The following is a 212,788-nucleotide window of genomic DNA, read 5'->3' as shown; positions in this document are numbered from 1 at the left end:
GGCACCACATTAAAACCTTTAGCGATTTGGTTCTGACTGACCTTAAAAAACTCATGAACACAAAAAAAGTGTTACAGCACAATCTGAATAAAAGAGAGAGACTAGCTCTAAAAAATCTGAAGGAAAATAAAGACATTGTAATTAGATCTGCCGACAAAGGGGGGGGCATAGTCATCCAGGACAGGGGTGACTATGTCAAGGAAGCGCTAAGGATATTATCCGATCCCACCTATTATCATATTGTTGAATGGGATGATTATGAGCATGCGGTATTAGCATATAAAAACCTGATACAGAGGGCTATTGATAAAAATATACTGGATTCATCTGAGAAAAAATTCTTGCAGAATAATAATCATAATGTAGCATTTTTTTATCATCTACCCAAACTGCATAAAAACCCCTGTAATCCCCCAGGTCGCCCCATAATTTCGGGCATCAACTCTTTGACAGCAAATTTAGCGGCATACGTCGATCAGCTAATGCAACCGCAAGTTCTGAAGCTTAGTAGCCACCTTAGGGATTCCTCACATCTCATAGACATCATTAGGGACATACCCTGGAAGTGCTCTTACTTATTTGTCACTGTAGATGTGGCCTCTTTATATTCTAATATAGCCCATGATTTGGGGCTTTTTAGCTTTGCATATTTTCTCAAAGATGATGATAGGTTCCCTGCCTTACAGAAAGATTTCCTTATAGAGGCTATGGATTTTATATTGAAAAATAATTATTTCACCTTCTCTGAGCAGCTATACCATCAGCGGCTTGGTACGGCGATGGGGTCCAAAGCAGCTTGCTCTTATGCAAACCTCTTCATGGGACTGTTTGAAATTCTACATATACAGGATGGTGACTTCGTTAAAGGCATAGTCGTCTATAAAAGATTTATAGACGACTTGTTCCTTATATGGGATAAGGAGCTCGGTGATATTGACCTATTTCTGAGCTCCTTGAAAAATAACGTATGGGGTTTAGAGTTTGCACCTACTATTGATGAGAACATGATTAATTTCTTGGATCTGACTATCTACCATCAGGACAAGAAAATATGTACAAAAACTTTTTTCAAGCAGGTTGATGCCAACAGTTATATTGATTACAGCAGTGAACATTATAATAAATGGCTGCAGAATATACCCGTAAACCAGTATAAGAGGATAAGGAGAAATTGCACCTCTGGGTTAGAGTTTAAAGCCCAAGTAGATATCTTGAGAAACCGCTTTCTTGAAAAGAAATATCCCAACCATTTACTGAATAAAGCTTATAATACCACCAAATTGCTTGAACAGAATGATCTACTCGCTTCCAAAAAATCCCTGCAATTGGATAAAATGCCAGATTCCAGAGATCAGCCAGCGAGTTTTTTCGCTTTTAACTTTATCACCACCTTTAGCAGCGACAACCTCAATATCAAAAAGATTCTCTGTAATCACTGGGCGGTACTTCTGAATGACCCCATCCTCAAAAAAGTTCTGCCAATCCATCCTGGTATTACTTTTAGGAGAGCCCCGACTATAAAAAACATCATTGCTCCAAGTAGACTGAAAAAAGTACAGAACGGGGAAATTGTTATTTCCCCTTCGGGATCCTTCAGATGTAATACAAAGAACTGCCTATGCTGCAGAAGCATCTGTCACAACAGGTCATCCTTCAGTTCGTTTAAAGGAACTGAGAATTTTCCCATTAAGGACCATTTATCCTGCCAGTCCAATTATGTTATCTATGTGATAGATTGTATTTGCGGCAAACAATATGTGGGGAGGACTTGCCAGCCCTTACACTGTAGGTTGAATTCTCACAGGCATAATGTCAAGATAGGGTTCATGTTGCATGGCCTGTCAAGGCATTGTGCCGTGTTTCATAATAAAGCAATGTGCTTTAAGATCACCCCCATTGAACAAATTCCACCGGATACACCCAACAGAATGGAACTACTTAGTAAAAAAGAAACATTCTGGATTCATAAACTTGATACTTTGAAACCCCATGGCCTCAATGAACTTACGGACCTCTTTTATTAATTTTCGTTATTAATTTAACCTAACATCAATTTTTATATTTTTATATTTTTATACATTTATGCGTTTTTGTATGTTTATATATGTATATATATGTATTCATGTTTTACATGTTTCATTATCCATATATATATATATTTCTCATCGCCCGAATTTTATAATAATAATAATATTTTTATCATTTTTCACTACTATATGCCGAAATTAGCATATAGGAGCACATGCGGATACACGATATTTATGTACACATGGATATATATATAGTTTTTATGTAAGTTGTTTCCATATTTTTGCCCCCCCCTTTTATTCCACATTTTAGTGTGTTTTCTTTAAGGATGAAATCATTTTATATGATATATTTATATATATTTATATTTTTATATGACATATTTTTATGTAGACATATATGTCATTACTCTAAATTTGAGGTTTGCATTGCCACCTTCATAGCTCCCCGTGCTCATTTTACTATTGTCGGCCACATTTCTGCAGGACATGTCCTACCATTTTATGAACACATCTCAACTGGTTTCCTACAGTTGATGCAATGTAGGACCTTCTCTTCCTCCCCCCCCCCCCCCCTTTTTCCCTACCTTTAGCCTTCGCAGGCATATTTCTTAATCCTTCCCTTTGCTGCGTTTATTTTTTATTTTTTCCTTTTACACATGTGTTTTTTCCTTTTTCCCACACTCTGTCCGCACATTACCCTTGCGAGCGGGTCCCTGTGATAATGAGCTGGGTCAGCTCACGCATGCTCAGTATCTCTTTTTCCCACGGTCTTGTTTGAACTTTCTTCACCTCGATCTAGATAAGGGTTCTCCACACTTGTTCAACCACAATAGTCCTGCACCAAATATACTTTATCGGTCGCTTTAATGAATCTAATAAATTAAACCCCTTAAACAATATTTTTATCTAACAGTTATCACTCCTTTTTGAAGAAGAATATGGATATATCAGATACCTTCATGTGTTCACTGTACACTTTTCATATATTTCTTATTAATTCATTTTTATTTATATAAATTCATATTTTTGCAGCTTTTTATGCATGTGTATATTTTTTTGCAGATATACATACATGTGCATATATATATTTTTCACAATTTATTTTCATTAATTTAATGTTATCAATGTATTTTTCCAGCACCTTTGAGACCAATACTGGTTACACCCTCCCTTTTTTTTTCCTTTTTTTTTTTTTTTTCCTTTTTTTCCTTTTTTCTCATCTCACAGTTACACCCGCCTTTTTTTTTTTTTTTTCTCTACTCTGAGAACTCCACGTGGCGATTAGTCACTGGTCTTCTGACGTCATTCCTGTTGCTTGTTCATTACTATATATCTCACTGTGTGCAGCAACATGTGTTATGCTGTTCTTTTTTGCTTTGTATTGTCCTGATGAAGAAGGCGGCTGTGCCTTCGAAACGCGTTGACCCGTGCAAATAAAGAAAAGGATTTCATCAAATCCCCTGGAGTTGTGGTTTTTAGCGCAGCATCAAACCCGTTTTTCGCACTGGGAAATGGAATTTTCTTGTGAAAATTCCGCATGCTCTCAAAGATTACCGCACCCGCAGTAAAAAAAACCGCGGGAAACCGCACCCGAAAACCGCATGCGGTTTACCGCGGTTTGCCGCGGTTTTACCGCGGTATTATTCGCGGTATTGCCGCGGTTTTGTCGCGTGCGGGTTGGGATGTGCTTTATTGCATTCAATGCAATAAAGCACATTGAAAAAAAAACAAAAAAAAAGTCATTTAATTCTGAGATAGTAGATAGATAGACAGAAGAATAGATAGAGGGATAGATAGATAGACAGACAGATAGAGGGATAGATAGATAGAGGACAGATCGCTGCATTTCCCACGGTCGGCAGTGAGTTCCCATTACCGGCCATGGGAAATGACCGGTAATTACCTCTGCTGTCTGCTGCTTTCATTCAGCGCTGTGTCTGTGACAGTCGCGGCTAGATGTAAGCAGCGCAGGACCTATGGATTACGCCGGAGCGGTGGATTACGCCGGAGCTTTGGTGCGGGAGGGGTTAATAAAATGGTGAACGAGGCTTGTTTGTTTTATTTAAAATAAAGGATTTTTCGGTGTCTGTGTTTTATTCACTTTACTTACGGGTTGATCATGTCAGCTGTCACATAGACGCTGCCATGATCAAGCCTGGAGTTAATGGCGGTGGTCCCCCACCATCATTAACCCCTTGTATTACCTTGCTGCCACTGCTACACGGTGGCAAGAAGAGCCGAGGACACGCCGGTATTGCCGCATAATGCATGCGACAGTCCCGGGGCAGCTGCGGCTGATATTCTCGGCTGCGGGAGGGGGAGTGAGGCGGGGGACATTAACCCTGCCCCTCTCCCTCCCCAGCCTGAGAATACCGGGCCGCCGCTGTGTGCTTACCTCGGCTGGACGGTAAATATGCAGCGGAGCCCACGTTCTTTGTTTTCTATATTTCCGTTTTCTTTCTATGTGTGTTCTATGTGTCTGTGTCTATGTGTTCTATGTCTGTGATGTGTTCTGTGTGTGTGATGTGTGTGTGTTTACTCTCTGCACGGCTTCCTCTTCCTGTAATGATATCACTTCCCTGCAAAACCGCAGACAGGCAATGCACATTACCGGAGGTAAACCGTGAAATGCCGCAGGGAATAACGCAGGAAAACGCAGTGAACCGCACAGAATTTGCTGCCTGCGTTATTCCCTGCGGGATTTCACGATTAACATTGGAGTCAATGTAGTGAAATCCCGCAGCGGTGTGCGGAAAAGAAGTGACATGCACTTGTGGCTATGTGCGCACTTACCGGATTTTGCCGCGGATTTTCCGCGGATTTGCTGCATGTTTCGCTGCAGAAAATGTTCATAACATCTCTGCAGTGAATCACCAGCAAATCCTATGGAGAAAAAAAATCCTGTGCGCACTAGGCGGAATTTGACAGCTGCATGTTTTGCTGCGGGAATCCCGCAGCAAAAACAAGTGCATGTCACTTCTTTTCCGCACATCGCTGCGGGATTTCACTACATTGACTCCAATGTTAATCGTGAAATCCCGCAGGGAATAACGCAGGCAGCAAATTCTGTGCGGTTCACTGCGTTTTGCTGCGTTATTCCCTGCGGTATTTCGCGGTTTACCTCCGGTAATGTGCATCGCCTGTCTGCGGTTTTGCAGGGAAGTGATGTCATTACAGGAAGAGGAAGCGGAGCAGAGAGTAAACACACACAGATCACAGACACACAGACATCACAGACATAGAACACATAGAAAGAAAACGGAAATATAGAAAACAAAGAACATGGGCTCCGCTGCATATTTACCGTCCAGCCGAGGTAAGCACACAGCGGCGGCCCGGTATTCTCAGGCTGGGGAGGGAGAGGGGCAGGGTTAATGTCCCCCGCCTCACTCCCCCTCCCGCAGCCGAGAATATCAGCCGCAGCTGCCCCGGGACTGTCGCATGCATTATGCGGCAATACCGGCGTGTCCTCGGCTCTTCTTGCCACCGTGTAGCAGTGGCAGCAAGGTAATACAAGGGGTTAATGATGGTGGGGGACCACCGCCATTAACTCCAGGCTTGATCATGGCAGCGTCTATGTGACAGCTGACATGATCAACCCGTAAGTAAAGTGAAAAAAACACAGACACCGAAAAATCCTTTATTTTAAATAAAACAAACAAGCCTCGTTCACCATTTTATTAACCCCTCCCGCACCAAAGCTCCGGCGTAATCCACCGCTCCGGCGTAATCCACAGGTCCTGCGCTGCTGACATCCAGCCGCGATGTGTCACAGACACAGCGCTGAATGAAAGCAGCAGACAGCAGAGGTAATTACCGGTCATTTCCCACGGCCGGTAATGTGAACTCACTGCTGACCGTGGGAAATGCAGCAATCTGTCCTCTATCTATCTATCTATCCCTCTATCTGTCTGTCTGTCTATCTATCCCTCTGTCTGTCTATCTATCTATCCCTCTATCTATTCTTCTGTCTATCTGTCTACTATCTCAGAATTAAATGACTTTTTTTTTTTTTTTTTTTCAATGTGCTTTATTGCATTGAATGCAATAAAGCACATCCCAACCCGCATGCGGCAAAACCGCGGCAATACCGCGAATAATACCGCGGTAAAACCGCGGCAAACCGCGGCAAACCGCATGCGGTTTTCGGGTGCGGTTTCCCGCGGTTTTTTTTACCGCGGGTGCGGTAATCTTTGAGAGCATGCGGAATTTTCACAAGAAAATTCCATTTCCCAGTGCGCACATAGCCTTAGTGTGGACTCCAGTGTGTGATGTCTGCGCTTCACCAGATCCCAGGCGCTCGGCAGCTGGTGATCTCGCTGTTGGTTTTTGCTGCCATCAAACAATGCTTTAAAAAATGTTTTGCTTTGACAAGTCACACGTTACGTTTTTTAACCCTTTCACTAATGTTTTCAACTCTGACCAGTCACTTTATGAGGTTATAACTCTGGAACGCTTCAGCGGATCCCGGAGACTGTTTTTTGTGACATATTATTGTACTTCATGTTAGTGGAAAATTTAGGACAATGTTTTTTGTTTTTTTTAAGTTTATTTGTGAAACAATCTGAAATGTGGCGAAAAGTTTGAAAATTTTCCAATTTCAACCTTTTATTTTTTATGCTCTTAATCCAGAGAGATATGTCACACTAATAATTACTAAATACAGTGCCTTGCAAAAGTATTCAGCCCCCTTTGGATTTTTCAACCTTTTCCCACATTTCAGGCTTCAAACATAAAGAGGAAAATGTTAATGTTATGGGGAAGAATCAACAATAAGTGAGACACAATTGTGAAGTTCAAAGATATTTATTACTTATTTTAAACTTTTATTTTTTTTTTAAATTCTTTATTTTCCAAATTTTCAAAATTTTTCAAAGGGAACCAGCATCATAAGGCTATGTGCGCACTTACCGGATTTTGCCGCGGATTTGCTGCATGTTTCGCTGCAGAAAATGTTTATAACATCTCTGCAGTGAATCACCAGCAAATCCTATGGAGAAAAAAAATCCTGTGCGCACTGGGCGGAATTTGACAGCTGCATGTTTTGCAGTGTCTGTACTGGGCTGGGAGTCCACACTACGGCGGTGAGCATCAGTGTCTGTACTGGGCTGGGAGTCCACACTACGGCGGTGAGCATCAGTGTCTGTACTGGGAGTCCACACTACGGCGGTGAGCATCAGTGTCTGTACTGGGCTGGGAGTCCACACTACGGCGGTGAGCATCAGTGTCTGTACTGGGCTGGGAGTCCACACTACGGCGGTGAGCATCAGTGTCTGTACTGGGAGTCCACACTACGGCGGTGAGCATCAGTGTCTGTACTGGGCTGGGAGTCCACACTACGGCGGTGAGCATCAGTGTCTGTACTGGGAGTCCACACTACGGCGGTGAGCATCAGTGTCTGTACTGGGCTGGGAGTCCACACTACGGCGGTGAGCATCAGTGTCTGTACTGGGCTGGGAGTCCACACTACGGCGGTGAGCATCAGTGTCTGTACTGGGCTGGGAGTCCACACTACGGCGGTGACCATCAGTGTCTGTACTGGGCTGGGAGTCCACACTACGGCGGTGAGCATCAGTGTCTGTACTGGGCTGGGAGTCCACACTACGGCGGTGAGCATCAGTGTCTGTACTGGGCTGGGAGTCCACACTACGGCGGTGAGCATCAGTGTCTGTACTGGGCTGGGAGTCCACACTACGGCGGTGAGCATCAGTGTCTGTACTGGGCTGGGAGTCCACACTACGGCGGTGAGCATCAGTGTCTGCACTGGGCTGGGAGTCCACACTACGGCGGTGAGCATCAGTGTCTGTACTGGGAGTCCACACTACGGCGGTGAGCATCAGTGTCTGTACTGGGCTGGGAGTCCACACTACGGCGGTGAGCATCAGTGTCTGTACTGGGCTGGGAGTCCACACTACGGCGGTGAGCATCAGTGTCTGTACTGGGCTGGGAGTCCACACTACGGCGGTGACCATCAGTGTCTGTACTGGGCTGGGAGTCCACACTACGGCGGTGAGCATCAGTGTCTGTACTGGGCTGGGAGTCCACACTACGGCGGTGACCATCAGTGTCTGCACTGGGCTGGGAGTCCACACTACGGCGGTGAGCATCAGTGTCTGTACTGGGCTGGGAGTCCACACTACGGCGGTGAGCATCAGTGTCTGTACTGGGCTGGGAGTCCACACTACGGCGGTGACCATCAGTGTCTGTACTGGGCTGGGAGTCCACACTACGGCGGTGAGCATCAGTGTCTGTACTGGGCTGGGAGTCCACACTACGGCGGTGAGCATCAGTGTCTGTACTGGGCTGGGAGTCCACACTACGGCGGTGAGCATCAGTGTCTGTACTGGGCTGGGAGTCCACACTACGGCGGTGAGCATCAGTGTCTGTACTGGGCTGGGAGTCCACACTACGGCGGTGAGTATCAGTGTCTGTACTGGGCTGGGAGTCCACACTACGGCGGTGAGCATCAGTGTCTGTACTGGGCTGGGAGTCCACACTACGGCGGTGAGCATCAGTGTCTGTACTGGGCTGGGAGTCCACACTACGGCGGTGAGCATCAGTGTCTGTACTGGGCTGGGAGTCCACACTACGGCGGTGAGCATCAGTGTCTGTACTGGGCTGGGAGTCCACACTACGGCGGTGAGTATCAGTGTCTGTACTGGGCTGGGAGTCTACACTACGGCGGTGACCATCAGTGTCTGTACTGGGCTGGGAGTCCACACTACGGCGGTGAGCATCAGTGTCTGTACTGGGCTGGGAGTCCACACTACGGCGGTGAGCATCAGTGTCTGTACTGGGCTGGGAGTCCACACTACGGCGGTGAGTATCAGTGTCTGTACTGGGCTGGGAGTCTACACTACGGCGGTGACCATCAGTGTCTGTACTAGGCTGGGAGTCCACACTACGGCGGTGAGCATCAGTGTCTGTACTGGGCTGGGAGTCCACACTACGGCGGTGAGTATCAGTGTCTGTACTGGGCTGGGAGTCTACACTACGGCGGTGACCATCAGTGTCTGTACTGGGCTGGGAGTCTACACTACGGCGGTGAGTATCAGTGTCTGTACTGGGCTGGGAGTCTACACTACGGCGGTGACCATCAGTGTCTGTACTGGGCTGGGAGTCCACACTACGGCGGTGAGTATCAGTGTCTGTACTGGGCTGGGAGTCCACACTACGGCGGTGAGTATCAGTGTCTGTACTGGGCTGGGAGTCCACACTACGGCGGTGAGTATCAGTGTCTGTACTGGGCTGGGAGTCTACACTACGGCGGTGAGCATCAGTGTCTGTACTGGGCTGGGAGTCTACACTACGGCGGTGAGCATCAGTGTCTGTACTGGGCTGGGAGTCCACACTACGGCGGTGACCATCAGTGTCTGTACTGGGCTGGGAGTCCACACTACGGCGGTGAGTATCAGTGTCTGTACTGGGCTGGGAGTCCACACTACGGCGGTGAGCATCAGTGTCTGTACTGGGCTGGGAGTCCACACTACGGCGGTGAGCATCAGTGTCTGTACTGGGCTGGGAGTCCACACTACGGCGGTGAGTATCAGTGTCTGTACTGGGCTGGAAGTCCACACTACGGCGGTGAGCATCAATGTCTGTACTGGGCTGGGAGTCCACACTACGGCGGTGAGCATCAGTGTCTGTACTGGGCTGGGAGTCCACACTACGGCGGTGAGTATCAGTGTCTGTACTGGGCTGGGAGTCTACACTACGGCGGTGACCATCAGTGTCTGTACTGGGCTGGGAGTCCACACTACGGCGGTGAGCATCAGTGTCTGTACTGGGCTGGGAGTCCACACTACGGCGGTGAACATCAGTGTCTGTACTGGGCTGGGAGTCCACACTACGGCGGTGAGTATCAGTGTCTGTACTGGGCTGGGAGTCTACACTACGGCGGTGACCATCAGTGTCTGTACTGGGCTGGGAGTCTACACTACGGCGGTGAGTATCAGTGTCTGTACTGGGCTGGGAGTCTACACTACGGCGGTGACCATCAGTGTCTGTACTGGGCTGGGAGTCCACACTACGGCGGTGAGTATCAGTGTCTGTACTGGGCTGGGAGTCCACACTACGGCGGTGAGTATCAGTGTCTGTACTGGGCTGGGAGTCCACACTACGGCGGTGAGTATCAGTGTCTGTACTGGGCTGGGAGTCCACACTACGGCGGTGAGTATCAGTGTCTGTACTGGGCTGGGAGTCTACACTACGGCGGTGAGCATCAGTGTCTGTACTGGGCTGGGAGTCTACACTACGGCGGTGAGCATCAGTGTCTGTACTGGGCTGGGAGTCCACACTACGGCGGTGACCATCAGTGTCTGTACTGGGCTGGGAGTCCACACTACGGCGGTGAGTATCAGTGTCTGTACTGGGCTGGGAGTCCACACTACGGCGGTGAGCATCAGTGTCTGCACTGGGCTGGGAGTCCACACTACGGCGGTGACCATCAGTGTCTGTACTGGGCTGGGAGTCCACACTACGGCGGTGAGCATCAGTGTCTGTACTGGGCTGGGAGTCTACACTACGGCGGTGACCATCAGTGTCTGTACTGGGCTGGGAGTCCACACTACGGCGGTGAGTATCAGTGTCTGTACTGGGCTGGGAGTCCACACTACGGCGGTGAGCATCAGTGTCTGTACTGGGCTGGGAGTCTACACTACGGCGGTGACCATCAGTGTCTGTACTGGGCTGGGAGTCCACACTACGGCGGTGAGCATCAGTGTCTGTACTGGGCTGGGAGTCTACACTACGGCGGTGACCATCAGTGTCTGTACTGGGCTGGGAGTGCACACTACGGCGGTGAGTATCAGTGTCTGTACTGGGCTGGGAGTCTACACTACGGCGGTGAGCATCAGTGTCTGTACTGGGCTGGGAGTCCACACTACGGCGGTGAGCATCAGTGTCTGTACTGGGCTGGGAGTCTACACTACGGCGGTGAGCATCAGTGTCTGTACTGGGCTGGGAGTCCACACTACGGCGGTGAGCATCAGTGTCTGCACTGGGCTGGGAGTCCACACTACGGCGGTGACCATCAGTGTCTGTACTGGGCTGGGAGTCCACACTACGGCGGTGAGCATCAGTGTCTGTACTGGGCTGGGAGTCTACACTACGGCGGTGACCATCAGTGTCTGTACTGGGCTGGGAGTCCACACTACGGCGGTGAGTATCAGTGTCTGTACTGGGCTGGGAGTCCACACTACGGCGGTGAGCATCAGTGTCTGTACTGGGCTGGGAGTCTACACTACGGCGGTGACCATCAGTGTCTGTACTGGGCTGGGAGTCCACACTACGGCGGTGAGCATCAGTGTCTGTACTGGGCTGGGAGTCTACACTACGGCGGTGACCATCAGTGTCTGTACTGGGCTGGGAGTGCACACTACGGCGGTGAGTATCAGTGTCTGTACTGGGCTGGGAGTCTACACTACGGCGGTGAGCATCAGTGTCTGTACTGGGCTGGGAGTCTACACTACGGCGGTGAGTATCAGTGTCTGTACTGGGCTGGGAGTCTACACTACGGCGGTGAGCATCAGTGTCTGTACTGGGCTGGGAGTCTACACTACGGCGGTGAGTATCAGTGTCTGTACTGGGCTGGGAGTCCACACTACGGCGGTGAGCATCAGTGTCTGTACTGGGCTGGGAGTCCACACTACGGCGGTGAGCATCAGTGTCTGTACTGGGCTGGGAGTCTACACTACGGCGGTGAGTATCAGTGTCTGTACTGGGCTGGGAGTCTACACTACGGCGGTGAGCATCAGTGTCTGTACTGGGCTGGGAGTCCACACTACGGCGGTGAGCATCAGTGTCTGTACTGGGCTGGGAGTCCACACTACGGCGGTGAGCATCAGTGTCTGTACTGGGCTGGGAGTCCACACTACGGCGGTGAGCATCAGTGTCTGTACTGGGCTGGGAGTCCACACTACGGCGGTGACCATCAGTGTCTGTACTGGGCTGGGAGTCCACACTACGGCGGTGAGTATCAGTGTCTGTACTGGGCTGGGAGTGCCCTCAGTACATGACTAATAGTGACTTGCCCCGGTGAGGCACGTACGTGAGCGCCGTGATGGCCGGGCACAGCTGACACCTCCTCTGTCACCTCGCAGAAGGAACAACATGCTGCCTGCTAACGTCATACAGTGAGCCGGCTGGGGGCGGGGCTCCCGTGTACAGTTTGTTGGTGGTGGCCGTGTTTCCTGTCACTCGGGCGCATCCCGGTGGGTGTGTCACTACATGACATTGCGATTCCCGGAATACTGTGCTGTATTCTGTACATTACAGCTCGGCTGCTCAGCTCCGGGCAAGGAGAACACAAGGTCAGAGGAGAAGAGCCGTGAGGAGAGGTGAGCTGGCTCCAGAGCAACACTCACATCAATGACACGCTCCAGAGCAACACTCACATCAGTGACACGCTCTAGAGCTGCACTCACATCAATGACACAATCCAGAGCTGCACTCACGTCAATGACACGCTCCAGAGCTGCACTCACATCAATGACACGCTCCAGAGCTGCACTCACATCAATGACAAGCTCCAGCACTGCACTCACATGAATGACACGCTCCAGAGCAACACTCACATCAGTGACACGCTCTAGAGCTGCATTCACACAATCACATCAGTGACATTCTCCAGAGCTGCACTCACATCAGTGACACGCTCCAGAGCTGCACTCACACACTCACATCAGTGACACGCTCCAGAGCTGCACTCACATCAGTGACACACTCCAGAGCTGCACTCACATCAGTGACACATTAAAGAGCTGCACTCACATCAGTGACACATTCCAGAGCTGCACTCACATCAGTGACACGCACCAGTGCTGCACTCACATCAGTGACACACTCCAGAGCTGCACTCACATCAATCACCCATTCCAGAGCTGCACTCACATCAGTGACACGCTCCAGTGCTGCACTCACATCAATCACACATTCCAGAGCTGCACTCACTTCAGTGACACGCTCCAGTGCTGCACTCACATCAGTGACACACTCCAGAGCTGCATTCACATCAGTGACACGCTCCAGAGCTGCATTCACATCAGTGACATGCTCCAGAGCTGCACTCACATCAGTGACACACTCCATAGCTGCACTCACATCAGTGACACGCTCCATAGCTGCACTCACATACTCACATAAGTGACATATTCCAGAGCTGCACTCACATCAGTGACAGGCTCCAGAGCTGCATTCACATCAGTGACACATTCCAGAGCTGCACTCACATCAGTGACACATTCCAGAGCTGCACCTACATCAGTGACACACTCCAGAGCTGCACTCACATCAGTGACACACTCCAGAGCTGCACTCACATCAGTGACGTGCTCCAGAGCTGCACTCACATCAGTGACACGCTCCAGAGCTGCACTCACATCAGTGACATGCTCCAGAGCTGCACTCACATCAGTGACATGCTCCAGAGCTGCACTAATATCAGTGACACGCTCCAGAGCTGCACTAATATCAGTGACATGCTCCAGAGCTGCACTCACATCAGTGACATGCTCCAGAGCTGCACTAATATCAGTGACACGCTCCAGAGCTGCACTAATATCAGTGACATGCTCCAGAGCTGCACGAATATCAGTGACATGCTCCAGAGCTGCACTCACATCAGTGACATGCTCCAGAGCTGCACTCACATCAGTGACATGCTCCAGAGCTGCACTAATATCAGTGACACGCTCCAGAGCTGCACTAATATCAGTGACATGCTCCAGAGCTGCACTAATATCAGTGACACGCTCCAGAGCTGCACTCACATCAGTGGCTCACATGTCTGTGGTATGGCGATTCCAGTTGCCTGGAGGCTCTACATTTATCATCAGGTTTCCATCTATTCTTTCCTATCCAGGATACAGAGCTAGTGTTCCTCTATGGGGTTTTTCACACTGGCAAATCTGAAAAGTGCAGCACGTTCTACTTGTATCTATTTTGTAGACAGAAAATCTCCATTAAGTTTATGGAGTTGGTTTGATCTGTGTTGCATCAGTATTTCTTCTGTGTTGCATCCATTTCTCTAAATGACCATCTAAGGCAGACCTGGGCAAGGGGCGGCCCGCGGGCCACATCCGGCCCGCCTGCTCTCTGTGACTGGCCCGCCCGTCTTCAGCCGGTGCAGTTGAGCCGGGCTGCAGCGTGCCGAGCAGGGAGAGATCCTGTGCAGGTCCGCACAGTCAGTGCAGGCAGCGGAACGCAGGAGTCTTTCCTCTCTTCCCTGCCGGCACTAATTGTCAGTGACACACGCGCGCGCTCTGACGTTGTCAGTACTGCACTGCGTGTGTCATTTCAAAAGTTCCCGCCTGGCAGGAGAACAAGCAGCACAGCAGACGGAATAATTCATCTTGCATGACCTGCGATGATGTCACGCCCATGTGACTGTGTGGGAGGAGACACGGGATGCGGGGCAGAAAGCAAAGATACTGAATCCTGAAGGAGATGTGGACACATGATAACTGGTAATGAGAAAAGAGGGGACATGAGAGGGAGGGGAGCTGCAGGGTGAGTGCATATGAGGGAAGATGGAGTTGCAGGGTGAGTGGCATATGAGGGAAGATGGAGTTGCAGGGTGAGTGGCATATGAGGGAAGATGGAGTTGCAGGGTGAGTGGCATATGTGGGAAGATGGAGTTGCAGGGTGAGTGGCATATGTGGGAAGATGGAGTTGCAGGGTGAGTGGCATATGTGGGAAGATGGAGCTGCAGGGTGAGTGGCATATGTGGGAAGATGGAGCTGCAGGGTGAGTGGCATATGAGGGAAGATGGAGTTGCAGGGTGAGTGCATATGAGGGAAGATGGAGCTGCAGGGTGAGTGGCATATGTGGGAAGATGGAGCTGCAGGGTGAGTGGCATATGTGGGAAGATGGAGTTGCAGGGTGAGTGGCATATGAGGGAAGATGGAGCTGCAGGGTGAGTGGCATATGAGGGAAGATGGAGCTGCAGGGTGAGTGGCATATGTGGGAAGATGGAGCTGCAGGGTGAGTGGCATATGTGGGAAGATGGAGTTGCAGGGTGAGTGGCATATGAGGGAAGATGGAGTTGCAGGGTGAGTGGCATATGAGGGAAGATGGAGCTGCAGGGTGAGTGGCATATGAGGGAAGATGGAGTTGCAGGGTGAGTGCATATGTGGGAAGATGGAGTTGCAGGGTGAGTGGCATATGTGGGAAGATGGAGTTGCAGGGTGAGTGGCATATGTGGGAAGATGGAGCTGCAGGATGAGTGGCATATGTGGGAAGATGGAGCTGCAGGATGAGTGGCATATGAGGGAAGATGGAGTTGCAGGGTGAGTGCATATGAGGGAAGATGGAGCTGCAGGGTGAGTGGCATATGTGGGAAGATGGAGCTGCAGGGTGAGTGGCATATGTGGGAAGATGGAGTTGCAGGGTGAGTGGCATATGTGGGAAGATGGAGCTGCAGGGTGAGTGGCATATGTGGGAAGATGGAGTTGCAGGGTGAGTGGCATATGTGGGAAGATGGAGTTGCAGGGTGAGTGGCATATGTGGGAAGATGGAGTTGCAGGGTGAGTGGCATATGTGGGAAGATGGAGTTGCAGGGTGAGTGGCATATGAGGGAAGATGGAGTTGCAGGGTGAGTGGCATATGAGGGAAGATGGAGTTGCAGGGTGAGTGGCATATGAGGAAAGATGGAGTTGCAGGGTGAGTGGCATATGTGGCAAGATGGAGTTGCAGGGTGAGTGGCATATGAGGGAAGATGGAGTTGCAGGGTGAGTGCATATGTGGCAAGATGGAGTTGCAGAGTGAGTGGCATATGAGGGAAGATGGAGTTGCAGGGTGAGTGCATATGAGGGAAGATGGAGTTGCAGGGTGAGTGCATATGAGGGAAGATGGAGTTGCAGGGTGAGTGGCATATGAGGGAAGATGGAGTTGCAGGGTGAGTGGCATATGAGGGAAGATGGAGTTGCAGGGTGAGTGGCATATGAGGGAAGATGGAGTTGCAGGGTGAGTGCATATGAGGGAAGATGGAGTTGCAGGGTGAGTGGCATATGAGGAAAGATGGAGTTGCAGGGTGAGTGGCATATGAGGGAAGATGGAGTTGCAGGGTGAGTGCATATGAGGGCTGCAGACTGACAGAAGGATGTGAAGGGATGCAGAGTGTTTGAGAGGGGTAAGTTGGGGTACAAGCAGGGTGAGATATGTGGGCAGGGTGTGTGACATATGGGGGTGTAGTGTGTGTGATATGGGGGTGCAGGCTGTATGGGGAGCAGGGTGTGTGACATATGGGGGTGTAGTATATTACAGGTGTGCTATATGGAGATGTATATAGTGGTGTAGTATATGTGGGTATAGTGATGTAGTATATTACAGGTGTGCTATATGGAGGTGTACAGTGGCGTAACTAGAGTTTGATGGGCCCTGGTGCAAACTTTGGACCGGGGCCCCCCTCCATGTACACAACACTTAGGGTACGGGATAATGATGCTGACACTTGGCTTTTACCCACAGCACCCAGGTTTCCCATGATCTAAAATCCCTCTATCAGCACCCTGCTTTCCCATGCTCTGTCATAAATCTTTCCCTCAGCACCCAGCTTTCCCATATCAGAGCATGGGAAAGCTGGGTGCTGAGAGATGTATAGCAGAGCATGGGAAAGCTGGGTGCTGAGAGATGTATAGCAGATCATGGGAAAGCTGGGTGCTGAGAGATGTATAGCAGATCATGGGAAAGCTGGGTGCTGAGAGATGTACAGCAGAGCATGGGAAAGCTGGGTGCTGAGAGATGTATAGCAGAGCATGGGAAAGCTGGGTGCTGAGAGATGTATAGCAGAGCATGGGAAAGCTGGGTGCTGAGAGATGTATAGCAGATCATGGGAAAGCTGGGTGCTGAGAGATGTATAGCAGGGCATGGGAAAGCTGGGTGCTGAGAGATGTATAGCAGAGCATGGGAAAGCTGGGTGCTGAGAGATGTATAGCAGAGCATGGGAAAGCTGGGTGCTGAGAGGTGTATAGCAGAGCATGGGAAAGCTGGATGCTGAGAGATGTATAGCAGAGCATGGGAAAGCTGGGTGCTGAGAGATGTATAGCAGAGCATGGGAAAGAGCCCTTTTCCCTCAGCACAAAACATTCCCATCCCATACTTGTATCTTTTTCCTCCCTCATATATAGTTCTCCAAATACTATAATGGCCCCCACATAGCCTTCCATATAGTATAAAGGGTCCCACAAAACCCTTTATATATTAGAATGCACCCCCATAGTCCTCCATGTATTATAATGCATTTCCCATAGTTCTCCATATTTTATACTGCACCACAGTCCCCCATGCTTTATAATGCACCCCCACAGACCATGTATAAGGTAGCCTCCATAGTCCTCCATATATTATAATGTAGCCCCCATAGTCCTATATGTATTATAATGCAGCCCCATAGACCTCCATGTATAATGCGCTGCTATAGTCTATGTATAAGGTGTCCTTCATGTTTATTATGCAGTCCCATAGACCTCCATGTATCATGCAGCCAGCACCCCCAGGCCTCCATGTATTATGCAGCCAGTCCCACCAGGGCCTCCATGTGTCATGCAGCCAGCCCCACCAGGTGTCATGCAGCCAGCCCCACCAGGGCCTCCATGTGTCATGCAGCCAGCCCCACCAGGTGTCATGCAGCCAGCCCCACCAGGGCCTCCATGTGTAATGCAGCCAGCTTCCCCCGGGCCTATATGTGTCATGCAGCCAGCCCCCCCAGGGCCTCTATGCGTCATGCAGACAGCCCCCCCAGGGCCTCTATGCGTCATGCAGCCAGCCCCCCCCCAGGGCCTCTATGCGTCATGCAGCCAGCCCCCCCCCAGGGCCTCTATGTGTCATGCAGCCAGCCCCCCCAGGGCCTCCATGTGTCATGCAGCCATCCCCCCCAGGGCCTCCATGTGTCATGCAGCCAGCCCCCCCAGGGCCTCCATGTGTCATGCAGCCAGCCCCCCCCAGGGCCTCCATGTGTCATGCAGCCAGCCCCCCCAGGGCCTCCATGTGTCATGCAGCCAGCCCCCCCCAGGGCCTCCATGTGTCATGCAGCCAGCCCCCCCAGGGCCTCCATGTGTCATGCAGCCAGCCCCCCCAGGGCCTCCATGTGTCATGCAGCCAGCCCCCCCAGGGCCTCCATGTGTCATGCAGCCAGCCCCCCCAGGGCCTCCATGTGTCATGCAGCCAGCCCCCCCAGGGCCTCCATGTGTCATGCAGCCAGCCCCCAGGGCTTCTATGTGTAATGCAGCCTGCCAGCCAGCCCCACCAGGGCCTCCATGTATCATGCAGGCAGCTTCCCCGGGCCTATATGTGTCATGCAGCCAGCAAAATAAAAAAACAAGTACCTCTCAGCTCCTTCTGACCCCTGCGACTGCGGTAGTTATGCCCCTGCCCCCATATGTCACACACCCTGCTCCCTATACAGCCTGCACCCCCATATCACACACACACCCTGACCCACATATCTCACCCTGCCCGTACCCCAACTTACCCCGCTCAAACACTCTGCACCCTTCACATGCTTCTGTCACAGTCTGCAGCCCTCATACCCCACTCCCCCTGCAGCCCCTCCCCTCATGTCCCCTCTTTTCTCATCACCACTCATGTGTTCGAAGTATCTTCTGCTGCTTTCTCCCCGGCATCCTGTGTCTCCTCCCACACAGTCACATGGGCGTGACGTCATCGCAGGTCCTGGTAGGGATGGCTTCCGTCTGCCGTGCAGGAGCACAGCTCCAGGTCAGGGGCCCCTCTGCCCCCTGCAGACACTGGGCCCCCCTGACTCACAGGCCGGCCCCCTAACGGTCGCGCAGTCGGCCACTACACAGCGGCACTACACATAGGGGCCCGGCAGCCGTCTCTGCAGAGCGGCTGCCGGGCCCCTATAACCCTGCGGGCCCGGTCGCAGTGGCGACCTCTGCGACCGCGATCGTTACGCCCCTGGAGGTGTAGTATATTACAGGTGTGCTATATGGAGGTGTAGTATATTACAGGTGTACTATATGGAGGTGTAGTATATTACAGGTGTGCTATATGGAGGTGTATATTACAGGTGTGCTCTATGGAGGTGTAGTATATTACAGGTGTACTATATGGAGGTGTAGTATATTACAGGTGTGCTATATGGAGGTGTATATTACAGGTGTGCTATATGGAGGTGTAGTATATTACAGGTGTACTATATGGAGGTGTAGTACATTACAGGTGTGCTATATAGGGGTGTAGTGATGTAGTATATTACAGGTGTAGTATATTACAGGTGTGCTATATAGGAGTGTAGTGATGTAGTATATTACAGGTGTGCTATATGGAGGTGTAGTATATTAGAGGTGTGCTATATGGAGGTGTAGTATATTACAGGTGTGCTATATGGGGGTGTACTATATTACAGGTGTAGTATATGGGGTGTAGTGATGTAGTATATTACAGGTGTACTATATGGAGGTGTAGTATATTACAGGTGTGCTATATGGAGGTGTAGTATATTACAGGTGTGCTATATGGGGGTGTACTATATTACAGGTGTAGTATATGGGGTGTAGTGATGTAGTATATTACAGGTGTACTATATGGAGGTGTAGTATATTACAGGTGTGCTATATGGAGGTGTAGTATATTACAGGTGTGCTATATAGGGGTGTAGTGATGTAGTATATTACAGGTGTGCTATATGGAGGTGTAGTATATTACAGGTGTGCTATATAGGGGTGTAGTGATGTAGTATATTACAGGTGTGCTATATGGAGGTGTAGTATATTACAGGTGTGCTATATAGGGGTGTAGTGATGTAGTATATTACAGGTGTGCTATATGGAGGTGTAGTATATTACAGGTGTGCTATATGGAGGTGTAGTATATTACAGGTGTGCTATATGGGGTGTAGTATATTACAGGTGTATATAGGGGTGTAGTGATGTAGTATATTACAGGTGTATATAGGGGTGTAGTGATGTAGTATATTACAGGTGTAGTATATTACAGGTGTGCTATATAGGGGTGTAGTGATGTAGTATATTACAGGTGTGCTATATGGAGGTGTAGTATATTACAGGTGTGCTATATGGAGGTGTAGTATATTACAGGTGTGCTATATGGGGGTGTACTATATTACAGGTGTAGTATATGGGGTGTAGTGATGTAGTATATTACAGGTGTACTATATGGAGTTGTAGTATATTACAGGTGTGCTATATGGAGGTGTAGTATATTACAGGTGTACTATATTGGGGTGTACTATATTACAGGTGTAGTATATGGGGTGTAGTGATGTAGTATATTACAGGTGTACTATATGGAGTTGTAGTAAATTACAGGTGTGCTATATGGAGGTGTAGTATATTGGAGGTGTAGTATATTGGAGGTGTAGTATATTACAGGTGTAGTATATGGGGTGTAGTGATGTAGTATATTACAGGTGTAGTATATAGGGATGTAATGATGTAGTATATCGGAGGTGTATTATATAGTGGTGTAGTATAATACAGGTGTATATGGGGGTGTAGTATATTACAGGTATATGGAGGGAGTGTAGTATAATACAGGTGTAGTATATAGGGATGTAATGATGTAGTATATCGGAGGTGTATTATATAGTGGTGTAGTATAATACAGGTGTATATGGGGGTGTAGTATATTACAGGTATATGGAGGGAGTGTAGTATAATACAGGTGTAGTATATAGGGGTGTAGTGGTGTAGTTTATTACAGGTGTAGTATATGGAGGGGGTGTAGTGATGTAGTATATTGGGTAGAACTGAGGTAATTATATTAGTCCGGCCCTCTAAACCAATCCCAATTTCTCATACGGCCCCATGGGAAAATTAATTGCCCACCCCTGATCTAAGGCCTTGTGCGCATTTGTTTTTTGCTGCGTTTTTCTGGTGCCGTTTTGGTTCCAAAGCTGCATGCATTTCCTTTCTCAGCAAAGTATGAGATTTCATTTTTGCTGTGCAGACGTTGCATTTTATTTTGGCTGCATCTTTGTGGTGACCACAAAGATGCAGCATGTCAATTATTTTTGCGCTTTGTCCCTGCGATTTGGAGGACTGGCAGATTAATCCCTCGTTTACTCGGGGTCGGTGGGGGATCGATCGCTGGTATTTGTGGGGACTAGAATTTGGCGCAAAGGGGTAAGAGCAAGCGCTTCATACTCACCGATCACTAGTGCGGCTGTCACACTGCTCCCGCAGCCTCTCATTCTTCTTCCCGGGCCGCTTTTAGGCTCATACATATTCACTGCTTCCCCAGCCCACCATCGTCTGTGATTGCTTGCTGTCAAATGAGCCCCCACTCTTAGTGACAGCATGTGTGAAGCTTCCAATCACAGACACTGGTGGGCGGCTCTATATCGTACAGTAAAATAAATAAATACATTTAAAAAATTGGCGTAGGATCCCCCATATTATGATACCAGTACAAATAAAGCCCGATAGCTGGGGGCTGGTATTGTCAGACTGGGGATTCCCATGCCTAATAATATCAGCCTGCAGCTCCCGGATTTACCTCATCCATTAGTTGCGACAATCCCGGAACTTTACGCATCTCTTCCCAATTGCCCTAGTGCTGTGGCAATTGGAGTAATAAGGAGTTAATGGCAGTCTACAGCAGCCACTAAGTCCTAGATTAGTGATGGAAGGCATCTGTAAGACACCCCTATCACTAATCTGTAAGTGAAAGTTTCATTATTTGAAATATAAGACAAAAAAGCACCCTCTTTCAACCGTTTATTAACCCCCAATAGACACCTGGAGGTCCGACGTAATCAACACGAGTTCCCACGGCGATTCAGCTCTGCTACATCTCAGTCACAGCGAGCGGCCATAGAACATGACTGTGACCTCCACGCAGTGATTGAAGTGACCCACGCGATCAGTGGTGACGACACTAAGGGGTACTTTGCACACTACAACATCGCAGGTGTGATGTCGGTGGGGTCAAATTGAAAGTGACGCACATCCGGCATCGCAGGCGACATCGTAGTGTGTAAAGCCTAGATGATACGATTAACGAGCGCAAAAGCGTCGTAATCGTATTATCGGTGCAGCGTCGGCGTAATCCATAATTATGCTGACGCGATAGTCCGATGTTGTTCCTCGCTCCAGCAGCAGCACACATCGCTGTGTGTGAAGCCGCAGGAGCGAGGAACAACATCTCCTACCGGCGTCACCGCGGCTCCCGTAGGATATGCGGAAGGGAGAAGGTGTGCGGGATGTCCTATTGGCCGCCTGCCGTGTGACGTCGCAGTGAAGCCGTACGACCCGCCCCCTTAATAAGGAGGCGGGTCGCCGGCCAGAGCGACGTCCCAGGACAGGTGAGTCCATGTGAAGCTGCCGTAGCGATAATGTTCGCTACGGCAGCTATCACAAGGATATCGCAGCTGCGACGGGGGCTTGGACTATCGCGCTCGGCATCGCAGCATCGGCTTGCGATGTCGCAGCGTGCAAAGTACCCCTTAGGTAAGGTGCAGCCACAGCTGGAATCCTCCACCTGTGATCGCACATCATCTGAGTGACGTCATTCTGATTGCGCTGCTCACTTCAGTCACTCGAGTGATTTGCTGCACAGGTGGAGGACTCCAGCTGTGGCAGCGGCTAACCTGAGTGACGTCACCACTGATCGCGCAGCTCACTTCAGTCACTGCAGGGAGCTCACAGTGGGCAGTCATGTTCTATGGTGCTCGCTGTTGTAAGCTTCAGATGTAGTAGTGCTGGAAGCGTCGTGGGACCTCGTATGGATTACGTCAGACCTGCAAGGGTATTTTCGGGTTAATATAGTGGTGAAAGAGGGTAACTCTTTTGTCTTTTATTTCAAATAAAGAATTTTTTTGGTATTTGTGTTTATTTACTTAACATAGATGCTTGCCATCACTAATCTAGGACTTAGTGGCAGCTGTGGGCTGCCATTAACTCCCGCATTACCCCGAATTTCTACCGCACCAGGCCGGGTCCAGTGCCTGAATTGGCGCATCTAATTAATGCATCCCTTATGGGGTGACTGCGGACTACTATTGTTAGGCTGGAAAGGGCCAAATTACCATGGCCTTTTCAACTCTAATATATCAGCCCCCCAGTTGTCTGCTGTACCTTGGCTGGTTTTAGAAAACTGAGGGGGGACCCCACGTCATTTTAAAAAAAAAAAAAAAAAAAAATCAAACAATTTAAAAAACAAAAAGCGAGGGGTCCCCTCTATTTTTCTTAACCAGCCAAGGTACAGCAGACAGCTGAGGGTTGCAGTACGCAGCTGCTGCTGTTCCTGTACTGAATAAGAAAACTGGGGGGGGACTTCACATCATTTTTTTACCAAAAAATAATTAACATTGTGAAGTTCGAATCATTGATTTATCTGTACACTCCACCTGTCGGGAAAGCCCATCCACGTTTCCATGTTTCTTGCCCTGTTTATGGGAGATGGAAAAATTGTAGGATTGTAACGCCAGACTCCATCTGAGCAAGCGTCCGTTGTCCCTGGCAGTGTGATTTAGCCAACTCAATGGATTGTGGTCAGTAATAAACTGTGAACTCATTGCCATTGAGGTAGGGCTGCAATTTTTTCAGAGCCCAGACTATGGCCCGGCATTCTTTTTCTATGGTGGCGTAAGCCCTCTCTCGGTCCAACAGTTGCTGGGAGAGGTAAGCTATCAGATGTTCCTCACCGTTATCCCCCACTTGGCTAAGTACAGCTCCTAGTCCTTTGTCCGATGCATCTGTTTGGATGATGAACCTGCGACGGTAGTCAGGAGCAGTCAGGACTGGGCTCTGGGCCAGCTGGTCTTTCAACTGGTGGAACGCAGTTTCACATTCTGGGGTCCAGATAAGGTTACGGGCATATCTTTTGGTTGTGAGGTCAGTGAGCAGTTTTGCTACGGTACTGTAATTGGGGATAAACTTTCGATAATAGTTTGCAGTTCGTAGGAAGGCGCGGATGTATTTTTGGTTGACTGGGCGCGGCCACTGGGTAATGGCTTCTACTTTTGCAGGTTTGGGACGAATGCACGCACTTCCCACCCGATGTCCCAGGTATAGCACTTTGGCCATCCCGATTTGGCATTTGTCAAGTTGGATGGTAAGCTGGGCTTTGGCTACCCTCTGCAGCACCTGGCACACGTGCTGAAGATTCTCTTCCCAAGTGTCGCTGAAGATATCGATGTCATCCAAATAGGCCTGGGCATACCCCTGGCATCGCTGCAGTAAATGGTCTACCATCCTCTGGAAGGTAGCCGGGGCATCCTTCATCCCAAAAGGCATGCTGGTAAACTCAAATAGGCCAAAAGGGGTTATGAAGGCAGATTTCTCTTGAGTCTCTTTTGTGAGTGGGATCTGCCAGTATCCCTTGCTCAAATCAAGGGTAGATATAAACCGAGATCCCCCAAACCTATCTAGTAGTTCATCCCCCCGGGGCATGGGGTAAGTATCTGTAATCGTGACCTCATTGAGTCATCTATAGTCCACACAGAAACGAGTACTCTTGTCCTTCTTTGGCACCAACACAACACTGGCAGCCCATGGGCTATGGGAGGGAACTATGACTCCCATATTTAACATGTCATCCACCTCGGCCTTCATCATTGCTGTTAGGGCCAGATGGACGGGTAGACCCTGGAGGTGGATCCACTGGGCCGAACTCCCGGATGAGGGAAAGGAGTCCGGTAGCCGGAGCACTGTAGGTAGCAGGACAGTCCGTGCACTGGGAGAAAATGGAGAAGTCCCTGGGACCACGAGGTCACTGATGGTGGTCCGGGTGACGGAGCTCAGGTTCGGAAGCCGTGATGGTGTCAGGCGGGGTCCGGAACCGTTGGAGCGAGATGACGGGTCACCGCAGGGATCTGAGATGGTACGGACTGTCAGGATGGCAGATGGGCAGCGTTCGGGGTTCGAGGTACCGCAGGACCGGATGGCGATGCAGGATCGGCTCTAGAAGATAGAGAGGTAAGTATCTCACAAAACACAAGGAGACCTGACTCCTAGCTTGGGAAAACACGAAGAACAGGCCCCGCTCCCTTGGACATTAACCCCCTATATACCCTGTACCTATGTGCATCATTTCCTGTAATTTGACACTGGCCCTTTAAGAAAGGGTCAGTGACCGCGCGCGCGCCCTAATGCGCATGCGCGCGGCCCGGGTGCCAGAAGCCAGGGAAGGAAGCTGAGAGGAGGACGCAGGGGAGCCGGCCAGGACCTGGGAAGCCGTCGGGCGCCGGGAGCGGAGACCAGGGGGCCTGGGAAGGACGGGCACCGGAGGTTGGAGAGCGGGGAGCATGGCAGGTGAGCCGGGGAGCGGAGCTGAGGACCCGGGGAGCGGAGCAGAGGACCCGGGGAGGGGAGCCGAGGACCCGGGGAGCGTGACAGTACCCTCCCCCCCACGCCCCCCTCCCCGCAACCGGTACATGAAGGCACGGATCAGAGGAGTGCCCACGTTCTCCCTGGGCTCCCAGGACCTATCCTCAGGACCATACCCCTCCCAGTCCACCAGGAAGAACTGCCGACCACGTACGGTCTTCATGGCCATGATATCTCTTACCGCATAGATGTCGTCCTCAGCAATAGGAGGAGGAGCCGGGCTGGCGGCAGCAGAGAAGGGACCAAGGACAACCGGCTTGAGCAGAGAGACGTGGAAGGAGTTGGGTATTCTCATTGTGGCCGGGAGCTGTAGTTTGTAGGAAACCTCATTGATCTTGCCGAGGACTTTAAACGGCCCGATGTAGCGAGGTCCCAGCTTGTAGGATGGTATCTTCAGTCGGATGTACTTGGAAGCAAGCCAGACGAGATCTCCCGGAGAGAAACACGGAGGATCTAGGTGTCTCTTGTCCACGTGTCTCTTCATCCGCAGGGTTGCCCGTGCAAGGGACGCCTTAACTGAGTCCCAAATGGTAGTAAAGTCACGGAGTACTGCATCTGCAGCAGGGATGTCCGAGGACGAGGATACAGGCAATGGGACAGACGGCTGAAGTCCGTAGACGACATGGAAGGGAGAACTGGAGGAGGACTCACTGACGTGGTGATTATGGGAGAATTCTGCCCAAGGAAGAAGCGTGGACCAATCGTCATGATGGGCGTTCACGTAGTGACGTAAGAAAGAGGTCAATATCTGATTGACCTTCTCCACTTGGCCATTAGACTGAGGATGGTAGGCAGATGAAAAGTCTAGAGTCACTCCCAGATGTTTGCAGAGAGCCCTCCACAAGCGGGAGGTGAACTGAGTTCCTCTGTCGGACACGATGTGTGATGGAAAGCCATGCAAGCGGAAGATGTGATGTATATAGGCGTCCGCGAGTTCCTGAGCAGAGGGCAATCCAGCCATAGGAACGAAATGGGCCATTTTAGAGAATCGATCCACCACGACCCATATGACTGTGTGTCCGGAGGACAATGGCAAGTCCGTAATAAAGTCCATCGCTATGTGTTGCCAGGGAACTGAGGGTATGGGCAGAGGCAGAAGACGGCCGTATGGCAGGTGTTTGGGTGTCTTGTTCCTGGCACAGGAGGAGCAGGCAGAGACAAAAGAGGCGACGTCCGTGCGCAGGGATGGCCACCAGTAATGACGTACAATAGCGCTCCATGTTTTCTTCTGACCTGCATGACCGGCTGTTTTCGAGGCATGGCCCCAGTGTAACACTTTTTGCCTGTCAGTCTCAGAGACATAGGTCTTCCCGGGCGGTATCTGGGCCAGGGTGACAGGAGTCACCGGAATAATCTTGCTTGGACAGATGATGGGTTGAGATGTCTCTTCCTCCTGTTCCATGGGCACGAAAGACCTAGACAAGGCATCAGCGCGTACATTCTTGTTTGCGGGTCGGAAATGAAGCTGGAAGTCGAACCGGGCAAAGAACAAGGACCACCTGGCTTGCCGTGGGTTCAGTCGCTGAGCAGTCCGCAGGTATTCCAGGTTTTTGTGGTCCGTGTAAACAATGACAGGGTACACTGCTCCTTCCAGAAGATAGCGCCATTCCTCCAGAGCCAGTTTGACCGCCAATAGCTCTCGGTCACCGATGGTGTAATTGCGTTCAGGCGCGGAGAAGCTCTTGGAGAAGAAACCGCACGTCACCATCTTCCCGGAGGAGGACTTCTGCATGTGCACTGCTCCGGCTCCCGAAGAGGAGGCATCCACCTCCAAGGTGAACTGGCGGTTTAACTCTGGACGGTGGAGTACAGGAGAGGAGGCAAAGGCTCGCTTTAGAGCGCCAAACGCGGCGTCGGCCGCAGGTGACCAGTCCTTTGGATTAGCCCCCTTCTTGGTCAAGGCGGAGAGAGGAGCAGTCAGAGCCGAGAAGTGAGGAATGAACTGGCGGTAATAGTTAGCGAATCCCAGAAAGCGTTGGATTGCCTTCAGTCCAGAAGGAGGAGGCCAGTTGAGAATGGAGGAGACCTTCTTGGGATCCATCTGCAGTCCGGTATCGGTGATGAGGTACCCCAGGAAGGGGAGAGAAGACTGTTCGAAGACGCACTTCTCGTACTTGGCGTACAGACGATTCTCTCTCAGTCGTTGTAGAACCAGTTGCACGTTCTCTCGGTGGGTCTGGAGGTCCGGAGAGAAGACAAGGATGTCGTCCAGATATACCACCACACAGACGTAGAGAAGGTCCCGAAACACATCGTTCACTAATTCTTGGAAGACAGCTGGTGCGTTACACAGGCCGAAGGGCATCACGCAGTATTCATAGTGCCCATCGCGAGTGTTGAACGCGGTCTTCCATTCATCCCCTGAGCGGATACGGACCAGGTTGTAGGCACCCCGAAGATCCAACTTGGTGAACACACGAGCTCCTCTGAGCCGATCAAACAATTCGGGGATGAGCGGCAGGGGGTACTTGTTTTTCACGGTGATCAGGTTCAATCCCCGGTAGTCTATACATGGGCGTAGGTCACCCTCTTTCTTCTTTACGAAGAAGAAGCCTGCTCCAGCAGGAGAGGAGGATCTCCGGATGAATCCCTTAGCCAGGCTCTCTGTGATGTACGTAGACATGGCCCTTGTTTCGGCTGGAGACAGTGGATATATCCGTCCTCGAGGTGGTGTAGTTCCCGGGAGCAGGTCAATGGCACAATCGTAAGGACGATGTGGTGGAAGTACTTCGGACTCCTTCTTGTCAAAGACGTCCACGAAGGACCAATAGGCTGAGGGCAGTCCCGGTAGGGACTCGGGAACCGGAGGTCGCCGGATGGGTTGTATGGTCTTCAGACACCTCTCATGGCAAGAAGGCCCCCATCGAGTAATATCGCCAGTGCCCCAGCTGACTGAAGGCTCGTGTGTCCGCAACCAGGGAAGACCCAGCAGAATTTGATGTGACATATGTGGGAGGACGTAGAGAGCGATGTTCTCGGTGTGCAGAGCACCGATACGCAGTTCAAGCGGCTTGGTGATCCAGGAGATGGTGTCAGAGAGAGGTCTCCCATCCACAGAGGCAATCACGAGGGGCTTGTCGAGTGGAGTAACAGGCACCTGGTACTTGTCCACCGTGGCCTGCTGGATGAAATTGCCTGCTGCCCCAGAATCGAGGTACGCCTCAGCCGTAAACCGCGTCTCTCCCGTTGTTACTTGCACAGTCCATGTAACTGGGTCTGAGAGAGTCCCAGCACCTAGGGTGGCCTCTCCTACCAACCCTAGGCTTTGGAGTTTCCCGGCCTCTCTGGACAGGCGCGTAGCAGGTGTGTGCCCTCTCCGCAGTAAAAGCAGAGACCCTTGGCGAGCCGCTCTGCTCGACGTTGTTCAGACTGTCGCACACGGTCGATCTGCATGGGCTCATGGACGGAGACACCAGAGGCCGTTGACTGGAGTACGGCGGGCTTCCGTGGAGGAGAGGAATGCCGTACCGGACGTCTCTCACGGGATACCTCTTTGGACCGCTCCTGAAAGCGTATGTCCACTCGAGTCGCTAGGGTAATCAGGGCGTCCAGGGTGGACGGTACATCACGTCCAGCCAGCTCATCTTTGATTCGACCCGATAGTCCTTCCCAGAAGGCGGCGGTTAGGGCCTCGTTATTCCACCCGAGTTCTGAAGCCAAGGTGCGGAAACGGATGGCGTATTGACCCACCGTCAGTGTTCCCTGACGTAACCGGAGAAGTGATGACGCAGACGCGGAGGCGCGTCCGGGTTCGTCAAAGGTGCTGCGAAAGGCCTGCAGGAACTCCTGGAGGTTCTTGGTCATAGGTTCCTCCTTCTCCCACAAGGGGTTCATCCACGCCAGTGCCTCGCCCTCTAGGTGAGACATGATGAAGGCGACCTTGGCTTGGTCGGAGGCAAACAGATGTGGCAGCTGCGTGAAATGGAGGGAGCATTGGTTTATAAACCCCCTGCAGGTCTTGGGATCTCCGGCGTACCGGGGTGGTGAGGCCAAACGCAGTCTGGAAGCATCCGAAGAGGCAGCCACGGGAGCGGGGGTCGTGGCTTGACTAGTGGAGGCTCGGGATGTTGAAGACGTGACTGCCGCTTGTAGCGTGGTCAGGCGGGTGTCCACGGAAGTCATAAAGTTCAGCATGCGGGTCTGAACTTCACGCTGGCGTTGGAGTTCCTCATGCAAGGCCGCTAGTGCTTCGGCGGGATCCATGGCCTGTTCTTACTGTTAGGGCCAGATGGACGGGTAGACCCTGGAGGTGGATCCACTGGGCCGAACTCCCGGATGAGGGAAAGGAGTCCGGTAGCCGGAGCACTGTAGGTAGCAGGACAGTCCGTGCACTGGGAGAAAATGGAGAAGTCCCTGGGACCACGAGGTCACTGATGGTGGTCCGGGTGACGGAGCTCAGGTTCGGAAGCCGTGATGGTGTCAGGCGGGGTCCGGAACCGTTGGAGCGAGATGACGGGTCACCGCAGGGATCCGAGATGGTACGGACTGTCAGGATGGCAGATGGGCAGCGTTCGGGGTTCGAGGTACCGCAGGACCGGATGGCGATGCAGGATCGGCTCTAGAAGATAGAGAGGTAAGTATCTCACAAAACACAAGGAGACCTGACTCCTAGCTTGGGAAAACACGAAGAACAGGCCCCGCTCCCTTGGACATTAACCCCCTATATACCCTGTACCTATGTGCATCATTTCCTGTAATTTGACACTGGCCCTTTAAGAAAGGGTCAGTGACCGCGCGCGCGCCCTAATGCGCATGCGCGCGGCCCGGGTGCCAGAAGCCAGGGAAGGAAGCTGAGAGGAGGACGCAGGGGAGCCGGCCAGGACCTGGGAAGCCGTCGGGCGCCGGGAGCGGAGACCAGGGGGCCTGGGAAGGACGGGCACCGGAGGTTGGAGAGCGGGGAGCATGGCAGGTGAGCCGGGGAGCGGAGCTGAGGACCCGGGGAGCGGAGCAGAGGACCCGGGGAGGGGAGCCGAGGACCCGGGGAGCGTGACAATTGCCAACACAGAAGGGGTCACCCGGTAGGCTGGTTGACTTAGTGGGGTGGCTACCGCTGTGTTGACATGATGCTGGACCAGGGGGGTTCTACTAGGCTGACTCGTGAACAGGGATTCATATTTCGAGTATGTCTGATATCTGTCGCTTCTGTGATGGACAAAGCTGTTTCCCCAGTGATACATCTTTTACCCCCATATCCCTTTTGGATTCCACTAATAGGTCTGGGATCTGGTCCAACTCTGGGTCATCTAACTCTGGACAACAAACTGCTAAATTGGTGACCTCTCGTTCCTCAAGCATTTAGCCTGTTGATGTGGTAGGTACGCTCACGAACACCTGCTCGACCCAGGGCCACGGTGTAGTCAGTATTGCCACATTTCTTGGTAATGGTGAATGGACCCGCCCACATAGCTTGCAGCTTGTTTTTCCGTACCGGTACTATTACTAGGACCTTCTGTCCACAAGCAAATTCTCGGGGTCGGGCAGTGCGGTTTTTGCCTTTCCTGAGCCACTTCTAAATTCCCGTGGGATAACGCAATGAGGTGCCTCATCCTTTCCCTAAACTTTTGAACATAGTCCAGTATGGGAACCTCTTCTGTGGGGAAGGTGCCCTCCCAACTCTCCCATACCAGCTCTAGGGGCCATCTTACCTTTCGGCCATACAGCAGATCGAAGGGGGAGTGTTACGTCACCGCCGGAATCTGCTCCAGCGACTTCTGCTCTGATCGCCAGGCGACGCCGTGTTCCTGCCGTGGATGGTGCTGGTGATGGGAGAGAAGTCGATGCCAGCGGCACCACTGGGCGCAGGCTCCGATCATCCACTGGGCTGGGTTAGCTTGGGATCTGCAGTACCGCTGGCTGACTGTGGGTGGCATGTGTCTTCCAGCTGAAGTTGCCAGCGTTCAGCTACAGCCAATGGGAAGACACCACACCCTTCTTATTTCCCCTCCTGTCACATGATTACTGCCAGATATAGTTCTGATTTTCCTGGCTCCTGTTACGTCCTATTCTGTTGGTGATTCCTGTGTTGACTTCTGCGTGTTTTTGACTAATCTTCTGCCTACTGTTTTTCTACCTTGCTGCCCGACCTGGATCTGACCTCTGCTACGTTTGCTGACTACGTCACTGCCTGCCGATTCTGTCCCTGTTCCGCAATTCCTGGTTTGACCCTGCCTGACTACTACTCTCATCGGACTGCAGCCTTCCACAAGTAGTAATCTCCATGGTCCTGTGTAATTCCAAATCCCTGTATAGGGGTTAAAGGGTTTCAGGGTTCTGGGGGTCCTACTTGGTGAGTGGCTTCACTCTAGCCTCCCCTTTACAGCCCATCTGAGTCTGTGGATCCAGGCAGGCGTTACAGGGAGAACCCAGTGGAGTCCTGCGGCACTTCCCAGTAAGCAAAAAGGAGCTGCTGCAGGATTTTCTCCCAGTCACCCCCCCTTGGACTCTACATAATGGTTAATGAGCTGCTTAAGCATTCCGTTGAAGCATTCACACAATCCATTTGTTTCAGGATGGTAGGGAGTGGTGCGCATGGGGCGGACTCCATGTTTCTCCCACAGGGTCTGAATCAGTTCACTCTGGAACTGTGCCCAATGGTCAGTCAATACTTCCTGTGGAAATCCTACCCAGCTAAAGATGTCCAGTAGAGCTTGAGCCACGTGCTCTGCATCTATGGAGGATAAGGCAACGGCTTCTGGGTAGCGGGTGTCAAAGTATTCATAGGGCGAGGATGAATCTTTTTCCACTGCGGCTGGGGATCGCTAAGGGGCCTACTATATCAATGGCAACTCTCTGGGACGGTTCTCCTATCAAGGGCATGGGTTGGAGTGTGGCACAACATAGGCGTTGACACACTGGGCTCAAGAGGCTCTGTATTTTTGCACTTCTTGAGTGACCTTTGGCCAGAAAAAACTACGCAACAGGTGGGCCCAGGTCTTTTTGACCCCCATGTGCCCAGCTGCAGGAGCATCGTGAGCTAAACTGAATATTTGGAGTCGGTATTGCTGGGGTACCACAAGCTGATGTACACGGGTCCAGGCAGGATGCAGGCTTTTCCCAATATAAGAGGCCTTTTTGCCATCTATATACCTCCCCCTGATTTCCTCCCCCAGGATGGGTGGCCCACTACGGATAAGCTGTTGGGTGGGGTCTGTCAGTTGGGCTTCTCTGAATTCCTTACGATCTATCTCCCACCAGTCAATGGCCACAGTTGGATCTGAGGTACTCACATTCGTTGGCTCTGAGGAGGAGGCTGAAGATTGAGGAGGAGGGTTCTCCTTGGATGAGTTGGTAGAAAGACCTGCACCAGGATAGTGATTGGCTTGGATGCGGGTGATGGCGGTGACAAACTGGCTGGATAGTCCTTATTCTAGGTAATTTCCCAAAATAACAGGGGTGGGGTGGCCATCTATGAGCCCCACTTCAACCTCTCCTTGGTCAGTTCCCCAGTCCTATTGCACTCGTGCCAGAGGGATGTTCGAGCGCTGGCCCCCAGTAAGGGAGATGGTCACTTGGCGGCCAGGTAAATGATGTTCTGTGGGAACAATATCTGGGCTGACCAGGGTGATGGAAGATCCAGTGTCTCGAACTCCCTGAGCCTGTGTATCACTGACCTTGACTGTCTGGATGTGGCGATTGAGGTTGGCTGGTGTACGGTGTCCGACCTGCCGTAGGGTGTGGACTGGGTAAACCACTTCCTCAGCTATTAATGTTTTTCAGGAGTAGCATTCCTCAGGTCTCGTTGATTCATCTCGGCATATGTTGACTGGTTGGACTGGCAGACGGGCTCCAGGCATGGGGCCCCGACTTTGAAGACACTCTTTGGCCATGTGACCAAGGCGCCCACACGTATAACAGTGCCGTGAGTTAGACAAGTCATTGGTGTGACGACAGACTTTTTCAATGTGTGTTTTGGGTTAAATTTCTTACATGTGTTAACTCATGCTTGCTAGTCTAATGTAAATTGCCTAAGTGGCCATTGTCAGTTTGTGGACTGCAGACTACATGTAAATATTCTCAGTCTTTCTGTCCACATCATTTAAATGAACATTATCCATGCAGCTTGAAATTCATCCAATAAGAGAAGCAACCTTGTACAACCAATCCGATAAGGGCACAGTATGTCCTAAGGGAAGACTCTGGCTATAAAAAGGGACTTCTTGGAGTCACCAGGGTTGATGGATGTTGCATGATCCAGTCTAAGCTCTTAGGAGCTGGCTAGGGGTTCAGAACCGGGATGCCTTGTGGACTCGGTCTAGGGACTTTGGCTCTGACTAGAGGATCACTTGGCTACATGGCTTCATTCTAGGGACTTCGATTCCGATTGGAGACCGTAACCGCAGTCTAGGGATTTCGACTCTGGCTTTAAGGTTTATATCATATCATCATACCAGAGACTACTTAAGGAAGAAACCCAGGTTGGGACAATCCAGTCACCTGACTACAGACTTTGTTTGCAGACCTCAGCCAGCTTCCTAAATCTAGCGTTATTCCATTCTCAGTGGGTGCCTGCCGAAAGCGGGGTGCTGCTGGATTGGAGTAAGTAGCCCTGGAAGCTCTGAGGCATGGACATTCTAAATCCCTGGTGAGCCAGTGGAAGGGTGAGACTCTGTTGCCTGAAACATTTGTGTGTTTTGCTGGTTATGTTCTATGTGCCGTTGATTGTTATGGGATCCAATAAAGTCTTAATTAACCCTAGAACGCATACCTGGGGCCTCGCAGGCCTGCTAGGTCATTTGTTTTCTATGGTAGATTGAATTGCTTGTGCGTTCTAGGGTTAATATTGTGATTCCCTCACCCTGTGTTGTCTGAGTAGTGTTCCGCCCATGGTTAAGGAGGTCGGGCGTTCAGTTGAGATGAGCCCTGGGCCATGCTGTCTTTCTAAAGGCGGCCGGGCCAGCAGACGAGAGCACCCACTGACCCCCGTGTCTCCACAATTGGCCCTGTTGGTAAACCTTTGTCTTGTTGGGGCTTCTGTGGTGTAATGAGTTAGTCCAGCACAGGAGTCTGGAGGTTGTTTGGATCCATGGTTGAGGAATATCCTGGGATCGGTGGGCCTAGCGTGCCTCCAGCTGGGTTGGTTGGCTGTAAATTTGTCAGCCAATCGCGCTGCTTGCTCTGGGGTATCGGGCTTCCTGTCAGTTACCCATTCTCAGATTTCCGGGTTTATCTTCTCCAGCAGCTGTTCGAGCACCATCACATCCTGGAGGGCAGCAACGGAGTGGGCAGCCTGACCATCAAGCCAGCGGTTACAGTGTCGTCGGAGTTGACTGCCAAATTCGACGTACGAGACACCCTGGCGAAACATAGTCCGGAACTTAGTGCGATGTCTCTTGGGGGTTATGGTGAAAAGGGCCAATAAAGTGTCCTTAATAATTCCGTTGTCCAGGCAGTCCTGAGGCCCAAGTGATCGACCGCCTCCTGGGCCCGGACAGGCAAGCTTGTTCACAGGTATTTGGACCACTCAGCTGTGGGCACCTGGTGCATATGTATTAGCACCTCAAAGTTTTGCAAGTGTTCATCTATCTCAGTGCTGGAATCATTAAACATTGGCACGTTCCTGTACCGAAGATGACTTCCTTGGTGGTAGTCTATCCTGGAGGTAGGTGCTGGTGGTAAGGAAATTGGAAAGCCCAACACAAACTGCAGAACAGTAGCCCACTCTTCCATTGAAGCTTCAGGCCCCAATGCAGTCAACAATTCCTTGACTTGGTCTGCTTGGGTTTGGTTTGTTTCCAGACTGTCACTGGATCTAGGATGAGACACACGGTTTACATCCTCTGATACCACATCGGCGGTGTCCTCATCATCCTCTGCATCATTCTGGGTCTCCCAATGGACCAATTTCCAGATCAAGTTCGACCGAGTGTCAGTGTTCTTTTACATCTGGCACAGATCCTGTAGCATCCATTTACTGCTGCAGTCGTAACTCCTCTCCGGTCCTTGTCCCATGGCTGAGCTGGTGGGGTTGGACTTGGCAGCGTCTGAAACCTGAATGCCTCCCCTATGGCCTGCTGGGTATGCTCCTGTGCCTCCCTGGTTGTTGAGCCCTGGACGGTGTCCGCGAACACCAGTCCTCTGCAGCTCCCCTGGATAAACCAGGCTGAGTAGTATCCCACTGCTGCCACCAATTGTGGAGACACGGGGGTTAGCTGGTACTCTCATCCGCTGGCCCAGCCGCCTTTAGAAAGACAGCATGGCCCAGGGTTCATCCCAACTGAACGCCCGACCTGCTTAACCGTGGGTGGAACACTACTCAGAAAACACAGGGTGAGTGAATCACAATATTAAGACTTTATTGGATCCTCAAAGAATTAACGTCATATGGCACATAACCAGCAAAACCACAGAATGTAACTGGCAACAGATTCTCACTCTTCCGCTGGCTCACCAGGGATTAGAATGTCCGTGCCTCAGAGCTTCCAGTGCAACTTACTCCAAACCAGCAGCACCCTGCTTTCAACGGGCACCCACCGAGAATGGAATAACGCCAGATTCAGCATTTTCTTAAGCGTTCTCTGCTTCAAAAATGATACAGGTACGTCAGCTTTAAAAGAGGCGGTGTGCGCAGTTCAGCCTCCTCTGATCACCATTACCGGGGCATCGTCTTCTTAGCACTTTCACATTGCTGACAGTTATCACTAATTAAGGTGAAACACTAGGCTGACATCAGAAATACTGTAGCTGTCATACAAGCATCCCTCGTCATGGCATAAAAAGATATAAATACTCTAGCTGTTGCCCAGTTCAATCACAGTTTTAGCCTAAATTTGCAGTGCAAAATGGCCGTGATAAAAATGTGTCCACGTCTATATGGCTGTCAACTGCAGGATCTACTGGACATATGTAAGGCTACTTTCACACTATGTTTTTTTAACATGCGTCCTGAAAGCATTTTTGCTGCAAAAGCAAATCCAGTGCAAATACGATTTAATTTCAATGCATTTGCAATGGACGTGCGTCAACATGCGTTGACATGCATTTGCGTGCAGTATAGTGAGGATCCAGCGAGTTGCAGCATTTTAACATTTTTCAAAAACGCTACTTGTAGCGTTTTTGAGGTGCGTCCAAATACTGATTGTCACTGGATCCTGACTATACCGCACGCAAACGCATGTGAACGTTGGCATGCTGATAGACAGGATCCTGTTGGGCAGAAACCAGCCTTTCTCTGTCGGTCTCTCTGTATCTCTCTCTGTCTCTCTCTGTCTGTCGGTCTCTCTTTCTCGGTCTATCTCTCACTGTCGGTGGGTCTCTCTCTCTCTGTCTCTCTCTTTGTCTGTCTGTCTCTCCCTGTCTCCCCCCCTGTCTCATACTCACCGATCACTGACCGTTCACGGGGGCGGTGTTGCACAGCTGTCACACTGCTCTGGCGGCTTCTCTGTTGAACATGCCGGCTGCTCATTATTCCGTCTCGTATTCCCTGCTTTCCCCGCCCACCGGTGCCTATGATTGGTTGCAGTCATACACGCCCCCACACTGAATGACAGCTGTCTCACTGCAACCAATCACAGCCACCGGTGGGCGGGTCTATATTGTGCAGTAAAATAAATAAATAAATAATTAAAAAAAAAACGACGTGCGGTCCCCCACAATTTTGATACCAGCCAAAGTAAAGCCACACGGCTGAAGGCTTGTATTCTCAGGATGGGGAGCCTCACGTTATGGGGAGCCCCCCAGCCTAAAAATATCAGCCAGCAGCCGCCCGGAATTGCCACATCCATTAGATGCGACAGTCCCGGGACTCTACCCGGCTCATCCCGAATTGCCCTGGTGTGGTGGCACAGTATTGTTAGGAGCCTTCACACGGACTTACCTGCCTAGCGACGTCGCTGTGGCCAGCGGACCGCCTCCTTTCTAAGGGGGCAGTTCGCGCGGCGTCATAGCGGCATCACTAAGCGGCCGCCCAATAAAAGCGGAGGGGCGGAGATGAGTGGCCGTAACATCCCGGCAACCTCATTCCTTCCTCGCTGGCGGCGGCCGCAGGCAAGCTGTAGTTCGTTGTTCCCGAGGTGTCACACATAGCGATGTGTGCTGCCTCGGGAACGACAAACAACCTGCGTCCTCAACAATCAACGATTTTTTGAAAATGAATGACGTGTCAACAATGGACGATTTGGTGAGTATTTTCCATAGTTAATGGCTGCTCGTTGGTGTCACAACGTCGCTAACGATGCCGGATGTGCGTCACGGAATCCGTGACTCCGGCGATATATCGTTAGATACGTCGTTGCGTGTAACGGGGCCTTTACTCGCGTGAGTGGTTTGCATGCTTTATAGCACCCAAACTCCAAACCCGAACTTTGTTGTTTTTGTTTTGTAAAATCTGAGTTCGTACCTAACACCAAATGTCAGGTTCACTCATCTCTGATCTGGATCACTCTAAGCTTTATGTGAGCCATAAGTCTCTTTTAGAATTTACTGTAAGTCTATGGATCCTCATTCCAAGTCTCATTCTGATGGTTTATAGACTTAGGGTATGACCGCACTTTTCGTTTCCACCTGCGTTTCAGCTGCTTTTTAGGTCCGTTTTGAACTGCAGCGTTTTCATGCCAAAAGGCATGCGTTTTGATTTTCCAGCAAAGTCTATGGAAAATGGGGATTTCCTGACTGCACTTTGCGTTTTAAAACGCTGCGTTTAATTTGCATAATTTGTGGCAAAAACCATGCGTTCAAAGAAGCAGCATGTCAATTGTTTTTGCCATTTCTGCAGCGTTTTGCTAACATTGAAGTCAATGAGAAGTGTCAAAAAGAAACAAACATCAAAATCCCAGCGTTTCACATGCTTTATAGGTGCAGAAACACTGCGTTTTTTACTTCAAAAATGCATGCTTTTCACACATTAAAATAATGAAATAATATGTCCCTTTACACACACACACATAGTCCGACAATTAAATTAGTGAAAATTATGATTTTATTGCTATTTTAGCAATAAATATTATAACCGCTATATTTTCATGAAATATAATTATTTTCTTTATTAATTCAAAAATTGTTTTGTTTTTTTTCCTCTTTTTGCATTCTGATTGACTATTTAATCTTTATTTACCAGTGTCTTGATGTTCAAAACGCATTTGTCAAAACGCAGGTGAAAAAGCATGTAAAAAGCGCTGAAAACGCATCTAAAACGCGGTAAACACGCATGCGTTTTTAGCGCTAAATTTCTGGAAAAGGCAACTTTGACTAAATCAATTAAGGCAAAAACGTGCATTCTGAACTGCAAGTAGCACAACGCAAAGTGCGGTCATAGCCTAACATTATAAAAGCCACTTCCGGGTCACATACAGAGCACTGTGACTTGTAGAGTCTGAAGAGCGGTGACATCTCTGAGAAGAGGAGGAGAGCTGTGCTGAGTACTGGAGAAAGCTTCGGTATTTGAGTATACTATCACACTACTTGTACATATGCACATATTAATATAAAATAAATGTGCTGCATTAGAAAACTATCATTTTACCTAATATATATTATTCTTTCCTCCTAGGTTTTAGTATGGCACCAGTTACCATAAATAAAGAGGGACAACGTGAACCATCACAGTCCGGGTAAGTAATTAATGCAGTGTCTAATGTGTACAGTCACCACATACTCTAAAGATAAAAAAATGCATGCATTGTAGGAATTTGGAAAAGTAATTTGCTAACAAATGATATGTGTAAATCAGCTTAGCTTTCTCCTATGTGCTCAGCACAGCTCATCAAGCTATTCTGTATGAAGATATTGTCTGCATTTAGCATCTCTGGAAAAACAAGCTCTAGAGATGGCTGGAGGTTTAAAGGGAATTTATCAGGACGATTTTATCACTAAAACTACCAGTATGGCTTTATAGGTTTTAACCCCATAATGACGGCCTAACGTCTCAAAACGTCGGCATTACAGGGTACTTATTCTGTTCTGATGCTTTGAGACGGTTTGCCAAAAAAAGCCTGTAGTGCCCGCCAGCGATGGAAAATCTTGGGGGTTTCAGCTACAAGAGGTAGCTGAGACCCCCCCAGATTATGAATCTGGGTGTTTTTTGGACCCCTATAATGTGATCGCCAGTATACACCGTATACTGCCGATCACATTAAAAAAAAGAAATGGCAGGTAAAACTGATTTCTTTCTCATCTGACATGATCAAACATGTCAGATGAGGAAGAAATATACCGTATCTTTCGTTTTATAAGACACACTGGATTATAAGACGCACCCCAAAAAGTAAAAAATTAAAAATCTGGGGTCCGTTTTATAATCCGGGGCAGCAGCAGTGGTGGAGCGGGGGTCACAGGAGGCGGTGGTGGAGCAGGTCCATGCTATGGGCAGTGCGGAGGGAGGCCCAGATGCTCACTGCGGAGCTGTTCTGGGGTTGCCGGTGCTGCTGTGTGCTGTTGCACTGCTGTGTGCTGTTGCGCTGCTGTGTGCTGGGGTGACCGGCTGTGCTGAGGCAGGCGGCGCTGCGGGCACTGGTTATTCTGAAGATGCCAGAGGTGAAATGGTGGCTACAGTCGGTGCTTGCGCAGATGGGAGCTTGAGCCGAGAGCTCAATCTGCGCATGCGCCGACTCTGGGCGCCATTATTTGAAGAACTTACCACTGATATCTTGAGCACCAGCACACAGCAGCACAGGCCACCGCACAGAGCCTTTCCGGGCAGCAGCGAGCGGCCGCTCAGAGCCCTGCCGGGCAGCGTCAGTTGCCGCACAGAACCTCACCGGGCAGCGCCGGACGATGGACAGAGCCACGCCAGCCGCCCCACAGATCTGCGCTGGCCGCTGCACAAAGCCTTGTCAGCCACTGCACAGAGCCGCTCCGGGCAGCGCACAGAGCAGCACAGTATTGTCCTGCCTCCAGTGACCCCTCTCCACCATCCCACAGTAAGCTATATTCGGATTTTAAGATGCACCCCTCATTTTCCTCCCAAATTTTTGGGAGGAAAAGTGCGTCTTATAATTAAAACAATATAGTAAGTCCCTTGTGCCCCCAAGGCCCCCGGTACCGGAGAAATCCACCCCTCCCCCACCCCCCTCTGGAACATCCAAGATGACGCTGGAGCACGCCGAAAACTGCAGCCGCCTCTGCATTAATTTCCCTCTGATGTGAAATGATCAAACATTTAAGATCGGAGAAAAATGTCCTCCCCCTGAGCCCTCCCCCAGTACACCGGAGCTCTCTCTGGTCCCCCAGAGTCCCCTCCAGTTTTCCAGAGCCCTCCCTCCGGAGCATCCGATACTTATTCCTTTGCGCCGCTTTTTCACGGCACTCAGGAAAAAGTGTATAGTGCCCCCCCAGCGTCGAAAAATTTCCAGGATTTCAGCTACCGGGGGTAGCTGAGACCCTGGAGATCACGATCAGGGTCAGTTTTTCCGGTCCCCGATCATGTGAATGGTGTTACAAACCGTGTAACAGCGACAACGTGAAAGTTAATGCAGCGCCGGTAAAAAAATTTATTCATCTCCCATCTGGCATGATCAAACATGTCAGATGGAAGATGAATGTCCTCCCTGGGTCCCCGGTGTGGCTAAAGTCTCCTCACATCCATGTCCCCCAGCCGCCGCCGCACGAGTGGTGTCCCGCCGCATTCATCCTTCTTCTTTGATTTCTGTGCCATCTGACATGGCAGATGGCACAGAAAGGTCCTCCCAGGTCACCCCCTGTCAGGCTGTCACCCCCCGATCCTGCTCTGGTCTACCCTGTTACCTTCTGCCCCCACACCCCTCCTTCTCCTTGTCTTTAGCAGAAATGCTAGTCGCATGCGCAGAGCGGCTATCAGCCGGCTCTCTGCATACAAGTGCACAGCTTACTGCAGGCTCACACTGGCTTGCTGTGGACCTGGGGAACACTCACATTTCCTCACATGGAGGGTCTATATTTCCAGAGAATGGTGGATTGGTTCCCTGAGTGTACCCCCATATCCTGGAGCACAGAGTCATCGTGGGACCTCCAAAATGGATTACAGCGGACCAGATTTGTTTTTTCTTTTCAATACATTGGTAAAAGAGGGAATGTGTTAGAGAGTGTTTTTTTAAATAAAACTTTTGTTTGTTGTCTATTTATTTTTATTACTGACTGAGTTGTGATGTCGGGTATCTGATAGACACCATGACACCACTAACCCCAGGGCTTGATGCCAGGTGACATTACACAGCTGGTATCAACCCCATGTATTACCCCATTTTCCACCGCACCAGGGCAGCGGTATGAGCCGGGGAAAGCGCCAGGATTGGCGCATCTAATGGATGCGCCACTTCTGGGGCGGCTGCGGCCTGCTAGTTTTAGTCTGGGAAGGGCCAATAACTATGGACCTTTCCACCCTGAGAATACCAGACCACAGCTGCCCGCTTTACCTTACCTGGTAATCCAATTTGGGAGGGACCCCACGTGTTTTTTTTATTATTATGTATTAATAATATAATTAATAATAATGAAATAATTATAAAAAAGAGCCTGGGGTGCCTTCCAAATTAGATCACCAGCTAAAGTAAAGCTGACAGTTGTGGTTTGCAGGCTGCAGCCGTCTGCTTTACCCTAGCTGGCTATCAAAAATGGGGAGGACCCCACTTTTTTTTTTTTTGTTTTAATTATTTATATTTTGGCTAAATCCAAGGCTAGGCACCCTTTAGTGCCACATGAAAGTCAATAAAGGGTGCCAGCTTAGAATATGCAGGGGGGTGGGACATTATATATGTGTTTGACATCTGTCTGTCTGTCAATCCATCCATCCATCCTAGCTTTTAAGGGTGCGTGCCCTGCGATTCAACCGTTTTGGACGCTGTGTTTTTGCTGCATCCATAACGCTGCATTGTACAGTAGAGGCGCAGTGGAAGGATTTTTAGAAATCTCCTGCTCACTGTGCTTATTTTCTCCACATCAAGAGGAGGAGGGGAGGAGAGAAGATCCAGCACCAACGTAATAAAAAAAATTCTTTATTCAAAATTCATAAAAAAGGTAATTCCATCCAAGTGTTTGACGCGTTTCGGAGAAAGTAGACTCCTTATTCATAAGCAACATAATCAGAATGAGTAGTCAAGGTGATATATATACGCCCCTCATCTGAGCCGGATCTACATACAGAACCAACAAAATAGTGCTCACTTTATATATAAAAGAGATAATATATCGTTGAAAAAGTATTGGAGATCACATCTCCCCATCAACATTTCTTGATTTAAAAAGAAAAAAACATGGTTGTGCTATAAGGGCATGTTGAGATGTGGCCAAACAAAATGCAGCATTTGCCGATTTGTTTTAAGGGGTAATCAATTCTATGATAATAGAGGTAAAAAGTATGACATGAAAACATTGATGTCTCCCCATCAGCCCCCCTTCTTTGATCTATATAAAAAAAAACCACCCCAGGATTGTGCTATTAAGGCATGTTCAGATGTGGTCAAATAGAATACGTTTATTTGCCGCTTTATTTTAAGGGGTAACTAATTCTATGATAATAGAGGTAAAAAAATGTGATTCAAAAACACAGAACTATTACAGTACTGACCATGCGGTTTATATGACAATTTGAGCTGTCATGTATATTATATAGGTTGCACTGTATGAAGTATATTAAAGAAAAGATTTGGTGAATATATATATATATATAGGCAGTCACATCTGATCTCTAAACAAGACCGTAAAATCTTAGGCCTGTTTGAAGATTTCAGGGAGGTTTATGGGGGAGATGTGATTTCTCTGCAATTTTCAGGGTATTGAGAGGGTTAATAGACATTTTAGAGAAGGAGATTGGTAGAAACCTCTTTCAAGGGAAGCATATTGGATCCCTAAGCTGAACGCACGCTATTTAGGAGAACTAAATCACTGCTTTGATTCAATGTGTATATATATTAAAATGAAAATGTGGTTTTATCTAAGATTTGATTTTATATTTCTGTATTTGAAATATTTTTGAATGTATTATCTCTTTTATATATAAAGTGAGCACTATTTTGTTGGTTCTGTATGTAGATCCGGCTCAGATGAGGGGCGTATAGGTATATATATCACCTTGGCTACTCATTCTGATTATGTTGCTTATGAATAAGGAGTCTACTTTCTCCGAAATGCGTCAAGCATAAATATATTCTGCACTTGGTTGGAATTACCTTTTTTATGAATTTTGAATAAAGAATTTTTTTATTACGTCGGTGCTGGATCTTCTCTCCTCCCCTCCTCCTCTTGATGTGACTGATTATTCAGCTGTGGAAGCCAAACCACTTGTTCCGTGCACCGGACCAGAAGTTTGAGATACCTGCTTCGGAGTGGTGAGCTAAACTAAATTCCTTATTTGTATTTTCTCCACAGCATAAACTGACATCTGGCGCTGTAGCATGTCAATTTATGCTACGGAGACAAGAGTTCTCCGCAGATAGAGTAGAGCTAAAGTCCGCAGCGGCCCGAACCTGGATTGTGGTCACGGGCAGCTGCGTTCACTCACATCTCCGCAGACTCAGTGTCGCCGGATCGTGGGCACATAGCCTAAAAGTGAGAAATTTGCTACTAGAGCAACACTTTTGCCCCTAGGATCCAAAATGCTCACTATACACTTGAATAAAACCCTTGAGGGGGTCTAGTTTCAAAATTGGGGTCACTTGTGGGGGTTTCTGCTGTATAGATTCCTTAGGGGTCCTGTAAATGCAACATGGTGCCCGCAATCTATTTCAGCTTTTCCAAAATTCAAATGGTGCTCCTTCCATTCCAAGAAATTGCATAACAAACTCTGGGGTCCACTTTTTGGTGTTTCCTCTTGAAAAAAGTGAGAAATTTGTTGTTGAATCATGATTTTTGTGAAACAAATGAAAATTTTCAATATGAAGACCTAATGCCTGCTTTACACGCTTCAATAAATCTTTCAATCCGTCGTCGGGGTCAAGTTGTAAGTGACGCACATCCTGCATTGTTCGTGACGTATTTGCGTGTGACACCTACGTGCAATCAAGATTGAACGAAAATACAGTGATCGCATACACGTCGTTTATTCCTCATACATTGGACGTTTTGTTATATGAACCTAGTCAATTGAAACGTGTGACATCCCTCATACGATTGTGATGTCTGAGGCTATGTGCTCAGGTGTGCGCTCTGCACCGCAGCTTAAAAAAGGTCCGCTTCAGAGCACAGCTGAAAAGCTGTGTTCTGAAGCACCTCACAATGTCTGTCATTCACTAATCTCTGTCAGTCGGTCACTATCTCTGTCCCTCTCTCTCTCTCTGTCCATGTCAGGCTATCCCTCTTACCCCCTCTCTCATACTCACCGATCCCCGATCACCGGCGGGGCACTGCACGTCTTTCTCACTGATCCGGCGGCTTTTACTATTTTGAAACAGCCGGCCGCTCATTAAACAATCTCGTATTCCCTGCTTTCCCCACCCACCGGCGCCTATGATTGGTTGCAGTGAGACACGCCCCCACGCTGAGTGACAGGTGTCTCACTGCACCCAATCACAGCAGCCGGTGGGCGTGTCTATACTGTGCAGTGAAATAAATAATTAAATAATTAAAAAACCCGGTGTGCGGTCCCCCCAATTTTAAAACCAGCCAGATAAAGCCATACGGCTGAAGGCTGGTATTCTCAGGATGGGGATATCCACGTTATGGGGAGCCCCCCAGCATAACAATATCAGTCAGCAGCCGCCCAGAATTGCCACATACATTATATGCGACAGTTCTGGGACTCTACCCGGCTCTTCCCGATTTGCCCTGGTGCGTTGGCAAATCAGGGTAATAAGGAGTTATTGGCAGCCCATAGCTGCCAATAAGTCCTAGATTAATCATGTCAGGTGTCTCCCCGAGATGCCTTCCATGATTAATCTGTAAGTGACAGTAAATAAACACACACACCCGAAAAAATCCTTTATTAGAAATAAAAAACACAAACATATACCCTGGTTCACCACTTTAATAAGCCCGAAAAAGCCCTCCATGTCCGGCGTAATCCAGTATGCTCCAGCGTCGCTTCCAGCTCTGCTGCATGGAGGTGACCGGAGCTGCAGCACACACTGCCGCTCCTGTCAGCTTCACACAGCAAATGAAGACAGCCGCGCGATCAGCTGAGCTGTCACTGAGCTTACCCGCTGTCACTGGATACAGCGGAGCAGTGAGAAAGCCGTACAGCGCCGCGCCGGTGATCAGGGATCGGTGAGTATATGAGAGAGGGCTGCTCAATTCAGTTACTCAGGAGTTTAGTGGTCACCGGTGAGTCCTTCACGGGTGACCGCTAATCAGGATGCAACACAGACAGAGCCGCAGTATGACAATGAAGTCGGGTGAAGTTAACCCGAGTTCATTCTGATCGTGCGGCTCTGCCTGTGTCTGCTGTCATCTGCTATTCAGCTCTGCTACATGGCTTTCTGTGTCTGCTGTTAGCGGCCATGTAGCAGAGCTGAATGGCAGATGACATAGTAAAAACGCATCCCTACACATTACACACGCTTGGCAAGTCAATAAATAAAAAAAAAAAAAAGGGTGCCCAATGCATACGTCACAGAACACATGATCTAACGGATCGCACACAAAATTGATCAATTTAACATAGACTACTAACGCACGTGTGACAGCAAATGAACGACCTACGTGCAATCTCATAAGATCCCATATGCAACCTGGGCGTGTCACATCGCATACGAGATTGCACACCTAATTGTAAGGTGTAAAGCTGGCTTAAGGTTATCAAAATCTGTGAAGTACCTGTGGGTTCAAAATGCTCACTATACCACTGAATAAAATCGTTGAGGGTTCTAGTTTCCAGAATGGGGTCACTTGTGGGGGAGCTCCACTGTTTAGGCACCTCAGGAGCTCTCCAAACGCGACATGGCGTCCGCTAATGATTTCAGCCAATTTTGCGGTCAAATGGCACTCCTTCCCTTCCGAGCCTTGCCGTGCACCCAAACAGTTGATTTCCAGCACATATGAGGTATTGGCATGCTCAGGAGAAATTAGATAATACATTTTTTGGTACAATTTTTCCTAATACCCTTGTAAAAAAAAAACTACTTGGTTGAAGTAACAATTTTGTGGTAAATTTTTTTTTTTTATTTTCACAGCTCAATGTTATAAAATTCTGTGAAGACCCCGGGGGTTCAAAGTTCTCACCAAACATCTAAATAAATTCCTTGAGGGGTCTAGTTTCCAAAATAGGGTCACTTGTGGGAGGGTTTTGCTGTTTAGGTACCTTAGGGGCCCTACAAATTCAGCATGGTGTCCGCAATATTTTTAGCCAAATTTGCTTTCCAAAATTCAATATTCAATATTGCTCCTTCTGTTCCTAGCCCTCCCATTTGTCCAAACAGAGGTTTCTGACCACATGTGGGGTATCAGCGCGCTCAGAAGAAATTGGGTAACAAATTTTGAGATCCACTTTGTTGTGTTACTTCTTCAAAAGGTGAATAAATTGGCGCAAGAGCAAAAGTTTTAGGTAAAATATATATATATTTTTTTTTTCATTCCACATTGCTTTAGTTCTGGTGAGGCACATAAAGGGTTACTAAACTTCTTGAACGTGGTTTGAGTACTTTGAGGGGTGCAGTTTTTAGTATTTTCTGTCACCTAGGCCTCTCAAAGTCACTTCAAATGTGATGTGGTCCCTAAAAAAATGTTTTTGTAAATTTTGCTGAAAAAATGGGAAATTGCTGATGAACTTTGAACCCTTCTGTCAGGAACAGTCGGGGGAGTCACTCAGATATCCCACCACTGCCACCAATTTGTCAGGAACACGACTACTCTCTAGCGCCCCTCTTGTCAGCAGGCCACTTTTGGTATTGCAGGACAATGAATAAAATGAGGCTGCTGAGCTAATAATGCCAAATATTGGAGGTCTCACAGCAAGGGTAAATGTATATATCACCGATTCCCGCTAATGGAATATATATACCTCGGTACCCTTAATGATAGCACTCCAATAATTCTATGCAAGAATAATTACGCTGCCACCACCCAACTTTAGGGATAACTGGGGACCCGTTTCAGACAGCAGAAGACTTTTTGGACGGTTTTGGGTTCATATATAGAACAGGAGGAAACGACCTATTAAATTTTATATCTTTAATCCGAAAATAGGCAGTGTTTAAAAAAATATACAAGAATTTACAAAATGGAACAATACAAATACAGCATAGACAGTTACATAAAAATAAAAGGGATAAACATGAAACTTACTAAACTCGTGCCATAGATGTGACGTCCGAATTTAGGGAGGGAAGGTCTCCAAGAGAAAAAGATGGTTGAACCAGTCAGCATCACCACTTACTGATGCCCTCCAGTACTAATCGTTCTTATGCCCTCAGGCATAATGAGGTCCCCTCTCTGTGACCTCATTTTGTGATATCTTTTGTGGGCTGTGCCAAGATTGTCACAAAGTTCTTTAATTCTAGCTTTCACATATCTTTGCCCCTGGGCCACACAGGTGAAAGATATTAGTGTCATATTTTATCTCTCGATTTTACATTTGCATAGATACCAAACACAATGCATCTTGCATGATTTTATTGGCCAATACCCATTTGTCGCAATACCAGCGATATGCTTTTCATTTTTCTAGCATTAACGTAGCGCCTAAAAACTGTTTTGATAGTTTTTTTTTCCCTCCAACAGAACACACCCGAGTCATAAATTCCAAAACTTTCAGGTCGATTAGATAATTGTCATGACGATCTGTGGCTGATCTGATGGTGGGGAGGAGGGGGGTAAGGACCCTTAAAGAGTTTTACATGACATCTTCTAACTTCCTAACCCCCAAAAAATTTGTTTCAGAAATTGCGCTGATGTACAGTAGACATGTGGGAACTGTAATTTAGTAACTATTTTGTGTCACATACTGTAACTCTCTGATTTAGGGCATAAAATTTAAAAGTTTGAATATTGCAAAATTTTCAAAATTTTCGTCAAATTTCTAATTTTTTCACAAATGAAAATATCGTCCTAAATTTATAACTATCATGAAGTACAATATGTCACAAAAAAACAATCTCAGAATCACCTGGATCAGTTGAAGCGTTCCAGAGTTATAACCTCATAAAGTTACACTGGTCAGAATAGTAAAATCTGGCCTGGGCATTAAGTACAAAATTGGCTTCATCCTTAAGGGTTTAATATGACAATAAAAATAATATATGTTTTCTGATAATCCAGTGAGCCAAAAATCAAGATAAAGGCACATGCAGATTAACCTGGAAATGAATTATACACTGGTGATCAGTTATTTTCTTCAGAAATACAGTGGAACCTTGGTTTACGAGAACAATCTGTTCTGGGAGTGTGCTTGTAAACCAAGTTACTCGTCTAGCAAAGCAAGATTTCCCATAGGAAATAATGGAAGCTCAGACAATGCATTCCACAACTTGTTCAATGTCCCAGCCTGGTCCCCTATTGTGCCATTCCACACACGCACAAACACGCATAAACACACACATGGGCGTACCCAGCGAGGGGCAGGGGGGGGCAGCTGCCCCCCCTAGAAGCAGTAGTGGGCCGGTGCCTGTAGTGGGCTGCTGTATCTGCAGCCACCGCTGCGCTCCTCAGCAGTGTGTGCATGCTCGACACACTAGCTGTAGCAGGAGCAGGAGGTAGCGCGCTGTGCCGACTCTGCTGTGTGATAGTGTGCCCGGTATGCACACACTGCTGAGGAGCACAGCAGTGGCCGGTGCCGGTGACCGCAGCTTCCTCCTTCCTATTCAAATGTATTTGCATCTTTCAGGCGTAAATACATTTGAACAGCGTGCCGGGACTGTGTCCCACCCCCGACGTGCAGCAACGTGATGAGATCAGCACCATGCTGACGTCATTACAGTGCTGCGAGCGCCACACAGGAGACATCAGGAAGCGGTAAGCGCTCCATGGAGGAGCCGAAGAGACAGGTTTAATTAATGGGGTTGAGTGGGGAGGGTCTCAGCACACATAACGGGGAACATTTGTGAAGAAACACAGCTTTGTGATAGGCAAAGGGGGAGCACTTTATTCCGAGGGAGGGGGGAGGCAGGAGTGTGTAGTGATGGGGTGGTATAATTTGTGTGTGTAGGGGGTGATGGGTGGTTTCAATGTATTATGTCTGGGGAGGGGTAATGTAGGGTGCATTGTATTGTGTGTGGGGAGGGGTAATGGAGGGTGCATTGTATTGTGTGTGGGGAGGGAGTAATGGGGGTGCATTGTATTGTGTGTGTGTGTGTAGGGGGTGATGGGGGGTGCATTGTATTGTGTGTATGTGTGTAGGGGATGATGGGGAGTGCATTGTATTGTGTGTGTGTGTGTGTAGGGGTTGATGGGGGGTGCATTGTATTGTGTGTGTCTGTGGGGGGGGAGGGGCGCAGAGTCATTAATGGAGCTATAATTACATTTAATTCTCTTAAAATTTTCATTTCATTCACCTTTTCCGTTCAAATATTTTACAACCTGAACGACCATGGCTCCCCCCCCCTAGTTTTGATCCTGGGTACGCCCATGAACACACACAAACACACGCATACACACATATTATGCTCACCTTACCTTCCGTTCCATTGCCGGCCTCCTGGTTCCTGTAGTTCGCTGATACAGGATGTGAATCGGGTAACAATCCCAACCGTTGCCGGAGCTTCCGCTGCCAGAGCGCCGATGTCAAAGGCAGGAGCTGCTTGCCTCTGATTGGCCAGCGCGCTGCCTTTGAGTAGCGACTGACAGCGGAAGTTCCTCCATTGTCGCGATGCTTACCCGATACACACCCTGTACCTGCGAACTACAAGAACCATGAGGCCGGTGATGGAACAGAAGGTAAGGTGAGCATAATATGTGTGTGTGTTTGTGCATGCGTTCTGGTCCCCCACCTGGCTGGTGGTCTCTGTCTTTCTCCTGCACCTTTGTGAAATGGTGGACTGCCTGTGCTTGCAACTTCAGGAGTCCGCTCCCGGCTGGATATGGCCTAAGGAGCCTTTGCCCGCAGACGCTGGCCCGTGGGATCTCTGAGCCTTGGCAGTGGCCTTTTATCCCCCTCGGTGGGCTGTTCTCTTCTAATAGGGACTTTGGGTTGGACAGGACCTCTAGTCCTGACCTCAATCAGTTAATTAACCAGTTCCAGTAGCTTCTGGACCTAGCTTCAGGGTCTGAGTACCCCCCTGTGTGCTCCGGTTTCCGAGTCGGTTCCCCGGGTTGGTACCGGCGGGCCACTACCCTATCCCAGTCCACCTCGGTTCCACCGAGCTGTCTTCCCGGCTCCTGCAGACGGAGACAGCAGTCTGGCTCCTAGCCAATGGCACCAGGGCTCCTACCCTGGTACTTGTTCAATTTGGAGTATTCTCCTCTGCTGGAGCTGCACACAGCTCCAGCCCACACTCCTCTCCAACTTGAACTCTAGCACAGATCTCTCTACTTTTCCTGCCCTGGGCTGTCTACGCTCCTTGGTCGGCGTCTTCCAACTGCCTGGTTCCGCCCCCTGGTGTGTCTAGCAGGCATTGAGGAGGGTGACTAGGGTTTTAAGATTGGCTGATGTCACCTGTGAGGGAAAGGTGTAGTGCAGGGGCCTATTTGTGACTACCTGACCCGGCCAGGATGTCACACTTACGTCCCGCTCATCTCCGCCCCTCCGCTTTAATTGGCCGGCCGCTGTGTGACGTCGCTGTGACGCCGAACGTCCGTCTCCCTTCGGGAAGAGGATGTTCCCCGCCCACAGCGAGGTCATTTGGAAGGTAAGTGCGTGTGATGGGGGTTACCGACTTTGTGCGACACGGGCAACAAATTGCCCGTGCCGCACAAATGATGGGGTGGGTGCGATCGCAAATGCGATTGCACAACATATCGACACGTGTAAAGCAAACTTTAGGAACCAGATGCTGTTGAAGAAGGTTCTGTATGAGAGGTCCAACTCCTGCTGCAGAAAACATTCCCCAACCATGACACTTCCTCCACCACTGACTTCTTAACACACTTTGGGTTTAGTCTTTCCTCAGTTTGTGGATAGATATAATGTTTCCCATCAGACCCAAATAAATTAAACTTGCTTTCATCACTAAAATGAACTGTGGACCACTTCTCTGTCCACACAACATGCTCCTCACCAAAGGTGAGTCTAGCCTTTTGATTCTTTTTGCTAATGATAGGTTTGGTCACTGCAGAGTGGGCTTTCAGTCAAATGCTCTTAAACGTCTTGACATTGTATGACGAGACAGATCCTTACCCTGTTCAGTGCTGAACTGGGGAGCAATTCCACCTGCAGTGTTGAAATGATTATTCATGCAGATTCTCCACATTATCCTGTCCTCGCTTGCATTCGTCTTTTAAGGGCGACCAGCCTTCTTGGGGCACTTAAAAGAATTTGTGATGTTGTAAAGATAAAATATTCTTGAAATCACAGACTTGGAGTGACCAACTTATCTTGCTATGGCTAATAGAGTGGCCCATTTCCCCTTTATCTGGACAACCTGCTGACGGAGGGTTTCAGTCACTTTGGGACAGCACACCATTTTTGAAAAGTTACTGGAAAGTTAGGCTGCCAGTTAAATAGGGTTTGTCAATTAATTGAGGAAGTTAGCACCAGGTGCCAGATTAACATCAATTACTTGCAGGTATCTGAAAGTGTTCTCTAATTTTGATCAGTGTTCTTTTTCATTTAACTCATTTATATTTTTATTATGTGCTTTTGAAACAATTCAATTAATGAAATAAGCTTAAAATACTGCAGTTTCCTCATGTTAGGATATGATTATATCCTAACATGAGGAAACTGCAGTCACAATGACCTTAACATTTACAAAATTGTATGTTCTCTAATTTTGATCTCCACTGTACCATTTACATGCCACCAGGGCTCTTATAGGCTAATTTGCATGTGGCTTTAAAGCTTGATTTTTTAAGCGCTGGATCATCGGATTATTACAAAACATGTATCCTCTTTATTGTTATATCTATATAGCCTAAAGATTCAGTAATAAAATAATTCAGAGAGGTTCCCTTTATAGAGAACCTGTGATTAGGTTTTTCATATAAAAGCCATTGCTCTCACTTTCTCCAGCTTTTAAAAATACATTTCTAAAAAGTCTACTTTACATTAAAGGCAGCACTACAAGCCTTAAAAATACTTTAAAGTTTTGCAGTGCAGCATTGTAATGTGCATGATAATCTGCCATGTATGAATGATGTGAATGACATCTTCTACATCTTCCACATTGCAAAGCCTCAGGCATGCATGTGCAAAGTGCTGGGTGTCTGCACCAATCATGAGTTGAGGGCGGTGTTACAAGGCAGGGAGGGGGCCCTTTAGTGCACATTAGAATGTAGTGGTGGATAATGTCAAAGCTTTTTTTGTTAGAAATGAATTAAGAGGCTGGAGAACTGGTGGCTATGGATTTTATAGTTAAAAGTTAATGACAGGTTCCCTTTTAAGCTCTTGTAGGATTCTCTCAGGCTTGCTCATAGCAGCTCTGTATGATTACTGTATCTGACTGTCATGTCAGTGTCAGGCTCAAACACCGCTGAGCCAAGACATGTATCTCTCCCCAGGGTTATAGGCCAAAGGAAGGGGTTTATTCCTATCTGCCTCGTTTCGGTGGGCAGGACACTATATCCTTGTGCTGCCATTACTGGAACGCCACCAGTAATAGTACCTGCTCTACAGGACATGAGTCTTGCTCCCGTGAGTGTTCCCTAATCCATACTACCTCCCAGCTACTTGTCAGGACTTTGTTTTTTCTGTCTATCCTGTTTGGGCTTTTTGCCCTTTTCCAAGATGGTGTCCCCTGCTTTATTCTTCTCGATGTGTTCTGTGTCCTCTTGCCTTTTATAATATCAGTCCAGTCTCCAGTCCTCTGCTTGAGTATTCTGCCTGGTTTCCTCCTCCTAGTGGTGTCTCAAGTTTCTCCATCTACTCCAGCAAAGTCTGTGTGACTCACCTGTTGCTGCTCATCAGAGGTTCTGCCAACGTCTGCCCTCCTGCTGCTTCCTGCTTCTGATGCCTAGCCCCTGCTGTAGTTCTTGTCTGACCCGCCTTGCTTTATGTAAGCCGGCTTGTTCTACTACTTGTTTTTTGGACACTTGCAAATTGCTCTGCTACTTATTTGTTTTTCACTTGTGTTACAATATAAACTTTAGTTAAAAGAAAAAGATTTTGGTACCGTGTTAGCCAGTTGAAAAATGATTGATTGCTCTCAGTGAGAGAAACAAAATTAAAATTTTGTAGTTCTGATACCTTTTAATGGCTAACTAAAATAAAAATAAAATATGATGTTATAAAGCAAGCTTTCGAGACATCTCAGGTCTCTTCCTCAGGCATGGTATGACAAAATATCTGAAGAAACACAAATATATATACAAAACAGGGCAGAGCGATGCATAGTAAAAGGACATTTAAATAAACAAACACTGAGCTTGGAAAGTGAATCCTTAATTAGCTTTGATTAGTGGTGTGAGTTTTATTGTCCCAATATCCATGTAGGATCAGAGGCCTGGTGCCCTTGTAGTCTCTGGAGCTGACCTCTCAGATTTTATAATGGGTCATGAATCCTTCTGAGAGGTTGAGTCCTGTGTCCACAGTTAAACATTGTGATGAATTTGTATTCCCAGACCCTGCGATGGCTCTGTGATCTGAAGTTGCCTTTTAATATGACAACTTTCATGTGGTTTATGTTGTGTCCTGGAGCACAGAAATGTTTGACTTTTAATGGTCAACTAAAATGGCTAACTAAAATAATGGCCATTTCTGTGCTCCAGGACACAGCATAAACCACATGAAAGTTGTCATATTAAAAGGCAACTTCAGATCACAGAGCCATTGCAGGGTCTGGGAATACAAATTCATCACAATGTTTAACTCTGTGGACACAGGACTCAACCTCTCAGAAGGATTTAAGATTCATGCTGTAAGTGAATCTAGCTAATAGAGTCAGGAAGCTGATGGTCTCTCTCTCTCTCTGTCTGTCGGTCTCTCTCTGTCGGTCCCTCTCTCTCTCTCTCTGTCTGTCGGTCGGTCTCTCCCTCTCCCCCCCTCTTTGGTACTCACCGATCTCACTGCTCCGGCGGCTTTTTTTGCTTTTGAAAATGCTGGCCGCTTATTATTCCATCTCGTATTCACTGCTTCCCCCGCCCACCGGTGCTTATGATTGGTTGCAGTCAGATGCACCCCCTCGCCGAGTGACAGCTGTCGCACTGCAACCAATCACACCCGCCAATTGGCGGGTCTATATCGTGCTGTACAATCAATAAATAAATAATTTAAAAAAACGGCGTGCGGTCCCCCCCAATTTTGATACCAGCCAAGGTAAAGCCACATGGCTGAGGGCTGGTATTCTCAGGATGGGGAACCCCACGTTATGGGCAGCCCCCCAGCCTAAAAATATCAGCCAGCAGCCGCCCAGATTTGCCGCATCCATTACATGCAACAGTCCCGGGACTACCCGGCTCATCTCGAATTGTCATGGTGTGGTGGTAATCGGGGTAATAAGGAGTTAATGGCAGCCCATAGCTGCCACTAATTCCTAGGTTAATCATGGCAGGTGTCTATGAGACACCCCCTTATGATTAATCTGTAGTGAAAGTAAATAAACACAAACACCAAAAAATCCTTTATTTGAACTAAAAGACAAAAAGCACCCTTTTTAACCACTTTATTAATCCCAAATACCCCTCCAGGTCTGGCGTAATCCATGCGATGTCCCACGACGCATTCAGCTCTGCTACATCGGACGCTGACGTGAGCGGCAGTAGAACACCGTCGCTCGCTGTGAGCTCCACACAGCAACTGAAGACGTCACTCAGGTTACTTGCGGCCACAGCTGGATTCTGGTACAAACTGCTACAATGGATCAGTTTTTTTAACGGATCCGTCCAATCAGTTGTACCACAATCTCCAACGCATTCATCACATCAGTCACAAAACGGATTGTGACTGATGCAAAACAACGGAAGTATGAATTCAGTCCTCTCTCTCTCATTAATGATGGTTATAAAGCTCTTCACTCTGATTCACTAGCTTCACATATAGGGAAGACATACTGTAAAAGAGGATAGATGTGCTGCAGGGAGGATTGATGTCCTGCAAATGCTTGGTAACAGTACACCTGAAGAGAAATCTCTATAGAGGTCATCTATAGCTGGAAGGACTGCAAAAGAGGAATCATTAACTGAGATTAATTAGTTCTCCTAGAGTGCTTAAGACGCGGTAGATTCCTGATTTCTCCAGTCCCTCATCCAGTCACACACAATTTCCATGTCTTCACCCAGAAGAAATATGGTGAGTGGGTGAATGCAGCAGGTCACATTATGCTGCACATTGTTAGAGGCATACTAAGGCTCTTCTCACAGTGTGTTTTTTGCATTCATCATGAAAGATCCAAATGTATATGTTTTATGGACACTTGCCAAACAGTGACAACTATCACACATGGAATTCCAAAAAAGATATATGCTATACTACATCATTTTTACTGCATAGAACTGTATGAAATAGGCGGGAAACCTCACCATATACTTCTGAAGAAAGGCTATCCGGTGAATAGAGGTCTATGAGTTTTACAACGAATATAATTAATGGAAAAAAAAGACACTAAAGTTGGGTTCACACACAATGACCAATCTGCGGCTTTATACCACTTTTTTAACTCATGTTTCATTGTCTCCCTGCTTCATCTCCTTATTTTTCAGGGAAACATCTGTTTTACATGTAATACTGCGTGATCAATCATAATGCCTTCACAATTTACATGTTAAACATCTGTTTTCATATAGGATTAAACAATTGGGTAGGAAACATTGGAAAGACCACAACTGCATAAGACTACTCAAATTTTAAGCTGACCACTGCATGTGAATACAGCCTAAGAAACAAGTACACCTTCATTTAGCTCTTAGGAAATCCCTTCAGAATTCCTATGTTTACTCCCACTAAGATAATAACACTTATACTTACATCTGGTGTCAAAACTATTCGAGTGGTACTGGCTCTGGCTCTCCTGGGGATCACGTGACAATATCTCTCGAGATCCCTGCGGTCGATCAGGTCTGGCTTCACGCTCCTATGGATGTAATTGATATCCAGTGGAAGTGAGAGAACATATGCAGCTTTCACTTTCACCAGATGTCTTGATTAGTCTGAAGGAAGAGAAAGTAAAGCCAGTGCTGTTTGGCCTCATAAGGCTGGTTTCACATCAACGTTTTTTTGCCAGTCGGCAAAAAAACGCAAAACGCACCTTATAGGATCCGTTGTCTGTTCAATGCAATGTCAATGGACTTGCGGCAACATGCGTTTGCGTGCGGTAGTGTCAGGATCCGGTGAGTTGCAGTTTTTTTAGCTTTTATCAAAAACGCAACTTAAATGTATTTCAATGGCTGCCGGATCCGGTTTTAACAGTTGCGGTTGTATGCTGCAGGAAAGATCCTGTTTACTGTACAGAACATGGCCTGAATATCATTCTCACACACTCTCACTCACACTCCCTCTCACACTCACTCACACAGTCACTCTCACTCACTCTCACTTGCACTCACACTCACTCACTCTCACTCACACTCTCAATCACTATCACTCTCACTCACACTCACTCACCCTCACTTTCACTCACACTCACACACACTCACACTCACTCACGTCCAGAGCTGCATCCACGCTGTCATGGCAGATTCAGCTCACTCCCGATCACAACTTTAATGCCCGCCCAGCCCCATTCAGCTCATTCCCAACCACATGACTCATAAACTGCAAGTCACAGGATCCAGTAAATAACACTTGCGTTTGCATGTGTTCTACTCAAATTTAACAGGATCCAGTCACATGCAGTTTGTGTTTTTTTGCCTTAAGGCAAAAAAAACACTGATGTGAAACCAGCCTTTGGTATATAAACACATACACCCGAAAAAATCCTTTATTTGGAATAAAAGACAAAAAAAACCCTCTTTCACCATTTTATTAAAACCCCCAAATACCCCTCCAGGTCTGACGTAATCCACAGAGGTCCCACGACGATTTCAGCTCTGCTACATGAAGCTGACAGGAGCGACAGTAGAACACCGCCGCGCCTGTCAGCTCCACACAGCAACAGAAGGGAGTCGCGCTGTCAGCGGTGACGTCACTGAGGTAGTGCCTGCGTGTGCGGTGATGATGCATGCGGCAGTGCCTGCGTGTGTGGTGATGATGGGGGCTGTAGTGCCGGTTTTTGTGCGGTGATGATGCGTGCGGTAGTGCCGGTGTTTTTGCGGTGATGCTGCGTGCGGTGAGTGTGGGAGTAACTGTGAGTGTGGGAGTGAGTGTGAGAGTGAGTGTGTGTGTGAGTGAGAGTGAATGTGAGAGTGAGTGTGTGTGAGTGAGAGAGTGAGTGAGAGAGTGACTGGGAGTGATATTCAGGCCATGTTCTGTACAGCAAACAGGATCCTTCCTGCAGCATACAACCGCAACTGTTAAAACCGGATCTGGCGCCCATTGAAATACCTTGCAGCTACTGTCGCAATGTACAGGATGCAGTGAGTTGTAGTTTTTGGACGTAGATGAAAAACGCAACAAGTTGTGTTTTTGAAAACAAAAAAGTGAGCCGGAGTATGAGATGGTATACATGGAACTTGTGAGACCATGTTCACACTGGCCATGAGACAAAGAGAAACCAAGGAAAAAATTGTGAAAACATACCCTGCTGTAACTGAATAAAAGCATAGTGCATATAAACATAGGGTACTTAGTAAACACTGTTTTTGATCAAAAAAAGCATAAAGCTATCCCACCAAACGTCAAGGTGTACCCAGTTGGGATAGTACCTACACTCTCTAATATCAAAACCTTACCATGGGTCTAAAATAGGCCTCAATGTGGCTAAGGGCTGAGAGCGACCGGGTCCCAACAGGACACACACAGTCAGGGGGATTCACAGAATGAAATGTCCAGCTCGCTGAGAAGGGGGCCACTCCCTGTTTGTACTGAATACAAAAAAAAGTTGTGTTTTTGATAAAAGGTAAAAATCTGCAACTCACCAGATCCTGACACTACCGCACGCAAACGCATGCAAACGCATATTGCCGCAAGTCCATTGACATTGCATTGAGCAGATAACGGATCCTGTAAGATGCGTTTTGCGCTTTTTTGCAGACTGTCAAAAAAACGCTGATGTGAAACCAGCCTAACATAACAATGTCACTTGAGCCTTGGGAGAGCCAGTGCCAACACCGCTGGAACAGCAACGGCACCGGAGGTATGTGTTATTATTTTACTGTGGAGAAGCATAAGGAATCAGAAGGGTTTGTTCGAGTAGTAGACAAACCCTTTAAGGCTATGTGCGCACGTTGCTTTTTTTTCAGCGCGGAAAAAAACGCACCCTCTGGCAGAGGGGAGAATTGTAAACAATGCTTTTTGAGAAAAACGCATCGAAAACTCATGCGTTTTTCATGCGTTTTTCATGCGGTTTTTTAGGTGCGTTTTTTAAGATTTGTCAGTGTTAATAAAGTTGGTTGAACACAGACCTTTGGAAAAAAAAACCTGTGATGTCATTTCCTTCTCCACATTCTGTTTGGATAAATGGGAGGGCTTGGAATGGAAGGAGCACCATTTGAATTTTGGAAAAGTTGAAATAAACTTCGCGCACCATGTCACATTAGCAGGGCCCCTTGGGTACCTATACGTCAGAAAACCCCCACAAGTGACCCCATTTTGGAATCTGCACCCCTCAAGGATTTTATTCAGGAGTATATTAAGCATTTTGAATCCACAGCTACTTCACCCAAAATGTTGCTGTAGCAACAATATTCTCACTTTTAGGCTATGTGGCCGTGATCCAGCGACACGGCGTCTAGTACACAGTGCCCGCCTTCCTGCAGAGATGTGAGTGTTGTCCACGGGAGAACGCAGCTGGCCATGCCCACGATTTGGATTCAGGCTGCGGTGGACTTTAGCTCTATTCTACCTGCAGAGAGCACTCTCGTCTCCACAGCATAAATTGACATGCTGAGGCTCGGGAAGCCACGCCACCGGTCAGTTTATGCTGCGGAGAAAAGAAGCACAGTGGGCATGGGATCTCCAAAAATCCTTCCACTGTGCTTCTACTGCACAACGCAGCGTTATGGACGCAGGGAAAACACTCAGCGCCCAAACCACTGCAAAACCTGATTGTGGGCACACAGCCAAAAAAGCGTCAATGGATGAATGGATGTCAAATATATACAGTTAGGTCCAGAAATATTTGGACAGTGACACAATTTTCGCGAGTTGGGCTCTGCATGCCACCACATTGGATTTGAAATGAAACCTCTACAACAGAATTCAAGTGCAGATCGTAACGTTTAATTTGAAGGTTTGAACAAAAATATCTGATAGAAATTGTAGGAATTGTACACATTTCTTTACAAACACTCCACATTTTAGGAGGTCAAAAGTAATTGAACAAATAAACCAAACCCAAACAAAATATTTTTATTTTCAATATTTTGTTGCGAATCCTTTGGAGGCAATCACTGCCTTAAGTCTGGAACCCATGGACATCACCAAACGCTGGGTTTCCTCCTTCTTAATGCTTTGCCAGGCCTTTACAGCCGCAGCCTTCAGGTCTTGCTTGTTTGTGGGTCTTTCCGTCTTAAGTCTGGATTTGAGCAAGTGAAATGCATGCTCAATTGGGTTAAGATCTGGTGATTGACTTGGCCATTGCAGAATGTTCCACTTTTTTGCACTCATGAACTCCTGGGTAGCTTTGGCTGTATGCTTAGGGTCATTGTCCATCTGTACTATGAAGCGCCGTCCGATCAACTTTGCGGCATTTGGCTGAATCTGGGCTGAAAGTATATCCCGGTACACTTCAGAATTCATCCGGCTACTCTTGTCTGCTGTTATGTCATCAATAAACACAAGTGACCCAGTGCCATTGAAAGCCATGCATGCCCATGCCATCACGTTGCCTCCACCATGTTTTACAGAGGATGTGGTGTGCCTTGGATCATGTGCCGTTCCCTTTCTTCTCCAAACTTTTTTCTTCCCATCATTCAGGTTGATCTTTGTCTCATCTGTCCATAGAATACTTTTCCAGAACTGAGCTGGCTTCATGAGGTGTTTTTCAGCAAATTTAACTCTGGCCTGTCTATTTTTGGAATTGATTAATGGTTTGCATCCAGATATGAACCCTTTGTATTTACTTTCATGGAGTCTTCTCTTTACTGTTGACTTAGAGACAGATACACCTACTTCACTGAGAGTGTTCTGGACTTCAGTTGATGTTGTGAACGGGTTCTTCTTCACCAAAGAAAGTATGCGGCGATCATCCACCACTGTTCTCATCCGTGGACGCCCAGGCCTTTTTGAGTTCCCAAGCTCACCAGTCAATTCCTTTTTTCTCAGAATGTACCCGACTGTTGATTTTGCTACTCCAAGCATGTCTGCTATCTCTCTGATGGATTTTTTCTTATTTTTCAGCCTCAGGATGTTCTGCTTCACCTCAATTGAGAGTTCCTTAGACCGCATGTTGTCTGGTCACAGCAACAGCTTCCAAATGCAAAACCACACACCTGTAATCAACCCCAGACCTTTTAACTACTTCATTGATTACAGGTTAACGAGGGAGACGCCTTCAGAGTTAATTGCAGCCCTTACAGTCCCTTGTCTAATTACTTTTGGTCCCTTGAAAAAGAGGAGGCTATGCATTACAGAGCTATGATTCCTAAACCCTTTCTCTGATTTGGATGTGAAAACTCTCATATTGCAGCTGGGAGTGTGCACTTTCAGCCCATATTATATATATAATTGTATTTCTGAACATGTTTTTGTAAACAGCTAAAATAACAAAACTTGTGTCACTGTCCAAATATTTCTGGCCCTGACTGTATAACGTCCCACCCCTGCCTGCATATTCTAAGCTGGCACCTTTAGTACCTTTCATGTGGCACTAAGGGGTGCCTAGCTTAGTATTTATCCCAAAAAAAATGAAAAAAATGGCGTGGGGTCCCCCCTATTTTTGATAGCCAGTCAGGGTAAAGCAGACAGCTGTAGCCTGCAAACCACAGCTGGCAGCTTCATCTTGTCTGGTGATCAATTTGGAGGGCTCCCCAGGCTTTTTTTTTTATTTATAAATAAAGAATTAAAAAAAAAATAACGTGGGGTCCCCCCAAATTAGATCACCAGCCAAGGTGAAGCTGACAGCTGGGGTCTGGTATTCTCAGGGTGGGAAGAGCCATGGTTATTGGACTCTTCCCAGCCTAAAAATAGCAGGCAACAGCCGCCCCAGAAGTGGCGCATCCATTAGATGTGCCAATCCTGGCGCTTTGCCCCAACTCATCCCGCGCCCTGGTGCGTTGGCAAACGGGGTAATAAATGGGGTTGATATCAGATGTGTAATGTCACCTGGCATCAAGCCCAGCAATTAGTGATGTCACGGCGTCTATCAGATACCAGACATAACTAATTGACAGTAAACAAAAGCAAAAAAAATGACAAAACATTTTTTATTAGAAAAAACACTCCCCAAATCATTCCCTCGTTCACCAATTTAATAAAAAAATTTGAAAAAAATGGGTCCGCAGAAATCCATTTGGACGTCCCACGTCGGCTCTGGACCTTCTAGAATATGGGGGCACGTTCAGGGAACGTATCCCCCATTTTCTAGGAGGGCAGACCGTCCATTTGAGGAGAGTGGGTGCCAAAAATCTGCACCCACTCTCCCCGGGTCACAGCTGCAGAGTGCGAGCAGCCAGCACAGCTCTCTGAACACAGTGCTGGCTGTCAGCTGCTCTGCTCATGTGACCGCACTGACCGTCGTCTGCTGTGAAGGAGGAGGGGGCCACGGGGGATCAGTGCTGCGACCGGACAGGTAAGGGGGAATACCGGGGGGAATAGGGGGTGACCTGGCAGGGCCTGGGGGGCATTTTTCTGTCGCATGTCTCAAACCACATGCGACAGAAATCATAGGAGTAGGGCGGCCGGTGCGCTGCTGTGCGCGCGGCCATGTTGGATTTTCGGGGGGGGGGGGTCGGGGCGGGCACTTTGGCGACACCGGGGGCTTTCCAGGACTTTGCCAGGAAGTGAGGTCAACAGGAAACCTCTTGACCTCACTTCCAGGTAAATGCCTGCGTTCTGGCATGCCGACAAAGCCCGTGGACCGCAACAAAAAAGCAGCTCACTGCGGTGTAGCTGCGTTCTGACCCAGATCATTGATTCAATGGGGGAGAGAACGCAGCCACACCGCACAAAAGAAGTGACATGCTGCTTTTCTTTCCGCACCGATTTTTGGCATCCAAAATGCTGCGTTTAGAAACGCAGCGTGTGCACTGATTTTTCGGCTTTCTCATACACTTTGCTGGGAAAGCTGAACGCATGCAATTTGCCACTGAAACGCTGCGGTTTTAAACGCAGCGTTTCCGCGGTAAAAAACGCAACGTGTGCACACAGCCTTATACTAGATGATTTGACATCCAGCACTTCTACCAATCAGCCAGCTCATTTCTCCTGCATCCCAAATGAAAAGAGATAAAGTGCAGTAAGTGGTAACAGCCACAAAACAATGTAGAGAGCTGAGGTATTCTGATCCATACATTCTTTACATCTGGCCATTGTTAGAGCAAATATCACCTGATCGGACTGGCTGTTGGACCCCCACTAATCTCACATTGCATGGTTCATCAATATGTAAGTCACAAATACCGCCTTTAATATAAATTGCTCCACAAAAATAAATCCCTTTTTGTGGCTGTGTTGATAAAAAAAATAAAATATTGCTGCAAAAATTGTTGTTTCTTCAAGGTCAAAATAGTACAATTCTCTAAAAGAGTTAAATATGTACTTAAACACAAAGGACACCATTGGGAGTTATTGCATAATTATGGTATAAAAAACAAACAAAAGTTCTGTTCGGTTCCATTTCTTTGGCTAAGCGACTTGACATTGCTTCTTGGTTGTTAATACTGCAAGTTCCGCAGTGCTTCCCATTAGGGCAACAAAAGAAATGATTATTCTAATGATCAGATAACTGTCCTGCAGAAATTATGTGATTGAGGTTAGAGGGGTATATAGTCCAGTCACAATACGGTTTGACCCGGAACAAATTCCAAGAAAGCGTTTTATGATTTTCTTTATTACTATTATATGTGGGGAACAACATATTAAAAGTTTTCCAAAAATTGATCACCACAAAGGTCCTAACTATGACGTCATAAGACGATGACAGCCATCGCACTAAAAATAACGAATATTTACCTTTTTCAAAGCTGTAGCTGTAGGTTACAGAAGAGTTTGCATTTTTTATACCATATATTTTCATATAACAATTTTTATACAAAGTTTTATGCTAACTACATGGACAGGCGAGGGCATGACGTCATCAATGACGTCATGACATACATGTACATTTCTAGAAATTATAGAATTAATACACAGTGCATTTTAAGACCTACTTCATCACTGAATAACCGTGTCAGGTCAATAGTCACTATTTTCATCATCAGACACTGCTTCCTCACTCATATAGTCACAATGCCCTTCTTGACATGGTCCGCATACCCGTGAACAGGTAAGTCCGTGTCTTTTGCAAGTGCACCGAAATGTACTACAACCACGAGAACAATTGCAGTGAATTATTTTCAGAAGTGTTTCTGGCTTGGGTGAAGTATCCATCATTACTGGAACTAGACTGTTGTTCTGCAATTCCCATCCCCATTCAGTAGTGTCCATGGCCTCACCATTGTCCATCCAAAGCATCACTTGGCGGTAACTCCGAAGGGCATGATACTTCGTTGCAGAGGAGGTCGGTGGCAGTCGTTCAGGTGTAACAAAGATTTTGGCTGAACCAACTTTATCTTTATCTTTAAACTCCCTTTATCCGAGTAGAAATAAAGCTTGTTGCCATCGCTGGTTGACGTGTGATGAAGTAACAACACCAAAAGATCTGTATCTTCGCCAATGAGACTAGTACTTTTGTTGAATGACATTGACACCGCTGCCTTAACAATCTCCACATCTGCATCCCCCTCTGATTGTATTACGTGGCAACCTCTGTCATTCATGCGCTGTGAAACAAGATTGATAAGAGACTGTTTCTTCTCCACATTCGAAAGGAAGTCCTCCTTTTTCCCGACAAATTTCGTTCCTTCAGCAATGTTCACTTTGTTACTTGTTCGATTTTTGCGCCGTCGCTGATGGGTAATGTCCTTAGTGTTTGGTCCTCCAATGTAACCATCAAATACTATCGTAGCCTTACCATAGTGCTTTACTGTGAAAGATGCATAGTCTTCTGCGATTGAACAATATGTCTTTCCTTCTGACCACTTCAGTCGATGGAGAAGAGAACCTCCGTCAAGAACATAATGTTCCACTTCTGGTACATCCTTGCCAGGGTCTTGGCTTTCATTGACCGCTTGTACTTAACTGAAAACAGTGATTGACCCTCCATTTTTGCCACTATATCTCTGCCAATGGCGAACAGGTTATAGACATTCACATCCTTATTTGCATTTACACCGGTGATAATGTTGCGAAGAGACACTTCATCAGAGAAAGGTGAAAAGGTCTCGAGTTTATCTGCAATTTTCTCCAGGTCTTCACGATCTCTTTTCGTCCTTGACGTTCTTGCCTCCTTGTGTTGTTCACTGGTGACAAAGCTCTGGCGAGTGAAACCCTGCATTGCATCACTGTAGGAAGAGGACACTGGCACAGACAGAGTCCACAAGGCCCTCTGATGTTCGGACATTCCACTTCCTCTGGTGAGTCCTCCTGCAGTTTTTAGGAAGCGCATCAGAGCTAGCTCGATGACTAGCTCGCAACCCAGGCCTGCCCAGTACTGATCAGTACGCCTTACAACATGCAAGCCATTCATAAATCTATGGAAGACTGATGGCATATCATCTTCCAGAGTGGTCATAGACTGGAGGTAAAGGTAGGCGGCCTTCACATAGTTCCCATGCCCAGCAGCTGCAAGAATGGGCAAACATTCGGCTACAGCATGAAGGTGCATCAGCCAGGATCCTGTACGATTGGCCTCGATAAGCTCCCTTGCAATTTCTACCATCTTTTGGTAATTTAGCCATAGTTTACTGGTGCGTGAGTGAGCAGATAATCCGTTTCTTTTGGTGGACAAGAGGTGGACAATTTCACTAAGGCAGGTAGAAGTGATGACAGAATTCAAGTCACTTTTCCCTGTCAGTGTCCGAGTATACAACTGCTGTTTTTGCAACAGGTCTGCAAAACCGGGATGGTCGCAAAATACTTTGTCTTCAACTTGCTTTAACATTTTACAGCTTTGGCAGCCATATTCTTTGACGTCACATTTGGACCCTTTGTGGCAACCCTATCTTGGTAAACTTTTAGTATGTTTTTCCCTACATGTAATACTACAAAAAAAAACAATAAAACGCTTTCTTGGAATTTGTTCAGGGTAAAGGGTTTTTTTTCCGTATTTTGACTGGACTAATAATCTGAAAAGCCAGGGTCTCCAAGAGGACATCTCCCATCCCTGGTTAGAAGCATTAGAAACAGCTCTGAAAATCAGGTTCCCATAGTGGTTGAGGTGTACATCCAGTACAATCTTGGTCTGCATGTCAGAGATATAATGTGATCATGTTATATTATACAGATATACAGAAATTGAAGAAAATTTGATGTCTTAAAAATAACGAAGAAAACCTAATTTTTATATTATTTTCTATATTCAGCCAATGGAAAGTAGGTTGTTGGTGCCAAATTTATCTACAGGAAATAGGTGGCAGGAAATTCTGAAGTTTTTATTTTACTCCTTGACTGTAAATGTTAAGGATGGGAATTTTCAGAACTGGCTCTTCCTGTTGCTCTTTCCCAGACATGCAAGCCAAAGGTCGTCAACATGCTGTTTTCTTTTCCTGAAAGCAATTATTTTGTAACTGCAACCAAGAGACTAGTTATTGTACAGTATCAGGGGGTTGTCTACAAGAGGGCAACCACTTTTGTATGCCCACAATGTGATAAATAAAAATTAGAAAAGCACATATTTATCACTTAGATCGGCACCTCCATGCCGAGGGCTGTATATCCCGGACAGCTTATAACATTGTTTACATCACGTAAACGTTGCAGCTTTAACAGTTCTATCCGTCAAGACAGTTTGGTCCGATGGAACTGTGAAGTTTTTAGCAGTAGCTGATACGTTGAAGCGCTCACATGATATATACAATGTCATTAGATCCTCCTTATCCTCCAAGAGAACACCCAATTCAAGTTTTGCAACTGCTTCTTATGAGGTCAAATAAAAGAGAAAAACCTCTAAACTTACAGTGCCTACAAGTAGTATTCAACCCCCTGCAGATTTAGCAGGTTTACACATTCGGAATTAACTTGGCATTGTGACATTTGGACTGTAGATCAGCCTGGAAGTGTGAAATGCACTGCAGAAAAAAAGAATGTTGTTTGTTTTTTTGTTTTTTTTTTTAAATTGTGAAAAGTTTATTCAGAGGGTCATTTATTATTCAACCCCTCAAACCACCAGAATTCTGTTTGGTTCCCCTAAAGTATTAAGAAGTATTTCAGGCACAAAGAACAATGAGCTTCACATGTTTGGATTAATTATCTCTTTTTCCAGCCTTTTCTGACTAATTAAGACCCTCCCCAAACTTGTGAACAGCACTCATACATGGTCAACATAGGAAAGACAAAGAAGCATTCCAAGGCCATCAGAGACAAGATCGTGGAGGGTCACAAGGCTGGCAAGGGGTACAAAACCCTTTCCAAGGAGTTGGGCCTACCTGTCTCCACTGTTGGGAGCATCATCCGGAAGTGGAAGGCTTATGGAACTACTGTTAGCCTTCCACGGCCTGGACAGCCTTTGAAAGTTTCCTCCCGTGCCGAGGCCAGGCTTGTCCGAAGAGTCAAGGCTAACCCAAGGACAACAAGGAAGGAGCTCCGGGAAGATCTCATGGCAGTGGGGACATTGGTTTCAGTCAATACCATAAGTAACGTACTCCACCGCAATGGTCTCCGTTCCAGACGAGCCCGTAAGGTACCTTTACTTTCAAAGTGTCATGTCAAGGCTCGTCTACAGTTTGCTCATGATCACTTGGAGGACTCTGAGACAGACTGGTTCAAGGTTCTCTGGTTTGACAAGACCAAGATCGAGATCTTTGGTGCCAACCACACACGTGACGTTTGGAGACTGGATGGCACTGCATACGACCCCAAGAATACCATCCCTACAGTCAAGCATGGTGGTGGCAGCATCATGCTGTGGGGCTGTTTCTCAGCCAAGGGGCCTGGCCATCTGGTCCGCATCCATGGGAAGATGGATAGCACGGCCTACCTGGAGATTTTGGCCAAGAACCTCCGCTCCTCCATCAAGGATCTTAAGATGGGTTGTCATTTCATCTTCCAACAAGACAACGACCCAAAGCACACAGCCAAGACAACCAAGGCCTGGTTCAAGAGGGAAAAAATCAAGGTGTTGCAGTGGCCTAGTCAGTCTCCTGACCTTAACCCAATTGAAAACTTGTGGAAGGAGCTCAAGATTAAAGTCCACATGAGACACCCAAAGAACCTAGATAACTTGGAGAAGATCTGCATGGAGGAGTGGGCCAAGATAACTCCAGAGACCTGTGCCGGCCTGATCAGGTCTTATAAAAGACGATTATTAGCTGTTATTGCAAACAAGGGTTATTCCACAAAATATTAAACCTAGGGGTTGAATAATAATTGACCCACACTTTTATGTTGAAAATGTATTAAAATTTAACTGAGCAACATAACTTGTTGGTTTGTAAGATTTATGCATCTGTTAATAAATCCTGCTCTTGTTTGAAGATTGAAGGCTCTAACTTATTTGCATCTTATCAAACCTGCTAAATCTGCAGGGGGTTGAATACTACTTGTAGGCACTGTATCTACTGGAGAGGTGCTATTCTGCCAGTTACAGCACCAGTCAGTCACTGGAAATATACTTCCCATCAGCTGCCATTGATTGGCTGCAACCTTTATAAGCTGTATATAGTAGTGAATAAATCAGCTATGTTAAAAAAAAACCTCCTCTTAGCTATGGTCTTGGCCAGAATTCTGCTAAGAAAATCTTCATCTTTTATCAAATTTCAAAATTGGTGCTTGTTGTCTTGAACATGTGTTGAGATTCACCTACAAAATACCACCCACCTGTCACGCTTGGTACTGGGAAGTACCCAGCAAACAGCGAAGGGGAAGGGAAGGGAGGCCTTATGTCTAGGGAAAGGGGAGATGGTGACCCCTGACCAAGACTACCTCTGGGCCCTGGCTTCCCTTACCATCCTATGCACTGAGCAGGATATCTGGCCCTAGGCTGAACCTGATCTAAGCCCTAGGTAGAGAACGGATGGGATGAATTCGTCGTCAACCCCACTAAAAGTTAAAGGACACAGAGGGATAACAAATAATAACAACCTCAGCCACTAAAAACGACAGGAGAGGAGGTCCGATGTAGGGTACGGAAGTGATGAACTCATCGCCAACTCCACTAAGAGCTAAAGAACACACAGGGATAACAAATAAGAGAAAATAACAAGCAACTTATCTCCAAGAAGATTCAGGGAGAGGGACAACAACCCCAACAAAGTTACTTAAGATGAATACAAGCTGACTGCTTGCACTAAGGATCTATAGGGAGTTAAAGCTATTACCAACACAGTCCAGAAGGGAATGAGACACAAAGTGAAGTGCTGAATGAAAACAGTTGAAAAGTAAGGAACTCTGCAGGATTCTAAAGGGAAAGGGGTAAACCCCAAGCACAGGACATACATAAGATACGATATACACCAAGTAGGAATAACAGAATGTGAGGGAGAAGTTTGCGTAGCCAACTGCTGTGACCATCGTTAGCCAAACACCACAGGCCTGTCTGTCACCCATGACAGTACCCCCCCCTTCTACGAGTGGTCTCCGGACACTTAGGACCAGGCTTATCCAGATGGGCAGCATGAAATGAACAAACCAACCTTGTGGTATTCCCATCCAATGCTGGGACCCACATCCTCTTCCATAACCCCTCCAGTGCACCAAGTATTGAAGGGAACGACATAAAAAATGAGAATTAACAATTGTAGCTATTTGAAACTCTAAAGTGACTTCAACCATAAATGAAGCTGGTGGCAAGGGAGACGGCTCCAAGTGCATACTTCTTGAGTAGAGACCTGTGGAACACATTGTGGATCCTAAGAGCCTGAGGTAAATTCAGATGAAATGCTACTGGGTTAATGACAGTGATTACCTTAAAAGAACCAATAAACCTAGGTCCCAGGTTCCAGGAAGGAACCTTCAACTTCATATTCAAAGTAGACAACTACACAGTCATTCACACTTAGGTCCGACCTGGCAAGCAGTTATTGTCAGCCATACATTTGTATGTATGTGAAGTGAATCCGTAGAAGCACCTGGTTGGCGTGAAATGGCCGTCTGAACAGCTCTCCCTCACCGCTCCCCCTCCCTTGCTGTAACATGGATTTAACCATTTTTTTAATCCTGATGTGAACAATAAAAAAAAAAATTTGGACTGAAGGCTGAGTGCCCTGTGACTTCTATTTCATCCTGGAAATACACATTTGTATCTGTCCCCCATCAGCATCAAATTACTCTCAACTCCTTGCCATACAGAAGAGAGTGATGAGGCAAAACGCTCCTTCTCAGGAACTCCCGAAGCCCCTCTACCACTAAAGGTACCAAATTGCGGATGAAAACTGTATGCATCAAAGAAAGATGACTTGCCAATAGACTCCTGAAAATGATTGTTTATAGCAAATTCGGCCAACAGTAAGATGCCCAGTCCCCCTGGTTGTCGGAGACAAAACACCTGAGGTAAGTTTCCAAATTTTCATTTGTGCGCTCAGTCTGACCATTGGACTGAAGGTGAAAGAAAGAAGAAAAAGACAACTGCATCACCAATTGAGCACAAAACGCTTTCCAAAACTTGGAAACAACCTGGGTTCCCCAATCTTAGATTACATCGGAAAGAACCTCATGAAGCTTCACAATCTCATTGATGAACAACTGAGTTAGAGTGTTGGCATTCGGATGTGCCGGTAACGCGATGAAATGTACCATCTTTCTGAACCTATCCACAACCACGAAGACCACAGTTTTATCTGAAGACAAAGGTAGTCAGTAATGAAATCTATGGATAAATGCTTCCAAAGTCTACTAGGGATAGAAAATGGCAGGAGAGAACCAGACATCTGAGTATGCGTAACCTTGGAATGGGCGCAAATACTGCAAGCAGACACATAGTCAGCTACATCCTGATGCAACCCCAGCCAAAAAGAAACAACAAGAGAGGAGGTCCGATGTAGGGTACGGAAGTGATGAACTCATCGTCAACTCCACTAGGAGCTAAAGAACACACAGGGATAACAAACAAGGGAAAATAACAAACAACTTATATCCAGGAAGATTCAGGGAGAGGGACTGCAATATGCAACAAAGTTACTTCAGATGAATGCAAGCAGATTGCCTGCACTCAGGATCTGTAGGGAGTTAGAGCTATCAACAGCACAGTGCTCATGAAAACAGCTGAAAGGAACTCCGCAGGGTCCTAAAGGGAAAGGGATAATCCCAAGTAGAGGAGATACATGAGATACCATATACACCAAGCAGGAATAATAAAAGGTCAAGGAGCAGTTTGCGCAGCCAAACACTGTGACCATCTATAGCCGGACACCACAGGACTGTCTGTCACCCATGACACACTTGTGACACCACTAATAATTAGTGAACACAATTGAATGTAGTGAAAGATGTATGATCACAAATATAAAAAATACATTATGATTCAGAAATGTGATATTCATGCAATAAACCTATGAACAGAAATTTAGATGGACAAATCACCTGGCAACAAGGATACTCAGAAAGAAAAGATGGGACCAAACATCTACATAAATATAATATTTATTAGTGGAAAAGGAAAACTGGTGATGGGACATAATAAAGGCAGTGTGAACCTAAACCTGGTGCAGTTAGAGCCTAAACCACCAGGTGTCGCTCAAGCACAACCAGACAGGAACTAATAGAAAAAAACCTAGGTGGCACAGAACCTAGGGAAGAGTAATCAAACAGGTCAAGTTCGATGCACTGAGAGGTAATGTACAGGACAAGAGTGAAAACCGAGACAGAGTCAAAGCACAAGCCGAGATCAGTACACAAAGGGAGTCAGTCAGTAGGTAGGGATGAGATCAGTCGACAGTGATGGGAATGAGTGGAGAAGGTGGGTAATACAGAGGGAAGTAAATGGAGAGAGTAAGACAGAACACCGGAAAGAGCAGAACAGAATAAGGGGATGAGATGGAGGGGGTCATGGGGAGGTCAGGGAATGCAGACACGGGCAGAGGGAGGAAGTCGTGAGAGCTGGAGGAGGGGAGAGGTAGTGGGACAGGATCAGGGAAGACACGAGCAGATGAGAGCCGAGTATTTGCCGAAAACCAGAAATATCAGTGGCAGCTCAGCATCAGGGTTGGCTCCGTAATAAAGCGGAGGGGAGTACAAATCAAGGTATGGAGGACCCCTCCCTCAATGTCAGGGAGAGGGCGAAAATCCGGAGGGGACCAAAAAGGGTAAGCTAGCTCTACAGGAGGCCGGCTCGCAGAGCAAAGGCGAGAAACTGGCTCTGCAGGATGGCGGGCCTGCAGAGTATGGTCATGACAGTCAGTGGTGGAAGCAAAATAGCTGTTAGCCTGCAAAAATATGGATATACCATCAATATGTAAAGTGGGGAAAAAAGTATTTAGTCAGCCACCAATTCTGCAAGCCCTCCCACTTAAAAAGAGGAGAGAGGCCTGTAATTGACGTCATAGGTAGACCACAACTATGAGAGACAAAATGAGAAAACTAATCCAGAAAATTACCTTATTTAATTTGGCAACATTTGGAAAATAAGTATTTAGTCATCTAAAAACATGCAAGATTTCTGGCTCTCACAGAACTGTAACTTTTTCTTTAATAGGCTCCTCTGTCCTCCACTCACTACCTGTAGTAATGGCACCTGTTTGAACTTATCAGCATAAAAGACACCTGTCCACAACCTCAAACAGTCACACTCCAAACTCCACTATGGTGAAGACAAAGAGCTATCAAAGGAAACCAGAAACAAAATTGTAGCCCTGAACCAGGCTGGAAAGATTGAATCTGCAATAGACAAGCAGCTTGGTGTGATGAAATCAACTGTCGGAGCAATAATACGAAAATGGAAGACATACAAGACCACACTCTGGGGCTCCACGCAAGATGTCACGACGTGGCATCAAAATAATCACAAGAACAGTGAGCAAAAATCCCAGAACCACATGGGGGGAACTAGTGAATGACCTGTACAGAGCTAGGACCACCGTAGCAAAAGCTACCATCAGTAACACACTACGCCGCCAGGGATTCAAATCCTGTAGTATCAGATGTGTTCCCCTTCTTAAGCCAGTACATGTCCGGGCCCGTCTGAAGTTTGCTAGAGAGCAATTGGATTATCCAGAAGAGTTATGGGAGAATGCCATATGGTGTGATGAAACCAAAGTAGAACTGTTTGGTTGAAACACAGCTTGTTGTGTTAGGAGGAGACAGAATGCATCTAAAGAACACCATACCTACTGTGATGCATGGGGGTGGCAACATCATGCTTTGGGGCTTTTTCTCTGCAAAGGGACCAGGAGGACCGATCCATGTACATGAAGGAATGAATAGGGCCAGGTATCTTGAGATTTTGAGTGCAAACCTCCTTCCATCAGCAAGGACATTAAAGATGAAATGTGGCTGGGTCTTTCAGCATGATAATGATCCGAAGCACACCGCCAGGGAAACAAAGGAGTGGCTTCATAAGAAGCATATGAAGGTCCTGGAGTGGCCTAGCCAGTCTCCAGATCTCAACCCCATAGAAATCCTTTGGAGGGAGTTGAAAGTCCATGTTGCCCAGCGACAGGCCCAAAACATCACTGCTCTAGAGGAGATCTGCATGGAGGAATGGGCCAACATACCACCAACAGTGTGTGCCAATCTCATGAAGACTTGCAGAAAACGTTTGACCTCTGTCATTGTCAATAAAGGATATATAAAAAAATATTGAGATGAATTTTTATTATTGATCAAATACTTACAGTATTTACCACCATAATTTTCAAAAAACATCTTGCCAAATCAGACAGGGTGATTTTCTGGATTTGTTTTCTCATTTTGTCTCTCATAGTTGTTGTCTACCTATGATGTCAATTACAGGCCTCTCTCATCTTTTTAAGTGGGAGAGCTTGCACAATTGGTGGCTGACTAGATACTATTTTTCCCCACTGTATACATACACTAGTAGGTAAAAAAGAGGAGTACAATATGTAATAACTGTACAATATTATAACAATAAGATATGATGCATATAGAAAAATTACCATGTGTGGTATATATAAAAGAACTACTCCCGCTCGCAACCAGGGACTAGTGATAGAAAAAATGGCAATTGATACCGGGAACAAAGGTATACATCAAGATGTTGCACATATGCCGATTAGCACCATGTGTAAAAAAAAAAAAGTGTTATACCTTTATACAATGTCTAAGAAATATTCATAAACCTCAATTTAATTATGAGAGCTAAACTCCATGATCATCGAAGATATACAAGAAATCAAGTTTCAAACCCTTATTATAAAAGCTTGTACATTTATTGGTAAAATTAAAAATAAACAACATCAACAATCTACATACATAATTGCCAGTTGCGGTTGTAACCGTATCCCACAATGCATTGTGGCACTGTCAGCTGCGCAGCCGCAGTTCGCGCCCACATCATAGCCATGGTAACCAGGGACAATAGTGCAGGCGGAACCCAAATTGTGGGCTGAGTAAGCACAATTCTGTTTCCAGTCTAACATTGTACTACCCATACCACATCCAGGTATAGTGAGTTGTTCGTGTTTTAAATTACATATTTGTGATGTCACGGAGCAGTAAGGAGGCATGGCCGGGTCTGTCCGCCCTTGTCTGACATTGCCATGACTTGAGCGATGTTGCGGTGAGCGAAAAGACATGGTGGCACTGACGAGATATGACGAAACATGGCGGCACTGACGAGAGAGAGAGGGAGAGAAAAAAATATATACACATTATGTTTATTTACAATAAAAACACACACAGCCTTTAACACATTTAATTAGCCCCCCAAAAAATCTGTGGATAATCCAGAGCAGGCCATGATCTGCTACAACCTCTTGAAGAGAGGGAGAACCGTGAGAGTTCCTGAGTCAGCCTGCTGCCATGACGAAGGTTAACTAAGGTCACTCCAGGGGCCTCCCCGCCCGCTGTCACATGGCCGGGAGAAAGTGATCGTGGAAGCCCTGAAGTCTGACCTCAGATACCCTCACTGCTGGCACCGCTCTCACTTATAAAGTCTTGCAGGAGATCGCGAGTACCGCAAGAGTTCCTGAGTCACCTCGCAAACATCACTAAGGTTGGCTATGGTTACTCAGGAATCTAACAGCAGTGCCACTTACTGAAGTGCAGGTATTAAACACAAGAAATCTTCCTCACTTCTAACAGGTCCACATACCTGCCTTTACATTTCAGTGCGTATCACTTCTCCTGGACTCCCGCAGCAGTGCCAACATGACTCCTCTGAAAAAATACAGAAAACAACATGAAACAATAAGGCTCGGGCACTACTTCAACAACAACGCCGCGCTAATGAGACTCCCGAATAAAAATGCCATCGTCTGGACAAAAACAATGCATATAAACATAGACATCTCACTCAGGAGTCACCTCGCTCTAAAGCTATTAGATTGGCTATTCACCAAAAAATGCTGCCACAATAGACATTTCGTCTCCATATTTCTACCACAATCACAAGGTGTGCATCACAATCTGAACACCACACCAGAGATTCAACCAATGCAAGGTGTATGACCTCTCGGCAACTATCTCCACTAACCACATCAATGCCACTGTTACACAATACTGAACCATACTCTCTGCAGTCACCAGCTGAAACAAACGCTTACACTACTGCAACTACAAAACAAATGACTAATCATTTGGCGATAAAAAACACCCATACTACTACTACTACTACAACAACAATATTTTACCCAAGATGAAAATACTATTAAAGAACACAGCTGTGGTGACATGACCCATGTATATAAAAATTGTCAAGCTTTTCATTTTGCAAATTAGATGCCTCTGGAAAAAAGGTTTACCCAGTGCTGTTAGAAGGATAAAGTACATCTATCCATAATACAGTATCCCCATGTGTTGACCATGTTGATGACAGGAGAACATAAATACAGCAAAAATTTCATGGACAATATTCGCTCTATCAACAGTTCTTTCGCTTTTGCTCCCATGGGAGCAAGTGTTTCACCACCTCCTGCATATGGCCCATACTGTTTACGAATTCATGGGCAGATCTATTATCGAACAGGCACACTAAATCCAGCTGACGAAGAACCGCCTAAATTTGCACAACTTTACATACTAGACTCCACCCACGCTAATGAACAAAGACTGCAATGTAAAGAAAATGAAAGATGTCATCCTACTTTAATAACCATTATTGCTGAGCTAATGCAAACAAAAATCCTTTCACTGCTGCCTAGAGAATGCTACGTGATGTTGATAACAAGAGACGATCAAAGCTCTACAAAATGGAAATGTCATGCCAAACATCACAATGGCTATTAAACAAGATAGGACTCAAGATCCCAGACGATACAATAAACCAGCTGTGAGTGAAGTGGCCGTCGTCTTTCAGAATGATGATGGTGAGCCTCCCTTTCATAGAGACATCTTAATTCATTTAAAACCTGAAACACAAAACCCTCTGGCTCCAAAAACACAAACAATCAATATTTTGTATAGCAATTTTGATTCCCTGATGTATCCTATCTTTTTCACTTATGGAGAACAACGCTGGCATGACGCTGTAAAACAACAAGGAAATAGTTCACGAAGTATCACCCAACTACAGTATTACAGCTATGTTTTATCAGTAAGAAACAATTTTAATCCACTACTAAATGGAGGCAAACTAAAGGCCACTTTACACGCTGCGATATCGGTACCGATATCGCTAGCGAGTGTACCCGCCCCCGTCGGTTGTGCATCACGGGCAAATCGCTGCCCATGGCGCACAACATCGCTAGGAAGAGTCACACATACTTACCTGCCTAGCGACGTTGCAGTGACCGGCGAACCGCCTCCTTTCTAAGGGGGCGGTTTGTTCCGCGTCATAGCGACATCACTAAGCGGACGCTCAATAGAAGCAGAGGGGTGGAGATGAGCGGGACAAACATCCCGCCCACCTCCTTCCTTCCTCATTGCGGGCGGCCGCAGGGACGGTGAGGTTCCTCGTTCCTGCGGTGTCACACATAGCGATGTGTGCTGCCTCAGGAATGACGAATAACCTGCGTCCTGCAGCAGCAATGATAATCGTGAATAGAACGACGTGTCAACGATCAACGATAAGGTACAGTCATATGAAAAAGTTTGGGCACCCCTATTAATGTTAACCTTTTTTCTTTATAACAGTTTGGGTTTTTGCAACAGCTATTTCAGTTTCATATATCCAGGAACTCATTAAAAGCTACAGGAAGCAACTAGAGGCTGTGATTTTTGCAAAAGGAGGCTCTACAAAATATTAATGTCACTTTTATGTTGAGGTGCCCATACTTTTGCACTGGTCAAATTTTGTTTAAATGCGGATTGCACATTTTCTGTTAGTACAATAAACCTCATTTCAATCCAGAAATATTACTCAGTCCATCAGTTATTAGATATATGAAATAGCTGTTGCAAAAGCCCAAATTGTTGTAATGTAAAAATGTTAATATTAATAGGGGTGCACAAACTTTTTCATATGACTGTAAGTAATTTTGATCGTTAACGGTCGTTCCTATGTTTCACACGCAACGACGTCGCTATCGAAGATGGATGTGCGCCACGAATTCCATGACCCCAACGACATCTCGTTAGCAATGTCGTTGCGTGTAAAGCTGCCTTTACACAACAATATTTTGTTGATACATACGTCAAAATCGAAGCTAATCGACTATATTACATTAGGATGCATCAAAAAATCTTAAAGTAGAAGATTATTGCTTCCTTCAAGAACATTAGAACATTTACTCATCAAATCTATTCAAATGGGCATCCCAATTGGAAAAACTGTCATTTTATTATCATCTTTTGAAGGCAGTGCACGAAATATGCAACAGCGCTATCAAGATGCTATGGCTATCGTTAACAAATATAGTCGCCCTGATCTTTTTTTCACTATGACGTGTAATCCGAAATGGAGGGAAATTACTGACAATTTATAACACTGGCAATGTGTTGAACATCGCACAGAATTGATTGCGTGTGTATTTAAAATTAAACTTGAGGCGCTGTTATCTGATATTAACAATGGATTATTTGGACACGTCTGTGCTAGCGTGCGTGTCATCGAGTTTCAAAAGCGTGGGCTGCCAAATGCACATATTTTACTTATACGTACTTGACAACAATTTGTGTTCCAGAAATTTTTATTACATTTTAAAGGCGAAATAATACAGGAAATAGAAGGAATCATTAGCAGATGAATTAAAGCAAAAAAAATATTTCCATAAAGCAGATTCCTAAGGAAGGAGTGGGTAGGATAAGGAATGGGGTAAGGGGATGGGAAAAACTTTAATAAGGAAGGGAGAGAAGAGGAGGGGAATGGAGGATCAAGGAGTATTCTTAAACATAGCTGAAAAAGCTTAAAATGTTGATTTCTGATAATGTATTAAACATAATGTTGAGCGGACCCGGATCGGCAAAATCCGGATCCGCACGGTTCGAGAGTCCGATCCGAGTCCGACCAGTACCCGGGATTCGGGGTGCACGATCCGGATTCGTTTTTTTTTGTTTTTTTCTCTCTCTCTCTCTCTCTCTCTCTCTCTCTCCCCCCATTCATTTGCATAGCCGCGGATTCCGGATCGGATCCGGACTTCAGCGGCAACCCGATCCGGATCTGTCGGACCGATCCGCTCAACTCTAATTAAACATAAGGAAACATACACAAAGTCCACAAGTAAATAAGGATAAAAAAGGGGGAAGTGAGAGGCAATAAAGTAAGAAGAATAGAAAAGAAAAAGTAAAGAGAAAACATTAAAGAGAAGAGGTGCTTAGAAAGGACGAGGGAAAACTTCTGTCCAAGGCTGCCATCTACGGTAATAGGAAGAGAAAGTATTGTTTACAGTAGCATGACACATTTCAAAATAGTTATGAAGGGATACTTTACCAATAATGTCTGTTATGGAAGGTAATGTAGTTTTTCTCCAGTTGGCTGCTATAGCATTCTTCGTAACAAGGAATATGTGAATAGCAATAGGCTTAAAAGTAGGAGGAATTAGATCTATTTCTAGAGCAAAAAGTGCCAGTTGTGGAGACAAATTAATTTTGCTCTGTGTAATTTTGTCAACTAGAGTAGAAACACTTGACAACAATTTGAAAATCAGAACTGAAGAAGAGATAGACAACATGGTATGGACTGAAATTCCTGACAAGACAACATACTCTCAGCTCCACAACATTGTTCTTACAAACATGATTCACGGTCCCTGTGGTGAAGCCAATCTTAACTCGCCCGGATCATGGACACTGTCCGAAAGGATATACAAAAAAAAATTACAACAAAATACCACTAAAGAAATGGATGGATATTCAATTTACGGCAGAAACATTGGGATGACATACCAACATAATTCTAAAACAATCGACAATATATGGGTTGTCCCATATAACCCATATTTGCTAAAAAAAAACAAACAAATCAACTGCCATATTAATGTGGAAATTTGTGCTAGCATCCAAAGTGTCAAGCATTTGTTTAAATATGTATATAAAAGGACATGACAAGGCTAATATTGAAATATCTCAAAAACAACTCCAACATGATGAAACAAACCAATTTGTTGATTCACGATACTGATAGACCAATTAGCATATTTATACCCATTAAAATTATTTTTTATTAAAGAATAATTATAAAACCAATAATTTCAAAAAAACAGGCAAACATACAATGTGCATGTTGTGTGTGCATGCACACTTGGTAGAAAGGTGTTGGAGAATGATATAAAGGTGCCTGAAGTTAGGGTGAAATACAGGATATTGTAATCAACAATGGACACTGGGGGATATACCTTTCCCTTCTCTTGGTCCTACTTAACAATGGGGCTTTAAGCACCCGAGGTGTGTGGTGCCCCCATTCCACGACGGCTCTTCCTCTTTGCTCCTAACTACCTTACAGGATACCCACCACCAGCCTCCAAAAGTTCAAAGTGCAATAAAATCAGCACACGGATGTCAAACACAACATGAAAAGGTATTGTATTACCCTGTTGGGAGACTCACAGTCTAGATAGTAATTAATCCACCATTTGTAGTAATATTGCCCAAATTATTGCTCCATATCTGATAACACAGGGCTAGGGCCAACAAAACCCCTTTTTTGGTAAACTGAGAGAATACAATCCTAATACTAAGTCATGAAATGGGGATCAATGACATACCGTATTTTTCGCTTTATAAGATGCACTTTTGTTCCCCCAAATTTTGGGGGAAAGTAGGGGGTGCATCTTATAAGGCGAATATACGGGGGGGTATATATACTGCAGGGTCCAGGGGAGGTGGGTGCAGCTCTGGAGTGCTACTGGGGGCAGCGTTAGATCTCCTGCTCCCGCTCATATAATATGCACAGCCGCTGTCCATCACCATGATGCTGAAACCGCACCGTTGCGATGGGCTGGGGGAGCGGTGCATATTATATGAACCCGCGCCCCCCTTTGATTGCACATGTACCCCCTGTGTTAGATATGGTCCCCATGCTGCTGCTCATCCTAAAATAAAAAAGCTTTACTTACCCCTTTCAGCGTTTCTCCCCAGTGTCTCTGCTTCCACTGTGATCAGGCATGCAGAGATGATATCACTCTGCTGTGCCGATCACATGACCGGCACCAAGAACCAGGAAGTGGAGGAACAGAAGCACGGAGGGAGACAGGAGGGAGATCAGCGCTGGAGGAGGTAAGGGAAGAGTGTTTTATTTTACTATGGGCAGCAGCATGGGGGCCATATCTAACACAGGGGGACTTGTGCAATCCATAGGGGCCATATGTAGCACAGGGGAACGTATGTGTGGCGCCCTGGGCTAGCCAGGTCGTCACAGGTACTACAACATACACCCCCCACCCTGAGACAGGCACATCAGCCAGACACAAAATCCTTGTTGCCTCCCTCCAGGGGCTGATGTCCACACCAGGTGGGGTGGAGCCAGGCAGTTGGCCCCACCCACTGAGGAGTTCACAGTCCTGGAGGCGGGAAAAGGAAGTCAGTTGAGATCGGAGAGTGAGGAGTAGAGAGTGGAGTTAAGGAAGTGGTAGGAGAGGAGCAAACTGACTGTGTCCGGGTGTGTGGCCCGGGCACCAAAAGCAAGGTTGGCAGATGGTGGTGGCCGTCTGCAGGAGAGGCAGATCAATGCGGAACCGTAGGACCGGGGACGGGCGGTGGCCCGCCGATACCGAACCGGGGAGCGAAGTGAAGCCAGCACACACAGGTAGGGCCTACGGACCCCGACCTGGCTTGCAGTCGCCATTAGAGGTCAAATCCGTCAGTGACCGGAACCCCAGGGGTTTCCTAACAGCCAAGACCCGATTGAAGGCAACCGTCCGACCAGCAAAAGGAAATACGGCTACCGCCACAGCTAGAGTTCCAAGGGCCAGAGCCTGCGGGCAAAAGGGGCTCCTCCGGCACATACACACGCTGGGGAGCGGGTTACCGGTGGGAATCCATCGGGACCGAACATACACAAAGGTGCAGGGAAAGGCAGCCACCACTAACTGTCCAGGAGAAGCCACAGCAGCCGGCTGCGGGACCCATCCATCCAGCCTTTTGGTTTACCAGAGACTTTGCGTACCTTTGTGGCTGAGTGAGTACTACCGTGCCGTCTGGCACTGCGCTGCGCAGTCCAAGCGACCCTGCACCCATCCAACCCTGCCTCTCCGTCATCTCACCGGGCTCCAGGACCACCAACACCTACCCACGGAGGGGGAAAACAACATCCCAGCTGCTCCCTGCCATCGCTCCCGGGATCCCCGTCACCAGCAGCGGTGGTGTCCAGCCTCACCACAACCCGTGGGTGGCGTCACGGACCAAATCCCCAAACCAAACTACCCCCTTTCACTCACGGGCGAGGAGCGCCGCTCGAGTCCCCGGATCCGGCCCACCGCTCGAGCCACCGAGCAGCCATTGCATCAGCGCCGGACCCGAGCGTTAGCGAGCGCAGCGCAGCGGCGTCCTTCCCCGCCCGCGACAACTTGGCATGACGAACAGGATCTTACCGTTCTGCCAGCTGGTAGAAGTGCGCCTTGTGCCCCGCCGGCGGTGGCCGGCCGAAAAATTTCAGAATCCGCCATCTTGGGCATGAAGATTTTCCCGCTCGAGCGTCTTCTCGAGCAGTGGAGGTGCGAAAGCCGAAGCCCTGCCCCTGAAGAGGAGGTGCCGAGAAAAGACCAAGGGGGGAAGGATGGCGTCCGGCCGCATGTAAACCGAGGCCATAAAAGCAGGGACGCCAGGACTCTGCCGCCATTTGGTTCCTGGAAGATACTGCTGCCAGCATGCACCGTCCGTCCGGTAGCCCCGCAGTCCACGAGCCTGCGCCCGGCACCGCAGCGTGGGTAGAAATCCGGACCGTCCGTCTGAGCAGCCGTCTGCAGGTGAAAGTGCAGCTCCTCCTGGAGGAGTGGGAGGCCGACATGGCGGATGTAGTGGCGGCCATACGGAGACGCGAGGTGGAGGAAGTCTTGGAGGAGCGGGTAAGCGACCCACGCCCCTGTGTTCCTACGGGATCGGTCGTCGCGGCTGAGGGGCCCGGTCTGCGCCCGCTCACCCTGCTGCCTCCCCGGATCCGGCCCACCGCTCGAGCCACCGAGTAGCCATCGCATCAGCGCCAGACCCGAGAGTTAGCGAGCGCAGCGCAGCGGCGTCCTTCCCCGCCCGCGACATATGCAATCCATAGGGGGCCATAGGCAGCACAGGGGAATGTGTGCAATCCATAGGGGGCCATAAGCAGCACAGGGGAACGTGTGCAATTCATGGGGGGCGATAGGCAGCACAGGGGAACATGTGTAATCCATAGGGGGCCATAGACAGCACAGGGGAACGTGTGCAATCCATAGGGGGCCATAGGCAGCACAGGGAAACGTGTGCAATCCATAGGGGGCCATAGGCAGCACAGGGAACGTGTGCCAGCACAAGGGGGCTATATTCAATATAAGGGTGCCATATCCAGATTAAGGGGACTAATTTTAGGATGGGGGGCTATGAGGGACATATACCCTATATGATTTGTTAGACAGACACTGACATTATAAGATGGACCCCATTTAACATTAAAAAAAAAAATTCTCTTTTCCTTCACCAAATTTGGGGGTGCGTCTTATAATCAGGTGCGTCTTATAAAGCGAAAAATACGGTAGATGTTTACATCATAAATACTCATATATATATATATATATATATATATGTAAAAATACAATGCAAAAAATAGGAGCAGCACTTGACCTGTTGTGGTGCAAAGTCCTTCTAATCAGTCTCACCCAATTTCAACGAGCAGCAAAAAAAAAAAAAATGGTGGGAGGAGGGTCTATATAGATGAACCCCTTTATCTTAGTATAATGTTTGGGAATCATACATTTTCTTCACTATTTGGTGACTTAACAGATCTTTTTTGCCTGTTAGTGGTGTGGAACGATAGGTTTTCACCCATTTTGTAGCATATGTGTTTTCTTTAGCAGTCCTTTCATGTTTGTATGAATCCTAGTGTGTATGCATTGGGTGTATTGGGTCTGCTGGGTGTACCAGCATGGCGATTTTGGCTGCTACTGCACATGTGCGAGTGGGGAAGGCAACCAGGAAGTAGCAATGCATGCACGTGTAATTTGGAATCACACTGCAGACGCTGGGTTCCATATCATGAAAAGGACAATCAGGAGTCTATTAGTACTTACAGGTGTGTGTTAAGGTACTGTCACACATAACGAGATCGCTAGCGAGATCGCAGCTGAGTCACCGTTTTGGTGACGCAGTAGCGATCCCGTTAGCGATCTTGTTATGTGTGACACCTACCAGCGATCAGGCCCCTGCTGTGAGATCTCTAGTCGTTGCAGAATGGTCCAGGCCATTTTCTTCAAAGGCGATGTCCTGCTGGGCAGGACACATCCCTGTGTTTGACACTGTGTGACAGGGTCACAGTGACTGCTGAGATCATTATACAGGTCGCTACTGCGACCTGTATTGTTCCTGCATCGCTGGTAAGATCTGACTGTGTGACATCTCACCTGCGACCTCCCAGCGACTTACCTGCGATCCCTATCAGGTCGCATCGTTTTCGGGATCGCTGGTAAGTCGTTGTGTGTGACTGGGCCTTTAATTGTTTATGTACTGTTACAGTGCTTATGTATAAGGTGATTTATCTATTTTCTGTAAGATTTCATGTTTGATTATGCATTGATATTATGTGGACACTGTGTGTGTCCTATCTATGTTTGTATTCATGTTATTTGGTTATTTTATTAATGAGATTTATAATCAGTGAGGATATTTAAACCCTCACTTGAATGCATTGCATTGTACTGCTTGAAAAAAGTCACTTGTGACTGAAACGTCGTGCTGTATCATATGGGCCATTAAATAGGCTTTTTCATTCTATATATAAAAATATATATATAAAAATGACCAACTGCCATCCTCAGTGACGTACAACCAGAGGAAATGGAGGGTGCACACTCATACAGCTACCATCAAAAATACTAGCATGTTTAGTACCGGACCAGAGTAGCGCGGTCACATGATGTACGGGGTGCGGACTTCATTTGAAAGTCCACCCTACCAATGAATCCTCCCCTATTCATCCCCCCTTAATAACGTTCATAGATGAAGCATTCAATTTCACACTAGTATAGTATCATAGGTTAAATAATTCTGAATAAGGAGGTCAGGGGGATAATCTCTTACCCTCACACGTTATGTTTTTTGCTCATATCATACCACAAGGGGAGGAAAAAAGAGTTATAACTAACTCCAATCAGTATATATAGCTCAAACAATAGGACCCAAGATATAGAATATTTATAAATATCAAGATGTATAAGGTAATAGGTAAGACATATACATATCTAGAATAGAGAAAAAACAAAAAATAAATTTCAAACCCATATTCAGGAATTATTAAAAAATACAGTTGCAATTCCTTATATTCATTAAGTAATCCATCAATGGGACATATAGCCAAAAGATTGCCAAGAAAACAAGGCTGAACATATAAGCATAAATATTTTGTCAGTTTAAATCCAGATGAGGGTTAAGAGAGGATTCTACCGTTAGATAAAGCTATGAAAACTCAACTTCTCATTCAGTCCATTAGGACTTACTGTATTGAGTAGGAAGGTCTACCTCGCCTCCCTTTGGAGAATCCTCCTATTCCTGTCCCCCCATCTGATAGACTTAAGTATGACCTCAATTGCCTGGAAGATATAGATCTTATATCTCCTTCATGTGCTTATAGTACATGGTGCGCCAAAGGAGTATCCCGTTTGTGTCTTATGTCTAGAGTTGAGCGCCAGTTCGCGGTTCGAGTGATTTTGGGGGCTGTTCTAGATCGAACTAGAACTCGAGCTTTTTGCTAAAGCTCGATAGTTCTAGTTACGTTCGAGAACGGTTCTAGCAGCAAAAAGCCAAGCTAATTACTAGCTGGCTTTCCGCTGTAATAGTGTAAGTCACTCTGTGACTCACACTATTATGAAATTTCAGCGTATAGTGTGCAGGAACAGCGCGTTCAGATCACTGCTGCTGCGATCGCCATTTTTTTTTCTGATCTTCCTTCCCTCCCTAAGCGCGCGTGTAGTGGGGCGGGCCAGCATGTCAGCCAATCCTAGACACACACACAGCTAAGTGGACTTTTGCCAGACAAGCAAGGGCATGTGTCATAGGCTGTCCATGTCACATGCCCTTGCATTATAAAAACGGCCATTTTCTCATCTAGACGCCATTATCTGCCTTCTGCGTCTGGGTGTCAGTCACCGCTGGCGCAGCTCCTGTCTTCGATACTGCTGTGTACGCTCTACACACAGCACTATATAGAATAGGGATAGAAGTTTCTATCAGTCTTTGTAAAAGCTAATTCCAGCAGGCTCAGAGCCATAGGTGACAGTCAGGTCCGTGGAAAGAGGTTTTAACAGCTACAGATAAGAGCGTCTGTGTAGCTAAGGTCAGCAAGTTCCTTGCTGCATTTCACCATTAGGAGGGATAGAAAGTGAGGCTTCCTTCCCTGTCCACTGACCCACAACCGGCCACTGTACCCTCCTGCCCTTTACTTACTCAAGCTCATTATTACTAAGCCATTATACTAGCAAACACTGAGGAAAGTTAGTGGCATCCTAAAAGTGGCAGTTGGACTTCCATTAGTATCCCACTGGTGCAAATCTATTTGCAGCACCTCTGCATTGCACACTCAAGCTCACTTTTACCAAGCCATTATACTAGCAAACACTGAGGAAACTTAGTGACATCCTAAAAGTGGCAGTTGGACTTCCATTAGTGTCCCACTGGTGCAAATCTATTTGCAGCACCTCTGCATTGAACACTCAAGCTCATTGTTACAAAGCCATTATACTAGCAAACACTGAGGAAATTTAGTGGCATCCTAAAAGTAGCAGTTGGACTTCCATTAGTGTCCCACTGGTGCAAATCTATTTGCAGCATCTCTGCATTGCACACTCAAGCTCATTGTTACTAAGCCATTGTACTAGCAAACACTGAGGAAAGTTAGTGGCATCCTAAAAGTGGCAGTTGGACTTCCATTAGTGTCCCACTGGTGCAAATCTATTTGCAGCACCTCTGCATTGCACACTCAAGCTCATTGTTACAAAGCCATTATACTAGCAAACAGTGAGGAAATTTAGTGGCATCCTAAAAGTGGCAGTTGGACTTCAATTAGTGTCCCACTAGTGCAAATCTATTTGCAGCACCTCTGCATTACACACTCAAGCTCATTGTTACAAAGCCATTATACTAGCAAACACTGAGGAAATTTAGTGGCATCCTAAAAGTGGCAGTTGGACTTCCATTAGTGTCCCACTGGTGCAAATCTATTTGCAGCATCTCTGCATTGCACACTCAAGCTCATTGTTACTAAGCCATTGTACTAGCAAACACTGAGGAAAGTTAGTGGCATCCTAAAAGTGGCAGTTGGACTTCCATTAGTGTCCCACTGGTGCAAATCTATTTGCAGCACCTCTGCATTGCACACTCAAGCTCATTGTTACAAAGCCATTATACTAGCAAACAGTGAGGAAATTTAGTGGCATCCTAAAAGTGGCAGTTGGACTTCAATTAGTGTCCCACTAGTGCAAATCTATTTGCAGCACCTCTGCATTACACACTCAAGCTCATTGTTACAAAGCCATTATACTAGCAAACACTGAGGAAATTTAGTGGCATCCTAAAAGTGGCAGTTGGACTTCCATTAGTGTCCCACTGGTGCAAATCTATTTGCAGCACCTCTGCATTGCACATTCAAGCTCATTGTTACTAAGCCATTATACTAGCAATCACTGAGGAAAGTTAGTGGCATCCTAAAAGTGGCAGTTGGACTTCCATTAGTGTCCCACTGGTGCAAATCTATTTGCAGCACCTCGGCATTGCACATTCAAGCTCATTGTTACTAAGCCATTATACTAGCAAACACTGAGGAAAGTTAGTGGCATCCTAAAATTGGCAGTTGGACTTCCATTAGTGTCCCACTGGTGCAAATCTATTTGCAGCACCTCTGCGTTGCACACTCAAGCTCATTGTTACAAAGCCATTATACTAGCAAACACTGAGGAAATTTAGTGGCATCCTAAAAGTGGCAGTTGGACTTCCATTAGTGTCCCACTGGTGCAAATCTATTTGCAGCACCTCTGCATTGCGCACTCAAGCTCACGTTTACTAAGCTATTATACTAGCAAACACTGAGGAAAGTTAGTGGCATCCTAAAAGTGGCAGTTGGACTTCCATTAGTGTCCCACTGGTGCAAATCTATTTGCAGCAACTCTGCATTGCACACTCAAGCTCATTGTTACAAAGCCATTATACTAGCAAACACTGAGGAAATTTAGTGGCATCCTAAAAGTGGCAGTTGGACTTCCATTAGTGTCCCACTGGTGCAAATCTATTTGCAGCACCTCTGCATTGCACATTCAAGCTCACTTTTACTAAGCTATTATACTAGCAAACTGTGCAGCCATTTGAAGGGCCATAGTTTCATTGTCCGTGATAGTTATTGTTGTTTATTCTGCTGTCAATAAAGGTAGACCACCGCTGCAATCTACACCACCTCTCAATTTTTACTACCACATTTTAAGTGGACATTCTTGTCGCTAGCAAAATGAGTGGCAAAATGACAGATGCTGGTGGAAAGGGGAACAGGCGTGTTGGAAAAGGAAAAAAAGTTTGTGTCCGTGGGGAAGGTGGCAAAGCACCATTAACATCTGCTGAAGATAGGCCATCTACCAGCAAAAGTAAGATGTCTACTACTTTCCGTGGACAATCGGATGTGCTCCCTTTTTTACGAACACGAACAACTGGAACAAAGGTAGATGTTGCCCAAAAAAAGAAAATGCTTGAATGGATCTCAAGTGGTCCAACAAGTGCCCTCTCCTCCACCTCAACTCCCGCATCCAAAAAACACCAGTCCTCTGAGTTGTCATCCCAATCACACTTGCTTTCTCCCAGCTTTCAAGTTTCCATCCGCCCTGCACAGTATGGTGGAGCAGAGATGGCTGAGTCTGCAGAGCTGTTCAGTCACACTATGGCATGAGAATCAGAGGTCTGCTCCCAAGCTTCAGTGAGTACAGACCAGGAAATGGTCTGCAGTGATGCCCAGAACCTTTGTGACTCAGATTCAGGCCGTGAGGAACAACTTTCTGAGCATAATGTTGACCCTTATTCACCAACTGTAACACCTGTTGTTATAGACAATGAGGAACATACTGATGACGATAAGACGCAGATACCAGATTGGGATGACAACTTAAATATTCGGTCAGGGCAGGAAGAGGGTCGGTGTGAGGGTGAGGGGAGTGCAAACACAACAATTGATGAGGAAGTTCTAGATCCCACCTACAGTCAACCCACAGTCAGGCACTCGAGGAGGTCAACAGAGGCGGTGGAGGAGGATGCAACTGACAACGAAGTTACCTTGCGCCTTCCTGGACAGAGGAGGAGTACTGGTAGCTTGTCCACAACTGCATCCTCAGCCACCACTCTTCCTCTGAGCACTAGTCGAGGGGGCTCAGCAGGTCGCATGCCCTCTAAGCCTTGCCTAGCCTGGTCCTTTTTTGACCTTGCAAAGGATCGCCCAAATCATGTGATCTGTAAAATTTGTCGGGAATCTGTTAGTAGAGGAAAAAACCTCAGCAGTTTGACAACTTCTTCCATGAATCGTCACATGAATAAATATCATACAGTTAGGTCCAGAAATATTTGGACAGTGACACAATTTTCGCAAGTTGGGTTCTGCATGCCACCACATTGGATTTGAAATGAAACCTCTACAACAGAATTCAAGTGCAGATTGTAACGTTTAATTTGAAGGTTTGAACAAAAATATCTGATAGAAATTGTAGGAATTGTACACATTTCTTTACAAACACTCCACATTTTAGGAGGTCAAAAGTAATTGGACAAATAAACCAAACCCAAAAAAAATATTTTTATTTTCAATATTTTGTTGCGAATCCTTTGGAGGCAATCACTGCCTTAAGTCTGGAACCCATGGACATCACCAAACGCTGGGTTTCCTCCTTCTTAATGCTTTGCCAGGCCTTTACAGCCGCAGCCTTCAGGTCTTGCTTGTTTGTGGGTCTTTCCGTCTTAAGTCTGGATTTGAGCAATTGAAATGCATGCTTAATTGCGTTAAGATCTGGTGATTGACTTGGCCATTGCAGAATGTTCCACTTTTTTGCACTCATGAACTCCTGGGTAGCTTTGGCTGTATGCTTGGGGTCATTGTCCATCTGTACTATGAAGCGCCGTCCGATCTTTGTTTGGGTTTGGTTTATTTGTCCAATTACTTTTGACCTCCTAAAATGTGGAGTGTTTGTAAAGAAATGTGTACAATTCCTACAATTTCTATCAGATATTTTTGTTCAAACCTTCAAATTGTAAGGTAAATTCACTTGGTAAATGTAAGGTACTTGATAAAGGTAAATGTAAATGCACTTGATAAATGTAAGGTCATGCACTTGGGTAGAGGAAATAACATTTATGATTATGTACTTAATTGTAGAACACTGGGTAAAACAGACACAGAAAAAGACTTGGGTGTATGGGTGGATGGTAAACTTCACTTTAGTGGACAGTGTCAGGCAGCTGCTGCCAGGGCTAATAAAATAATGGGATGTATTAAAAGAGGTATAAGTGTTCATGAAAAAAATATAGTTCTACCTCTGTACAAGTCACTAGTGCGACCGCACGTAGAATACTGTGTACAATTCTGGTCACCGATATATAAGAAGGACATAGCTGAACTGGAGAGGGTGCAAAGAAGAGCGACCAAGATTATTAGAGGAATGGGGGGGCTGCAATACGAAGACAGGTTATTAAACTTGGGGTTATTTAGTCTGGAAAAACGAAGGCTTAGGGGAGATCTAATCGCAATGTATAAATATATGAGGGGACAGTACAGAGACCTTTCCAAAGATCTATTTACACCTAGGCCTGCGACTGGAACACGGGGGCATCCGCTACGTCTTGAGGAAAGCAGGTTTAATCATAATCACAGACGAGGATTCTTTACTGTACGAGCAGTGAGACTATGGAATTCTCTGCCGCATGATGTTGTAATGAGTGATTCACTACTAACATTTAAGCAGAGCCTGGATGCCTTTCTTGAAAAATTTAATATAACCAGTTATGTATATTAGATTTTATGACAGGGTATTGATCCAGGGAACTAGTCTGATTGCCGGATGTGGAGTCAGGAAGGAAATTTTTTCCCCATTGGAACTTGTTTGCCACATTGGGGTTTTTTGCCTTCCTCTGGATCAACATGTTAGGCTACGGGTTGAACTAGATGGACTTAGAGTCTCCCTTCAACCTTAAAACTATGATACTATGATACTATGAAATTAAACGTTACAATCTGCACTTGAATTCTGTTGTAGAGGTTTCATTTCAAATTCAATGTGGTGGCATGCAGAGCCCAACTCGCGAAAATTGTGTCACTGTCCAAATATTTCTGGACCTAACTGTATATCCCGGTACACTTCAGAATTCATCCGGCTACTCTTGTCTGCTGTTATGTCATCAATAAACACAAGTGACCCAGTGCCATTGAAAGCCATGCATGCCCATGCCATCACGTTGCCTCCACCATGTTTTACAGAGGATGTGGTGTGTCTTGCATCATGTGCCGTTCCTTTTCTTCTCTAAACTTTTTTCTTCCCATCATTCTGGTACCGGTTGATCTTGGTCTCATCTGTCCATAGAATACTTTTCCAGAACTGAGCTGGCTTCATGAGGTGTTTTTCAGCAAATTTAACTCTGGCCTGTCTATTTTTGGAATTGATGAATGGTTTGAATCTATATGTGAACCCTTTGTATTTACTTTCATGGAGTCTTCTCTTTACTGTTGACTTAGAGACAGATACACCTACTTCACTGAGAGTGTTCTGGACTTCAGTTGATGTTGTGAACGGGTTCTTCTTCACCAAAGAAAGTATGCGGCGATCATCCACCACTGTTGTCATCCGTGGACGCCCAGGCCTTTTTGAGTTCCCAAGCTCACCAGTCAATTCCTTTTTTCTCAGAATGTACCCGACTGTTGATTTTGCTACTCCAAGCATGTCTGCTATCTCTCTGATGGATGTTTTCTTTTTTTTCAGCTTCAGGATGTTCTGCTTCACCTCAATTGAGAGTTCCTTAGACCGAATGTTGTCTGGTCACAGCAACAGCTTCCAAATGCAAAACCACACACCTGTAATCAACCACAGACCTTTTAACTACTTCATTGATTACAGGTTAACGAGGGAGACGCCTTCAGAGTTAATTGCAGCCCTTAGAGTCCCTTGTCCAATTACTTTTGGTCCCTTGAAAAAGAGGAGGCTATGCATTACAGAGCTATGATTCCTAAACCCTTTCTCCGATTTGGATGTGAAAACTCTCATATTGCAGCTGGGAGTGTGCACTTTCAGCCCATATTATATATATAATTGTATTTCTGAACATGTTTTTGTAAACAGCTAAAATAACAAAACTTGTGTCACTGTCCAAATATTTCTGGACCTAACTGTATGTCTCAGTGGGAAGCTCTCCGTGCTGCAATGCGGCCTAGCGGAGCGGACCATCCACCGCCTGCCCTTTCCAGTGCATCCGCGCGCTCTTCATCTTCTAGGACTGAGGGGACAGCTGTCACACCTGGTTTTCCACGCACAACTTCCACCACTGTAACCGCAACAGGCATTTTGCTTCGTAGGTCGTCAGTTGGTTTGGAAGGGGAAACAAGTGCGTGTGTACAGCTCTCTCAGACATCAATAGCACCAACGTTGGATGAAGGCAACATCATGTCTCTGCCTGCACTTTCCTCACAAGCCTGCATTTTTCCAGGGACACCCTACTCTCCACCGTCTCCACACAGCAGCCAGATCTCTGTCCCTCAGATGTGAACAAATAAAAGGCCATTTCCTGCGACTCATGACAAAGCTAAGAGGTTGACTTTATCCCTCTGTAAGCTCTTGGCTACCGAAATGCTGCCTTTCCGCCTGGTGGACACACAGGATTTTAGAGACCATATGTCTGCCGCTGTGCCCCAGTACCAGATGCCCAGTCGCCACTACTTCTCTAAGAAAGGTGTGCCTGCACTACACCAGCATATTGCACACAACATCACTGCTTCCTTGAGAAACTCTGTGTGTGAACGTGTGCATTTCACCACAGATACTTGGACCTGTAAGCATGGACAGGGACGTTACATGTCGCTGACTGGGCACTGGGTAACTATGGTGATAGATGGTGAAGGGTCTGCTGCACAAGTCTTGCCATCCCCACAACTTGTGCGTTAATCCTCTGTCTGTCCAAGTTCCTCCACTGCTTCTGCCTCCTCAACCTCGTCTGGGTCCTCCACCTCCGTCCCAAGCCTGCCTAATCAGGCCACCAGCGTTGTAACTGCGCAGAAGGAATCATGCACACCTCATTACTATGCTGGCAGCAGAGCGCAACGGCATCAGGCGGTCTTTGTCTTGAAATGTCTTGGAACTAAGAGTCACACAGCGACTAAGTTGTGGGCAGCTCTGGAGACTGAGTTTGGTAAATGGTTGTCTCCACTCAGCCTGCAGCCTGGTAAGGCCGTGTGCGACAATGCTGCAAACCTGGGTGCGGCCCTTCGCCTGGGCAAGGTGACACACGTGCCTTGTATGGCTCACGTGTTGAACCTTGTTGTCCAGCAATTTTTAACACACTATCCCGGCCTAGATGGCCTTCTGACCAGGGCACGAAAACTGTCTGCTCACTTCCGCCATTCAACCATCGCAGCTGAGCGACTTGCATCGCTCCAGAAGTCTTTCGGCCTGCCGGTTCATCGCCTGAAATGAGATGTGGCGACACGCTGGAATTTGACTCTCCACATGTTACAGCAACTGTGGCAGCACCGCCGAGCCCTGATGCAATACGTCATGATGTATAGCCTGGGCCAACGAGATGTAGAGGTGGGGCAGATCACCCTGATGGAGTGGTCTCAGATCAAGGACCTATGCAACCTTCTGCACAGTTTCGACATGGCGACGAATATGTTTAGCACTGACAATGCCATTATCAGCATGACAATTCCAGTCATTTACATGCTGGAGCACACGCTAAACACTATTCGGAGTCAGGGGGTGGGACAACAGGAAGGGGAGGAAGTACAGGAGGAGTCATATGCGCAAGGGACAACAACATCACCAAGGTCCAGATGTTCATCATGACCAAGGCGGCAGGCATGGAACCATGGGGGACAGGGATCAACAAGGGCGCATGGTAGCAGGCAAAATGTTGAGGAAGGTGCAGGAGATGTTCAGAGAAAGTGTATAAGTAATAGGTATGTAATAAACAAATGTTGTGACAGAATATACCTACTTATTTTAAAAAAATTCTTTATTAATATGCATTAAGAACCAAACAAAAACAAAAAAACCATATGTGGACTAAAAATTCTTAGGTAGCATGGAGGTTTCTATGAGCCCAATTCAAAGACTCTGAGGCCTCAAACCGCCAAATACAAATAGATAATCAGAAAGGGAGGCAAAAAACGGGGGAGGGGGGGTTTCCCTTTTCTATCACCCTAATGAAATCTGTCACTGCCTGCCAATGGAGTACATCGTAATGTAAACGATGCCCCCATTCCTCGGCGGCTCTCCCTTATCTGGTCCTCACTCTTTTCCGTGTCAGGTCACTTGGGTCTCAAGTAAAATAAATACACTTTTACCACAAGAGGCTCATAGAATAAACATATGATAACTACCACTTATAAATTCAGTGCACTTTAGATTCCTAGCCTAGATAGCAGACACTCCATTTATGACATTAGAGCATATCTCATACATAGGGGATTGTTTATAATAAATGTCCCTGATCGGCTTTCCCCTACCTGGCAATGCAGTACACCCTTAATTTCTTGGTGCCCCCATTCCTCGGCGGCTCTCCCTTATGCACCCTCAACTCCCTCTCGATTTATTGGGATTAGGGTTTCAAGATATGGAGCAAATAATTCCAAGTCACTTATCTGTTATTCTAGGAAGTGCTCTGGAAACATATAATTTTCATGTCAGCAAATATTTCTATCTCATCTCCAGAATCCCAACCTCCGTAGCAGACACTTCAATAGTGACGTTAGACCATTTCTCATACATAGGGGATTGTTTATAAAAATAAATGTCCCTGATCAGCTTTCCCCTACCTGGCAATGGAGTACATCCTTAATTTCTTGGTGCCCCCATTCCTCGGTGGCTCTCCCTTTTGAACCCTCAACTCCCTCTCAATTTATTTGGGATTGGGGTTTCAGGATATGGAGCAAATAATTCCAAGTCACTTATCTGTTGTTCTAGGAAGTGCTCTGGAAACATATCATTTTCATGTCAGCAAAAATTTCTATCTCATCTCGACGCGTTTCTCTCCGCCCTGATTGTGGATGGAGTTCATCAGGAGATTTTGTTAAACAGCATAATAGCTTCCTTAGATGTGTCACCTTCAAGAATCAAAGTGGTATTATACCACTTTGATTCTTGAAGGTGACACATCTAAGGAAGCTATTATGCTGTTTAACAAAATCTCCTGATGAACTCCATCCACAATCTGGGCGGAGAGAAACGCATCGAGATGAGATAGAAATTTTTGTAACTCGACAAACATGGGACGGTCTCGTCATCTTCAACAGTCTAACCGTACCAGCAGCACCGTATCTGGTGCTGGTAACAGCAATTTTATTGAATCTTTTCATAATTTTTTTAGACCATCCTTTGCAAGGCCACCTGAGACAACATGTCTGACACATAGTCAACAGCTGGAGAGGATGATACAGGAGTATCTCCAAATGAACATCGATGCCATGACTTTGCAACTGGAGCCTTGCTCATTTTGGGCTTCAAATCTTGAAAAATGGCCAGAGCTCTCCACTTACGCCTTGGAGATCTTGTCGTGTCCAGCTGCCAGCGTTGTCTATGAACGTGTCTTCAGTGCTGCTGGGTGTGTGCTGACAGATAAACGCACGCGTCTGTCCAGTGACAATGTGGACAGACTAACGTTCATCAAAATGAACAGGTCATGGATCCACAAGGAATTTACTACCCCTGTGTCATCCTGGGGAGAGTAAATGCTTGTGTATTTTGAATGTTGTTGATGCAACTCTACCTTTGAAGTGTACAACTAGGGCACAAGTGCTGCCACTGATGGGGTGGGTGTCTGTGTGGCCCAATTTTTGAAAAAAAGGGAGACTCCGCTTGGAGTAACCCTTGCTTGCTGTGTTTTTAAAAAGGAGCCAAGATGAACAAGTTATGGTTCAGCAAAGACTTTGCTACCTACCTCGGGGTCATCCTGGGAAGGGTTAAGGATGGCGTAATTTTGAATGTTGTTGATGCAAATCTACCTGTGAAGTGTACAACTAGGGCACAAGTGCTGCCACTGATGGGGTGGGTGTCTGTGTGGCCCAATTTTTGAAAAAAAGGGAGACTCCGCTTGGAGTAACCCTTGCTTGCTGTGTTTTTAAAAAGGAGCCAAGATGAACAAGTTATGGTTCAGCAAAGACTTTGCTACCTACCCCGGGGTCATCCTGGGAAGGGTTAAGGATGGCGTAATTTTGAATGTTATTGATGCAAATCTACCTGTGAAGTGTACAACTAGTGCACAAGTGCTGCCACTGATGGGGTGGGTGTCTGTGTGGCCCAATTTTTGGAAAAAAGAGAGACTCCGCTTGGAGTAACCCTTGCTTGCTGTGTTTTTAAAAAGGAGCCAAAAGGAACAGATCTGGGATCAGCAAATACTTTGCTACCTACCCCGGTGCCATCCTGTGGACAGCTAAGGCTGGCGTATTTTTGAATGTGCTTGTTGCAAATCTACCTGTCCAGTTTGCAACTGGGGCACAAGTGCTGCTACTGAAGTGGTGTCTGTGGGGCCCAATTTTTGGAAAAAAGGGAGACTCTGCTTGGAGTCCCCTTGCGGTGTTATACATAATTTTAGAAGGGCATGCCATGCCTATATCTATGTCTCGTCCTCTTTTTCCTCGTTTAGCTGTTTTGTTTTTGCATGAGAATTTGTTCTTGTCACTTTCCCATGTGTTTTTGTTGTGTTGTGAGTTGTTTGTCACCTTTTGGACACCTTTGAGGGTGTTTTCTAGGTGTTTTTATGTGTTTGTGATTGCCTCCCATTGTTTCCTATGCGGTTCGAGTGGTTTGCTGAACCGAACTCGAACGAGACCTCCGTTCGGCGAACCGAACTCGAGCCGAACCGCGGCCGGTTCGCTCATCTCTACTTATGTCGCCCAGATGTTCGCTGATATACACCCTAAACTGTCTCTTTGTTTTTCCTACATAATTCAATGGATAGTTGCAGGTGCAGAGATATACAATTCCTTCAGTCTTGTAAGTAGCAAAATCTTTAATTTGAAAACGCCTACCAGTGTATACACTGATAAAGCTCTTAGATTGATTAATCAGCGGGCAAAAGCTACACGATCCACAGCGGAACATTCCCGTCGGTTTTCTATCCAACCAGGTACCTTTATTAGTGGGTGGAACAAAGTGGCTGTGTGTAACATAGTCTCTTACAGATTTTCCTCTTCTATAAGTTACACTGGGATGAGGAGGTATAAAATCTTTAATATCGGGGTCAGCCAATAGAATCCTCCAATGTCTTTTTAGGATGGAAAAATACAGGTGGGTAACTGGAGTGGATTCATCTCTAGGCCTAGGTATCAATAAATCATCACGGTTACTGTGATTTGCAAATTTTAAGGCGGATTCAATGACATTAGGGGGGTAACCCCTATTCTGAAATCTCTTTTTAAGAGCCTGTGCTTGGTGATGAAAATCTGACAAGGACGAACAATTCCTCTTGACACGCAGAAATTGTCCCTAAGGCCCGTTTCACACGTCAGTGAAAAACACAGACGTTCTTCACTGACGTGTAAAACACGCACATGTCCCTCCGTGTTCTGTGATTCACGGCATACGTTGGTTGTCCATGTGCAATCCGTGATCGTGATTCATGATCCGTGATTGCATATGGACATTACTCACCTGCCTTTGCTCCTGCTGTCCATGGTGCTGAAGTCTCCAGCTCTACAGCGTCCGCCCACCACTCTCAGCACCTACTTCCTGGTCGGGTTTTCCTGCTCTCATGAATATTTATGAGCCAGGCCTGAGCTGCCGAGAGTGGACACTGCAGAGCGAATCGCAGGCAAGGTAAGTTGAAAATATTTAATATTTAATATGTCCGTGATTTTCTGGTACGTGTTTCACTGATCACACATGGATCACACCATAGTGTGGTCCGTGGGTCATCAGTGATGCCAGATAAAAACTGACTTGTCTCCGTGCAGAATCACGGCCACGGGTGCACACTGCACGGAGACACCTTCAGTGAATAATCACTGATGTGTGAGCAGACCCATTGATTATAATGGGTCTGCGTATGTCAGTGATTCTGGTACGTTTTAAAAAAAGCACAAACGTACCAGAATCACTGACGTGTGAAACGGGCCTTAGGGATACCCCTTTTAAGGGCCGGAGGATGATAACTTTCTCATCTCAGGAGACTGTTTGTCGCCGTAGGTTTGCGGTAAATGGTGGGAGATAGTGTACCTGATGGATCTTTGATAATATGAAGGTCAAGGAAGGCCAGTTTTTCAGCCCTCACCTCATATGTAAATTTCAGGCCTAAATTGTTGTTTAGATGGCCTAGAAAGTCCTTAAACATAGCCAAGCTCCCAGACCAAAGTACGAGGATATCATCTATATATCTTTCCCTGAAGGAGATATATGGGGTCAAGAAGACATCCTCATCCCGAAACACTACCTTGTCCTCCCACCAGCCCAGGAGCACATTTGCGTACGATGGGGCACGGGCTCCCCATCGCAGTGCCCCTGAGCTGGTGGTAAACCTTCCCGTTAAATATGAAATAGTTATGATTCAATATGAATTAAAGTAGCTCCAAAGTAAAGTGGCTATGTCTCTTCAGATGGTTACCTCTTGTAGCAAGGTAGTACGAGACAGCTTCCAACCTGACAATGGGGCTTTAAGCACCCTAGGTGTGTGATGCCCCAATTCCGTGACTGGTTTCTGTGTTGAGACTCCTAACAGAGGCTCCATGGACTTTTTTGATTTGCATATTTCCCAGGGGGCAATATACCTAGGATTTCACTGTCTTGAGCGCCCTCGCTGGCTGCCGGCAGTGTTTTCTCTGGCTGGTCTCCCCGAGATCAGTGATTGTTTTGTCCTGTTGGTCTACTAGGCATTGCTCCCACCTGGCCAGAATCCTACTCCACACTGATGAGGGGCAATACCCCGAAACAGCTGTCTGTGGATGGATACCTGGCCTTGGTATTTCCCTTGTCATATCTTTAAACTTGTCAAAAAATTGGATATTGACTAAAAGGGCCACTTAATATGGTGGTTATGGTGGTCTCCTAAAAAGAGCCACCCCTTGGCTGGGTCCTTCATGGAGGGATATCTGGCTGGTTTCTGTGTTGAAGAGGTAAAGTAGCTCCGGCACACCGTTTATTTCCCAATGGCAAAACACACATGAAAAACGTGAATGTCTCTTTGAATTTTTATTGAAAAAAGGAGATGATACAATTGCAGAAAGTCCGCCTATGACAACGTTTCGGCCATCGTCTCGGCCTTCATCTGGTCGGACAGACTGACTGATTGAGTAATGATGCCCAAAGGGACAAGAAGACGGTACTGGTAGGGACAGTGAGTCGTGTGAACACGTTAGTTGTCTAGTGGTGAATGGACTGGTTAAATCCTGTGACAACGACGGGGTCCCATCAATAATTGTCAATAGGGGTTCTCCGCGCTATTTGGCTAATGATTAGCTCTGTAAGGGCGTGGGGCCAATCCGTATATGAGTGGCAGGGTGTCATACAATCCTTCGGCCGGGGTGCTATGTGGCAGGTTGCTAGCCGGAAATAGTGTTTAACTCTTAGCTCAATTGCACATGGCAGAAAACAATGAAATACATGGGTAATTTCCACAAGTTAAATGGGATCCAGGGCTCTATACCTTAATTATCCGATATGGACGGCTATGTAAAGGGCTCACCTCACCAGACGCACAGGGCACACAAGCGGTCTCTTCACATTATGCTTGCCTACACTTAGGTTTTTCTTACCCAGCAAACCGCTATACCCAAAAGCCCTTTACATAGCCGTCCATATCGGACAATATTATTAATATTGGGCAATATTACTACAAATGGTGGATTAATTACTATCTAAACTGTGAGTCTCCCAACAGGTTAATACAATACCTTTTCATGTTGTGTTTGACATCTGTGGCTGATTTTATTGCACTTTTCACTTTTGGAGGCTGGTGGTGGGTATCCTGTAAGGTAGTTAGGAACAAAGAGGGAGAGCCGTCATGGAATGGGGGCATCACACACCTAGGGTGCTTAAAGCCCCATTGTTAGGTAGGACCAAGAGAAGGCAAAGGTATATCACCCAGTGTCCATTGTTGATTAGAATATCCTGTATTTCACCCTTACTTCAGGCCACTTTATATCATTCTCCAACACCTTTCTAGCAAGTGTGCATGCACACACAACATGCACATTGTGTGTTTGCTTGTTTGTTTGAAATTTTTGGTTTTATAATCATTCTTTTATAAAAAAATATTTTTAATGGCTATAAATATGCTAATTGGTCTAACTCCTTGAAGTACCCTTGATATCTTTTTGGTCTATTATTGATTACTATTGATTGATACGTCAGTGCACCCAAAGCTGCGTGGAGAATCCTTGCTTTTCCTATGCATAAACAATCTCATGCCATTATTCGCCTTGCAGTACATCTACCTAACTCTCAGGCACTATATTTTCATCAAGATCCCAGATACCAATATACAACACACAACAAGGAAGAGACAGTGCACAGGGGTGAAAGAGGTCAAATGACGCAACACATACAATACACAAATGCAGAGGGATGACACAACAGATATATTGGAAAGCGCAAACAGTGTGACACCTGTCCACTGCACCTGTCAGCACCACAAAGCATAGACAGATGTTCATTTCACCGCACTCCCCGTGCGATAGCATTGGGCCTATTTCTACTAATAATAATAATTATATCAAAAGCAATGATTGCTAATCCATCAGGTCCATAGCAAAATATACCAGCACATATTATAATCAATTATGTAAGTTACCAATTGTAATAATCAAATACCAAAGTATATAAGAAGTACATTTTTAATTAATAGGCTATACTACCACCTAGTGGTGGAATTACATTATCTCCCCTCTCTATAAAGTGAAAAATCAATAGGAATAATAACAAAAGGAAGAGACAATAACTTAGAACAGTGCTAAAGGTATTGGCCGGACCACGCTGCCTCTACACATGTTTCATGCTTCAACTTCCTCAGTAGTTTCTGGTATATGTTCCATTATACAATGTGCTAGCAAATGCCAATGCAGGGAAAGGTATGTGGAATCACAATACCAAGCATCACATGCAACTATCCATGATAGAACAAAAGTAATGAAGTTGCACAACCAATATGTAGTCAATCAGTTACCTGAATACACAAGCGGGAAAAAGCAGGGTATCAGCCGGCATCCCGATGGTCGTTTCGGTATGGAGACCGTCATCAGGGGGCGGTATTTAGGTGAGTTAATAAAGTGAAATTAATAAAGAGCCTTAGGCCAATCCAAAGTCAGAGCGTCATAATTGACGTATGCGTCATCGCTGTGCACACGTGTCCACATGCAGCCTCCGGCACAGACAGGAGGACAACGCGATGCTGCAGAGATCGTGGCCGACTCCACACTCCAGTGCTGCTGCTGACACAGACGGGAGAAGGAGCGATGCTGCAGGGAGTGAGGTAAGGTGAGTATGAACGTTTATTTTTTTTATGTGCCACAGGATGCGGGCCATATACCAGGATGGGGGTGTATAGCAGGATGGGGTATATAGCAGGATGGTGGTATATGAGCAGGATGGGGGTATATGAGCAGGATGGGGGTATATGAGCAGGATAGGGGTATATGAGCAGGATGGGAGTATATGAGCAGGATGGGAGTATATGAGCAGGATGGGGGTATATGAGCAGGATGGGGGTATATGAGCAGGATCGGCGTATATGAGCAGTATGGGGGTATATGAGCAGGATGGAGGTATATAGCAGGATGGGGGTATAGCAGGATGGGGGTATATAGCAGGATGGGGGTATATAGCAGGATGGAGGTATATAGCAGGATGGGGCCATATGCCAGGATTGGGTATATAGCAGGATGGGACCATATGCCAGTATATAGCAGGATGCAGCCATATGCCAGTATATAGCAGGATGCGGCCATATGCCAGTATGACGGTATATAGTAGGATGGGGGCTATACCAGCATGAGGGACATATACTGTATATACAAGGCAGGAGGACCATTACCAGGCTGGGGTACCTTAGTAGAGAATTTGGGGACATTACCCCCATAACAGTGTGAGCAGCAGATCCTCGCCCCATAACAGTGTGTCATGACCACATTTTTTGCTTAAAATTTTATTTTCCTCCTCTAAAAGCAGGGTGCGTCTTATGGTCCGGTGCGTCTTATAGTCCGAAAAATACGGTATGTAATCTACTGTATATTACATATTGTATAACATATTTACAATTTATTACAGTTTTTTGTGTTCTAAAGTTGTATTCCAATAAATATACTTTATGTTCTATCTAAATATCTTGATTATTGTATCATAAAAATGATTAAATGTCTGATGTTCACATTGTACTACAATAAATTTTTCACTTAACTATAAGCAATATATGTGGGAGTCGGAGTCGGAGTCGTGGAGTCGGAGTCGGTGCAAGGGAAATTGAGGAGTCGGAGTCGAAGGTTTGGCTTTACCGACTCCGCAGCCCTGCATACAGCGATCAGGAATGGATGGCAAATATATATAGAATGAAGGGGAAAAAAGCAAATTAAATAATACACATGAATCTTGGGGATAAAAGATATATGCATACCATGATTTATCAATACTCACAAGGTTTTTATCATGTCCGGTATATGTAACCATATACTTGTATATGCACTAATATGTGCACTGAAGATTACATATGTAAAATACCGTATTTTTCGGACTATAAGACGCACCGGACCATAAGACGCACCCTGGTTTTAGAGACGGAAAATAGGAAAATAAAATTTTAAGCAAAAAATGTGGTCATGACACACTGTTATGGGGCAAGGATCTGCTGTTGACACTATTATGGGGGTAATGCCCCCAAATTCTCTACTAAGGTACCCCATCCTGGTAATGATCCTCCTGCCTTGTATATATATATATATATATATATATATATATACTGTATATGTCCCTCATCCTGGTATAGCCCCATCTTGCTATATACCGCTATCCTGCTATATACTGCCATCCTGCTATATACCTCATCCTGGTATATGGCCGCATCATGCTATATACCCCATCCTGGCATATGGCCGCATCCTGTCCTGCTATATACCCCATCCTGGCATATGGCTGCATCCTGCTATATACCCCCATCCTGGTATGTGCTCCCATCCTGCTATATACACCAGCATCCTGCTATATACGAAATCATCCTGCAATATGCCATCATCCTGCAATATGCCATTATCCTGCTATATGCCATAATTCTGCTATATGCCATCAACCTGCTCATATGCCATCATCCTGCTATATACGCCATCATCCTGCTCATATGCCATCATCCTGCTCATGTACGCCATCATCCTGCTTATATACCATCATCCTGCTCACATGCCATCATCCTGCTATATGCCATCATCCTGCTCATATGCAATCATCCTGCTATATACGCCATCATCCAGCTATATGCTATCATCCTGCTATATACGCCATCATCCTGCTCATATGCCATCATCCTGCTCATATGCCATCATCCTGCTCATATACGCCATCATCCTTCTCATATGCCATCATCCTGCTCATATGCCATCATCCTGCTATATGCCATCATCCTGCTCATATGCCATCATCCTGCTATATGTCATCATCCTGCTATATGCGCCATCATCCTGCTCAGATGCCATCATTCTGCTCATATGCCATCATCCTGCTATATACCATCATCCTGCTATATACGCCATCATCCTGCTCATATGCCATCATCCTGCTCATATGCCATCATCCTGCTCATATGCCATCATCCTGCTATAAGCCATCATCCTGCTCATATATGCCATCATCCTGCTCATATGCCATCATCCTGCTCATATATGCCATCATCCTGCTCATATGCAATCATCCTGCTCATATGCCATCATCCTGCTCATATGCCATCATCCTGCTATATGCCATCATCCTGCTCATATGCAATCATCCTGCTATATACGCCATCATCCTGCTATATGCTATCATCCTGCTATATACGCCATCATCCTGCTCATATGCCATCATCCTGCTATATGCCATCATCCTGCTCATATGCCATCATCCTGCTATATGCCATCATCCTGCTATATACGCCATCATCCTGCTCATATGCCATCATCCTGCTCATATACGCTATCATCCTTCTCATATGCCATATGCAATCATCCTGCTCATATGCCATCATCCTGCTATATTCCATCATCCTGCTCATATGCCATCAAACTGCTCATATGCCATCATTCTGCTATAAGCCATCATCCTGTTCATATACGCCATCATCCTTCTCATATGCCATATGCAATCATCCTGCTCATATGCCATCATCCTGCTATATTCCATCATCCTGCTCATATGCCATCATCCTGCTCATATGCCATCATCCTGCTATAAGCCATCATCCTGCTGATATACGCCATCATCCTACTCATATGCCATCATCCTGCTCATATGCCATCATCCTGCTATATGCCATCATCCTACTCATATGCCATCATCCTGCTCATATGCCATCATCCTGCTATATGCCATCATCCTGCTCATATGCAATTATCCTGCTATATACGCCATCATGCTGCTATATGCTATCATCCTGCTATATACGCCATCATCCTGCTCATATGCCATCATCCTGCTCTTATGCCATCATCCTGCTCATATATGCCATCATCCTGCTCATATGCAATCATCCTGCTCATATGCCATCATCCTGCTATATGCCATCATACTGCTATATGCCATCATCCTGCTCATATGCAATCATCCTGCTATATACGCCATCATCCTGCTATATGCTATCATCCTGCTATATACGCCATCATCCTGCTCATATGCCATCATCCTGCTATATGCTATCATCCTGCTCATATGCCATCATCCTGCTATATGCCATCATCCTGCTATATACGCCATCATCCTGCTCATATGCCATCATCCTGCTATATACCATCATCCTGCTATATACGCCATCATCCTGCTCATATGCCATCATCCTGCTATAAGCCATCATCCTGCTCATATACGCCATCATCCTTCTCACATGCCATATGCAATCATCCTGCTCATATGCCATCATCCTGCTATATTCCATTATCCTGCTCATATGTCATCATCCTGCTCATATGCCATCATCCTGCTATAAGCCATCATCCTGCTCATATGCCATCATCCTGCTCATATGCCATCATCCTGCTATATGCCATCATCCTACTCATATGCCATCATCCTGCTCATATGCCATCATCCTGCTATAAGCCATCATCCTGCTCATATATGCCATCATCCTGCTCATATGCCATCATCCTGCTATATACCATCATCCTGCTCATATGCCATCATCCTGCATCCTGTGGCACACACAGAAAAAAAACAAACCCAAAAAACATTTATATTCATCTTTCCTCGCTCCACGCAGCATCACTCCTCCTCCGTCTGTGCCGGCAGCGCTGTGTGGAGCCAGACATGAGCCCTGCAGCATCGCGATGTCCTCCTGTCTGTGCCGCTGCGGCTATGTGGACACGTGCACACAGCGATGATGTCATTGCTATGAGCACCGCTAGTCTCCATACAGCGTGGCCGGCAGACAGGAGGACATCGTGGTGATGCAGGGGAACGGTGAGTGTACTGATTCACTGCACCCCGCGCTGATGATGATGTGCGGGGAGCAGTGAATACAGCCGCACATGATCACTCTAGGCTGTAGTTGCCAGGGGTGATCATGCAGGCAGGCTGTTTAGTATGCGCGCACCCCCTACCCATCATCCCGCCCACCTGGCAGCGCCGGCTTCAGCGCTGAGAGATGGGCGGGATGATGGGCGTGCATATGTAATGAGCGGGCCCATGTGGTCACGGCAGGCGCTGCTGCAGCCTACTCGTGCCCCCGATGACCCGCTCCACCGCAGCACCCTCATTCCCCGCAGCCCTACATTCACACTATAAGATGCACCCCCCACTTTCCCCCAACATTTGGGGGGAAAAAAGTGCGTCTTATAGTCCGAAAAATACGGTATGCATCACTGCAAAGCAGGGAAGCATAATACGGCTGCAATAATAATCTAAATTCAAGATATCACCCATTATACATAACTCAAATCAAATAGAATGTCATGTGTATGATATGTCAAGTTGCAAACACATCTGCATGAACGTGAAATGCAATAGCCGTCAATACAAGATGTAAAAACAGAACAAGGTACATAACACTGGTCAATGCAATTTTTCTGGCAAAAGGTTTATTTTAAGTCAATTGTGCCTGCTGATTACGAATATGAACTCTGTTTTTGGCTATCACATCAGCATTTTGTGATAGTTTCAATTTTTGATAAAATTTACTCATATGGAATGTTTTATGATAAAAACATAATTTTAGGTACTACATTTTGTATATTTTTAATCAAGGAATAACAAACATTACAAAGTCGATGTACAGCAAATCAAATATACTTAAAGAATTAAACAACAAAATATAAAAAACACATTTATATGGCACACAGATGAATGGCAAATGGCAGTTATTTGAACTTTCATTTCTTTGCTGATCTGTGATGTACAGCTTCTGGATTATCTCTCATCAAGCTCCAGCAATAGTCAGCCATCATATGTGAGTCCCACCGGCCTTGATACCGGCCTTGATACCATTCTTCCATTGTTTTAATGTCCTGATGAAAATGTTCCCCTTGTTCCTCGCTCACATCCCCAAGGTTCTCTGGAAAAAAGTCCAAATGGCTGTGTAAATAGTGAATCTTGATACTCATTCTACATCCAAGATTTTGCAGACTCATTAGTAGCTCTTCCACAATCTCTTCATAGTTGTCTGCTTTCTTATTCCCTAGAAAATGCTGCACCACATTACAAAATGCATTCCAAGCTCTTTCTTCTGTCTCATTCATTGATGTGATAAAATTTGGGTCTCTCATAAGTGTTCTTATTTGAGGTCCATCAAATATTCCAGCCTTTTTCTTCTCTTCACTAAGACCAGGAAAAATTGAACATATATAGTTAAAGCATTCTCCACTGTGATTGAGAGCTTTGACGAACTGCTTCATCAATCCAAGTTTTATGTGCAAGGGAGGAGAGACATTGTTCGTCCTATCCACTAGAGGATCATGGATGACATTCTTATTGCCAGATGCCAAACTCTGTCGCTGAGGCCATTCAGTTTTCACCCAATGCTCTGCTGTAGCTCTACTGTCCCAGTAACACAGAAAACAAGGGTGTTATGTGTACCCTCCTTGCAGACCCAAAAGAAAGTTAACCATTTTCAAATTAACACAAATTAACCACCCATGAACATTATATTGTAACCGCTCTAGAACAATCTTGATGTTTTTATATTCTTCTTTAAGTTTTACAGAATGACCTATTGGTACAGAGCTATACTTATTTCCATTGTGTAACAGAACACATTTTAAACTTCTGGAACTATCCATAAAAAGCTTCCAATCCCTTGAATCATATGCTGGAAGTCCCATAAAGAAAAGTAGCCCTTTAACATCAGTACAATAAACAAGCTGGCCATCTGAATGGAAGTACTTACGCAGTTCTGCTTCCCTGTTACGATAAAATGAGACACTTGTTCCGGGTTTCAACATTCGATTCTCTTGTAGTCTTCAAGCCAATAGTTCAGCAGACTCTTTTGGTAGATAAAGATTTCTAACCAGATCATTCAAAGCAGACTGAGTAAACAGAATTGGTTTGTCACAATCTTCATCACATGACTGAAAAATATCTGGACTGTCTTCTTCATCAGTATAACAATGTGAGGAGAGATCTGTGTCAACGTTTTCTGGAAGCGCAGTAATTTTTGGAACAGGTATGTCTCCACTATGGGCAACTGGTCGAATAGCTGAAGGGATACTCGGGTATTGCAACTATTGCTTGTTTTTCTTATTTAAACCTTTTACATCGACAAGGCAGTCTTCTAAATGATTGCTTGGTTCTCTCCAAACCATAGGAACTCCAAACTGAAGTTTAGCATTCTTTCCTTGAAACCATGATTTCAAGCTCTCAATACAGGTTTTGCACAATTTGTGAGGAGCCCAATGCTTGTCTTGGTCTCCATGTTTTACTTTGAAGTACGCAAAATACACCCTCTTAGCAAAGTCAGTAATGTTGCGCCTCTGAGTCTTCATAGTAAAGTTTCCACAGATGTAACAAAAAATATTTGGATCATTTGAGCACTGTCTTCTGCGAGATGGAGAGGCCATTGTTAGATCATCAAAATATCCTGCAGAGAAATACAAGATAAAAGTTGTTATCTACCTGAGTTGTTCATTGAATTTCTGCCCCCCCCCCCACACCTTAGGTATTGATTCACAAACAAAAAAAAACAAACAGAAAAACAGCAGGATAAAAACAATAAATATCAAAATTCATTGAAAATTTCAATACATAAAAGGGTACCTGCACATGACTGTTGTGTACGTTGAAAACTGTTTGTTTACTTATCATAACAAATGGGAATTATGCATGTTTGACGACATGGACTCTCATGGGTTAAAGTTTCTTAACATTCAGCCAGACAGCATGATAGATTGTCTATAGACGGGGGATAAGTCCCTCATTGTTTTTACAAGACTCTTGTTGTCTCAATGTAATTGTGTTGGCCACTCAAAGCCAGACGTATGGTTCTCCAGACTTTTCCAGTAACCATTGTATTGTAGTTGTGTATTGCTAATGTGATTACCTTAGTAGCCATTGTCGAGTCTGTGACTTGCAGACTTCATGTAGATATCTTCAGTCTTTCTATGCACATCATTTAAATGAACATTGTCCATGCAGCTTGAGATTCATCCAATGGGAGAGGCGATCTTGTCCAACCAATCGATGAGGACGCAGTGTATCCAAGTGGAAGACTGTGGCTATAAAAGGGATTTCTTTAAGCCACCAGGTGGTTGTTGATGGATACTGATGGATCCAGTCTAAGCTCTTTGGAGCTGACTAGAGGATCAGGATATCTTATGGCTTCAATCTAGGGACTCCGGTTCCGGTTGGAGACCATATCCACAGCCTAGGGATTTCGACTCCGGCTGCCAGGATTGTAACATCATACAGGACTATCTAAGGAGGACACTCAGGTTGGGACAGTTTAGTCACCTGGAGCAGACTTTGCAGACCTCAGCCAGCTTCCTAAATCTGGTGCTATTCCTTTCTCGGTGGGTGCCCGCCAAAAGCGGGGTGCTGCTGGTTTGGAGGAAGCGGCCCTGGAACCTCTGAGGCACGGACATTCTAAATCCCTGGTGAGCCAGCGGAAGGGTGAGACTCTGTTGCCTGTTACATTTGTGTGTTTTGCTGGTTATGTGTTATGTGCCGTTAATTGTTTGGGGATCCAATAAAGTCTAATTATTGTGGTTCCCTCACCCTGTGTTGTCTGAGTAGTGTTACGTCCACGGTTAAGGAGGCCGGCGTTCAGTTGGGATGAGCCCTGAGCCACGCTGTCTTTCTAAAGGTGGCGGGTTTTAGTGGACGAGAGCACCCACTGAGCTCCATGTCTCCACAGCATGTTCAAAGAAAACAAAGATATTCTCACATTTATTGGGAGACTAAATGAAAACTAAATTTACCTTAGTGAACCGTATAAACCGACACTTTTGATACACTACTTATATTTTTCATGGAATTCATGAAAATGGGATATAAACCTATAGCACAAAAACGTGATGTGATAGAGAAATTATAAGATCAGATTTGAATTCAACACCTTCAAATTAGTCTAAAACTGTTCTTAAAGTCCATGCCAGAATTTTTTTTTTTTGTAGACCAGTGTAAGGCATAAACAACATGCATAGTGTTACCAAAATATGAATTATTGATCTATGTGCATTTTTACAAATATTGTCAAACTCTACACAGAAATGGAACGAAATACCAATATATATAAATATAGAGCATAACAAGTATAAATGCACATGTAAAGATATACAATATATAATAATACGTAAATACTATAACATCATACATGAATTGATAGCAACAAAATTGTAGCCGGACACCACAGGAATGTCTGTCACCCATGACACACTTGTGACACTACCAACAATTAGTGAAGAACAGAAATGAGCGGACCTGTAGAAGTTCAGGTTCTGCTGGTCCAGCTGAACTTTTTTAAAGTTCAGTCTTTGAACCGGATTTGACCTGAACTTCATTTGAAGACACTAATTGGGCAGTTCAGGTCTCTGCTCAAATGCAGCCAGTCATAAAGTGAACACTTCCACTTTTTTAATTTTTTTTTTTGTTTGGTGCACACTCTACATCTGAATACGCTGTTCTTTACTCCAGTTTGAGCCGATCAAACACAGCAAGCGGCTCACACTGGGCCGAGAACAGTGCATAGCCGAGAGCAGCGATGCTCACGCAAGTGGTTTGCATTCGTAAAGCACCCAACTCCAAACCTGAACTTTGTTCTCTTGGAAAAGTCTGAGTTCGTTACGAACACCAAACTTTAAGTTCACTCTTCTCTAGTGAAGAAACATGCATAACCCAATAATGGACCTGGGCAAACATTCCTACAAAAGTGCAGGTTTGTCGGCTGACTGGATAGTTTATGTAGGCATATAAATCACACAACATGCTTGTAAATAGGGGATGCGCTGCCAACAACATGCATTCTTTATGGTGACTATTATCAATCGTTCTGTCTCATTACAATTCGTATTAGCCTGTTTAAAGCGGGCTATAAACACTGCCCACTGCCCATTGACAAATTGTCTCCAATGATTTGTGTCCTGCCTGCAGCTCCAGTGTTTCATGGAGCACTGCAGAGTTTTCAACTCAATACAACTCTATAAGAATCTCGTTCTGTCTCTCATAAACTTGCATTGAGAGCTTGTGATGTCACTTCTGGCCAGTCAGATGTTGTGATCACTAAATGGCGCCGAAGGACAAGAGCAACGCTGAAAAAAGCTTAAGTTAAAAGGACCACTCCAGCGCTGGAAAAAAAAACGCTGGAGTGATGCTTTTAGTGTGTCAACCCTTGGAACATATAAAGACAGGGTTTTGCCAACAGTTCATGAATAACTGTTATGTGCATAACATGATGCAATACCTTTATTACTTTTATTACCATCAGTTACTATTTCTGTTTTTTTTCATAGAGAGGAAGGGCACATTCACCTTTCTAACCCTCACCTAGAGAAAATAAAAGAAGACATATTGTACCACTTTGATCTCGGAACGAACACACATGATTTTCCAGCATTGTTTGGTGATGTTAAGGTAAGAAATGCTGAAAACATTTATGAATAAGTTAATGATCAAAAGTCTGGTTAAAAGTATTTTTTGGAATCACAATATTGGTGGCCTATCATAATGATGATTGAGGGTTTAGGTTTTGCCATCAATCAGCTGTTTGTCCGAATGCTGTGCACTACATTGTCTACATTTCTCTTTCTACCTACATACCATACTCATAGCTCTTGGGTATTCCAGCCTTGTCCTTTTCAGTCGAATAAGCTTTATTTTTCTCTTTACAGTTTGTATGTGTTGGAGGAAGTCCATGGAGGATGAAAGCATTCGCTCAGTACATTACTGGAGAATTGAAACTGGGAAACCCTGAAGACGAAATTGCCAATATATGTGCAGGAACAGACCGGTATGCCATGTACAAAGTAGGACCAGTATTAGCAATCAGTGTAAGTTGTTTCTATTAAAGAAGTGAACAATATATACAAATAAATGGATTATCTCCAATTATCGTTACATTTATTATTTATTGATTTGTGGAGGGGTGCACAACATTTTTTGGTTCAAATGCCAAATTGTGTTACTGAACCAATCCGATGGGCCGGAAAAAAAAATTAAAGGGTGCTTACATGAATACATCAGCAGAACCACCGGCAGTACATTAATACATTATCAAAAACAAGATTCAGTATTTGAGAGGGATTTGGATAGTTTCTGCTTTAAAAAATGTGTGTGAACGCAAGCTGACGCAATCCACAATTTGTGGAGCAGAAACTCAACAACATACTCCTCATAATCTCAAAACTAAATTTTGAAGATTTTTCACTTTTAACCTGAAGCACGTTTTGGATTGCTACATGACCAGCACCACCATAAGTACATGAATTAAGTGCCAGAGCCACCATCAGTACAGAAATACATCACCAAGCTTAGTACAGTGATCAATTGAATCAGCTCAGACTCCTATACATTTGTATCACGTGAACCTGCAACTCCCATTATGTTCTTAAAAATCGTAAGAAGATACTAGGAGTTTTTGCTATTTGCAGACCATACAGAAATCACAGTACTGATGGGACATAGGCAGTATCACAAATATACATTTACATCCAGGTACCTTATAGATGACATCTTTTCTGATTGAAGTCGTTGCCATCTCTTTTAGTCTCCATCCCTTTTGCCATAGTATAGGCGCCATGATGTGATCACTCCCACAGCTCATCTTTCCAGACTTCCCTTTTGTCCAGCCTTCAGCAGTCCTTAAAAATAAAAGTGTAATTATAACGTCCCTTAAATAAAAATATCTCACCCTCATTACCCCTCTCTGTACTATTCCCCTCACACTGCCCTTATCCATAATGCCCCCACACATCTTGCCCCTCTCCATAATATCCCTCAAACAATCTGCCCCTCTCCATAATGTCCACTACACACCTTGCCCCTCTCCATAATGTTTCCCACACATACTGCCCCTCTCCATATTGTGCGTCAATCACAATTTCCTACTTGTTAACTCATAAGGTGCCCTCATAGTAACACTGACCCCCCTCCTCCTGCAATAGGTAATTTATTCTTTGGCTCTTCCAGGAGAGCTTACGATTTCCAGATGAGTCCTCGCCTCCTGTATGCTGCGGTGCCAGCAACAGCAGTAGTGACCTCATCACACCACTGCATGTCGGGGCAGGGGCTGATGAGCACTGCTCTGCCCTTGTTCCAAGGCCGTTCCATTGTGCAACCTCATTTAAACAATTTCCCCAATTCCGATTATTGAATATTCTTGGATTTTCAGAGTTTATAGAATGGCACAGTTTAAGGTCACGTTCACATGTTCAGTATTTGGTGAGTTTTGTAACTCATTATTTGTAAGTCAAAACCAGGAATAGAACAGGCAGCGGAAACATTTTATAGAAGTTCATCACCACTTCTGCATTTTTCACCCGGTCCTGGTTTTGGCTACAAATACTGAGGTAAAATACTGATACAATACTGAACATGTGGACTAAAGGCCGCTTTACACGCTGCGATATCGGTACCGATATCTCTAGCGTGCGTACCCGCGCCCATCGTTTGTGCGACACTGGCATATCGCTGCCCGTGGCGCACAAAATCGCGCGGAGCCGTCACACATACCTACCTGCATAGCGACGTCGCTGTGACCGGCGTACCGCCTCCTTTCTAAGGGGGCGGTGCGTTCGGCGTCATAGCGACGTCACTAAACGGCCGCCCAATCAAAGCGGAGGGGCGGAGATGAGCGGGACAAACATCCCGCCCACCTCCTTCCTTCCTCATTGCTGGCGGGACGCAGGTAAGGAGAGGTTCCTCGTTCCTGCGGTGTCACACACAGCGATGTGTGCTGCCGCAGGAACGACGAAAACATCGCTGCTGCAGCAGCAACGATAATTAAGAATAGGGGGCCATGTAAACGATTACCGATTTTGAACGTTTTTGCAACAAATCAAAATCGCTAATAGCTGTCACACGCAACAACATCGCTAAAGCGGCCGGATGTGCGTCACAAATTCCGTGACCCCAACGACATCGCTTTAGCGATGTCGTAGTGTGTAAAGCGGCCTTTAGTCTGTATTCAAACAAAAACACTGCTATATTTTGAGATTATTCACTATCATATACTGCAGACATATACCACTGTATAGTCATACATTGGTATGCGTTGGCTATTATGCTCAATGTGAAAAAATTATACCACATCATATACTTTTTTGTAATGGCCCAATGTATAGGAAAGCACAGTCTGTTGCTTCTTCTTATATACAGCTCTGGCAAAAATTAAGAGACCACTGCAAAATTGTCAGTTTTTCTGATTTTTCTCTTTATAGTTATACAAGGGGCTGCAGATAAGTCTTTGGCTTTGTGATCTCCTTTTATTTCTATGGTAACAAATGTTACCTCATATGAAAGCCTTATGTGTCTAATATATGTTTTCAAAATTTTGTGTTTGTTGCTTATGGCAACAGTGTTCTACGCAAACAGGAAAACAAAATGGTGGCGTCTAATGCGATATTCACAGCAACTGAGAGCAGATGGGTGATAAAATTCTTTTTTCTGCAAGGAAAGTCCGCAAAGGATATTCATGGTGATATGTCGCAGACATTGGGGGATCAATGCCATTCATATTCCACAGTAAAGAACTGGGTTGCCCAATTTAAAACAGGCCACTTCAGCACCAAGGATGAGGAATGTCCTGGACGACTGAGTGGTTGTTGGTCTGCAGATTCTCAATGCTGTGCACAACCTCATACTTGAGAATCGACGAATTTCAGCAAAAGGAATAGCAGATAGCAGACATCATGGGGATTTCCTGTGAACGTGCTTGTGTCATTATCCATGAACATTTGGACTTGAGGAAAGTATCTGCAAAGTGGGTCCCCAAATGTTTGACAACAGATCAGAGAAGCATGTGAGTGAAAGCTTCCCGGTCCATTTGTAAGCGTATCCGGACTGATAAGAACTTCCTGGATTGACTAGTCACTATGGATGAGATCTGGATTTATTTGTATGACATTGAAAACAAGGAGCAGTCAAAAGCATGGAGGCACAGTAGTTCTCCTCATCCAAAGAAGTTCAGGGTGCAAAAATCAGCCACTAAGTGTCGCGCGTAAGGACTGCTATCCAAGAACAGGGGCTTCTCTGACCCTGTAAGCTAGCGAACCCTGACTTGCCCTCAAGCCACGGGTATGCTAGAAGGTAGCGAGGCATAACCCTCCGACCTCTCCTTGTCTCCTACACGGACCCTGGTCTAAAGACCTCCTTCCTGTTCAATGGTACAACTCCAGGGAACAGCACAAAAAAAAATAAAATAAAGAAAAACAACAAAATAACATCGCTTCTGCAAACTTCACATTGTTTGCAGAAGGCTACAGGAATTAGGAAATAACACGGCCAAACACACAGGCTGTCTCTATCAACTGTGGAGAGAAAATAACCAGCACTGTGTGAAGGATGCTGGAACCTTTTAAAGGTCCAGCCTAATAAATAACTTAGAGCACCTGATGGAATGCCTCTAAGCAGACTTGCAAAAGAAGCATTAACCCTTTAGGTGCTAAAAGGAAAAAACATCCAATTAAATGAGGGCGAGTCTCGCTGGAAAGAAACCAGCGTGACACTAAGGTGATGGCGTCTGTGTTCTGGGATAAAGAGGGTGTGCTGCTAGTGGACTACCTTCAAAAGGGTTCCACAATCAATGAAAGCTATTATATTGAATTTTTGGAGCAATTGAAGGCAGCTCTCAAGGCCAAAAGGTGCAGCAAGCTGTCCAAAGGAATCTTGTTTCTGCAAGACAATGCCTCCGCTCACAGTACACAAACGACCATAGAGAAACTGGCAGAGCTGGGCTTCCAGCTGGTTGATCACCCACCTTATTCATCAGATCTAATTCCCTCCGACTATCACCTGTTTCCAAATCTAAAGAGACATCTCAAGGGTACCAAATTTCACACCATTTCTGATGCCATGGCTGCTACAGATGCCTGGTTTGAGGCACAACTGAAATCCTTCTTTTTGGTAGGCTTACAAAACTTGGAATACCAATGTAAGAAGTGTGTTGACATCAGTGGAGAGTATGTGGAATAAATGTAAAGTTTCATCATCCTATCTTGTTTCTTTCTGGGTAAAGCCAAAGACTTATCAGCAGCGTCTCGTATATTTGAGTAAAATGTAAATTGTTCTTTTATTCTATAAACTACTGACAATATGTCTCCGAATTTCCAAGCAATAAATTTTGTATTTATATTCTGAAAATGAGAAATGATCAAAATAACAAAAAAATGCATTGCTTTTAGACTTAAAATAATGCAAAGAAAACAAGTTCATGATCATTTAGAAACAACAATACTAATAATGTTTTAACTCAGGAAGAGTTCAGAGTTTGCAACACCCGAATGTCAGTGTTGTAGGTAGATAGATACGGTGGTGCTATGGAGGACTCAGAGACACAATGATGATAAATAACAGTTTTGTTTATGCGTTTCAATTAACAATCATAACTCCTTACAGCTTATAGGCCACAACAGCCTGAACAATACAGTTAACAATCTATGCAGCTCAGAGAACGTCAAGTACCCGTAGGGAGGGTGAGGACTATATTCTCCGGCTATCTACTCCCTCCCTTAAATATTAATGGGGTTTACCCGGGAAGCGCTACTATGGATTGCGGTACGTGGTCTCTCCAAGAGTACAATCTTACAACCGCCACCTACCTTATATTCACAATTTACATAGGGTACCCGGCCAATTCTCCCCTTAAAGGGAACCTGTCACCTCAAATTTCGCTATTAAACTAAAAGAATCCCCTCCTACAGCTCCTGGGCTGCATTCTAGAAAGGTTCATCTTGCTACTGGCCCCCCTTTCAGACATAAATAAACACTTTATAAAATCTTACCTTTTGGTATGCTAATGAGGTTTTCTGGCCACGAGGGCGGGCTGTATTGCGTCCGTTATTCCCCCTCCCGCCGCTGTTCGCCGTCCCCTAGTGTTGATTGACAGATGACGCCGCCGCTCTCATGTTACTCAGTGATCCTGAAGTCTCACGCATGCCCAGTGGCAGTATCTCAGTGTTCGCCGTCCCCCAGTGTTGATTGACAGATGACGCCGCTGCTCTCATGTTACTCAATGCTCCTGAAGTCTCCTGCATGCCCAGTGGCAGTATCGCGGGACTGAGCACAGTTCAAATTGCAAGCGACGGTGATTGTATTGCTCAGGCGCAAGATTATAGGCGGGTACTTGAATGACGCTGGTGATGACAATGTCATCACTAGCGTCATCCAAGTACCCGCCCATAATCTCGCGCCTGCGCAATACGATCACCAGTGCTCGGAATTTGAACTGTGCTCAGTCCCGCGATAGTGCCACTGGGCATGCACGACATTATGGGCGGCTACTTGGATGACGCTAGTGGTGACATTGTCATCACCAGCGTCATTCAAGTAACCGCCCATAATCTCGCGCCTGTGCAATACAATCACCATTGCTCGCAATTTGAACTGTGCTCAGTCCCGCGATACTGCCACTGGGCATGCGCGAGACCTAAGCAGCACTGAGTAACATGAGAGCGGCGGCGTCATCTGTCAATCAACACTGGGGAACGGCGAACAGCGGCAGGAGGGGGTATAACGGACGCAATATAGCCCGCCCTCGTGGCCAGAAAACCTCATTAGCATACCAAAAGATAAGATTTTATAAAGTGTTTATTTAGGTCTGAAAGGGGGGCCAGTAGCAAGATGAACCTTTCTAGAATGCAGCCCAGGAGCTGCAGGAGTGGATTCTTTTAGTTTAATAGCAAAATTTCAGGTGACAGGTTCCCTTTAAGTCCCTCTGCAGAAAACACTTAACACTATATACAGTATATATATTCATACTTTTATATAATTAGTTTATCTTTCGCTGCCTCCGGGCAGAGGGAGGAATCAGAAAGAAAACATTCAAACAATTTTAGTCCTATGCCATGGGTAAAACACAGATTCACTTTATATACCTTCTGGATTAATGCTTATACGTCTTCATTTAGCACAGTCCTTTCTCTGTAAACAACTCTTTAACAGTAGTCTTTTTTTTTAAGGAGTCTTTGCTTTAAGTAAGTCTGTCCCTATCTAACTATCAACACACATTGACCGGTCTCTCAATAGTTATAACTCACAGACTTCTTTCGATGTCTTTTGCCACACAGATACAGTACTCAGGGTTAATTCACAGGAGGCCAGTCTGTTATCCCAAGATGGCGTATCTCTCTTTGGAGGCCAGTCTGTTATCCCAAGGTGGCAGATCTCTCTTTCTTCTCACAATATTCACTCTGCTTCTTGTTTATTTAAACCATGAGTTAAACACTTCTTTCCTTAAGGTACCGTCACACTAAGCGACGCTCCAGCGATCCCACCAGCAACCTGACCTGGCAGGGATCGCTGGAGCATCGCTACACGGGTTGCTGGTGAGCTGTCAAACAGACAGATCTCACCAGCAACCAGTGACCAGCCCCCAGCCAGCAGCGACGCGTGGAAGCGATGCTGCGCTAGGTAACTAAGGTAAATATCGGGTAACCAACCCGATATTTACCTTGGTTACCAGCGCACACCGCTTAGTGCTGGCTCCCTGCACTCCTAGCCAGAGTACACATCGGGTTAATTACCCGATGTGAAGTCTGGCTATGTGTGGAAGGAGCAGGGAGCCGGCACTGACAGCATGAGAGCGGCGGACGCTGGTAACGAAGGTAAATATCGGGTAACCAAGGAAAGGGCTTCTTGGTTACCCGATATTTACCTTTGTTACCAGCGTCCGCAGAAGGCGGCTCCCTGCCCACTGCACATTCAGTTGTTGCTCTCTCGCTGTCACACACAGCGATGTGTGCTTCACAGCGGGAGAGCAACAACTAAAAAATGGTCCAGGACATTCAGCAACAACCAGCGACCTCACAGCAGGGGCCAGGTTGTTGGTGGATGTCACACACAGCAACATCGCTAGTAACATCGCTGTTGCGTCACAGAAGTCGTGCCTCAGCAGCGATGTTGCTAGCGATGTTGCTTAGTGAGACGTGGCCTTATGTTCAGCATCTCCTTTATGACGGAGCAATAAAAATCCTACTGTGGAGACAGATCAGCAGCCATTCCCTTTTCTCAAAAGAAAGCAACCGAGCCCACAGTACCACACTCTCCTCTCCTTAACAGCTCCAGCATACGCACGAACGTCACTCGCCCCACCTGCCACACTATTTTAAAAATTAACTGTGCACAGTCATACTCTACAGTGACACCCGGTGGCTATTCAAATCATAGCACAGATATACACCACTATATGTATGTCTTCCACCCTGTTACACTCCACCCCACTTAAGATTTGGCATCCCCGCAAATCATTTTCTATACTCTATGTGCAATACATACTCTTCAGGGTTGTATCGTATCCGGGGAACACCCAGCTGTACTCCTCTCTGACCTCCTTAAGCCAGGACCAGCTGTACTTGAGGGGGCGATTGCCATGTCTGGCGGCATGACGACACTTGGGGACAGTTCTGGAACAACCGGAATCTGCAATGCAGGACCTTGGTCATCTGAGGACACGTTACTGAAATCATCACAGCAGTCACACACAGGTTTATTCGGTTGACCCGTGACTGGTGGGTCAGACGAAATAGGTGGGCATAGGAGCGCGTCGGAGACGCACTTCTTCAACCAGTTCCGATGCATTGTACGTCGAGGTCCGACACATCCCTGAGGAATCACGGTGTACACACTTACCCCCTGCAAGTGGCCCGTCCACAACCGTGTACGGCGTAGGCTCCAACCGATCATCCAACTTTCCACCTGGGCGGGTAACCCGTACAAGTACTCTATTACCCACCTGAAACTCCTCTCTATATACCCGTCCACGGTCTTGATGGGGATTGTCCTGTATCCATGCCCCCACCAACAGGTGGATTTCCCATAACTTCCTTTGTTGGTTCTGAACCCACTCACTAGCTGTGCGATATTCAGGTTCTCCAGGTACTGAAAGTTCAGTTCCTGGACTTCTCTTCCCGGTCGCCCAAACATCATCATATATGGGGCAAACCCGGTGGTGCCATGGACCTGATTGTTGTAGGCCCACACCAGTTCAGGGAGGAATTCAGTCCACCTCGTCTTCTGCTGGTGTTCCAGCGTCCTCAGCATCTGCAGCTGTGTACGATTGAATCGTTCACAGACCCCATTCCCCTGTGGATGATAGGGGGTTGTCCGTGATTGTTGAATTCCGTACACCTGGAGTAACTCTCTCATGAGCTTACCCTGAAAGCAGGCTCCCTGATCCGAGTATATTCACTGAGGACACCTGTAGATCGGGATGAAATGTCTGCAGATTGCTTCCGTGGCGTATTCAGTAGTCTGATCTTTGGTGGGAAGACCACAGCAAATTTTGTGAAGTGATCAGTCATTACTAGACACGAGTGATACCCACTCTGGGAATACCCAGTCGTCAGGTAATCTATCATTAACATCTCCAGCGAGTCAGACGTCACAATGGTTTGAACAGGAGCCCTTTGTTCGGGAGACTTATTTAACTCACAGGGTCGGCACTTAGCGCACACCTGCCTTACTATTTCTTCTAGGCCGGAAGCGTACACAAATCGGTGCAACCAACGATAAGTTTTCTCAGGTCCAAAGTGCGGACCCTGGGTATGTGCCTCATGCGCGATATCAGAGACTATCGAGGATGGGATTGACACCTGCCATCGATACTCTAACTCCATTTTTAAGTAGACCCAGCGATACAACACTCCCTCTACAATTACTAATCTGTCCCACTGTTGTAGCAGTTTCTGCCCCTCTGAACTCAGTCAGGCTCTAACCTTCTTTTCAGGCCAAATTTTCCGATCCAACCACCCTTTTATTCGTGACAACTCGGGATCCGCAACTTGCAGGTCAGCCCACTCTTGATGGGTTTTTCCCAACAATCTCATGGGTCCGGTTACCACCCCACTTAAACGTGCCAGGTCTACAAACACAATTAATCGCATCAGGTCAGGAATTTCAGTATCCTCAAGGTCTTCATCTACCTCATGCTCTGGTACACCTCGCGTCACCCGTGACAGGGCATCTGCATTTGAGTTCTTCTTGCCGGACCGGAACCGAATACGGTAATTAAACTGGGACATTCGCGCCATCTGTGACGACACAGACTTTTTCAATGTGTGTCGTGGGTTAAATTTCTTACATTAGCCAGACGTATTGTTCTTCTGTGTGTTAACTCATGCTTGCTAAACTATTGTTTCTGCCAGACCCTTCTGAGCATTCATTGTAATGTAGTTTTGTATTGCTAATCTAATGTAAATTACCTCAGTGGCCATTGCCTAGTTGTGGATTGCAGACTACATGTAAATATCCTCAGTCTTTCTGTCCACATCATTTAACTGAACATTATCCATGCAGCTTGAAATTCATCCAATAAGAGAAGCAACCTTGTACAACCAACCCGATAAAGGCACAGTATATCCTAAGGGAAGGCTATGGCTATAGAAGGGGACTTCATGGAGTCACCAGGGGTTGTGCATGGATGTTGCATGATCCAGTCTAAGCTCTTTGGAGCTGGCTAGGGGATCAGAACCAGGATGCCTTGTGGACTCGGTCTAGGGACTTTGGCTCCGACTAGAGGATCACTTGGCTACATGGCTTCAATCTAGGGACTCCGATTCCAATTGGAGACCATAACCACAGTCTAGGGATTTCGACTCGGCTGCCAGGATTATATCACATCATCATACCAGAGACTACTTAAGGAAGAAACCCAGGTTGGGACAATTTGGTCACCTGGCTACAGATTTTGCAGACCTCAGCCAGCTTCCTAAATCTGGCGTTATTCCATTCTCGGTGGGTGCCCGCCGAAAGCGGGGTGCTGCTGGATTGGAGTAAGTAGCCTTGGAAGCTCTGAGGCACAGACATTCTAAATCCCTGGTGAGCCAGCAGAAGGGTGAGAAACTGTTGCCTGTTACATTTGTGTGTTTTGCTGGTTATGTGCTATGTGCCGTTAATTGTTTGGGGATCCAATAAAGTCTTAATATTGTGATTCCCTCACCCTGTGTTGTCTGAGTAGTGTTCTGCCCACGGTTAAGGAGGTCGGGCGTTCAGTTGGGATGAGCCCTGGGCCATGCTGTCTTTCTAAAGGCGGCTGGGCCAGCGGACGAGAGCACCCACTGACCCCCGTGTCTCCACAATTGGCTCTGTTGGTAAACCTTTGTCTTGCTGGGGCTTCTGTGGTGTAATGAGTTAGTCCAGCACAGGAGTCTTGAGGTTGTTTGGATCCATGGTTGAGGAATATCCTGGGATTGGTGGGCCTAGCGTGCCTCCAGCTGGGTTGGTTGGCTGTAAATTTGTCAGCCAATTGCGCTGCTTGCTCTGGGGTATCGGGCTTCCTGTCAGTTACCCATTCTCGGATTTCCGGGTCTATCTTCTCCAGCAGCTGTTCGAGCACCATCACATCCCGGAGGGCAGCAACGGAGTGGGCAACCCGACCATTAAGCCAGCGGTTACAGTGTCGTCGGAGTTGACTGCCAAATTCGACGTACGAGACACCCTGGTGAAACATAGTCCGGAACTTAGTCTCTTGAGGGTTATGGTGAAAAGGGCCAATAAAGTGTCCTTAATAATTCCGTTGTCCAGGCAGTCCTGAGGCCCAAGTGATCGACCGCCTCCTGGGCCCGGAGAGGCAAGCTTGTCCACAGGTATTTGGACCACTCAGCTGTGGGCACCTGGTGCATACGCATTAGCACCTCAAAGTTTTGCAAGTGTTCATCTATCTCAGTGCTGGAATCATTAAACACTGGCACATTCTGTAACGAAGATGACTTCCTTGGTGGTAGTCTATCCTGGAGGTAGGTGCTGGTGGTAAGGAAATTGGAACGCCCAACACAAATTGCAGAACACTAGCCCACTCTTCCCTTGAAGCTTCAGGCCCCAATGCAGTCAACAATTCCTTGACTCGGTCTGCTTGGGTTTGGTTTGTTTCCAGACTGTCACTGGATCTAGGATGAGACACACGGTTTACATCCTCTGATACCACATCGGCGGTGTCCTCATCATCCTCTGCATCATTCTGGGTCTCCCAATAGACCAATTTCCGGATCAAGTCCGACCGAGTGTCAGTGTTCCTGTATTCAATCTTTTACATCTGGCACAGATCCTGTAGCATCCATTTACTGCTGCAGTCGTAACTCCTCTCCGGTCCTTGTCCCATGGCTGAGCTGGTAGGGTTGGACTTGGCAGCGTCTGAAACATGAATGCCTCCCCTATGGCCTGCTGGGTATGCTCCTGTGCCTCCCTGGTTGTTGAGCCCTGGACGGTGTCCGCAAACACCAGTCCTCTGCAGCTCCCCTGGATAAACCAGGCTGAGTAGTATCCCACTGCTGCCACCAATTGTGGAGACACGGGGGTTAGTTGGTGCTCTCATCCGCTGGTCCAGCCGCCTTTAGAAAGACAGCATGGCCCAGGGTTCATCCCAACTGAACGCCCGACCTCCTTAACCATGGGTGGAACACTACTCAGACAACACAGGGTGAGGGAATCACAATATTAAGACTTTATTGGATCCTCAAACAATTAACGGCATATGGCACATAACCAGCAAAACCACAGAATGTAACTGGCAACAGTTTCTCACTCTTCCGCTGGCTCACCAGGGATTAGAATGTCTGTGCCTCAGAGCTTCCAGGGCAACTTACTCCAAACCAGCAGCACCCCGCTTTCAACGGGCACCCACCGAGAATGGAATAACGCCAGATTCAGCGTTTTCTTAAGCATTCTCTGCTTCAAAAATGATACAGGTACGTCAGCTTTAAAAGAGGCGGTGTGCGCAGTTCAGCCTCCTCTGATCAAGATTACCGGAGCATCTTCTTCTTAACACTTTCACATTGCTGACAGTTATCACTAATTAAGGTGAAACACTAGACTGACATCAGAAATACTGTAGCTGTCATACAAGCATCCCTCATCATGGCATAAAAAGACATAAATAAATACTCTAGCTGTTGCCCAGTTCAATCACAGTTTTAGCCTAAATTTGGAGTGCAAAATGGCCGTGATAAAAATGTGTCCACGTCTATATGACTGTCAACTGCAGGATCTACTGGACATATGTAAGGCTACTTTCACACTATGTTTTTTTAACATGCGTCCTGAAAGTTTTTTTGCTGCAAAAGCGGATCCAGTGCAAATACGATTTAATTTCAATGCATTTGCAATGGACGTGCGTCAACATGCGTTGACATGCATTTGCGTGTAGTATAGTGAGGATCCAGCGAGTTGCAGCATTTGAACATTTTTCAAAAACGCTGGATCCTGACTATACCGCACGCAAACGCATGTGAACGGTGGCATGCTGATAGACAGGATCCTGTTGGGCAGAAACCAGCCTTTCTCTGTCGGTCTCTCTGTATCTCTCTCTGTCTGTCGGTCTCTGTCTGTGGTCTCTGTCTGTCCTTCTCTCTTTCTCGGTTTATCTCTCACTGTCGGTGGGTCTCTCTCTCTCTCAGTCTCTGTCTGTCTCTCCCTTTCTCCCCCCCTCTCTTATACTCACCGATCACTGACCGTTCACGGGGGCGGCGCTGCACAGCTGTCACACTGCTCTGGCGGCTTTTCTGTTGAACATGCCGGCTGCTCATTATTCCATCTCGTATTCCCTGCTTTCCCCGCCCACTGGTGCCTATGATTGGTTGCAGTCAGACACGCCCCCACGCTAAATGACAGCTGTCTCACTGCAACCAATCACAGCCACCGGTGGGCGAGTCTATATCGTGCAGTAAAATAAATAAATAAATAATTAAAAAAACCAACGTGCGGGCCAGCGGACGAGAGCACCCACTGACCCTTGTGTCTCCACACCATCCATCGCTGTTCTAATGCTCCCAGTTTGGTGTTCTCAAGATGTGCCAGCGGATTGTTGTCCATCATTACTAGAACTACTGACCCTGCTAGATATTCAACAAATTTCTCGGTCATTGCCCGCACCAGAGCCAACAACTCAAGTTTGAACAAGGTATAGTTATTAGGGTTGCGCTCAGTATACCATAGAGACCGACTGGCATACGCGACAACCCTCTCTCGTCCCTCTTGCTCTTGGGCTAGTACCGCTCCCAGTCCATGCTGACTTCCATCTGTATATAAGGTAAAGGGACGGTCGAAGCGAGCATATTCCAACAGAGGTGCCTGTATGAGAGCGGCCCGGATCTGGTCAAATGCCCGTCGTTGTCGATCGGTCCATTGGATAGGACAATTTCTGGGGCCGTGAGAGGTCCCACTCAATAACTCATTCAACGGCTCAGACACCTTAGCAAAATCCTTCACAAACCGGCGATAGTATCCGACCAGACCAAGGAAAACCCGCACGTCCCTCATGGTTTTAGGGGTAGGCCACTGCTGGATAGCCTCTATCTTACTCGGCTGGGCGCACACCTTCCGCTGATACATGTCCAAAATATTCGATTCGAGTCTGAAACAAGCGACATTTTTTTGGTTTGATCTTGAGTCCATTGTCTCTTAGCCGATGTAACACTTGTCGGAGCTTTTTCAGGTGATCTTCAAATGAATGTCCAAATATAATTACATCATCTAGGTATACCAACACAGATTCGAAGTTGTAATCGCCTAGACAGTACCCCATCAGTCATTAGTAAGCCCGAAGGGCATCCGGATGAACTCATAGAGTCCCATCGGTAGGATAAAAGCTGTCTTATCACGATCCCTAGCCGCCATGGGTACCTGCCAATAGCCACTGGCCAGGTCTAGTGTGGAGAAATACTTTGCCTTTCCCAGGGAGGACAGGGACTCTTCAATCCTTGGCAACTGATAGGAATCACGCACAGTTTGTGCATTCAGCTTACGGTAATCAACACAAAACCGTATAGACCCATCTTTTTTTCGAACCAGTACAACTGGTGCAGCCCAGGGACTCTGGCTCGGGCGGATCACGCCATTATCCAGCATTTGTGCTAGCATGCCCTTGACCTCCTGTTAGAGATTCGGGGAATCTGACGATCTCCGATATGTATCTCGTGCTCGATCACTTTCGTGCAGCCGAAGTCTTCATCACTTCTGGAAAAAGCAGACTGATACTCTGGTATTTTTGTTACGGTGTCAACTGGGTCGTGTCCATTCTCATCAGCTCCATGATCTTTTCACCATTCCACATGGGCGTGGGTGGCTTTTCTGCCGCCGCTTGTATTGATAGGGTCCAAGCAGTCTGGCGGTCCGCACTCAATGTGAACTGTCTGTTGTGAAGAATTTTATCACCGCACACATACACCGACCAGTTTTGAGCCCTCCACCAAGGTCACTTCACGTTTCTGCAGATTCAGACATCTCACCAGTACCCTTCCATTTTGTACCGTGGCCAGCGTCCTGGCGATCATAGGGCCTTTCATACCTTCAGACTGTTCCACTAGCTCCAGGATTACTTCTACACCCTTCAATTTCCTATGGGTCCCCACCGGCTGTAACACCAGCTTCTCTTGTCCTGGAGTGATGGTGATAGCGGGGCCACGGTGGATGTACACTGCTCCCACTGCTTTTCCTCCTGCTAAATTTTTCTGTATGCCACACGAATGGACCACCTGCTTTAGGGCCCTCTGTGTGCCCTTGTGAGTTGTCACTCTTTTCCAGTATCCTGGATCAGCATGTGCAAAATCAGCATGTGCAAACAACAGGGAATCCAGTTCCCTCAGGATGTTCATCCCTAGAACCACTGGGAGATTTGGCCTTGCCTGTGTCTTCACGAGTATCACTCCCTTCGTTCCCAGTTCCTGTCCGCACAGCCACACTTTCATCCATACGATGCCTGCTACTGGGATATCCTCATTGTTAGCCGCTTTCAGTTGCAACAGGTGCTCCGACTCCAGCTTAGCAACCTCCTTGAAGTGTGTCTGGAAGTATTCCACCGGCATAGTCGTCACCTCTGACCCAGTGTCTACCAGACACATAATTTTCTTCCCGGCAAACTGTACCTCCAGTGCAGGGCTTTCCGCGATCAGATCCTTCGTGCATGGTTCGGGCATTGGTTCTAGGTTTTGCCTCGCTGTATGCCCGGTTACAGCGAGGGCCTCCCTTTTACTGCTGAAGTTCCTTCAGTCCTTCCCCTACGGCATTCTCGTTGTATCCGCGGCCCCAACATTGTACAGACCTTCTCATCCCACTTCTTGTCGATTCTGATCTGGGACCGGCCGCTGTCCCTCGTAGTACATAGCGCCGCATCTGCATCTCTCCCCCAGAAGGCGACTCTTCTCTGAGCATGGCAGTATAGGAGTCCATCGGGGCTGGGTAGATTGGAGGTATCCCCTGAACCCGCATCTGTTGCATGTGTTCCGCCAGGCCCTCCACAGTCCTCTGCAAAGCTGTTAACTGTACTTGTACGGGGCCTGGACTCGATTCTCTTGAATCAGCCATCTGCAGGTGGCTCCACTTTGGGGCAGGCTTTACCTTCAGGGTCCACACCACTGCCTCCTCTTGTATTTCTGCGTAGGTGGCGCCAGGGGTATTTCTCGCTTTTAACAGCAGCTCGCTCCTTAACGGTTCACTTTGGATCCCCTCAATAAACTGATCTCGTAGTATACGATCAACCTTGGCCTCAGCGCCCACCGTTACATTAGACTTTTTCTTAATCTCCTGGTGTAATTTTTCCAAGACGATGCCATATTGAATTAAGCTTTCTCCACTTCTCTGAGTCCGAGCGAAGAACTGCACTCGTAGCTGTCCGGCCACTGCAAAATGGTTGAAAGCCTTTTCTAAAATCTGAATTATTTCATCCACCGTCTTTCGCTGATCTTCTGGTTTCAACAGAACAACCTTGCATCCCCCTCCAAAGCATTCAATGCAACCTCGGGCTGTAGTTTGGTGTGTACACTGTGCAAGGCAATGGCATTCTTCAGTCGGCCCACCCAATCACTGAACAATAAATTATACCCATCAAACTTAGCCAGGTGGTTCAGCAGCGCACCTGTGGCGGAGCACCCTATTAGTCTCTCACTGTTATTCACAAGGAGAAGGGGGATTGAAGTACTATAGAGGTTGCTGCGACGTTCTCTGCTTGTTCAGAGTTATCCATAGCGAACACCGTATCCTGCCGACTACGCCAAGTTTGTAACACCCGAATGTCAGTGTTATAGGTAGATAGATACGGTGGTGCTATGGAGGACTCAGAGACACAATGATGATAAATAACAGTTTTGCTTTATGTATTTCAATTAACAATCATAACTCCTTACAGCTTATAGGCCACAACAGCCTGAACAATATAGTTAACAATCTATGCAGCTCAGAGAACGTCAAGTACCGGCCCGTATGGAGGGTGAGGACTATATTCTCCGGCTATCTAGTCCCTCCATTAAATATTAATGGGGTTTACCTGGGATGAGCTACTACGGGTTGCGGTACGTGGTCTCTCCAAGAGTACAATCTTACAACCGCCACCCCCCTTATATTCACAATTTACATAGGGTACCTGGCCAATTCTCCCATTAAGTCCCTCTGCAGAAAACACTTAACACTGTATACAATATATATATTCGTACTTTTATATAATTACTTTATCTTTTGCTGCCTCCGGGCAGTGGGAGGAATCAGAAAGAAAACAGTCAAACAGTCCTTTCTCTGTAAACAACTCTTTAACAGTAGTCTTTTTTTTAAGGAGTCATGCTCTAACTAACTGTCTCTATCTAACTATTAACACACATTGACCGGTCTCTCAATAGTTATAACTCACAGACTTCTTTCGATGTCTTTTGCCACACAGATACAGCACTCAGGGTTAATTCGCAGGAGGCCAGTCTGTTATCTCAAGATGGCGTATCTCTCTTTGGAGGCCAGTCTCTTGCATGTTATCCCAACATGGCGTATCTCTCTTTGGAGGCCAGTCTGTTATTCCAAGATGGCGGATCTCTCTTTCTTCTGAAAATATTCACTCTGTTTCTTGTTTATTTAAACCATGAGTTAAACACTTCATTCCTTAGTTCAGCATCTCCTTTATGACGGAACAATAAAAATCCTGCTGTGGAGATAGATCAGCAGTCATTCCCTTTTCTCAAAAGAAAGCAACTGATCCCACAGGACCACGCTCTCCTCTCCTTAACAGTTCCAGCATACGCACGCATGTCACTCGTCCAACTGCCACACTATTTTAAAAATTAACTCTGCACAGTCGTGCTCTACAGTGACACCCGGTGGCCATTCAAATCATAGCACAGATTTACTCCACTATATGTATGTCTTCCACCCTGTTACAAAATCAGTATTTTGGGGATTAACCATGATTTTTAATCACAGCTTTCATGCGTCTTGGCATGCTTTCCATCAGTCTTTCACACTGCTTTTGGGTGACCTTATGCCACTCTGGGCATAAGGTATAAATCAAGCCACATAGAAGGTTATGCTGGAAAAACAGTTTCTTCCTTCTGCTCAGGCAATATTCCCCAACTCTGAGGACTGTTTTTTTTCCAGCAGGACAATGCGCAATGCCACAGCTAGGTCAATCAATGTGTGGATGAAGAACCACCACATCAAAACCCTGTCATGGCAAGCCCAATTTTCAGACCTGAACCGCATTGAAAATTGGAATGTAATCAAGAGGTAAATGGATAGGCACAAGGCATCAAAGAAGAACTGCTTACATTTTTGCACCAGGAGTGTCATAAGGTCACCCAAAACCAGTCTGAAAGACTGGTGGAAAGCATGCCAAGGCGCATGAAAGCTGTGATTAAAAATCATGGTTATTCCACAAAATATTGATTTCTGAACTCTTCCTGAGGTGAAACATTATTAGTATTGTTGTTTCTATAGTATATAGAATAAATAGTATATAGAATAAAAAAACAACTTACATTTTACTGAATAATATTCCTATAAAGAGAAAAATCCGAAAAACTGTCAATTTTTCTTAATTTTTACCAGAGCATTATAATTATATATATATATATATATATATATATATATATATATATATATATATATATATATATATACAGATCTTTATCCACGTTGATGCCATATTCTAACCACTGTTTTACAAGTCAGTTGGGGTATGGTTTACATTTTAGTACAGTTAGGTCCAGAAATATTTGTTGGACAGTGACACAATTTTCGCGAGTTGGGCTCTGCATGCCACCACATTGGATTTGAAATGAAACCTCTACAACAGAATTCAAGTGCAGATTGTAACGTTTAATTTGAAGGTTTGAACAAAAATATCTGATAAAAATTGTAGGAATTGTACACATTTCTTTACAAACACTCCACATTTTAGGAGGTCAAAAGTAATTGGACAAATAAACCAAACCCAAACAAAATATTTTTATTTTCAATATTTTGTTGCGAATCCTTTGGAGGCAATCACTGCCTTAAGTCTGGAACCCATGGACATCACCAAACGCTGGGTTTCCTCCTTCTTAATGCTTTGCCAGGCCTTTACAGCCGCAGCCTTCAGGTCTTGCTTGTTTGTGGGTCTTTCCGTCTTAAGTCTGGATTTGAGCAAGTGAAATGCATGCTCAATTGGGTTAAGATCTGGTGATTGACTTGGCCATTGCAGAATGTTCCACTTTTTTGCACTCATGAACTCCTGGGTAGCTTTGGCTGTATGCTTGGGGTCATTGTCCATCTGTACTATGAAGCGCCGTCCGATCAACTTTGCGGCATTTGGCTGAATCTGGGCTGAAAGTATATCCCGGTACACTTCAGAATTCATCCGGCTACTCTTGTCTGCTGTTATGTCATCAATAAACACAAGTGACCCAGTGCCATTGAAAGCCATGCATGCCCATGCCATCACGTTGCCTCCACCATGTTTTACAGAGGATGTGGTGTGCCTTGGATCATGTGCCGTTCCCTTTCTTCTCCAAACTTTTTTCTTCCCATCATTCTGGTACAGGTTGATCTTTGTCTCATCTGTCCATAGAATATTTTTCCAGAACTGAGTTGGCTTCATGGGGTGTTTTTCAGCAAATTTAACTCTGGCCTGTCTATTTTTGGAATTGATGAATGGTTTGCATCTAGATGTGAATCTTTTGTATTTACTTTCATGGAGTCTTCTCTTTACTGTTGACTTAGAGACAGATGCACCTACTTCACTGAGAGTGTTCTGGACTTCAGTTGATGTTGTGAACGGGTTCTTCTTCACCAAAGAAAGTATGCGGCGATCATCCACCACTGTTGTCATCCGTGGACGCCCAGGCCTTTTTGAGTTCCCAAGCTCACCAGTCAATTCCTTTTTTCTCAGAATGTACCCGACTGTTGATTTTGCTACTCCAAGCATGTCTGCTATCTCTCTGATGGATTTTTTCTTTTTTTTCAGCCTCAGGATGTTCTGCTTCACCTCAATTGAGAGTTCTTTAGACCGCATGTTGTCTGGTCACAGCAACAGCTTCCAAATGCAAAACCACACACCTGTAATCAACCCCAGACCTTTTAACTACTTCATTGAATAAAGGGTTAACGAGGGAGACGCCTTCAGAGTTAATTGCAGCCCTTAGAGTCCCTTGTCCAATTACTTTTGGTCCCTTGAAAAAGAGGAGGCTATGCATTACAGAGCTATGATTCCTAAACCCTTTCTCTGATTTGGATGTGAAAACTCTCATATTGCAGCTGGGAGTGTGCACTTTCAGCCCATATTATATATATAATTGTATTTCTGAACATGTTTTTGTAAACAGCTAAAATAACAAAACTTGTGTCACTGTCCAAATATTTCTGGACCTAACTGTATATGATTCACACACTAGCATTTTAGGGTGGCAATGCTAAAATCATGGATCCATATCTCTCCTTCCTTTCTATAACAGCTCATTGCTTTGGCTAAAATAAGGTGGTCCTGAGCAAGCCTTCCATTACCTCCATGTGCCTAAAAGAGAACCAGTTGATCCAGATATATTTATTCTAGTAAATATTTGCATTATCCATGAAATAACATGAACTCTGTGTTGTGTCATTCCTCCACTATTCCTTCTGAAAATATATGACTACATTGGGTGGTTTCATTCCTTTTGTCAAACTGGGCTTGTCATGACACCCTCTAAATCTGTCTTGTTCATTCTCACTGTATAGTACTCTGTAGGGAAGGATGCCTTTTCGACAAGACGAATGGTAATATCAAGTGACCTTAGAAAAATAAAAAGGATTGTGCACCGCACTGCTTACCTATACTGGAGGTAGTGTGATGTTCCTGTCCCAAACACAGTTCAGTGTGAAGTTTCCTTGATTACATCCATGTGCTTTCAGATGTCACAGCAAAGCATTTTGTCTAATCTTGATGGATCCAGCAAAGTCCCTTACCGAGGTGCTATTGCCCAATTTAAACAAGTATATTCATAGAACAAAAGGAGACAGGGCAGCACTCACCGATAACCTGGGACTATTTTATTTTTCAATGCTGACAGGTGAGACGGACATGAGGGAATGCATTCCCTCATGTCCGTCTCACCTGTCAGCATTGAAAAATAAAATAGTCCCAGGATATCGGTGAGTGCTGCCCTGTCTCCTTTTGTTCTATTAATATCAAGTGACCGATTTAGCTTAGAGTTACATTTATGGTATACCTTGTCGCAAGAAATCCAAACCTGCTTGACTTCTTTCATATTGCGGGTCATGATGACACCACATCCACTTTTATCATGGTGAAATGTAGTATGGCCATACTGCAATAGGACTATAGAAAAGAGTTTTTTAATGTAAACATGATGGAAATTAAAAAATAATGATTTTGCTTTTTCATGTATTCAATTTTATATAAACAACTTTTGTTTTAACACAGCACTTTTTTTTCAGCATGGCATGGGCATTCCATCTATTTCTATAATGCTTCATGAACTGATCAAATTACTGTATCATTCGAAATGTACTGAAGTCACTGTTATTCGCATTGGCACATCAGGAGGTATAGGTAAAACCACATTTCTAATTATTTTAAAATGCTCACTCTGAGTGCATGGAAGACATGTAAGTTTAGCAATGAATGTGATACAGAGGAACACATTGTAATGTGAAGACAGTTTATGCAGTAAAAATATAAACTATATACTTAAATAAGCACTCATGTTAGTATTTTTGTTCATTAAATGTGCATACATGTGTATGATGTGTACTGTGAGTGTATAAATATACTCACCCACCGCTGCTCTCTTCAGAATCCAGCACCGCTCTGCATTGTAAGCGTCCGTCTTCCCCGGCAGTGCAATTTAGCCAACTCAATGGATTGTGGTCAGTGAGGACTGTGAACTCATTGCCATAGAGGTAGGGCTGCAATTTTTTCAGGGCCCAGACTATGGCCAGGCATTCTTTTTCTATGGTGGCATAAGCCCTCTCTCGGTCCAACAGTTTCCGGGAGAGGTAAGCTATCGCATGTTCCTCACCATTATCCCCCACTTGGCCAAGTACAGCTCCTAGTCCTGTGTCCGATGCGTCTGTTTGGATGATGAACCTGCGACGCTAGTCAGGAGCAGTCAGGACTGGGCTCTGGGCCAGCCAGTCTTTCAATTGTAGGAACGCAGTTTCACATTCTGGGGTCCAGAAAAGGATACGGGTATATCTTTTGGTTTTGAGGTCAGTGAGCGGTTTTGCTACGGTACGTACTGTAATTGGGGTTAAACTTTCGATAATAGTTTGCAGTTCCTAGGAACGCGCGGACCTGTTTTTGGTTGACCGGGCGTGGCTACTGTATAGTGGCTTCTACTTTTGCAGTTTCGGGACGAATGCACCCACTTCCCACCCGATGTCCCAGGTATAGCACTTCGGCCATCCCCATTTGGCATTTGTCAGGTCGGATAGTAAGCTGGGCTTTGGCTTCCCTCTGCAGCACCTGGGACACATGCTGAAGACGCTCTTCCAAAGTCACTGAAGATAGCCATGTCATCCAAATAGGCCTGGGCATACCCCTGACATCCCTCCAGTAAATGGTCTACCATCCTCTGGAAAATAGCCGGGGTGTTTTTCATCCCAAAAGGCATGCTGGTAAACTCAGATAGGCCAAAAGGGTTATGAAGGTCGATTTCCCTTGAGCCTCTTTTGTGAGTGGGAACTGCCAGTATCGCTTGCTCAAATCGAGGGTAGATATAAACCAAGATCCCCCTAATCTATCCAGTAGTTGATCCCCCCGGGGCATGGGGTAAGTATCTGTAATCGTGACCTCATTGAGTCATCTATAGTCCACACAGAAACGAGTACTCTTGTCCTTCTTTGGCACCAACACAACACTGGCAGCCCATGGGCTATGGGAGGGAACTATGACTCCCATATTTAACATGTCATCCACCTCGGCCTTCATCATTGCCAACACAGGAGGGGTCACCCGGTAGACGGGTTGTCTTAATGGAGTGGCTGTCCCTGTGTTGACATGATGCTGGACCAGGGGAGTTCTACTAGGCTGACTCGTGAACAGAGATTCATATGTTCCGAGAATGTCTTATATCTGTCGCTTCTGTGATGGCCAAAGCTGTTCCCCCCTGTGATACATCTTTTACCCCCATTTCCCTTTTGGAGTCCACTAATAGGTCTGGGATTTGGTCCAACTCTGGGTCATCTAACTCTGGACAACAAACTGCTAAATTGCTGACCTCTTGTTCCTCATAAGCTTTTAGCCTGTTGACATCGTAGGTACGCTCACGAACACCTGCTCGATCCAGGGCCACAGTGTAGTCAGTATTGCCACATTTCTTGGTAATGGTGAATGGACCAGCCCACATGGTTGCAGCTTGTTTTTCCATACCGATACTAGTACTAGGACCTTCTATCCACAGGCGAATTCTCGTGGTCGGGCAATGCGGTCCTAACATCGTTTTTGCCTTTCCTGAGCAATTTCTAAATTCCTGTGGGCTAACTCCTTGAGGTGCCTCATCCTTTCCCTAAACTTTTGAACTTAGTCCAGAATGGGAACCTCTTCTGTGGGGAAGGTGCCCTCCCAACTCTCTCGTACAGCTCTAGGGACCCTCGTACCTTTCGACTGTACAGCAATTCGAAGGGGGAGAACCCAGTGGAGTCCTGCGGCACCTCCCGGTAAGCAAAAAGGAGCTGCTGCAAGTTTTTCTCCCAGTCCCCCCCTCGGACTCTGCATAACAGCTAATAAGCTGCTTAAGCGTTCCGTTGAAGCGCTCACACAATCCATTTGTTTCAGGATGGTATGGAGTGGTGCGCATGGGGCGCACTCCATGTTTCTCCCACAGGGTCTGAATCAGTTCACTCTGGAACTGTTCAGCCTGCTCCGTCAATACTTCTGTGAAACCATACCCGGCTAAAGATGTCCAGTAGAGCTTGAGCCACGTACTCTGCATTTAGGGAGGATAAGGAAATGGCTTCTGGATAGCGAGTGGCAAAGTCTACCAGGGTGAGGGTGAATCTTTTTCCACTGCGACTAGGGATGGCTAAGGGGCCTACTACATCAATGGCAACTCTCTGGAAAGGTTCTCCTATCAAGGACATGGGTTGGAGTGGGGCACAACATGGGGCTCCCCCCATACGTTGACACACTGGACAAGAGGCTCTGTATTTTTTCTCTTCTTGAGTGACCTTTGGCCAGATAAAACTGCGCAACAGGCGAGCCCGCGTCTTTTTGGCCCCCATGTGCCCAGCCGCAGGAACATCATGAGCTAAACACAATAGTTGGGGTCGATACTGCTGGCGTACCACAAGCTGATGTACACAGGTTCAGGGTTTTTCTGGGCAGGATGCGGGCTTTTCCCGATATAAGAGGCCTTTTTCCTATCTATATACCTCCCCCTGATTTCCTCCCCCAGGTTGGGCAGCTGCACTACGGATAAGCTCTAGGGTGGGGTCTGTCAATTAAGCTTCCCTGAATTCCTTACGATCTATCTCCCCCCAGTTAATGTCCATAGTTGGGTCTGATGTACTCACATTTTTTGGCTCCAATGATTAGACTGAAGATTGAGGAGGAGGGTTCTCCTCGGATGGGTTGGTGGTAGAAAAACCTGCACCAGGATGGTGATTGGCGTGGCTGCGGGGATTGGCAGTGACAAACTGGCTGGATAGTCCTTGTCCTAGGTCCTTTCCCAAAATAACAGGAGTGGGGAGGCCGTCCATGAGTCTCACTTCAACCTCTCCTTGGTCAGTTCCCCAGTCCAACTGCACCAACTGCACTCGTGCCAGAAGGCTGTTCGAGTGCTGGCCCCCAGCAAGGGCAATGGTCACTTTGCGGCCAGGTAAATAATGTTCTGTGAGAACAATATCTGGGTTAACCAGGGTTATGGAAGATCCAGTGTCTCAAAGTCCCTGAGCCTGTATATCACCGACCTTGACCGTCTGGATGTGGCGATGAAGCTTGGCTGGTGTACGGTCTCCGGCCTACCGTAGGGTGTGGACTGGGTAAACCACTTCCTCAGCTATTGGTGTTTCTCGGGAGTAGCATTCTTCAGGTCTCATTGGTTCATCTCGGCATATGTTGACTGGTTGAACTGGCAGACGGGCTCCAGGGATGGGGCCCCGACTTTGAAGACACTCTTTGGCCATGTGTCCAAGGCGCCCACACGTATGACAGGAGATCAAAAAACAATTGGGGACGACACCACCATTAAATATATAGGGTAATGGAAGCATGCTCCAACCCATAAATAGAATACTAGAACACAACACATGGGAAAAAGTGGGCACAACTACACCATTCATGTACTGGAAAATCCAAAATAATGGAATGAAGCAAGAGGAGCCCCTTGTTGCATGCAAAAAGTGTGAAAAAGTTCAGTGTCCGTCGCTCTCACACTGTCAGTGCCGGCTCCCTGCTCCCTGCACACATAGCCAAACTACACATCGGGTAATTAACCTGATGTGTACTCTAGCTAGGAGTGCAGGGAGCCAGCGCTAAGAGGTGTGCACTGGTAACCAAGGTAAATATCGGGTTCGTTACCCAATATTTACCTTAGTTACCAAGCGCAGCATGGATTCCATGCGTCGCTGCTGGCTTGGGGCTCGTCACTGGTTGCTGGTGAGATCTGCCTGTTTGACAGCTCACCAGCAACCCGTGTAGCAACGCTCCAGCGATCCCTGCCAGGTCAGGTTGAGGGTGGGATTGCTGGAGCGTCACTTAGTGTGACATCTCACCAGCGACCTCCTAGCAACTTACCAGCGATCCCTATCAGGTTGTATCATTGTTGGGATCGCTGGTAAGTTGTTTAGTGTGACTGGGCCTTTAGGAGTCTAGTGTAAAGCTGGTGTCACACACAGCGACAACGACGTCGCTGCTACGTCACCATTTTCTGTGACGTTGCAGCGACGTCCCGTCGCTGTCGCTGTGGGTGACATCCAGCAACGACCTGGCCCCTGCTGTGAGGTCGCCGGTCGTTGCTGAATGTCCAGCTTCATTTTTTGGTCGTCACTCTCCTGCTGTGACACACACATCGCTGTGTGTGACAGCGAGAGAGCGACGAAATGAAGCGAGCAGGAGCCGGCACTGGCAGCTGCGGTAAGCTGTAACCAGCGTAAACATCGGGTAACCAAGGGAAGACCTTTCCCTGGTTACCCGATATTTACCTTCGTTACCAGCCTCCGCTCTTGCTGCCAGTGCCGGCTCCTGCACTGTGACATGTGGCTGCAGTACGCATCGGGTAATTAACCCGATGTATACTGTAGCAAGGAGAGCAAGGAGCCAGCGCTAAGCAGTGCGCGCGGCTCCCTGCTCTCTGCACTGTGACATGTAGCTGCAGCACACATCGGGTTAATTAACCCGATGTGTACTGTACCTAGGAGAGCAAGGAGCCAGCACTAAGCGCGGCTCCCTGCTCTCTGCACATGTAGCACAGTGACGTTATGATCGCTGCTTCTGCTGTGTTTGACAGCTAAGCAGCGATCATAACAGCGACTTAAAAGGTCGCTGTTACGTCACCGAAAATGGTGACGTAACAGCGACGTCGTTGTCGCTGTCGCTTAAGGCCCCGTCACACTAAGCAACATCGCTAGCAACATCGCTGCTAACGAACAACTTTTGTGACGTTGCTAGCGATGTTGCTGTGTGTGACATCCAGCAACAACCTGGCCCCTGCTGTGAGGTCGATGGTTGTTGCTAAATGTCCTGGGCCATTTTTTAGTTGTTGCTGTCCCGCTGTGAAGCACAGATCGCTGTGTGTGACAGCGAGACAGCAACAACTAAATATGCAGGCAGCAGGAGCCGGCTTCTGCAGAGGCTGGTAACCAATGTAAACATCGGGTAACCAAGAAGCCCTGTCCTTGGTTACCCGATATTTACCTTTGATACCAGCCTCCGCCGCTCTCACTGTCAGTGCCGGCTCCTGCTCTGTGCACATGTAGCTGCAGGACACATCGGGTTAATTAACCCGATGTGTGCTGTAACTAGGAGAGCAAGGAGCCAGCACTAAGCATTGTGCGCTGCTCCCTGCTCTGTGCACATTTAGCTGCAGCACACATCGGGTAATTAACCCCATGTGTGCTGTAACTAGGAGAGCAGGGAGCCAGCGCTAAGCATTGTGCGCTGCTCCCTGCTCTGTGCACATTTAGCTGCAGGACACATCGGGTTAATTAACCCCATGTGTGCTGTAACTAGGAGAGCAGGGAGCCAGCGCTAAGCATTGTGCGCTGCTCCCTGCTCTGTGCACATTTAGCTGCAGGACACATCGGGTTAATTAACCCCATGTGTGCTGTAACTAGGAGAGCAGGGAGCCAGCGCTCAGTGTGCGCTGCTGCCTGCTCTGTGCACATTTAGCTGCAGCATACATCGGGTAATTAACCCGATGTGTGCTGTAGCTAGGAGAGCAGGGAGCCAGCACTAAGCAGTGTGCGCTGCTCCCTGCTCTGTGCACATTTAGCTGCAGCACACATCGGGTAATTAACCCGATGTGTGCTGTAACTAGGAGAGCAGGGAGCCAGCGCTCAGTGTGCGCTGCTCCCTGCTCTCTGCACGTGTAGCTGCGTGAGCTGGTAACCAAGGTAAATATCGGGTTGGTTATCCGATATTTACCTTAGTTACCAAGCGCAGCATCTTCCACGCGGCGCTGGGGGCTGGTCACTGGTTGCTGGTAGCTCACCAGCAACTCGTGTAGCCACGCTCCAGCGATCCCTGCCAGGTCAGGTTGCTGGTGGGATCGCTGGAGTGTCGCAGTGTGACATCTCACCAGCAACCTCCTAGCAACTTACCAGCGATCCCTATCGTTGTTGGGATCGCTGGTAAGTTGCTTAGTGTGACGGTACCTTTAGTGTGAACCCAGCTTTAAAGTTCTTGTTGACTCATGTAATTGCCTTGGCCAGTGAAGGTCAGATACCCAGACAAATCAATTATGCGAACCTCCCATTGTATTACTATGTGTATTGCTAGATGCAATGTAACTTAGCGGTCTCTCCCTCATCTCTGCCAGAGACCATTACTACTAGGGATATTTTGTATACGGCTTGAAATCTAGCCAATAAGAGCCCAGTCTTATCCACCAATCGTGAAGACCCCAATAGTCTAAATGGAGAGCTCTGGGGTATAAGAAGGAGGACTGTCCATTGCCTGGCAAGACTCTTGCTACATGATACCAATATAGGATCTGTGTATCCGATTGTCAAGTCATAACCAAACCTGGATTATAATACTACATGGACTTCAGCATTGAATGCAAGGATTCAGCTGAGATATCAAGGACTACCTATGGAAGGAATTCAGCTTGGGACAATCCAGTCACCTGACTACAGGCTTTGCAATCCTCAGCGAGCTTCCTAAATCTGATGTTATTACATTTTTGGTGAGTGTTGTCATCACTCTGTAGACTATCCGAGTTATGCTGCTTACTACAGGATCCATTGTCATTCTGCTCCTCATTTCAGTGTTGTCACCGCTCTGTAGACTATCCGAGTTATGCTGCTTTCTTCAGGATAAAACTCCACTCTGTCCCTCTTCTCAATGTTGTCACTGTTCTGTAGACTTTTTGAGTTATGCTGCTCTATTCAAGATTCAGCGCCGCTCTGCTCTTCTCAGTGTTGTCACTGCTCTGTAGACTGAGTTATACTGTTCTCTTCAGGATCCAATGTCGTTCTGCTCCTCTTCTCTCTGTTGTCACTGTGCTTTAGACTTTTTGAGTTATGCTGCTCTTTTCAGGATCCAGCACTGCTCTGCTCCTCTTCTTAGTGTTGTCACCGACATGTAGACTGTACAAGTTATGCTGCTCTCTTCAGGATCCAGCACCTTTCTGCTCCTCTTCTCAGTGTTGTCATCACTCTGTAGACTATCCGAGTTAAGGCCCCGTCACACACAGAGATAAATCTTTGGCAGATCTGGGGTTGCAGTGAAATCATGGACATATTGTTCCATTTGTACACAGCCACAAACCTGGCACTGATTGTCCACAATTTCACTGCAACCACAGATCTGCTGCCGATTTATTTCTGTGTGTGACAGGGCCTTTATGCTGCTCACTTAAGGATCCAATGTCATTCTGCTCCTCATTTCAGTGTTGTCACCGCTCTGTAGACTATCCGAGTTATGCTGTTTTCTTCAGGATAAAACTCCATGTTCCTCTTCTCAATCTTGTCACTGCTATGTAGACTATTTGAGTTATGCTGCTCTATTCAGGATCCAGCGCCGCTCCGCTCCTCTTTTCAGTGTTGTATCTGCTCTGTAGACTCTCCGAGTTATGTTGCACTCTTCAGGATCCAACGCCTCTCTGCTCCTCTTCTCAGTGTTTCACTGCTCTGTAGACTGTCCGAATTATGCTGCTCTCTTAAGGATCCAACGCCATTCTGCTCCTCTTCTCAATGTTGTCACTGCTTTGTGGACTGTTCAAGTTATGCTGCTCTTTTCAGGATCCTGCATCGCTCTGCTCCTCTTCTCAGTGTTGTCACTGCTCTGTAGACTGTCTGAGTTATGCTGCGCTCTTCAGGATCCAGCGCCGCTCTGCTTTATTTCTCCGTGTTGTCATGGCTCTGTAGACGTTCCAAGTTATGCTGTGCTCTTTAGAATCCAGTGCCTTCGCTTCTCTTTTCAGTGTTGTATCCGCTCTGTAGACTGTCAGAGTTATGCTACGCTTTTCAGGGTCAAGCGCCGCTTTGATTCTCTTCTCAGTGTTGTCACCGATCTGTAGACTGTCTGATTATGCTGCATGAACCAGAAGTGGCTTTTATATTGCAAATCTATGGAGCGTTACAACGAGGTGCCATCGACTTACATTGTAGAATAGACTTTTGCCTCACGCATAGAGCATAGAGTGAGGCCAATTCCATGTAACAGTGTGGCGCATTGCATGGGCAATAATCTTAAAACCATCATGTCATGAAATTTCTTAAAAACGTACTGCTATGTAAAAATAGACAGTTTTTCAAAGGTACCGAGTAGTACAAGTGATTAGAATTACAAATCTCTTGACTGGACTTTTATGCTTATAAAATATATAGGTGTATACACTATAGTTCAAAAGTTAGATATTTCCTTATTTTTTAAAGAAAAGCACATTTGAATGAAGCTAACATTAAATTAAACGGAAATATACTCTATACATTGCTAATGTGGTAAATTACTTTTCTATCTGCAAACGTCTGGTTTTTAATGCAATATCTACATAGGTGTATAGAGGCCCATTTCCAACAACCACCACTCCAGTGTTCTAATGGTACATTGTGTTTGCTAACTATGTTATAAGGCTAATGGATGTTTAGAAATCTCTTGAAACCTTTGTGCAAGTATATTAGCACTGCTGAAAACAGTTTTGCTAATTAGAGAAGCTATAAAACTGACCTTCCTTTGAGCTAGTTGAGAATTTGGAGCATTACATTTATTAAACGTTCAAAATGGCCAAAAAAAGACAACTTTCATGTGAAACTCGACAGTCTATGTCTTGTTCTTAAAAATGAAAGATATTCTGTGAGAGTAATTGCCAAGAAACTGAAGATTTCCTACAAATGTGTGTACTACTCCCTTCAGAGGAGAGCACAAACAGGCTCTAACCAGAGTAGAAAGAGAAGTGGGAGGCCCCGCTGCACAACTGAGCAACAAGACAAGTACATTAGAGTCTCTAGTTTGAGAAATCGACGCCTCACAGATCCTCAACTGGCAGCTTCAATAAATAGTACCCGCAAAACGCCAGTGTCAACGTCTACAGTGAAGAGGCGACTCTGGGATGCCGACCTTCAGGGCAGAGTGGCAAAGAAAAAGCCACATCTGAGACTGGTTAAGAAAAAGGAAAAGATTAATATGGGCAAAAGAACACAGATATTGGACAGAGGAAGATTAAAAAAAAAGGGTTATGGACAGACAAATCAAAATTTGGGGTGTTTGGATCACACAGAAGAACATTTGTGAGACGCAGAACTACTGAAAAGATGCTGGAAAAGTGCCTGACGCCATCTGTCAAGCATGGTGGAGGTAATGTGATGGTCTGGGGTTGCTTTGTTGCTGGTAAAGTGGGAGATTTATAAAAGGTAAAAGGGATTTTGAATAAGGAAGGCTATCACTCCATTTTGCAACGGCATGCCATATCCTGTGGATAGCGCTTGATTGGAGCCAATTTCATCCTAAAACAGAACAATGACCTAAAGCACACCTCCAAGTTATGCATGAACTATTTAGCTAATATTCGATCTATAATGGATTGACCAGCCAAATCACCAGATCTCAACCCTATTGAGCTGTTGTGGGATCACCTTGACCGTATGGTACGCAAAAAGTGCCCATCAAGCCAATCAAACTTGTGGCAGGGGGGAAGCATGGGGTGAAATATCTCCAGATTTCCTCCACAAATTAACAGCTAGAATGCCAAAGGTCTGCAAAGCTGGAATTGCTGCAAAGGAACATTCTGTGACGAAACCAAAGTTTGAAGGAGAAAATCATTATTTCAAGTATAAATCATTATTTCTAACCTCGTCAATGTCTGGACTATATTTTCTATTCATTATGCAACTCATTTGATAAATAAAAGTATGGTTTTTCATGATAAAGACAAAATTGTCTGGTTAACCCCAACCTTTTGAACTGTACATGTCTCTGTAATATCCAGTTTTTTGTTATAGCTGTTATAAAACTGGCAGATTTGTATCGTTTAGCCAGAATTGCAGTGATGGAATTCAGTCTATGTGCACACAATTGCTGGTACACACTGCTTCAAGTGGAAGATGCTTCAGGAGATATTTGCCGTTATTGATTAGCAGCTTTTTTTTTTTTTTTTAACACTTTTCCACATTTTTTAACCATTTTTTAAGACTTCCAATTAACTTGTATTGTAGATTTAAGAGTGTTTGTTGTCACATCTAAAAATTGGTCAGGTCACTTTTAGGTGCTTGGTATCTTTTGAAATGGTTAAAAGACACTCAAAAGCTTAACATATGCACAGTTGTTTTTTTTTCTTTACACAGAAGCGCATATTTTCATTTTTTTTTAGCCTTTTCTTAGCCATTTTTTAGGTGGGTTTCAAAGCGAACCTGCCTTAAAAAAAGACGTTTGAACATAGCCTATAATCCATATACAATCACATACAATCCATGTACAAGCCACACTTCCTAGAAAACTGATATAAAAATAAGTTCCTCTATTACTCCTCTATTACTATATTATTGTAGCAGTGGCAAGTGAAGGTTGCAATTGCTTTAGTACTAATTCATTATTGACATCTGTGTGTGTTGCAGGGTGCATTCTGTTTTTTTAGTGTTTTATCTTCAAGCATTTTTACATATACTTGCATTTTTTTTCTGTACACTACCTCGCCCATTTAGTCGGATTGTACAGTCATGGCCAAAAGTTTTGAGAATGCTACAAATATTAATTTTTACAAAGTCTACTGCTTAAGTTTTTCTAATGGCAATTTGCATATACTCCAGAATGTCATAAAGAGTGATCAGCTTAACAGCAATTACTTGCAAAGTCAATATTGGCTAAGAAAATGAACTTTAACCCCCAAAACACATTTCAACAGCATTGCATTCCTGCCTTAAAAGGAGCAGTTAACATTGTTTTAGTGATTGTTCCATTAACACAGGTGTGGGTGTTGATGAGGACAGGGCTGGCGATCAGTCATTATTAAGTAAGAATGACACCACTGGACACTTTAAAAGGAGGCTGGTGCTTGGTATTGTTTCTCTTCAGTTAACCATGGTTATCTCTAAAGAAACATGTGCAGCCATCATTGCTCTGCACAAAAATGGCCTAACAGGGAAGAGTATCGCAGCTACAAAGATTGCACCTCAGTCAACAATCTATCGCATCATCAAGAACTTCAAGGAGAGAGCTTCCATTGTTGCCAAAAAGGCTCCAGGGCGCCCAGGAAGGACCAGCAAACACCAGGACCGTATCTTAAAACTGTTTCAGCTGCGGGATCGGACTACCAGCAGTGCCGAGCTAGCTCAGCAACGGCAGCAGGCTGGTGTGAGTGCTTCTGCACGCACTGTGAGGTGGAGACTCTTTGAGCAAGGCCTGGTTTCAAGGAGGGCAGCAAAGCCACTTCTCTCCAGAAAAAACATCAGGGACTGACTGATATTCTGCAAAAGGTACAGGGAGTGGACTGCTGAGGACTGGGGTAAAGTCATTTTCTCAGATGAATCCCCTTTTCGATTGTTTGGGACATCTGGAAAACAGCTTATTAGGAGAAGAAGAGGTGAGCGCTACCACCAGTCTTGTCTCATGCCAACTGTTAAGCATCCGGAAACGATTCATGTGTGGGGTTGCTTCTCAGCCAAGGGAATCGGCTCACTCACAGTCTTGCCTAAAAACACAGCCATGAATAAAGAATGGTACAAGAATGTCCTCCAAGAGCAACTTCTCCCAACTGTCCAAGAGCAGTTTGGCGCCCAACAATGCCTTTTCCAGCATGATGGAGCACCTTGCCATAAAGCAAAGGTGATAACTAAATGGGTCATGGAACAAAACATAGAGATTTTGGGTCCATGGCCTGGAAACTCCCCAGATCTTAATCCCATTGAGAACATGTGGGAAATCATCAAGAGACGAGTGGACAAACAAAAACCAACAAATTCTGGCAAAATGCAAGCATTGCTTATGCAAGAATGGACAGCTATCAGTCAGGATTTGGTCCAGAAGTTGATTGAGAGCATGCCAGGGAGAATTGCAGAGGTCCTGAAGAAGGGTCAACACTGCAAATATTGACTTGCTGCATTAACTCATTCTAACTGTCAATATAACCTTTTGGAACTCATAATATGATTGCAATTATATTTCTGTATGTGATGTAAACATCAGACAAACACAATTAAAAACCAGAGGGCAACAGATCATGTGAAAAAATAATTTTGGTTTCATTCTCAAAAAACGTTTGTCCATGACTGTACACTCGGCTCCTCACAGCATACAGTGTGCACGATGTGAGGATCCACAAGTCTGCAGTCACATAGAGTGATTGCAGACTTGTGGATTTAGACTAGACAAGCCCTTTTAAAATAAAAAAAAATGACATTCAGAGCCCAAATAATGAAGATTCGGTCATTGTCCACATATTTCTGGTCCTAACTGGATACGAAAGAGAAGTTGTCAGCACATTTTTACATATGCAAGAGGGGTTATGGCACCAGTTTTCCTATTAAAGTTCCAACTTTTTTTGAGAGATCTGATATACCTGTCAGGGAAAATGTATTATAGAAGCCATTATATGCAAATCAGGCTCTAAGTACATTTGTGGCATGTCAGTGCACTTACAGTATTTCTTCTTCAAAGTGCATTGACACACCCTCAGTGCACTTAGTGCTTCTACAAAGTACATTGACACACCCTCAGTGCACTTAGTGCTTCTACAGAGTATATTGACACACCCTCAGTGCACATAGTGCTTCTACAAAGTACATTCACATGCCCTCAATGCACTTAGTACTTCTACAAAGTACATTGACACACCCTCAGTGCACTTAGTGCTTCTACAGAGTACATTGACACACCCTCAGTGCACTTAGTGCTTCTACAAAGTACATTGACATGCCCTCAGTGCATTTAGTGCTTCTACAGAGTACATTCACATGCCCTCAATGCACTTAGTGCTTCTACAAAGTACATTGACACACCCTCAGTGCACTTAGTGCTTCTACAGAGTACATTGACACACCCTCAGTGCACTTAGTGCTTCTACAAAGTACATTGACACGCCCTCAATGCATTTAGTGCTTCTACAGAGTACATTCACATGCCCTAATTGCACTTAGTGCTTCTACAAGGTACATTGACACACCCTGAGTGCACTTAGTGCTTCTACAGAGTACATTGACACACCCTCAGTGCACTTAGTGCTTCTACAAAGTACATTGACACGCCCTCAGTGCACTTAGTGCTTCTACAAAGTACATTGACACACCCTCAGTGCACTTAGTGCTTCTACAAAGTACATTGACACACCCTCAGTGCACTTAGTGCTTCTACAAAGTACATTGACACACCATCAGTGCACTTAGTGCTTCTACAAAGTACATTGACACACCATCAGTGCACTTAGCGCTTCTACAAAGTACATTGACACCCTCAGTGCACTTAGTGCTTCTACAAAGTACATTGACACACCATCAGTGCACTTAGTGCTTCTACAAAGTACATTGACACACTCTCAGTGCACTGAGTGCTTCTACAAAGTACATTGACACATCCTCATTGCACTTAGTGCTTCTAAAGAGTATATTGACACGCCCTCAGTGCACTTAGTGCTTCTACAAAGTACATTGACACATCCTCAGTGCACTTAGTGCTTCTACAAAGTACATTGACACACCATCAGTGCACTTAGTGCTTTTACAAAGTACATTGACACCCTCAGTGCACTTAGTGCTTCTACAAAGTACATTGACACACCATCAGTGCACTTAGTGCTTCTACAAAGTACATTGACACACCCTCAGTGCACTTAGTGCTTCTACAAAGTACATTGACACACCCTCAGTGCACTTAGTGCTTACACAAAGTATATTGACACGCCCTCAGTGCACTTAGTGCTTCTACAAAGTACATTGACACACCCTCAGTGCACTTAGTGCTTCTACAAAGTACATTGACACACCATCAGTGCACTTAGTGCTTCTACAAAGTACATTGACACCCTCAGTGCACTTAGCGCTTCTAGAAAGTACATTGACACATCCTCAGTGCACTTAGTGCTTCTACAAAGTACATTGACACCCTCAGTGCACTTAGCGCTTCTAGAAAGTACATTGACACCCTCAGTGCACTTAGCGCTTCTAGAAAGTACATTGACACACCATCAGTGCACTTAGTGCTTCTACAAAGTACATTGACACCCTCAGTGCACTTAGTGCTTCTACAAAGTACATTGACACATCCTCAGTGCACTGAGTGCTTCTACAAAGTACATTGACACATCCTCAGTGCACTTAGTGCTTCTACAAAGTACATTGACACCCTCAGTGCACTTAGCGCTTCTAGAAAGTACATTGACACCCTCAGTGCACTTAGCGCTTCTAGAAAGTACATTGACACACCATCAGTGCACTTAGTGCTTCTACAAAGTACATTGACACACCCTCAGTGCACTGAGTGCTTCTACAAAGTACATTGACACATCCTCATTGCACTTAGTGCTTCTAAAGAGTATATTGACACACCCTCAGTGCACTTAGTGCTTCTACAAAGTACATTGACACACCCTCAGTGCACTTAGTGCTTCTACAAAGTACATTGACACGCCCTCAGTGCACTTAGTGCTTCTACAAAGTACATTGACACACCCTCAGTGCACTTAGTGCTTCTACAAAGTACATTGACACACCCTCAGTGCACTTAGTGCTTCTACAAAGTACATTGACACACCCTCAGTGCACTTAGTGCTTCTACAAAGTACATTGACACACCCTCAGTGCACTTAGTGCTTCTACAAAGTACATTGACACACCATCAGTGCACTTCAGCCTCAATTGAATATGGCTTCTATGATACATTTTTCATTATTAGAACATTAAATCTCTGGAAAAAAAAGTATTATTTGTATTAGTGTACTATTATCGACACATTGATACCATGTGTAAAAACAGTTTGCTGACATGTTTTTTTTTTTAATTTGTACTTTATATTAAATATTTGCCTTTTTAATGCATGAATGGATTGGATCTGCTCTAGCAGCAGCTTCTTGACACTGAGTGCTGCCATCCTGTTTGCAATGATGGCCAGATTATTTTCACTATCAGAGTCCTCCATTTGGATACTGTTCCTGTTTGTATGACCCTCAGCCTTTTCTAGTTAATGTTCTATATTTGTGCCTCTATGTTTTTACCTGCTTTCTTTACCTTGTGTAAGATGTTATTGTGTTATGTCTTTAGGTATTGATCCGGGATCTGTGGTGATTACAAGGCAGTCTGTAAATCCGTGCTTCAAGCCCGAGTTTGAACAGATAGTCCTCGGAAGGACAGTGATTCGTAGTACTGAATTGGACAGTGAATTAGCACAAGAGCTGGCTCAATGCAGTAAAGAAATCAATGAGTTTAATACAGTCATTGGAAGTACTATGTGCACATTGGATTTCTACGAAGGTGAAATGTATTCTTCGGTCTTGTTTCATAGTTATTATTATTATAGATATGATAATTTGGTTATATATACCAGAATATGTTATGGAAGTTATAATCAAAAATAGTGTCATCAGCATATTTTTCCTGATATCTCATGCTTTTATTTTTCATACAGTGAAGTAACATTAGATTGGGATTTCATGTATTGTTAACAGAGATAATAACTTTTAAAATGCACCCTGATATTGCCAGGGTAAAAAAGTGGTTTCTTTCTGCTGGATGAGGGTTTATATGGGGTTTATATAGAACATTAAAGTCAATGCAGGGAGTTTATTATCAACTAGAAGGTGGCCCGATTCTAACGCATCGGGTATTCTAGAATTTATTGTGTAGTTAATGTATGATTTTTGTTATATATATATATATAGATGTTGTTGTGTGTAGTTGCCAGTGTTTGTGTAGGGCGCTGTAAATGTTCTGGGTGTTGTCTGGGTGTGCGGGTGTGTGAGAGCGGTGTTGTATGTGTGTTGCGTTGTGTGTGTTGCGTTGTTTGTGGAGTGCTGTGTGTCTGCAGTGTTGTCTGTGTGTGGTGCTGTGTGTGTTGAGCGGTTTGTGTGGGTGTGGAGTGCGTGTGTGTGTTTTGGGGGAGGTATGTTTTGTGCAGTGTGTGTGTTGCGCGGTATGTGCGTATATTTGTGTATGCCGCGGTGTTTGTGTGTTGGGTGTTGTGTGTGTGCGGCATTGTCTGTGTAGGGCGGTGTTTGTGGTTCCCAGTGTGTGTGTGGTGTGTTGTGCGGTGCGCGTGTGGCGCTGTGTGTGTGTTTTGGGGGGAGGTGTGCACGCCCATCGTGCTCCATCCCCGATGCTGCGCACCCCCCATCGTGCTCCATCCCCCATGCTGCGCACTCCCCATCGTGCTCCATCCCCCATGCTGCGCACCCCCATCGTGCTCCATCCCCCATGCTGTGCATCCTCATCGTGCGCCATCCCCCATGCTGCGCATCCTCATCGTGCTCCATCCCCCATGCTGCGCACCCCCCATGCTGCGCACCCCCCCATTGTGCTCCATCCCCCATGCTGCGCACCCCCCATCGTGCTCCATCCCCCATCATGCTCCATTCCCCATGCTGCGCACTCCCATCGTGTGTTACGGGGGGACCGGCAGATTAGGACCAGGGGTATATATCCCAATCGCCAGTCGGGGCCCACCGTGCTCCAGATGGTAATGGAGCTGCTGGCACCCTGTGGGTTAGGTGGAGACTATAGAGCTGGATGGCTCTGAGATAACTCAAGGAACCTTTCAAGTGTGTAGGGACACGTCAGACCGGACGACAACCCAGTTAGCGTTTCGGTGGAGCGGACGCTACTCCGACCACGTGTGTAACAACACGTCAGGCCGGATGGTAACCAGTTAGCGTTGACCGAGAAAACCGCTGCGACAGTACCCTGACGGCAACGTGTGTAAGACACGTCAGGCCGAGCGGTCCTCCGATTAGTGTTTCTGGCCACCACTCGACTGGCCACGTGTGTAAAGGACACGTCAGACCAGGTAGTCACACCAGTAGCATTTGACTGGGAAGCCGAGGAGGATAATACGGTTCACACACCCAATCCAGGAACACCCTGTTAACTTCACAGGGGTTCTGGGGTGCGCTGTCCGTGCACGTAGAGGGCACAACCGGACAGGTGGCGCAGCAGGTACACTGTCCGTGTGCGTAGAGGGCACTCTCGGACAGGTGACGCAACAGGTATTCTGTCCGTGTGCATAGGAGGCACAACTGAACAAGTGACACAGCAGCCGCAGCACCGTTAACGCCACTGGACTGCTCTAGCACAACAGGAACGGTAGCAAGGAAGCACGGCGCCTGACCCTCATGTGCTGAGCCACGAATCTTGGCGTGGCAGGCACTGTTCGCCTAGCCCTACCTACCACTTCCAACAAGGCTTATGCCACCAAGAACTCTAAATGAAGACTGCGCACCTCCATGTTGTCTCCAGCCCCTTTTATAACCTGGGTCCGCCCCAAACCCAGGGTGGAACCACCAAGGTCCAATAGCAGAGTGCCATGTCATCAGTGACGTCACATGCGACCTATCCGGAACCGCCATGTCATTGATGACCTCATGGCAGCCACGCCCCAAACACCTCACCAGTCATCGTCTGACGACCAATGATGAGGTGCCAGATCATAGGGGCGGGCCTCTGCGAGCCAGTCCGGAGTTGCCACGTCATCAGGACACCTGACACCCTCTGCCCTATCAGGGCCTGCCACCTCACGGACATGCTCAGTGAGGTCCTTACCGGACCTAGCCTCTGATGCACTAAGTGCCTGAGCATGCTCAGTAGCCTGAGCAACAGGCTCAGAAAGCAGACTATCAGTTTGAGCATGCTCAGTAGGCACATCCCAGAACTTAGACACAGCACGAAGTCCAAGTACCTGTGCAAAGAGGCTGTTAGGGTTAATTGTGGGAGCATGCTCAGTAGCCTGAACTGAGGACTTAGTCTCAGACATAACACAATCAGGCTGAGCATGCTCACTAGGCAAAACACCGGGCTTAGACTCTGGCTGGGGTAAATCGGCGCACGCATGCGCACTAGCCGCCTCTCCACACTTAGACGTGGTGGAAGGAACAGCCAACTGGACGACCCGAGGCACGGCCAAGAACGGCAGCCGGCGCCTGGGCGCAACAGGAACCGCAGCAGGCTGCTTGTGGCTATCATGCTCCATCCCCCATGCTGCGCACTCCCCATCGTGCTCCATCCCCCATGCTGCGCACTCCCCATCATGCTCCATCCCCCATGCTGCGCACCCCCCATCGTGCTCCATCCCCCATGCTGCACACCCCCCATCGTGCTCCATCCCCCATGCTGCGCACTCCCCATCGTGCTCCATCCCCCATGCTGCGCACTCCCCATCGTGCTCCATCCCCCATGCTGCGCACTTCCCATCGTGCTCCATCCCCCATGCTGCGCACCCCCCATCGTGCTCCATCTCCCATGCTGCGCACCCCCCATCGTGCTCCATCCCCCATGCTGCGCACCTCCATCGTGCTCCATCCCCCATGCTGCGCACCCCCCATCGTGCTCCATCTCCCATGCTGCACACCCCCCATCGTGCTCCATTCCCCATGCTGCGCACTCCCCATCGTGCTCCACAGTCACACATTAGACAGTATACATGAACTCATCTGATCGCATACACTCACACCCCACTTCTCCCTGTGCCCTCCGGTGGGCGGTCCCAGCAGCTGTGCTGCACGCCGTGCTCCTCTGCCGACACTCACAGATCCGATCGCATACACTCACACATCAGAACACACGCACACACCCGATCGCATACACGCACACATCCGATCGCATACACGCACACATCTGATCGCATACACGCACACACACACACTGACGATATCGCAAATACGCGCTCACACACTCACAACATCCGGAGATACCACATGCTTCCGGCCATGTGATCCTCCGGCAGGTCCTGGAAGGTCACTGCACGCACAGTATCGCCGCCGAGAAGTAAGCGATATCACTGGATGTTGTTGTGTGTGGATGCGATCTGATGTGTGTGTGAGGTGTGTGTGAGAGTGAGTGAGTGTGATCTGATGTGTGTGTGTCTGTTTTTATGTGTGTGTGTGTGTGTTCCGCCGCTGCAGGACCTTGATGCGCTCACCTGCTCCCGGTCGGCGTCTGGTGAGTATGACTGCGGGGTCTTCTTTCTTCTGTCTTCTCTCTTCTGGGGGTGCCTGCTGCCTATAATGAAGTGTCTTGCAGTGTCTTTAACTCTTTCACCGCTGCATGACACTTCATTATTGACCGCAGCGTATGCCGGCTCCCTGCACATGTGTACTGGGAGCCAGTGTACGTTGGAGCGGGGCTGAGCGGGCGAGGCGTCAGCGTATGCCTGCTCCCTGCACATGTGTACCGGGAGCCGGTGTACGCTGGAACGGGCGATGCGTGCGGAGGTCCGGGGCGAGCGGCTAATCCATGTGGGGGGCGGGGCCAGGCCGAGGCGAGCGGCCAATCTGTGGGGGGGCGGAGCCAGGCCGAGCCCAAAGCGGCTAATCCATGCGGGGGGCGGGGCCAGGCCGAGCCCAGCGGCCAATCCGACAGTTGTCACTTTTATGACACTTACGGTGACACTGTCACGTGACACAATTTTGGAGCAAGACAGACAGACAGACAGACAGAATAAGGCAATTATATATATAGATTTGGTTAAGTATACATACCAACTAAGGCGGTTTTAGACTAGCATATGTAAAATCATCCACTTTTCATCAAGAAAAAAAAAAACAGATGATTTTTGCATTGCAACACTTTATTATATAATAAGTTGCAAATTTAGTTTTCTATGTTAATAATTACAATGGATCAGTAAAAATGGATTCCATATGTATGGTGTCCAGATGTGTTTTTTTTTAGTTTAATGGATGAGTTTGATAAGAAAAACAAATCAAATCACACTATGTTCAGAATTATTAGGCAAGTTGTATTTTAGAGGATTTTTTTTTTACTATTGATCAACAACTATGTTTTCAATCAACCCAAAAGACTCATAAATATCAAAGCTTAATATTTTTTGAAGTTGGAGTGGTTTTTGTTTTAGATTTGGCTATCTTAGGAGGATATCTGTTTGTGCAGGTAATTATTTCAGTACAGACTTATTAGGCAACTTAATAAAAACCAAATATATTTCCATCTCACTTGTTTATTTTCACCAGGTAAACCAATATAGCTGCACAAAATTTAGAAATAAACATTTCTGACATGCAAAAACAAAACCCCAAAAAATTAGTGACCAATGCCGGATGGTGCACGATGGGGAGTGCGCAGTATGGCGGATGGAGCACGTTTGGGAGTGCGCAGTATGGCGGATGGAGCACGTTTGGGAGTGCGCAGCATGGCGGATGGACCACGTTTGGGAGTGCGCAGCATGGCGGATGGACCACGTTTGGGAGTGCGCAGCATGGCGGATGGACCACGTTTGGGAGTGTGCAGCATGGCGGATGGAGCACGTTTGGGAGTGCGCAGCATGGCGGATGGAGCACGTTTGGGAGTGCGCAGCATGGCGGATGGAGCATGATGGGGGGTGCGCAGCATGGCGGATGGAGCACGTTTGGGAGTGTGCAGCATGGCGGATGGAGCACTTTTGGGAGTGTGCAGCATGGCGGATAGAGCACGATGGGGAGTGCGCAGCATGGCGGATGGAGCACGTTTGGGAGTGCGCAGCATGGGGGATGGAGCACGTTTGGGAGTGTGCAGCATGGCGGATAGAGCACGATGGGGAGTGCGCAGTATGGCGGATGGAGCACGTTTGGGAGTGCGCAGCATGGCGGATGGAGCACGTTTGGGAGTGTGCAGCATGGCGGATAGAGCACGATGGGGAGTGCGCAGCATGGCGGATGGAGCACGTTTGGGAGTGCGCAGCATGGGGGATGCAGCACGATGGGGAGTGCGCAGCATGGGGGATGGAGCACGTTTGCTCAGCCTCTCTCCTTCCAGCCTCCCTCAGCATCAGCCTCCCCCTCCCAGCCTTCCCCAAGATCAGCCTCTCTGCTCCCAGCCTCCTCCAGCACGCCGTGCTCCTCTGCTGACACTCACCCACACCCGATCGCATCCACTCACCCACACAACCGATCGCATCCACTCACCCACACAACCGATCGCATCCACTCACACACACAACCGATCGCATCCACTCACACACACAACCGATCGCATCCACTCACACACACAACCGATCGCATGCACTCACACACACAACCGATCGCATCCACTCACACACACAACCGATCGCATCCACTCACACACACCCGATCGCATACACTCACACACACAGACACTGACGATATTGCACATACGCGCTGATACTCACAACATCCGGGGATATCACATGCTTCTGGCCATGTGATCCTCCGTCAGGTCCTGGAAGCTCACAGCACAATATCGCCGCCGAGAAGCAAGCGATATCCCAGGATGTTGTGAGTATTTGGATGCGATGTGATGTGTGAGGTATGTGTGAGTGTGATCTGATTTGTGTGTGTGTGCTGTTATGTTATGTATGTTCCGCAGCTGCAGGACCTTGATGTGTGGATGCGATGTGATGTGTGTGTGAGGTGTGTATGAGAGTGAGTGTGAGCCGGTGTACACTGGTAACTATGATACACATCGGGTAACTAAGGGACCTTAGTTACCCGATGTGTATAATGGTTACCAGCTTTCACGGCCTCCGTTAAGATCCCAGCATCGCAAGGTTATGTCTGGCGCTGCCGGGATCCTGACGGAGCCGGTGTAGAAGCAAGCGATATCCCAGCATGTTGTGATGTGTGAGGTGTGTGTGGATGTGATGTGTGGATGTGATGTGTGAGGTGTGTGTGAGAGTGAGTGTGATCTGATGTGTGTGTGTGTACTCACCTGGGAATCGGGGCTCCGTGTCAGTTGGGCCAGAGCGAGCGTGGATTGCGTGAGGGGGGCGGGGCCTGCAGAGAGCCGGGGCGAGAGGCCAATCCGTGGGGGGGGGGGCGGGGCCATGGCGAGCCCAGCGGCCAATCAGCTTTGTGTCACCGTAAGGACACAATTTCGGAGCATGACAGACAGACAGATAGACAGACAGATAGACAGACAGACAGACAGACAGACAGAATAAGGCAATTATATATATAGATAAGTATGGAAACACATTTTGACTCCTGTGTAAATCTCAAATGAGAATCACCTGTGATAAATTGTTGGTGCCCATGTGACATGAATTAGCCAATGAATGACGACATCAGTTTTTAGTGTAAATCAGATTTTATTAGAAAAGAAAAACAGGTTTACAAATGAAAATGCGTAGATTGTAACAGCTCAAAGTTTGAGGACATTAGTTAGCTCAAAATCAAAATAATTCTGTTTATACAGTATCTTTGATTACATAGGTAAAGTCGATTTAACGACATTCATCAGATCACATCACTTTGGAATGGCACTCAAGAAGTGCCTAGTGACTAGACTTCCAATCAAAGTATATTCTGCCTCATTTAGGAAGGTCATAAAAAGAGGAAAAATAAAAACCTTAATACAACATTCTTAACTGGTAGTATATGCGTTGCGCAGTATAATCATGTGAGGGAAGGTGGAAGAAGTGGATATAGGAGGAGAAGGAAAGAAAGAAAAGGAGGTAAGGTCAAGTCGATACCCCGTCTGGGTCGTACTCAATTCCCATTACTGTTTGATGTGTGGGATGGAATTTCAAGTAAATTGTACGCCTCTAATCTAAGGCTTGTAGCCAGGATATCAGGTCAGGTTTCTCCCTATATATAATCCACGGCGTCCACAGTCTTGTCACCCTCTCTTCTGAATCCATCGCCTGGCCAACCAACTCCTCCATCCGGAGCATCCAATTTATCTCAGCCACCAACTCCGCCCGCGAGGGTACTACTGTTTGCCTCCAATTCCTGGGGTTTAGGTTCCTTGCTCCCATCAAAAAGTGCCTTAATAGACCCTTCTTGTAATTGGTAATTGAAATAGTGCTCAAGGAGAGGAGGACCAACTCCGGAGTCGGTTCGAATCTGCATGATGGCACTTTATTTAGTAGGGCAAACACATCTAACCAAAAACGCTGGACGGGCGGACAGAACCACCATGTATGGCTGTATGAGCCACGATCATTTGTGCACCTCCAACAGGTATCAGAGACAGATGGGAACATGGATTGGACTCTTGAAGGACATCAGTACCACCTGGAGACTATTTTGTAGCCCTCTCCTGTGACACTACATCTAATGACAACTTATGAGTAAAGAGCAATATTTTCAAGCATTCCTCAGGAGAGAGGGTTCTCCCCAACTCCACCTCCCTTTTTGAGAAAAAGGGAGGGTGATCCTCCAAACCAGATATCCCAGCCTGGAACAACTTATATAACAGGGATGTGGTGTGCTCTGGTGGGTCCCCCCCAGACACAGAGACTCAAAGGACGTCGAGGGTCTACACAGAATTGTAAGTGCCGCGACGGAATTAGTAAAGCTCTTCAGTTGTACATAGCGAAGCCATGCGCCTGCGGGGATCAGGTTGTTTGGAAAGAAGGAGTGGAGGAGTCCCACTCCCACAATGGACACAAAATCTCTTATTATTAATGTGATGACATGGACTCTGTCAGTGCCTAGCATGGGTTAAGTTTCTTAAAATTCAGCCAGACATGATGATAGTTTGTTTATAAACGGGAGATAAGCCCCTCATTGTTTCTACAAGACTCTTAAGGCCCCTTTACACACTGAGACTTTCTAGCAATCCCACCAGCGATCACGACCTGGCAAAGCTCTAGACAGTCGCTGGTGAGCTGTCAAACAGGCAAATCTGGCCAACGACGAAGCAGCGATACGGACCTGCAGAACGACCTCGCTGGTCATTTGGGACGTGTCACACAGCAGCTATTTGACGACTCACACCTATGTTAAGGGTGTGGTGTTTGGTGCTGAAGCCACCTAGGTGTCCTTTTTACACGCCCCCCTCAGCTCCGATTGGTGATCGGTAGTGCGTTCTTATTGGCGACCCCGAGCTTGGAAAGATTGGCAAAAGTCACGCTTGTATATCCTTTGTTCCTGAGCTTCTGTTAGCGGATCTTTGTAGAGTTCTCTGTGCGGCGACTCCACACTGGTTTATCTATACAGCATCAATACAGCTTCAATCAAATGATGCTTACCATATAGGCTTTATAGTATTGCAGACTGGAGAACTCTCTAATGATCCGCAAACCAGCATGCTCAGGAACAAGGTAGCTTTGAAACAAAACATGGAAGCGCTTAAGTTGCCTTCTTTTCAGTGAAAGCCGCCCAATCAGAAAGCAACAGCGACCACCAATCGGAGGTAAGGGGGCAGGAAAGGGAACGCTATAGCACACCTATGGGTTGGGTTCTAAGTCGCTTACGATATCGTTGTAATGGTGTCAAACACACCGATGCATGCTGCGCAGCGGGAAACAAAGGACCAAAAAATGTTCCTGAGCAATTTGTAGCGATCAGCGACCTCACAGCGGGGGCCATGTCGCTGATGCGTGTCACACACTGCAATGTCGCTGGGGAGGTTGCTATTACGTCACAAAACTGGTGACGTTACAGCGATATCGCTAGCGATGTTGCAGTGTGTAAAGGGGCCTTTAGGAGTCTAGTTTTAAAGTTCTTGTTGACTCATGTAATTGCCTTTGCCAGTGAGGGTCAGATACCCAGACAAACCAATTATACGAACCTCTCATTGTATTACTATGTGTATTGCTAGATGCGATATAACTTAGCTGTCTCTCCCTCATCTCTGCCAGAGACCATTACTACTAGGGATATTTTGTATACAGCTTGAAATCTAGCCAATAAGAGCCCAGTCTTATCCACCAATCATGAAGACTCCAATGGTCTGAATGGAGAGCTCAGGGGTATAAGAAGGAGGACTGTCCATTGCCTGAGTAGACTCTTGTTACATGATACCAATATAGGATCTGCGATCTGATTGACAAGGCATAACCAAACCCGGATTATAATACTACATGGACTTCAGCATCGAATGCAAAGATTTGGCTGAGATATCACGGACTACCTAAAGAAGGAATCCAGCTTGGGAGTCACCTGACTACAGGCTTTGCAGTCCTCAGTCAGCTTCTTAACGCTGGTGTTATTCCATTCTCGGTGGGTGCTCGCCGAAAGTGGGGTGCTGCTGGTTTGGAGTAAGTAGCACTGGAAGCTCTGAGGCACAGACATTCTAATCCCTGGTGAGCCAGCGGAAGGGTGAGAAACTGTTGCCAGTTACATTCTGTGGTTTTGCTGGATATGTGCCATATGCCGTTAATTGTTTGGGAATCCAGTAAAGTGTTAATATTGTGATTCCCTCATGCTGTGTTGTCTGAGTAGTGTTCCGCCCATGGTTAAGGAGGTCGGGCGTTCAGTTGGGATGAGTCCTGGGCCATGCGGTCTTTCTAAAGGCGGACGGATCAGCGGACGAGAGTACCCACTGACCCTCGTGTCGTGTCTCCACAATTAACACCTGACTTCAGGTCTTATGCTACCTGTCAGGTCTTTTGGAAATAAAGGATTGTTGTGAATGGGTGTCAATGGGCCAGGAATGTAGGACATGCCCAGAGGTTAGTTAGAACATTTAAGCAACAAGATCAGACTCTTCAAAGGGAATGGCCTAGTGTGAATATTCAAGCGCTGGGGAGCTGGCGACCACAACTCCACAAGAGGAGCGTATTCAGTCTGTGGCATCTCCACCTCAACCCAGCACTTGGTAAAAATTATTGTGATACAAATCAGAAGACATGTCCCCAAAGCAGCAAAGTAATATTTTTTGAACTCTGGGAAGCTTTTTGCCCCAGTGTGCCTGGCCTTGGTCAAAACATTATAGGCCAAACGGGGACGTCTGTGGGCCCAAACGAATCTAATTATGGCCGATTTTAATTGTGAGAAAAAGGATGCTGGCAAAAGTATAGGAATTGTCTGGAAAAAAATAAAGCAGACGAGGCAGCACATCCATCCTTATGGCATTAACTCTGCCGAACCAAGATATCGGCAGTTTATTCCATTTCAGGAGGTCTGTCTCTAGCTTACCCAGGATTTTAAGAATATTAGCTCCATACAGTGACGGGACATCTGCTGTCAGCTCAATGCCAAGATATAGCAGTGACTTCCCCTGCCAGCGAAATGGGAACGACATGCGGAGCTGCTCAGTCATCTGATGGGTGAGGGTGATATTAACTGCTTCTGACTTGTGCATGTTCATTTTAAAGTTGCTCAGTGAGCCAAATCTGTGTAGTTTATGCATAATATTTGCTATGCTCATCGCTGGGTTTGTTATTAACAGTAACAAGTCATCTGCAGAAAGAGCTAGCTTGTCCTCCCTGCATGGAGCCCGGACCCCCTTAATTGATTGATTGGACCTCAACACCACAGCCAGATGCTCCATTGTGAGAACATAAAGCAGGGGGGATAATGCTGTGTTCCATTCTTGGTGTCAAAGGGCTGGGAAGTGCCACCATTAACCCTAATCTGAGCAGAGGGAGTTGTGTAGAGGGCCGAGATTCTGTGTAGCATTGTTTGCTGTAGTCCCGTCGCCTCAAGGACCTGGAACATAAATTCCCAATGCACTCTGTCGAAGGCTTTTTCAGCGTCTATCGACAGGATGCACATGGGTATCCCAGTCCTCTGTACCCTATCAATCAAGGATATTGCGCGAATTGTGTTTTCTCTTGACTCACATCCACGAACGAACCCCGCCTGGTCAGTGCCAATCAGCTGTGGAAGGAGCGGCTGCAATCTATTTGAGATAGGTTTAGCATACATTTTAATATCTATGTTGATCAATGATATTGGTCTGTAACTGCCACACTGGGAGGGGTCCTTGCCATGCTTGGGGAGAACAGTTATGTGTGCTGCCAGTGCCTGCTTCAGAAAGAAACCGCCACCTGACACATGATTACATGTGGACAGGAATTGGGGGCTCAGTTGGTACATAAATCACTTATAAAAGCCTGCTGTGAACTCATCAGGTCCTGCACTTTTCCCTGTCTTTACATCTTTAGTTACATCCACAACCTTCTGCAATGAAAAGCTCTCCTCAAGACCTGCGCTTATCACCGAGTCTAATTCAGGTAATCTGGTAGAGTGGACGTATGTTCTAATTTTTTCCAGTAGTTGTTGCTTAGGGAGGTCAGAGAAATGTCCCCTGATATTGTATAGGTCTTGGTAATAGTCCCTGAAACATTGCAATATCCATTTTATGCTCTGAATTTTCTTCCCAGTTTTATAATTTATGAATAGTATGTGGGTAGCCAGATTGCGTGGATGCAGCGCTCTAGCCAAAAATTTGCCACTCCGATTCCCCAGCTGATAGAACCAACCCTTAAGTCTTTTTCTCTAACATCTCGACTTCTGGTCCAAGATGGATAGCGGTTTCTGCCTGGCTGTAGATAGTTGGGTAAATATATCCTGAACGTGCGTGTGTTTATGAGTAGTTTCTAGGTCAGAGATCTGGGAGGAGAGCTGTTTAATCTCCTCCATCCTTTCTTTTTGAAGTCGGCTGCCCTGCTTAATGAGAACTCCTCTCAGAACACATTTTAATGCCTCCCACTTCATGGGTGAGACCGAATGGTCGTCTTCATGATCCAGTATGAAGTTTGAGATTGTCTGGGTGCTGTCTGCCAAGCAGATAGTATCCCGTAATAAGTTCTCATTAAGGCGCCATGTAAAGCCTGATCTCTCAGCTGTGTCAAGTTGGATGGAGAAAAATATAGGGGCATAGTCGGACCAAAGGATTGAGCCAATTCTTGTGTCGATGTGGAAGTCTAATGTCTGGGATATGAAGATATAGTCAATCCTACTATATAGTCGGTGAGGCAAGGAATAGTATGTGTAGTCTCTCGTGTCTGGGTAAAGAACACTCCAGGCATCCATCAACCGCAGGCTATGGAGCTGTTTTTTTAACCTCGTTTATAGAGGAGGTGGAGTATGAGGACCTACCCGAAGAGACATCCATGGATGGATCCATTAGTAGATTGAAGTCGCCGCCAAGTATCAGAGGAAGGGGGCCTGCGAAGTCCTCTAGTAGCGTCCGGCAACCTGCTCCGGATCTCTGGTCCTTATTGGGAAAGTACACATTAGTTATTACAAAATTGAAGGAGGCCCAGGAAATGTTGAGAAAAATGTATCTGCCCGTTGGGTCTATGAGCGAACCCAATATTACAGATGTGAAGGATTTATGAAAGGCTATGGATCCTCCGCGGGACTTAAGGCCCCGTTACATGCAACGACATCGCTAACGAGATGTCATTGGGGTCACGGAATTCGTGACCACATCCGGCCTCGTTAGCGACGTTGTTGTGTGTGACACATACGAGTGACTGCTAACGATGCAAAATACTCACCAAATCGTTGATTATTGACACGTCGTCCATTTCCCAAATATCGTTGCTGGTGCTGGATGCAGGTTGTTTGTCGTTCCTGAGGCAGCACACATCGCTACGTGTGACACCCCAGGAATGACGAACAACATTGTACCTGCGTCCTCCGGCAACGAGGTGGGCGTGACTTTCATGCGGCTGCTCTCCGCCCCTCCGCTTCTATTGGACGCCTGCTGTGTGACGTCACTGTGACGCCACACGAACCGCCACCTTAGAAAGGCTGTTCGCCGCCAACAGCGACGTCACTAGGAAGGAAAGTATCTGTGAAGGGTACTAGCGATTTTGTCCGCCACGGGCAGCAATTTGCCCGTGACGCACAAACGACAGGGGCGGGTGCTTTCAATGATCAAGATCAATGTGGATCTTGTGGCAAACTGTAAAAAAGGGGTAAAAAAAAATAAATACTTGGGGGTAAGGAGGGGAGGGCAGCCACAGGTTGAGGGGGGTCAAGGGAAGGGTTGGAAGGGTAGGAAGGGTAAATTGTTAGGTGAAGGAAATGAGGTAAAGGGAGGAGAAAGAAAAAAAGACACAATCATGAGACATTCTCTGCTATTTCTTCCTTCTGGATGGATACAGACGAATCTCGGACTTCCATATCCCGCCGATGGTAGATGGATGGGAAAGCAACTACGGCATCACTGCTTCAAAGCTGCTGGGAGCATTGGACCAACTCCAGCTGGGCCCAACTTACAGCGACTTGTAAGTAAAGTTCTTGAATCCTCTAGATGGCAGCAGAGATTTCAAGACTGGGATATCTGAGGCTCCAAGGGAGTTTGCTTGGGAAATTTCTTCTTGCTCTTTGTTGATGGAGCCTCTTGCCAGTCAAGTGGCCAGTCAGGCAGATCTGTCATGGTTAACTCAAAGGTTCCAAGGAACTTAGGGAGATCCCCCAGAGAGCGAAACACAGCTGACTTGCCCTCTTTTATGGCCACTAGTTGAAAGGGCAAGCAACATCTGTATAATATGTTTTTGTCCCAAAGTTGAGCTAATAGGGGGCGCAGAATCTTTCTCAGCATGAGGGTACGTCTGGCAAGGTCAGGGAAAAGCGTCACCTGAGAGTCCTGGAAGACAATTGGGCCTTTGGATCTGGCTGCTGTCATAATACGTTCTTTGGTTTTATACAGGTGTACATGGCATATCACATCTCTAGGTCTTGCTTTGCAAGGTGGTTTTGGCCCCAGGGGTCTGGGGATGTGGTCTAATTCCACTGTAGTTGCCTGATCCTCCCCTAGGATCTAAGTGAATATGTGCTGGCCTGCTGCATCTAATTTGGATGGCGGCACTGAGAAGTGCAAGAAGCTTATAGATGGCTACAAGAAACATTTGGAGGCTGTCATCAATGACAAAGGGTATGCAACCAAGTATTAATTAGGGGTGACTTTATTGCTGCACATGCTGTTGACAACTATATTTTATTGTATTACTTTGGACCACTAATTAAAAAATCATGAGAATATAACTTTGGTGCATTTTAATTTATGTCTGAAGATATTGTGCAGTGAATGAAAAAAATTAAGGGGTACAAATTATGTTGAGCAGCACTATACCTATGTTTCATTCTTCCATGCCAAATTTATGTGAATGTTTTGTATTCCTGTTTGTAAATCAGTCATAAACTTTGCAAAAAACCTTAACTACACCATGTAACTGCTATCCTATTTTTTTCCCCTACTTTCTTTTGATGATGCTTTGAGAATCCCAGTGCATACTGGGCTACACAAACAAAGCATCATCAGGGGGCAGAGGCTGTGGTCACTGCCACAGTCTCTACACCATCCCTGAAATGAAGAGTCATGCACTGTGCAATGTGCACAATTTTAAAGATGTATGGTGTGTGGCCAAAAAGGGGGGGTTCCGAGGTGCAAATGTGGGGACCAAAGTCCAGAAACACAGTCAGAATTGCAACACTGCACTCTCAAGAGTAAAAAATGAAGACTGAACAAGGCTTGTTCTTTGCAAAATTCGTGTAGTTTTATTTTTATTGAAAATGTGACAGGGGAACGTTTCGGCCCAATAGAAGGCCTTTCTCACGCCTAGTCACTAGGATGAAGGAAAAAATGATAATCAGTTTTATACAATAATATACAATATTTACATATGTACAAATAAATAACACAAAACCATGTGAGGTATGGTATTGATGCATGGAGACAACGACAGAAGGTGAAGGAAAAGGTGAAGAAAAAAATTGAATGAAAAAGTCACATATAAAGAGTAAGAAGTTGTTTATTGAGAAAAGATAGTGGCTTAGCATGGGGAGAAGGGGGGGTGGGGGGAAGGAAAGAAGTAGGAAAAGAACAAGAACAAGAAGCATTGGCATACCTTCAAATAGGAGATTGACTTTTTTAAAAGGAGATTCTGCAGGTGCAGGGATACATGTGATAGAGGAAATCCACCAAGATTATGGCTGGTTTGAGCTCACAGTGAACAATTTCTGTAAATAAATGTTATACAAACATGTGACTTATATACAAATCTCATGTAAATAGTCCTTGATATGTGTTTAGATACCTGTTTTGTTACCATTTAAAGGTCTCTTGACCTACTTTCCACCTACAACAGACTCAATTACATATACATGTGGCCAGCATGTCCCCAGTGCTGCGTGTTTCTTTTAAGTCCACAATATAACGCACTACGCATGCGCGGGCGCTTCTCTTGTAGACTCAATGGTACCACACATAACCTAATACTGACGCATAACCTTACCGCGCATGCGCGGACGGCATTGGGTACTTCCGGGTTGCGGCGTTAAATAGCCTGCTAACCCTGGCATACAGCGCATTCAGCCACATCCTGGGAAGGCGGCAGCAAGGTATGTCCACAACACTCTGGAGAGTGACTCCAAGCACTATTATGCACACTCTAAATACAACTCCATTATTTACCTCTAGAGGATTCAGTCCACCGCTTCATACTAACCCCTGATGAGCAAGCCACAGGTACTGCAGCTCCTTTCTTGAATACAAACAGACTGAATATTAGCCCTTACTCTTACACCATGTGTTGATCCTTGTACTATGTGGTGATTTGTTCTTTGCACTATGCATTTAGCCCTATACCAATCCTTAACATGTATACATTAAAGACACTCTATTATGGCACTCTGGTCATTTGCTCTACTGTTTTCACAGATGGAAATTCCTCTCACCTTATAGCTAACGCTATATTACAAACAAGCTTCTCCATTCTCTACAAGCTCAAGGTAGCAACTTGATTAGAGGTTTGCCTAGAGAAACAATGTACACTACATTTGGCTCTTAATGCACTTTGTATTCTTAAAGGTACAGCGTATGAAATATCTCCCTAATTACCATACACATCTCCGAGGACGTGTATTCCCTTTAAATGGTAACAAAACAGGTATCTAAACACATATCAAGGACTATTTACATGAGATTTGTACATAATAAGTCACATGTTTTTATAACATTTATTTACAGAAATTGTTCACTGTGAGCTCAAACCAGCCATAATCTTGGTGGATTTCCTCTATCACATGTATCCCTGCACCTGCAGAATCTCCTTTTAAAAAAGTCAATCTCCTATTTGAAGGTATGCCAATGCCTCTTGTTCTTGTTCTTTTCCTACTGCTTTCCTTCCCCCCCCCTTCTCCCTATGCTAAGCCACTATCTTTTCTCAATAAATAACTTCTTACTCTTTATATGTGACTTTTTCATTCAATTTTTTTCTTCACCTTTTCCTTCACCTTCTGTCGTTGTCTCCATGCATCAATACCATACCTCACATGGTTTTGTGTTATTTATTTGTACATATGTAAATATTGTATATTATTGTATAAAACTGATTATCATTTTGTAATGGGATCAACCATTCAGACTGCATCATCAATGTAGAAATGGATTTGAACATTGCTTCAGCACTTGCCCACAAAGGGGCAGTGTCAGACTGTGCAATCACAGACACAGAGGTGGGAAATCCCCTACAGCTCGTGTGTTTTAACCAGGAAGAAAAAGAGCGGCAAGAGAGTACAGACCCGGAGCTCAGCCAGGACAGAGCTACGTGTGGTCTCCCTGAACAGAGGGCTCTTTTGCAAACGGATTCTTGGAAGAATCACCCTGTGGAAGTGGTTTCTGCCATCCCCGGTCTGCAGGACTTTGTTTTCACCGAGGATCTAACCGGACTGCAGAGCATCGCGCCCGGAGTGCATATCCAGGGGCTGTGAGAACTTGACTGCAGAGCATCGCACCCTGAGTGCAAGTGCAGGGGCCGTTACCGACACAAGGGAGCCATCCGTACAACCGTGACCTCCCTTTTTCTGCTCGGTGTGCCCCGGGACTAAGAGACTGACTAGAATCCGTTACCAGCGGGAGAAGATCAAAGGAGAAAACCGAGGAGCTGCATCCCTTCAGCGCTGCACCGGGACCCATCATCGTGAGACTCCAGGCCTGCGACGTGGGAGCGGCATCTTCTTCTGGGATAGACTGGTACGTGATTGTAGGGAAAGTTAGGGAAAGTTGCCGCCATTTCTTTGTTTTTTTCTCTTTTCTTTTTTTCCTTGCTGCGTACCCGGAAGGAGTGAAGATCCGGGGACTCCACCATACACATGTGCGCAGATAGTTCGGTTGACTGTGTTATAAATATGTTTCATAGTAAAGAAATGTTACTACCGGTAAAATCTGAGTATGGGGATTTTGTTGGAATAGAGCATACACACACACCCGCGGCCCTACCACCGGTCGCTTCATGTGGCGTAGTCGGCAGGATGTGTGACCAACAAAATCATCCCCCGGTAGTAACTTATAACCGGACAGCTCCCCCGACGTCTATTGTCAATCAGGTGAGAAAGTTTAACGGACGGAACTATCCCGTAACTGAATGGACTGAACAACTTAAGATAGTGGGGGAAATGTATAACACTGATCCTAAGACCTTAGCAGAAATGGCCATGCTAACATTAGAGGGGGAAGCGTGGACGACAGTCAGGATGGAGACGGTTAGGGGCCAGCGTACGTTGGATGACTTGGTGGGGGTGCTGGAGAACACCTATGGGCTGACCACATATGCGGGAACATTGCGCTATATGTTCTTCCGGCGTACTCAGCTCGAGTCGGAGGACATTCCTCAATATGCCAACGCCCTTCAAGTGCTGCTAGAACAAGCCTGTAGAAAAGAAGAACAGATAGCTAGTACGGGTGCCCGTGACCTGGTGTTGAGAGATGAGTTCGTGACCGGATTGAGAGACCCGTACCTTAACCGCTCATTGCAAGATCTACTCCGGATAAATCCGGCCTTTACGTTCGCTGAGGTCAAACAAGAAGCTATAGAACGTTCAAGGGGACCTGTCGTGGAGACACAGACATATACCGCGACTTGCAGGTCCATATCTGGTATCGGGACTCCGAACAGCGACACGGAAGAACTGAAGCAGATGGTGGCAGAGTTGCAGAAACAGGTGTTACAGCTCACCCTAGACCAACAGGCGGGCCGGCAAGCGAGACAACAACCCAGCCGGCCGATGGGAAGATGCTGGACATGCGGCGACTCCCGCCATAGAGCAAACCGTTGCCCCCAGAACTTTCAAGTTCATCCACGGTCCGATCTACCAGAACCAGCAAGTCATGTCTCACAACAGCGGCCGCCTTTAAACTAGACGCCCCTTCCAAAGAGGCTCACTCGGCAGGGGAGGCCAAAGAGAGGGGTGTGGGAAAACAGAGCCAGCCACGGAGCAAACTTGCATCAAATAGCCCCACCCTGGAAGTATTACTGGAAGGGATCGCCGTACAAGGGTTAATGGATACTGGGTCTCAGGTATCCACCATCTCCGAGCAGTTCTACGAAGAATGTCTAAAGCCGCGGGTTGCCTATGACCCTGATACTGCCATCAAGATCAAAGCAGCCAATAATCTACCCATTCCGGTGACGGGAGTTGCCTGGATGAACACCGAAATATGTGGCCAAGATCTCGGGAAGAGAGGGATAATCGTGGTCAGGGAAGGCTTTGGATCAGAAACGCCCATGATTATTGGGATGAACATCTTGAAAGACCTGAATCTGGTGTTGTTTACCAAGAGGAGGCCCAAGTACTGGCAAGAAGTGACCGCACATAGGGCCACCCGCCGTGCCTTTCAGCAAGTGGTCCGGACCTGCAACCTCCAGCGAATGACAGAAGAACAACTGCCACTGGCCACGATCACCGTACCCCGCCATACTAGGATCACCTTACCGGCTGGGAAAGAGACAGTTATCTCACTACCCCTTAGCACCACGAGACAGCTTGAAGGCGTGGAGGTGCTGATTGAGCCGCGCACCCCGAAGGAAGGGAAGCAGAATCCACTAGTCGCTTGAACTCTAGCAGTAGTGAGAAAGGGAAGAATTCCTGTCAGGCTGGGCAACACGGCTAACATGAGCGTTGACCTAAAAGCCGGGACACAGCTCGCACGAGTCTACGCTCTAACCGAAGAGGTGAACCCTATGAGCCCCCTCCAGTTTGTACCGTCTACAGAGGGAGATTGGACAGTGACGGTCTCTGCCATGGCCGCTGTCGCGGGTGACACCAACGCGGGGCGAGAACTACGAGAGAAGTGTCAGTTGGACGTATCCCAATACTCCAAACTGGAGGTGTCCCAGGTGGAAGAGCTACTTCAAGAGCATCAGGCGTCCTTTGCCCGGCATGACACCGACTTTGGGTGCACCACCAGTATCAAGCATGAAATCCCCACAGGTGACGCTGCTCCTATCTGTGAAAGGTACCGCCAGATACCTCCCCAGCAATACCAAGAAGTGAAAAATCTCCTGAATTCCATGCTACACGCTGGAGTGGCACGAGAAAGCCAGAGCCCCTGGGCTGCACCGGTGGTGATAGTCAAGAAGAAGGACGGGTCCCTGAGGTTCTGTGTGGACTACCGCCGTTTGAATGCTTGCACCACCCGGGACTCATACCCTTTGCCAAGGATCGAAGAATCCCTGACAGCCCTGAAGAAAGCCAAATACTTCTCTTCGTTGGATCTGGCCAGCGGATATTGGCAGGTACCCATGCACGAGAAAGATAGAGAGAAGACTGCTTTCATCCTACCCATGGGCCTGTACGAGTTCGACCGGATGCCCTTTGGTCTGAACAACGCGCCGGGGACTTTCCAGCGGCTAATGGAGCGCTGCTTGGGAGACTTCAACTTCGACTTCACCCTCATCTACCTGGACGACATTGTAGTCTATTCGGCCACATTTGAAGAACACCTGCAGTAGCTGGGCCGTGTGTTCAGTAGGTTGAGAGAACATGGCCTGAAGTTGAAACTCAGCAAGTGCCGTCTTCTGCAGCCCGAGATCAATTACCTGAGCCACCGGAACTCAGCCGAAGGTGTTCAGCCGTCTTCAGAGAAGATAGCCGCCGTACGGGATTGGCTGCAGCCCACAAACATCAAGGAGGTCAGGGCTTTCCTGGGGTTGGCCGGCTACTACCGCCGGTTCGTCAAAAACTTCGCCCGGCTTGCTGCACCCTTGCATGACCTGCTTCGAGGGACCACCAACAGCCCCAGAGGACGACCCATCAGCTGGGGACCCAGCCAGGAAGAGTCCTTTCAAGCCCTAAAGGGTGCCTTAACGTCTCCCCCTATCCTGGCATATGTGGACTACAACCTGCCCTTCCAACTACACACCGATGCCAGTCTACAGGGTCTAGGGGCAGTACTTTCACAGGTACAAGAAGGCAAGGAACGGGTCATAGCCTACGCCAGTCGGTCCCTACATGAGGGCGAGAAGAACCCCACCAATTATAGCTCGTTCCGGCTGGAGCTGTTGGCCCTAACGTGGGCTATGGCGGAGAAATTTGCAGGGTACCTCACGGGGACCGAAGTACTAGTCCTGACCGATAACAACCCGTTGGCCCACTTAGAAAATGCGAAGCTCGGAGTCATGGAGCAGCGTTGGATGGCTCGGCTCTCCAAGTTCAATTACAAGATCAAATATAGGGCTGGAGCTGAGAATCAAAATGCGGACAGCCTGTCTAGAGTGTCATACCCCTTACTCAACCGAGACCGGGATGAAGAATTAGAAGGGGACGAGACGCCTGACTTTGCAAAGCTCGCCCAACAGATGATGGATTACCGCCAGTTCGTTGTGGGCGAAGCTGGAACTCCAGTGGGGGTCGCCTTGCCACCCCAGGAGTGGTGCAGGCTCCAGGACCAGAACCCTGAATGGGCTCTACTCAAACAATGGGTGAAGCGGCAGCAGAAGCCTCCCGCCGATATACGGGCACGACTGTCTACCGGGACCTTGATCCTGCTCAGTCAGTGGGACCGGCTGATTCTGAGAGAAGGAGTGCTATACCGAAAGGTTCTCTTGTCGCACATGCTGGAGGAATGCACACAAGTTGTGGTGCCTGATCAATTGGCTCGTGAGATGGTGGCCAAAGCCACTTCGGAATAGACAGGACCTTTCGGTGGATTCAACAGTCCATCTATTGTCCGGGGCTCCGCAAGCTGGTTGAAGACGTCTGCCAAACCTGTCGCACCTGTGAACTACACAAGTCCCCTGAGCAGCGTGCACCTGTCCAGACAATTAAAACATCCAGGCCCCTTGAGCTGTTGATGGTGGACTATCTGCTGATTGGGACGGCGAGCAGTGGCTATCAGTACTGCCTAGTCATGGTGGATCACTTCACAAAATTCGCTGTCGCTGTTGCTACCAAAGACCAGACGGCTGAATCGGCTGCACGGGCCATCTGTCGACAGTTCATCCATGTCTATGGGTGTCCGGAGAGGTTGCACTCCGACCAGGGGGCTTGTTTCGAAGGCCGAGTCATCGAAGAGCTGCATCGGATGTATGGGATCCAGAAGTCGAGGACCACTCCTTACCACCCACAAGGGAACGGTGCATGTGAACGCTTCAACTGGACTCTACTCCAGCTGATGCGCACCTTGGCCGATGATAAGAAAGACCAATGGCCCCAATTCCTTCCCGATCTAGTATGGGCCTACAACAACCAGGTCCACTCCGTGACTGGTTACACCCCACACACCCTTCTCTTTGGCCGCCCCGGAAAAGGGGTCCATGACCTGAACCTATTCCGCCCTGGAGATGATGTCTGCCATAACTACCCCTCCTGGCTAAATGCTCACCGACAGAAGATGGAGACTGTACACCGGCTGGTGAGCCAACAAATCCGGGGCCAGATACATGCTGACCCACTCCCCGTGCAAGAGCACCCCTTGAAGTTGGGACAGCTAGTCCTGCTCCGTATCAAGAAGCCACAAGGGAAACTTCGAGCCAAGTGGGAGACTGAGGTCTACCGGGTAATCGAACGCCCCTACCCCAACGGGCATGTATACCGACTGCGGGGTGAAGACAGTCGCAGCATCCGCACTGTGCACCGAAATATGTTGCGTCCCTGCCGATCCCAGCCTGACTCCCTTACCACAGTACCCGGAGGGGGTGACGCTGCCGACACGACTGACGTCACGGACGTTTCCCAGCATAGTGATCACGTCGACTCTGAGACCGGTGACCCACCTACACAACCCAGTTCTTCCCCCGGAGTGCTGACTGAAGTGGGGCGTAAAGACAGTGACGGGGAGGGGAACAACCGACCCTTGAGACGCACTGACCGCACCACTGCTGGGATCCCGCCCGGGCGGTCTTACAGGGACCAGTATATATGGCCCACTTCTCAACCAACCCCTGTGACATCTGCAGTCATCACTGCCTGGGAACCGACGGTAGTTGACAGGGACTGCCAACCTTTAAGTGGGGGGGTATGTAATGGGATCAACCATTCAGACTGCATCATCAATGTAGAAATGGATTTGAACATTGCTTCAGCACTTGCCCACAAGGGGGCAGTGTCAGACTGTGCAATCACAGACACAGAGGTGGGAAATCCCCTACAGCTCATGTGTTTTAACCAGGAAGAAAAAGAGCGGCAAGAGAGTACAGACCGGAGCTCAGCCAGGACAGAGCTACGTGTGGTCTCCCTGAACAGAGGGCTCTTTTGCAACCGGATTCTTGGAAGAATCACCCTGTGGAAGTGGTTTCTGCCATCCCCGGTCTGCAGGACTTTGTTTTCACCGAGGATCTAACCGGACTGCAGAGCATCGCGCCCGGAGTGCATATCCAGGGGCTGTGACAACTTGACTGCAGAGCATCGCATCCTGAGTGCAAGTGCAGGGGCCGTTACCGACACAAGGGAGCCATCCGTACAACCGTGACCTCCCTTTTTCTGCTCGGTGTGCCCCGGGACTAAGAGACTGACTAGAATCCGTTACCAGCGGGAGAAGATCAAAGGAGAAAACCGAGGAGCTGCATCCTTTTAGCGCTGCAGCGGGACCCATCATCGTGAGACTCCAGGCCTGCGACGTGGGAGCGGCATCTTCTTCTGGGATAGACTGGTACGTGATTGTAGGGAAAGTTAGGGAAAGGTGCCGCCATTTCTTTGTTTTTTTCTCTTTTTTTCCTTGCTGCGTACCCGGAAGGAGTGAAGATCCGGGGACTCCACCATACACATGTGCACAGATAGTTCGGTTGACTGTGTTATAAATATGTTTCATAGTAAAGAAATGTTACTACCGGTAAAATCTGAGTATGGGGATTTTGTTGGAATAGAGCATACACACACACCCGCGGCCCTACCACCGGTCGCTTCAAATTTTTCCTTCATCCTAGTGACTAGGTGTGAGAAAGGCCTTCTATTGGGCCGAAACGTTCCCCTGTCACATTTTCAATAAAAATAAAACTACACGAATTTTGCAAAGAACAAGCCTTGTTCAGTCTTCATTTTTTACTCTTGAGAGTGCAGTGTTGCAATGTGCACAATGACAGTGCAATCTCTGTTGTCAGCTCAGATCAGCAGTAATGAGCTGACAACAGAATGGTGTCAGAATACCCGGTGTTCAGAGCTAAGTGACATCACTTGCATGGGTGGTGCTTGTCTCTGCATGCCAGGTATTCTGACAACATACTCTGTTGCTGGTTCGTTACTGCTGATATGAAATAAAGACTATAATAGAAAAAGAAATATCTTCTCTGTTTTGGACCGGCTTCTGGTTTTGCTTACAAATATTGTTGCAAAATCTTGGTAACTGCATTGGTATATTTCTACAAGTGTTTTTCTCAGGAGTAAATAGCAGAATAACTGGGTTTAGTGTTTTCTAGATCTATCCCATGAAGGATGTACATTAGGCCATTGTGGCCCAATGCATCAAAGCTTTTATGCCAGAATTGTGGCGTAAAAGCTTTGAAAAGTCAGAGAGTTGTACCCAAATTTTGTTACTTTTGGCGTTTCACACCATTTTCTCCCAGCTCTGACAACATGAGATGGGGGTGATGGGGGTTCGGTGGGGCAGGACGCCATGATTCCTGTACTCGGTGAAGAGCTGTGGTTTTGTGTACGCCAGGATGAGATTAATGAAGGTACACGCCACTGGTCAGACCCTGCATATTCATGAAGAGGTACGCACCTCTCTTCATGAATTAGGAGCGTCTGACTCCAGCACAGCCTCTCATCAAGACCGGTGCGGACAACGCTGGTCATGATGATTTGGGGCCTAAAAGTTCATCTTCTATTACTTAACTACTATTTTATTGATACTGGCATTACAGTAGCAACAGCTTCTAAATGCTACATTAAAGAAATCAGAAACGAGTCAGAAAGATGTTGGAGATCAGGTATGAAACTTGAAAGAAGTGTAAAAAATTACATTGTGTTGGTCAGAATCTGACTAGCTTGTAAATGGTGTTATTTCAGGAGAGGATTACGGCATTTTATGGTTGTCTGATCATTAAGACTTCCACTTTATTTTCAATAAACGTTGCACTTTCAATTGCGACCCATCTTCCAAGAGCTAGAACTTTTTATTTTTGTGTCAGTCTAGCTATAAAAATTATTTTTTTTGTAGGTTTCATTGATGTTTTGAATGATACCATTCACTTTACCTTATAATGTGCTGAAAAATGGAAAAAAATTCCAAGTGCCAATTCAGCACTTTGTAAAACAAAAAATTGTGTTTCCATTTTCTGATCCTCAGAACTGTCTGAGGGCTGTGTGAAGACTGAACGGTATTTTTTATTGCTACAGTTTTTGGGTGCATATGATGTTTTTATAGCTTTTGTGTCATATTTTTAAGGGGCGTCATTGCAGTAATGTTACTGCAGTCATACCTAATAGCCAATAAGAAAAAGAAACTTCATAGACTTCAGCTGAAAGCAGGATTCTTCTCAAGCACCAGCCAAGTTCCTCCTAAACATTGCAGTAATGCAGACATCAATTTTTTCTTGTACGGTGTTTACTACATGGGTTTATTTATATTTTTACAGACTGGACAGAATTTACTTAGTGTTGTAATCACTGATGTTTAATCAGGTATACTAATTAAGGTTCTCCGTGCATCCTTGGTGTGGCCAAGAGGGTCAAGTTCACTGCTCTGCACTTTAGTGTTCAGGCCTCCACCTCTCTATCTGGTACTGACAGCATTGGCTTGGCTGAGCTTTTGTTGCTCTTATTCTTTGAGTCTTCCTACTAAGAAACATATCCTACAACAAAAAGACTGTACAATTTTCTCAACAAAATTCTATGTCTTTATTTTTTACACACAAACTACAACAAAAAATACAAAAGACAGACAAAGACATGTATTAGGCTGGAAACACGTCTATGCGAGTAAAATCGGTCCGACTGGGCTGAAAAATACTCGGCTGATTTTAGTTCACGTTAGGTGCGAGTTCAACGCAAGTGCGATGCTTTTTGCTCGCGTGTGTGTCGCGTTTGCGATGCTAGTTTCATGCAACATCTTAATTATATAAAAGCTATTACACGTGTCATTTAATTTACCTTTGGGAATGTGATGTCACATTCATCTGTTGAATATTTAATGAGCGAAGTTACTGCCACACTCGCAAATGTGAACGCTGGTGCGCGTGTGTGATCCTACTTTTAATCCCCTTCCATAGGAAATCAATGGGACAAATGGTGCGAGAAACTTGCAAAAAAGCAGCATGCTGCGATTTTTTTCTCAGTCCGATTTGGACTGAGAAAAAAATCGCAGATGAGAGCTGAATCATTCACTAACATGTGTCCGATTCCAATGCGAGTTTTTCTCGCATTGCTCTACTGCGAGAAACTCGCAAGTGTGAAACAGCCCTTACTGATAATTAAGCAGCAGCTTCCTTGGTATACAAAAACTGGGACATTTCACACATAATCACCATAGAAAAATGAAGAAACCACAGGGTCAATCATGATATCAATTCACATACGTTTTGCAATAAAAACATTATACAGTATGCAAATGGAAGGACACCAACAGATTATTAAAGAAAATGACCATGTAAACATGATTTTGCTTCAAATCTATATATACCGTACTCAAAAATAAGTACATAAACAGCAGGTTATGACCAAAATTTTCATTATTTTTTTTTCATCTTTTATCCAGCCAGAAGCTACCCGGAGTTTGGGTCGTGCGCACTATGAAGCTGGGCGTACGCGTCCTGGCTTCAAATTGAAGTAGTGCGCATGACCCAAACCCCAGGGTCATGTGCACTGAGCCCAAATCCAGCGTCGAATGCAATGGCAGCGGAGAGGTGAGTGAGATCATTCTCTGACGCTGCACATTAATTGGCGTGATAGCTCGCCCACAGGGGCATACTAACGTGCTAATGGGGGCGACTAGCCAGGGGAACTAACACCCAGGGGACTAGTCCCCTCACTCATTAGCATACAATAAAAGATCTTTAGAAATACTTTTTCTAAATATCTCTTTATCTATGCTAGTGTATACAGGGACAGTTATGCAGGGATTAGCAATATGCACCCAGAACTGCTAGTGGGTCTGAGTCCATATTGCACCTGATAGGTTCCCTTTAAAAAGATTGTGTCAAGATTGGAAGGGGGATAAAAAAACTACAGATTATTTATTATCTATGTAATTATTATTTGGAAAGTGAAGCAGATAATTAGTTTGTACATGTAGCTGGCTCTTTTTTATTTATGTGCCAAGTTTAGATAGAGAGCAGCCTGACATATTAGTATGAGATCAGTATCTGAGCTTTAATTTTCTTATATTATATTTTGAAATAATAGGTCAAGCACGTCTTGATGGAGCAATCTGTTCCTACACAGAAGAGGAGAAAATGCATTACTTAAAAGCTGCATATGAGGCCGGAATAAGAAACATTGAGATGGAGTCATCAGTGTTCGCAGCAATGTGCAATATCAGTGGTCTGAGAGGTAAGGAAATCGGCCATGCAACAAATCACAGAATTAGAGAGTCTCCCCAGAAAGCTCAATTCAGAATGTTGCAGATACTTGTGGTAGAATGAAAAACCCGCTACAACATGTTATGGCATATGGGTGTCTGATGACCCCAAGGTATGGTGGCCTGTTAGATCCTGCTATACGCAAGGTCTAACAGCACAGTCAGTGAATCACTGACAGGTCTTCGGCACTGCAGGACATGAGACCAGTGATCAAAGTAAAAAATATTCATGTCCCGCAGTGGAACTAAGTGATAAAGTAAAAAAATTAAATAAAATATATAAGAAATACACAAATAAAGTGCTCATAAATCACGAAAACCCGTTTGACCATTAAAAACACAGCGTTTGCATTAAAACAAATAATAAATAGAAAAACGTACACATAATTAGTAACTCCGCAAATGAAACGATCTGAACTATAAAACTGTCATGCTATTTATTCCATACTGTGAGCATACAAAATATTAGAAAACAAGACAAAAATGTCACTTTTTTCATCATACTGACACACAAAAAATTGAATAAAAAGCGATCAAAAAGTCATATGTAAAAAGTAATACAGAATTAAATTGTCAAACTGTCCTGCAAAAAAGAGCCCTACTATAAATCTGGCATTGCTATAACCTTACTGACCCCAAGAATAAATTGGTCTGCATCTGAAAAATCTGACTAAAAAGTGATTAAAAAATATCATGTATCCCCAAATGGTACCAAAAAATCTTCAATCATTTGCACAAAAAGTAAGCCCTCATACAGCTCTGTTTGACAAAAAATTAAATCGTTAAACCTGTTAGAACATGGCGATGGAAAAACTACTTATACAAAAAAACAAAACATTTTTACTGTGTGATAATAGCAAAATATTAAAAAAAAACAATATAAATCTGAAATCATTGTAATCGCCCCGACCTGAAGAATAAATCCATCCTATTACTAATGCTGCATGTTAAACTGTACAAACATACAAAAATAAAAATAAGAACTATTCTTGTACTGTTATTTTTTTCATTTTATCCCCCCTCAAAAAATTGAAATAAGGCTCAGTTGACATTTATTCTGTGCTCTCCGTTGAGCGTTTATGTTGACATTTCCGTGTAAATCTCCAAAACTGTGATTCATGCAAAACCCCTGACGTGGGATCAAACAGTAGTTTCTATCAATATATAGGGCATCACCATGTTCAGAATAAATTGTTGGGTCCTATTTCACCTTGTAATCCTTGTGTACGGTGCTGGCCAAAAGTATTGGCACCCCTGCAATCCTGCAATTCTGTCAGAGAATACTCAGTTTCTTCCTGAAAATGATTGCAATCACAAATTCTTTGGTATTATTATCTTCATTTAATTTGTCTTCAATGAAAAAAAAAAATTGTCATAAAGCCAAATTGGAGATAATTCCACACCAAACATAAAAAAGGGGGTGGACAAAAGTATTGGCACTGTTTTTAAAATCATGTGATGCTTCTCCAATTTGTGTAATTAACAGCACCTGTAACATACCTGTGGCACCTAACAGGTGTTGGCAGTAACTAAATCACACTTGCAGCCAGTTGACATGGATTAAAGTTGACTTAACCTCTGTCCTGTGTCCTTGTGTGTTCCACATTGAGAATGGAGAAAAAAATGAATACCAAAGAACTGTCTGAGGACTTGAGAATCCAAATTGTGAGGAAGCATGAGCAATCTCAAGGCTACAAGTCCATCTCCAAAGACCTGAAAGTTCCTGTGTCTACAGTGCGCAGTGTCATCAAGAACTTTAAAGCCCATGGCACTGTGGCTAACCTCCCTAGTTGTGGAAGGAAAAGAAAATTTGACGAGAGATTTCAATGCAAGATTGTACGGGTGGTGAATAAAGAACCTCGACTAACATCCAAACAAGTTCAAGCTGCCCTGCAGTCCGAGGGTACAACAGTGTCGACCCATACTATCCGTCGGCGTCTGAATGAAAAGGGACTGTATGGTAGGATACCCAGGAAGACCCCACTTCTTACCCCGAGACATTAAAAAAGCCAGGTTGGAGTTTGCCAAAACTTACCTGAGAAAGCCTAAAACGTTTTGGAAGAATGTTCTCTGGTCAGATGAGACAAAAGTAGAGCTTTTTGAGAAAAGCCATCAAAATAGAGTTTACAGGAAAAAAAAGAGGCATTTAAAGAAAAGAACACGGTCCCTACAGTCAAACATGGCGGAGGTTCCCTGATGTTTTGGGGTTGCTTTGCTGCCTCTGGCACTGGACTGCTTGACCGTGTGCATGGCATTATGAAGTCTGAAGACTACCAACAAATTTTGCAGCATAATGTAGGGCCAAGGGTGAGAAAGCTGGGTTTCCCTCAGAGGTCATGGGTCTACCAGCAGGACAATGACCCAAAACACACTTCAAAAAGCACTAGAAAATGGTTTGAGAGAAAGCACTGGAGACTACTAAAGTGGCCAGCAATGAGTTCAGACCTGAATCCCATAGAACACCTGTGGAGAGATCTCAAAATGGTAGTTTGGAGAAGGCACCCTTCAAATCTCAGGGACCTGGATCAGTTTGCCAAAGAAGAATGGTCTAAAATTCCAGCACAGCATTGTAAGAAACTCATTGATGGTTACCGGAAGTGGTTGTTCGCAGTTATTTTGTCTAAAGGTTGTGCAACCAAGTATTAGGCTAAGGGTGCTAATACTTTTGTCTGGCCCATTTTTGGAGTTTTGTGTGAAATGATCAATGATTTGATTTTTGTTTCATTCTCTGTGTTTTTTCATTGCAAGCAAAATAAATGAAGAGAATAATATCAAAGAATTTGTGATTGCAATCATTTTCAAGAAGAAACTGAGTATTATCTGACAGAATTGCAGGGGTGTCAATACTTTTGGCCAGCACTGTAACTGACAAATTTGCAGTTAAAAAATTACAATTTTACCACTAAAATGTTATATTTCAACGTCCCAATGATATAATTTATTTATTTAATCGTATGAATATATACCTTACCATCATATAAAAATAAACACCAGAAAATAGACAGTGATTGAAAAATATCAAAAGGATAACAATCAAAGTTGAATATCAAGATTTTCGATATATGCAATAGCGTTATCATTTACAGTATAGAAATCATTCTTGTCACCATGGTAGGATCTCAGGGGGCACTCCTCAACAATGTGCTGGATAGTTTGACTATCTTCTCCACAGTCACAGGTCGGAGAGTCATATTTTCCCCACTTATACATAAAATTTGCCCAGACGCCAAAGTTTGTTCTCATACAATTTAGAGTAACCCATGTTTTCCTTGGTAGATTGAAGCCTGGTGGAGGGTTTTGTAAATTAGGGAACATTTGGGGATCACCGTCTACTACACTGACCCTAAGTTCTCGCCATTTCTCCTCTAAATTGAAGTCTTGTTCATGCAAGGTGATTGCAGTTCGGATGGGTGGGTGTCTTGATTTCAATCGTTGTATTGTAACATCTCTGATATTTTGGTGTATTGGAAGTTTTTTATTATTCACTACTTTAGTGTATTCTTTAACCCCTTAGTGACGGAGCTAATTTTCACCTTAATGACCGGACCAAATTTTGCAATTCTGACCAGTGTCACTTCATGAGGTTATAACTCTGGAATGCTTCAACGGATCCTGGTGATTCTGAGACTGTTTTTTCATCACATATTGGACTTCATGTTAGTACCAAATTTAGGACAATATTTTTTGCGTTTATTTATGAAAAAAGTTGGCAAAAATTTAGAAAATTTAGCAATTTTCTACTTTTGAATTTTTATACCGTTAAACCAGAGATTTCTGTGACACAAAATAGTTAATAAATAACATTTCCCACTTGTCTACTTTACATAAGCACAATTTTAGAAACAAAATTTTTTTTTGTTAGGAAGTTAGGACGAGTTCAAAGTTTATCAGCGATTTCTCATTTTTACATCAAAATTTCCAAAACCATTTTTTAAGGGACCACATCACATTTGAAGTGACTTTGAGGGGCCTAGGTGACAGAAAATACCCAAAAGTGACACCATTCTAAAAACTGCACCCCCCAAAGTACTCAAAACCACATTCAAGAAGTTTATTAACTCTTCAGGTGCTTCACATGAACAAAAGCAATGTGGAATGAAAAAAAGCAAAAATTAAATTTTACCTAAAAATGTTGCTCTAACCCAAATTTATTCACTTTTAGAAGAAATAACACAACAAAATGGACCCCAAAACTTGTTCCCCACTTTCTTATGAACGCACCGATACCCCTCATGTGGTCAGAAACCTCTGTTTGGACAAATGGGAGGGCTCAGAACAGAAGGAGCAATATTTGAATTTTGTAAAGCAAGTTTGGCTGAAATAGATTGCGGGCACCATGTTGCATTTACAGGTCCGCTAAGGTACCTAAACAGAAGAAACCCCTCACAAGTGACACCATTTTGGAAACTAGACCCCTCAAGGCTTCTATCTAGGGGTATAGTGAGCATTTTGGATCCACAGGTACTTCACAGATTTTGTTAACGTTACGTTGTCATATTGAAAATTTTAATAATTTTCTCAAAAATGTTGCTTTAGCATCAATTTTTTCACTTTTTCAAGAGGTAATTCCAAAAATTTGACCTCAAGGTTTGTTACCCACTTTTTTATGAGCGCGGTGATAGCTCACATGTGGTCTGAAACCCTTGTTTGGACAAATGGGAGGGCTTGGAACGGAAGGAACAATATTTGAATTTTGGAAAGGAAATTTGGCTGAAAAAGATTGCGGGCACCATGTCGCATTTGGAGGTCCCCTAAGGTACCTAAACAGCAGAAACCCCACACAAAATTTTACCACAAAATTGTTATTTCAACCAGGTAGCTTTTTTTTTTTTTTACAAGAGTAAAAGGAAAAATTCAGCATCAAATTTATTGTGCAATTTCTCCTGAGTTTGGCGATACCTTATATGTGGTGGAAATCAACTGTTTGGGCGCATGGCAGGGCTCGGAAGGGAAGGAGTGCCATTTGACTGCAAAATTGTCTGGAATCAATAGCGGACGCCATGTTGCATTTGGAGAGCCCCTGAGGTGCCTATACAGTGAAGCTCCCCAACATGTGGCCCCATTTTGGAAAATAGACCCCTGAAGGAATTTATCTAGATGTTTGGTGAGTACCCTGAACCCTCAGGTGCTTCACAGAAGTTTAGAATGTTGAGCTGTGAAAATAAAAAAATACATTTTTACCACAAAATTGTTATTTCAATCAGGTAGCTTTTTTTTTCTTACAAGAGTAAAAGGAAAAAATTCAGCATCAAATTTATTGTGCAATTTCTCCTGAGTTTGGCGATACCTTATATGTGGTGGAAATCAACTGTTTGGGTGCATGGCAGGGTTCGGAAGGGAAGGAGTGCCATTTGACTGCAAAATTGGCTGGAGTCAATAGCGGACGCCATGTTTCATTTGGAGAGCCCCTGAGGTGCCTAAACAGTGGAGGTCCCCCACAAATGACCCCATTCTGTAAACAACACACCTCAAGGCTTTTATCTAGGTGTATATTGAGCAGTTTGAATCCAACAGTACTTCACAGAATTTGATAAGCTTAGGTTGCCATATTGAAAATTTTAATTTTTTTCACAAAAATGTTGCTTCAGCATCAAATTTCTTACTTTTTCAAGAGGCAACAACAAACCATGGACCCATCAGGTTGTTATCCAATGTCTTATGAGCACAGGGATACCCCAAATGTGGCCAAAAACCTCTGTTTGGATAAATGGGAGGGCTTGGAATGGAAGGAGCACTATTTGAATTCTGGAAAAGTTGAAATAAATTGCGGGCACCATGTCACATTTGCAGGGCCCCTTGGGTACCTATACAGCAGAAACCCCCCACAAGTGACCCCATTTTGGAAACTGGATTTTATTCAGGAGTATAGTAAGCATTTTGAATCCACAGGTACTTCACAAAAATGTTGCTGTAGCAACAAATGTCTCACTTTTAGGCTATGTGGCCATGATTCAGCGACACGGCGTCTAGTATACAGTGTCAGCCTTCCTGCAGAGATGTGAGTGTTGTCCACGGGAGAACGCAGCTGCCCATGCCCACGATTTGGGTTCAGGCCGCTGTGGAGCTCTATGCTACCTGCAGAGAACACTCATCTCCGCAGCATAAATTGACATGCTGAGGCTCGGGAAGCTGCACCACAGGTCAGTGTATGCTGCGGAGAAGAAAAGCACAGTGGGCACGGGATTTCTAAAAATCCTTCCACTGTGCTTCTACTGCACAACGCAGCATTATAGACGCAGGGAAAACACTCTGCGCCCAAAACGTTGCAAACCCCAATTGTGGGCGCACAGCCTAAAATGCTACAATGGATGAATGGATAGATGTCAAACATATATAACGTCCCACCCCCTGCATATTCTAAGCTGGCGCACTTTAGTTAGTGCCTTTCATGTGGCACTAACGGATGCCTAGCCTTGTATTTAGCCCCCCAAAAAATTAATAATTAAAATAAACGACGTGGGGTCCCCCCTATTTTTGATAGCCAGCTAGGGTAAACCAGACAGCTGTAGCCTGCAAACCACAGCTGACAGCTTCACCTTGGCTGGTGATCAATTTGGAGGGCTCCCCAGGCGTTTTTTTTTTAAAAAAAAACCAAAACGTGGGGTCTCCCCCAAATTAGATCACCAGCCAAGGTGAAGCGGACAGCTGGGGTCTGGTATTCTCAGGGTGGGAAGAGCCATGGTTATTGGACTCTTCCCAGCCTAAAAATAGCAGGCCGCAGCCGCCCCAGCAGTGGCGCATCCATTAGATGCGCCAATCCTGGCGCTTCGCCCCAGCTCATCCCGCGCCCTGGTGCAGTGGCAAACGGGGTAATATACGGGGTTGATACCAGCTGTAATGTCACCTGGCATCAAGCCCTGGGGTTAGTGATGTCACGGCATCTGAACAGATACCCGACATCACTAACCCAGTCAGTAATAGAAAAAAATAAAGACAAAAAAAATTTATTTGAAAAAACACTCCCCGAAACATTCCTCTTTCACCAATTTATTGAACATAAACAAATTCCGGTCGCTGTAATCCATTTTGGAGGTCCCACGCCGACTCTGGACCTTCTAGAATATGGGGGGCATGTTCAGGGAACGTATCCCCCATTTTCTGGAAGAGCAAGCTCTCAATGAGCAGTGTGGGTGCAGTAATCTGAGAATACTGCACTCACACTGCCCCGGTCCAACCTAGGGCAGAGTGACCTGCAGTAACCTCATTCCAGAATATGAGGGGCACACTCACAGAATGTACCCCCCATTTTTTAGAACAGCAGGCTCTCCATGTGAGGAGTGTGGCTGCAGATTACTGCACTCACTCTCCCCCGGTCCACAGTGCAGCATCATGTGCAGCAGCGAGGTCAGCGTCCCTGCTTGCAGGGATCCAGCTGACAGCTGCTGTCTGCGCATGCGCCGCCAGCTTTCAAGAAGGAGGCGGCGTGATCGCGGGGACGGAGCAGCAGCCAGGTAACTGGGAAGACCGGAGGCGGACGCGGGGGGACGGCGGGAGACCTGGCGGGACCTGGGGACACCTTTCTGTCGCATGTGACGTGTCACATGCGGCAGAAAGAGCAGGATGAATACGGCCGCGCGGTACTGTGCGCTGCGCGCCGCTATCTTGCACGCTCCGGAGGGGGGAAGGGGGGCGGCTCTGGAGAACCGGAGGGTGCTCCGGGGGACCAGACAGCTCCCGTGTACCGGAGGAGGGGTCAGGGGGAGGACATTTCCCTGTGATCTGAAATGTTTGATCATTTCAGATCGGAGGGAAATGAATGCAGAGTCGGCGGCGGCGGCAGTTTTCTGTGCGCTTCGGCGCCATTTTGACTGTTCCAGAGGGGGGGGGGACTCTTCGGTACCGGGGGCCTTGGGGGCACTGGGGGTTTATATTTCTTTCTCATCTGACATGTTTGATCATGTCAGATGAAAAAGAAATCAGTTTTACCGGCCATTTCTTTTTTTTTTATGTGACCGTCGGTATACGGTGTATACCGGCCATCACATTATCGGGGTCCAAAAAAAACACCCCGATTCATAATCTGGGGGGTCTCAGCTACCCCCGGTAGCTGAAACCCCCGAGATTTTCGGTCGCTGGGGGGGCGCTACAGGCTTTTTTCGGGCCAGAACAGAATAAGTACCCTGTTTTGCCGCCGCTTTAAGTCGTACGGCCGTCGTTATGAGGTTAAGTAGGAGCTTTTGTCTTCTTAGATTTGCTTAGATTATACCAATGATATAAAATTCTGTGAGACACCGGTGGGTTCAAAATACTCCCTACACCCTGTTCCCAATATGTGCTCCCTTGTGGGTATTTCTGCTAATCTGGCACCTCAGTGGCTCGGTTAATGGAGCCCACAATCTATAACGTAATCTACATTCTAAAAACCAAGTATCTCTCCTTGCCATCTGATTCTTGCCATATGCTTAAACAGTAGAATTAAACCATATATGGGCTACTGGCACGTTTGGAAAAATATGAATTTAACATTTTCTTGTACATTTTGTCTTATTACCACTTGAAAGAATTATAATTTTTAGGCTAAATTAAAATTTTAGCAGAAAAAAAATTGTTCATTTTCATGGCCCTTTCTTATACAATTCTGTGTAGCATGTGGGTTAAAAATGTTCACTATACTAATAGATAATTTCATTTTGGGGTTTAGTTTGCAAATAGGGTAATATTTGGGTGCTTCTGCTTTTTTGCTCCTCAGGAGCTCTGCAAATGCAACACTGTGTCCAATTTTGCATTCTAAAAATTGAAAAGCGCTGTTTTGTTTTCTGAGTTTTGCCACGTGGACAAAGATTAGTTTTTCACCATGTATGGGGTATCACTGTGTTAGGGAGAAATTGTGTAACAAATCATGGGGTCCATTTTTTCCTATTATTCATTGTGAAAATTGCAAATTTGAAGTTTGGTGAAGCCCCTATGGGTTAAGATTGCTCCACACCCCTACATGAATTCCTTAATTTGCCTAGTTTCTAAAATGGGGTCACTTCTGGGGGTTTCTGATGTTTTAGTACTTCGGGGGACATGGAAATGTGACCTATTTCAGCCAAATTTGTGTTCCAAAAGTCAAATATTGCTCCTTCTATAAGCCCGGCCGTTGTAGAATTTTTTACTACTTGTAGGGTATCGCTGCTCTCAGAAGAAAGTGGGTAACAAACTGTGAGGTCCTTTTATCATGTTACCTCTTCCAAAAATGAAAAATTTGGAGCTACACATGTTTAAAATAACCTAATGTTAGCAACCTCTGTGAAGTACCTGTGTTCTCTATACCTCTGGATAAAATACTTGAGGGATGTAGTTTCCAAAATAAGGGTCACTTGTGGGGGGGTTATGCTGTTTAGGCAAAATAGGGACCCTGCAAATGTGACATTGTGCTCTCAATTTGTTTCAGCCAAATTTGTGTTTTAAAATTCAAATAGTGTAACTTCCTTTCTGAACCCGACAATTTGTCCAAACAGAACTTTTTGATATGTGGGGTATCAGCGCACTTAGAAGAAACTGGGTGAGAAATTGTGTTATCCATTTTGTCATGCAGTCCCTGGTAATAGTTAAAAAATTGGGGATAAAGCAACATTTTAGAGTAAAAATTACATTTTCTTTCTTCCACTTTGAATTAATTACTCTTTTGCACCTGGAGGGTTAAACATTTTTCTGACAGCAGTTTTGAAGTACTTGATTGGTGAATTTTTTAAAATGGTATCACTTTTGGAGAGCTTCCCAGTTATATGCCCCTCAAAGTCCATTTAAATCTTAATAGGTCCCAAAACAAATAAGTTTTATACATTTCTTGAAAAAAAATCACAAATTGCTGCTAAACGTCTAACTCTTCTAACATTCTAACAAAATAAAGTGACGTTTGCAAATCACAAATGTAAAGTAGACATATGGGAAATGTTATTGATTATTTTGTACAGCATGACTAACTGGTTTAAGGATATACAAACTAAAAGTTTAAAAATTGTGAAATTAAATTTTTTTTGCCAAAATTAAAATATTTTCACAAATAAACACGACAAATATCGACCTATATTTTACTACTAACAAAAAGTTCAATATGTCAGGAAAAAAAACAGTCCCACAATCACCAGGATCTCTTATCATCTGGTCACCGTGGGCGATCACAAAAATCAGCCGAAAAACACAAGAGTAATTGAAACCCGAGCTGACCCCAATCCCCTGTCAGGCCACACTAGAAGTAGCCGTCGAGCGTTCCTAAACACACCTAGACGCCTCGTCACAGCCGGAGAAACTAACTACACCTCACAGATAGACATGAGGAAACCTATCTTGCCTCAGAGTAGTCCCCAAAGGAATAGCAAGCCCCCAACATATAAAGCCAACGGTGATGTAAGAAAATACAATACACAGATAGGAAATATAGATTAGCAAAGGCAATGCCTGACTTCCTAGATAGAACAGGACAGGACAGATAACTGATTGCGGGCAGCAAAAAACCCTAAAAAATACCAATCTCCTGATAATAAAATACACTGAGACCACACAGACTCTCCTCCACTATATCAGGTAATCTTGTAAATAATGGAAGAAACAAAATACCAAAAAAAACACAAGAAATACAAAAGTGCAAACAATCAAATAGAACTGGGAGAATCTCATTATGCACACATTGAAACCCCAACTAACCACAGACAAGGATTTCAAATCTAGAATTGGTCTGCAGCCAAGGGAATCCCAGTACCAAAATGTCATGCAAGTTGTGTAATAGTAAATATTTACAAACCTCCTGATGAACTGGCGCAACCTTCATAGTTACCTGAGTCCAAAACTGGGGTTTATTTTCAGCTAGTGGAGTAGCATCAATGCTCCTTAAAGGAATAGAAGTTTGCAAAGGTACCATAGGAAAACCACAATTCTTAGCAAACCCAAAATCCATCAAGTTCAGGGCAGCCCCTAAATGAAGACAAACCATAGCCGAAAATGAGAATAAAGAGCAAATCAAAGAGATGGACAAAAGAAATTTAGGTTGCACAGTTCCCACAGTAAACAAACAAGCAAATCTTTTTTCCCATTTAGGGCAGACACAATAGAATAGAATTTTGCGTCTCCACAATAGAAACACAACTTGTTCTTCCATCTAAAACCCTGCCGCTCAGCATTAGAGAGGACCCTATCACACTGCATAGGCTCTGAAGACTGTTCTGCAAGCAATACATCAGCATGTAACGTTTTGTGCTTGTGTAAACGTATCAATCTGAATGGCTAAAGTAATAGAGGCATCAAGACCAGAAGGGATAGGAAATCCCACCATAACATCCTTCACTGTATCTGCGAGACCTTTCTGAAAAAGTGCCGCAAGTGCATCATCATTCCATTTAGTAAGAACCGCCCACTTTCTGAATTTCTAACAAAAAATTCAGCAGAATCCTGACCTTGGATCAAAGCCAACAAAGCCTTCTCAGCTTGATCAATCACATTGGGTTCATCATACAACTATCCCATGGTCTGAAAAAGGAAGCCACAGTAGCAAGAATCGGATCATCAGGAGCCAAAGAAAAGGCCCAGTCCTGAGGGTCGCAACAAGGAGATGACAATCCTAACCTGCTGCACGGAACTCCCTGAGGGCTTCGGTCTTAAGGCAAAAAATAATTTACAATTATTTTTACAGTTCAGGAATTTAGGCCTATCCCCGAGAACAATTCAGGAACAGGAATTTTAGGTTCTAAAACAGGTGTCTGTCTAAGATAAGCTGATATTGCCTTAACCTCAGAGGAGAGATGCTCAACACGCTCAGCCAACTGTTTAGTATCCATACCAGCAGAAGATCTTCCACGGAACCCAAAAATAAGAGGAAAAAATATATAGAATAAAGAAAAAAAAATTCCCTTCTTTTGAGTACCTGTATTTTTGTGTGGCCGGTGATACTGTTATGATCTGGTCACCGTGGGCGATCACAAAAATCCCATCAGCCAAAAAACACAAGAGTAGTTGGAACCTGAGCTGACCGCAATCCCCTATCTGTCAGACCACACTAGAAGTAGCCGCCTCGTCACAGCCGGAGAAACTTACTACACCTCACAGATAAAAATGAGGAAACCTATCTTGCCTCAGAGTAGTCCCCAAAGGAATAGCAAGCCCCCAACATATAAAGCCAACGGTGATGTAAGAAAACACAATACACAGATAGGAAATATAAATTAGCAAAGGCAAGGCCCGACTTCCTAAATAGAACAGGACGGGACAGATAACTGATTGCAGTCAGCAAAAAACCCTACAAAATACCAATCTCCTGATAATAAAAAATACTGAGACCACACGGACTCTCCCCCACTATATCAGGTACTCTTGTAAATAATGGGAAAAACAAAATACTAAAAAAACCCACAAGAAATACAAAAGTGCAAATAATCAAATAGAACAGGGAGAATCTCCCTTATCTTGCAGTGGGGCCTGCAGAGGGTAACCCTCAAACAGAAAGCGTATTCCTCTCCTGCAAGAAAACAGACTTTAAGCAAAATGAAAAGAAGCGTAATCACTCTTAGGTGTGGATCAGACAATAAAGCAAAGAACTTGCAACTTATCTGGAATGGTACAAGCACAGGATAAATGGAAAGACAAACTCCAAGCCAATTCAGAGATTGAGGATAAACATCTATCACCGGCCCCAGCCAGCAGACACTTCTCTACTACATAGCCCAGACTGATCTACAGTTGGGTTTCTCAAACTCCCAATTAACTCCCACACCTGTTGAGTCACACTCAGCTTCACCCCCAGTCCTGAACACCAGAGGGAGCTCCAAACCATCATCCCCTTGGATGACATTCACAATAGGGATCCTTTGAAGTGTTTCAGAAGTATAACCTTGTAAAGTGACACTGGTCAGATTTGAAAAATTTGGCCTGGTCAGGAAGGTGAAAACAGTCTCCAGTACTAAGGAGCCACCACTTGATTTTTTTTTTTATTTCACCGCTGGAGTGGAATCACCATTGCTTGTTTCTTGCTCCTAGCAATATACCCATCAGCTGCCACCTTCTTCTGGACACAGCACCACTCTGGCCATCTGCTGATCGCAATCTGCCGGATCCCTCCATTGTTTGGTGGAAAAGCCAGAGGTCACTTCTCAATGTAAGTCTATGAAAGTCAATGAAAGCCAGAATAAGGATCTAATAGACTTACATTGAGAGCTCTGACTTTTGGTCAGTCAGTAGCCTCAGTCACAAGGTGGCAGAGTGGGACCCACGCCAAGAAAAGCAGGATAAAGCAGCTGATAATCGGAGCACGGAACACACATTAGTGATCACACTCCAGTGGTTAAATAAAAAAAAATGCTAAAGTGGGGCTTTGAAGCAAAAAGGTATTGGTATAGGATTGGCAGCTTTATTGTTCGACTGTAATAGTAATAAAAGAATGAAGTGTATAAACTCCTGCAGATTTCTTTATGTATTGCTAATAGTGTGTGATGGTGAAGATAGATAATTATTTATCTTTATTCATGTGCAGGTTAAGTCAAGGCATTTCCGAGGTCGCAGCCTCCTTCATGAGGACTACAGAGAAAGTCAACAATCAACAAGTTTGTTTATTTTCTCTGTAGTCCTGATGAAGGAGGCTGCGACCTCGGAAACGCGCCTGCACATGAATAAAGAGAATATTTAATCAACATCGCTTCCCTGTGATAGCGTGGCATTCAAAACCCTAACTTCACCATTGCATCCCCCGGGGCTGCTGCTATCACAATATCCATGCTGTTACAGGTGTTGTGACTGTTACAACTCCGTCATGTGAGTGTATTCAAGTACATTTACTTGACATTGTATATCGTATAAGACCCTATTGTGCTATATCTCGCCACAGTTAATTTTCCTGCATTAATAGTGTGTGATGTCATTCTAGCTGCGGTGGTTTGTGTCACACTCTTGAATCGTTTGGATGGAGACCAGATCAGCAGTCCTCATGATGTCCTTGTAGAGTATCAACAAAGACCTCAGAAGCTGGTTGGATACTTTATAAAAAAACGCATGTCTCAGGTTTAAGTCGGGACTACAATTGTCACTTAATGTTACATTGTGATGATCAGGATATTTTGTAGAACTAGAAACGTGTATTTAATTTACATTTTCCAATCACATTGCTTAAAGGTGTTGTCCTATCTTTCAAAATGTAGATGCTGCAGCAATCAATTGATATCCCTCAGTTCTCATTTTGCCAGGAAAACTCTCACCCAGCTAGCCATTTAAAATGACATGGTGGCCATTCATATTAATGTTCTTCTATGTAATTTAAGGACTGCTCAAGGTAGTAGGGGAGCAGCTCCAACAAAGCGGCTTTTTTTTCTGGCTCTAATTGGGGTAATGATCAGGTATTCCCATTCTATAATGTACCTCTGACTTAGCAGGGTATGTGGTTACTGGTAGAGATGAGTGAACCCAAGGTTCAGTGTTCATACCGAACACAGACTTTACAAAAAAAAAAAAGAGTTCGGAGTTGGGGTGCTTTATGTATGCAAACCACGCATATGAGCATTACTGTGTTCGGGTACGCTTGGTGCTTGGCCCAGTAGGAGCTGCTTGCAATTTTTAATTAGCTCACACTGGTGGTAACAACAACGTGATCAGATCTAGTGTGTACCGAAAAAAAAAATTGAAAAACCCCACCCACCCTCCCCCAGAAGAGTTCTGTTTATGGCTGAATGCATTTGGGGGAGACCCGAACTGCCCAATTAGTGACTTCCATTTGGGTTCAGGTCATGTCCGGTTCCCAAACTGAACTTTTTAAAAAATCCGGCCTAACTTACTGTATCCTCACCTATCCCTTGTAGACTTTGAGCCTTCGCGGGCAGGGACCTCTATCCTCCTGTACCAGTCTGTGCCTTGTATTGTTTATGATTATTGTACTTGTCCCTATTATGTATACCCCTTTCACATGTAAAGCGCCATGGAATTGATGGCGCTATAATAATAAATAATAATAATAATAACCTGCCAAACCAAACTTCCACGGGTCCGCTGATCTCTAGGTACAGGTTGTCTTTTTGTGACAACCTCTTAAAATGAAATATAAACCTTAGATACATTTAAAGTAATAACTAAAGCAACTGTACAAATAATACAGATTAAAAAAAACCTATGTAACTCTGTGTCATGTTTTCATCTCACTTTGTGTAATTACTAATCTACAGACAGTAGAAGATGGGGCGAAGGAAAGTATTACTACATAACAGCGAGATCTGACTAAACATAGGGGGTTATTGCTATACCCTGAAAAACTGTAAAAACACCTAGGGCCTACATAGCATGTAGGGTCATTTTTAATCAAGACTATTTGCAGAGTTATTGTATTAAGAATAACATGCATTAGGGCACAGCTTCTCAAATTTTTTCTTCTCAGCCATGTTTAGATACACCAAAGTGATGCAAGGCCCTGCCAAAAATAACATTTCTTCTCAGTTTAGCTATTATTTTTTTCCTGAACTCTGTATTGTAATAAAAATATACAGAATGAGTCATGAGTTATGTTGCTAAACCATAGATTACTGCAGCAGGAAAAAGGACTGTGTTTCTTCCAATCCTCTCTGTGACGTTCCAACAACTATTGGGCACCTCAATGTATCAGAAGTGTACAACATCACCCAGCATATGGTTGTTTCATGTGTTATATACATTGAGAATCGGAAATTCTGCCTGCACTGTAACCCTCTATAGTAGTTTTCACTGTATTTATTGCATTGTTTTAGTACACGGCTTTGTTTTTCTTCGATTTGTAATTGCTATTCCTCACTGATTCCATTGTCTGAGATATATTGTATATATAGTGTATAATTTATACCGTATATCTAAAGAGACTGCAAACTAATTTATCACATTTTTAATAAAAAAGGCTTTTACTTTATTTCTGTTTTCTGGTATTCTTTAAAAGTAGAGATGAGCAAATAAATTGAATTGAATTCTACTTGAACCTTACAAAAATCTGCATTTGCCAAACCGTTGTTTTTTTTAAATTCGCATCCATCTGTATTCTGCAAAATGGTAGTCATTTTATGACCCATCAAAGACCTTCAGAATGAAAAAAAAAATCCTTATAGTAACTATTCCGATCCCCCTGCATCAATTATCCAATATTTGCCACATCTTTAGATAACCATCATGCAAAATGTCATGGTGTGTGTCGTAACTTTGCATGTGCAGAACCGTCCTGGACCCCAGCACAGGCAGAAGTCACAGCCAGCGCAAACTTTGGCAATCTGAATATGTGGTGAAGCCGGACAAATGATGGAGAGCAATGGAATGGCCAAAACGGTGAGCGGTGAAGTGAGTAGAATTTTTTTTATTTTTACATATTAAATTTTTTATACACTTGGATCTGGAGAGACCGCAGTACATAATAAGGCCCCTTTCAGACTTCCGTGTTTAATCAGGTACAAACCACATGCATCAGTGTTACATCTCGTGGCTCTCCTGAGGCAAGGACTGAGGCAGTCTCCCATTCCTTGCCTGCCACGAGCACTCCTGCTCAGCAGCGCCAAAGGTCTGCCAGACTGCGCAGTGTGCAGGAGATACCTTCTCAGAGAGGCAGCAGAAGGGTGACACCTAGTGGTTCTCCTGTTACAAGGAGTGAAGCTGTCTCCCATTCCTGGCCTGCCGCAGACTCTCCTGCTCAGCGGCCCCGAAGGTCTGCGAGGCTGCGCAATGTGCAGAGGTTTACTGCTCAGGGAAGCAGTGAGATTCCCGTTATCTCTGCACATTGTGAGACCGAGGATCCCGCCTCTATTTCCCAGAGGCAGGAGGGTGAGCATGTGCAATGCGTGGTGGGTCCTGATTTTCTCACTGACGTCACACGGCTTGATGACAAGGCTGGTGACGTGGTGAATCCTGACTGGCCAGGCTGGGACGTCGTGGACCCTGATTGGGTCAAGTCCGTCATCTCCGCCTCGCGCCCGCCCTCGGGTGGAGCTGCACCTCCTTAAAAGCTCCCCCTGCCATCATGGCGGCGCGCGACCGTCCTTCTATGTTTGGATGTCTGGCAGCGTGCTGCCACGCCACTGCTCAGGCATTACTGTCTCTTGTGGGCTTGGCCCTTGCTGCTCCGGCAGTACCTCGTTTGCAGGCCGTGTTCCTGCCTTGCTGCTCCGGCAGTATCCCCTTCAACAGGCCGTGTTCCTGTCCCAGGTGAGCTCCTCGAGTCTCCACCGGACTCACCTGGTTGTTGAAAGCACACGTGCGTGGGCACCTCTGTGCTACCCTCGTGCCATATTCTCGTGACTTCCACTGGCTGTCAGGTTTCCAGGTTTTCCAGTTCTCTTTTGAATGAGCTTGCCCTCGGTTAACATGGAGGTTACTGTTCTGTTGCCCTACTTCCTGTCCAGCTGCTTAAAAGGCCGCCTCTAAGCCTAGTCCAGTGCCTGAGTATACTGCTTGCTGTGTGCTCCTGCTTTGCTGCTGCTAATCCTGATTGCCTTTGGATCCTCCTAAAGACTACCGACCGACCGACTCTGGACCTTACCCGGTTTCTCAAAGCTGTGCCCGGATTCCGTCTGCCATCTTCGGTCAGCACTCTGCCCGGTTCTCTCTGGTTCGTAACCACTCTGGACAATCATCCCGTACGGACACTCCTGGACTTTTATCGCTTGCCCCTTGTGTCCCGGCTGCTGCGCATTTAGGCCTTCCGGGGTGATTGCCGGACAGTCCCTGTATAGGGGTTCGCTCTGGTGGTCTCCCTGGAGGAGTCCGGTGCGTGGCCCCGGGAATTCCCTTCGCTCCGTTTCGGGAAGGTATTTTGTGTATTTGTACTGCTGTGTTTTCCGTTGTGTATCTACCGTGGTTACCTATTATAAAACATCTTGTACCAAGAACTCGTCTCTGATTGTCATTGCCCTACGCTATCGAAATCCTCAGAACATATATAAGTATTACATTATACTCAGGCCATAAGAGGATTTCGCTGGGGCAATGACTGAGACACGAGTAGATCAGCTCTTCTCCATGATTAACTCCCTGCAGCAGGAGATGGAGGCGGTGCAGAATAAACTTAGAGATGTGGAGGCACAGCTGGGCCATGATCACCAGGTACTGGGGCCGGCTATACAGGATTTGCAAGTCAGAGTGGAGGCTCAGGAAGCCGTCCCCACTACGTCCGTATCAGCTGCCGGTATGCCTAGGTTACCCCCATTCCGTTTCAATGGTGATCGTAGTCAGTTCCGTGGATTTGTTAACCAATGTATACTGTTTTTCGATGTACATTCTGATTATTACCGTTCTGATCGGTCAAAGGTGTTATGTATCATCATGTTATTAACCTCACGAGCACTGGCTTGGGCTAATCCCATGATAGAGAATCGGGACATCCGTTTGAATCACCTGGATGACTTTCTGAACGCAATGGCGCAAATGTTTGATGATCCGAATCGCCGTGCTACCGCTGAATCGGCTCTCCTTTCCTTACGTCAGGGAAAGCGTTCTGTCGTTGAATACGCCACTGAGTTCAAGAGGTTAGTGGTAGACACTGACTGGGGAAACAATGCCTTATTGTCTGTTTTCAGAAAAGGTTTGTCCGGTACCATCAAGGACGAGTTAGCCCGTTCCGAATCTCCAGGGGATTTTGAACTGTTTCTCCAGCACTGTGTGCGCATTGATACCCGTTTGACGGAACGTAGACAGGAAAAATGGGCAGCTGTAAACCGTGTAAACAATATTGCGTTTCCTTCCAGAGAACCCGCTCTCAGGACGCCACGGGAGGCCGAGGACGTACCTATGCAAGTGGACTCTGCAAAAACGAGAGACCAACGAACGTCGTGAACACCGGCTCCGTGAGCGTTTGTGTTTCTATTGCGGTCAATCGGACCATTTCTTGATCGACTGCCCGAAACGTCCAAATCGCCCAAATAAGGTATTGGCAGCCATGGCAGAGTGTGACAACACGGACGCAGAGTCCGATATCTCTGAGGCAAGTGGACACTTGGATGCGGTATTTCCCTTGACTGTAATGTCTACCTCACCGAAGGACTCAGAGGGGAAATATACCCATTGCTCACTCCCCATTCAGATCCGTTGGGAGGGACAGCTAATTCCTACCTCTGCAATGATAGACTCTGGGGCAGGGGGAAATTTCATGGACTCTTCCTTTGCCAGGAAACACGGTATCCGGACTCAGCAAAGATCCTCACCGGTTACCATGGAGACGGTAGACGGATCTCCGTTAATCTCTGGACCAGTGGATCGGGAAACAGTACCGCTCGAATGCGTGATGAAGCCAGGTCAGCAGGGGACCCTTGTTTTCATGATAATTTCTTCTCCTCATTTTCCGATTATTTTAGGTATTCCGTGGCTACGGTCTACAAATCCAGTCATCGATTGGGAGACTAAAGAAATATCCTTCCCACCGCAGAGTGGTCCGACCGTTTGTCCAACTGTTCCGGTTCCAGTAACACCAAATACGGAGGGCACTGTACAGGTACCTGTTTTACCCCCGGTTTACCGTGACTTCGCTGATATATGCGACAAAAGAAAAGCCGATCGGCTTCCCCCGCATAGACCGTATGATTGCCCCATAGACTTACTCCCAGGGGCGGAGATTCCGTTTGGTCATGTCTACCCGTTGGCGGCACCTGAGCTAGAAGCACTAAAAGAGTATATTGATGAAAGCCTAGCCAAGGGATTTATTCGTCCGTCTACCTCACCCGCAGGGGCACCCATCTTTTTCGTGAAAAAGAAGGAGGGGACTCTGAGACCCTGTATTGACTACCGGGAACTGAATAAGATAACCATCCGGAACCGGTACCCGTTACCGTTGATTCCTGAGCTATTGGAGAGGGTCCAACAGGCAAAAATATTCACCAAATTAGACCTCCGTGGGGCATATAATCTGCTTCGTATACGTCCCGGAGACGAGTGGAAGACCGCGTTCCGATGTCGTTACGGACATTTTGAGTACCTAGTGATGCCTTTTGGACTTTGTAACGCTCCCGCGGCATTTCAACATCTAGTTAACGATATTTTTAGGGATATCATGGACCAATTCATGGTGATCTATCTGGACGATATCCTAATCTTTTCTGATTCTCTACAGGAACACCAGGAGCACGTCAAGACCGTACTTACCCGTCTGAGGGAAAACCACCTGTACATTAAACTGGAGAAATGCGAGTTCCACTGCTCACAAATACAATTCTTAGGTTATGTCATCTCTCCTCAGGGACTGAACATGGAATCTAGCAAGATACAAGCCATTCTAGACTGGCCGGAACCGGGAAACATCAAAGAGGTACAACGCTTTGTCGGTTTTGCCAACTTTTACCGACGCTTTATCCGTAACTTTTCAGAGATTGTTCGTCCCATCACTCTGTTAACCAAAAAAGGACAGAAGTTTGTGTGGTCCGTCCAGGCCCAGGAAGCATTTCATCGTCTCAAGGTATGTTTTACCTCAGCGCCAATATTAGTACATCCGAATCCCGCACTTCCCTTTATCGTGGAGGTCGACGCTTCCGACCATGCATTAGGGGCCATTCTTTCTCAAAGGACCGGGGACAAGAGTCTCTTGCATCCGTGTGCCTTCTTTTCCCGCCGGTTGTCCCCTGCAGAAAGGAACTATGACATTGCGGACAAGGAATTATTGGCGATTATTTCCGCTTTCAAGGAATGGAGACACCACTTACAGGGAGCCGCGCAGCAAGTGATAGTACTCACAGATCATCGTAATCTGGAATTTCTTAAGTCTGCCAGGTGCCTGTCTCCACGGCAAGCCCGTTTGAGCCTATTTCTTAACCAATTCAATTTTATCGTTACATACCGTCCAGGTTCACGTAATGGGAAAGCCGATGCCTTGTCCCGAATCCACGCCGTGGACTCCGTGCCTGGAACCCCGTCTCAGACCGTGTTATCGGATGCCAATTTCGTTGGAGTAATCCAGGACCAGGACTTGTGGAAGGACATCAAGCTGGCCTATGATGGTGACGTATTTCTTGCTGCCCCCCCGAATGATGTAACTCTTGTTCTTCGGAATGGTGTGTGGTTGAGAGAGCGACGCATTTATGTCCCGGAGGCCGTAAGACTTCGGGTTATCAAGTTGGTCCATGACTCCGTGTTGGCTGGTCATAGGGGGGTACAGAAGACGCAGGAATTTCTGAGCCGTTTTTTCTGGTGGCCTACCTGTTTAAAGGATGTGAAGGACTATGTCCACTCATGTGTGGTTTGTGCCCGGTGCAAGGTCCCTCGTGTGGCTCCTACGGGACTCCTCCAACCGTTACCCGTGCCATCTCGCCCTTGGGGGTCTATCTCCATGGATTTTATTGTGGAGTTGCCAGTCTCAGGCGGGCACAATACCATTTTAGTGGTGGTGGATTGATTGACTAAAGCTGCTCACTTCATTCCGTGTACCGGTCTTCCCTCAGCCGCAGAGACAGTGGATTTGGTTATCCAGAACGTATTCCGATTGCATGGGGTACCAGACGAGATCATCTCTGACCGGGGCGTGCAGTTCACGTCTAGATTCTGGAAGGGGTTTTGTACGGCACTCCAGATTGATGTCTGTTTGTCTTCTGCATACCATCCTCAGACAAATGGGCAAACCGAACGGACGAATCAAACCCTGGAACAATACCTTCGATGTTATGTCAGCCATCTCCAAGACGATTGGTTGAAGATGCTTCCGTTGGCGGAGTTCTCATATAACAACACTCAGAGCAGCTCCACTAAGGTAACGCCCTTTTTCGCTAACCTGGGTTACCATCCGACTGTTTTGCCTAGGTCACCGGTTGCGGTTTCGGTGCCAGCGGTGGAGGACAGATTGACAGAACTACGACAAAATCTGGAGGTTCTAAAGGACACTGTGGCTACGGCCCAGGAGCGTTACAAGAGGTCGGCCGACACTCACCGGAAACCGGCACCCATGTACAAGGTAGGGGACTCTGTATGGTTATCCACCAAAAACCTGAAATTGGGTGTTCCTTCGCAGAAGCTGGGACAAAAATTCATCGGTCCGTTTAAGATCACCGGGATCGTGAGCCCTGTGGCCTGTCGGCTACAGTTACCGCACCATCTAAAGGTACACCCGGTCTTTCATGTGTCTCTCCTCAAACCCGTTTCCCCTAATACGTTTCATGGTCGTGTTGTGCCTCCTCCTCCGCCTGTGATGGTCGACGGCGAGGAGCAATTCGTGGTTGAGGACATTATTGACTCCCGGCTCCATCGTCGTCGGCTTCAGTATCTGGTACGTTGGCAGGGGTACGCCCCCGAGGACGATTCCTGGGAACCGGTGGGTAACATTCGGGCACCCCGGAAGATTGCTCAGTTTCATCGACGTTTCCCGGACAAGCCAGGCCCTAATCCGTCCTGAGGCCGTCTCTGGGGGGGGGGAGTAATGTCAGGTTTCCAGGTTTTCCAGTTCTCTTTTGAATGAGCTTGCCCTCGGTTAACATGGAGGTTACTGTTCTGTTGCCCTACTTCCTGTCCAGCTGCTTAAAAGGCCGCCTCTAAGCCTAGTCCAGTGCCTGAGTATACTGCTTGCTGTGTGCTCCTGCTTTGCTGCTGCTAATCCTGATTGCCTTTGGATCCTCCTAAAGACTACCGACCGACTCTGGACCTTACCCGGTTTCTCAAAGCTGTGCCCGGATTCCGTCTGCCATCTTCGGTCAGCACTCTGCCCGGTTCTCTCTGGTTCGTAACCACTCTGGACAATCATCCCGTACGGACACTCCTGGACTTTTACCGCTTGCCCCTTGTGTCCCGGCTGCTGCGCATTTAGGCCTTCCGGGGTGATTGCCGGACAGTCCCTGTATAGGGGTTCGCTCTGGTGGTCTCCCTGGGGGAGTCCGGTGCGTGGCCCCGGGAACTCCCTTCGCTCCGTTTCGGGAAGGTATTTTGTGTATTTGTACTGCTGTGTTTTCCGTTGTGTATCTACCGTGGTTACATATTATAAAACATCTTGTACCAAGAACTCGTCTCTGATTGTCATTGCCCTACGCTATCGAAATCCTCAGAACATATATAAGTATTACACTGGCACACGTGCGTGGGCACCTCTGTGCTTCCCCGTGCAACAGGTACACCGAGCCGTGAGATCCCTGCCATACAACCCTCACGGGTTAGGGCAGATCGGTGTACATAGATCGTCTGTGACATTCCAGACGATCGCTAGCAGCAACCCGCTCACTCTTCACCCACCATAGCGGCGGTCCCTTACACCGCACAGTGGACCTTGACCGGCGGAAGCTGTCCATTTCCCATCTTGGCACGCTTCCCCGGGTCCCCCTCGTAACACATCAGTATGGTCATACATGTGTCATACGTGTATCACGCGTGTCACACTTGTGATATCTGTGTTTGCATACGTGTGACTTGTACCGGAGAAAACACGGGTCTTTTAAATAAAAAAGACCAGTATATAGTCACCTGTATCCAGTGCTGTTTTCTTCGGCTCTGTTGCCTCCTGCTTCTGACTCCCGATCATTATATTAATTGATTATTCACTGCACTGAGGAGCTGGAAGCCAGAGCATTGCGGGGACAGCATTGCGGTGACAGCATAGCGAGGACAGCAGTGAAAGGTGAATATTCAGCAAGCAAGCAGTGTGTGTGCAGTGATGTCCAGGCGGTCATTGGAGTTCCCAATCAACTCTGATGACATCCTGATGACACCTCTCTGACATCCGCGCTACAGCGGGTGTCACAATGGTGACTTCACGGGTTCATCAGAGTTCATTGGGAACTCTGATGATCTCCTGGACGTCACTGCACACATACTGCTTGCTGGATACTCACCTATACCCGGCGAAGCTGTCCCTGGCGCTGTGCCCGCGATGCTGTCCTCGGCGATGCTCCGGCTTCCAGCTCCTCAGTGGAGTGAATAATCAATGAATATAATGAGCAAGCAGTAGAGCCGAACAAAACAGCGCTGGATACAGGTGAATAGAAAATATTTTTATTTAAAAGACCCGTGTTTTCTCCGCTATGTGTCACACTGATCACATCAGTGTGTGATCTGTGTGTCACCCGTGCTGCCAAAAAAAACGGACATGTCTGCGTGTGTGTGAGCGGGGCCACGAGGGGTCACATGGTCTGTGTGAAAACACCATAGAGTAACATGGGTACGTGTGGAACCTTTGTTAAAAACGGATGTCACACGTACCTGAAACACGGACGTCTGAAAGGGGCCTAATGGACATTCAATCCAAGAAGAAAAACTTCTCCACAAATGGAATTTCCCAAGTAATATGCGCAAACATGCAAATTCAAATTATGACTGATCCATTCATCTGTATTCCTAGTCTAAAATATAATACTAAAAATGACACTGGAAATACATAAGTTTTCCAAATACAGTATTACTTTATTAATTATTATTTCAAATAAAAAAAACATTTGTATTGTTTTCAGTTTACTTTGACAAATCCTTATGAAAAATACGGAAATTTCCTTTACCTTTTGAACATAATTATTTTAGATATTGACACATTTTGCTGAAGTTTAAATCAGATTTTATATTCTAAATAATTAAAAATGTTATACAATTGGAATATACAGTACACCCTCACATTTTTCTAATTTTTTTATTATATCTTTTCATGGGACAACACTGGAGAAATGACACTTTGATACAATATAGTCAGTGTATAGCTTGCATAACAGTGTAAATTTGGTGTGCCCTCTCACTAACTCAACACAGCCATTAATGTCTAAACCGCTGGCAACAAAAGTCAGTACATACCTAAGTGGAAATGCGCAAATTGTGCCCATGTATCAATATTTTGTGCCCATGTATCAATATTTTGTGTGACCATTATTTTCAAGCACCATCTTAACTTTCTTGGCCATGGAGTAGAGCTTCAGATTGCAACTGGAATCCTCTTCCACTCCTCCATGAGAACATCACAGAGCTGATGTTAGATACCTTGTGCTCCTTCACCTTCCATCTGAGGATGCCCCAAAAATGTTCAATAGGGTTTAGCTCTGGAGACATGCTTAGCCAGTCTAGCATCTTTCCCCTTAGTTTCTATAACAAGGCAGTGGTTGTCTTGGACGTGTATTGGGGTCATTATCATGCTGGAATATTGTCCTGCGACCCAGTTTATGAAGGGAGCGGATCATGCTCTGGTTTAGTATGTCACAGTACATGTTGACCTTCATGGCCCCTATATAGATCGCACAAGTCCCCCTGTGTTAGATTTCGCCCCCATAGTGCTGCCCAAGGCCCCTATAGATCGCACAAGTCCCCCTGTGTTAGATATCGCCCCCATAGTGCTGCCCATGGCCCCTATAGATCGCACAAGTCCCCCTGTGTTAGATATCGCCCCCATAGTGCGGCCCATGGCCCCTATAGATCGCACAAGTCCCCCTGTGTTAGATATCGCTCCCAGGCTGGTGCCCATAGTAAAATAAAACACTCTTTCCTTACCTCCTCCAGCATTTATCTCCCTCCGTGCTTCTCTTCCTTACTTCCTGGTTCTCAGTGCGGTCATGTGATCGGCACAGCAGACTGAGATCTCTGCGTGCCTGATCACAGTGGAAGCAGGGACACCGGGGAGAAACGCTGGAGGGGGTAAGTAAAGCTTTTTTATTTTAGAATGAGCAGCAGCATGGGGGCCAAATCTAACACAGGGGGGGCATGTGCCATCACAGGGGGGCGCAGGCTCATATAATATGCACCGCTCCCCCAGCCCATCACTGCGTGCGATTTCAGCACCATTGGAGATGGACAGCGGCTGTGCATATTATATGAGCGGGAGCAGGAGATCAAAGGCTGCAGCCCGCAGCGTTCCCCTACGCTCCAGAGCTGCTGCCCCCACCTCCCCTGGACCCTGCAGTGTACATATATATACCCCCCCGTATATTCAGCTTATAAGACGCACCCCCTACTTTCCCCCAAAATTTGGGGGAACAAAAGTGCGTCTTATAAAGCGAAAAATACGGTAGCCACAATTTCCAGAAAACTTCAGACACCTTTTAGCAAAGAGTGGTTCAGAGCTTCTTTTATGACCCTCATGTACTAATAATACTTGAAGCATAGAAACTAGTTCATATTACCATAAATTAACTTTGCAGGCAAAAGAAAGTTTGCATTACACTATGTTGAACGGTTGTGAGATTAGAAGAAACAAACCAACAAAAAAAACCCAAAAAAACACAACACAAGTGCACCGATCCTAAGACATGAACTCTGGTCCAGACAGCTTCACTTTCGCCTTGTGTTTGACTCCGGAAAGAGCATCCTGTGTTGGTACATGATAAAAACAGTGTGTGAATGGGGCTAGGGAATTTTAATAGCCAACACCGCTCCCTTCATGGCTAGCTTGTGTTCTTCTCTATCAAATACAAGCCCTAAAAGTGTAGTGTAGCTCCTAGGATCATGTGATGACAAACGAGTGCAGTGTTATATATGCAGAGGCAGGCAATGGAGAAATGAATCCCAGCCTCCCTTCTGCATCTATGATCGGATTCTCACATGCGAGACCATCGGATCACAGTAACATGACACTGGGCTCACGCTCGTTGCGATCGGATGCTATATGCTAGTGTGACCCAGGCCTTAAAAAAAGTAAATTAGGAAGTTGTGTATAATTTATGTGAACGTATCTGAAAAAAATCCTTTTAAGACCCTTCCACAACTATTTAAAATAAAGGCATGTCTTATACTGTATAGTGAAGAGCTTTATGTACTGGGCTGAATAGCTGAGCCCACTCAATACAGGCTCAAAGCAGGTTGCATTTTACAGCTCCCATCTACTGTTCAACCACCTATAGGTCACTGACAGTGGCACTTAAGTGCTCTGAACAGGGGGCAGGCGTGCCCATCGCCTCTTATCCCTGACATAGTTGGGCTCTGCACTGAAGAACTGGAGTGTAACGTAGAAGTGGCTCTCCAAGGGGGGGCTACATATACTCTTAAAAATAAATGGTAATAGCAAAAGTTTATAAATCTAAAAATATCAGACACTCTATTTCTTTGTCGCTCCATTGGGAGACCCAGACAATTCGGGTGTATAGCTTCTGCCTCTGGAGGCCACACAAAGTATTACACTTTTAAAAAAAAGTGTAACCCCTCCCCTCTGCCTATACACCCTCCCGTGGACCACGGGCTCCTCAGTTTTATGCTTTGTGTGGAAGGAGGCACACATCCACTCATGCATTCTCATACATAGTTATGACGGATGGAAGAAAATAGGACCCCTGGGGTCCCTGGCATGCTCCCTTCTCACCCCACTATGTCGGCGGTGTTGTTAAGGTTGAGGTACCCATTGCGGGTACAGAGGCTGGAGCCACATGCCGTCTCCTTCACCATCCCTTATGCGGCTCTGGGAGAAGTGGGAGCCTAAACGATCATCCACGTGCTGGGACCGTGCTCCATCCGCAGCCCCTGGTGGAACCTGCCGGTCCGGAGCTTCTTCATCCCCAGGGACCGGGCCCTGCAACTTTAAGGTACTCTGTGTACCCATGTGGGGACTGTACAGGGAGGGTGGTCTCACCTTCTCCCCGGTAGTCCTGCGGTAGTTCCGTCCGTTGTTTTTTTCGGCGGACTTCTGCGCCCACCGTGCCTGCTTGTCGGGCACGGTCTTAAATTTAGTCCCCGGCTTTGCCGCGGCCTAGTCGCGAAAAATCCCGCCCCCGGGCCTGCCTGTCAGGGGTAAGGGCGGGATTACCGACATGACGTCGGCTTTGAGGGCTGAAGCATCTTTGCATGTCTCCCCCCCCCTTATTGACCACTTTGGGACCTTCAGTTCAGATTCCCGCTTTTTGCCGGCGCCGCCCGCGGCTCCACGCCCCCCCTGAGAGCTCCGGCGGCCATTTTTGGCATTCTGCCGGTGTATGCTACTCAGCTGCAAAACTCTACAGCTCCGGGGGATCCACGACAGGGAATCTGGAGGACACACCGCTCGTTAGCGGTTGGTAAGCCACACCGGTCACCCGGTGCTGGTTCCCCTAGGGTGCCGGGATATATATATATCTATATATATATATATTCGGAAAGGCTGTATACCCTTTTCCCATATACCCTCAGTGGTCACTCTCCTGAGAGACACCGATTGCTTACAGCATGTCGTCCACAAGGAGCAAAGCCCCTAAGGCACAGACTTTTTTCGCAGCCTGTACCTCTTGTAGGGCTATGTTGCCTGCGGGATCCACCTACCCTCACTGTGATCAATACACGTCTCCTGCCACGCTTGCTCAGCTGGAGTCTCGGGCATTTGTGGGCCCCTCGGCTCCTGTAGATCCCCCTGCTCCCCCTGAGCAGTCAGCAGGGACAGAGACACCGTCGTTGGCCTCTTTCGCTGAGACGCTCTCCCAGTCACTTTCTCAATCCATTGCACAGTCTATGGACAAATGGTCATCTAAGCTCCTTGAGGCATTGCAGTCCAGACCGGGCCCTTCACAGGCCCCGGCTCCTGATCGTTTGTCTCCTCCAGGCCCTTCTCGGTCCGCGCCGCATCGCGCTCCCAGGATAGCCACTAGGTCCCAAGCGGAGGACTCCTGCCCGGATCGCAGCCCCAGGCCGGCTAAGCGGCCTCGCCGGGACTCTTCCCCGGCCTCCTCACACTGCTCTGGATCCCAGCTTGAGGACTCTCAGGAAGACGAGGCGGACGTGGGAGCTCAGGGCTCTGACCCTGAATTCACCCTTAACCTTGATGCGCCTGAAGGGGACGCCTTAGTAGATGATCTTATCTCGTCCATCAACGAGGTGTTGGATCTCTCACCCCCACCTCCTCCTGCAGAGGAGCCGGCTTCTCGGCAGGAGAAGAAGGGAATTTTGTTACTTACCGTAAATTCCTTTTCTTCTAGCTCTTATTGGGAGACCCAGACGATTGGGGTATAGCTACTGCCCTCCGGAGGCCACACAAAGCACTACACTAAAAAGTGCAAGGCCCCTCCCCTTCTGGCTATACCCCCCCGTGGTATCACGGGTTCTCCAGTTTTAGTGCCAAAGCAAGAAGGAGGAAGCCAATAACTGGTTTAAACAAATTAACTCCGAATAACGTCGGAGAACTGAAAAACCGTTCAACATGAACAACATGTGTACCCGCAAACAACAAAAAAATCCCGAAGGACAACAGGGCGGGTGCTGGGTCTCCCAATAAGAGCTAGAAGAAAAGGAATTTACGGTAAGTAACAAAATTCCCTTCTTCTTCAGCGCTCTATTGGGAGACCCAGACGATTGGGACGTCCAAAAGCTGTCCCTGGGTGGGTAAAGAGATACCTCATGTTAGAGCTGCAAAACAGCCCTCCCCTACGGGGATGTCACTGCCGCCTGCAGGACTCTTCTACCTAAGCTGGCATCCGCCGAAGCATAGGTATGCACCTGATAATGTTTGGTGAAAGTGTGCAGACTCGACCAGGTAGCTGCCTGGCACACCTGTTGAGCCGAAGCCTGGTGTCGCAAAGCCCAGGACGCACCCACAGCTCTGGTTGAGTGGGCTTTCAGCCCTGAAGGAACCGGAAGCCCAGCAGAACGGTAGGCTTCCAGAATTGGTTCTTTGATCCATCGAGCCAGGGTGGCTTTAGAAGCCTGCGACCCCTTGCGCTGGCCAGCGACAAGGACAAAAAGTGCATCTGAACGGCGGATAGGCGCCGTGCGAGAAATATAGATTCTGAGTGCTCTCACCAGATCTAGCAAATGTAAGTCTTTCTCATACCGGTGAACCGGCTGAGGACAAAAGGAAGGCAAGGATATATCCTGATTAAGATGAAACGAGGATACGACCTTAGGGAGAAACTCCGGAATGGGGCGCAGCACTACCTTGTCCTGGTGGAACACCAGGAAGGGAGCCTTGGATGACAGAGCTGCCAGCTCAGACACTCGCCGAAGCGATGTGATCGCAACAAGAAACGCCACTTTCTGTGACAGGCGAGAAAAGGAAACGTCCTTTAGAGGCTCGAAGGGCGGCTTTTGCAGAGCAACTAGTACTCTGTTCAGATCCCATGGATCTAACGGCCGCTTGTACGGGGGCACAATATGACAGACCCCCTGTAGGAACGTGCGCACCTTAGGAAGACGTGCTAGACGCTTCTGAAAAAACACAGATAGTGCCGAGACTTGCCCTTTAAGGGAGCTGAGCGACAAGCCCTTTTCCAACCCCGATTGCAGGAAGGAAAGAAAGGTGGGCAATGCAAATGGCCAAGGGGATACTCTCTGTGCAGAGCACCAGGATAAGAAAATCTTCCACGTTCTGTGGTAGATCTTAGCAGACGTTGACTTCCTAGCTTGTCTCATTGTGGCTACGACTCCTTGAGATAATCCTGCGGACGCTAGGATCCAGGACTCAATGGCCACACAGTCAGGTTCAGGGCCGCAGAATTCTGATGGAAAAACGGCCCTTGGGACAGTAAGTCTGGTCGGTCTGGCAGTGACCACGGTCGACCGACCGTGAGATGCCACAGATCCGGATACCACGATCTCCTCGGCCAGTCTGGGGCGACGAGTATGACGCGGCTGCAATCGGATCTGATCTTGCGTAACACTCTGGGCAAGAGTGCCAGAGGTGGGAAGACGTATGGGAGCCGGAACTGCGACCAATCTTGAACTAATGCGTCTGCCGCCAGAGCTCTTTGATCGCGCGACCTCGCCATGAATGCCGGGACCTTGTTGTTGTGCCGGGACGCCATTAGGTCGACGTCCGGCACTCCCCATCGGCGACAGATTTCCTGAAACACGTCCGGGTGAAGGGACCACTCCCCTGCGTCCATGCCCTGGCGACTGAGGAAGTCTGCTTCCCAATTTTCTACGCCTGGGATGTGAACCGCGGATATGGTGGATGCTGTGTCCTCCACCCACATTAGAATGCGCCGGACTTCTTGGAATGCTTGCCGACTGCGCGTCCCTCCTTGGTGGTTGATGTATGCCACCGCTGTGGAGTTGTCCGACTGGATTCGGATCTGCTTTCCTTCCAGCCACTGTTGGAAGGCCAGTAGGGCAAGATACACTGCCCTGATTTCCAGAACATTGATCTGAAGGGTGGACTCCTGCGGAGTCCACGTCCCCTGGGCCCTGTGGTGGAGAAACACTGCTCCCCACCCTGACAGACTCGCATCTGTCGTGACCACTGCCCAGGATGGGGGCAGGAAGGATCTTCCCTGAGACAATGAGGTGGGAAGGAGCCACCATTGTAGAGAGTCCTTGGCCGTCTGGGAAAGAGAGACTTTCCTGTCCAGGGACGTTGACTTCCCGTCCCATTGGCGGAGAATGTCCCATTGAAGTGGGCGCAGATGAAACTGCGCAAAGGGAACTGCTTCCATGGCTGCCACCATCTTCCCGAGGAAGTGCATGAGGCGCCGTAAGGGGTGCGACTGGCCTTGAAGGAGGGATTGCACCCCTGTCTGTAGGGACCGCTGCTTGTTCAGCGGAAGCTTCACTCTCGCTGCTCGAGTATGAAACTCCATGCCAAGATACGTTAGCGACTGTGACGGTGACAGATTCGACTTTGGAAAGTTGATGATCCATCCGAACGTCTGTAGAGTCTCCAGCGTAGCATGTAGACTGAGTTGGCATGCCTCTTGAGAGGGTGCCTTGACAAGTAGATCGTCTAGGTAAGGGATCACCGAGTGTCCCTGAGAGTGCAAGACTGCTACCACCGCCGCCATGACCTTGGTGAAGACCCGGGGGGCTGTCGCCAGACCGAATGGCAGAGCTACGAACTGAAGATGGTCGTTTCCTATCACAAAACGTAGAAAACGTTGATGTTCTGTAGCAATTGGCACGTGAAGATAAGCATCTTTGATGTCTATTGAGGCAAGGAAGTCTCCTTGAGACATTGAGGCAACGACAGAGCGGAGGGTTTCCATCCGGAACCGTCTGGCGTGCACATGTTTGTTGAGCAGCTTTAGATCCAGAATAGGACGGAACGAGCCGTCCTTTTTTGGAACCACAAAGAGATTGGAGTAAAACCCTCGCCCTTGTTCCTGAGGCGGTACAGGAACCACTACTCCTTCCGCTCTTAGGGAGTCCACCGCCTGCAGCAGGGCATCTGCTCGGTCTGGATGTGGGGAGGTTCTGAAGAACCGAGCTGGAGGACGAGAACTGAACTCGATCCTGTACCCGCGAGACAAAATGTTTGTCACCCACCGGTCTTTGACCTGTGACATCCAAATGTCGGAAAAGCGGGAGAGCCTGCCCCCGACCGGAGATGCGGAGGGGGGGGGCTGGAAGTCATGAGGTAGCCGCTTTGGAAGCGGTTCCTCCGTTTGCTTTCTTGGGGCGTGCGTGAGCCCGCCAGGAATCTGAGACTCTTTGCGTCCTCTGAGTCCCTTTGGACGAGGAGAATTGTGTCTTGCCCGAACCTCGAAAGGACTGAAACCTCTGCTGCCATTTTTTCTGCTGAGGTTTGCTTGATCTGGGCTGGGGTAAGGAAGAGTCTTTACCCTTGGACTGTTTAATGATGTCAGCCAATGGCTCGCCAAACAGTCTATCTCTAGATAAAGGCAAGCTGGTTAAACATTTTTTGGAACCAGCATCTGCTTTCCAGTCCTTTAACCACAAGGCTCTGCGCAAAACTACCGAATTGGCGGACGCCATTGAGGTGCGGCTGGTAGATTCTAGGACCGCATTGATAGCGTAAGACGCAAACGCAGACATCTGCGAGGTAAGGGACGCCACTTGCGGCACCGCTGGATGTATGATAGCATCCACTTTTGCTAAACCAGCTGAAATAGCTTGGAGTGCCCATACGGCTGCGAATGCTGGAGCAAACGACGCGCCGATAGCTTCATAGACAGATTTTAACCAAAGGTCCATCTGTCTGTCATTGGCATCCTTAAGTGAAGCGCCATCCACTGCAACTATGGATCTAGCTGCAAGTTTGGAAATCGGGGGGTCTACTTTTGGACACTGGGTCCAGCGCTTGACCACATCAGGGGGGAAAGGAAAACGTGTATCCTTAGAACGTTTAGAGAAACGCCTTTCTGGATGAGCGTCGTGTTTCTGGATTGACTCTCTGAAGTCAGAGTGATCCAAGAAAGCACTCAATTTACGCTTGGGATAGAGGAAACGAAACTTCTCCTGCTCTGCAGCCGCCTCCTCTGCAGAAGGAGCTGGGGGAGAAATATCCAACAGTCTATTGATGGCTGAGATAAGCTCGTTTACCATGGCGTCCCCATCCGGGGTATCCAGATTGAGAGGGGTTCCAGGATAAGACTCCTGATCATTCTCTTCAGACGCATCACAGGGAGACTGATTGCGCTGAGACCCTGAGCAGTGTGATGACGTTGAGGGTCTTTCCCAGCGAGCTCGCTTAGGGTGGCTGGGGCTATCATCTGAGTCATAATACTCAGCCTGGGAAGCCGGGGACCCCCTTGCAGTCTGGATTAATTCCAACTGAGGGGGATTAGAGGACAGAGACCTCGCCGTGTCCATAGACTGAGCCCCAGTCATGGATTGCAAAGTTTCAAGGATTTTTGCCATAGTCACAGACATTCCATCAGCAAAAACTGCAAAGTCTGTCCCTGACACCGGGGCAGGACTTACAAGCGTCTCAGCCTGGGTCACTACCCCTCCGGACTCCGGCTGGCGAAGCAGCACCGGATCTGAGCATTGCACACAATGGGGGTCTTTGGAACCTGCTGGTAGAGCAGCCCCACATGCAGCACACGCAGTGTACACAGCCCTAGCCTTGGCAGCCTTGCGTTTTGTGGATGACATGTTGCTGCCTCCTCAGAGCGATCTGGGGTATCCAGCCAGGAAGCGACCTCACAGTGCAAGAAATAAATAAATATATATATCTGGTGACACAGTACACCAATGCACACTGAGTCACTAGAGGGGCCAGCTGAAATGCCGCTTACCGCCCGCTTAAGAGCGGGTGTGTGGTCGCCAAAAGCCCCCTAGTCCAGGTCTCCCAGAGCCTTGCGTCCTTCCTCTAGCCAGACTGCATGTAATGGCTGCCGGCGTCCTGGGAGAGGAGGGTGGGCGGGCCCTGGGCGTTCCTGACTAAGAGCGGGAAGCCTGCTTCCCTCTGTGCCTAGTGAGAGGGCTGGAGCATGTAAATCAGGCTCCAGCCCTCGTTTGCTAGGCCGCAAAAGCCGGGGACTGGATTTATAAACGCCGCCGCCGTAAAAGCGCGGTCGGCGTGTCCCCGGCGCACTACAAGTCACAGCAGCGCCGCCGGTCCAGTGGGGGTCGGCGCTGCGTTCCCACAACACAAAAGTCCCCCAGTAAACTGCAGGAACACCAACTCAATCGTTACGGTCCCCGGCGCACTACAACACCCAGCCAGCCCGGAGTGTGTCTGTGCCTGCCGGGGACACAGAGTACCTGTATGATGCAGGGCCATGTCCCTGATTGTACTCCTGCTCCGTATCCATCAGGTGCTATGGGTCTGTGGATGGAGCCCGGCGTCAGAGCTTAGAGGCCGGCAGGATCCCACTTCCACAGAGCCCTACAAGGGGATGTGGAAGGAAAACAGCATGTGGGGCTCCAGCCCCTGTACCAGCAATAGGTACCTCAACCTTACAACACCATCCACGGGTGAGAAGGGAGCATGCTGGGGGCCCTATATGGGCCCTCTTTTCTTCCATCCGAAATAGTCAGCAGCTACTGCTGACTAAAATCTGTGGAGCCATGCGTGGATGTCTGACCTCCTTCGCACAAAGCTTGAAAACTGGAGAACCCGTGATACCACGGGGGGGTATAGCCAGAAGGGGAGGGGCCTTGCACTTTTTAGTGTAGTGCTTTGTGTGGCCTCCGGAGGGCAGTAGCTATACCCCAATCGTCTGGGTCTCCCAATAGAGCGCTGAAGAAACACCAATTTCATTTTCCTAAGCGTACTCGCAATACGTTTTTTGATCACTCTAACTTCAGGGACGCTGTCCAGAAGCCCAGAGCGGTTCCAGACAAGCGCTTTGCTAAACGGCACACTGACAAGCGTTATCCCTTTTCACCTGAAGTCGTTAAGGGCTGGGCACACTCCCCCAAGGTGGATCCTCCAGTCTCTAGATTGGCCGCTAGGTCCGTTGTGTCTGTTGCCGATGGCTCATCCCTGAAGGATGCCACTGACAGACAGATAGAGCTCTTGGTGAAGTCTATTTATGAGGCTACGGGCGCGTCTTTCGCCCCGGCCTTTGCGGCCGTGTGGGCTCTCCAAGCAATCTCGGCATGTCTGACAGATTAATGCCGTCACACGGAATTCTGCCCCGCATGTTTCATCCTTGACCTCTCAGGCATCAGCATTTTCGTCCTACGCCATGAACGCCGTCCTGGACTACGCTAGCCGTACGGCCGTGGCATCCGCTAACTCCGTGGCAGTCCGCAGGGCCATGTGGCTGCGCGAATGGAAAGCAGACTCTGCTTCCAAAAGGTTTTTAACTGGTTTGCCTTTTTCTGGCGACCGTTTGTTTGGCGAACGGTTGGATGAGATTAAGGAATCCTCGGGAAAGGACTCCTCCTTACCCCAGTCCAAACCTAAGAGACCTCAGCAGAGGAAGATCCAATCGAGGTTTCGGTCCTTTCGTCCCTCCGCCAAGACCCAACCCTATTCGTCCAACCAGCCGGAGAAAGGCCAGAGGAACTCCTATGCGTTGCGGTCCAAGTCACGCCCCCAAAAGGCCGCGGGAGGCACTGCCTCCAAGCCGGCCTCCTCATGACTCTCGTCCTCATCCAGCCACATCCTCGGTCGGTGGCAGGCTCTCCCGCTTTGGCGACGCCTGGTGGCCACACGTTCAAGACCGTTGAGTGAGAGACATTCTGTTTCATGGTTACAGGATAGAGTTCAGCTCTCGACCTGCGGCTCGTTTCTTCAGAACCTCCCCACCCCCCGCACAGGCCGACACACTTTTTCAGGCAGTGGACGCTCTGAAGACGGAAGGAGTTGTGATTCCCGTTCCCCTTCAGGAACGTGGTCGCGGATTTTACTCCAACTTGTTCGTGGTGCCAAAAAAGGACGGGTCATTCCGTCCCGTTCTGGACCTCAAGCTGCTCAACAGACATGTGAGAATCAGACGGTTTCGGATGGAATCTCTCCGCTCGGTCATCGCCTCGATGTCACAAGGAGACTTCCTAGCATCGATCGACATCAAAGATGCTTATCTCCATGTGCCGATAGCACCCGAACACCAACGTTTCCTGCGTTTCGCCATCGGGGACGAACACCTCCAGTTCGTGGCACTGCCTTTCGGCCTGGCGACAGCCCCACGGGTTTTCACCAAAGTCATGGCATCTGTCGTGGCGGTCCTGCACTCTCAGGGCCACTCGGTGATCCCTTACTTGGACGATCTCCTAGTCAGGGCTCCTTCTCTGTCTCTGGTGGCGTGTCAACGGAGTCTTACCGTCACTCTGGCGACTCTCCAACAGTTCGGGTGGATCATCAATTTCCCGAAATCCAAGTTGACGCCGACCCAATCACTGACTTACCTCGGGATGGAGTTCCATACCCAGCCAGCGTTAGTCAAGCTACCGCGGGACAAACAGCTTTCTCTGCAGACGGGGGTGCAGTCCCTTCTTCGGGATCAGTCACACTCCTTAAGGCGCCTCATGCACTTCCTGGGGAAGATGGTTGCAGCTATGGAGGCAGTGCCGTTTGCGCAATTCCATCTACGGCCACTCCAATGGGACATTCTTCGCAAATGGGACAAGAGTTCGGCTTCCCTCGACAAGAACATCTCTCTTTCCCTCGCAACCAAAACATCACTTCGGTGGTGGCTCCTCCCCACATCTCTGTCCCGGGGAAAATCCTTCCTACCCCCAACCTGGGCCGTGGTCACAACGGACGCGAGCCTGTCAGGTTGGGGAGCGGTCTTTCTCCACCACAGGGCTCAAGGAACCTGGACTCCAATAGAATCATCCCTTCAGATCAATATCCTGGAGATAAGGGCAGTATATCTAGCCCTATTGGCTTTCCATCGGTGGCTGGAGGGCAGGCAGATCCGAATCCAGTCGGACAACGCCACTGCCGTCGCCTACATCAACCACCAAGGCGGCACTCGCAGTCGTCAAGCCTTCCAGGAAGTCCGGCGGATTCTGCAGTGGGTGGAAAACACAGACTCCACCATCTCCGCAGTTCACATCCCGGGCGTAGAAAACTGGGAAGCAGATTTTCTCAGTCGTCAGGGCATGGACGCGGGGGAATGGTCTCTTCACCCAGACGTGTTTCGAGAGATCTGCCGCCGCTGGGGAACGCCGGACGTCGATCTCATGGCGTCACGACACAACAACAAGGTCCCGGCCTTCATGGCACGGTCTCAGGATCACAGAGCTCTGGCCGCGGACGCTTTGGTCCAGGATTGGTCGCAGTTTCGACTGCCATATGTGTTTCCCCCTCTGGCGATGCTGCCCAGGGTACTACGCAAAATCCGGTCCGACTGCCGTCGCGCCTTTCTCGTCGCTCCAGACTGGCCGAGGCGGTCGTGGTATCCGGATCTGTGGCATCTCACGGTGGGTCAACCGTGGGCACTTCCAGACCGCCCAGACTTGCTGTCCCAGGGCCCGTTTTTTCATCTGAATTCTGTGGCCCTCAACCTGACTGTGTGGCCATTGAGTCCTGGCTCCTAGCGTCTTCAGGGTTATCTCAGGATGTAATTGCCACCATGAGACAAGCCAGGAAACCATAGTCCGCCAAGATCTATCACAGGACTTGGCAAATCTTCTTATCCTGGTGCTCTGATAACGGTTTTTCTCCATGGCCGTTTGCCTTACCCACATTTCTTTCATTCCTTCAATTTGGAATGGATAAGGGTTTGTCCCTCGGCTCTCTCAAGGGCCAAGTATCGGCGCTCTCCGTGTTTTTTCAAACGCGACTAGCCAGACTTCCGCAGGTCCACACGTTCCTGCAGGGGGCTTGCCACATGGTCCCACCTTACAAACGTCCGTTGGAACCTTGGGATCTTAACAGGGTCCTGACGGCTCTTCAAAAGCCGCCTTTTGAGCCGTTGCGGGATGTCTCTTTCTCCCATCTTTCTCAGAAGGTGGCCTTCCTGGTGGCAGTCACATCACTTCGGAGAGTGTCTGAGCTTGCAGCGCTGTCATGCAAATCTCCTTTCCTGGTTTTCCACCAGGATAAGGTGGTTCTGCGTCCTGTCCTAGAATTCCTCCCTAAGGTGGTATTCCCTTTTTCATCTAAATCAGGATATTTCCTTGCCTTCCTTTTGCCCTAATCCAATTCACCAGTGTGAGAAGGATTTGCACTCTTTGGATCTAGTGAGAGCACTGCGGATCTACGTGCCGCGCACGGCGCCCCTGCGCCGTTCAGACGCGCTCTTTGTCCTTGTCGCTGGCCAGCGTAAGGGCTCTCAGGCCTCCAAGTCCACCTTGGCTAGGTGGATCAAGGAACCGATTCTTGAGGCTTACCGTACTTCTGGGCTTCCGCCCCCTTCAGGGTTGAAAGCCCAATCTACCAGAGCCGTAGGTGCGTCCTGGGCATTGCGGCAC

General features: G+C 46.6%; 1 protein-coding gene across 4 annotated transcripts; it reads left to right on the top strand.

Moving 5' to 3' along the window:
* Positions 1-11,924: 11,924 nt before the first annotated feature.
* Positions 11,925-190,346, top strand: UPP1 (uridine phosphorylase 1). Of its 4 annotated transcripts, none has more exons than XM_075316557.1 (8): positions 11,925-11,999; positions 38,823-38,883; positions 110,425-110,545; positions 110,803-110,961; positions 131,786-131,900; positions 147,197-147,406; positions 174,343-174,489; positions 188,352-190,346. In XM_075316557.1, exons 2-8 carry the CDS (start codon positions 38,831-38,833, stop codon positions 188,489-188,491), a joined length of 945 nt encoding a protein of 314 aa, XP_075172672.1. In that variant the 5' UTR covers positions 11,925-11,999; positions 38,823-38,830; the 3' UTR covers positions 188,492-190,346. The 4 variants fall into 4 exon arrangements, with proteins under 4 accessions (XP_075172672.1, XP_075172675.1, XP_075172673.1 ...); XM_075316560.1 differs by lacking the exon at positions 11,925-11,999 and adding an exon at positions 12,083-12,367; XM_075316558.1 differs by lacking the exon at positions 11,925-11,999 and adding an exon at positions 58,332-58,434 and having other exon boundaries at positions 38,849-38,883.
* Positions 190,347-212,788: the final 22,442 nt, after the last annotated feature.

Source organism: Anomaloglossus baeobatrachus, chromosome 6, assembly GCF_048569485.1.
Source record: "Anomaloglossus baeobatrachus isolate aAnoBae1 chromosome 6, aAnoBae1.hap1, whole genome shotgun sequence".
Taxonomy (NCBI): domain Eukaryota; kingdom Metazoa; phylum Chordata; class Amphibia; order Anura; family Aromobatidae; genus Anomaloglossus; species Anomaloglossus baeobatrachus.
This window is presented reverse-complemented; position numbering and strand designations above follow the sequence as displayed.

Excerpts from the sequence above, each read along its gene's own strand:
- UPP1 (XM_075316557.1), top strand. The coding sequence starts at position 38,831 with ATGGCACCAGTTACCATAAATAAAGAGGGACAACGTGAACCATCACAG. Across the intron at positions 38,884-110,424 it reads CGTGAACCATCACAGTCCGG|AGAGGAAGGGCACATTCACC; the intron begins GTAAGTAATTAA and ends TTTTTTTCATAG. Across the intron at positions 131,901-147,196 it reads TGGCACATCAGGAGGTATAG|GTATTGATCCGGGATCTGTG; the intron begins GTAAAACCACAT and ends TTATGTCTTTAG.